General features: G+C 42.0%; 1 protein-coding gene across 1 annotated transcript; it reads left to right on the top strand.

Annotated features, from left to right (window-relative positions):
• Positions 1 to 23,103: 23,103 nt before the first annotated feature.
• LOC124616650 (serine/arginine repetitive matrix protein 2-like) lies at positions 23,104 to 169,630 on the top strand. Its single transcript, XM_047144979.1, has 33 exons — positions 23,104 to 23,281; positions 23,977 to 24,119; positions 38,226 to 38,363; positions 38,505 to 38,626; positions 38,743 to 38,889; positions 39,006 to 39,152; positions 39,269 to 39,415; positions 39,532 to 39,678; positions 39,795 to 39,941; positions 40,058 to 40,204; positions 40,321 to 40,467; positions 40,584 to 40,730; positions 40,847 to 40,993; positions 41,110 to 41,256; positions 41,373 to 41,519; positions 41,636 to 41,782; positions 41,899 to 42,045; positions 42,162 to 42,308; positions 42,425 to 42,571; positions 42,688 to 42,834; positions 42,951 to 43,097; positions 43,214 to 43,360; positions 43,477 to 43,591; positions 43,740 to 43,886; positions 44,266 to 44,412; positions 44,554 to 44,675; positions 44,792 to 44,938; positions 45,055 to 45,201; positions 45,318 to 45,464; positions 45,581 to 45,727; positions 45,844 to 45,990; positions 167,289 to 167,385; positions 169,574 to 169,630. The coding sequence occupies exons 1-33, from the start codon at positions 23,104 to 23,106 to the stop codon at positions 169,628 to 169,630; spliced, it is 4,647 nt and encodes a 1,548-aa protein (XP_047000935.1).
• Positions 169,631 to 241,465: the final 71,835 nt, after the last annotated feature.

Below are 241,465 nucleotides of genomic sequence, written 5' to 3' on the forward strand. Positions count from 1 at the left end.
GCGAATGTATGCGCAGGTGTGTCGGAGTTAGAATTCTGAAGCATTTGAACAACGGTCAACATTAACAAGGAAATGGTCCACACCGACGTGTCGAAACCTAATCTGAAATTTCTCACGCAGGAAGAATACACCGAAAGAAACGCAATCTCAAAATGTTAGCAGCTAGCGCGCTTTGCACGTACTTTTTTTAAAATAGTTCAAGTTACACTTTTTCCCCACAAAGAACAGCTTATAGCAGTGGTTTGTAGAGCCCTAGCGCGAATCGGTGAATACGATTAAGAAGACGCAATCGTGACAAAAGGGACCTTAGTGCCGTGTAGCGCGATGTCCACAGTGCACATACGTTAATTTTAGGCAGTTAAAACATACCAAAAATCTCTCAAATGAATGATTTTTTGAATAACTTGCAGTTCATATCGACAGCTAATCTGTTATAGACGCAGTGACAAGCAGACAAAGAAAATCAAGGCAGTGTGTGATATTACAGACGACTTCCACCTCAATCTGGACTTTAATTTGTTGACATTCAATATTCTATAACAATTCCTGTAAAGCAGATCTTATGATAATTTTTGAATAATGTATATTTTGCTAACAATGAGATAGTCCCTTGTTTATTCGATGCAGAGGAAACGAAAGTTCGATGTGTCTCTTCGATGACGAAAACAATTGTTTTGCTTATACCAGGCACACCTGGTAACAACAAAAATAAATGCATTCAAACATTTCACAGAAATTACTAGTTTTATTTTCACAGAACAGGATTGGCATAATAAATAGTCGTGGCCGTTGTTTTGTAAACTGCACTGTGTACCAGCCATACTAGATCAAATTCATAAAATGTGTTGATGCAAACTGACATGGAAAAAGTAATTGAAGTTTAACAATCCAGGCCAAGACTCCAGCAAAAGCAATGAATTATTTTCCGCCATTTTTTTTAAATTTTTAGTCCGAAACTTTTTTGATTTTCCTGAAGACAGAGATAAAACGGAAGAAACAATAATCCACTGATAAGAATGAGTGACATTGTTGTACAGAAATGTGTCATAGTATTCATCGACTGCAAGCGTCTCTTGTCTTTTTTCGCTCTAAATTTTGAAATGCGGCTTGCACGGAATCTTATTGGTTGGCTTTATATGCAGCTTTTATGGGATAACAAGAAGCTTCGTCTTCACATCAGCTACGAATTTCTTTATAGTGTTACCTATTAATGACAACCCCTACACATTTACTCGGCGTAAACTTCATAACTTTGCGACTTCCTTTTCTGTTTAATTTCTTGAATCTGTTTACCGAGGTCGATGAAGCCTGGAAATAGTAATGTTCATCGCCCTTGCATTTCAGATGACCAGCCTCGTAGATCTTCTTTGGTAACGGTGCACTGCCTCTCCCAAACAGCTCTAAATCTTTCGCATAGTTTTTCTTTCACACTTTTAAACGTTTCGTTTTGGGGCACATTTCGTACTTCACATTAACCTTTCTTTCATTTCTACCACTGATGATCAGCTTTTACAGAACGAAACCAGCTTTGCACACTACTTCAGTTTAAGTGATTTCTGCCTCATTCATTTAACCAAAAATTTACAATCTTTTCTTTCTCACTGACTGCTATTACTGTACATGTTTCCTTTGGGCTTACAAGGTATCATATTTGTTTTGTAGACTTTAATTGGCACAACAATCATCATTTGAACAGAGATTCACAGATTCGTCTGAGTTATATCCTATATCTTCTAATTTTACAGCATTTCTAATGAAATGTCGACATCATTGGAACGAATGTCCAAGAAATTAACTCATAAAAAAAACATATGTAGGTCTTCAGGTGAAGTACTTTTTTTTACACAGCACAACATGATGGGGGCGTTGACATTGTTGAGATTGAAGCAACTTTCTGTTGTTGTGGTATTCTAGAAATTTCAATGGGGATATTGTGTCAATAAATAATTGTTGCTTAAATAAGTGTGCACCGGTGCTCACAGCAATCAGGGGGAATAAATGTGTCCCACATATGTACAGTTTAAACTTTTTAAAACGTATGGTACGCCGCCGCTGGCTCTGGGACACTTACCAGCCACACAAGTGCTTTTCAGCACACCACCTAAATGTCTCAACCACATGAGCACAGACGAAGGTGAGATCATAATAATGGCAGCGGAAGCCGCAAATATGTAATTACAGAGGTCAATAAACAGTTCACCCACTTATGAGAGAAACGTCATAGGGTAAGGATGTCAAGATCTACACTACGTGATCAAAAGTATCCGGACACCTGGCTGAAAATGACTTACAATTTCGTGGCGCCCTCCATCGGTAATGCTGGAATTCAATATGATGTTGGCACACCCTTAGCCTTGATGACAGCTTCCACTCTCACAGGCATACGTTCTATCTGGTGCTGGAAGGTTTCTTGGGAAATGGCAGCCCATTCTTCACGGTGTGCTGCACTGGGGAGAAGTATCGATGTCGGTCGGTAAGGCCTGGCACGAAGTCGGCGTTTCAAAACATCGCAAAGCTGTTCTATAAGATTCAGGTCTGGACTCTATGCTGGCCGGTCCATTACAGAAATGTTATTGTTGTGAACCACTCCGCCACAGGCCCTGCATTATGAACAGGTGCTGGATCGTGTTGAAACATGCAGTCGCCATCCCCGAATTGTTCTTCAACAGTGGGAACCAAGAAGGTGCTTAAAACATCAATGTAGGGCTGTGCTGTGATAGTGCCACGCAAAACAACAAGGCGTGTGCAAGCCCCCTCCCTGAGAAACTCGACCACACCATAACACCACCGCCTCCGAATTTTACTGTTGGCACTACTCACATTGGAAGATGACATTCACCAGGCATTCGCCATTCCCACACCCTGCCATCGGATTGCCACATTATGTACCGTGATTCTTCACCCCACACAACCTTTTTCCACTGTTCAATCTTCCAATGTTTACGCTCCATACACCAAGCGAGGCGTCGTTTGGCATTTACCGGCGAGATGTGTGGCATATGACCAGCTGCTCGACCATAAAATCCAAGTTGTCTCACCTTCCACCTAACTGTGATAGTACTTGCAGTGGATCCTGATGCAGTTTGGAATTCCTGTGTGATGGTCTGGATATATGTGTGCCTATTACACATCACGACCCTCTTCAACTGTTGGCGGTCTCTGTCAGTCAAAAGACGAGGTCGGCCTGTACGCTTTTGTGGTGTAATACTGCATGTCTGGGAGTGACTTAGAGCTGAACACTGATGGTAAGAGCGACGTGTGCCACTTGTTCCTCAGAAGTCGCTATCGGCAAAGAGGAGTGCTTGTTTATTGCCTCGAGAGACAGCAGAGCGAGGAGGCGGCGGTGTACAACACTGGAGGCCGCGGAACCCCCAGACTAGTAACTCGCACTAGTGGGAGGTTGCACTCTGGTGGAACTGGAAAAATTTCAGAGCAGTGTACCAGGTCACGAGAGTGCTGGGAGAGGAAGAAGGCGGGAAGCGTCAGGGCAACCTTTCCAACGAAAAGCAGGCACATCCATCCATCTAAGACACTTCCCTCTGGGGATAGAGACTTTGCTGGCGAGAGCCACAGAGAAGGATTTGGCTCTTAGGGGAACACTCACAGTAAATGAGTTCTATTCGGATGTCCACTGAGTTTTTTCTGAAAGTGCCAGTCAGGGTGCAAGCCTTCTGTTTCTCACCACTAATCAGTATCAGCCAATTTTTTGTCCGTCTAATCAGAGGGTGGAGGCCCGGTCTAAAGAAGCTCAAACATATGTTCTGACAATCTTGAAATAACATGTGCGGTAGGATCTGACATTATGTGTTTCATATTTTTACTTTTTTTGCATTCTGTTTTTGAGAATAAATAATTGCCAGTATCAATTTGTGATTCAATCTAGTAGCATTCTGATAGGAATGATTCGTTTGATGTGCTAAACTGAAATGAAGTAAAACCACAAGACGATATTCCATTTTATGAAAATCCCTGGGTGTAGATTGTTAATGGATGAGTCATTTTAATCATTTGTAGGCATGAGAATTCCATATCAGAGACAACATTAGACAAACACACATACACGTTACATAGAACATAGGGTTTACATAAAGAATGGTGACCCTGGTCCATGAGATTTCTCAAAATCAGAGCGTTTGTAAGTTGTTGGAAACTAACCTTTTAGCGAAATTTGTTGTGGACTGAGTATGTAGGGAGACTGGACACTAGCTCTGTAATAAAATTAGATTTCAGTTATGTGTGTAAGGTGGCAGGATAATGAATGTCAATTTCTCACCTTACATGAGAGTTTTTATACATCGTAACAGGAAGATGAATATGTCATCTGACATACTTCAGCGAAAATGACCAGATTTGCCTAATAAAGTGTACAGTACGCAATGCAAAGGGATGACACTCAATCGACAGTATTAACACACCAAACCTAAATCCTGCATGTCAATGAGCGAGAGGTGAAACAATCTGCTGGAGGAAACGTTTTGTTTGGGAGCACATGCAAAGGGCGATGTCACGGGCTGAGTACAACGGAAACCTCTTAAAGCGACCTGTGGTGCGGGACAACGAACGGGCCAGGTGACTCATCCAGGGGTGCAAGTAGTTGGCCACCGGAGTAGTACGGAAAGAATCTTTAGAAAACTGCATTGGGGAATTTCCAGATGGATACAAACAAAACAGTGATGCAGTCGATCACGTGAACTGCACGTGGTATACTCATGATGTACACATGTAACTTTTAAGCGTCTGGAGCAGGCACAAAATGTCCGATTGGCTGACATGAACTAGGAAGAAATAAAGTGTCGAAATGCAGTTTGATGGTAGGCCCTTTGCGATTGGCAGAGATAGTTTCCACAAAATAAAAGGAACACTCCTATTGATCGGAAAAAGCTGTGATGTGGAGCACGAAAGGATTGAGGTGGGGGACAGTTTTGCTGCAGGAGGAACTTTGATTGTACACTACATTCACTTCGGCTGACACTTAGCTAGACATTAGCTGTAGTATTGTTGAGCTCCAACAGCAGAGAAACGAAACAGCCACATAGTTAATTGTTCTAGCAAGAACTGAGAGGGCATTGTAATGTGCATGCTGCTCCATCCATGTGTGTGCATATCGCCATATTTCAAGACTAGGGACGAGTGCACGTTTTCTCGCCTAACGAGAAACATAGGACAGTTTCTGCTGATAAAATCAGCAGAGGTGCTATAGGACTTTCAGAGGACGAGAGCAGGCATGCAGGTGACGGCTCATCGCAGCTAAGGTAAATACCGCGAGCAGAGTCGCAAACTTGTTGGTTCACCAGCTTGCATCCACTGCAAACTCAAGCAACCTTGAGTAATCTTTTGCTCATCTTGTCGCAAAAACTAACCATCCTCCGTAGACTTGACTGTAATCCTAAATAGTACCGAACTCAGAACAGCAATCGGATGATTATTACGATATTGGCTAACTTCACGATGTAGTAGTAAGAATAATTTTGTAAACAACCTTCTGGTTAAAATTTGATATTGTTGTGTTTAGAGTTATGTCGATTAATGAGGACGAAATGCATTATCTTGACAACTGTCATAGCATTGTCACATTACAAACTATGTAAATTCGTGTATTTCTTTGATAATAATTCTGAATTAAAAACAATTTGTGTATAGTTTAAACACCAGTGTGCTCTGTCATAAAATTAGGGTCATTTATTCTGTAGAAGCTAACACACTCACAGAGTGTTTATGCTGATGTCTGATGAAAGAGAAAAGGAGAGGAACGGCAGATATGGAATTACAACTAGCGTTGTTACAATGGCAATTTTTGTATTATAAGATCACTTGATAGACTTAATAATTTGTGGCGCAGAAAAAAAATGCCGCACTTGGAGGTCGGGACGCGATTCTTCTGTAAGTAGGCTGTTTATGTTTTCTCTATGTGGGTGGGCTGTTTATGTTTTCTTATTGGCAACGTTACGTGGCGCTCAATATGAAAATCACTGGCTGTGCTGTGTGCAGTCTGTGGCTGCTTTGCATTGTTGTAATTCTCGCCATTGTAGTGTTAGGCAGCTGGCTGTGAACAGCGCGTAGCGTTGCGCAGTTGGAGGTGAGCCGCCAGCAGTGGTGGATGTGGAGAGAGAGATGACGGAGTTTTGAAATTTGTCATGAACTGCTATATTTATATATGATGATATCAAGGTAAATACATTGTTTGTTCTCTATTAATATCTTTCATTTGCTAACTATCCCTATCAGTAGTTAGTGCCTTCCATAGTTTGAATCTTTTATTTAGCTGGCAGTAGTGGCGCTCGCTGTATTGCAGTAGCTTGAGCAGCGAAGATTTTTGTGAGGTAAGTGATTTGTGAAAGATATAGTTTAATGTTAGTCAGGGCCATTCTTTTGTAGGGAATTTTGAAAGTCAGATTGCGTTGTGCTAACAAAATATTGTGTGTCAGTTTAAGCACAGTCCTGTAAAATTGTTCAAAGGGGAAGTTTCATATGTCGACCCTCAGCCGAGGATACCTCACTGGAATCTTCTGATTTTTTTTCTTGCAGTTTGTGTAATTAGTGTAGATTTTGTTTATTGATAGCGCGTAATCATAGAGAGAATTTCCTTTGTAGTTGTAGCCTTTCATTGTTGTACAGTAAAACAGTTGTGGCATGCATGTAGATTTGCACCAAGTATTTCGCAGCTGCGCTGGCAATTAAGTAGACATTATTTCCATTGCTATGTTATTTTATTTTGCTCTTCAAATTGTGTTTTTCTGTGTTGTCGTGTGAAATATTGTGACAATTATGGCGTGTGAAAAACGTAATACTAGGCTCCAAAGTAAACTGAGAAATGACAGTGAAGACGAAGGCAGTGTGTTAGCGCCGCAGAGTAATGAATTAACTAATGTTCAAAGTAGTAATTTGGTAATTGCGCATAGGGAAATGGAGCGGGCGGCAAACAATGGTGTAGACAGTGAAACAGGTAGTGAACAGGGAAGCGTTATCGATCGATTGGTCGGCAACAGCTCGCCTCAGGAATCGGGAATGACAGAACACAATATCACAAATACTGTAGATTCAGGATTTGGGTCATCACCGTTTTCTCAAATAAGTCAAGACACATTTTCTGCTTGTCAAAATGTGAATGTTGCCGTTGCAAATGCACTGCCGAAAAGCGTAGAGAAACAGATTCCAGACACTAATACATTATTATTGCAATTAATGCAACAAATGGAACAAAATCAGAGACAAATGGGACAAAATCTTAAAAAGTTAGACACAGTGGAACAAAATCTTAAAAAGTTAGACACAATGGAACAACACCAGAGACAAACACAGCAACAGTTAGACGCAATGGAACAAAATCTTCACACCACGCTTGAACAAACACGTGAAGATTTAACTACTGAGTTACATAACATTGAATCGAAATGTCAAAAACTCTGTAATGACGTAAAAACACAAATTTGTGAGCATTTTCAACCTATTTTTTCGCGGCATGAAAATGCATTACAGAATCACGAAGCAGCCATAAAAGAACTGCAAACCATTGTTCATGAAAATCATGAGACCTTGTGGGCTAAAATTGACTCAGTTGCATCTACCGATTCGGTTACGCAACTTGCAAGAACTCAGGAAAACTTAAAGGACACAGTAGATACCCTGAAAAGTGGTTCAGAAAGACACATGGAGGAAATACGTACACTATCGGAGAAAGTAGCCGAACTTTCGGATCAGGTCACTAACTTATCTACAAAGGTAGATGATGATCTGAATGACACAAGACCCGTAGCCTTGACTGACACAGAAGAGTATGAACAAATAAGAAAATTCAAACAAAATCAAAATCAAATCAATACACAGTACAAAAGAGAAATCCGGGAAGTACAAGATCAGTTGACGCAGGTAATACATGAATTACGTATTTCAGAGGACACTCGCGCTCCAACACGGGAAGAGGGACTTAGAAACACGGAAAAGCCGCAAAATAATAACACAGGGCATTTCGGAAGTTATGAAAGAAATTGGCAATGTGCACCGAATTTTGAGATGGAACGGCCGACACGACCTAACAATGACCGATATGCGACTCGCCGACATGACGATTTTGACTATAAGCTGTTCATTACTACACGTAAATTCAAAACATTTAAGAATTCTGGCAACGACATTCATCCACAAGCATGGCTCCATCAATTCTCTCATTGTTTTCCTCCCAACTGGTCGTTGGAACACAGATTAGAACTTATGTGTGGCTACTTAGAGAATGAACCAGCTGTAAGAATGCGGTCGGTCATTCACGATTGCCACAGTGAAGGAGAGTTTTACCATGCCTTCCTCTCAGCATATTGGTCTCAGGCTACACAAGACCGTGTAAAACATAGCATCATGATGATGAAACACTTTGAACAATCTGAATTTTCCAGTCTTGTCAAATATTTTGAAGACATGTTGCATAAGAATCAATATCTTTCAAACCCATACAGCCCCTCAGAACTCATCCGCATTTGCTTACTCAAATTGCCAGAACATTTACGACATATTATTTTAGCAGGACGTTGCAAAGACGACATTGAAGCTTTTCAGGGACTGTTACAAGAACTAGAAATTGACACTGACAATCGCGGAACGCGAAAACAAGGACACAACAATTACAGGTCACATCCGTCACAATTCCGTGACGACAGAAACAATAACCGGACACGACTGGTCTATTCTTACAACGCAAATCGTGACCAAAATAGACACCACCCGTACGACAACCGCTGGCAGAGTAATAATAGTTACAGAGAAAGATCGCATTTCCGTAGTAATGAATATGACAGAGACAATCATAGAAATAGACAATATGACAACCAGAACTATTATTATCAAGGGAGACAGAATAACTTCAGACGCAACAGTTCAGCGCACAGTTACGACTCAGGGAGAAATTCTCCACCACATGACCGACAAACAAGAAACTATGTAAACTACCGACAAAACGACAGACGTGAATTTCATCAGAACTGGCGGGATTCTAACAGAGCTGGGCCCTCTCGGCAAGGCGAATTCGTAGATGTTAGGTCTCCTAATCCCAATAACAACGCGCGCCAACAAAGAGACAGACAATGACTCGCGCCGCAGGCACCCACGTGCGCCGGCTGGCTCAGAGAAAAATAACATAGACGCTAACCTTGAGAAAAATTCCAGTATTCTTTACCGACGTATACCACATGATAATTGCGTTGAAGTTGAAACTCTGCGTACTAGGAAGAGTAAAGGTTTACACCACATTTCACATGTAAAACCGTTTATTGAAAGATAATCTGCTTTTTAACTTTGTCTTTGCCATATAACTTTTCCCTTTACATTACTAGTATGCTGTGTTAGACTTAAGAATCTGTTAACATACAACAATGTTTGAAGTGAAATATCCAGTCAAGAACCAAGAGAACTTATTTAAACAGAAATGACGAATGCATTGTTAGAGTGAACAGACGTCACAGTGTTATTGTATGTGTACATTCTTGCTTGTTTGTTGCACGATTACGTAACGACTATAAGGCTCACATACTTAGGACACATACTGGTACTGCTAATGAGATTTTAATGCAACATTTTGGTTTATTTGAAAATACATTCTGAATTTAAAGTGCTTTCTGAGAGATACCAGATGACACAGAGGTTAGTTTATTTGACAGCTACACGATTTTTATCACGACGCTACTAATGAGTGACAATTTACAATGTTGCTTTTGCGGTGTATCTGTTTTATATCTGCACAGTTTTCTGAATTCTTCTGGAAAGAAAAACATGTTTTAGAAGTAACTTTTGTGGTATAGCAACAATGAGACAGCCTTTTTCGTGGCACAACATTATGTTACAGTACAGTACTTTCTTCATCACGGCAATAAGCGTAATAACTAAGACATTTATACGCAAAGTATTTCACTTTTGTGTATTATGAGGTAAGTACATTGACTTCTGCAGAACTTAGCTTTCGGAGGACGATAACTACGACACTTCCACAGAGATTATGTTGCAACAAGACGCACATTTAGCGCTACAGGACACGCATTTGAGTGATTAATTTTGTACTTTAAAAATTTATTTTTTAAGATATTTGAAGTACAATGATACGAAGTTTTTCCATGATACATTTCATTCCATTGCTGTAATCTGTAACACCTGAGGGTATAATTACGTTAATCCTCAGGGGGGTACACGCCTACTTTGTGTACCATGTGTTTGGCAAGCACAAGGAACCCTAGCTAATATGGTATTTGCTTATACAACTTTACACATCGGTACCATATTTCTCTAACACACAAATTACACAGCTATCTGATCATTTAACTGAGAGAGACAAACATTTATTTTACTACATCAGTGACACATGTTTACGCAATTACACAGTTGGATAACTTCACACTTATGAAACTGTATTTTGTCTGTACTTTGTAAACTGTTCATATTTTTCGGAACCATTGTGATACTATGAGAGCTTTGAATGATGTATTTGGTATGAGATCATGATTTTTAAAGTACGTTTGAGGTAGATGACACTATTTAAATGAGCAGAGAATTCTTTTTAGGCTTAGAAATTATTGGAGGAAGTTACAACGATTTTGAGATTTGACTGAAGTTTTATGATGTTATAATTACGACGACGATGTGTATTATGTGGTTGAGGAATGTTTATTATGCTACGTATTTCTCACGATGAAATATTGAAGAAGTGTCGACGAATATGTATATGTATAATGAGGTAAGGAATAATGAGTAGTGATTAGGGACTTTGACTTGTGAAAAAGGATGTTGGAAACCAAGAATCGTACTTTAAGAGTTATGAAATGTGTGTATATGCGTGAATGTATCACAATGCTGGCGAAAATTTTTTGAACACTGTTATATTTACAGGATTTTTTTCTACACATTTGTTACGCAAATTTTCGACCTGTGAAATGTTTATATGAGACTGTCACTGTAGCGGAAACTGCTGTCGTAAATATGTCGGTAAGAAAGGTAAGTGACCGTGACGTAATGCGTTGCGAGCGGCCAGGTGTGCCAGTTGCCTGGAGGAAAAGCCATTATTGCGAGCCCTTTTCAGCGGCACAGGTAGAAAAAAAAAAAAGGGGACGCCATTAACCTCGCTTCTGACATTCCTTTGTAGAAAGCATCGCAAAAACGACACGGTCGTACCTGAAAACATATGGTTACTCGTACTTTGTGCTAATTACTGAAATGCTTATGAATTGATGGGAAATATTCGTACATCTGCACACCTGATTATGACAAGCGTCATTCTACGAGAGTTGAGAGAGTTTCTACTAATTTATGAAGTGTCACATGACTATTGAATGATATTTTTATGCTTTGCTTTTCATAGTTGCTTATTTCATTTGATATCTGGTTTCCAGCTGTGTTGCAGCATTGCTTTTATAAAATGAAATGCATTTGCTAATGTGAACACTTTCTGTCAACAGATCTATTAAATAATTATTTTATGATCCACATTCTTTAAAAAAGGAGCACTTGGAAAGGAAAGAACAATAAGAAGGAACTAGTAACAGTAACACATAATTTTCTTTTCAAGTACATGGTAATATTTTTTTTTTACAATAAGTTGCTGTGGTGCACCACTTTAATTACATAGATATTAAGATGTGAATATACATTTCCCTTATCTGCATTGTTGTTTTTACTGTAATATTTTTTCTGCTTGAGCTATGTCATGTTTAGGTATAAGTTACTGCTGTTTGCCAGGCGTAGTGTTACTGAATTTGACTTTGTGTTACTCTGCTAAGCCAATTTTACTACTCATTTATTTTTCTTGCTACTGTACATTGGCTCATATTAGTTGTAATGTGAATTGCTTGGTAATTTAGATTTACTGTAGCTTGCTTTGCAATTTTCCATTTTTTTCATTGCTGTTTATAATAATTGTTTTACGTGCTGCTGCATTGCCTCGTCCCTTAGTTTAGCATCTGAGCTCAGTAGATTTAAGTTAGCTTAAGAGGGGGTAGACTATATGGGAAACTGACTATGGAGAATAGGTAAAGAATGCATTGCGAAGTTATATGAAACAGACTTGGGCCAAAATGAGTATTGTGCACTGAGAAATAATTATATTGAAAAAAAATATGAATAGAATACAGAAAGCAGGTATAGATAGGACTTTTTGGGAATAATGTTGAATGAAGGGAGATCTCCAAGAAGTAAAGAAAGTTTTGTTTGCAAAATACTGCAGTACAACAAACCCTGTCCTTTCCTTTTGTATTATCCCACTATATGTTTGTGTACCCTTGTGTATTTGTTTTTTTTCCTGTCTCTGTGTACTGTTTCATAGAACTTTTTTCTCTTCTAATACTAAGTTACATTCACTATGATTAGGAATACTGTTATCCTCAAATACAATTGGCATTAATAATGTGTTATTTACTTTGTAAAGATGCTTAGACATTATTTATTCTGTTTTGTTTTAATGCTCATGTGTGAAGTTGTTGTTTCCAAAGCTATTCTGATCTTTATGTAGGTACTTATAATTCCTGTAACACTGATGTATATGTTATTTCGATTCTTTTGTAAAGCCTGTACTACAAATGTTATCTATATTGTTATGTTTTTAATGATGTATTTTGTACCTTTGTTATTGTATTCTTATGTTATAAAATTGTAATTGTCACCAGTTCATGATATTATTAACTTGTTAGTTACATTTCACTGCACACGTTTCTGTTGGTCATAGTATATGGACAATATGTGAGAAGTAGGGACTGATAGTGTTTGCACGTGTGTTAATGATTCAGCAAGGGACTGGATAACAGCATTGCTGGTTCTAAGGACAATTTCAAAAACTTTGTGAGTGCACAAGTGGTGGTTTATGGACTTGCTATATTATCCGCAAGACTCTTCAACGGTGATTGTGCACCTGCACAGTCACAACAGATGGCTGCTGGCTATCTCTCCAAGGACTACAGTGGGTTTGCATCTTTGATGACCCACCAGTACCATTATCTCTACAAGGACTACAGTGGGCCTGCATCTATGATGACCCACCATGCCATTATTTCTACAAGGACTGCAGTGGGTCTGCACCTCTGGTGGCCCACCAATACCGTAATCTCTACCAGGACTACAGTGGGTCTGCTCTGTGATGACCTACCTACCAATACTCTTCAAAATTTCGACTGACTCTGCTGTGGGTTTGCTCTGTTGTGGCCCATTACCTGTCTGCATGTCGAGAGTCAGCACTGTCTTTCCATTGGAAGGACAACACTACTTCTTCAAGACTGCATGGAAATCCACTACTTCCGTGTGCATTTTCTTTTACTGCTCAGACTTTGAGAAAAACACTGCTATTCTCCTGTTATGTACGATTAGGACTGACTTTATGGACTGTGAGACAATTTTAGCTTTTGACCAACATTGTATCAATAAGTGTGTGCATTTGATTTCTTTGTTATTGTAATTATGAAAAATTTTATCAAATCATTATTGGCCACTGCCCAAAAAAAATTTGTAAAATTTTTTGTGGGGAGCATGGGGGCTATGTAAGTAGGCTGTTTATGTTTTCTCTATGTGGGTGGGCTGTTTATGTTTTCTTATTGGCAACGTTACGTGGCGCTCAATATGAAAATCACTGGCTGTGCTGTGTGCAGTCTGTGGCTGTTTTGCATTGTTGTAATTCTCGCCATTGTAGTGTTAGGCAGCTGGCTGTGAACAGCGCGTAGCGTTGCGCAGTTGGAGGTGAGCCGCCAGCAGTGGTGGATGTGGAGAGAGAGATGGCGGAGTTTTGAAATTTGTCATGAACTGCTACATTTATGTATGATGATATCAAGGTAAATACATTGTTTGTTCTCTATTAATATCTTTCATTTGCTAACTATCCCTATCAGTAGTTAGTGCCTTCCATAGTTTGAATCTTTTATTTAGCTGGCAGTAGTGGCGCTCTCTGTATTGCAGTAGCTTGAGCAGCGAAGATCTTTGTGAGGTAAGTGATTTGTGAAAGGTATAGTTTAATGTTAGTCAGGGCCATTCTTTTGTAGGGAATTTTGAAAGTCAGATTGCGTTGCGCTAACAAAATATTGTGTGTCAGTTTAAGCACAGTCCTGTAAAATTGTTCAAAGGGGAAGTTTCACTTCTTCCAGATTCAGCACGAAAGTTTATTTAGCAAAATCAGATCAGATGATAGTTTATTTAGCAAAATCAGATCAGATGCATTTTGAAAACACATCTATGAAAAAGGGTACCTACCAACACTGCCACTTCGTGCAGTGCATCATAATGTGCAGAGGAAGTTGTACCACTCTGGACTACCTTACAAACCAATGTAACTCATTTAGTAGACTGCTGGGACATCAGACCCACATCCGCATGGAGCAATGGTTCGAATCCTCATCAGGTTTCTTTTTTCCTTATTTTTATAGATGTGTGTTTTCTAGTTCTCCTCGTATATAATCAGTATATCATTTTGTCACTTGAAATAGCCTATCACATGACATTGGGATCTATTAAACTGCATACATGTGTCTACTAATAGCACAGTGTATAACCATAACTGGTCCTGTCAAGTTCATGTAGAACATCTTCCCAGTGGAGTAGAAAAATGATGAATATGTCGATATGCTTTCGCTGCTGGGTGCATCTGATAACCAAGCTGCTGCTCCTACTCGTGCTGCATATGCTGCATGGTACCCTCCTAATAGCAATGGAGCAACGTCTTCGGGAATCAGACAGTTTTTGTAGGCAAGTAATGGACAGAGGTCGTCCAAGGAGTAGACATACTCAACACACAGAGGACATGATTTTTATACCCTTCAGAAACCACCTGGGCGATGTACCCATGATACTGCAAGGCAGTTCCAGATGTCTCAAAGACTGGTTGTTGAAGTGTTACATGATGAAGAACTGCATCTGCATCATTACATGTTATCTCAACATTAGCGGCCAGAAGACTACATTCGACGACTACAGTTTTGTGAATGGATTTTGCACTAAGGGGACGATATCTAACATTTTATGAACAACGTGATCTGGAGTGAAGAATCTAGCTTCGCTCGTGAAACGATTTTCAACTTCTACAGCAGTCATTACTGATCGGGACACAACCCAGACTCACCCGTGATAGTGGTTTTCAGGCATACTTTGACTGGAACTGTGGGAGGAGTCCTTACCTATTGCGAGACAAGTTGAAAACGCCTCTGAATTAAAGGTTCCTTTGCATTACTTAGCCTGATGCATTTCACTAGGTGTTTGGCGACAGCTATGTTTTCAATATGATGGTGTGTAACTATTTAAATGAAGCGTTTTCACGGAAATGGATTTGTTGTAGAGGTCCAATGTTCCCTGGACCTTAACCCACTAGATTTTTATCTGTGGGGACACTTAAAGAACAAGTTTGTAGTACTGCACCCATGGATGTACATGACCTAACAGCATGTGTGCATGCCACTTTGGCAATAGTGAATGTAGCTGTATTCCGTAGGGTCGAGCAAAGTATGATATAGCGAGTTATGACATGTTTGCAAATGCAAGGCTCTCACTTTGAAGATCTTCTATGAAGTGAACGTTGCTCCCACATGGACCTACCTGCTCTGTGAAAATAAGTCTTGACATCAAACGTATTGTAGTATAATGTGCAATCTAATTCGGCCTACTACTGTGTTTTTTGTGTCTCATTGGATACAGAAGATGTTACTGTATCTTCTATTATTTTCTATTGGCTTTATTTGAGTCATGAACATAACAATGGGCATTTACGTCAGCAAAAATGTTCGTGTTATGCCTTAATGTTTCAATAAAGGTAACAGTAACAGAAAGATATGTACAAGATACCGCATTGTGGAGGTGTAAATTGGATATAATTTGGTGCTCTAACTGAAGAAGGATGTTTGGTGCCAACGAATCTAGACCTTCAGCGAGCCTGACTATCGTTCCCCATGTGTCCCTGAGCTAATGAGACAGCTCCCACACAGCACAGAGTTCGTGCCACGCCGCAAGCAATTACAGCGTTACGAGAGCCTCGTTTTTTAAAATTGCATTTCTATTGAACCTATTGGCGGGACTAGTTGTTGCTAAATACACTTTCGTCTTAGACTGGGATGACGAATCGGATGCCGATCACCAATTGTAGCACTTTTTCTTTGGCGTAGTATGTTCTGTGGTGCACTAGCCTTTTCTTTCCAAGATTTTTTAGTAAGTTCTGATTCCACATATCAATTCTTCTGAAGTTGTTTTTGTTGGGCATTAGGTTACTGTTCCATTAGCACAGAATTTCCTTTAGCTTAAGATGACAGTAAATTAGGATGCTGTGATGTGCCGATAACAAATAGGTACCCTCAGAAACATTTTAAGTCAGATAGTGAGTAGTAATTTATATATTTTACGGTTATTTTCATTATTTGTGTGTATGTGAGGAAGGATGGAAGCAGCGTCGGTGCTGAAGCGAAGTAAAGCGCGTAACGCTAGTCAACACGATGAATCAGGAAACGGCGACAAAATGGTACAAAAACGTGACGTACAGAATATATTTGGATGACGTCGGCAGTAACATTCCAGCTGAACGGCCAACTCCAGAAAACGAGTTATAATACGCAGACGACACTGGTTACGATAATGCAGTGGGTGGCCACTGAGAAGCCAAAGACTGAAACTACCAGATAGATGAGTCCCATACCTAGGAAAAAATTTAGCAAGCCGCCATCACATACATCAGGAGATGGTAAGCAGGCGATAAGGCCGATTCTGGCACGCTTTTTACATCAAATTGATACGCTAATTAATTAACTTGATTTATTAAGCCATCCCTCCTCCTTAACCTGTTGTTCTGCTTAGTGGTTTATAACTGCCCAGGAATTGAGCGTGAGCCCCTGAGGATAACCCAACCCCCGTCGCTCCCCCTCCCTCTCCTCCCCCAACCCCTCTAGGTAAAGGGACACCTTTATAGCTACCACTCGACAGTTAAGTTCAGAGCCACTTTCCCCCTCCCGGGACATCCCCCAGCACTCCGCTCCCTTCCACCACCTCCCCCTCCGCTCCTCCATATCGAAATAAGTGAGAAAAATACTCAGTCGACGCTGAGCTGCTGGAGAGAACAGATCTCACTACACGAAATTCAAATCAGTGTCAATTGTTCATTCAGATTGCATTTTCTTCATTTAATTAGTCTGCAGGACACAGAGCTCCTCCAGTCTGCTCCCCAGCTTGGGTAGATCTCACATCTGAACCTCTCACCAGCACTTTCTATGGCATAATGAATGTAAACAGTGAGGAAAGGAACGACGTGCGACATATTAGCCGCCGTTTTGGGTCACCCTTGCGTGTGGCTGTCGTCTGAGCGCCGTCGGGCACTGTGAAGAGCCCAGAGCAGGGCACGCGCGTCTGCATGCCGCAGAGGTGGGGCCACTACTGGCGCCGCACGTGCCACTGCCGGGTGGCAGTAGCTTTCAGATGGCTACAATCCCCACGTCACTGACTGTGCGACGAGCTATCGGACAGGAAGGATCTCACTATGGAGTGTTCGTGTGATAGAGAGAAATGTCGTGGTATAGTATGCAGTTTGCTGGATATTGTAGCTCAGTTCAGAATTATGTTACTGATTGTCTTAGTATGTAGTGTGTCCTCCTAAGAAGGTACTATCATAAAGTGATCGACTGAGGACATATTGGTGTTGGACAGAGAGGAACTTAATAAGCATACAGCTTAGGACTGAGTCCATAGTCTCACAAGGAATGGAAGGAAGTGATAATAGGTGAGTGTGCGGTGAATACTTTTCAGCAGATAGTGGAAATGCAGCAGGATGAGCTGGACAGGTGTCTCATAACTCAAAGAGATTACTGTCTGTGCTGGAGCTGTTTGCATTTTTTTTAAATAGCCAGTCAGTCCACAGTACAGGAGATGATTCCATCCTATTTCACTATCCCACACAGGATGAACCAGAGGTGTTCACCTTGGTGTATGCACCTCAAATGAGCTACTCCACAAAACTGGCACAGAGGGGGCTTCAAACAGTTTTTTCCCCATCATTGCCAATAGGAACACAGCATTCCCCCCTCTTCCAACCGAAACTTGGCGGTAGCCAACAGGAGTGCGGCAACACTAGATCTGTTTCCATGTTGGCGGGGGCTGGGGGATATAAGATGCATGTATTCTCAGTCACCATCCAGTGGAGTGAGGGCTATAGCGAGCTCAGAGAGAAGCTCTACTCCGTCGCAAAACCGCGGAAGATGATCGCGGGGACCGACACTTACAAGGTCAGAGCAGCGTGCATAGAGGACCACGCGAAACTCGTGCAACTCTGTGAGACCGAGAAGCGGAACTGCTTCACGCAGGGCACGGAGCAGCTGAAGGTCGTTTTTCGCCACCTGCCGCTGAAGACGGACCGGCGTTCCTACAGCGGCAGCTGGCGGAACTCGGCTTCCAGACCCGCCACGTAGGCCTGATGAGGTCGCCCAGGACATGCCCTTGTTCCTTGTGGTTTTAGTCGACAAGGTCGACAACCGGAAAATTTTTCAGGTTGAAAACATTGCCGAGTTCGACGTGAAAGTCGAGCCACTCCGCGCAAAAGGCAGACGAGCCCATTGCTTCAACTGCCAGCGCACGGACCACGTGGCAAAGTTTTGCAAGATGCCGGTGCGCTGCCGCAAGTGCGCCGAGGAGCACCCGTCGCGGGACTGCCCCGAGAAGAAGGAAGACCGACCGACGTGCTGCAACTGTAACGGGGACCACGTCGCCTGTTATCGGGGATGCGCCGCATTCGAGAGCGCGAAGCGCGCCAGCCGCGCAAACCGGAGCCGCAGCTTCGCGGGCGTTGCTAAGGGGAAGCCGGCCGCCCCCTCCGAGAGGCCACGGCCGCTCGCAGGGGAGGCCGCGCCGCCACCGCAGCCGCCGCAGCTGCCCTCCCCTCGCCCGCGGCGCCGCCTGCAGTCGGGGAGGCCGGCTTGCCGGCGCCCGCGGCTGTAAGGAGGGTTGCCGCCCGAGCAGGGCGTTCCCAGCACGCCGCTCCGCTGCCGACTACGGGAAACGCCGCGAAGGAGTCAGACCTTCCCGAAACGGCGAAGGAAGACACCACCGAGCAGGCCGCGCTTCTTCGGTCGCTCGACCATCTAATGACTCAGCTACCGGTGCTCGTGGGAGCAGTGACGGCGGCCCTCCAGGCCACCGCCGGAAAAGCCAGCCTTAAAATGGAGAACGACCGTATTTATGGGTTAACCATTTGCACGTTCGTCGCTCGGAGTCTCCACCCCCAGCAGGGCGAGTTTCGTCAGTTCCTACGGGACGAGACGGTCGACATCTGCCTTGTGCAGGAGACCTTCCTCAAACCCAGGATCGACGTGCGAGCAGCAAATTCTTGCTGCTACCGAGATGACAGAGCCACCCACGGGGGCGGCACTGCCATCTACGTGAGGAAGTCACTGCGCCACCACCGGGTTCAACTCCCGGCGCTCGACGCGCTGGAGGCCACAGGAGTGGCCGTCACCACCACCGCCGGAAAGATTCTTTTCGTGTCGGTGTACCGGCAGCCTGGCAGACAGCTAGACGAAGCCGACTTCGACGCCCTGCTGTCGCTGGAGGGGCGAGCTTTCATTGCCGGGGATTTCAATGCGAAACACACCGAATGGAACTCGCGAACTGTTAGCCGCAGCGGGCGCCGGCTCTCCCGCGTTGTTGACCGCAACGGCGCGATCACCGTGGGGCCGTTTGACCCCACGATCTTCCCTGCACGGGGACAACCGGACATGCTTGACATTGCTCTTCTGAAGGGCATCGGGCACTTCGCGACCGCCGAGACGCGCAAAGTCCTCTCCTCCGACCACGTACCGGTCATTTTTGGCCTCGACGTGGCCGGAGCTTCTCTTCCAGAGAGCCGTCCGAGCTATCTCAGGTTCGACGCCGAGCGCTTTCAGACGAAAGCCCTCGAACTGCTCGAGGACGCGCCAAACCCCGCTGTAGTAGGGGCAGACGCCGCCCTAGCATTCTTCACCCGAAGAATACTCCGAGCAGCAGAGGAAGCCACGCCGAGACATCGCCGAGGGCCACGAGACTTCTCGCGACAGCTACCGTGCCCTATCCTGGACGCGATCACCGAGAAGAACCGACTCTTTCGTGAATGGCAGCTCACTCGCCAACCAGACACGAAGCACCGCTTAAACCGCATGATGCGGGAAATTAAGGCAGCAGTCGAGCAACACCGGAACCAGGAATGGGAAGACCTTGTGTCTACCCTCAGTCCTGAGGATGGCAGTGCATAGAGGGTTGTAAAGTCCTTCCTACGCCGGTGACAGCGAATACCGCCTTTACAGGTCGGGAACTTCGCCAGCGACCCCGACGCGAAAGCCAGGCTGGCTGACGCATTTGCAGTGAACTTCACACCGGTGGCCGACGTCATCGACGACGACCACATACGGAGGGTCCACGGGCAACTACCAACCTTCAGCGCCGCAAGGGAGGAAGGCGACGTTATCGAGCTGATAACGGAGGAGGAAGTTGCTGTGCAGCTTCGCTCGCTGAACCCCAAGAAGGCTGGAGGCAGCGATGGCGTCACAAACCTCCTGCTGAAGAACCTTCCGCCGGGCCTACACCGACAACTTGCCGATGTTTTCAACGAGATTCTCCGATCAGGTGTCTACCCCTCTGCGTGGAAACACGCGGAGGTCGTGGCCATTCTGAAATCCGGCAAGGACCCACGACAGGCATCGAGCTACCGACCCATCAGCCTGCTCTCGTCCCTCTCGAAAGTTTTAGAGAGGCTGTATGCGAGAAGACTGATGCGACACGTCACCCAGGAGGGCATCATCCCGGACGAGCAGGTCGGGTTTCGAGAAGAACATGCCACTTCCCACGAGCTCATGCGCGTGGTAGAACCGGCGATGAGGGCACTGGAAACAAGGGAATACTTTGGCGCAGTGTTCCTCGACGTCTCCCGAGCGTTTGACTTGGTGTGGCACGACGGTCTCGAGTTCAAACTTTTTGAACAAGGGATACCGACGTCCCACATGACGCTCCTGCGGTCGTACCTGTCCGAACGAACCTTCCACGTGAGGGCTGACGACGGAACGCCCACAGACCGGCAGATACGTGCAGGAGTGCTGCAGGGGTTGGTACTCGGCCCCTCGCTGTACTCCCTGTACACTGCCGACGCGCCGAAAGTGGCAGGAGTCGAACTGGCGCTGTACGCGGATGATACAGCCCTGTTCACTCGCAGCACGAACGCCCAAGTGCTGAGAAACCACCTCCAACGCGGGTGCGACGCCTCGGGCTCGTGGGCAACAAAGTGACGGCTGAAATTCAACGCCACAAAGAGCCAGGCAGTCGTCTTCACCCGAAGACTTCTGCCACCAGGGCTTACGCCAGGCGAAATCCTGGGAGAACATATCCCATGGAGTGGGACGGCGAAATGCCTAGACCGCAGGCTGACCTGGAAGCATCACGTCCGTGATGTGAAAGGGAGAGCAATAGGACGCCTTCGCGCCCTGTATCCGCTGCTAAACCCGCAGTCGTCATTGCCACCGTAACACGGCATCACGCTTTACCTAAAATTGGTTCGCCCACTGTTGTATGCGGCCGTGGTCTGGGGGAAAGCCGCAGATGCTCACATTGTGACTCTGCATCGGATGCAAAACCGCGCCCTGAAGACTGCTATGCATCTTCCGAGGCGCTTCTCGACGCGCCAACTCCACGAGGACACCGGGATCCTGCCTCTCCGAGACAGGTTTCGCGCCATCGCCAGGAAGTTCTACGAGAAGACGGGACGCTCCCGCAACCGGCCTGACCTGCTGAGGGATTAAGTTTTACTAATCCCTCAACAGAGTGTGACTTTCTCTTTTTCAGGTTACACCAGCTAGGACCAATCAACAAGAGTGGTAATATATCTTTCTCTCTTTTACAGGAACCGCAGGAATGACAAATTTTGTCAAAACTGCACCACCTCGAGCCAAGGATAGGCTCGTCTTTTCAGCGTCAGTGTCAGTCACAGTCAGTCAGTGGAAGAACGACGACGTGTCGACGGCAGCCGAGATCCTCATCCACTTCACTCTCGCTTAACAAGAGTACAAGTAAGTACATGTGGTTTAGTTGCATATCGTGGTGTCTTTCTCTGTGGATTGTTTCTTCTTCTTTGTTCAGAGACCTCCGGCTATGATCACGGAACGATTGTGGTGTTACTTGATCTAACAGAAAATTGTCTCAAAGAAGATATTTTATGTGATCTTGAGAGCAGGTGACCCTCATGTCGTGCCTGTCTCTAGTTACACCTTAGTTGGCACAGCTTGCAATAGAATCCATGAGTCTGTATCACAGCGAGTATGACTCGAAAGCAAAGTGACTGTGACAAAACAAAATTTACCAGCAACGTAAACACCATCTCTACATTGTTGCTGGCCGGGGTGGCCTAGCGGTTCTAAGCGCTACAGTCTGGAACTGCGCGACCGCTATGGTCGCAGGTTCGAATCCTGCCTCGGGCATGGATGTGTGTGATGTCCTTAGGTTAGTTAGGTTTAAGTAGTTCTAAGTTCTAGGGGACTGATGACCTCAGCAGTTAAGTCCCATAGTGATCAGAGCCATGTTGAATACGTTGTCTGTACTTCTCCAACCTATCTATGAGTGCGCTGATGCAACTCAACCTCAACACCTAACACATTCATTCATCCCCTAATATTCATATGACATCACACATAAATACTAAAGTAAAATAAATGTTCGATTATGGATGTCCAACAAGATATTAAGCGTGACCAGAATGTAAGACTGCCAGTGTAAAAAATGTAAACTATGATTGAGTTCGGATAACATTTACTCTGGTAGAAGTTATTGGTGATCTGCATTTGCTTTTGAATTAAATCTCATAAATTACACAGTTAGGCTATAATCATGGCCAAATATTGCACCTTATAGAGAAGGATGTGTACTTAACAGCTGAAACAAAACATATCAACGCAGTTGGATAAATACATATGACCATTAAGACATAATATTGACACAATAAAGAAAAAACAGACAGTGGAACCAAATACAAAATGTGGTTAGTATGTGCAGAAGAGGAGTGTTTGTAATGGACATTGTGGGTAATGAGCACAGTATTTTCGTTGCACATGTCGCTTATACTCACTCGCTAAGATGTGGAGCTTTCGGAGACGGGCAGTTGTCTTGGTTTGGCAGGCCATGGCACTAGAATCAGACAACACACGGAGTGTTACAGCATCTCGTACTGTCATCTCGCTGTTGTACATGGATTCGCACAACCCCAAGCTACCTAATACTGTAATTATAAGTACGACACTCGAAGACTTTGCTGTGGCAGTTGCTGATTTGCTGGCAGAGCTGTCGTACTGTGCGACAGGTACGCTGTAAATTCTTGAAGTCATGATGATCATCAGTGATCTGATACAGATGACATGTTGATCAGATGCTATGGTACTGTGGGAGAAGGAGATATATGGATTACACTTCTGAACTACCTCATGTTTGGAGACTAACCTCTGCTGTTATTGTACTAAGAATCGTGAATGTGTTCTACAGCCCTCTGCTATTACGTTCATAAGTTGTGGCCGCTTAAAGTTGAGTGACAGAGCTATCTCCGTACGTCCAGTAATTTTATGGACTAGGACTCCCTTCTTTATCCTTCCGTCTTCGTTTTCTTGAGCTCATTGTTTGCTTCTTGGGACTTCTTTCTTGAATGTCTACTAGTCTCGTGCCTTCAGGTCTTCTTATTTGCATTCGTCTGAAACTTGTTTCCTTGTTTTGGGACCGAATTTGGTTTCAGAGTGGCTCTGCTTCTGACAGTGGTAAAAGTGACTGTCACATGTGGAGGGTTACGCCCCAAGTACAGATATCTCTGCTTCTTACGCCATTGTGTTTGGCTGCAAGATCTAGGAAAGAACAGACCAGCTCTACAATGTCACATCGTAGCATCGCGTTGTACTCATAAAGGTAACCTGCTGTTGCTGTCAAGGGCTATAGGCTGACATAACTGCGTAGCCTAACAGCATCTATCACGTCCTGTTATAATCAGAATTGCTTAAGTCTACTCTGCAGGGACCCTGGATCAGCCCTTCGCATCGGCGCCAGACGCCGCCTGCCTCTGCGGCCCATACCTGTCCACCGAGGCGGCGTCCGGCGGTGCGGTCGCTGCCTGGCTGTCCTCGAAGCGCTCCCCAGGGAGCGCCTGCCTCCTTGGGGTTTCCCTTTTTTGTGCGGCCCGGCCGCCAGCTCCCTGCTCTGCCCCAGGTCCTGCCCTCTGCTGCAGCTGCCTCCCGCTTGGTCGGCCGCCTCTGCTTTGGTATTGTCCGTCCTCCTGCTGGACTGTGGTCGCTGTAACGCTACTTAAGCCATTCGACATTCTGCGCACAGTCTCATTACAGAATATCAAAGTGATTCTGTTATTACAGTTAAATCCGGTTCAAATGTACGATATTGCTTAACACTACATGCTTAATCATCTTCTACATCTACATCTATATCTACATGATTACTCTGCAATTCACATTTAAGTGCTTGGCAGAGGGTTCATCGAACCGTAATCATACTATCTCTCTACCATTCCACTCTCGAACAGCGCGCGGGAAAAACGAACACCTAAACCTTTCTGTTCGATCTCTGGTTTCTCTTATTTTATTTTGATGATCATTCCTACCTATGTAGGCTGGGCTCAACAAAATATTTTCGCATTCGGTAGAGAAAGTTGGTGACTGAAATTTCGTAAATAGATCTCGCCGCGACGAAAAACGTCTTTGCTTTAATGACTTCCATCCCAACTCGTGTATCATATCTGCCACACTCTCTCCCTATTACGTGATAATACAAAACGAGCTGCCCTTTTTTGCACCCTTTCGATGTCCTCTGTCAGTCCCACCTGGTAAGGATCCCACACCGCGCAGCAATTTTCTTTTGTCTGTGTTTGCTCTAATAATAACATATGTTTTTGAGTGGGATCGGCCTTTAGCAAAACACTGTTTTGTTTTTGTCCCAGACATGTTTCACTGCAGTTGCATCATCATCAGTGCGTTTTTTATTCTTATGGCTGTTAAACATAAGGCATTTTCTTTACTGTTTAAATGCATACAAATATTAGTTTCTTAATCGTAATTACAAGTTTTTGAGGAACACATAAAATTGTCTATTCGTAACTTCTTACCACACCTGTTTGATTTGCGGAGTGCTAAGGATACATGAGAGGGAATGGGAACTTCCAGAAAATCTGAAAGGAGTATGAGCTTCACATGATTGGTTGGCAGATCCATGACCCACGTAGTGTCAGGTAACATTTGTGTAATGGCTGGTGGTATTTGTCACCTGAGCGCACATGTAGATGCCTTATGTCCTGGAGGGAGTGGGATATGGCGAGGAGAGGCACTTCGCTGTGGGGATCGATCAAAGACACTTCCCTCCAAGGAAGATTTCGCTGGTAAGGGCCACAGAGGAGAATCTAGAGGTTAGATTTTGAGATGTGTTGCTTGTGACACAAGGATCGTGTGAAGTCGTTTCACAGTAAACAGAGTTGTTATTCTTTTCACTCGAATGACAGTTCCTTAGCTCTCTGTGGAATCTGACACATACTGAAGTGCTTCTTTACGGGAGAATACCTGAGTTAAATTTCTGTTCCTGGTTAGTGAGCAAACAGAAACTTTGACTCATGTTCTGTCTTGCACTGAGATTATTTGAGCCCTACGAGTTGGCAGATGGCGTATTGCGTCCACTGCATAGGCAGAGAATTGCAGGTCACCCAATCTGGGTGATGGTCTTCTCTTTCCTACTGCTAACCAGTATCAGCCAATCGGCCAATTTTGTATACATCTAATAAGGGGCGGAGGGGGCGGGGGAGGAAGGGCACAGGCTAAAGAAAGTCAAAAATAACTTCTACCAACCTGGAAATTACATATAGGATAGAATCCGGCATTGTTTACTTCATTTTTATACGAGGGTTGGAACTTTAATAGTGGCAACTATTTATTTACAGCTCGTAAAAAACACATACGTGTTTCAAAGTTTTACTGACCTTCAAAGTAGTCACCAGCACTGTGTATAACCCGTTGCCAGTGATGTGGAAGTCGTAGGATACTCTTTCATAGCAGTGCCAGTTGTACTGACAGCTCGAGCGGCGCGGTCTATTGCCCGACGAAATCGTAGCAGTTCTGAAGCGAATGCCGTCAAGTGTTTCCTTCAGTTTAGAAATCGAGTTCAACTCACGAGGACTTAAGTCAGGGGAGTGCAGTAGGTGGTATAGCACTTAGCAGCCCCAGTCAAACAAATCAGTAACAGCTTGCACTGTACGTCCTTGAACATTGTCCTGCAAAATGACGGTCAGGTCCTGGCAGAAAGTGTCATCACTTCTGTTTCTATGCTGTTCATTTTTGGAACACAACCTACGACCAGCTTAGAGACACAAGTGGCGTAACGACGCCTGTGGGGCAGTATCGATACGTGATAGCACAAGGACGTGGGCAAAAGAAGAAGGAGAGAAAAAACAAAGGAAGAACAGGCGAGAGGAACTTTGGTGAAGGGACGTTGTTGAACAGCAGGAGGGGTCCTCGGGTTGTAGAGTGAAGGAACGGATGTGAGCAGCAGAGTCAACTTGTGCGTTCTTGCGTTTCCATTAAATGTTGAAATACAGATTTCGCCTGAGAAAGTCTTTAATTGCCGCAGCGAGGCGCACACAGCCGCGAAGATAACCTCACTTGGAGGGATAAAGTCAAGCTACGAAAGAAATCACAGCGCACAAGGGAAACTGAACAGTCGAGAGCGCTTGCAGTTACGGTCCAGAAAGAAGTAATTAAGCTGGCCGGCAGCTGGCGGCAGTCGCTTCCCGTGTTTAATGAAACAAGTTGGCCGATTTACTGGGCGCGGCCGCATTAGCGCAGCTGCAGCCACGCCGGGCGTCTAATCCCACCCTGCCCCCTCCACCACCTCTATCGCTAGTACAAACGCTGCGCAGTGCCGCAGCCCTCCCACATCAGAGACCGGACGTAGGTGGCGCTGGCGATACTTCCGGTAGTCTGGGCGCGCTGGCCCCAGCACCATCTCTGGAGCAAACTTTTCTCTTTGGCACTGTGATACATCGAACTACACAGATGATGATGGAAACTACGGTTTAGCTCAGTAAATATTTTTGTGTGTGGAGTGCTCTTGTTCGAGGTGCATTACGACTGAATATACGTACACTGCTGGCCATATAAGTTACAACACCATGAAGACAACGTGCAAGCACAGTCAGAGTGGTATTACGTGTAGTACACGCTTGGCTATGCAAATAATTAGTTTTTCAGTACAGCTGCAGGTAGTTACTAAGAGTATCGCAATCTGCATTCTGTATACAAAGAAACATTGCGCAAAGGGTTTTTCATTCCGACATCGCCTTTGACTGTTCATCGGTTGTGACACGATTGTATTTTCTTTCATGTAAGAAGGAGAAATGCCTAGCAGGACTTAAGGGAATCGACGTCAGCAGCATCATGGCCTGCCGAGGCTGCATGCCTCGTACTGAAATGCTGCTGCTGCTCCCTTCGGTCGTGTGAGTGTGGAGTCGATGGATCTGAGAGCGCCAACACTGTGCATAAATTCAGCGGCGCCACATGGCTAGCGACTGACAGGACAAGCGTACTATTCACTGAGCCATGCGAGGTCGTACAGCCACGTCAAATGCTTCAGGTCAGCAAACGGGCTTGTTCGCAGCAATACAGGTGTCCACTCAGTCAGTTTTTAAATTTCTTATTTATTTGCTGGCATTTAATATTTTCATCTGCTGCCTAGCAACCAAACACATCGTGTAACATTCGTTACTGCAAATTCTTAACTGACTGCACGTGAATATTCTGCTCGACAAAATAAGGGCACTATCCAGCTGTGATATATTAATGTGTTAATAAACTGCAACTACGTTTCTTATGGTAAAATGTGTGTGTCAGGACATTACCTACAAGAACAGGGCATTGACGTCTGGAGCAGCACGGGCTGTCAGCGTGGCCGTCTCTGTTCCAGCTTTCCTCGACAGCCGCGCGGGATTAGCCGAGCAGTCTAAGACGCTGCAGTCATTGACTGTGCGGCTGGTCCCGGCGGAGGTTCGAGTCCTCCCTCGGGCATGGGTGTGTGTGTTTGTCCTTAGTATGATATAGGTTAAGTAGTGTGTGAGCTTAGGGACTGATGACCTTAGCAGTTAAGACCCATAAGATTTCACACAAATTTGAACTTTTTTTCCTCGACAGAGCAGCACCACCAAGTGGTGGGCCCGACGGCAGCAGTGCACTCTGGATTGACATCAGACCATCTCTTCAAACGAACCAGATTCTACATATATACTGAAGCCCCAAAAGAAACTGGTACAGGCATGCGTATTCAAATACAGAGATACGTAAACAGGCAGAATACGGGGCTGTGATTGGCAACACCTATATAAGACAACAAGTGTCTGGCGCGATTGTTAGATCGGTTCGTGCTGCTACGATGGCAGGTTATCAAGGTTTAAGTGAGTCTGAACGTACTGTTATACTTGGCGCACGAGCGATGGGACGCAGCATCTTCGAGGTAGCGATGAAGCGAAGATTTTCCAGAACGATCATTCACGAGTGTATCGTGAATATCAGGTATCCGGTAAAACATCAAATCTTCGATATCGCTGCGTCCTGAAAAGGATCCTGCAAGAACAGGACCAACGACCTCTGAAGAGAATCGTTCAACGTGACAGAACTGCAAACCTTCCGCAAATTGCTGCAGATTTCAATGCTGGGCCACCAGCGTGCGAACCATTCAACGAAACATCTTCGATATGCATGACACAAAGCTTTACGGCATACCTGGGCCCATTAACACCGACATTGGACTGTTTATGACTGGAAACATGTCGCCTGGTCGGACGAGTCTCGTTTCAAATTGTATCGAACGGATGGGCGTGTATGTGTAAAATCTCACGAATCCATGGACCCTGCATGTCAGCAGGGGACTGTTCAAAGCCGGCCGTTGTGGCCGTGCGGTTCTAGGCACTTCAATCTGGAACCGTGTGACCGCTACGGTTGCAGGTTCGAATCCTGCCTCCAGCATGGATGTGTGTGACGTCTTTAGGTTAGTTAGGTTTAAGTAGTTCTTAAGTTCTAGGGGACTGATAACTACAGATGTTAAGTCCCATAGTGCTCAGAGCCATTTGAATCATTTTTGACTGTTCAAACTGGTGGAGGCTCTGAAATGATGTGGGACGTGTGCAGCTAGAGTGATATGGGAACCCTGATACGTCTAGATACGACTCTGATAGGTGACATGTATGTAAGCGTCCTGTCTGATCACCTGCATTCATTCATGTCCATTCTGCATTCCGACAGAGTTGGGCAATTCCAGCAGGGCAACGTGACACCCCACAAGTCCAGAATTGCTACAGCGTGGCTGCAGGAACACTCTTTTGAGTTTAAACACTTCCGCTATCCACTAAACGCCCCAACATGAACATTATTGAGCATATCTGGGATGCTTTGCAACGTACTGTTCAGAATACAGGGTGGTCCCGAATTCATGGTACAAACTTTAATGGTAGGTGCAGGACATTGTAACAAGGATATATTGTATAGGAATGTATAGTCCCAGGTGACGCGGTGAGGCGTAAACAGGGGAAATAACGGCCGAAAGGAAAACGAAAGATTTTATTGAAATCGTTGTTGACAAGTGTCATGTTTACAGTAAGTGTTCAAAATTGCGTCCACCATGAGCGATACATGCTTGACAGCGTCGGTGCAGCGATTGGCGTACACGTTCAAAGATGCCTGGTATTTCACGCACACCTGCAGCAGCTACAGATATGCGAGCAACGAGATCCTCATCTGAGTCAACTGGAGTCTCATAAACAAGACTCTTAAAATGTCCCCATAAAAAGTAATCGAGGCAAGAGAAATCAGGAGATCGGGGTGGCCAAGGGACTGGTCCACCACGCCCAATCCATCTAGCACCAAACGTGGCATTCAGGTAACTCCGTACAGCAGTGCTGAAGTGTGCTGGCGCTCCATCGTGCTGAAACCACATGCGGTTACGAATGGCGAGCGGAACATCTTGCAGCAGTTCTGGTAACACTTCTTGCAGAAAAATAAGATAGCTTTCGCCACAGAGTCGCGTGGGTAGTAAGTATGGCCCAATCAAAAAGTCGTTCACAATACCAGCCCACACATTAATACCGAAACGTTGTTGATACGCATGTGGACGCGTTGCATGTGGATTATCTGTTGCCCACACATGGGAATTGTGCGCATTAAAGACACCCTCGCGTGAAAATGTCGCTTCATCTGTAAATAGCACATGACCTACGAAATCCGGCTGCAACGCACATTGCTGCAACAACCACTGGCAGAAGTTCACGCGAAGAGGATAATCTGCCGGATTCAATGCTTGTACTTTTTGAAAATGGAAGGGGTGTAAGCGATTTTCATTTAACACTCTGCATACAGTCTGATGACTCACATGTACGTCACGCGCAACAGTTCTTGTGCTTGACTCGGGTCTATCAGCCACTATGTTCAAGATGCGTTCTTCCAGTCTTGGAGTGCGTACAGCTCTTAATCGACCAGCGTCATGTCTGTTGACGTCGAACGTACCTGTTTCACAAAGTTGACGATGTAACCGTTGAAAAATTCTATGATCCGGCATTCGTCGATTAGGATACTCCGCGCGATACATTCGTAACGCAGCTCTGGCGTTACCATTTGCACGGCCGTACATGTAATGCATGTCTGCTTTTTCTGCATACGTAAAGTCACCCATCGTCTACGGCAGCACAATTGTGAATGGCGCTTGTCCCTACTGCGATACATCATGTTCATCTACTGCCCTCTACCGGCAGTGACACCAACCGATCACTCCATTTCTCTTTCCCCTGTTTACGCCTCACCGCGTCACCTGCGACTATACATTCCTATACAATAAATCCTTGTTACAATGTCCTGTACCTACCATTAAAGTTTGTACCATGAATTCGGGACCACCCTGTAGATCTCCACCCCCTCGTACTCTTACGGATTTATGGACAGTTCTGCAGGATAAATGGCGTCAGTTCCCTCCATCACTACTTGAAACATTAATTGAGTCCGTGTCACGCCGTGTTGCGGCACTTCTGCATGCTCGCGGGGGCCCTACACGGTTTTATGCAGGTATACCAGTTTCTCTGGCTCTTCAGCGTAGAATCACGACGGGTTCTCCCATGTATGAAAGTGGAAAGCGAATATTACCAGATTGAATTAGTCATTGGCCATTTTGAGCAAGCAACCCGGGCCACGGCAAAGGTGTCATTGGGTGTACAACACGATTGCCCTTGGTTCACGTAGCTGATAATTTGGGTAGCAGGCCTTACATTCTTGATGTGTGGAGGCAAGTAATGCTCTCCAAGATATTATCTATTGACAAGATAACACAAGGCAAAAAAATTTTGACCGTGCTGTCGTTAAATACCTCAACAATGAATGTGTTTAACTGTTTCCCTGGCCAGCAAGTTCTCCAAATCTCTCACTCATAGTGCTGTGGATTTCTGAGAGACTGGTTCACAGCCACCCGACAGCCACTACGACTGACGAAATCTGGCTTAGAGCTAAAGCAGCATGTGCCATCCAAACTCAGTTCGACTCGATTACCACCTTGGTTAGATCAGTTGTTACTTCTCTGTGTAGTAAATTTCACAGCCCATTGTGGCTATCAGTGTAGGGCGTATTGAAGGGGGCCGGATCAGAACTTTTATAAGTTGTGACTAAGCACGACAGACGCTGTGTTACTTATTAAAGACCAAGGAAGCGGTATGTAAAATATATTTTGGCGGAGAAGAAGAAGACAGAGCAAGGCAAAGAAACCAAGACGTCAAAGCAGAAGGTGGCCATAATGGAGTAGAAGGAGAATAGGATGATTACGGTGAGGAAGATGATAATGATGACGACGAAGAGGATGATTGTGATGAGGATGATTGTCTTGTATTTCTGAATTTTCTTCCACTGCCAGCAACTGCAGTAACCGTAGTTGGAAAGATATTTGAGAGAGAATTATTACGCGGGCAATGGATTGTCAAAAAATTGCTGCAGTGCGTAGAAATCGTTCATTTAAGACCGGAATTTACAGTAGAAACAAGTTTTGGGAACTGTCGGTATTCGAGTGATTCACTGTTCATCGTAAATGGTGATCCGTTTCTGTCCTGTTGAAATTGGTAGCAGGAAGTATACTGAGTGGTTAGTCTGTTACTAGGTGAGTGATTGTAATTTGTTGCATTAAAGCAAAGATGATAGCGCCGGTGCAGGGCCTGTGTTAATTTATAACTGTAGGCGAGTAGCAAGCTCACCGTGTTGATAGAAACATATCTTGATAATTATCAAACACAAAGGCAGTGAACCTGAATCTTACAGGAAAATATAGCTGGAAGACGCGAAGATTGGATTTAGTGCTAAACTTTGCACATTATAGGAACCATTCTAGTACTCCCTTATTGTGAGATGACAAATGACATTTACTTTTTGTTTTTGTCCAGATAGGGATTACAGTGGGTCCGCGATACTTCAATACCTGAAGAGGCATAACTTTTGATCAAGCTAAATTAAAGATCAAAGTGGTGGTGACACGATTATTTTTTTAGTTTTGTTTGCATGTATTACTGATTTGTGTGAGTTTAATGTTGCAGGCACTCCATCACGCATGTTCCATTATAGTGTTGTTGAAGGAAAATGGTTACAATGCAGCCAAGGTGAAAAAAATAAAAATTCAGTGCTGCCTTTCAATGGTCATTGAGATCTATTATCTCCAGTGACGGACTTAAGTCCTCAACCTCTGATTAAAAAAAAAAAAGAAGAAACAGTCAGCACAACATAATGAGATTATAAATAATTTTAAAGAGAATCAGAGAACGGTAATAAGGTTCGTAATCGAGAGTTATGGAATGTACGCTTTGTGGCAGTAAGATTAAAGATAGTGAAAGCACTGGGTTTAGTAACATCCCAAAGAGATTCTTGGGTAGAATTAGCTCGAGCTTAAAATACTTAAGCCGGGTTCCCACGGGGCGTGACACGCTAGCGTGAGACATGCTGTCGTGGAACACCACCCGTGTCAACGAAGAGACGTGAGTTTGGCTGTGACGTCTCGGGCAGGCGTGAGGGCTCACTCTTCATATCAAACGTGTTTGATTTTCAGTCGTGAGTTTGCCTTGGCTGTGGCTATGTCAGATTACAACATCTAGTGCTACGAACAACAAGATGGCAACTAGTGCCATTAAAAGTCGTGTGATCAAGTTGCAAGACAGTAAAACTTTAGAATTTCTGGAACTTTACACTACTGAGCAGGTCTTGTATGATGTAAGCAGGGAAGAATACAGAGACCGAGATGCAAGAAGGCTGCTGCCAAAAGAATTAGTGATGCGCTCCAAATTCCAGGATTCGGACCGAAAGAAGTAATTGCGAAATTTAAAAGCTTGAGGAGCTCGTATTGCCAGGAACTGAAGAAAATAGTCGAAAGCGAACGGTCTGGAGCTGGCACTGACGAGGTTCATAAACCAAAAATCTTCTGGTTTGATAAGATGAATTCTTTCATTCGCCCATTCGTTCAGCAACGACCCACACTATCAAATCTGGTAAGTGAAATAAAAGTTTGTTTCCATATTTGAAATTTTATACATTTTCAAAATTGTTCCTTACATTTTCATTATTACAACAGTTTTTATAATGATTATACAGAATAGTAGGTATATCATAGGAACTGTACCAGCTACTTTTAATACAACAATTCTTATGATAAAACATGTCTAGCAATGCATTTACTTTGTGACACATACTAATTGAAGACAACCATGTACAAAATAATTGAGCACAATATTGACACTGATGTGCTCTACGGTTCTGTATTTGGAACGTCGCCGAATAGTACATTTTGCCAGGGCACAGCACCTTCATTATTAAAGTAATCACGGTACTTATGCCGAATTTGTTGTGCCTGTCGATGTGGTTGTCTGTTAGCAGTTTGCGGAAGGTTCTGTAGGCCAGTAATTTCCTCTTGACGCCACGATCCAGGGAAAATGCGATGGTTTTCATCCTCGAAGTCAATTAAACCTCGTGAGATGTAGGCGGGATTCGTTTTCCGCAGCCAGTTGTGCAACGACCAGCAGGCTAGTACTACTTTGTCCACCGACTGTATTTTTAAAGATATAGGTGTTTCAAATATTCTATATTTACTCACAAGTATGCCGAAAGTATTTTCTACAACTCTTCGAGCCCTTGAAACTCGATATTTGTAGATTCTTTCCTGTCGAGACATGTTACGCCGACTGTAATGTTCCATCAGATAAGACTTTGGCGGAAACGCATCATCCCCTACAATAACAAAACCACTTGGCATTGCAAGGGAATTTGTCTCCGAAGCGTTGTACAATGAGCAGTTTTGAAATAGACCACCATCAGAATTTCTTCCTTTAGCTCCTACAACAACATACAGGGAACAATGATCGGAATCAGCGAAAGCTAGCAATACAATACTGAAACTACTTTTGTAATTGTAATAATCAGATCCAGTAGCGGGAGGGGCACGAATGACAATGTGTTTTCCGTCCAGAGCTCCTGCACAGACTGGAAAGTTCCATCGTTCTCTAAACCCATACTCTATATTTTTCCATTCATCTGAAGTTGCCGGCGCCTGAAACAAAATTAATGTTTTGATTGCAGGTGTTACCAATAAACACAAATGAACAATCACAACTGGAGAAGCCACAATCCCTATCTGTAGATTTAACTGCTGTTCACGATCTCAACGAGACCACGCCAAGCACATCACAGATTCCAGCAGAAACTGAGACACCCAGGGCAGTACTAAAACGAAAAGTGCCTTCAACTCCATCGCAGCCTTCATCATCAAAAATCGGCGAAAAAGTTCTGCACGACTCCCAAATGGGTTTTTTTTCCATGTGCGATTGAGAAATTACAAGCTATTTCAAATCGTGCTGCAGTAATGAACCAAGAAGATTCCTACGACTATTTCGGAAAGTATGTTGCGTCACTGCTACGCAGTATTGGGCCTCCAATTGCCATGAGGCTTCAAGAGTCAATTACGTAACAAATAACAAATGCGATGTGCCCACCACCAGCTCCCTCCAACCAATCAATACTAGCAAGTGAGAGAGAATCGAATATGAGTGCTGATTTCTCAGATGACTGTTTATTTACAAATTTATAGGTCTATCTTATTTTATTACTCAAAAGATTGCTTTCTTTCTATGCTGGTAACATTTTTAATGATCAATATTATTATAATGATCAACCATTTTCGTATTATTGTTTTTTTCTATTCCTTAAATACTTAGACCTAGAATACTCGTACATTACTATGTTGAAAATTCAAATAAAATAATAAACGAAAAAGTTGTATACTATATCTTTTTGTTATTACATGTATGTATTCCATAAGTGCCTTGTGGACCGCTTCGCGTGTTTCAGGTATAAATTTACTAATTGCGTTCTTTGGAACACGAAATAAATATTCCAGACTTTAAAGAGTCCCCTGTGGCTAAGTAGCGTAAAGTTACTAGAAGTTTAATTTTTGTTTTTACTGCTTGTCTCATATTAGTATCTCATTTTGAAATCAGAGGTGAAACGCGTTGTAAAAGGTAGTCAAACTCCGCATGAGACATTCGTAATAAGTTCTTGAAATCTTCAGGATAATGGTTTCTTAATTCCATGTCAACCAAATTATGTGCCCTCGATGTTCTTTGAAGTATGCAGTTCCTGACCCACCATCGTCTTTTCTTCCGTTTTTCTTGAGGTTCCACCAACCGATTCATTCTCTGTGCCAAAACAGTAGCAAAAACCGAACGCACCACAGCACAACTCTCGATGAGGAGCTCGTTCATGGCCGGCTTCGCGCGATCAACTGAATCACGCTTTCGTTGACACTCCATTCCGTGTGAACTGTCCACGCCCCACGACTGATGGTTTCACTCCTGTCATGGCACGAAATCAAGCACAAAAGCGTGGCACACATTCGTGCTCACGACCCGTGGGAACTCAGCTTTATTCACCGATAAACATTGCAAGCGTATCGCTATCTAGCTAAGAAATACATCTTCGACTATTCAAAGAGACACGCTGGGAAGCTAATCAATATAATAACTAAATTATTTGACGTCGAAAGTAACTCAAAGAAAAGTAATTTTACTATTGAAAGTGTGATTAGTACTTCATTTCATTGGTATTGCTGATGTATTTCCGCTTTCTGAAGTTGACAGTTGCTTGAAATGAGTAAATTTTAAATGTATCCGTAGCGACGGATGAGTGTAAATGACAAGTGGATGATGCAGTAGAAGATGATCGCTGGTTATAGCATGGAATTATTATTATGACGGACGCATTCTCCTTGTTCTTCTTTAAGTTATCTTGTTTGTTGGTTTGTTACGGGAGTAGAGTAGGCAAAGATTACTTACCTGTTTCGTCCGCTACTATTATTCCCGCTAAAAGTCTCTTGTAGAGGCGTGTATGCCGAATACGTAGATTTTCGATATTTGAAAAGGTCTTCCTAGGTGCATAATAAAGTTAATAAGGTCCTGGTTTGCCCTAGTTACATTGTAGTCTCGTGTATTACATCTAAGTTTAAAGAAATCGTTTGTCTGCTCAGTCGCATTCTGCTTCTATCGTAACTGATACCTTATGATTTTCTCTGCCAGATGCCGTGGTTGCTTATTTGTTGAGATGTAAGAGGGTGATATTAATTATCGTGTACCTGATGTGGAAGTATATATTTCATTGGGTGCAACGGTATGACGGTTCTGTTCAGATCTGTGTTCAGTAGATTAGTGTGCATTGGCGCCTTCTTGTAGGTTTGGTAATTTTTATTAACAAATCTACTTGTTGATTATTTGGTGTATATTGCACGTAAACTGTTCAAGGTTTGGTGTCGGAATAAGCTGAAAAACCACGTTGTGACGTAAGCTTTTGTGGTGACATTGTTATTTCTTGTTTTTTCCTTCATATTAGACCAGACCATTGAGCAACGTCACTGATAATTAAGCTCTCTGTGCTTGATTGTAGAGCTGTTTTATGAAACACTACTTTGAAATTATAAACTACAAGTTTTCTCAGTACGTGATTTCATGTTCTTCCCTCTCGTCACAGTACAAGTCCAGTGCCTTGGCTATCACCTTCATATAGTCACGAATATCCAATAGTTCTGCGTTGACTTGAATTTTTTTCATTGACATATAGTTCAGATTGCTGTATTCTAGTATTCAACTCCTCGTCATGGATAGCTCCCGCCTCATTAAGACTTTCCAGTTCTAATTTAACGTTGATTGCACAGGTTTTTCCACAGGCGCTTCGCAACCCCTGTACGATTGTACAAGACATATGGAAATTTGTCCATGATCTACATTTCACTGATATACCTACGTTTTGATATACTGCCTTTTATACAGAATCTCATCGAAGTTTCGTCTACGTCGGCCCTAAACTCAATTTCCTGATTTTATCAATAATCAGAAAGCCATAACGCAAGTTATTCCCGCAGTCCCCACGTATGGCAACGAATTCATTGAGCGACAGGTCGGTTCCTACACGTGATTGGTAGATAAGCTTTAAATTCAGATAGTCTTCTTTGAAAGCGGTAATAAGTTTCGCATTATTCTGAAGCAACTACTTCGCGATCCTTGAGTATCTCTGGCCAAAATAAAATAAATTGGCTTCCATATGACGACCTAAGCACAAATATTTGCGGATTTCATCCTGATTATCCACTGCAACGCCCTCAAATATGAATACACTGATTGGCTTTACTTTTTCAGACGGTGGAATATCACTGCTTCTGCTGAATTTCTGGTACGTCGCTCCCTCAGTGCTGTACTGAATATCTTGCCAATAGCTGATATTTCGGCTGAAACAGGGTTATTGAAAAAATACAAGCTCGAAGCAGACTGCCCCAAGCTGTGTTAACAAGATTTTCCTGTAACCTGATGGCCAAATAGCCACAGCTCGTGTGTTGTCAGGAAGTAATAATCCATTCGTCTTGTTCTTCTGGTTTCTTGCATCATGGCTGCAGCACCAGTCACTTACTACAAGGCCCTTGTGGTGCCGTTGTTTCATCCACTCAGTCACGGTGGTAACTGTTCGTTTACATTGGCCTGCAGAGGATTTTATAAACTCTTTCATGTAGTGCGTGTAAACACAAATTTAACTGTGATCGTAGCTTTTTTACTAGTATCTGGTAATGTTGAATCATACACTTCCATCACCACTCGTGCACAGCGTGTATCGTGGAGCTGAGCTATGGTTTCTTCCAGTGGGCAGATAGCTCTGGCAGTGTCTGTTTAGCATCTACAGCACGCAGTCGAGTGGGATCGGACAGGACCCAGTGGTGCTGAGCCAGCCACACCTGCCGCCACGCCACACTTGCGGCCACCCGCGCTCGGAGCTGCCCCTCTGCAGGGTGGCACGCAGACGCAGGAGCTGCAGTATCTGGTAATGTTGAATCATACACTTCCATCTCCATTCGTGCACAGCGTGTATCGTGGAGCTGAGCTACGGTTTCTTCCAGTGGGCAGATAGCTCTGGCAGTATCTGTTTAGCATCTACAGCAAGCAGTCGAGTGGGATCGGACAGGACCCAGTGGTGCTGAGCCAGCCACACCTGCCGCCACGGCACACTTGCGGCCACTCGGCCCACCCGCACTCGGAGCTGCCCCTCTGCAGGGTGGCACGCAGACGCAGGAGCCGTAGTATCTGGTAATGTTGAATCATACACTTCCATCTCCATTCGTGCACAGCGTGTATCGTGGAGCTGAGCTATGGTTTCTTCCAGTGGGCAGATAGCTCTGGCAGTATCTGTTTAGCATCTACAGCAAGCAGTCAAGTGGGATCGGACAGGACCCAGTGGTGCTGAGCCAGCCACACCTGCCGCCACGGCACACTTGCGGCCACTCGGCCCACCCGCGCTCGGAGCTGCCCCTCTGCAGGGTGGCACGCAGACGCAGGAGCCGTAGTATCTGGTAATGTTGAATCATACACTTCCATCTCCATTCGTGCACAGCGTGTATCGTGGAGCTGAGCTATGGTTTCTTCCAGTGGGCAGATAGCTCTGGCAGTATCTGTTTAGCATCTACAGCAAGCAGTCGAGTGGGATTGGACAGGACCCAGTGGTGCTGAGCCAGCCACACCTGCCGCCACGGCACACTTGCGGCCACTCGGCCCACCCGCACTCGGAGCTGCCCCTCTGCAGGGTGGCACGCAGACGCAGGAGCCGTAGTATCTGGTAATGTTGAATCATACACTTCCATCTCCATTCGTGCACAGCGTGTATCGTGGAGCTGAGCTATGGTTTCTTCCAGTGGGCAGATAGCTCTGGCAGTATCTGTTTAGCATCTACAGCAAGCAGTCAAGTGGGATCGGACAGGACCCAGTGGTGCTGAGCCAGCCACACCTGCCGCCACGGCACACTTGCGGCCACTCGGCCCACCCGCGCTCGGAGCTGCCCCTCTGCAGGGTGGCACGCAGACGCAGGAGCCGTAGTATCTGGTAATGTTGAATCATACACTTCCATCTCCATTCGTGCACAGCGTGTATCGTGGAGCTGAGCTATGGTTTCTTCCAGTGGGCAGATAGCTCTGGCAGTATCTGTTTAGCATCTACAGCAAGCAGTCGAGTGGGATTGGACAGGACCCAGTGGTGCTGAGCCAGCCACACCTGCCGCCACGGCACACTTGCGGCCACTCGGCCCACCCGCACTCGGAGCTGCCCCTCTGCAGGGTGGCACGCAGACGCAGGAGCCGTAGTATCTGGTAATGTTGAATCATACACTTCCATCTCCATTCGTGCACAGCGTGTATCGTGGAGCTGAGCTATGGTTTCTTCCAGTGGGCAGATAGCTCTGGCAGTATCTGTTTAGCATCTACAGCAAGCAGTCAAGTGGGATCGGACAGGACCCAGTGGTGCTGAGCCAGCCACACCTGCCGCCACAGCACACTTGCGGCCACTCGGCCCACCCGCGCTCGGAGCTGCCCCTCTGCAGGGTGGCACGCAGACGCAGGAGCCGTAGTATCTGGTAATGTTGAATCATACACTTCCATCTCCATTCGTGTACAGCGTGTATCGTGGAGCTGAGCTACGGTTTCTTCCAGTGGGCAGATAGCTCTGGCAGTATCTGTTTAGCATCTACAGCAAGCAGTTGAGTGGGATCGGACAGGACCCAGTGGTGCTGAGCCAGCCACACCTGCCGCCACGGCACACTTGCGGCCACTCGGCCCACCCGCACTCGGAGCTGCCCCTCTGCAGGGTGGCACGCAGACGCAGGAGCCGTAGTATCTGGTAATGTTGAATCATACACTTCCATCTCCATTCGTGCACAGCGTGTATCGTGGAGCTGAGCTATGGTTTCTTCCAGTGGGCAGATAGCTCTGGCAGTATCTGTTTAGCATCTACAGCAAGCAGTCAAGTGCGATCGGACAGGACCCAGTGGTGCTGAGCCAGCCACACCTGCCGCCACGGCACACTTGCAGCCACTCGGCCCACCCGCACTCGGAGCTGCCCCTCTGCAGGGTGGCACGCAGACGCAGGAGCCGTAGTATCTGGTAATGTTGAATCATACACTTCCATCTCCATTCGTGCACAGCGTGTATCGTGGAGCTGAGCTATGGTTTCTTCCAGTGGGCAGATAGCTCTGGCAGTATCTGTTTAGCATCTACAGCAAGCAGTCGAGTGGGATCGGACAGGACCCAGTGGTGCTGAGCCAGCCACACCTGCCGCCACGGCACACTTGCGGCCACTCGGCCCACCCGCACTCGGAGCTGCCCCTCTGCAGGGTGGCACGCAGACGCAGGAGCCGTAGTATCTGGTAATGTTGAATCATACACTTCCATCTCCATTCGTGCACAGCGTGTATCGTGGAGCTGAGCTATGGTTTCTTCCAGTGGGCAGATAGCTCTGGCAGTATCTGTTTAGCATCTACAGCAAGCAGTCAAGTGGGATCGGACAGGACCCAGTGGTGCTGAGCCAGCCACACCTGCCGCCACGGCACACTTGCGGCCACTCGGCCCACCCGCGCTCGGAGCTGCCCCTCTGCAGGGTGGCACGCAGACGCAGGAGCCGTAGTATCTGGTAATGTTGAATCATACACTTCCATCTCCATTCGTGCACAGCGTGAATCGTGGAGCTGAGCTATGGTTTCTTCCAGTGGGCAGATAGCTCTGGCAGTATCTGTTTAGCATCTACAGCAAGCAGTCGAGTGGGATCGGACAGGACCCAGTGGTGCTGAGCCAGCCACACCTGCCGCCACGGCACACTTGCGGCCACTCGGCGGACCCGCACTCGGAGCTGCCCCTCTGCAGGGTGGCACGCAGACGCAGGAGCCGTAGTATCTGGTAATGTTGAATCATACACTTCCATCTCCATTCGTGCACAGCGTGTATCGTGGAGCTGAGCTATGGTTTCTTCCAGTGGGCAGATAGCTCTGGCAGTATCTGTTTAGCATCTACAGCAAGCAGTCGAGTGGGATCGGACAGGACCCAGTGGTGCTGAGCCAGCCACACCTGCCGCCACGGCACACTTGCGGCCACTCGGCCCACCCGCACTCGGAGCTGCCCCTCTGCAGGGTGGCTGGCAGATGCAGGAGCCGTAGTATCTGGTAATGTTGAATCATACACTTCCATCTCCATTCGTGCACAGCGTGTATCGTGGAGCTGAGCTATGGTTTCTTCCAGTGGGCAGATAGCTCTGGCAGTATCTGTTTAGCATCTACAGCAAGCAGTCAAGTGCGATCGGACAGGACCCAGTGGTGCTGAGCCAGCCACACCTGCCGCCACGCCACACTTGCAGCCACTCGGCCCACCCGCGCTCGGAGCTGCCCCTCTGCAGGGTGGCACGCAGACGCAGGAGCTGCAGTATCTGGTAATGTTGAATCATACACTTCCATCTCCATTCGTGCACAGCGTGTATCGTGGAGCTGAGCTATGGTTTCTTCCAGTGGGCAGATAGCTCTGGCAGTATCTGTTTAGCATCTACAGCAAGCTGTCGAGTGGGATCGGACAGGACCCAGTGGTGCTGAGCCAGCCACACCTGCCGCCACGCCACACTTGCGGCCACTCGGCCCACCCGCGCTCGGAGCTGCCCCTCTGCAGGGTGGCACGCAGACACAGGAGCCGTAGTATCTGGTAATGTTGAATCATACACTTCCATCTCCATTCGTGTACAGCGTGTATCGTGGAGCTGAGCTACGGTTTCTTCCAGTGGGCAGATAGCTCTGGCAGTATCTGTTTAGCATCTACAGCAAGCAGTTGAGTGGGATCGGACAGGACCCAGTGGTGCTGAGCCAGCCACACCTGCCGCCACGGCACACTTGCGGCCACTCGGCCCACCCGCACTCGGAGCTGCCCCTCTGCAGGGTGGCACGCAGACGCAGGAGCCGTAGTATCTGGTAATGTTGAATCATACACTTCCATCTCCATTCGTGCACAGCGTGTATCGTGGAGCTGAGCTATGGTTTCTTCCAGTGGGCAGATAGCTCTGGCAGTATCTGTTTAGCATCTACAGCAAGCAGTCAAGTGCGATCGGACAGGACCCAGTGGTGCTGAGCCAGCCACACCTGCCGCCACGGCACACTTGCAGCCACTCGGCCCACCCGCACTCGGAGCTGCCCCTCTGCAGGGTGGCACGCAGACGCAGGAGCCGTAGTATCTGGTAATGTTGAATCATACACTTCCATCTCCATTCGTGCACAGCGTGTATCGTGGAGCTGAGCTATGGTTTCTTCCAGTGGGCAGATAGCTCTGGCAGTATCTGTTTAGCACCTACAGCAAGCAGTCGAGTGGGATCGGACAGGACCCAGTGGTGCTGAGCCAGCCACACCTGCCGCCACGGCACACTTGCGGCCACTCGGCCCACCCGCACTCGGAGCTGCCCCTCTGCAGGGTGGCACGCAGACGCAGGAGCCGTAGTATCTGGTAATGTTGAATCATACACTTCCATCTCCATTCGTGCACAGCGTGTATCGTGGAGCTGAGCTATGGTTTCTTCCAGTGGGCAGATAGCTCTGGCAGTATCTGTTTAGCATCTACAGCAAGCAGTCAAGTGGGATCGGACAGGACCCAGTGGTGCTGAGCCAGCCACACCTGCCGCCACGGCACACTTGCGGCCACTCGGCCCACCCGCGCTCGGAGCTGCCCCTCTGCAGGGTGGCACGCAGACGCAGGAGCCGTAGTATCTGGTAATGTTGAATCATACACTTCCATCTCCATTCGTGCACAGCGTGAATCGTGGAGCTGAGCTATGGTTTCTTCCAGTGGGCAGATAGCTCTGGCAGTATCTGTTTAGCATCTACAGCAAGCAGTCGAGTGGGATCGGACAGGACCCAGTGGTGCTGAGCCAGCCACACCTGCCGCCACGGCACACTTGCGGCCACTCGGCGGACCCGCACTCGAAGCTGCCCCTCTGCAGGGTGGCACGCAGACGCAGGAGCCGTAGTATCTGGTAATGTTGAATCATACACTTCCATCTCCATTCGTGCACAGCGTGTATCGTGGAGCTGAGCTATGGTTTCTTCCAGTGGGCAGATAGCTCTGGCAGTATCTGTTTAGCATCTACAGCAAGCAGTCGAGTGGGATCGGACAGGACCCAGTGGTGCTGAGCCAGCCACACCTGCCGCCACGGCACACTTGCGGCCACTCGGCCCACCCGCACTCGGAGCTGCCCCTCTGCAGGGTGGCTGGCAGACGCAGGAGCCGTAGTATCTGGTAATGTTGAATCATACACTTCCATCTCCATTCGTGCACAGCGTGTATCGTGGAGCTGAGCTATGGTTTCTTCCAGTGGGCAGATAGCTCTGGCAGTATCTGTTTAGCATCTACAGCAAGCAGTCAAGTGCGATCGGACAGGACCCAGTGGTGCTGAGCCAGCCACACCTGCCGCCACGCCACACTTGCAGCCACTCGGCCCACCCGCGCTCGGAGCTGCCCCTCTGCAGGGTGGCACGCAGACGCAGGAGCTGCAGTATCTGGTAATGTTGAATCATACACTTCCATCTCCATTCGTGCACAGCGTGTATCGTGGAGCTGAGCTATGGTTTCTTCCAGTGGGCAGATAGCTCTGGCAGTATCTGTTTAGCATCTACAGCAAGCAGTCGAGTGGGATCGGACAGGACCCAGTGGTGCTGAGCCAGCCACACCTGCCGCCACGCCACACTTGCGGCCACTCGGCCCACCCGCGCTCGGAGCTGCCCCTCTGCAGGGTGGCACGCAGACACAGGAGCCGTAGTATCTGGTAATGTTGAATCATACACTTCCATCTCCATTCGTGCACAGCGTGTATCGTGGAGCTGAGCTACGGTTACTTCCAGTGGGCAGATAGCTCTGGCAGTATCTGTTTAGCATCTACAGCAAGCAGTCGAGTGGGATCGGACAGGACCCAGTGGTGCTGAGCCAGCCACACCTGCCGCCACGCCACACTTGCGGCCACTCGGCCCACCCGCGCTCGGAGCTGCCCCTCTGCAGGGTGGCACGCAGACGCGGGAGCTGCAGTATCTGGTAATGTTGAATCATACACTTCCATCTCCATTCGTGCACAGCGTGTATCGTGGAGCTGAGCTATGGTTTCTTCCAGTGGGCAGATAGCTCTGGCAGTATCTGTTTAGCATCTACAGCAAGCAGTCGAGTGGGATCGGACAGGACCCAGTGGTGCTGAGCCAGCCACACCTGCCGCCACGGCACACTTGCGGCCACTCGGCCCACTCGCACTCGGAGCTGCCCCTCTGCAGGGTGGCACGCAGACGCAGGAGCCGTAGTATCTGGTAATGTTGAATCATACACTTCCATCTCCATTCGTGCACAGCGTGTATCATGGAGCTGAGCTATGGTTTCTTCCAGTGGGCAGATAGCTCTGGCAGTATCTGTTTAGCATCTACAGCAAGCAGTCGAGTGGGATCGGACAGGACCCAGTGGTGCTGAGCCAGCCACACCTGCCGCCACGCCACACTTGCGGCCACTCGGCCCACCCGCGCTCGGAGCTGCCCCTCTGCAGGGTGGCACGCAGACGCAGGAGCCGTAGTATCTGGTAATGTTGAATCATACACTTCCATCTCCATTCGTGCACAGCGTGTATCGTGGAGCTGAGCTATGGTTTCTTCCAGTGGGCAGATAGCTCTGGCAGTATCTGTTTAGCATCTACAGCAAGCAGTCGAGTGGGATCGGACAGGACCCAGTGGTGCTGAGCCAGCCACACCTGCCACCACGGCACACTTGCGGCCACTCGGCCCACCCGCGCTCGGAGCTGCCCCTCTGCAGGGTGGCACGCAGACGCAGGAGCCGTAGTATCTGGTAATGTTGAATCATACACTTCCATCTCCATTCGTGCACAGCGTGTATCGTGGAGCTGAGCTGTGGTTTCTTCCAGTGGGCAGATAGCTCTGGCAGTATCTGTTTAGCATCTACAGCAAGCAGTCGAGTGGGATCGGACAGGACCCAGTGGTGCTGAGCCAGCCACACCTGCCGCCACGGCACACTTGCGGCCACTCGGCCCACCCGCACTCGGAGCTGCCCCTCTGCAGGGTGGCACGCAGACGCAGGAGCCGTAGTATCTGGTAATGTTGAATCATACACTTCCATCTCCATTCGTGCACAGCGTGTATCGTGGAGCTGAGCTATGGTTTCTTCCAGTGGGCAGATAGCTCTGGCAGTATCTGTTTAGCATCTACAGCAAGCAGTCAAGTGGGATCGGACAGGACCCAGTGGTGCTGAGCCAGCCACACCTGCCGCCACGGCACACTTGCGGCCACTCGGCCCACCCGCGCTCGGAGCTGCCCCTCTGCAGGGTGGCACGCAGACGCAGGAGCCGTAGTATCTGGTAATGTTGAATCATACACTTCCATCTCCATTCGTGCACAGCGTGTATCGTGGAGCTGAGCTATGGTTTCTTCCAGTGGGCAGATAGCTCTGGCAGTATCTGTTTAGCATCTACAGCAAGCAGTCGAGTGGGATCGGACAGGACCCAGTGGTGCTGAGCCAGCCACACCTGCCGCCACGGCACACTTGCGGCCACTCGGCCCACCCGCACTCGGAGCTGCCCCTCTGCAGGGTGGCACGCAGACGCAGGAGCCGTAGTATCTGGTAATGTTGAATCATACACTTCCATCTCCATTCGTGCACAGCGTGAATCGTGGAGCTGAGCTATGGTTTCTTCCAGTGGGCAGATAGCTCTGGCAGTATCTGTTTAGCATCTACAGCAAGCAGTCGAGTGGGATCGGACAGGACCCAGTGGTGCTGAGCCAGCCACACCTGCCGCCACGCCACACTTGCGGCCACTCGGCCCACCCGCTCTCGGAGTTGCCCCTCTGCAGGGTGGCACGCAGACGCAGGAGCCGTAGTATCTGGTAATGTTGAATCATACACTTCCATCTCCATTCGTGCACAGCGTGTATCGTGGAGCTGAGCTATGGTTTCTTCCAGTGGGGAGATAGCTCTGGCAGTATCTGTTTAGCATCTACAGCAAGCAGTCGAGTGGGATTGGACAGGACCCAGTGGTGCTGAGCCAGCCACACCTGCCGCCACGGCACACTTGCGGCCACAGGCCCACCCGCACTCGGAGCTGCCCCTCTGCAGGGTGGCACGCAGACACAGGAGCCGTAGTATCTGGTAATGTTGAATCATACACTTCCATCTCCATTCGTGCACAGCGTGAATCGTGGAGCTGAGCTATGGTTTCTTCCAGTGGGCAGATAGCTCTGGCAGTATCTGTTTAGCATCTACAGCAAGCAGTCGAGTGGGATCGGACAGGACCCAGTGGTGCTGAGCCAGCCACACCTGCCGCCACGGCACACTTGCGGCCACTCGGCCCACCCGCGCTCGGAGCTGCCCCTCTGCAGGGTGGCACGCAGACGCAGGAGCTGCTGTTCCAGCTCCGACATTGGCTCCGTTGCTGTTGTAGGAGCTTGACACTGTTTGTTACTGCAATGTTTGTAATAAGTCTTCATTCGTTTGGAGAAATATAAGTTAATAAATCTACCTCTTACTGTGTTCCTTGTTCATTAATCATTTCTGCTCCTGTCCAGCTTTCCTAGTGTAATAGGCTGACCGGAGCGGGTGACGTGGTAGGGGTTGTAGGGCGTGGCTGGGTAGAAGGAGGTGGCTGTTTTTAGCAATCTTCATTGTTGGTTCTTCCAATACATTTTCCAGTAGCTCAGCCCCGCCGCTCGTATCGTGGTGGAGACGTGCTGATGTATGCAGCCCAGGGAACGCGATGGCGCGCTCGGTCAGCGGCTGTGCAGGTGGTTAGCGGCACGAGGCCCTGCCCAGCGCGCCTCCTGCAGAGGCGGCGGCTCGTGACGACGTCGGGAGTCGCCGGTGCAGCAGCGGGCAACGCCCTCCACCGGCCAGTCCTCGGGGACAGCGTCACAGATGACGACGACATGACAGCGACCGAACGCCCAATCAGTCGAACCGAATGCCGACGCCCACCTCTGAGGCCCTTAAATAGTGCAGACCGCCGCTGAATCCGCCGGTTACGCGGCGGCGTGTTTATTAGAAGGTTCTCGATGAGTTGGCTAACGCAACCGCGCCACACGCGGCTCGCGACTGCGTAATTCTGATAATGATGCGTTCTGATGGCTGCCGCGCACGTACACGCATATCGAAGCTCGTTGCAAAACTGTGTCACCTGCATAACACGCTGGCCAGCCTTCGCCCGCCGTTTACCGTGAGGCTGGCTGATCGCGCACCGAGACACACTAAATCACAATTTCACACCATATTTCTTAAAAATAACCCCTTGTCCTCTACACTACGACGACAGCTGCCACACCTCTGTGCAACCCTCCTCTGCTTACTGTCGTGTCTTGACTACTCCTTTTTCAGTTTCTAACCACTTCACTTTCACTATGTTATAAATTTCCACTTTGTTTTTTTCTCTTGCCTTAGTTTATACACTCATTTAATCCTTTCTTCGGCATTAATTACTTTCCTATGGAAACCACAGCTTTAGCTGTCTTATTTGTGCTTCCTCCCCGCGAACCATGGGCCTTCCCAAAGTTAGGTAGCTTGAGTGCCTCTGTAATACAGATAGCTGTACCATGGGTGCAACGACATTTGAGAGATATCTGCGGAGAAGGCAGACTGACACGAGGACCCTGAAGAGAGCAGCAGCCTCTTCAGTAGTTGCAGGGACAAAGTCGATGACTGACTCATCTGGCCTTGTGAAATTAACCTACATAGCCTACCTACATGGGGACTGCAAACGGCTGAAAGCCATGACGAACTATAACGTTAATTTCCTGAGGACATGCAACTCTGCTGGGCGGTTTAATGAAGAACTCGTGTAAAATATTCTGGAGATAAAATTACCCCAGCTTGGATATCCAGGAGGGGACTACTAAGCAGGATTTTGTCATTAGAAGAAACAAAACCGGCTTTCTACAGGTCGGAACATGGAATGTTAGATCCCATACTGTGATAGTAAGGTTAGAGAATTCAAACATGGCAATAGTATGTCGTTCAAAGACTTATGCCCCATGTTGAAGTTGCTACTTCACTTTCATAGGTGTCTTCATCGATTAGGGAAAGACAATGAGGTGATAAAACCCTTTTCTGCAAGTTAGTGGACGTCCCCTCTGTCACTATTCAACATACCGTCAGAAGGTTTACGTATGTGCTGATTTAAAAGCCACGGTAAACCCACAAACTGCCGTGAATTGCTGTCCTCTTCCATGACCAGAGCATTTCACGGACAGATTTCGACACTGCAGACGCTTTTGGTGACTGATTTACGTGAGGCGTATTTACAGTTACTGCTGGACAAACAATCCCATGAATATTTGATGATCAATACGCAACTGCGATTGTTCCACTTTCAAAGTCAACCATTCAGAAGCGCTTCTGCTTCAACTCTTTCTCAACGATTCCTGCAACCATTAACAGCTAAAGTCCCTTCATGTACCAACTGTCTGGATGATATTGTTGTCACGGGTCATACACCTGATGGACATTTGGCAAATTTTAAGCGTTTATTTCAAGTGATCACCAGAATTGACTTAAAGTGTAAGGAGGAAAAGTACTCCTTCTTCCACGAGTAACTTCAATATTTAGGACATGTAATAAATCCGCAGGACACTCATCCTGCTCATTCCACTTTCCTGTCGTTAAAGATTTGCCGGTGCCCTATAACATCAGGAAGTTACAGGCCATCATAGGAAAATTAATCTATTATATTACGTTTATTATTAATGATGCAGAAACTCCTGCATCGCTGAATCGGCTGCACCAGAAAACTGTTCACTTTGTGTGCTTCCAACAATGTCAAGATGCATATCAGCAGTTAAACGCCACCGTGTTAAGTCGTCTTTTTATAATTCGTTTTGACCCAGCTGTGTTGTGTTAGCTGTGGACTCATCTTCTTGGAGCGGTGTTCTTCTGTAGAGTTTGATCGTCTGATAGGCCGGTTGGCCACAGTCCTTGCCGTAGTGGTGACACCGGTTCCCGTCAGAGCACCAAAGTTAAGCACTGTCGGGCTTGGCTAGCACTCGGATGGGTCACCGTCCGGATCTGCTGAATTCTGTTGGCAAGCGGGGTGCACTCAGCCCTTGTGAGGCCAACTGAGGAGCTACTTCACTGGGAAGTAGCGGCTACGGTCACGAAAACTGACGACGACCAGGAGAGCGGTGTGCTGACCACATGGCCCTACGTATCCGCATCCGATGACACCTAAGGGCTGAGGATGACAATGCGGCTGGACGGTACCGTTCGAACGGTGTTTGTGTCTTGGATAGGTGCGTTGCTTTTACCTCAAAAACTGTCAAAAAGGACAGTACAATTATAATCAACTTGAAAAAGAGGTGCTCATCATTGTCTATGGTGTTACGAAATTCTACTAATATATGTACTGTCGAAAATTCTGTTCGATTACTGATCATCAGCAATTAACGGCTTTGTTGAATCCTTCCAGGCCTGTCCCACTATAGTCAGAGCAAAAATGACAACAATGGGCTCTGGTATTGTCTAATTATCAGTACAAATTGTTGTACAGGTACACTGCACAACATTCTAATGCTGACTTGTCTCGGTTACCTGTTGGTACAGACACGGCGTTTGATTCACCTGAGAAATCATGTTATGAAATTGGAACTCAAGATTTGGAAAAACTTCAAAGTTTTGCTCTTGACTCTCGGTGCATTGCTTAAGCAAAAGCCACCGGCCCAGCTCTTTGGGTAGTTTAGAGTGCTCCATGGGTGGCCATGTAGTTTGAAAGAGATTCACTACTCATGGTGACTACTTTTCGCATCGTAACGTGTTCTACGTTGTCAGGTGTTGTGGTATTACACACAGAGAACGACAATGCACAGGTTGTGGTTCCTGACTCCCTACAGCAGGATGTTTTGTTACACCGAGGTCACCGGGGCATAGTCTGCACAGAGCAACTCGCCCAGTGTCATTGTGCTCGACAGGGCACATACTCCCAAATTCAGCAAATGGCCTCTCATTGTACTATTTCTACAGAGCATTAGTCTGCTCCATAACAAGGCTTTTTCGAGAGGCTACATCCGTCTGGATCGTGGCAACGGTTCCATATGATTTTATGGGTCTCTTCTGGAACATATGATGGCTGTTCGTCTAGTCCCCATCACATCCAGCACAACTGCTCATACAGTATCAGTTTGGTCCTCAATTTTTTGTAAGGTTTCTTGTGGTCCTTGTTTCAGACAAAAGACCACATTTCATGTCAGCTTATTTTGTGTTGATAACGGCACACACCGTGTAACTACTGCTCCACCTCACCTTCTAATGGTGAAGCTGAATGGCTCTTTCATATGTTCAGAAGTCATATGGAGAAACTCCATTCCTTCCACACAAGGGATCAATCGTTAAAGACTTCTCTTTCCTCCTCTTGTCCTTGCCGCACGATGGGAAGACACTGGCAGAATTACCATAATGTTGTCGTCACCATACCCTGTCGCATCTTCTGTGGCCACTGTGGAAACAGTTTGTTGCACCGGGTCAGAACAAGGGTTCAAGTGGAGGACAAAGTTTTTCTCAGATGTTTTTGCAGGAAACAGCATTGGTGGCACGGTGTCATCACACAAGTACTCGGTCGTTCATCTTACATTGTTCAAGGTTCCTCTGTGCAGGGCCAGCATCGCCAGAATCAGCTACGGCACTCTTTTATCAGTGATTTTTCCGCAGAATTTTTGCCCACACACTCAGCACGCCTCAGGGATCCGCAAGAGCAAGCGTCTCCGCCTACCCACCAGTCGCGGTCAGCGCCGTGCAGTACGATGCCCATGGAGCACGAAGTCGTGTCGCCGCTGCCGACAGTTCCGCAGCCAGAGCTGAAGTCCGAGGAGCTGGCGACTCTCAGCCGCCGCCCGACCACTCTGCTGACCTCCCGACCACAGCACCCGCGTCGCTGCACCCTGCGGCTGGTTTTTCAGCCTTTGCTGCCGCTCGCTCGCAAGGTGGGTACCAGGGGTGGACAAGGAGCTGACACCTGGTGCCGCTTCAGCCCCTGTCTGCTCGCCTGCCTCCGGCGACCTAGCACTACACGACGATGGTGGGCAGGTTTGGGGAGAGGAATGTGGTGTCATCCAAAGAGAGAGGTCCCAGTTGTTGTGCCTCATGACGGAACCACAAGTTAAAGACAATCGCTGCCACATGCAGTAACGGAAGAGGGACGTCGATGAAGACACATCCTCAAGAGGTTCAGTAAAAGTGGAAATGAGCGTACGGCATCGTTGGCCAGAAGACCCCATTCGGGGAAGTTCGGCCACCAAGTGCAAGTCTTATTTCAGTCGACGTCACACTGGCTGACTTGCGCGCTGGTGATGAGGATGAAATGATAATGAGGACAACACAACACCCAGTCCACGTGCGGAGAAAAACCTTCAACCCAGCCGGAAATCGAGCTTGGGCCCACTGCACAGGAGGCAAGCACGTTACCACCCAGCTAATCAGGCGGACAGTCGTTCGGTATGCCACCGCCACTGGAAGTCGACTTACGTCAAAGCACAGCACTGGACACCTCACCCTAGCCCACTTAATTAACCAGACCGATAGCAGCATTACTGTAGTTCAGGTTGTAATGGTACTTGAATTACGTAACCATTACGGCACCTCAACTCAACCTCTCGATACCAGCAATATTCTACTGTGCTTCTGTAAAGTAGTTGACATATTTCTGAGACAACATTCCGGTTTGATTTCATTAATGTAGAGGTATTTTGATACATCGATATGTTTATATTGCAATGATAATATTCTTATGTGTATTCTCTCTTTTGTCACTATGATCTTTGTCGTACTTGTAACTCTTGATTTCTGGGCGCGTAAGCGATTATTAGTTAGAGAATCGGACCTTGAGAAAGTCAAGTCATGGACGTCATGTTGAAAAGACGCAATTGTAGCCAGTTTATAAAATGTGAACTTTAACAGTGAGGAAGATGTTTTCAAGTATGTTTTGTATTGTGAAGTGATGTTTTCTGTGTTACGTGATATTGCAAAAAAAGCAATAAAAAGGAAGTGTAACTTAAATTCGGAGTGCTGATTATTTTTTACATCACCATTGTGCTAACTTTCAAGGGTTTAATCTTCAAGAATGGTTTGTGAAACACATCTATAAAACTTTTGAATATAGCAGAATAAAACATAGGCCTCTTTGCATCCGAGCTTGTAATCATCACCACCTAGATTTTCGACGATTGAGCCATGATTTTACAACGAGACCAGCGTGGGAAACACGAAAAGATGAGTGCCTAGTTTATTCATTATTACATGAAATGACTTTATTAACTGTGCTCTAATGACACCTGCCACATAATAACTTTGTTGTTGTCCGAAAATACATTATTTAGCAGCGTGAGAAACACCACAATCATTATTAAATTTTGACCTTTGTTGTGGTAGGGTTGTTAGAAGATCCAGCACGTGCGAGCTACTGTCATTAGACAGAACAGTGTACTCAGGTTCGTGGTTAAGTGTAGTGATATTTGACTGTCAGTCAGTGCACGAACTAAACCGTTATCGTCGTGTTCTGTGACTGTATTAAATATATACCATCCCCCAAATGGACTCGGGTGTCTACCAAAGTAAAGTATCCTGTATTAAAGCTTTTTGCTGAAACTGATCTAATCTTCATGATACCTCGTATGTTGTAGTGTCTACTCGACCTCCTTTAAAAGTTAAACTCATTTAAATATAGTCTAGTTTTTTTACGACTTATAAAAATAGTTGGGCTGAGCCGGATATGATGGAAATTAAGGAAGTGCGATGCCAGGAATAGTGGGACTTCTGTTCAGGTTAGTACAGGTTTATCAACAGCATAGTGAACACACTGCAGCAACCAAGATGGATATGTAGCCAACAACCACTGTTGTAGTACAAGTATGTGAGCCAGCTGGTTGCATGCATGATGATGAGATTGAAACGAAATGTGGAGAGATAAAATAAATTATTCAGATAGTTTAGGGAAAAGGAAAAAAAATTACGATAGGGCACTGCAATCCAGAAGTAGGGAAAGGAATAGCTGGAAGAATAGTAGAAGAACAGGAATGCGCAAAAAGAATCAATAGGGAAGTTGCCTGGCAGAGTTTAACACAAAGGAGAAATTAATCATTGCTAACACATGGTATTGTTGTTGTTGTTGTGGTCTTCAGTCCTGAGACTGGTTTGATGCAGCTCTCCATGCTACTCTATCCTGTGCAAGCTTCTTCATCTCCCAGTACCTACTGCAACCTACATCCTTCTGAATCTGCTTAGTGTATTCATCTCTTGGTCTCCCCCTACGATTTATACCCTCCACACTGCCCTCCAATACTAAATTGGTGATCCCTTGATGCCTCAGAACATGTCCTACCATCCGATCCCTTCTACTGGTCAAGTTGTGCCACAAGCTTCTCTTCTCCCCAATCCTATTCAATACTTCCTCATTAGTTATGTGATCTACCCATCTAATCTTCAGCATTCTTCTGTAGCACCACATTTCGAAAGCTTCTATTCTCTTCTTGTCCAAACTATTTACCGTCCATGTTTCACTTCCATACATGGCTACACTCCATACAAATACTTTCAGAAATGTCTTCCTGACACTTAAATCTATACTCGAAGTTAACAAATTTCTCTTCTTCAGAAACGCTTTCCTTGCCTTTGCCAGTCTACATTTTATATCCTCTCTGCTTCGACCATCATCAGTTATTTTGCTCCCCAAATAGCAAAACTCCTTTACTATTTTAAGTGTCTCATTTCCTAATCTAATACCCTCAACATCACCCGACTTAATTCGACTACATTCCATTATCCTCGTTTTGCTTTTGTTGATGTTCATCTTATATCCTCCCTTCAAGACACTGTCCATTCCGTTCAACTGCTCTTCCAAGTCCTTTGCTGTCTCTGACAGAATTACAATGTCATCGGCGAACCTCAAAGTTTTTATTTCTTCCCCATGGATTTTAATACCTACTCCGAATTTTTCTTATGTTTCCTTTATTGCTTGCTCAATATACAGATTGAATAACATCGTGGAGAGGCTACAACCCTGTCTCACTCCTTTCCCAACCACTGCTTCCCTTTCATGCCCCTCGACTCTTATAACTGCCATCTGGTTTCTGTACAAATTGTAAATAGCCTTTCGCTCCCTGTATTTTACCCCTGCCACCTTTAGAATTTGAAAGAGTATTCCAATCAACATTGTCAAAAGCTTTCTCTAAGTCTATAAATGCTAGAAACGTAGGTTTGCCTTTCCTTAATCTTTCTTCTAAGATAAGCCGTAAGGTCAGTATTGCCTCACGTGTTCCAGTATTTCTACGGAATCCAAACTGATCTTCCCCGAGGTTGGCTTCTACTAGTTTTTCCATTCGTCTGTAAAGAATTCGCGTTAGTATTTTGCAGCTGTGGCTTATGCATGGTATAGAAATCGTGAAAGGAAGAGCTACATGTGGAAACTTTAAGACATTCTGATGTATTAACAGTCATCAAACTTTCTTAAAATCATACTTTAGCCACGTAATTTTTATGTCAAAAATTGTGCACAATCACAGTCTCAGAAAGCGCTACTTGTGCTCTGATTGTCCCGCTGTTCATACATACCGCGGAAACTGATGACACTGCTTCCTGCTTCGTGGTTAAACACGTGCGCAGAACACCGTTAATGGCTAGGAGCAAGTTGTTCTTAATGTTTTTCACAACATTACAGAAAAAAATGTGCTTTGACGTTTACTGAGACACACGATGTCACAAATATAAGAAATACAGATGTAACTGTAATTGTGGCGTAATCTGATGCGTCATTGTCTGCGCAGCGGGCGGATTAGTGGGTGGTAGTTCGAAACCCATTGGAATGAATAGTTTCTTTTTGTTCCGTTTCAATACCTAAATCACTTAAATATGAAATTTATCAATATGTGATGATTTACTCATACTTAACCATAATTTTTTCAAGTAAAATGCTCGCCTACTGGTTTCTAATTACATATCACACGCAGAAATCTGGTTTTCCTTGCAAATACACATTCTTAATTAACGATATATTAAAAATATTGTTACAGATTTTGAAGTTAAGAAAAGATTATAAAATTTATTTTTTGGAGAAAAATGAAAAATCAAATATTCTTTGATTAGATATGCCCACTGTTTTATAGGACAGACGTGATCTCACACAATACAGAGTGATAATCATCGTAGAAATACAGAAAACAATTTTCACAGTGATGAGCACACTGCACAAAAGTACTGGAGCAAATCCGTTTCTGAGCCACTCTACATTGTTGCCAGATGTATCCAAGATGACGGCGATGATATCATCCAAGATGGCGGCATGTAGACTTGGCAACAGCACAAGACATCATCCAAGATGGCTGCAATGACGTCATACAAGATGGCGGATTTTGGTGGGAAGATAGGTCAATTGGGCAACCTCCACCAACCTAAACCCCTCCCCTCCCCCAGAAAAATGGCAGGAAGTTCAAATTCCAACAGGATACTCCATCACACCACAGTTATCTCTACTAACCTAAGAAAATGGTGGGAAATAAAGGTCGCCTCCACTAACCAAAGTCATCCCGACTGCCACCTCCTCCTATGGATTGGTGGGCATGGGACTCGACCTGTGCTGGACATAAGTGTTTATTATTTTGCATGCACTATTTTATTTAAAAAATTAGAGGCACTACCACCATCCAGTGTGGTCACCAAGGGGTCTGGACTCCAACTGACCTACTACACAGTACCACCACCAGAGGGTGCTCTCATCCCTCATGGGAGGTAATCCCAGATGGTGGGGGCGAAATTGTGGGAAACAGTATGGTCGCCATGGGTTCCAGACTCCAATTGACCTAGTACATGGTACCACCACCAGAGGCGCTCTCATCCATGACGTAATCCAAGATGGCTGCTATGATTTCTGCTGATGACACAAGTACCGTTATTGAAGTAGGTAGGTGTTTGTTTGCCACGAGATCTGGGTCTAGTACACAGTACCACCACCAGAGATCACTGACGTCCATTCTGTGATGTGATTTCAGATGATGGTCTAGGGTGGGGGAAATGGTTGGAAAAGGACTCTGCCTGTGCTAGATACAGGTCTTTATTTTGCAGGCAGTGTCTCCACCATGATATCTGGAGTCCAACTGACCTAGTACACAGTACTGCCACCAGAGGGTGCTGTCATCACTCCTGTCACATAATCCAAGATGATGGTCTGGAGGGGGAAATGGCGCGAAAATGACTCAGCCTGTACTAGGCTACTGGAGAGAGTAACAAAGGAGTGCACTTTATTTATTTTGGAACAATTTATTTAGGGATGGAATGTATTTAGCACAATGATACTGAACACATGCTCCAACATACTTGGGGTCATGCCACACAGCCCACAGATCTGTAAACTACTTCTTTAGACACATAAATAACGCAATACACAGATGTGCAGACATGAAATCAACTCATAAACTGTCCAAATAGCGCATAGCACAGCCCACAGACCTATTCGCAAAATAATGCAACAGACCCACAATTAATGCGCACAGGAGGCTAGCGACAGCCCCCGCGAATTGATGTGGTCGTCAGCTGTCAAACCACACACAGGTGCCCATTTGGATCCCGCAAGCATGAGGCAGTGACATCCCCTTCATACTTGGTACCTGAGAAATTCCTATTAAAATACTTGTTCACCTAGACACCGTTGCTGACGTGACCGGATGGGGGTGAAGACCTATTTGCTGAGCACGCCGATGCCACCGGGAGCCACCACTGGATGCAAGCCAGTGCGACCGATCACTCTCATGCTGCTGTAGGCGAAATTTCGGTCTATTTTCGAGTGTACTGTCAGTGTTGTACTGACATCACAGAAATACAGAGAACCAACCAGAGTAGAAAGTTGTGCAGAGAACAGGACTAACAACTTGAACACAGTATTTAAGTAACATTCAGCAGGAACCAATCATCAGCAGGAACCAATCACATACACAACGAGCTGTAGCCACACAAAGAACTGGGGACAGGTGCAGCTCGAATAGCCTTAAATTGACGGACCTGATGCGGGCTCTGACAAAAGCCATTGCAAACAGAAGATACAAAAGAAATTGAAATAATTTTGAGTTCCAAATATTTCATTAAAATCTTCAATATACTTTACAAAAATCTGAGGCAATAGAAGTTTTACTTGATGCAGAGGTATCAAATATATTCATAATGACTCAGCATGGACTGACAGAAAATGAAATAAAATATACAATTTACAGGGTTGTAACAGTGTGTCATATTTTTGCAGAATGAAATATGAAGGTGGTGGGGTCACACTGTATGTGCGTAGCACTATAAATAAATGTGTTCCGTGGCCAGTTACAAATTGCAGAGAAATGTGTTTTGAAGCAGTAGCAATTCAAACAGATTTTCAGGAGAAATGTCTAGTGTTATATATATTTCACTCTCCATCCTCTAGGATAAAAGATTTCCTAATAGAACTCAAAGTACAACTTGACAATGCTATTAAATAATTCCCATTCTTAATAGTAGTTGTTGACCTAAACATACATACATACATACATAGAAACACTGTAGCTGTACAAAATGTTCTCATTATGTTGTATAATATGAAGCTGCATGTAAATAACCCAACAAGGAGCACTGAATCATCACACACAATAACAGATCATATATTTATAAATGTACCTTTAAGTAAACTGAAAGTATACATAATTACCAGAGTCATTTCAGGTCACTGTGGTCAGGATTCATTGAGCTACAGAATAAGAAAACTGAAACTAGAAATGAAGTTGTAGAGTGTAGGCTGGCAAATACTGGAAATCTCAACATATTGGAAATGTTACTCAGATCAGGAGAGTGGAAGGCTGTATAAAGCAGTGATGTGGAAGAAGGCTGGAAAACTTTCATTTCAACATTAAGTCACAACATAAGCATAGCTTTTCCTAAGGTCAGCAGAAAGATAAATGTTAGATGTAGTAAGAAATGGATCACTAGAGATATCATAAATGCTAAAGAGGAATTAAAGGATTCTCATGAAAGATATAGGAAATGTAATAGACAAGTATGCTGTTACATGTACAGACATAAGAAGAGAAAAAACAGCAAGATGATAAGGCAAGCAAAATAAAGATATTATAAACATCAAATAGGAACTTTGCCAAACATTTCTAAGACAGTCTGTTCACACATAAATACAAACAGGAATGAATCAAATAAGACAGAAAGGGGGAAAATAGTACTTACAACACAATGGAAATAACTGACTGGCCCATGTGAATTGTGTTACACTTTAGTGTCATGTAAATATTGGTCAGAAGCTAATGAAACACATGAAGCATTGACTGAAAAAGAATGTAGCTCAACCAGAATGAACAGAATGTCTGTTCCTATTTTCAACAGCTGAAACAGAAGTTACAAATATAATCAGATCACTGAAAAACATAGAGGGCGCAGATGGAATGCCTGCAAAAGTAATCATATGCTTGTCACATTCCTATTAAACTTGGTAATAGATAAGGGACTGTTCCTCGTATGTCTTAAAAAGGGTAAAGTAGTGTCAGTTTACAAAGACAGCAACAAGGAAGATCCTGAAAACTACAGACCTGCAACAATTACATTGTGGCGGCAGCACCGTCCAACGCACGAAGGGCTGAACTACGGCACTGCCGGCACAAGTAGGGGCAGCTGTACCGCTGCGCCGAATTTCGGCAACGGTGCGTGGCACGCCGCACCGCACGGGGACAAAGCAGGCGGACAGCGCGAGCTAGTCGACGCGACGCGACGCGACACGCGTCTCTCAGTTCTCCCGCCGCGGACCACGTGCGTCGAGTCAACGTGACTCCGCCGTAAATGCGTACGCGCGGTCGTAAACGCAGTCGCCGTTCCACAGTGTGCACCGTACTGTTAAAAGTGTCTTTCGCTCCTTCGCAGACGTTACGGCGCCTCCGGTCGCGCCAGGAGCAGAACATTCAGTGACGCGGCCTTTTGCCTCGCTCGGTCCACGCGGTCGCGCCACGGTTCATCGCTGGAGTGTACACCCTCCGCGATCGGTGATGGAGCCGTGCCGCCAGTGCAACGCAACTGTACGGACGGACATTAGCGACGAATGGTATTTGTCACTTATTGTAACGCTAGGAAGAATAAATGTGTCCTGACCCGAAACTGCTTTAGTCGTTTTTTGTCACCAAGCCTCTCCCTTGAGCATAGTGCGTGGGCGCGGCGACAAAGCCGGTTCACTGCACGTGAGTGACTGTAAGCGGAGATACCACACGTTCCCGCTTCAACATCTACCTTATCAAAAATTGCATAAACAAGTATCAGAAACAGTTATAAAATTCACAGAAAAACAAAAATATTCTGGATGAATCACATTATGGATTTAGGGAAGGGAATTCTACAAAAACTGCTGTGGCAAGTTTCATGACATTTATAATCGGAGCTTCGGAAGCTTATTTCTTGATCTCTCTAAAGCCTTCGATTGTGTATGCCATACTACTTCATTTGATAAACTGCATAGATATGATATCAGGAGGAATGCAGCCAGTCTAATAAAATCATTATAGAAAACACAGAACTAAGTGTAGATTAAGATACAATGTAAACAATAAGATGGAAACCTTTTACACTAATTTTTAATTGGTAAATTATGGGGTAGCACAAGACTCAATAGTTGGATCACTAATGTTTATATTGTATGTAAATGATATGGCAGCATAAGAAAAAGAAAATGTAATTATAGTTGCAGATGGTACATCCCTTATTGTAATTAGTAGCATAATAAATGATTTAGAAGCAAGAACTATCATGGGTACAGAAAGGTCAAATGAAGTGAAAACACTATCGGCAAATGAAAAGAAAACAAGCTACATGGAAATACTTGCAAAGAGAAAGCAAATGAAGAGAAACAAAATATAAGACTTAGGGGCACAGTGCTAAGAGAAATTAATAGTCCCAAGTTCCTGGGATTGACATAAGAGACTTATGATTTGAGAAAATTGTATAGAAAAGATCAGCTCAAAAGAAGTGGCAATGCAGAAAGTGTTCCACACAATTGATGCAGATACACTCTTAAAGATGTGCTATGGTCTAAGTCATTCCTATTTATCATCCTCTAAAATAATATAGGGGAGGGCAGCGAACGTGCATACGAACAAACTGAAAAAAAACAAGAGCAAACAGATGTATCACTAAGATAGTCCTGTAAAATCAGATTCAAAGAATATAAAATTACAGCCATACCCTCCATGTACATCTCTGAAACTATCATGTATCTCAAATTAAATTGTAGACCAATACTCAACAGAGAACTCCACACAATTACAGTGCAAGAGTGAAAGCTGACTATTGCATCAACAATACCTGTTTACAACTGGTCAGAAAACTAAAGCAGGCTGCTTTTTATACAACAGATTACCAAACAGTTTAAAAAATATAAAAGCAGTGCCAATTTTCAAAACAAAACTAAGAGAGTTCCTTACAACCAGTATGTTCGTACAGTGTTAAAGAACATTTTGAGACCAGTTCAAATGAATTAGAAAGAATTTGCACAATTAAAGAAATATATTGAAAACTGTGCTACAAAAAATATGTCAATGAAAACAGAACTTGAAAATTTTTCTTATGTTTGATCCATTGCAGCGAAAATTGAAATTGTTGCCTATATGTACTAAAGTAAATTAATATTAAAATTTTTGTTTTATCTATGTTTCCATTATTATTTGACATATTTTTGTAAGCCTATTTACTTTATTTATTTATTTAGCATCTGTGTCACTGTACAAATGATATTGGACTTATCATACATAGAAATTGATCATATGGAATGTACAAACTGATACTTCCTGCAACATGAACCAGTAAATTTGTAATTCTTTGCATATGAATGGTGTGTAATAATTTGCTTCCCATTCATAACGACATATAGAATAAATAGTAAGATTGATAGTAAGGTAGTTTAGTGGCAGCTGAAACATACAAAGCCTGAAGCTTCACATAGGATTTATCACGCAACTGCCTTACATATATTGGAGATCAGTTTATAAAATCATTTCCTTGATCTTCAGGATATTCATTTACTGAGTAGCAACATTTATTCATTAAAAGTTTTCAAAGTTCTAATTTAAAATTTTATGTCATCCTTTCAGTCTCTATGAGGCAATGCATTGTAGAGCTTAACACTCATATTCCTTACATGCTTCTGAGTTCGTGCTCTTTTATTTGTTGTATGTGGAGGATGCTGTGTAACTGCCAGTTTTGTGTGTGTGCCACTTCTTAGTATGAGCATGAAGTTTGTGCTTGAATCAGCCACTAGAGGCCATCCGACCTGCTAATACAACAGCAGTTGCTTGTGCTGCCTTCTAGTTGAGCTCCCTGTTGGAGCTACTGGCTATATAGGCCGGGCTGCAAGGTACTGCCAGCCACTTGTATATTGCTACTCGTATGGTACCTTGTCTCCCATGTGTATGTACAGTTCATACAGTAAATTAAAGTGTTCTTGGGTTAGAGCACTGTTTTTGGTGATGAATATCATATTTTACTCCACATGTTTCACTTTAATCATGGGTTCTTTGAGCTTAATTCCTATGGAAACAGTGCTGAAATCTCTTATCAAGCAGCAGCAGGTGCTGAAAGTTGCTATTTTCAGTTTAACTACTACATTGGCACAAACTACAGCCCTGCCAAGAAATATCTGCCACTGTTCCCCATTTATGAAGATGCAGCCAAAGAGTGGGATGCTTACAAAAAATGCCTGCGGTGAATTTTCCAGGCATTTGAGGTAACAGACATCAGCTTGTACAGGGCCTTTTTCTGTCGTGGATCTCATGTGTATCTGTTGTGTCAGCTCACCCCCTTACAAGAACATTCAAGTCTTTCTTTTGATCAGATGAGCAACTACTTTCTTCCTATTCCTATAACGTACTGACATCATTGCTGCTCGTGTGGAGTTTTACCACTGCCAAAAGTGGCTAAAACAGTCATACAGGGCATGGGCAGCAGAACAACATTGACTTAGCTGTCATAATTTTGTGCCAAATGTTCATAAGAAATCCTGTGCAGCTCAAATGGTTCATGATGCAGTCAATACATTTTCCTCCTGAAAGGGATATTTGAGAGTGAGTTCTACAGTATGAAAATCCTATGCTTATGAAAGTATTACCGATAGCTCAGTCATTTGAAGTTTGACAGGCTGCATGCAGTTGGATAGAAGCCCGGTTCCAAGTTTCAGAAATCAGTTCCTCTCAAGCCCCCATCTTCAGTCAGTATGCAAGGGAACATAAATGCTACTGTAGTAGTCCAGCAGATGTCTCAGTGTCGTACAGGCAATGACATTTGCAACAACAGTCCATGTCACAACAGCAACAGCCTCGTGCTCTGCTGCCTTTGTGCCCATGCTGCTTTATTCAACACGGATGAACTGCATGTCCAAAGCACTGGGCACTGTGCAATAGGTGTCATAAGACAGGACACATTGCTTCTGTATGTAACTCCTCTTCAAACCTGAGTGGGGATGAAAGGAACATGGATGTAAACAATGTCAGCAGTGATGATGTCTCAAAGCAAGTTATACATTGAAGTGTGTGTGTTTAGCAAACCACTGAGAATGCAGGTGGACACAGGTGGCCCAACCTCTTTGACTTTACATATGTCTGCCTGTGTCTGTATATGTGCGGTGCGGATGGATGTGTGTGTGTGTGTGTGTGTGTGTGTGTGTGTGTGTGTGTGTGTGCGCGCGAGTGTATACCTGTCCTTTTTTCCCCCTAAGGTAAGTCTTTCCGCTCCCGGGATTGGAATGACTCCTTACCCTCTCCCTAAAAACCCACATCCTTTTGTCTTTCCCTCTCCTTCCCTCTTCCCGATGAAGCAGCCTTGGGTTGCAAAAGCTTGAAATTTGTGTGTGTGTTTGTGTGTTTTTTATTGTCTCTATCAACATACCAACGCTTTCGTTTGGTAAGTTATTGCTTGTGTCGGTATATGTGCTGATGGATATGTGTGTGTGTGTGTGTGTGTGTATGTGTGCGAATGTATACCTGTCCCTTTTCCCCCCCAAGGTAAGTTTTTCCACTCCTGGGATTGGAATGACTCCTTACCCTCTCCCTTAAAACCCACATCCTTTCGTCTTTCCCTCTCCTTCCCTCTTTCCTGATGTAGCAACTGTGGGTTGCGAAAGCTTGAAATTTGTGTGTGTGTTTGTGTTTGTTATTGTCTATCAACATACCAACGCTTTTGTTTGGTAAGTTACAGAATCTGTTTTTATATATCCCTGCAACTTGAGGTGTTTTCTTTATGGTAGGTAGCAATCTGTCTTTCCCTACATTGTTAATTATTTCCTGTTTATTTTTAAAAAATAGTTGATAGTGTAGTATGCCATTTTCTTCTTTTCTATACTAAAATTTTTACTGTTTTGTGTGTTATTTCTTCGTATTCACAAATGATACTGGTTTTGTTCCTTACAATTTTCTTTGTAGTTTTTGATTTGTCGTCAAAATTACTGATTAAATTGTTCATTATATAGCAGCTTTGCTTTTGCTATTGCCTTTCAGTATATTTTTTATATGTTTTTGCAAAGTCTACTAATTGTGGATCAGCACATTTTGATTTCTTGGTTCATACCTATAGTTATCCAAGGTTTATGTATGTATTTTTTGTTCTAAGGAATTGAGCCTCACTGATTTCTTAGGAAAACACATTTTAAATTGTGACATGAATATAGAAGAAAAAAATTTATAAGCATTATCTGCACTTGGTTCTCATAGCACAACTGCCCAGCACTTACGGGTTAGACAGTTAACAAAATCTGTGCAGTTATCTTCAAAAAAAATTTTTTATAAATGTAGTGTGAAGCTTCTTTTCTGTCAGGCATTGAAGGAACTGAAGTGCAACAGAATTCTGATCAGATAAACTGAGGTTGGTGTTAATTACCTCCACTTCATTATGGAGTGTATCATCTATAAGAGTGTGTTATGCATGTGTTGTTCGAGTGGGACCTATATTATGCAGTGACATGCAAAACTCTGTAAAATATTAAAAAATTATCTTTAACTGTAATATTTGAACAGAAGGTTTATGTTAAAATCCTCACAAAGAAGCACAGTAGCTCTTTCATTGTACCCAATGTTTAGCATCATTTCTTGTTTTGATATAAATTTCACAACCTCTTCACATAGTGACCTGCACACAGTCATTACTATTGTATTCATGTGCCTTCCATACAACTTGACAGCAGCTGTTTCAGAATGCTTTTGTGCACTTTTCAATATCTCATCTCCTTTTGAATTTTACCCGTGCTTTTGTATAAATACAGATGCCACCATTTTTGGCATATTCCCTACATCCCTACAGTAAAAGGTACATAGTCTAAAAGGATGCATAATGATGTTGTTTAACTCATAGTACATACAACAATGCTCTCGAAGATGCAAGCACTCAATGTTAAACTGATCTAAGGCAGCTTGTAGTTCAAAGTATTTATTCCTTTGACACTGAATATTTAGCTTCATATCTTGAAAAGAATTTGGGGAAATGGTAGATTTAGTTTCACTTACAATTTGTTTTGTCGAGTTGGTTGTAGAGGGCTGGTTGTCTGCACGCTTGTTGAAAGTACTATACTGTAACTTTTCCTGTTCTGTGTCTATGCACATATTAGAGTGCTTTGTTGGGGCTTCTGCTTCCATTTGTAATATAATAGGATCATCATCTTTCTTCTCAGTAAATTTCCAGACAAGTTTTTTTTATTTGTCTACAAACATACTGTAACATAAATGAATCGGTAATTTTAAAAGCAACATATGTTCACTTTTTGGCAAAAATTAGATATATGCAGAGAAGCCTTCAGGATACTTAGATGCAGCATCTATGCAAAAATCACACTTGTCCTACGCAATTAAATGCTTTTACAGGCATACAGTTTTTCGTGTTCTTTGCAGTAACAACATGAGTCCAGGACTTACGTTATTATTGCAAGTAATGGCAGATGGCAGCACCAAACGAACATACTCGGATCTTTTTCCTTGTAGTGAATAGAATGCATGCCAGATGGCAGCACATCTGGCGCCTGTGATCTTATTACCTGTGTGCATTGTTGTAGCAGCTGCGTATACATTGCCGTTTAGTTTTGTTTATAGAACACGTTTCTTTGGATTATCTATGCACAATGTCGAAGAAGAGAGGTGCGCAACCCGAACTATATAAAAGAAATGTCATAAAAGCTGCCAGAACGAAGGGAATTGGTTACGTGAATCACAGTGGAAGAGAAATTAATGCTGTAAAAATAGGACCTGACTGTGGGTGAGTTCAAAGGCTATGTGAATTAATCTCCTGTCTGTGTATTTTTTACTTCTTAGAGGTTCCCATCTGTTCTAAGTTTTATGGTAAGAAAATATCATATGGATAATTTACTCTATCAATAAAAAATAACTGATTTTACGTAAATATTTTTTTTGCAACTCTTTTACAATTCCTGAAATTGGTATTCGTGTATTAACATGTTTCAGATGTAAGAAACTGTGTTTCAAGAGGATCTCTGAACATGAACAGATAGATATATTCACTAAATTTCACGATTTTGAGAGTAAGAACACACAAGATGATTACCTTGCAGGGCTGATCGAAAAAGAAGACGTGGTACGCAGAAGACCCCGGATAAGTGATGGCCAGCCTAAGCCAAGAGCACTAAATTATCGATATCACGTGGTAACTGGAGATGCTGGTCGGGTCTAAGTGTGCAAAAAGGCACTTTGTAGCCTTTTTGGCATTACAAATGAACGTGTGCGACGAATTTGTAACTGTGTGAAAAATAATGTTCACCCATGTGACAGTAGAGGATGTACTGCTTCAACCAATACAACACCGCAGGAAGTCCTATCGATAATTGAGGAGCATATTAAAACTTTCCCTACGAAAATCTCACATTATTCAAGCAAAGAAATGTATTACTTAAAAAGTATGTACGAACTGTTCATGAATTTATATCCTCATACCAGAGTGTCATATGGAATTTATTTAAGGGTTTTCAATGAGCGTTTTAACTTACGCTTTGGGCGGCCGCAAATCGATATTTGCTGCTCTTGTGAGTCACTTTCAGTGAAGATTAAGAGTCCATCATTGAACGATACTGCAAAGTGTGTGGCTGTAGCGGAACTCATGGTACATAAAAGAAGAAGCAAAAAATTCTATTTAACGATGGATGCTGTTAAGGAGAAGTGTGCAGAAAATGAGCATGTGGTAGCATTGTGTTTCAATTATATGCAAAATCTGCAGTTGCCTAAGCTCCCAGTACAGGAAGATTTTTATTTACGGCAAATTAACGTTAATGCATTCTGTATTACAGACCTAAAGAGCAACAAATCCAAGGTATGTATGTACCACGAAGGTACTGCCCACAAAGGACCTAACGAAGTATGTTCGTTTTTGGTTGATTACATCAACACAGATATACCTGATAGTGTTACTGAATTACACCTGTTCTCGGATGGGTGCCCTGCGCAAAATAAGAACACAGTGGTTAGGGTAATGAACTGCCTTGTAAGTTCTGGCAGATTCAAAGATGTATTCCAGCATTTTCTTGTGCGTGGCCATTCATTTTTACCATGTGATCATACATTTGCTTCCATAAAGAGGGTGATAAGAAGAAAAGACAGAATATATTCTTTTTATGAGTATGTTCAATGTATGAACATGTGGGACAATTAATGCAATGTATTTGCCATGAGCAAAAAGCCTTTTATCTGGAATTGACTGAGGGGCCTTCTATGAACACTCCTGAAGATGATTCATAATACATTTCTGGTATAAAATAACCTGTATAGTGTAGTGTTAATCTTTCATTGTCCTGTTAAGTGAAATAAGAAATTTAATTCCTAATGTCACGATTTACATCGTCATATCTTTAGTCTTTCCATACAGTGTGTGCATACATTAACAATATTTTTCAATTTCTCTGTAAAACAATATTAGACAATGTACAAGTAATATTGTATATTAAATTTATACAATAAAGTAATATTTGATAACATAAACAAATGTTGATGTTAAAATGTCAGTCCAAAATGTTCATCCCGCAATAACAACATAAGTACGTACAATTAAAAAAATCGTTCATGCAAAGTTATTACATTTAAAGTACTTTGTTTTATTGTTAAAGCTTACCTAACATACACAGTCAATATTAAAATTAATGGATTTATCCTTCTGTCCATTATTTAGCCTGTATACAGTTTTTTGCATCTCCTGAAAAATTCACTTTTTTGGACTAATGTTGTTTTTACAATTACTGATTCTGTATATGTCCTCAAATTGTGATTTACACTGTAGCTGAAATTGCAAATATGTACTGACATAGCTAATATTGCACTAAACAGTGATCAAAGGACGAATAAATAAATAAATAAATAAATAAATGATTGAAACTTATCAAAATTGCTACTACTACTGTTACTTGCTCTTTGGTCAGTTTAGCAGTTGCCTTTGTTCATATTTAATTACATCAGTCTTTGATTTTAAATAGGATGTATTCTGTCTTTCTAATGTCCCAAACAATATTTTACTAATTTCGCTGACAAAATTTAAGAAACCTGGACACCTATATGTCTCATGTCTTGTTAATTGTCCAATTAGACTTTGTGGATTCTGGATCTTTTTGGTGCACAATTATATGCCTTGCTGTACAGCTATATATTCTTGATTGCTTAATCCCAAGCTCATTTACTTCTGTTTACAATATCCTACAGATAAATACACCAGTCTCTCTCTCATCAGATTTCCCCTGAGGTTTTCATAGATTAATGTAACTGACAGTTTTCCATGTCATACTGTAAATTTGTCCCTTGCCAATACTGTCATAATATAAGCCCGGCAAAGAGGGAAACTTCTCTATACTAGAATCTTGAAGTTATCCAAGATATCTCTACAAAACTTCTAGGATTGTAATAAGCGGCATAATATACAGAAAATCAGTGAGTGAAATGTATGTAGTGAGAATAAATTCCAGTATCAACAGGTTAGCAAGTGATTTATAGATCCTAATAAATTCCTAAGCTATAACTGTTTGGAGAAAGATGGTTTACATCTGAACAGATTGGATTCCAAAACACTTAGCAAAATGCTCACTGATACTTAGTGATACTTATCATACCATAAGCAATAAAGGAAATTAATAAGAGCTGATTGATGTTTAAGAATCTAAATCTAAAATTATTAATAGAACTGAGAGTACATATATCATGCATTGGAATGTAAAATGGATTAAACGCTAAATACTCGGGTGACAAAATCTAAAGTTTATCTGAGTTTAAAAATATTAAAGTAATTTGCTTAAATGAACTCTGTTTAGTAAAGGTAGAATAAAAATCTTAACTAAAATCTAAATCTTTAAGTTAGCTACCAGCATTTGAAGTAAAAGTAAGTCACGAGCCAGTTCATGCATACTTATTCATTAGCATTTAGATTACCATGAAAAAAGTGACTTTTAACTGTTTAAATGAAGAGTGCCTTTGGTTGTGGAACCATACACCATTATTAACCTGGCTCTAGGGAGAGGGTCCCCTTCCCTACTCCTCCGCTGGGGTAATTCCCACCTGTAACGTCCACGTCTCAGGGGTGTGGGCATCCTACACTTCAGTAGGCCAGAGTGATAGGATGGCTGAGTTCAGGCAGGGACCCAATCCCGTTGGGTATAACATGGAACCCATGCTCAGGGTTATGAGTGAAGACCTTAATGGCAGCGACGGTGGAGAAGAAACACTTCGGAACAGCGAAACTGACAGATGAGGCAACCCTCCTTTCTGGGGATTAAATGAGAAGGGAACCACTGCCTTGTGGTGGTGGATAAGCTCCAAAGGCTAAGGCAGACAACCCCCAGCAGAAAATTCTTTCTTGCATAAGGCCTAGCAAGCCAATAGGAAAGTCCTCACATATTGCTTCAAAACACAGACGAGCCTCGGAATAAACCACTCAGGATTTGACTCCACCGCTTCTTCAAGTACTGGTATGAATGGTGGGAGACCTGATGATATTCATCAGTACAAGAAGATGACACCAAATGGACGAAAAAATAACATAAATATTGGCACCCTTAATATATTAACCCTCAATGGAAAAAGGGAAGAAACGAGAGATGTACTAACACAGAGAAAGTAAGATATTTTGGAATTAAGCAAAATGAAATGGAAGTGAAAAGGTGAGAAGAATTTGAGAGGAGAAGGAAAACTGTACTGGAGTGGGAATAATAGGTTTGGAAGAAATGGTGTGACAGTGATGGCGATTAAAAATTTACAAAGCTGCATTGAAAGTGTGAGATATATATCAGACAGGATCATAATCTTAAGCCTGAGATTCCAAAAATAAACACAAAAAGTTATCCAGATTTATGTACCTCAAGTGGGATGTCCTCCCCCCATGAACCATGGACCTTGCCATTGGTGGGGAGGCTTGCGTGCCTCAACGATACAGATAGCCGTACCGTAGGTGCAACCACAACGGAGGGGTATCTGTTAAGAGGCCAGACAAACATGTGGTTCCTGAAGAGGGGCAGCAGCCTTTTCAGTAGTGGCAGGGGCAACAGTCTGGTTGATTGACTGATCTGGCCTTGTAACATTAACCAAAACAGCCTTGCTGTTGTGGTACTGTGAATGGCTGAAAGCAAGGGGAAACTACAGCCGTAATTTTTCCCGAGGGCATGCAGCTTTACTGTATGGATAAATGATAATGGCGTCCTCTTGGGTAAAATATTCTGGAGGTAAAATAGTCCCCCATTCGGATCTCCAGGCGGGGACTACTCAAGAGGACGTCGTTATCAGGAGAAAGAAAACTGGCATTCTACGGATCAGAGCGTGGAATGTCAGATCTCTTAATCGGGCAGGTGGGTTAGAAAATTTAAAAAGGGAAATGGATAGGTTAAAGTTGAATATAGTGGGAATTAGTGAAGTTTGGTGGCAGGAGGAACAAGACTTTTGATCAGGTGAATACAGGGTTATAAATACAAAATCAAATAGGGGTAATGCAGGAGTAGGTTTAATAATGAATAAAAAAATAGCAGTGCGGGTAAGCTACTACAAACAGCATAGTGAACGTATTATAGTGGCCAAGATAGACATGAAGCCCATGCCTACTACAGTAGTACAAGTTTATATGCCAACTAGCTCTGCAGATGACGAAGAAATTGAAGAAATGTATGATGAGATAAAAGAAATTATTCGGGTAGTGAAGGGAGACGAAAATTTAATAGTCATGGCTGACTGGAATTCGGTAGTAGGAAAAGGGAGAAAAAGAAACGTAGTAGGTGAATATGGATTGCAGGGAAGAAGTGAAAGAGGAAGCCGCCTGGTAGAATTTTGCACAGAGCATAACTTAATCATAGCTAACATTTGGTTCAATAAACATAAAAGAAGGTTGCATACATGAAAGGGTCCAGGAGATACTAAAAGGTATCAGATAGATTATATAATGGTAAGACAGAGATTTAGGAACCATGTTTTAAATTGTAGGACATTTCCAGGGACAGATGTGGACTCTGACCACAATCTATTGGTTATGAACTGTAGACTAAAACTGAAGAAATTGCAAAAAGGTGGGAATTTAAGGAGATGGGACCTGGATAAACTGACTAAACCAGAGGTTGTACAGAGTTTCAGGGAGAGCATAAGGGAACAATTGACCGGAATGGGGGAGAGAAATACAGCAGAAGACGAATGGGTAGCTCTGAGGGATGAAGCAGTGAAGGCAGCAGAGGTAAAAAGACGAGGGCTAATAGAAATCCTTGGGTAACAGAAGAAATATTGAATTTAATTGATGAAAGGAGAAAATACAAAAATGCAGTAAATGAAGCAGGCAAAAGAGAATACAAACGTCTCAAAAATGAGATCGACAGGAAGTGCAAAATGGCTAAGCAGGGATGGCTAGAGGACAAATGTAAGGATGTGGAGGCTTATCTCACTAGGCGTAAGATAGATAGAGCCTACAGGAAAATTAAAGAGACCTTTGGAGAAAAGAGAACCACTTGTATGAATATCAAGAGCTCAGATGGAAACCCAGTTCTAAGCAAAGAGGGGAAAGCAGAAAGGTGGAAGGAGTATATAGAGGGTCTATACAAGGTCGATGTACTTGAGGACAATATTATGGAAATGGAAGAGGATGTAGATGAAGATTAAATGGGAGATACGATACTGCGTGAAGAGCGTGACATAGCACTGAAAGACCTGAGTTGAAACACGGCCCCGGGAGTAGACAACATTCCATTAGAACTACTGATGGCCTTGGGAGAGCCAGTCCTGACAAAACTCTTCCATCTGGTGAGCAGGATGTACGAGACAGGCGAAATACCCTCAGACTTCAAGAAGAATATAATAATTCCAATCCCAAAGAAAGCAGGTGTTGACAGATGTGAAAATTACCGAACTATCAGTTTAATAAGTCACAGCTGCAAAATACTAACGTGAATTCTTTACAGACGAATGGAAAAACTGGTAGAAGCCGACCTCGGGGAAGATCAGTTTGGATTCCGTAGAAAAGGTGGAACACGTGAGGCAATACTGACCTTACGACTTATCTTAGAAGAAACATTATGGAAAGGCAAACCTACGTTTCTAGCATTTGTAGACTTAGAGAAAGCTTTTGACAATGTTGACTGGAATACTCTCTTTCAAATTCTAAAGGTGGCAGGGGTAAAATACAGAGAGCGAAAGGCTACTTACAATTTGTACAGAAACCAGATGGCAGTTATAAGAGTCGAGGGGCATGAAAGGGAAGCAGTGGTTGGGAAGGGAGTGAGACAGGGTTGTAGCCTCTCCCAGATGTTATTCAATCTGTATATTGAGCAAGCAGTAAAGGAAACAAAAGAAAAATTTGAAGTAGGTATTAAAATCCAGGGAGAAGAAATAAAAACTTTGAGGTTTGCCAATGACATTGTAATTCTGTCAGAGACAGCAAAGGACTTGGAAGAGCATTTGAATGGAATGGACAGTGTCTTGAAAGCAGGATATAAGATGAACATCAACAAAAGCAAAACAAGGGTAATGGAATATAGTCGAATTAAGTCGAGTAATGCTGAGGGAATTAGATTAGAAAATGAGACACTTAAAGTAGAAAGGAGTTTTGCTATTTGGGGAGCAAAATAAATGATGATGGTAGAAGTAGAGAGGATATAAAATGTAGACTGTCAATGGCAAGGAAAGCGTTTCAGAAGAAGAGAAATTTGTTAACATCGAGTATAGATTTAAGTGTCAGGAAGTCGTTTCTGAAAGTATTTGTATGGAGTGTAGCCATGTATGGAAGTGAAACATGGACAATAAATAGTTTGGACAAGAAGAGAATAGAAGCTTTCGAAATGTGGTGCTACAGAAGAATGTTGAAGATTAGGTGGGTAGATCACGTAACTAATGAGGAGGTATTGAATAGGGTTGGGTAGAAGAGAAGTTTGTGGCACAACTTGACTAGAAGAAGGGATCAGCTGGTAGGACATGTCCTGAGGCATCAAGAGATCACAAATTTAGCATTGGAGGGCAGCGTGGAGGGTAAAAATCGTAGAGAAAGACCAAGAGATGAATACACTAAGCAGATTCAGAAGGATGTAGGTTGCAGTAGGTACTGGGAGATGAAGGAGCTTGCACAGGATAGATTAGCATGGAGAGCTGCATCAAACCAGTCTCAGGACTGAAGACCACAACAACAACAACAAGTGGGATGTAGTGAAGAAGAGAAGATGGACTTTGAAAATGAGTTAGAGAACCATATAGGAAGTGCTAATATAGTGATGGGAGATTTTAATGCACAGGCAGTCAAAGACAAAAGGGATTTGAGCAAGTGTTGGGATGTTTTGGACATGGAGGCAGAAATAAAGAACAGGAAACACTCCTGTATTTGTGCCAAAGGAATGGAATGAAAATAGTAAACAGCCAGTTTATGAAGAGAGAAAGTCATGTTATCACCAGATACAGATGGGACGGAAGAACCAAGAGTGTAATTGATTATATTCTACTAGATAAAACATTGGGAGAGAAAGTAACAAATGTGAAAGTAATTCCGAGTGTGAGTGCAGATGGAGACCATAGATTACTGGCGGGACAAAGTAAAATGCATCAGTGTGTTAAAGACAGAATACAGAAGAAATTCATGAGGATACGGGGTTGGAAACTGAAGGAGAGTGAGAGTGCTGTGAAGTATGGGGAATTAATCACACAAAAATTTCCAAAAGAAGTTTTCTGTGATGTAGAAAAAGAATGGAGTTTATTCAAAGACACTTTAGTTGAAGCAGCACAAAAAGTATATGGTAGAACATCTGGAAAGGAAAAAGTAAGTCAGGGCAAGTTGGTGGGATGATACCACAATTCAAGCAGTTAGAAGAAAAAAAGATCTCTGGAAATAACATTTTAAGAAACTGTTAAATGCTGAGGAGCACGTACACAAGGAAACAACAAATAATGGAGAAACTGAGAGAAGTTGGGAAGCAGAATTAGGGCAAATTACATGGGAAGAAATAGAAATAGCTGTGAAGAAGATGATGGGTTGAAAGTCCCAGGACCTGATGAAGTATCAGTGGACATGATAAGGGCTGCAGGTCCAGAGGGAATGCAGTGACTGTATAGAGTACTATCAAGTGTGCGGAGAAATAGTACAATATCTGACAATTGGAGAAGAGGAGACATTGTTCCCATCTTCAAAAAAGGCAGTAAACGACTTTGTAAAAACTACAGAGGAATAACCCTTATGAGTCATACAGTCAAGATTTTTGAAAGAATTTTACTAAATCGAATAAGCGAGAAGATAGAAAAGGAGCTGAGTGAAGAACAGCATGAGTTTAGGAAAGGAAGAAGCATGATTGACTTGATATTTGCTATATTTCAACTGATGGAAAAAAGTTGGGTGCATAAAAAAAGGGTGATAATGGTTTTTATAGACATAGAAAAGGCATATGATCCAGTTAGCAGGGAAAGACTCTGGGAAGAAATGAGGAAGATAGATATAGAATATGGGTACATTAATGTAATAAAGACAATGTACAGAGGACACAATTGTAGAATTAGAACACCATTGGGGAATACTTCAAAATAAGACAAGGACTTATACGAGGAAGTATTCTATCTTATGCACTTTTTAATGTTGTGATGGAGGGAATGAATAGGGCAGTTAAAAATATAGTAAAAGAAAAAGACAAAAAGATGATTTTTGCAGATGATATGGTAATATGGGGGTAGATGTACAGTTACAACTCAATGTGTGGAAGGAAATAATGAAACGGTATGGATTAAAAATAAATAAAGATAAGAATGAAGCAATGGTATTTGGAAGAGACAAAGGGATCAACGGAAATATTAATTTGAATGGAGAATCCCTCAAAGTGGTAGACAGTTTCACTTATTTAGGGAGTGAAATATCTAGTGATGGAAGAATAACCAACGAAATTAATAAGAGGTTACAGAAGGGAGGCAATTTCTACCAAACAATAAAACACCTGATTTGTAATAAGGAAGTTCCAGAAAAAGCAAAACTCCTTATGTATAAGAGTTATTACTGCCCTATTGTCACCTATGGAGGAGAAACATGGACACTGGCAGAAAGGGACTGGAGCAGACTGCAACAGGGCAAAAGAAATTTCTCAGAGCAGTTAAGGGAAAAACGAGAATGGACAGTGCAAGGAATGTAGATATTAGAAAGGACCTTAAACAAAAAAGTATAAAAGAAGAAATTGACAAAAAGAGTTTAAGATGGTACAGGAATGTTAAGAAGATGTGTGGGCAGAGACTCCCCAAAATTATGCAAGAACTAAAGATGGATGGAAAAAGACCTAGAAGGTACCCAAGGACACGGTGGAAAATGGGAGAGAGAATATCAGTGGAAAGGAGAGGTGTGACCTGGCAGCAAGTGGAGGAAGAAAAGTGGTGGGAGGACCGAGCTAAATGAAGAGGACTCTTCAGCACCCAGACCCGGCAGTAGCTGGAGCAGGATCCAGATAGAGATAGAAATGAAAAGTGTATTTTTTGAGGAATGCTGTGTCAAATAAAGGAACTTAAATGTTATTATAATGTTGATATGTAGTATTCCAGAAATAGTTGGAACTAAGCATTCCTCTGTAAATTTCAGTGTTTGCTAGAACACCCCAATAAAGAGAAAAAGAAAAAAAATTGTAAGTGCTGCTGATTTCAACTTTGATGTGCTGAGTGAAAGTGATGAAGCATCAAAATTAATTGAATTAATAAAAAAATATAGTTTGAAATTACTTTTTTGGAAACAACAAGAGAAAATGCTCAGTCATCTACAAGTATAGACAACATTTTAAGGAATTATGTTTTTGAAGATGCATGTAAATTTTGTTTAGATTTAGGAGTTTCTGATCATGCAGCATTATTCACTGAGCTGAGATCAAGTAAGGAGTTTGATGTAAAAGAGTCTACATAAAAAGGAACTTTAATCAGGAAAACATGAATTCATTTCATGACAAGTTGAATGAGACAGAATGGCACTTTGAACAAAATATTTCAAGCTGTGCAGATTTAGCAGCATTCTTAACTACTTTTTAAGTGTTTTCAGTGAAATGATTCCACCTAAAACTTGTTTTAATAAAGCCCCAAAAAAGCTGAAATGGATCACTAAAAGCATAAAAGCCTCTAGTGCTAAGAAGAGTCAGTTACGTGATGAACTAAGATATAGTAAAAATACTGACTTTGTTGAATATGTTAGACGGTACAAAATTACATATAACAAAGTTGTCAAGTAAACAAACCAAATGGCAAATAATACTTTAATTTTAAGACATGAGAATAAATCAAGCCACTAAATTTGAAAAATCAAGCTTGAAGATGAGGTTTTTGTAAATCCAGCTCAAATTTCAGAATGCTTCAATGAATTCTTCATGAATGTTGCGGTGTCAGACGTCAGCATCACAGATTATGACAAAGTATGTCCCTTCGGACTAGATCAAATGTCTGAATACCTCACAAAATTTAAAACAGTATCATCAATCGAAGTAGAAAATATTATATCAATACTGAAAAACAAAACTTCTACAGGTTGAGATGGGATAGCCACAAAAGTTCTCAAATTTGTGCTTAAAATAATAAGATTCCACTGTGTAAAATAATAAACCAATCTTTTGAATATGGTTTCCCAGAGGTGCTAAAGTATGCAGAAGTAAACTGCTGTTCCATAAAGGGTCAAGAGAGGATATGGGAAATTATTGTCCCATATCTCTTCGTCCAGTCCTGTCAAAAGTATTTGAAAAAGTAGCAGCCATCTAGATTAAAAATTTTACTGAAAAACTTGAGATTTATTTTGAAAAATCAGTTTGGCTTTCAGCATGGGAAAAGTACTATAGATGCAATTAACTAGTTTGTCGACAAGATTAGCACCTCACTAGATAATAAAAATAAAGTTGCAGAGATATCACAAAAGCCTTTGACTCAGTAAGTCACGCACTTCTTATCCATAAACTTGACTAATATGGCTTACTTCATACCTGTGCAGTAGAAAACAGAGAGTGGCTGTTCTAAAAATGCAGGAAATTATTGTTCTTCATGAAAGACAGTAACACAAGGTTTCCCACAAGGTTCTATCCTATGACCTATTTTGTTTCTATTCTACACTCATGCTCATAAGTTGAGGATAATGCTGATACATGGTGAAACAGCGCACTGGTAGGCAGTTTGCGGGTTTAAATCATCTTGGGGTATGAACATGCGGTGCATTTGACCTGCAGTCATCGCACGGTGGTGCTGGCAGCAGTCCACATACGCAGAGGTGTGTTGGTGCATGTCTGAGTACTGTACAGCAAGTAAGTGTGCAGACGTTTTCAGAAATGCTAATGGTGACTGTATGTTGAAAATGGCTCAAAGGACACATATTGATGACGTTATGAGGGGTAGAATATGTAATATTAGTATTTGTTTCGATAGCTTAAATAAACTTACATTCGATAATCTAACCATGCAGGTTCAAAAAACCCATCTGTGTAAAAAATTTCTTAGATCGTTGCTGAGCAGCGACCACCTGATATTTCAAAGAATACCTTACACGCCATGGCGCGGAATACAAATCGTTCATAATTTGTATCGATAAGAGATATTTTGTTTTTCTTATTTTTTGACAGCTCAAGAATTGTAAACCTCTTCTGTTAACACAGTTGTGATATTTTTTAAAGACGGCGGACGCGTATATGGCGTAGTCCACAATCACTAATTAGTTATTATAAAATGTTACTATTGTGCAGTGCTATGTAAGAATTTATGTGTGCAGCTAAGATGAAATGTCGAAAATGTTAAAGGACTTTATTTAAAGAAACATCCAGCAAGATATCAAATTGAAATGTACAGAGCCTATTGTTGGAAATACTGACTAAGGTAATTAAATTGGTTATTGTGCTCTAAAACGCTGTAGTGCCTGCTTATTACGTAAAGTATTCCTATACTATCCATCTCCTATTAATGGCTGTGGTGTCACCGCCAGACACCACACTTGCTAGGTGGTAGCCTTTAAATCGGCCACGGTCCGTTAGTATACGTCGGACCCGCGTGTCGCCACTATCAGTGATTGCAGACCGAGTGCCGCCACACGGCAGGTCTAGAGAGACTTCCTAGCATTCGCCCCAGTTGTACAGCCGACTTTGCTACCGATGGTTCACTGAAAAATTACGCTCTCATTTGCCGAGACGATAGTTAGCATAGCCTTCAGCTACGTCATTTGCTACGACCTAGCAAAGCGCCATTACCAGTTACTATTGATGCTGTAAAACATGTACCATCAAGAGCGATGTTCACCATTTACGGATTAAAGTTAAGTATTGCAGCAGCTACGAAGGTTTTTTGTTAGTCTCATTTCATGGTCCTGTTCCAGACCTCACGCCAGCCTGCGTGAGCTAAAACGCGTGCCTTTCGGCTTCCTCTCATAGTGGGTTGGCTCTCTTGCCAATCCACAACAATGGCCATAGAAATTATGGTGTTTTTATAGTTTTCATACAGCTGCCAGGGACCGACTGCATGTCAGCAAACGTCATGGTTAAGGCAGAAGGCGCATTGCTATTTACCTTGGTTGTGATTTAAATCCAACTTCTTTTAATGCGTGGTGTAGTATAGCAAAGAAAATTTCCAGCTCTGTCTGGCCCCTTAGGTTTCTCTGTTCGTAGTTGCTACATCTCATATCCGGTCATGATCGAACATGATCATGACACAAATAAATTAAGTGACAATGTAAACTCTGTTCTTAATCCTGAGTACGCTACGCCTTCTGTAAACGATTTCAGGTGAAATATAGATAAACTATAACTTACAGTACTCAAGTGTTTATAAACGTCTTTGCTCTTCCCGCCAAGAAGGGGTGCAAAACTCACAACAGATTTCTGAATCTTCACAATAGAATAATAATTTGATCAAAATATAATTTTAAAAAAAAGAAAAAGAAAAAAACACCACAAAAACTAAGGCAACTGGAGGCTGGTCAAACAGAGCAGGTCGTAGCACGGGCCCTCCGTGTGCCACAAAGTGTGATCTCACGATTACGGCAACGATTCCAACAGACAGGAAACGTGTCCAGATGCTACAGTAAGGGACGTTCACAGTGTACAACACCACAAGAAGATCGATATCTCACCATTAGAGCCCGCAGACGGCCACGGAGTACTGAAGGTAGCCTTGCTCGGGACCTTGCTGCAGCCACTGGAACAGTTGTTTCCAGACACACAGTCTACAGATTACTGAACAGACATGGATTATTTGCCCGGAGACCTCCAAAGTGTATTCCAATGAACCCTGGTCACAGGAGAGCCTGTAAACCCTGGATTCAAGAACACAGTACATGATCATTAGAACAGTGATCCTAGGTATAGTCTGAACAGTGATTCTCGCCGGCTTTTCATCTGGCGTGAACCAGAAACCAGATACCAACCCCTTAATGCCCTTGAAAGGGACCTGTATGGAGGTCATGGTTTGATGGTATGAGGTGGGATTATTATTGGTGCACGTACAGCCCTGCATGTCTTTGACAGAGGAACTGTAACAGGTGAGGTGTATCGGGACATCATTTTTCACCAGTATGTCCGCCTTTTCAGGGTTGCAGTGGCTCCCACCTTCCTCCTGATGGATGATAACGCATGACCCCACCGAGCTGCCATCATAGAGGAGTACCTTGAAACAGAAGATATCAGGCAAATGGAGTGGCCTGCCTGTTCTCCAGACCTAAACCCCATCAAGCACATCTTGGATGCTCTCGGTCGACTTATCGCTGCACATCTTCAAACCCCTATGACACTTCAGGAGCTCTGACAGTCACTGGTGCAAGAATGGGAAGCTACACCACAGCAGCTGCTCGACCACCTGATCCAGGGTATGCCAGCCCATTTTGCGGCCTGTGTACATGGACATGGTGATCAATCCCATATTGATGTCAGGGTACATGCACAGGAAACAGTGGCGTTTTGTAGCACATGTGTTTCAAGATGGTTTTCTCAACGGTATCACCAATACTGTGGACTTACAGATATGTGTTGTGTGTGTTCCTTATGTGCCTATGCTATTAGCACCAGTTTTGTGCAGTGCCACGTTGTGTGGCACCACATTCTGCAATTCTCCTTAATTTATGACCATGAGTGTACATTCGTGATGTATCAATCGATATAAATGCCCCATCGGTTTTATTTGTGGAAGACACATTTGTATTAATTGAGGAGCATGAGCCAGAAACTATACCTGTCTGCATCATCAATACGATGGATCATTTAGGAACATTGTTTTGTCTCAATAGATTAACACTGAACATGCCAAAAACCCATGTGATCCAGTTCAGAACAAAACAGTGGTGGTGGTGGTGGTGGTGTGTTGGGGCTTATGGGCGCTCAACATCGAGGTCATCAGCGCCCTGACACACATTAAAAGGAACGAATGTGGACAGACCTAAGAAAACTAAAGCACACACTCAAAGAAAGCAGGAAAAGAAGGAAAATGCTACATAAGAAAGTAAAACCTAAGGAAAGGGGAAACATAGCAACAAGTATGTCACAGGAAATTGTTATTGGCTGGCCACTTACATAAAATATGGGCGAGCTTGTCACACAGTGAGCAAATTAAAATCCTCTCCCTAAAATCTTTGTAAAACAGACAACCTCCCAGGAAAGTGAAATAAACCATAAAAATCAAAATCTAGAAGTTGTGGATTCTGTGAATTTTTTAGGATTAAACCTAGGGCATGGAAACAAGGAAAACTGCATACTGAAGCTACTTAAGTCAGGTTAAGTTATGGAATTGTTTATTGGTGAGATTCAAGTAACTTAATGTGAATACTGAAATTACAGAAAAGAATTATTAGAAACATATGTACTGTGCATGCAAGGAAGTCAAGTTGCCCATTGTTTAAAAATCTGAAATTATTAACAGTGCTGGTACGCTCCCCGTATGCTCTCTGCTGATCGTTTAAACTTATAAGTTCAGACTCCCCAGTATATGGGAATAAAAACCGATGACAAATTAAAAGCCAAGAACCTAGTGTGAACCCGGATTCACTGAAAAGAAAGCTACATGATACTGTACTTCAACGATTCTACTACTCAGTTGAAGATTTCATGAACAACAAACTGAGTATTTGAGAAGGATGTAGTTTATAAATTGTCATGTTATGCGAATAATCAAAGGTATCTTTTCACAAAAAGGTTGCATGAATGTTTAAATACAGCTCCATCTCATTAACTATAGTTTTATGTCAGTGAAATTGTAATATGCATATTCTGATGTTTATCCTGTACTCTAATCAAATTATTAGATATTGACTCTAATTATTCCTCTGTGAGATTATAAAGTTGACCTTTTAATCAAGTACACAATACACCATATTGCCAGGAACACACATTTGTAGAGACCATTTATTCAGTGATGTTACATAACGAAGATCAAAGAGAAAACATAAACTGCCATTCATATAACACATCAAAGAGTAAAATATGATTGTTCCCAGCACCCCCACAAGTTCTCGAGATGTCAATTTGTGAACTCTGAAAGTCCCACAGCTTGACAACACCACTGATATTTACCTTTAGGCAGTGCCTTTGTCAAAAAATCAGGTTGCTGCCTATCGGTACTTACAGGTTTCACACTGAATTTTCCTGTTTTAATTAAATCACGAATAGTGGTGCCTCTCGTCAATGTGTTTTGTTTGAGCGTGATGCACACCATTGTGACTCAGTGTAATGGCACCTCTATTATCACAGCATACACTACTGGTTTTTCACTATGCGTAACAGACAATTCACGAAGCAATCCTTGAAGGTATACCGCTTCTTGCACTGCTGATGATAGAGCCATATACTCAGCTTGGTTGGTTGGTAGGTTTAAAGATTAAAGGGACCAAACTGCAAAGGTCATCGGCCCCTTGTTTCAGAAAAACACAGAGCATATTGAAACCATCCACCAGTCAGGCTAAGCACTAAAATAAAAATTCCGGGGGAAGAAAAGCCTCAAGGTCAATGGTAAGACAACCTGGAAAACGGAGCACAGCAACAAAAACAACATATAGAAGAAAGGCAGAAAGAATTAAAACTGTACAGCAGAGGACTGTGGCTGGCTGATCACGAAACTAAAAGGATGAGCCAGCCACTCTGCAACATGTTAAAACCTCCAACCTAAAAGATTAGGGTGGAATCGAATTACAACACAAAACTAAGTAAAATATACAGCACAAAAGAGGGTGACGCAATAAAATTAGGGACCTATAAAAGCTGCTTGCTCGAATAAAACTTAAAACCCGATCTGCCATACAGACATTGTCACCTAAAAGAGATGATAAATCACCCAGGAGAGTAAAAGTTCGCCTGAGGGCAGTTAAAAGGACATTCCAACAATATATGTGCCACCGTCATGTTTGCACCACAGAGACAACAAGGGGGGTCCTCTAGACGCAAAAAAGTTGGTAGGGCGACGGTTTGTTGTGGTTTTGAAGTCCAGGAAACTGCTGTCCCAGCTAACTTGACGATATAGCTGGTCGTTGATAGCCGCTGATGGAGGTGGTGGTGGGTAGTGTTTAACGTCTCGTCGACAACGAGGTCATTAGAGACGGAGCGCAAGCTCGGGTTAGGGAAGGATTGGGAAGGAAATCGGCCGTGCCCTTTCAAAGGAACCATCCCGGCATTTGCCTGAAACGATTTAGGGAAATCACGGAAAACCTAAATCAGGATGGCCGGAGACGGGATTGAACCGTCGTCCTCCCGAATGCGAGTCCAGTGTGCTAACCACTGCGCCACCTCGCTCGGTGCTGATGGAGGTCTGATGCATAATCAGCACCACAGAAACCTTCAATTTCAATTGTTCCACTCTTTCGGAAAGTTAGTCCTACATTGACTGTGCCTTTAATGTATTCCATAATTCGTTTGACCGCTTCCCAATGGATTTTCCGATAATTAGAATTGAATCTGCTTAGAACCCCCACAGCATATGCAATGTCCGGTTTTGTGCTTTGAGCTAAATACAATAGTGATCCTACGGCTTGCTGATAAGGAATGTGATGTAACACAAGGTTTTCCTCATCTGTCAATTTATTTTCACATTTTTGCAGCTTTGAACCAAGTTCAAATGGATATGCAACCGGATTACAATGTTCCATACCAAATTTCTTGAGTATGTCTGCAGCATATTTGCTTTGATCAATACTAATCGTCCCTTGTTTCCTGTTTCGTTTTATTTTCATGCCAAGACACCAACTAAGTTCACCAAGATCTCTCATATTAAGCTGATTCATTAATCCTTTCTTCAATTCTTTCTTCCACTTATTATTTCTATTAGAGAAAATGATCAAGTCGTCTACATAAACAGCTATAATGGGTATATTTTGTTTCTCAATTCTGAAGTAAATGCAAGAATCATATTCTGACTTCTTTAGGTTCATTTTATGTAATGTCACATCAAATTTCATATTTCAAACGCGTGACACCAGTTTTAGACCATAAATTGCCTTCATCTCCTCCCCCTTCTTCACGTAGCCTTCAGGTTGATGAATGTAAACTTCTTCATCGATATCACCAAGGGGAACGCAGTTTGAACATCCATATGTTCAATGTCAAGGTCAAATTCAGCTGATAAAGCTAACAGGATGCAAAGTGAAGAATGAGGAACAACAGGCGAGAAAGTTTCATCAAAGTCTATTCCTGGTATTTGGGAATAACCTTTCGCTACAAAACGAGCCTTATAACGTTCAATTTCACCAACTGACGTTTCTTTCACCTTGAACACCCATTTCGAACTAATTACCTTCCTGCCTGGTGGTAAATCAGTCAAAATCCATGTTTCATTTTCAAGTAAAGATTTACATTCATTATCTAAGGCTTCCTTCCATTTTTCACATTCATCACAATTCATTGCTTCTTCATACGAATTTAGTTCAGAAATACAAGCAAGACAAGCAAAATAATCATTAAAATATTTAGTATTTGGTTTTCTTTCACGTGATGATTTTCTAATTTCTGGTTGCATTTCTGGCTGTGCAACTTCCGAGTGACTATGTACGTTGCTATTTACTGTTTTCTCAGTGTCACTTTGTGCTAATTCAAGATAAACTGCATTTCTGTCAACTTCAGCAGGTTATGTCAGTTCAGTTGCCTCTTCAATGATGTTAGGTGCTGGCGCTAGTTGACGACTGTCTATACGATTATCGTCAATTGGGTTACTGTTTGAAATACTGTTTCCACAAGTGCACATCGAGTTTTCGATGAATTGCACATCATTGGCTTTCACAATTGTCTTTGGTGAATTTGGATCAATCAGACGATATTTAGAATCTTCGCAATATCCAACAAAGATAAGTTCCTTAGATTTGTCTTCAAATTTCGTCCTTTTTTTCTTTTGGTATATGTACAAATGCTCGACATCCAAAGATTCGTAAATGACTCAGATTTATCCGACGACCACTCCATAATTCCTCAGGAGTGACATTCTTAACAGCTTTTGTTGGAGATTGATTCTTCAAATAAATTGCTGTGTTTACAGCTTCAGCACAAAATTGTCTACTTAGACCTGCATCTGTTAACATTGGTCTTGCTTTTTCAATGACTGTCCGATTTAAGCGTTCTGCAACACCATTCTGTTCTGGCGTGTAAGGAGTTGTTGTTTCATGTTTAATTCCATTCGTCTTTAAAAATAACTTCATGCGCCGATTGACGAACTCTTTTCCGTTGTCTGTTCGAAGAATTTTGACTTTTCGACCAGTTTCATTTTCTACTCGTGCTTTGAATTCGAGGGATGTGTCACTGAATTCTGTTGTTGATTTTAACATATAACCAAAAGTTTTTCTTTACAGATCATCAGTAAAAAGTGAGAAGATATCGTGATCCTCCCCACGAAGCCATGCTCATTGGTCCACAAACATCAGAATGCACCATGTCAAGTAGACCTTTTGCTCTTCTACCTGATGTTTTAGGAAAAGGTTGTCGAGACTGATTACCTTTTATGCAGGGAATACACAGATCTAAATTGACGTTCGTCCAGTTCAGTCCATAAGCCATTTTTTCTTTTAATGAATGCATGCTTACACGATTCAAATGTCCCAATCTTCGACGCCACAATTCGTAACTGTCAATTTCTACAACATTTGCGTAATAATGCACTTCATCTAATCGATACATACCATTCATTTGAGTTGCAGTTGCTGCTGGTGTTCCAGAAACAATTACATCACTTGTATTGTATACACCACACTGCACATTGTCAAACAATACACACAATCCACGTCTTGTCATCTGACTAACCGACAGTAGGTTGTAAGCAAGGCTTGAAACATACGCAACATCATTAGCAGTTATCTGTTTATTCTTGTCGTCACAAGTAACTCGTAGATGAACATCGCCTTCTCCAATAGCCTGAAGATTGCTATTATTTGCTACTGCCACTTAAGCAGCTGTGGTCGATTGGAAGTGTTGAACGAGTCTCTTTGATTCGTCGTGTGTCGCGAACACCTGGAATCCACATACCAGCCATCACCATGATGCGAAGATGCAGTTACAGCCATTAACACAGTTTCGTTTTCAGTAATCACTGCATTCGCAGAATTTGAAAATTTATTTGGTTTCTTCTTTGTTCTATACTCGTTCGCCTTGTGACCAGATTTCTGACATTTATAACACTTAAAAGGCTTGATATTTCGCACATCATGTTGGATATTTGTCTTCTGGTGTTTACTGTCCTGCTTACTAGCTGCCAGCGCCGAATCTGTGATCTCATTTGTGGATGCAAACTGACGTTTCGTCGATTCTTGAATTAATCGCTGACTTACTAATTCACTAGTAATCTTGGCACCCGAATTCTCAATTGCTATAATCAAGGGTTGGAAATCTGCTGGAAGTCCACTTAGCATAATTTCAGCTACGAAATCATCATCCATTTTCTTACCAATGCTTCGAATTTGTTGAGCAAGTGACATAAGTTTCGACAAATACGCCTCCATATTCTTCTCAGATGTCAATCGTACATTCATTAAGCATTGTAACAGCCTAATTGTAGTGACGTAACAAGACTGTTACGCCACTTGAAGTAGCCGGTAGGATAGGCACGCGTACACACACGCCGACGGGCGTCAAGTCTGGAACAGGCTACATAATTAATGCTATGAAGAAAAGTACGTAGCTGGATTAATACTTATCTTTAATCAATCATTGTGGTACATCGCTCTTGACTATACACAGGAGACTTTAATTACAATCACTGTAAGGCTAATGGCGCCTTGCTAGTTCGTAGCCATTAACTTAGCTGAAGGCTATTTTGTCTCTCGGCTAATGAGAGAGAAAGGCTTCGTACATCTAGTCGCTAGCTAGGTCGTCCGTCCAACTGGGGCGAGTGCTTGTTCGTATCACGAGACCTGCCTTGTGGTGGCGCTCGGTCTGCGATTACACAGTGGCGACACGCGGGTCCGACATGTACTAAATGGACCGCGGCCGATTTAATCTACCACCTAGCAAGTGTGGTGTCTGGCGGTGACACCACATTCCTCCCCCGCAAATCGGCGAACGGTCGTGAGATAAGGCTTCCGCCCGCCGTGGGGAGGACCCCATGTTGACGTATGCGATGAGGTGTGGAGCCTAACAACAGGCGAGGCTGTGCCACCCGCACCCGGCCATTCGGTCCGAGTGGAGCTAGGAAACGCCTGAAAACCTAGTCCAGGGTGCACGTCAACATGCGGTGTATGCGCCCGTAAAGAAACAGGAGGGGCCGAAGGGTCGACCTCCATTGCGTCGGGGTAGCCGACGCGCGATGACGTCATGTGGTCCGGAGCGGGCGGGAGTTCCATGGCGGAGGACAGCTGGTCACGGGAAGCGATCGGCGGCGCGTGACCCTGGGAGGCGCATGGCGGCTGCAGCGAAGCGTCGAATGCGGGCGGCGCCGGCCGGAGTACCGGCGGCTGCGGCGGCGGCGGCGGCGGCTGCTGCGGCGGCGGCGCGTCGCCATGGGGCAAAATGGAAGGCATCGTCGGTAACACCTGGGGATGAGGCGAGCCAGTAGATGGGTCCCCAGGGCGCTGACCGGACGGCACCGTCGCTGAAAGCAGACGGGGAGCGGCAGAACCCGTGCGACGACACAGGCGCAGCTGATTGAGATGCCGACGCACCTCACCAGAGGCCCCCAAAACCAAATACATCGCGCGGCCGAGGCAGCGAAGAATGCGCCCTGCGAGCCAACGCCGTGAACCGCGATAGTTGCGATAGAATACAACGTCGCCTGGAGCAAAAGCAGGAGTCTGCCGCTGCACAGGAACCTGATGCGGCGGATGCAGCAAAGACATCAAGGTGCGATGAGGACGACGAGCCGACGAGCGACCATCTCGGGGCTGAGAGCGATACGAAGACAAAAAGAGCAACAATGCGTCCTCCCGAGAATGCGACTCTTTCAATTTCAACATCTGTGACTTGAAAGTCCGGACCAATCGTTCAGCGGCACCGTTTGACTGAGGCGAAAACGGCGCGGATGTCAGATGTTGAATACCATTGGCCTGGCAGAATGACAAATTCTGCGGACATGAATTGTGGGCCATTGTCGGAAACAATAGTCTGCGGAAGACCTTCAATGCAAAAGATAGCAGACAACGCTTGGATGGTGGCGGAGGACGTCGTGGAAGACATCCGGACAACAAAAGGAAAATTACTGAAGGCGTCGACCAGAACCAACCATCGAGCATTCCAGAATGGACCAGCAAAATCAATGTGCAAGCGTTGCCAAGGGGAAGTGGCTTTTGGCCATGCAAAGACTTTCCGCGGCGGTGCGGAGTGTTGTTCGGCACACGCCATGCAAGAAGAACACATATTCGTAATCGCAGCATCGATTCCGAACCAAGTGCAGTGCTGACGAGCTAGTTATTTCGTTCGCACTATACCCCAATGTCCTTGGTGAAGAAGCCGTAAGACAGAGGACTGTAACGAACGTGGGACCACGACTCTTTACTGATCATTATCAGAACGCAACAACAAAACACCACGTCGAACAAAAAGTCTCTCCTTGTGAGCAAAAAATCGGCGAACCAACGGATCCTCGATCCGAGACTTTGACAAAGGCCATTGCGTAGCAACAAAACGTAAAACAGTAGCAAGGACAGGGTCAGCAGCTGTGGCTGTAGCTACACGACGAAAATCGATCGGAAACGATTCGACCACTTCATCGGTTTCCGAATCAACATGCAAGCAAGTTCGGAAGAATCGAATGCTGTATCCTCAGCAACCGGCAAACGGGACAACGCAAAAAAAAATGGTGCAAATGGCTCTGAGCACTATGGGACTCAACTGCAGTGGTCATCAGTCCCCTAGAACTTAGAACTACTTAAACCTAACTAACCTAAGGACATCACACACATCCATGCCCGAGGCAGGATTCGAACCTGCGACCGTAGCAGTCGCACGGTTCCGGACTGCGCGCCTAGAACCGCGAGACCACCGCGGCCGGCACGGGACAACGCATTGGCGTTTCCGTGCTTAGCAGTGGACCGATACAAGATATCGTAGCGGTACTGCGAGAGGAAAATAGACCAGCGAATGAATTTCTGTGCTGTACGCGGAGGTACAGGCTTGTTCGGATGAAAAAGCGATGTCAAAGGTTTGTGGTCTGTGATGATGGTGAAGTGACGACCATACAAGAAATCATGGAACTTAGTAACACCAAACACGAGAGCCAAAGCTTCTTTCTCTATCTGCGAGTAATTTCTTTGCGCAGACGAGAGCAATTTGGACGCAAAGGCAATAGGGCGATCATGGGAGCCAACTTTGTGCGCAAGCACAGCACCGATCCCGAAATCCGATGCATCTACCATCAACAAAAGGGGTTTCTGGGGATCGAAAGGCGTGAGGCAAGTATTAGAAAGCAACGCCGATTTCAACTGGTGAAAGGCGCGTTCGCATTCCGTCGTCCTGACGAACGGAACACCTTTACGGCGTAAGTGATGAAGCGGAGCTGAAATGGAAGAGGCATTGCGCATATATTTGTGATAATAGTTAATTTTACCCAACACACTCTGTAGCTGTTTCACATTGCGAGGGGAAGGTAAATCTTGTATGGCACGGAGGTGCTCTGGACTCGGATGTATGCCTTGGGCATTGATGACATGGCCCAGGTATGGTAAGTCACGAGCAAAAAACACACATTTGTCCTTCCTCAAGCGAAGACCATTGTGTCGCAAGACCTGAAATAACGTTCGTAGGTTCGCAAGATGATCTTCTGTCTGTCCGGAGATCACTATATCGTCCAGATAGTTTGCTGCAGTAGGGACCGACGCACAAATAGTTTGTAAATACTGCTGAAACAATGCAGGGGCGGATGCACACCCGAACGGCAGTCTTTTGAACCTGTACAATCCAAGATGCGTGTTAACCACCAATACGCGCTGGGATTCGTCGTCCGCAGGTATTTGCAAGTACGCATCGGCTAGATACAACTTCGAAAAATATTTTCCCGGGCACAGTTTAGCAAAAAGATCTTCCGGGCGGGGCAAAGGAAAAGTAGCAGTCACTAGTTGTGGATTCACTGTGGCCTTGAAGTCCACGCAAAGTCTCAATTTGCCAGAAGGTTTTGGCAAAATTACTAAGGGTGAGGCCCAGAGAGAAGCTTGCACACATTCAATTACACCCTGTGATTCTAGATCGTTTAATGTTCTTGCGACCTCATCACGCAATGCGTGGGGAACATTGCGCGCTCTGAAAAATTTCGGTTGCGCGTTGACCTTCAGTTCCAAATGTGCTTCATAGTTTTTAGCGCAACCTAAGCCCGGTGCAAAAATGTCTGCAAATTCGTCACATAAGCGAGAAACACTGTCTGAAGGCACAGTCTGATTCACTGATAGGACCTGATTTACAATAGACATGTTAAACAACTGAAATAAATCTAAACCAAACAAGTTCACTGCAAAAGAAGAACGAAGAACATAAAATGACACAAGTTTTGTTTGTCCTTTATATGTTGCAAAAAGAGTGCACTGTCCTAACACAGGAAGTGTCTGTCCGGAATAACTTTTTAACTGAACATTTGCGGCACGCAACGGAGGTGCGCCCAGTTGTTTGTACGTGTCGTGATTGAGCAATGAAACTGCAGCTCCGGTATCGAGCTGGAATGGTATCACTTTGCCTTCAAAGTCTAAGTCCACAAAAAGTTTATTGTCCTGCTGACGACAAGAGCGACTGTTTTGTGCAATTTGAATAGACACTGGTACAGAATCACTTGCTAATGGACGTGATTTCCGGCGACGTCGACGCACAGTTTTCGTGGGACGAACACAGTCACTGTTAGAGAAAGTAGCACTGGACGAAGTGGAATTAACGACATGAATGTCCATGGGCGAAGGTCCACGATCCTGTGTGTCCTTGGGTCGATTCCGGCGCGAAGCAAAGGGCCTGGAATGATTGTGATTGTCGGATCGGAGCTTTTTCTGGCAAACACTTTGAACATGTCCTTTCCTATTACAGAAAAAGCAAATAGCTTGGCGTGACGGGCAATGTTCACGCGAATGTCTAGTAGCACACCGCGGCATGATTTCACTGCATTTGTGGGCTGGCGCGGCACACCTGGTTTATAACGCGGCGGCAGCTGTGTTTGTTTGCGCGAGGGCAGTTGACCGGGCCGCGCAGCTCGCCCGGCGGGCCGGTTAATGTTACACACTGCTGGCGAAGTTTCAAAAGATTCCTGAGCACAGTCAAGTGTGTCTTGTCTATCCAATATGTCTATCACTTGTTGAAGGGAGGGATTAACGAGTTTCAAAATTTGCTCCCGTATGCGAACATCAGAAACGTTCTGTGCAATTGCATCACGCACCATTGTATCTGAACAAGAAAGGCCACAGTCACAGTCAAAGGCACAGTCCCTAGTAAGGCCTTGCAATGTTGCTACCCACTCCCTATTAGTTTGACCGGCCGTACGTTTTGTACGAAAAAACGTATACCGCTTTGCAACCACATTAACTGTTTCTTTGAAATAGGCATCTAAAGCAGACAAAATTTCCTCGTAGGACAGAGTTGCTACGTCGCGTCGGGGAAACAATTTCACTATCACACGGTATGTGGACACACCGACACAAGAAAGCAAAAACGGCTGCCGCTCATTACCTTGAATTCTGTAGGCGGCGAGATGGAAGGCAAACTGGTGGGACCATTCCTGCCAAGTCTCGTGGGTCGGGTCGTAGTGCCTAAAAGGCGGTGCAACTGCGAGTTGTGGCTGCGGTACCGGTGAAGCGGCGGCGGCCGCATCGGTTTGAATGGCACGTTGACCCTGGACGAGCTGTCCAAGGGCATCCAATAACGCCTGCGTCTGCTGATTCTGCAAGCGATAAAATTCGGACAGTACATCTGGAGAATGTGGCGAAGCCATGACACAAATAAATTAGGGCAAAGTAAAACACAAGATCCTTTGTAGACTCGTCGCCAATCTGTAGTGACGTAACAAGACTGTTACGCCACTTGAAGTAGCCGGTAGGATAGGCACGCGTACACACACGCCGACGGGCATCAAGTCTGGAACAGGCTACGTAATTAATGCTATGAAGAAAAGTACGTAGCTGGATTAATACTTATCTTTAATCAATCATTGTGGTACATCGCTCTTGACTATACACAGGAGACTTTAATTACAATCACTGTAAGGCTAATGGCGCCTTGCTAGTTCGTAGCCATTAACTTAGCTGAAGGCTATTCTGTCTCTCGGCTAATGAGAGAGAAAGGCTTCGTACATCTAGTCGCTAGCTAGGTCGTCCGTACAACTGGGGCGAGTCCTTGTTCGTATCACGAGACCTGCCTTGTGGTGGCGCTAGGTCTGCGATTACACAGTGGCGACACGCGGGTCCGACATGTACTAAATGGACCGCGGCCGATTTAATCTACCACCTAGCAAGTGTGGTGTCTGGCGGTGACACCACACCAATATAACTAGATAAATGCAGATTGTAAATTTTGCCATGCTTCTTTAGCAGTCGTTGCTCCACGAAGTTTTGTATACACAGATGAATTTACAGATAAACATAATTTTGATAATGCTTTCTGTACATTCGTCTCATCCTCGTCAGTGCCAGCAATTGTGTCCCATAGTCCCTCATGTTTCAGGTACATTTCCATCGTGAATTTCCAGTCGTTGTAGTTTGTCATACCGGTCAACTTTTCAAAATTAAACAGTGATTGTCCACCCAAAGCCATCTTGAATACGGTCAGACAGTTAAACAAATAAATCCTGTAAGTTTCTCTGCAAAAAGAAAATACGACAGCAACACGTTGAACACACGCTAAAATTATGTAACCTTGATTTATCAGTTTATTTCTTTGGTATGGAAAGTTCACTAATCTCTCCTGGGCCCATAACCTATTAGCTATTGATTCTAATTAGTCCTCTGTGAGATTATAAAGTTGACCTTTTAATCAAATACACAATACACCATATTGCCAGGAACACACATTTTTAGAGACTATTCAGCGATGTTACATAACGAAGATCAAAGAGAAAATATAAACTACCATACATACAATACATCAAAGAGTAAAATATGATCGTTCCCAACACCCCCACAAGTTCTCGAGATGTCAATTCGTGAACTCTAAAAGTCCCACAGCTTGACAGCACCACTGATGTTTACCTTTAGGCAGTGCCACATATTATGAGACGAATCACTCACAATTCAGTTCACGTAGTGGCAATACAGGTCACCAGGCGCAACACTCGCATCAGTTTCCTCATCCGAAATTCAAGAAAAAGTTGTATTTCAGTAGAATTCCCTTAACCTATTGGCATGCACCACTAAAAATTTGTTTCTGTATAAATGAATGGCCACAGTTGGACCCTTTGTCCTCACTACAGTGTATGGGCCACAGCACAGCGTGTTGAGCTTACGGCTTCTGCCTCTTCTAATGCTTTAATCGTATGATATAACTTGATTGCCTGTTTTCATTACACTAATTATTTGGAGTTTCTGGTGGAGTAGGAGAGACCTCTTCTTTGTGTCCCAAAAGCATGGGCTCGAGCTGTGTGTTTAGACTAATTATCAGAGTCTGCCTCTGTTAGTAACTGCTTTATTGCCTTTTTCTTCTTTTTCACGACAAAGCGCCTCTGATTCTCAGTATTCTTATTTTCGTGGCATTCTGACTGGGGAGGTAGTTACAACTTCAGAGCTTATCTTGTAGCATTCAAAATGGTAGGACACTTGATCGTTTCTTAAAATATATTAAATTCTTCTGTTGTTGTATTATTTAGGATAGCATGAACTTCAACTGATTGAAACCAGAATACTCCCAAAATATTCGTTTGAATTGTTGGTGATTATCTGTGTAACAAAGCCACCAACTTGACCTCAGGAGAAAGAAACACACTTGCAACATATCAGCTCCAGCAACTGACCCCGCGTGAAAATTTTGCTCATAATTCTGACAGTACGCAGCTATGACGTTCAGAATGTACAGCTTTCAAACATTCGTCCTGAACGGTTTGTCATTACCTGCCCCAGTGCAGCTGTACTGTACGAGAAAGCAGGCTTTGCGCATGTGCACGTCGGCGTGCTTATGCTGGCTGTTGGCTGCGATTCTGTATGGAACATCGTAGCGTCATCCGCTGCGCTACACCGAAATTTTGAAATTGGGTATTGATACTCGTGCGTACTGCGTAGTAGGCCGTTTTGCAGAAAGGAGCCAAATCGTGTCGTTGAACGACAAATGGAAACCGTGAAAGCCAGCTTTCAATGAAAATGTAGGTTGAGTGTTCGCGCAGCGGTAGTCTGTTTTTAGGAAAGCCGTGACATGTAGCTCTTATGAAGGTACATAGATGAGTATTGTCTTTAGCAAAATTAGATATTGCTATATGTTGACTTTAAGTGCGAACATTTTAGGTTAGGCCTTGCAGTGACTGTTATTGATGTCGAATGAAACAAGTTGACTTTTACCAGCCATTGTTTACTTTCTTCTACAACGCATTTCCAGGCTATAACGGCTACAGACAGGTTAACCCCCCCCCCCCCCCTCCAAGTCGTAACACAAAACGTACCATAATACACGTAAGCCCATCAAATGGAGTTTTACACCATTGAAGTGCATTGCTGTAGTAAACAAACTATCTGGTTACAGCAAACTGGTTGTTTTATTCGATGTTCAGTGTTGTATTCGAGTTTGAGAACTCAATCCAGTTTTGTTTGGCATGCCGTAGCTCCACATCGCTGCATTTTTGACCTGTGTTATGTGGGTCTCATAACTCTAGGCTATTTGAAATTCTCTGTTCTGTTATTTTTGCCCACTCTGTTTTCGGAAAGCGACCAGGTATGCATATTCTTATACTTAATCTGTATTTGGTAACCAGAGATTTTTGTGGCCTTTTAGTCGTACAGTCAAAAGTATATACCGGTAGGCCTGCGCCTGAGAGATGATGTACCATTGGAGATAAATCATTCAATTTGTGTAAAGTGAGCTGTTCCATCTGGATTGTTGTGAACGAATGTTATTTAGCTATTAGGAAAGGCAGCTTGTTTACGAAATTTCTAGGCGTATATAAGTCTGAAATGGTGTTTCGAGTGAGTTTCATTCATAAGCCACCTGGTAATTTCCATAGTTGATGTATGGTATTTGTATAAAAGTTAGTTTGTGGTTTTACTGAGAGACATGTCAGCCCAGAATTTTTATAACCAAACTTAACTATCAGAGTAGACCTATCCTGTCACCCCAACCAAGACTTCTTCCTTTAAACCTCTATCCGTGAAGCCTAGAAATAATTTACCTAATTATAAAATCCTACTTGAGTGTGTTATGTGCGGTTTGCCAAACTTTTATTGCTGGGGTACCTCATTTTATTTTGCAAAAGTCCGTAGGTTAATGGTCAGACATTAATTTGCTTGTTTTGTGCTGCTCCATTCTAAGTGTTCAGATAACAATACTGTATAGCATGGGAATTAAAATATGTAGTTAATGCTATCTTGGGCTGGTTTGTTGGAAATTATGAAAAACTAATGGGCTTGCCATGGGAGATAGTCAAAGCTCCTTGATGATCAGGAGTCAGAGTGAACTGACAAAATGCTGTTTTTGGTACAGAAATTGTAGCAAAAAGTGCTGTTATAGAAATTATGTTGTGGAGCTTTTTTCCTGCACGTTGCTGCTATGTGTGAGTGTCTGTTCTGGACATAGCTTCCTTTGCTCCCTGCATCTCCATCTGTAAACAATCATGGAAAACTAAATGAGATGTATTGCATTGTTTGTGGAAGGAAGTTAGGAAGTAATTTACTGATACACCTTCTTCAATTCCAGAATGCATTCTTGTCTGTTCTGTTGATTGTAGGGAGATGTTAGTGCTGTGAATCTCTCGCAGCTCATTTTGGACAGGTACTTACTTTCTTGCATAGTTTACACGTAAAGAATGTTCCTTTGATTTTGTAATCAGTGATTGGTGGTGTAATTTATCGATTGTAAAATTGATACTCTTGCTGTACACATAACAACCATGCCACTATTGCTCTTTTCTGATTTATGCTGTAGTATTTGCGTATTCTGTGACTATATTAGGTGGTGGTGGCAGTAGTAGTAGTAGTAGTAGTAGTAGTAGTAGTTTTATTGTTCCACGGATGAATGAATAAATAAATAAATAAAAATAAAAAAGTAGTAGTAGTGGCTTAGTTGGGATAATTGGAAGCAATTTTGAAATGTTTCACCCTTTTCAAAATAATTACTGTCTTACTAAATTGAAACAAGTTATTTTCCTTTAATTTTAAGGCTTTACAACCTGAAATGCAAGCTCTGCTCTTGGGTTTATTAATTTGTTGATTCTAACTGACACCATAATAAGTTTATATTTACCCCATGTGTATTCACATTTACCCCATTACGTCAGGTGTAAATGGAAACTGCTGTCTCAAAGTGTGGCCTGGGTACGGATTTGCCAGCAATGGTAATTGTAAACCAACATTGTTGTAAAACTGGTGAGCATTTTTCTGATTGTTTACAATTATTCCCAACCAACATCTAATCAAAATTCAAAGATGAGCCAAGCCATGTTAGAAAGTAATTTGTCAAACAACAGTAAAACTGAATTAATAGGTAACATATTCCCTGTCAACACACATAAAAGAACACATTAACACAAAAGTATATAGCTAAGATTTTTTCCTGATTTGGCTTTAACAGGGCCAAAACAAATTTTTCATGACGTTGTATGTAATCCATCAGATAAACAAGTCATCAAGCACGCTAAATGAATGTTGTTTTGTGTCTGTGCTTTCTCTTTTTTCTTGTGTTTTTTCATTGCCTTCCAGACCATCCATCCCATTGTGACACTGTATTGGTGGTATCATTCGCGCGCAATGCAGTCTTTGTAACTGTGCGGAGTGTACCGGTAGGTGCAGTATCACAAGCCTCAAATTCTTCCTGCCGGTAGTTATAATTATAATTATTTTATTTGTCACATTTCCTCCCTCATCTTTTCGTACTTTCATGTTTTAATTTCCACTAGTGGACTTTCCATTGTTACTTTGTACAGCCATTTCCACTAATCATAGGCTGACATCGGTAGCATGCCCATCAAATATCAAATTGGCACTTTGGGAAATTGGTGGTTTGCGTGGCATTTGTGTATGTAAGGGATGAAAGCTGTGCGGGATCACTAACTACATTCGTGCTCCTCCATGCACCCATTTGTTAAAGTAGCATAAAGTGTCCCTGGTTAGATATTACACAGTCTCCAGAACTCTGTAGTCCAGCACATTTATATATGATCAGTTTTGGCAAGTAAGTTGTGTTGGCAGCAACAGAGGCCAACGATTCCCTGACAATTGAGCAGAGACTCTATTCAATAACATTCCCTCTTCTCAAAACGCTCTTATCCTAGTTGGGTAACTGCCAAACTGAAATTTATCACAGTTGTAGACAAAGTGTGGTTTCTAGTTAAGTTTTACTCCACATGTTTCATACAAATGCATTCATAATTTAGTCTGGGCACTAATGACCACTGTAGTTGTGTGTCCTTAAAAATACTCCAGACACACAACTGGGACATGTTTTATTAGATTCGCCAGACCAATAACAACAAAATAAATGGAAATCATGCTTTACTTTAACGTCATACAGTTTTGCAATGTCTTCGTAATAGTGAAGTTGCTAAATTTCAGGCAAAATCTTTTATTAGCTGTAACTCCGTAACTAAACATTTCCAGATTTATATTTGTATGAACTTTTTTCTTTAGTTTTACTTGTAGAATAACATATTACAATATTTGCCTATCTTTGTTAATCATCCTGTATAAAAATCGATAACTAACTAAAAATTGCATATTTTTTTATACCTTGCAGTAAAGTCAACAGAATAAAGCAGAACCTCACACATTGGAAACATTACACAGAAAATGGCATAATACAAAGAAATACACACTTGGAAATGGGAATCAGTTCCCGAAACAACTCTTGTAAAACATAAATAAAAGAAAATCATGACTGGTAGCAGAAAGTTATTTCTAAGCAATTCCGTTGTTTTCACAGTTGCAGGCTTTCGAGAAAACCATTTATAATGGACAGGCAAAGTCAGGTGGTTGTGGGGTAGGGGGGTAGGGAAGGGAGGAGCTGTCCATAAGGATGAACTGCCAGTGCCACACTGTGGCCAAGACCAAAGTGAACCACCATGTGGCACAATTCAGAGCTGACCATAACATGCTTGATTTTAATGGCTGCTTCACTGCCTGAGCCATCTGGACTCCTCCCCTCCACCATCAGCTTTTCTGGACTGTGCAGATGGGAATTGTCCTTACAACACTTTCTCTGCTCTATACTTATCCTGGCCTCAACGTATGGTAACATACTGTCCACACGCCCTCCACGTAACAGTTTCTTCTCCCTCTGTCCTATCATCTCCTCGACATTCTCATCTCCCACTCTGTTTATTTGCAACCCTCTGCCAACGCATCCATCCATCTTTCCCCACCTCCATCATTTTCGTTCCCATTTTCTCCACCTCCCTGCCTCACAACCTCCTGACACTGTGCTTGTTTGTGTGCATGAAGTGTGCTTGCTTATATGAATGGTGTGTGTTTCTGTTTCTCTTTGCTCTTGAAGGCTGTGGCTGAAAGCTTTGTGTAAGTGTCTTTTAACTGTGCCTGTCTGCAACTTAATGTGTCTTCTTTATGGTAAGGAGCGATCTATCTATTCCTACATTGTTGATACAGATTATTCAGTTAATTGTAGAAGATATAAAATACAAATGCATCTCTAGCAATCTTTTGAGGCTTTCAAAGGTGCTCAGGTTTCTTTAAAGAAATACAAATAAAGGCCTGATACCAGTACTCACCAGGATAACCATCTTTAAGTGTAGTTTTCAATAAATTTATGTCCAATACATTATTCTGCCAATGATTTAAGTTAATTTTTTGTCACATGGATATCCCCTTTCTGCCTAAGGAATTAAACAATTGGCCATTGTAGCTGCGGATGTGAAGAAGAGCTTCGTGATGCTTGAGGCCTAGATTATCTAGGGGTACCCTCCAACTTAAAAAAGAAATTAGAATAAAATCATTTATAAAGGGCTAAATTTAATTTCTTTTATGCTATTATTCTGGGGTGTCAGAAAAATTTAATATTCCACCCTTTAATTTGGTGGTAGGCTGATATGATTGATTTTGGGACACCATAAGCCGCTTCTGCTTCCCTAAATGTTTTAGCTTTATTTATAACATGCACAGACCTTGGCACATCATTTACAGTTTAGTTACAATCTGGACACTTTTTAATGTAGGTTATAAAGATCCTTTCTTAATTATCAACATTGCAAGTGTTAATTTTAAATGGCATTGCTTGCAAGTGTTAACCTCTTTCCATGCACTGAAAGTAGATAATTTTAAGAATGGAATCTTAACACACATTTTTAGTAACTTATTTAACTTGCAAATGGTGTCAGTATCCAGGGGTTGTGATAATTGCATAGTCTTAATAAAAAATCATCAGGTCCAGGCTTGTTGAATAGACAAGGCTGAAGTATTATAATTTGTTGCCATTATCAACAATTTATTTCCAATTCATATCACATGCCACAGAGTCACAGACACTGTTCGTATTCTATTATGTCAAAAAACATTTTGACAATGAACATACTGCATAGTGCTACATGCCAGAGATGCTAACAAACTGTTTTCGGTTACAGTCACAAAATGAGTGACACTCTTGGCTCCAAAAACAGCATATGCATTGCACTTTGTTCTAGGAGCTTTCAGACAGTTCAGTAAATCAATTACTAATGAGACTGCTTCATTTTTTTGTTTTAACATATTTTCAAAATCATGGATGTACTTCACAAATGTAAATTATTTTAGATAATGCTGGATTGCAGGAAATTGTGAGGGACTACAAAAAACAAAAATCTTGTGTTATAAAATCAATGCCTCATGATTCTAAGTGGCAGAAATGCTGTGTACAATAACGAACTCGGAATTGCAACCATAGTTCTGTGAGACACATTCAGTAAAACAGGCAATCAAAAGGCAATTGTGAGAGGCATAGTGGAATCTTCTGTTATAAACAGAGAGCTCCAAAAGGCCAACATGACTTACAGGCAGATCTGTCAGTCCAGTCCAAGCGCTTCTTTCCTCAGGGTGTAGATGATCTAAGAAAACACTTTACAGCACCTGGCATGCATCTGAGTAAAAGGGGCAAATCGTTACTCAGTCAGAGAATTGAAGTGTTTCTGGAAAATCATAGAAATTAAAACTACAACACTGTTGCACTGTCATCAGCAAAGAAAGCATGCAAAGTATTGTACATAGCCGAGACCATCATAAACCTGCCAAATTCTTCTTTACTGGCTGATCCAGAGGACAAGAAGCTGTCACTGCATGCCCCTTACACTCACACCAGCAGCAGAAGACACTGAGACACCGCCAACACAAGAAGATGAAACAACTGCAAGCCCATCTGCACTCATAGTAGCAGCAACAGCAACAACAACTACTACTACAACAGTGGAAGACATAGAAACACCACCAACAGAGGAAGAGGAAACAACTGCAAGGGAAATTTGTAGTGTAATGAGCAGATGATAAATAGTGCTACCATCACACTGAAGGACCTTTTTAACATCGGGTAAGAAGAGGAGAAAACCGCCACCAAAAGTAGAAATAAATTCTAACAGTATTTCATCAAAATATACATTCCATAAAGAATAAAGCTCAGCAACTAGAATTGCAACCACTAGACAGGACCATCACTGAAAATTGGTGTAAGAAAAATGAAATTGTATATTTTATAGTGGAGATGCTGAGTCGCGATAGGCACAATAAAAAGATTCACACAGTTATAGCTTTTGGCCGTTAAGGCCTTTGTCAGCTATAGACACATATGCATACACATATGCACCCACACACTCATGCAAACGCAACTTGCTCACACGTCTGCAGTCTCAGATAAGTGAAACCACACTGCAAGCAGCAGCACCAGCGCGTGATGGGAGTGGCGACTGGGTGGGGGTAAGGCGGAGGCTGGGGATGGGAGGGGGAGGAATAGTGTGGTGGGGGTGATGGACAGTGAAGTGCTAGTTTAGATGGAGGGCAGGAAAAAGAGGGGGAGGGGGTTAGTAGCTTTTCTGAATTGCACATATGGGAACTTCCCCTGCAATACATTCTACATTCCCGTAACCCTCCTGGAGTCACCCATCTAGCCTCCACCCTGTTCTCATTCCAGCACTACACAGCCATCATTTCACTGCCACACCCAGTCTCCTTTCTGCTACTTACCCCCACCCATCTCCCCCCTCCCCACCTTCTTTCCTGCCTTCCATCTAAACTGTAGCACTTCACTGACTGCCACCCCCATCATACTATTCCTCCACCGCCCCTCCCCATCCTCCTCCTTTCCCCCACCCAGTCGCCACTCCCATCATGCACTGGTGCTACTGCTCACAGTGTGGCTTCAGTTATCTGAGACTGCAGACGTGTGCAAGTTGTGTGTGTGTGTGTGTGTGTGTGTGTGTGTGTGTGTGTGTGTATTGCTGACAACGGCCTTAATGGCCGAAAGCTATAATTGTGTGAATCTTTTCGTTGTGCCTATCGCGACTCAGCATCTCCACTATAAGGTGAGTAGCAACTTTCCTTGCCAATATTGTTACATTCCATCCTGGATTTTCCATTGTTTGAAGTGGTATATTTTGCATTGATATCATATGACATGGCCTATAGTAGAATTTCTGTGGAAGGTGGGGGGTTCATGTATTTATGTGAAAAAATATATTACTTTTAAAATCAGAAAAGACATTATAGCATTAAGTGAATACAAACATTTTGAATTATCAGCAGTTGAAATAACAAAAACCACCAATTCAAAAAAGTTAATTGTATTTTGTTTGTATAGAGCCCCTATTGGTAATATGGACATTTTTTCCTCATAACTTGATCAAAGCTTGGGCAAGGTATCTAGTCCAAAAGTGAACATTCTCATATGTGGGAATTTAAATATCAACACAGTGGATTCAGATAATATTAATAGTACATACTTGAATATTTTCTGCAGCTACAACATAATGTCACTTATGAACTGTCAAATTATAGTGACCTAACAGTCTTCATCAATAACAGACCATGTAGCAGCAGACAGAGAAAGAAAGCACTGCAAGCTACTTGTTCAAAATTGAGGCCTGTCAGATCATCTCTGTCAGATATTAAAGGCCAAGATGCAGAAAAGTCTGCTAAATTGAATGCATACGAAAGGGTCTTTTCACAATCAAGTCTATATAATTTCCCATTCCAGCTATAACATGAAAGGTGGGAGGAAGTTTATACAGTAACAAATGTAAACAAAATGGTTAATAAGTTCATGCCACTATTTAACCCATTGACTGCTATGCGCAACACTGGTGGTCACGCCTCGGTGCTGCATTGTCGTGCTGTGCACTGGGTGCTGAATGCTTCTCGCGTGCTCGCTACTCGCAATGCTTCCAACACCTTCTCTGTTTTTTCAGCTTTCTATTTTGTTCTGGTCTTTGGACTGGTTTTGGAAGAATTGGGGGTATTTATTTGCAATATTTACACTTCATTTTCATGTGAGGTGCATTTTTATTATAATGTATATACAAATAAAGACATTTTCTGTAGTGATGTACTTCTACATTCCCTCAAAACAAGATTTAACAGTTTTTTTATTGCTGAAACTGTTTGGGGTAAGTTTAGAAGCACGGATAAGCACAAAGAGTTACATTACAATCCATACAGCACAACTTAATTTGTTTCCTAACACCATTTCGAGCACAGGCTATGCATGTTTGTACTTTTCCCACTGATCTGGTAAACATAGGGTACTCTTGACATTTAGACCACCTGCTGTCTTGTGATCGACATAAAGTGTTGCAAAACTTTCTCTAATTGTATTGAAATGAAACTTTTCTTACTTCATTTTCGTCCCATATTTCTGGTATAAGCAGACGGCATTGAACATTGCCATGTCCAAAATATGGTAAAACGGTTTCCTGTACCACTTAGACAACTTCCATGTACTTTACACTGTTTTTATTTGCATGCTGCTTCAGTCGACTAGTCCCATTGATTTATTGTAATCTATTACTACACCCGGTTTCATTGTCAGATCACCACCCTTCCGGTCTCTTTTTGAAGTAAGTTGCATTTCAGCTTTGTGGTACCTTGATAGCACTGGTAATTACAGATGGAGATGAACGATAATCAACAATGTCTGTAGATTTTAAATTATTCGTAAGAGAATCTTCTCCATCCGAATCGCTGTCTATTGATGAGCACAGCGATTCTTCAGACTCACTCTCCATCAGCATCTGCACTCTCTCTTTGGAGGTGAGGGTGTTTTCCATGCCACCACAATACATAAATTCACTATGCAGTCACAAGCAAATAACAAGCGACTGACATCTGAACCAAGAATAGAGTCGTGTAGAAAGGCGTGAAACTACCGTTCGACAGAAATCACAGGAGCGTCATCTGTTGCTGTGTGTAAAGCAAATTACTTGTTCAAGTGCTGTCAGTGTCCGCCAAAAGTGGCGACATTGACTTCAAATGCAGTCGTGTTCTGCATACTGAAACACTATCTGTTGCAGTTAGAGCAAATGATAAGGTGTGGCAGAGTCGGCCAGTACCACTGCAGACAGACAGATGACTTATTCAAGTGTAGCTAAACAATAGGCGAGTGAACGTCTCAGAACTTGTGCAGCAGTCAGCAGCACCTGGGGCACGGCAGCGCTGAACTGCTGTGGCAGCCAGCTGCAGTCAAAGAGTTAAACTAAAATTTGAGGGAGCATTTACCAAAACATTGCATTCCATTGCAACTTCAAATAAAAAAAGTATATGGGTGACCAGAGGTATCAAAAAATTCTCTGAAACTATCTATCAAAAATTGCCAGACTGGCCCAGATTTTTCAGAATAAACAGTAAAACAGTACTGAAGGCGGATAACAAAAGCAAAGCAGTCTGGAACATAATCAAACAGGAGACAGCAAATGCTGGACAAAAACATCTGCAGATGCAGATTAAAAGCATAGATGTTCAAATCAGCAACCCAAAGGAATTAGTAGACTTTGTAAATGAATACTTTAGCCACATCACTAAGAAACTGCAAGAGAAATTTCCAGACACCTATGTTCTACACCACCGGGACCTGTGACCACACTCAATGGTGCTCTTTCCAACAACAAAGGAGGCGGCGGCACAGGTAATACACCAATTAAACAATAAAAAATCCACAGGGTTCAATAAGATCCCAATAAGTGCCCTTAAAAAAATCCCCATTAACAATAATAATTAATTAATCTTCCAGATCTGGCAGCTTTCCTGAATACCTGAAACAAGCAAAAGTAGTCCCAGTACTAAAAAATTGTGATGCAGAAAATATAGAAAACCACAGACCAATTTCTTTATTATAGAAACCTTAATGAAAAATAGACTAATGAATATTTAAATAAATACAACTGTCTGAGCAATGAACAATTCTGTTTAGACCCACACGAAGTACACTGCCAGCTATAGCACAGTTTAATACTAGAAGCACTAGACAAGGATGAGATTGCAATAGGCTTTTTTTTGGATCTGTCAAATGCATTTGAACCAGCTGACCACAGAATTTTAGTACACAAATTAGAGCTGTTAGGAATAAGAGGTATGGCACAGAATTTGTTTAAGTCATACATGGTAATCTGGGTGCAAAGAGTTGAAATCTCTCATACTTAAAAAAGCCTAGTAGTAAAACACGCATCGGATGTGAAATACATTAATATAGATGTCCACTAGGGAAGTTTATTGCCCCCCCCCCTCCCCTCGATATATGTGTGTATGACACACACAATGGTGTAACACTATTGTGTTTAACTTTTTATAACACACATACATAAAGCTTTCAGCCACGGCATTCGTCAGCAAAAGAAAAACACAGCATTCACACTTACATGGAACAATGCCTCATGTACACATGACCGCCAACTCCTGTCTCTTTGGATGGAATACAGCTATCACGTGGGATGCAAGCAGCAGTCTGGAGGAGGTGGAGAAGAGGAATGTATAGTAGTGTACAGATGGAGAAAGAGAGAGAGGGAGGGGGTTGCGGGGGGGGGGGGGGGGATGACAAACACTGCCTGGTGGAGTGTGCAGGGACTAGAATGCCAACAGGTGCAGCATCAGGAGGTTGTAGGTCAGGGAGGTGGGGAAAAGAGAAGCGCAAAAGGAGGAGAGGAGTAGGGAAAGATGAGCATGTGCATTGACAGAGGATGGCAGACAAAGTGGGAGACAAGGATGGGGAGGAGATGATAGGACAGGGGGTTGGCTGGAGGGTGTGGGAACAGCATGTTTCCATAGATTGTGGACGGGATAATTATGGGAGCAGAGAATGTGTTGTAAAGATAATTCACATCCGTGCAGTTCAAACAAGCTGGTGGTGCAAGGGAGGATCCAAATGGCTTAGACAGTGAAGCAGCCATTAAAATTAAGCATTTTATGCGGAACTGCATGCTGTGCCACAGGGTCGTCTACTTTGCTTGTGGCCACAGTTTGGTGTCGGCTGTTCATCTCGGTGGACAGCTGGTTGGTGGTCACACCAATATAAAAGTTGTGCAATGATTGCAGCAGAGATGGTAAATGACTTTGCTGCTTTCACAGGCGACCCTGTCCCTGATGGGGCAGAATAAATCTGTGACAGGACTGGAATAGGAAGTAGTGGGTGGGAGGATTGGGCAGGTCTTGCACCTGGGTGTTCCACAGGGATATTATCCTTGTGGCAAGGGGTTGGTGTTGGGAATAACATAGGGATGGACTAGGCATCCCAGTGCCACTTCCAATCCCAAAGGTAAGATAAGAATAATTATAGCACATATAGAGGCATTCAATCAATCATTCTTCCCACACTCCATAGATGAATGGAATGGGAAGAAACCCTAATACTGCTACAGTGAGATGTACCCTGTGCCATGCACCTCATGGTGGTCTGCAGAGTATAGATGTAGATGTTTAGTTCCTGAATTTATTTCTGCAGAAATCCTTTACAAGATATTTTTGCTATACATCTTTCAGCTTTCTCTTCTAGCTTTAGCAGTCCTTGACAGATTTATAAATGGCTGCTAATCAAATTTTCACTGACATTAATAAATGGTTTAAAGCCAATTCATGATCATTAAACTTTGAAAAGACCCACTATATGTAGCTCAGAACTTTTAAAGAGATTTCTTTCCACAGACAGAAGAGGTGGGCAGCGTTAAATTTCTGGGATTACAAATCGATAATAAATTCACTTGGGAAGTTCGTGCCACAGAATTGATGAAGTGGCTAAACAAGTCTGTATTTGCAATTCAAAAGATGTTAGACGGAGGAGATATAAATATAAAAAAACTTGCATACTTTGCTTACTGTCATATGGGATCATATTCTGGGGCAACTCGTCAAATGGAGCAAAAGCTTTTAGAGTGCAAAGGCATTTAACAAGAATAATTTGTGCTGTAAATTCAAGACCATCATGTACAAACTGTTCAAAGAATGGGTATTCTAACCACTTCTCAGTATATTTATTCCTTAATGAAATTTGTTGAAAATAATGTCTATTTCCAACCAATAGCTCAACATATAGTATCAGTGCTAGGAATAAGAGCAATTTACATAAACACCTAAAATCACTTGGTCCAAAAACGGGTCCAATGTTCGGGAATGCACATTTTGAATAAAATTCGAGCAAACATTAAAGGTTACAGATGAAGTACAGTTTAAACAGAATTTGAAAGACTTTCTGGTGGGCAACTCCTCCTACTCTATAAATGAATATCTTAACAGGGACTGTTACACCAGCTTAAGTGAAAATATATGTTAGATTTCAGTTTTACAACACGCAGTAACAACAGTTGATATTAGTTATTTTCTGTATGAGAAATGTATTAAAAGTGTGTAACTATGTTTCATTTTGATTGTGTGTTAATTCTGTAGTTATTAACAGTTCCAGTGTACTGTAATGTATTCACATGATTGATAATCTCATGACAAATGATCAGGGAAGTGAGTATTACACTTAGATGTGCTAATGTTTTTTATGTAATACTTTCTGAGATGTCCCACACACATGAGAATCATCTCATTTTTGGGTCTGTGGAATGAAAACTGAATCTAATCTCTATAACTGCACATTAGCAGCATTTTCCAGTCCAGGATATCATGTGATATTTGTGAATGGGCTAGTCGATCATGCATTGTTAGTAGTAGTGTTTGTGTGTTTTTCCTGGACAGGGTTCTCATCAGAAATTTGCTTGAATTCATTGTACAAAAGATATCTTCATGATTCATCCATGTCTTGTTTGTATCTATCATCATCCCTTGAATTTATGACTTTCTTTTAGATCCAAGTCCCCAAACTTGATAGCACTAATGTGTGTTTTGTTTGCATGTATGGGATATATTACAAAAAATTATTTTCTTTGAGGGAATTGTTTCCATTTTTCATATTTAGGGAAACTTTCTTTTGTAAGTGATCAGTTGAAACACTACTTATAGCAAATGAAGTGTCATCTGCACACATTACATTTCCATCTATTATTTCAGGTGTATTATTCACAAATAAAATGAAAAGTAGTCAGCCAAGTATTGAGCCTTAAGGCACATCATATTTATCAAATTCAAAATTTGAATAGACATTAGTAATTTTATTGTTTATTCTCCTTTTTTTTGTATAGAGAGTTCTCTATTATCCATCAATGATTTTATGATATCGGCTGCTATCTCCTTTATCCATAACACTGAAAACGTTATGTAAGACACTAAGGCTTTTGAAAGGTCAATAAATGTATCACAAACATTTTCTTTTCATCTGGTGCCCAAGTTGTAAACATTTGGTAGATCTGCCATTCCTAAATCCGTACTGTGCATTGGTTTCTCCTATGAAATTTGCCATTGGCTTTAAGTACACTTTCTATTATTCTGTTATATTAGGTAAGAAAAAGGTGATAGATTAGGGTATAAAATTTCCTAATCTTCCTTATGCTGCCTCCTTTGTATTACAGATTTCTTTACCTTGTTTGAACACGGAAAAATTCTTCATTTGGTAGCTAAGTTTACAAGAAGAGCTAGAGGCCTTACTGCACATCATAGACAGCTAGTACTAGGACAGGCAAGAATTTGGCACATGAGCATTATGATGCAGATCACAAGCAAAACAGATTTTCAGTATTATTTAAATGTTTTGGGCAGATTAAAGACATAATTTTTATAAGGCACAAACTGTTGGCACACAGACAATTTCACAGATATTCACGCTTGTGACGTACTTAGTTTCATAATCAAAAAACGACTTACACACAAACACATGATTGAAATGGTTTATTATGTTTAAAACCTCGTCATGGAGACATGGAAACTCTTCCCAAGTCAAACAACATAGACCACGTGGGGACAGTTTTAACATAAATGAATGGGAATTATGCTGCAAATGGATCAGTTCCATCTGCACATGCATAGAGGCACTTTTAACTGAAACAGCAAACAGTCTTGCAAACAGAAGTAAGATTGCCTGTGTTCTCAAAACACTTAGAAAACTATTCTTGTAATTCCTTGAAGGCCAGAAGGGAATCTTCAAAATTTGCCTTTTCTTTAAAGCCAATGGTCGTAGGGAATTGGACAGTGTTTTTTTGTCAGAATTGGTCCTTTCCACAATGTGATTTTCTTTTTAAGTGCATCACTGCAAGCTGTTTCTCACCTTGCAGTGTCTTAAAGTAGGCAGTGTGCGGTCAAATCAGCTGAAAATACGAGGTCTGCAATTGATTCCACATGTTCTAATTTTCGTTCCTTCTTTCATTTTTCCCCTTATAAATTCAACAATAATGGGTTTTAAATCAAAAAATAATCCCAGGCAAGCCCCTTAACTTGACCAATATACTTGCAGTAGCACATAAAGTCTCCATACTGGTCTTTCAGTTCCATCGAATACTATTGCAACAGACAGTAGAATAACACGTACAACTTCTACTTCAGAAAATTTACTTTTTATGCCACTAATTTCTTCACATTTTTCATGCCTGCAAATTTAGCACAAAGTGCTTCTTGATATACAGAACAATGAATCCTGTCTATCAATCTTTGTAATTTTTTGCTCTTTCAGTGTCAACTAAATCTTTAAATTCTCTCTGCACAGTTTTGTAATGTCATTCCATAGACTCCCCCTTAAGCCTAAGTATTGTCTCCTCTCTCTCTCTCTCTCTCTCTCTCTCTCTCTCTCTCTTTCTCTCTCTCATTTCCGTTGCCTCATCTCTCTTTTTCTCCCATCTCTCCTTACCTTTTACCGGCACTGTCTCTCATTGCCCATCACCATCTCCTCTCCTTTGGCTCCCACTGCTGTTGTCTTCATATGTGTCTCTCTCTCTTTTACCACTACTTTCTCTCTACCACCATCATTGTCTGTTCTCTCTTTCTCTCACATTGGCACTGTCTCCTCTCTTCCAGTGTCACTGCGTCCTGCTACTCTCTTTCAGCATGAAGAAGCATGAATATGTTTGCATGTCATAATTTTTTATAAGGAAGGTGTAATGAGGATTCAGGCAGCTTGTGTCCCACTTTTCTGTCATTGTCTGTTAAGGAGGAGGATATTTGCTTTTTGTGCTCCAAAAGGAGCATTTTTTGGCTTCTTTCCTTCTTTTCCCTTTATAGCAGATGTGCAGCTTATATAAAACAAATTCTGTAGGTCAGTAAAGTGATGACACTTTTACACATTCACATGCTTTGACAAAACGACAAATAATTATTCATGATATAACGTTAAAATAGGCTTGTCTTCCACCCAATACAAGTTCACTTTACACTGCTTTACGTAAAAATGCACATTTTAAGGCTACACATATGGTACACAAAAAACTGTGGTGCTTGATTTACAAGTACAGTGAACTTCGTATGACCAAAAAAAAATTTTGCTTGTGCCATCAGGTGACATTGTGGAATATTTTACAGGTCAAGACAACCTGTATGGGCATGAAGTGCTCGTTGTACAGAGGGAGTGTGTCATATGTCTTATTGGTAAAAAATGGTGACTAAAAACAGTTTGCTCACCTCAGAATCCTCATGATGACTCAGAACTTTTCCCATGTGTTCATTACGGCAGTCAAAAGTACATTTACTGCTGAGACAGGCTATTATGTGCATAAGTATGGTAATGTTGAACCTCTGATACAGAGATAGCAAATAACGATATTGAGAAACGTTTCGAAGTTTGCCGAAAGCATCATCTTAAGAACCTATAGCAAAAAAATTTCAATGATTTGCCATGAATAGAAGTGACTTTCCACACAGATGGTACTTTGGTACCCAAAAAACATGGTTTTTCACGATTATCTCGGGAACTGCCCAGAACAAATAATGCTTTTATAAGCCATCCAAAGCCCAACCTAGACTACTCCTAATCCAAAAGAAATAGATGATTTATTTAATTTTCCTAAGCTGGAGGAAGTGTGTACTGTTTAAATTTCGTCCCTGTACTGTAGGATAGCTACATGTATGCCCATTTTTCCGATAAGTATATGGGTGGTTGCTGGACCACGGACTGATTTCTATCTAAATTTTCTTTTTCCTCTAGCTGCTGGTACAAAATATCCTGATCAAATAGATGTTTGTGTCCATTCTTTCTCCTTTCCCCAAATTTGATGGTGGCTCCCTTTCTGGTGATGATTCTTCCTCCGTTGGGATCAGTGATATCTTCTTTTGCAGGGCAGGGGGATATTTCTTCTTCTTTTTCTTTCCTTGAGTCTTTGATGGTTCTTCCCTTTAAGGAGTGAATGATCCTTCTTCTGGTGTTTCCTCCTCGTCTCCGTGCGTAGCAATATTTCTTCTTCTTGTTCTTTATTCTGGGTCTGTGGTAGTCCCTTCCCTGAACACAGAGATGTCACTTCTTTTTCTTTCATTATTGACCTGGGCTTGGCTTGTGTATTGTCATGGTCAGTAAATATTTTCCAGTATTTCTCTGGACATAACGTGTTTTGCCAAAACTGTTTTTGCGCCGACCATATTTCATGAACGTCTTCATACTGAATTTGTAGCTGTAATAAATGTGAGATTTTGAAAATAGCGTCATACCTTCATAAATTTTCTGTTTGTGCTGATAATTTCTTTACTTACACATGAGGCTTCATTTAGATCATGCCTCTGTATTGCCCTGGTTGTGTTGCTACTTTCATTCCTAGAGAAGTAATTTCCTCCACCAATATCAAAGATTTGGAACCCTTTTTAACAATGTCTCTTAGCACATCTTATAAATGGTTGATAGTGCCAGTTGCTGTGAGTTTTGTCTGCATGGTTGCCATAAAATATGCTAAACCTCTTCCGTGGCTCCTTGAACATATGTAAGTTTCTCCCTTTTTATTTGTCATACTTAATGGCCCATGTCACAAGTATTTAGCCTCTTCTTGAGTCATCAAAACACGTGCTGTTGATTAAACCTCATTTTTCAGTTTTACTTATTTGGACACAACTTCATCTGTTGCTAGCAGCAGAAATTTATTTGTTATTTCGAGTTTGAAAATGTTTCTCATTTTGTTTTGCATGCCAGCATATTTTAGATTTATGATCCACATGTAAGAAATCTGACAGAATTTTGCCTCATTGAGTTCAGTGTAATTAGATTTTTTCCACCTCCAATGTAACAAAGTTAGCAGTTCAGTGCATATTGAGAGCTTTGCTATTAACTCTTGTAGTACAGTGCACAGTATTGAAGTGTTTGGAATTTATATTATTTTATGCTTACAGGGCACTTTTGTTGTGCAGCTCGTAAATTGGTAATGTGTAAGTTTTTCATAGCCCATGGGATATGGAATAGGTTTAGGCAATGAGAGGTGCTGGAATGGAAACAGTCTTATTATGTGCTGGTTATTCATGGTTATCTTGAATCATCTTTGTCGCAACTCCCACATTTATTACTTTCGAATGAAGGTTGTGGTAACATATATCTTCAGTGTAGCTAAAGGTTTGGGTTAGGCTGAAAGGTAATAATATGAATGAGAGCTGATGAAGCCAACTAATGTGATAAAGAATACACCTGGCCAAATTTACGGGACAGCTAAGTAGTTATTCAGAAGAATCGCTACTAGGTTTAGTCCCTTACACACTACTTTATTCTGACATTTCAGATATATGGCAAAACTGAACAGTTTGGTACCATCTGTTGGTTTTGACCCATTACATCATCAAGATGACGGACACACCGGTTTCAAGTTATACCGTATGGTGACCATGACCTCACTCATTACACACTCAGACAGACACAAGTAATGCAAAAAATATCTACCTGCAAAAATAATATGAAACTAACAGGTCAAATGTGGGCATTAGAGGGCTTTGGGTGGGGACAAACTAAATGTACAGCAGGAAAGACATACTAAAAGAAACTCTAATACAAAAATCAACTAAATTAAATCCTCAACAGTCAACAAAACCAGAATTACAAAAACCTAAAAAACTGGTACTGGAAGTTTCACTTGACCTATGTAGCTAACAAGACCTCAGCTTCAGTATGTGAAGAAGCAGGTTGAATGCTTCTACAATATGCCAATGACAGGATGTTTCCAAACAGATATCCACACAAAAGAGAATCGTCGATAACTGATGTGGTTGTATGTTGTGATTGGTTAATAGTAAATAGATCTTTTTTAAGCATTAAAGCTTATTTATTTAAATGAGATGCTCCATTACGTAGTAACATTAAATGTTTTCATGTCAATTTAACATCAGAGTTTATGGGCACAGCACATTACAGACCCTTAAGTGAACATTAATAAATATAGAAACAATGCATGTTATAGAGATTGTGGACCATTGTCAGGATATGCACCGACCAGGAAATGTTCTAGTTCATTTTTTACATAGTTCTCTGAATTACCAGTTTTTAGATTGTTAGTATGACAGTGTTGCGAAAACCAGTGTTATTGAAGCTAGTACAGTGAAGTGCATGACAAAACGAAAAGTGGAAAGAAATTTTTTCTCCAAAACAGCATGACTAGAAGAAACTATTCTCTCAGGCCAGGAATATGGATGATCCACCACTGCTGTTTTCAAACAATAGAAGCACTATTGCTAATTCAAAATTACCTTTGTTGGGCCCTCAAGCAAAATCAACATCTTTCATTGACACATCAAGCTCTGATAAGCCACTGCAGGGCTGTAAGTGTGTCAGAAGTAATTGTTTGCTATCAAATAACAAAGTTGATGACTACATGAAGCTACATTATTTCCAAAGCCTTTTTGTGCGTGACGCAACTTACAGATTTCCCCTGACTTTGCAAAGTGGCCAATATTGTAAGTCCAGCCTAAGTTGGATGGAGAAATATGTTTGGTTAGTATACTCTCCCAAAGAGTGCCCTTTGAGGTACTGTGTTTTTCACTAACAAGACAAGCTCGGATAAAGGTAGCCATCAAAATGTTGGAGCCATGATAACTCCAAGTTTTCTAAGTGGAAGATTCCAACATCAATGTGGTCATCGCCTACCATGGTGTAATCGATGGTGACAATTTTGCTCAATTTGTGATGAACGAGACAGAAGATACAAAACATTGCATGGACCAAGGCTTGGTGGAGCAGTTGGGAAAAAAATAGAAAACGCATAGCCCCAATCATTGAGGCGATGTTTCACTGTAGATGTCAGGAGATTGCATTAAAGAGACACAGGAACTTCGAGCCTATTGAAGTTGACAAAACATGGGTAACTTTTGCACCATTCTAAAATATTGCATGAAAGATGGCAAAAACATGTGAGCAAGTTTGGAAGGAACTGATGAATGCGAAAAGTACCTTAGTGCACCAGTCCAAAATCAGATAATCATTTGCATCAATAACCACCTCCCATGAAGGATTGTTCATTACATTAATGATGCCAAAGGTTTTATGGTTCTTGTGGATGAAACTGTTGACATTGCTACAAGGTGTACAGCTTAGCTTCTGCCATTTGCCAATAGGTGGTGACAACGGTAAGTAGCGGTCGAAAGAAACAGATCACAGACATCAGGCAGTTAGCTTGGACCTCAATCAACGTAACCTCGTTCAAACATTAGTCAATTTGTGTCTGCATCATAAAGTTGTTCTTGATTGAAAATGCCAGTTTACAAGCCCAATTCTTGTCATTTGTGGGAGGTGTTACTATTTTGTTTCAATACAAAGAAAACAGTGGCTGAATCTCACTGAATGCTCTCAGGTACGTATGGTATGGACGCAATTAGTGAAAGAACATGTTGTGAGTGGTTTCAATGCTTCAAGAACGGTGATTTTAATGTCGTAGAATGGCATAGTGGTGGAAGAGAGAATTTTTTCGGAGATGCTTCCTGCAATGAAGTGTTATAGGCCCTCTATTGTTCCTGATCTATATTAACGACATAGGGGACAATCTGAGTAGCTGTCTTAGATTGTTTGCAGATGATGATGTCCTTTACCATCTTGTTAAGTTATCAGATGATCAGAACGACTTGCAAAATGATTTCGATAAGATATCTGTATGGTGCAAAAAGTGGCAATTGACCCTGAATAAAGAAAAGTGTGAAGTTATTCACATGAATACTAAAAGAAATCAGCTAAATTTAGATTATGTGATAAGTCACACAAATCTGAGGGCTGTAAATTCAACTAAATACTTAGTGATTACAATTACAAATAACCTAAATTAGAACAAACACATAGATAATATTGTGGGTAGAGCAAACCGAAGACCGACTCATTGGCAGAACATTTGGAAGGTGCAACAGGTCTACCAAAGAGACTGCTTACACTGCACTTGTCCACCCTATTCTGGAGTACTGCTGTGTGGTGTGGGATCCACATCAGGTGGGACTGACGGATGACATCAAAAAAGCACAAAGAAGGGCAGCTCATTTTGTATTATCGCAAAATAGGGGGGATAGTGTCAGAAACATGATACATGAATTGGAGTGGCAATCATTAAAACAAAGGCATTTTTTGTTGCAACGGGAGTTTCTCATGAAATTTCAATGACCAGTTTTCTCCTCCGATTGGAAAAACGTTCTGTTGGCACCCAACTACATAGGGAGAAATGATCGTCATGATAAAGTAAGAGAAATCAGGGCTTGCTCCGAAAAATTTAAGTGCTTGTTTTTCCCGTGTGCCATTCAAGAGTGGAATGGTAGAGAGACAGCATGAAGGTGGTTCATTTAACCCTCTGCCAGGCACTTGATTTTGAGTAGCAGAGTAATAACGTAGATGTAGAATTGGAGACATTGCTGAGTGAAGACTCACATCAAACTCAAGAAGAATTGACACAATTAGTGGGAGTGACACAGCACGCCATTTCAAAATGTCTCAAGGCTATGGGCATGATTCAGAAAGAAGGAACTTTGGTCCCGTGTGAGCTGAAACCAAGAGACGTTGAACGGTGTTTGTGAACAGTTGCTTCAGTGGCAAAAACAGAAGGGATTTCTGCATTGCATTGTGACTGTGGAAGAAAAATGGATTCATTACGATAATCCTAAATGCAAAAAATCGTGGGGATATCCTGGCCATGCTTCCACGTTGACAATCAATCCGAATATTCACAGCTCCAAGATCGTGCACCGCATTTTGTGGGACCAGCTTGGGGTCGTGTACTATGAGGTGTTCAGACCAAGTGAAACAATCACAGGTGCTCGTTATCAAACTCAATTAATGCATTTGAGCAGAGCATTAAAAGACAAACAGCCACAATACAGTGAGAGGCACAATAAAGTGATTTTGCAGCATGACAACTCTTGACCCCATGTTGCAAAAGGGTCAAAACGTACTTGGACATGTTAAAATGGGAAGTCCTACCCCACCTGTCATATTCTCCAGACATTGCTCCTTCTGACTATCACCTGTTTAGATCAATGGCGCATGGCCTGGCTGACCAACACTTACAATCTCATGAAGAAGTCACAAATTGGATCGATTCAGGGATCACATCAAAAGATGAACAATTTTTTTGACGCCAGATTCATACACTGCCCGAAAGATGGGAGAAAGTAGTGGCTAGTAATGGAAAATAATTTGAATGATACATGTGTAACCAATTTCTTTCATTAAAGCCTCAATTGTTGGGGAAAAAACGTTGGAAGCGAGGTTGTACACCTTGTAGAATAGAGCAAGTATCTCCTTGTGCTCATTATATTTCTCCAGATCTCAGGATTCATGAAAATTTTCTGGAATTTGTTCCAGTGCGTAACGTGACGGGCCATGGATTAACTGGATATATAATTGAACACTTGGTAAAATTTGGTCTTGGTGTGTCATTTGTTTATGAGGACAGGGCTGTGACTACTGCATCAGTGTCAGGGAAGGTTCATGGGGCTCATGCATTCATACTCCTTAACTGTATATTCTCATTGTGCAGCTCATAATTTCAGTTTGGTAGTCACCAACACATGCAACATTCCACATATCAGGAATTCATTAGGAACATTGAAATGGTATGTAATTTCTTTGGGGCACAAAAGCGTAGGCAAATATTAAATGATGTGCTAGAATCATTAACTGATGTTAGAGGTGGGAATTTGAAACATACCACACTCACTAGATGGATTTGAGTGTCTTCGCAGTGGCACAAGACTTCAAGGAAATGTATGGTTGTGTTGTTTCAACTCTGGAGAGGATTCAAGAATTAGAGAACTGCTGGCAATGAGAAAAAATATACTTTCACGTGGTTTTTCTTAGAAGTCAAGGAATTAGCTTCAGTCAATGGAGTTGAAATCGAGGAGCCATGCATTCCTATCGAGCAGGTGCATCAAGCAAATTAGGATATGAAACTCCCTGGCAGATTAAAACTGTGTGCCCGACCGAGACTCGAACTCGGGACCTTTGCCTTTCGTGGGCAAGTGCTCTACCATCTGAGCTACCGAAGCACGACTCACGCCCGGTCCTCACAGCTTTACTTCTGCCAGTATCTCGTCTCCTACCTTCCAAACTTACAGAAGCTCTCCTGCGAACCTTGCAGAACTAGCACTCCTGAAAGAAAGGATACTGCGGAGACATGGCTTAGTTTGGAAGGTAGGAGACGAGATACTGGCAGAAGTAAAGCTGTGAGGACCGGGCGTGAGTCGTGCTTCGACAGCTCAGATGGTAGAGCACTTGCCCGCGAAAGGCAAAGGTCCCGAGTTCAAGTCTCGGTCGGGCACACAGTTTTAATCTGCCAGGAAGTTTCATATCAGCGCACACTCCGCTGCAGAGTGAAAATCTCATTCTGCAAATTAGGATAGTTTGTTGATGTTGAGAGTAACTACAAAATTTTTTCATGTCCTTTCAAGATGCCTTAATTAGTTCACTGTAGGATTGGTTCTTGACACATTGTGCACTTTTTAACATCTTTGATTATCTTCTACCATGAAAAACTGAAGACATAGGTATCATTGGTGGAATAAATTATATTTGAAAACATTATTGGAGATATCAGCAATGAAAATATAATCTTTGAAAATAATTATATCAGTCTAGATCACAAGGCACCTTTAGGGAAAGGTGACTGGTTTTTATCATCACATGATCATTTTCAGACCTACAGCCATATTGATGGACAGTGGCTGTGCATGAAGCAGGAACTGCTGAATGACAATAGTAAACTGAAACATTATTCAGCAGTTCCTACTCCATCAGTATGGCCATAGCTCTGAAGATAATCCTGTGCTGATCAAAACTGATCACCTTTTAAATAAAGGTTCCTTTTGATCTAGATTGTTGTAATTATTTTCAGCAATTGATGGAGTTATGAAACTCCATTCATTTTATCCTTCAGATCCTGCTGATTTATCAATGGCTGAGTTGAAACACTTTCATCAGTATCTGAGTTAACTGAAGCAATTGCCCCAAAATGCTGTGGAAGTCTTCTCTGTGTGCAACCTTCAGATGTATCCTAATGTGTTTCAGTTTCTACAGCTCTACCAGGAACAATGGCCATCAATGAGCACAATTTTTTTTTCCACCCTTAAGAGGATCAAGACACTTACGAGGCACATCTGAATGGGATCACCATGATGATAATTAATCAAGAGGAAGGGATTCGTGTCCAGACTTTGAGGAGTGATATGGCAAAACAAAGTGTCTGCCATCTTCCTTATGTACATTATAATTCTAGTTAATGGTTTAATTATTTGCATTCAAGCCTCAGACAAAAGCAGATTTTATACTTCACAATAAATTAACATTGTCCTAGACTATAAAAATAGGCAATTTAATAGAATCAGTGCAGAAAATTCTTTTAGCAACTGGATTATGTTTTATTAAAATTATTCAAGCTTCGTGTTGTAATTCGTAACCTCAGTAAATAATTTTTTTAATGTCATTAGTGTTCTAATTATACAAATACAGACCACTGACACATTTTATATTTATAGTTTTGGATATTAAATTAATATGTATCAATAAAATTAATTTTCAGTTGAAGCTACTGTAAAATGAAAGGCACTCCCACCCTGAAAAAAAAACTAATTAATTGTAAATACACCACTGAGCATGAATCTACACGTACCTCCAAAACCCAGTACCAGAAATTTCACTTCACCTGCATATGAAATACACAGAACCACATGCAACTTGTCAAATTATCTAACATAGGCCTATACCACTTGACCTGTATAGCTATAATGAAGTCTTTGGTACCACAAAACCAAAACTCACCCATATAAATAATACCAAAACCCTCAAAAATCTCATCAACTCCACCATATCTACCAAACACAATCCAAAATAATTACTAATAACACACCACAAAAATTCGTAAAAAAAGTTACCAGCTGAAGTCGTGTCCAACATGCAAATCTAGCAATATAGTGATAACAAATATATCTCACTAACACAATCTCTTGAATGGCCAGCATATATTTCTCACAGCAGGAACAGCTTGTAGAAAACCATTTGTTCTGCCACTAACTAAATTACATCATGTTGTTATTGTTGTGGTCTTCAGCCCTGAGACTGGTTTGATGCAGCTCTCCATGCTAATCTATCCTGTGCAAGCTCTTTCATCTCCCAGTACCTACTGCAACCTACATCCTTCTGACTCTGCTTAGTGTATTCATCTCTTGGTCTCCCTCTACGATTTTTACCCTCCACACTTCCCTCCAATGCTAAATTTGTGATCCGTTGACGCCTCAGGACATGTCCTACCAACCGATCCCTTCTACTAGTCAAGTTGTGCCACAAACTTCTCTTCTCCCCAATCCTATTCAATACCTCCTCATTAGTTACATGATCTACCCATCTAATCTTCAACATTCTTCTGTAGCACCACATTTCAAAAGCTTCTATTCTCTTCTTGTCCAAATTATTTATTGTCCCTGTTTCACTTCCATACATGGCTACACTCCATACAAATACTTTCAAAAACGCCTTCCTGACACTTAAATCTATACTTGATGTTAACAAATTTCTCTTGTTCAGAAACGCTTTCCTTGCCATTGCCAGTCTACTTTTTATATCCTCTCTACTTCGACCATCATCGGTTATTTTGCTCCCCAAATAGCAAAACTCCTTTACTACTTTAAGTGTCTCATTTCCTAGTCTAATTCCCTCAGCATCACCTGACTTAATTCGACTACATTCCATTATCCTCATTTTGCTTTTGTTGATGTTCATCTTATATCCTACTTTCAAGACAGTGTCCATTCCGTTCAACTGCTCTTCCAAGTCCTTTGCTGTCATCGGCAAACCTCAAAGTTTTTATTTCTTCTCCATGGATTTTAATACCTACTCCAAATTTTTGTTTTGTTTCCTTTACTGCTTGCTCAATATACAGATTGAATAACATCGGGGAGAGGCTACAACCCTGTCTCACTCCCTTCCCAACCACTGCTTCCCTTTCATGCCCCTCGACTCTTATAACTGCCATCTGGTTTCTGTACAAATTGTAAATAGCCTTTCGCTCCCTGTATTTTACCCGTGCCACCTTCAGAATTTGAAAGAGAGTATTCCAGTCAACATTGTCAAAAGCTTTCTCTAAGTCTACAAATGCTAGAAACGTAGGTATGCCTTTCCTTAATCTTCCTTCTAAGATAAGTCATAAGGTCATTATTGCCTCGCGTGTTCCAACATTTCTACAGAATCCAAACTGATCTTCCCAGAGGTCGGCTTTTACCAGTTTTTCCATTCGTCTGTAAATAATTCACGTTAGTATTTTGCAGCTGTGACTTATTAAACTGATAGTTCGGTAATTTTCACATCTGTCAACACCTGCTTTAAACTGAATGACTGTAGGAATTTAATTATGGTCAACATGTTGTCCCCATTGCAATGTGCAGGAACCCACTCATGAACTGTTCTGTTGTATCCGTAACTAACAAAAAACGAACCATAAAATTAAATCTCAACCATAAACAACACACCATGCTAATACCCAACTCCAAGTAAAAAATGAATTAATTGCCCATAACCGTCAGTGTCAAAATAACTCTATAACAAACCCCCACAAACACTTAAAGTGTTATTCTTGCAAACAGTACTCCAGCACTCCAATGATTTCTAACAACACTTGCAAACAATGTATAAACAGAAACATCCCATACCAGAGATTGTTATGACATTCTTGAGCACATAATCTGCAAGCAGTACATTCCAAATATGCTGCTCCACCATGATGTCGCACAATGCAGTTCTGTTAAATCACAGATCGAAGCAAAAAGGTAACACAAGCTGTGGATGTGCCACATAATTATTTGGATTCTCGTGGGGGTTATTTTGGTAACTCTTGTGATTTTGACTGATATTTTATGAATGCACTGCACTTTTTGTATTGACATTAATTTCATAATTTGAAAAAAGGAGTTACTGTCTTGTTATGAAATACGTCTGTCTGTTCCCCGTCTCATAAACTACTGACAGCCAGTTGCTGCCACACCCATTTGCTTTCCCACCACAATATGCAGAGATCACCACAATTGTCACGTATTTGTTTTAATTATTTTGGAGGGTTAGTTTATAGTAGTCCCCTTTATTCTTTAACAGTTTATATACAGTACACTAAAATAATTGTCAGACATCTATATAATATGTGATGCACTTTTATCCAAATTTACTTCTGTTGTGCTGAAATGCAGTTTTTATGTCATGGCAGCTGTAGAGTTTCATCCGAGCTGTAGATCAGTGCTAGCTTTCTCAGTCACATTGTTTGGTGTCACCAGCTCTCAGCTAAATTGCCACCTTCCTTCCTAATCTAGACTTTGGATTATACTACAGATCAATTTACCTGTGAACAAAGATTTTAAGAGAAACAGTAACATTTTATCTACATGCAGGTATGACGTATATTGCAAGAGTTTTTAAGATGAAATCTGCAAATATTATCCAGCCTTCACATGTTTCAGCGGGAGATACCATAAAATTACATTTTCAGTATAGTTGTTCATGTTGTTGTTGTCTTCATCAATGGCTAGTTTGAAGCAGCTCTCCTTACCAGTCTATCCTGTGCAGGTATTTTCATATCTACTGCCACCTACATGCTCTCAAACTTTTATACTGTAATTAGTGCAGGTGCTGTTTTACTGTTTTTACCCCAACACTTTCTTTCATTTCCAAATTGACCATTCATTGTAGACCCACATTTCAAAAGCTTCTGTTCTTTATCTACACAGTCCATTATCCACGATTCAATTCCTTATAAACAAAAACTCAGCAGTGGGTCATACAGAGTTGTATGTGTACAGTGGAATCAGTCGCAGTGTTTACGGATTGTTAATTTTGTTTTCTATGTGACGACTGGTCTAATGCAGCTGTACGCACAGCCCTGTCCTCTGTGAGCCTCTCCACCTTTGCACAACTGCCACAACCAGCAGCCATTTGGACCTGCTCACTGTGCTTGATCCTCAATCTCCCCTGTAATTTTTACCCTCCTCCCGCACACTTCCCTCTGTTACCAGATTGATGATTTCTGCTCTGTACACTACAGAAGTAGAAAATTGTCCCAATATAGGTATTTGTTGTTTGTTTTAACTCACCAACTGATTAGAGAGAGAGGACAGTACTGGTGATCAGAAATCCACATACATTTGAGAATTTAACAAAGTCATTGCTGTAACTGATTTCCTTGGTAACATTTTTCCATCACACATACTTCAATGTTGAGTTTGTTCAGGGCTACAGTCAATTGGGAAATACTGTTAGCATCCATGTTCATGTCTGGTGAAGGAGTCTGAGAGTCGCACATACATGTCGTCTGTCCCTTTGTACAATAGTTGCACAAGACAGAACAGTAAGGGCATGACAGAAGATAAGCACATGGGCGTTGTTGTCATGCTGTTGCTGCTGCTTAGTATGACTGGGGAGGAGAGGAAGCAACGGTGGCTACTTCACATCATACTTCTATCAGATTTCCTGGTGTCCTAAATACTTCAAAGACTGAGCAATATTCAGAACACCCATGAGACAGGAATAAGTTCTTTCACAAACTTCCATAGGGGCCAGGCATATTATAGCATCGTTAACCATCGAATCAACATAAGAGTCCTGATGGGCTCAGTAACAAATTGGCAATGACAGCCAAACCTGTGAAGTTCGACTACCCAAACTCTGTACGACTGTTGCGCCCACTTTTGAAAACAGTAGAACTTGACATGAGCAGCAGTAACGTATGTTTGTAATGATGATTAGAGAGCAACTGACACATTTCATCAAAAGAGAGATTGGGAGGTTCCTGAAGAGGAGCTAGCTGTCACGAATGGTGATAAACATGAGGACAAATCCATGACAAAAACAAAGTCTTACACAAGTTGGGATTGGCGACTCCAAAAGCTTGAAGCATTTTTTGTATGTATCCCAATCTTCCACAGAATCATTATATGGAGGAAGTGGTGGGGGGTTGCGTGAATGGCAATGGAACCTGGCATGTCAATGAGGCAGCCAAATTGTGTAGTGCCACAGAGAGAGCCTGCTCCTGGCCAGTGAGAGCTCGCTGATGTTTAAGAAAAGAGTGAAAATTTTTTCCACCGACACGATGGTTGTATATCGAACCTAGAATTGAAGTGCACTTATCGCCAAACGCTTTGTAACAATGCACAAACAAAATATCAGAAGAAACACCAACCAAATTTTATTCTGGTTCCATGTGAAGAAATTCACAATAACACTGAATGATGTATGGAATGGTACAAAGTCTCATAACTATAGAACACATCATTATACAGTCTAGGTGAGCGTACAACAAGTAAGTAAACATAAGTGAGGCATAGGGCCGAGTGTGCCAAGCTTGTATTGAGCGGTTGTGCACATGGCACAGAGCTTGCTATGCCATCTGTCCAGATTGTGAGGCAACCTCTCTAGGCCAGCTGTGAAGGCACTTGTACCACATGCTGTTTGATTATGACACTTTACTCTCAGCTCCAGGCTGTGATGGCTTCAGTTACACAGCTTGAGGCTGCAGTGGACAGGCACCACTGTTGTCGGCCGGCCGTAGGGATCCAACGGACATCCAACAGATGCGAGTCCTCCAATCAGTCCTCACCAGTGGCCAATCCAGTTACTGGTCACACTGAGGTTGACCCTCACCAGTGGTCGAGTGGGAGGTCGCCCCAGGACGAAGCAGGTGATGAAAGATTTCCCAGGCAGCCGCACGTGAGACCTCCCAGTTTGTCTGACAAACAGGTTCCAGGTGCTGTCTGTAACTCACACTGTCACTGAGCCAGATGGTGAACAGAAGTGGTAAAGGCTGCCAGTCTTGCTTGCAGGATGAAAGCAGAGCTGACCATTTGCAGCATAGTCGACAGGGCCGATCGCGGACCTCTGGTACAGAGGTGAGTGGATGGTCTGAATCAGAGGTTCAGATGGTTCTGCAACTGTAGCCTCCAGATTCCTCGACTTGTGCCAAAGGGTGGTTGGGTTTTGGGTTCTGCTAAATAGGTCAGTTGTCCACTATACGCAGGAGGTGGCTACACGGGTAGCAGGGGCTGTGTGGCATGGACTGGGTGGTTTTTTAGGTTAGAGGGTCTCAGGAAAACACAAGAAGGGCTTCAGTCACAAAGGGTGCAGGCTGAACACAGGAAGAACGTAGGTACAGGAACCATTGGTATAACAGTTGTAAATTGTTGTAGCTGTGTTGGGAAAGCACCAGAGCTCCAAGCGCTAATAGATAGCACTGATGCTCAAATCATCATAGGCGCTGAAAGCTGGCTGAAGCTGGATATAAGCTCAGCCAAAATTTTTGCGAAGAACCTAACGGTGTTCCGAAAGGAAAGGCTAAACACAGTTGGTGGTGGCGTGTTTGTTGCTGTTAGAAGTAGTTTAACTTGTGACGAAATTGAAGTAGATACTTCCTGAGAGTTATTATGGGCAGAATTCGTTGTTGGCAACGGCAATAAAATAATAATATGATCCTTTTACCACCCTCCCAATTCAGATGATACAGTTGCTGAAAGGTTCAAAGAAAACTTGAGTTTGATTTCGAACACGTACCCGACTGATATGATAACAGTTGGTGGTGACTTTAATGTACCCTTGATATGTTGGCGAAAATACATGTTTAATTACTGAGGTACACACAAAATATCATCCAAAATTGTGCTAAATGCATTCTCTGAAAATTATAACAAGCAGTTAGTTCATGAACCTACGCGAATAGTAAACGGTTGTGAAAACACACTTGACCTATTAGCAACAAATAATCCTGTGTTAATAATGAGCATCAAAACTGATGCAGGGATTAGTGAAAACAGGGATGTTGTAGCGAGATTGAATATTGTAATCCCCAAATCCTCCAAAAAATAAGCAAAAACTATACCTATTCAAAAAAGCAGATAAAAATTCACTTGATGCCTTCCTGAGAGACAATCTTCACTCATTCCAGATTAATAATATAAGTGTAGACCAGATGTGGCTTGAATTCAAAGAAATAGTATTGGCATCAATTGAGAGATTTATACCAAATAAATTAACAAATGATGGAGTTGATCCTCCTTGGTACATGAAACGGGTTAGAACACTGTTGCAGAAACAATGAAACAAACATGCCAAATTTAAACAGATGCAATATACCCGAGATTGGTGATCTTTTAGAGACTCTCAAAATTTAGCATGGACTTCAATGTGGGATGCTTATAACAGTTTCCACAATGAAACTTTGTCTCGAAACCTGGCAGAAAATCCAGAGATTCTGGTCGTATGTGAGGTATGTTAGCGGCAAGAAACAATCATGCCTTCTCTGCATGATAGCAATGGAGATACTATCGAAGGCAGTGCTGCCAAAGCAGAGTTACTAAACACACCCTTCCGAAATGCCTTCACAAAAGAAGATGAAGTAAATATTCCAGAATTCGAATTGAGAACAGTTGCTAACATGAGTAACGTAGAAGTAAATTTCCTCGGAGTAGTGAAGCAACTTAAATCACTTAATAAAAGCAAGTCTTCTGGTCCAGACTGTATACCAGTTAGGTTCCTTTCAGAGAATGCTGCTGCATTAGCTCCATACTTAACAATCATATACAACCATTTGCTCGGCAAAAGATCGGTACCCAAAGACTGGAAAGTTGCACAGGTCGCACCAGTATTCAAGAAAGGTAGTAGGAGTAATCCACTAAATTACAGGCCCATGTCATTAAAGTTGATATGTAGCAGGATTTTTGAACATATATTGTGTTAAAACATTATGAATTACCTCGAAGAAAACTGTCTATTAACACACAGTCAACATGGGTTTTGAAAACATCATTCCTGTGAAACACAACTAGCTCAATATTCACACGAAGTGTTGAGTGCTATTGACAAGGGATTTCAGATCAGTTCCATATTTCTGGATTTCCGGAAGGCTTTTGATACTGTACCACCCAAGCAGCGATACAGATAGCCGTACCGTAGGTGCAACCACAATGGAGGGCTATCTGTTGAAAGGCCAGACAAACGTATGGTTCCTGAAAAGGGACAGCAGCCTTTTCGGTAGTTGCAGGGGCAACAGTCTGGATGATTGACTGAAATGGCCTTGTAACATTAACCAAAACGGCCTTGCTGTGCTGGTACTGCGAATGGCTGAAAGCAAGGGGAAACTATGGCCGTAATTTTTCCCGAGGCCATGCAACTTTACTGTATGGATAAATGATGATGGCGTCCACTTGGGTAAAATATTCCAGAGGTAAAATAGTCCCCCATTCGGATCTCCGGGCGGGGACTACTCAGGAGGACATCGTTATCAGGAGAAAGAAAACTGGTGTTTTACGGATCAGAGTGTAGAAAGTCAGATCCCATAATTGGGCAGGTAGATTAGAAAATTTAAAAAGAGAAATGGATATGTTAAAGTTAGATATAGTGGGAATTAGCGAAGTTCGGTGGCAGGAGGAACAAGACTTTTGGTCAGGTGAATACAGGGTTATAAATACAAAATCAAATAGGGGTAATGCAGGAGTCGGTTTAATAATGAATAAAAAAATAGGAGTTCGGGTAAGCTACTACAAACAACACAGTGAACGCATTATTGTGGCCAAGATAGACACGAAGCCCACGCCTACCACAGTAGTACAAGTCTATATGCCAACTAGCTCTGCAGATGACGAAGATATTGAAGAAATGTTTGATGAGATAAAAGAAATTATTCAAGTAGTGAAGGGAGACAAAAATTTAATAGTCATGGCTGACTGGAATTCGATAGTAGGAAAAGGGAGAGAGGGAAACATAGTAGGTGAATATGGATTGGGGGGAATAAATGAAAGAGGAAGCCGCCTGGTAGAATTTTGCACAGAGCATAACTTAATCATAGCTAACACTTGGTTCAAGAATCATGAAAGAAGGTTGTATACATGGAAGAATCCTGGAGATACTGACAGGTTTCAGATAGATTATATAATGGTAAGACACAGATTTAGGAACCAGGTTTTAAATTGTAGGATATTTCCAGGGGCAGATGTGGACTCTGACCACAATCTATTGGTTACGAACTGTAGATTATAACAGAAGAAACTGCAAAAAGGTGGGAATTTAAAGAGATGGGACCTGGATAAACTGACTAAACCAGAGGCTGTACAGAGTTTCAGGGAGAGCATAAGCGAACACTTGTCAGGAATCGGGGAAAGAAGTACAGTAGAAGAAGAATGGGAAGCTCTGAGGGATGAAGTAGTGAAGGCAGCAGAGGATCAAGTAGGTAAAAAGATCTGGGCTAGTAGAACTCCTTGGGTAACAGAAGAAATATTGAATTTAATTGATGAAAGAAGAAAATACAAAAATTCAGTAAATGAACAAGGCAAAAAGGAATACAAACGTCTCAAAAATGAGATCGACAGGAAGTGCAAAATGGCTAAGCAGGCATGGCTAGAGGACAAATGTAAGGATGTAGAGGCTTATCTCACTAGGGGTAAGATAGATACTGCCTACAGGAAAATTAGAGAAACCTTTGGAGAAAAGAGAACCACTTCTATGAATATCAAGAGCTCAGATGGAAACCCAGTTATATGCAAAGAAGGGAAAGCAGAAAGGTGGAAGGAGTATATAGAGGTACTATACAATGGCGATGTACTTGAGGGCAATGTTATAGAAAGGCAAGAGAATGTAGATGAAGATGAAATGGGAGATACGATACTGCGTGAAGAGTTTGACAGAGCACTGAAAGACCTGCGTCGAAACAAGGCCCCGAGAGTAGACAACATTCCATTAGAACTACTGACGGCCTTGGGAGTGCCAGTCCTAACAAAACTCTACCATCTGGTGAGCAAAATGTATGAGATAGGCGAAATACCCTCAGACTTCAAGAAGAATATAATAATTCCAATCCCAAAGAAAGCAGGCGTTGACAGATGTGAAAATTACCGAACTATCAGTTTAGTAAGTCACGGCTGCAAAATACTAACGTGAATTCTTTACATACGAATGGAAAAACTGGTAGAAGCCGACCTCGGGGAAGATCAGTTTGGATTCCGTAGAAATATGGGAACACGTGAGGCAATACTGACCTTACGACTTATCTTAGAAGAAAGATTAAGGAAAGGCATACCTACGTTTCTAGCATTTGTAGACTTAGAGAAAGCTTTTGACAATGTTGACTGGAATATTCTCTTCCAAATTCCAAAGGTTGCAGGGGTAAAATACAGGGAGCGAAAGGCTATTTACAATTTGTACAGAAACAAGATGGCAGTTATAAGAGTCGAGGGACATGAAAGGGAAGCAGTGGTTGGGAAGGGAGTGAGACAGGGTTGTAGCCTCTCCTCGATGTTATTCAATCTGTATATTGAGCGAGCAGTAAAGGAAACAAAAGAGAAATTCGGAGTAGGTATTAAAATCCATGTAGAAGAAATAAAAACTTCGAGGTTCGCCGATGACAATGTAATTCTCTTAGAGACAGTGAAGGACTTGGAAGAGCAGTTGAACAGAATGGACACTGTCTTGAAAGGAGGATATAAGATGAACATCAACAAAAGCAAAACAAGGATAATGGAATGTAAACGAATTAAGTCGGGTGATGCTGAGGGAATTAGATTAGGAAATGAGACACTTAAAGTAGTAAAGGAGTTTTGCTATTTGGGGAGCAAAATAACTGATGATGGTCAAAGCAGAGAAGATATAAAATGTACACTGGCAATGGCAAGGAAAGCGTTTCTGAAGAAGAGAAATTTGTTAACATTGAGTATAGATTTAAGTGTCAGGAAGTCGTTTTTGAAAGTATTTGTATGGAGTGTAGCCATGTATGGAAGTGAAACATGGACAATAAATAATTTGGACAAGAAGAGAATAGAAGTTTTCAAAATGTGGTGCTACAGAAGAATGCTGAAGATTAGGTGGGTGGATCACATAACTAATGAGGAGGTATTGAATAGGATTGGGGAGAAGAGGAGTTTGTGGCACAACTTGACGAGAAGAAGGGACCGGTTGGTAGGACATGTTCTGAGGCATCAAGGGATCACAAATTTAGCATTGTAGGGCAGTTTGGAGGGTACAAATCGTAGAGGAAGACCAAGAGATGAATACACTAAGCATATTCAGAAGGATGTAGGTTGCAGTAGGTACTGGGAGATGAAGAAACTTGCACAGGATAGGGTAGCATGGAGAGCTGCATCAAACCAGTCTCAGGACTGAAGACCACAACAACACCACCACCAACAACAACAACAGTTACATGATCTACCCATCTAATCTTCAGCATTCTTCTGTAGCACCACATTTCGAAATCTTCTATTCTCTTCTTTTCCAAACTATTTATCGTCCATGCTTCACTTCCTGACACTTAAATCTATACTCGATGTTAACAAATTTCTCTTCTTCAGAAACGCTTTTCTTGTCATTGCCAGTCTACATTTTATATCTTCTCTACTTCAACCATCATCAGTTATTTTGCTCCCTAAATAGCAAAACTCCTTTACTACTTTAAGTGTCTCATTTCCTAATCTAATTCCCTCAGCATCACCCGACTTAATTCGACTACAGTCCATTATCCTCGTTTTGCTTTTGTTGATGTTCATCTTATATCCTCCTTTCAAGACAGTGTCCATTCCGTTCAACTGCTCGTCCAAGTCCTTTGCTGTCTCTGATAGAATTACAATGTCATCGGCGAACCTCAAAGTTTTTATTTCTTCTCCATGGATTTTAATACCTACTCCGAATTTTTGTTTTGTTTCCTTTACTGCTTGCTCAATATACAGATTGAATAACATCGGGGAGAGGCTACAACCCTGTCTCACTCCCTTCCCAACCACTGCTTCCTTTTCATGCCCGTCGACTATTATAACTGCCATCTGGTTTCTGTACAAATTGTAAATAGCCTTTCACTCCATGTATTTTACCCCTGCCACCTTCAGAATTTGAAAGAGAGTACTCCAGTCAACATTGTCAAAAGCTTTCTCTAAGTCTACAAATACTAAAAATGTAGGTTTGCCTGTCCTTAATCTTTCTTCTAAAATAAGTCGTAAGGTCAGTATTGCCTCACAAGTTCCAATATTTCTACGGAATCCAAACTGATCTTCCCCTAGGTCGGCTTCTACCAGTTTTTCCATTTGTCTGTAAAGAATTCGCATTAGTGTTTTACAGCTGTGACTTATTAAACGGACAGTTCGGTAATTTTCACATCTGTCAACACCTACTTTCTTTGGGATTGGAATTATTATATTCTTCTTGAAGTCTGAGGGTATTTCGCCTGTCTCATACATTTTGCTCACCAGACGGTGGAGTTTTGTCAGGACTGGCTCTCCCAAGGCCATCAGTAGATCTAATGGAATGTTGTCTACTCTCGGGGCCTTGTTTCGACTCAGGTCTTTCAGTGCTCTGTCAAACGCTTCACGCAGTATCATATCTCCCATTTCATCTTCATCTACATCCTCTTCCATTTCCATAATATTGTCCTCAAGTACATCACCCGTGTATAGACCCTCTATATACTCCTTCCACCTTTCTGCTTTCCTTTCTTTGCTTAGAACTGGGTTTCCATCTGAGCTCTTGATATTCATAGAAGTGGTTCTCTTTTCTCCAAAGGTCTCTTTAATTTTCCTGTAGGCAGTATCTATCTTACCCTAGAGAGATAAGCCTTTGCATCCTTACATTTGTCCTCTAGCCATCCCTGCTTAGCCATTCTGCACTTCCTGTCGATCTCATTTTTGAGACATATGTATTCCTTTTTGCCTGCTACACTTGCTGATTTTTTTATTTTCTCATTTCATCAATTGAGTTCAATATTTCTTCTGTTACTCAAGGATTTCTACTAGGCCTCATCTTTTTATCTACTTAATCCTCTGCTGCCTTCACTTCTTCATCCCTCAGAGCTACCCATTCTTCTTCTACTGTATTTCTTTCCCCCATTCCTGTCAATCGTTCCCTTATGCTCTTCCTGAAACTCTGTACAACCTGTGGTTCCTTCAGTTTATCCAGGTCCCATCTCCTTAAATGCCCACCTTTTTGCAGTTTCTTCAGTTTTAATCTACAGTTCATAATCAATAGATTGTGGTCAGAGTCCACATCTGCCCCTGGAAATGTCTTACAATTTAAAACCTGGTTCCTAAATCTGTGTCTTACCATTATATAATCTATCTGAAACCTGTCAGTATCTCCAGGATTCTTCCATGTATACAACCTTCTTTCATGATTCTTGAACCAAGTGTCAGCTATGATTAAGTTATGCTCTGTGCAAAACTCTGCCAGGCGGCTTCCTCTTTCATTTCTTAGCCCCAATCCATATTCACCTACTACGTTTCTTTTTCTCCCTTTTCCTACTACCGAATTCCAGTCAGCCATGACTATTAAATTTTCGTCTCCCTTCACTATCTGAATAATTTCTTTTATTTCATCATATATTTCTTCAATTTCTTCATCATCTGCAGAGCTAGTTGGCATATAATCTTGTACTACTGTTGTAGGCGTGGGCTTCGTGTCTATCTTGGCCACAATAATGCGTTCACTATGCTGTTTGTAGTAGCTTACCCGCAGTCCTATTTTTTTTATTCATTATTAAACCGACTCCTGCATTACCCCTATTTGATTTTGTGTTTATAACCCTGTATTCACCTGACCAAAAGTCTTGTTCCTCCTGCCACCGAACTTCACTAATTCCCACTATATCTAATTTTAACATATCCATTTCCCTTTTTAAATTTTCTAATCTACCTGCTCGGTTAAGGGATCTGACATTCCACGCTCCGATCCGTTGAACACCAGTTTTCTTTTTCCTGATAACGACATCCTCTTGAGTAGTCCCCTCCCGGAGATCCGAATGGGGGACTATTTTACCTCTGGAATATTTTACCCAAGAGGACGCCATCATCATTTATCCATACAGCAAAGCTGCATGCCCTCGGGAAAAATTACGGCCATAGTTTCCCCTTGCTTTCAGCCATTCGCAGTATCAGCACAGCAAGGCCGTTTTGGTTAATGTTGCAAGGCCAGGTCAGTCAATCATCCAGACTGTTGCCCCTGGAACTACTGAAAAGGCTGCTGCCCCTCATCAGGAACCACATGTTTGACTGGCCTCTCAACAAATACCCCTCCGTTGTGGTGGCACCTACTGTACGGCCATCTGTATTGCTGAGGCACGCAAGCCTCCCCACCAACGACAAGGTCAGTGGTTCATGGGGAACGTAAAAGCCGTAAATTCAACTAAATACCTAGGTATTACAATTACGAACAACTTAATTTAGAAGGAACACACAGAAAATGCTGTGGGGAAGGCTAACCAAGGACTGCATTTTATTGGCAGGACACTTAGAAAATGTAACAGACCTACTAAGGAGACTGCCTACACTACTATTGTCCGTCCGTCTGGGATCCTTACCGGATAGGACTGACTGAGTACATCAAAAAAGGTCAAAGAAAGGTAGCACGTTTTGTATTATCACGAAATATGGAAGAGAGTGTCACAGAAATGATACAGGATTTGGGATGGAAATCATTAAAAGAAAGGCATTTTTCGTTGTGACAGAATCTTCTCACGAAATTCCAATCACCAACTTTCTCCTCCGAATGTGAAAATATTTTGTTGACACCAATCTACATAGGGAGAAATGATCACTACAATAAAGTAAGGGAAATCAGAGCTCTACAGAAAGATATAGGGGTTCATTCTATCTGCGCTTTATGAGATTGGAATAATACACTCCTGGAAATGGAAAAAAGAACACATTGACACCGGTGTGTCAGACCCACCATACTTGCTCCGGACACTGCGAGAGGGCTGTACAAGCAATGATCACACGCACGGCACAGCGGACACACCAGGAACCGCGGTGTTGGCCGTCGAATGGCGCTAGCTGCGCAGCATTTTTGGACCGCCGCCGTCAGTGTCAGCCAGTTTGCCGTGGCTACGGAGCTCCATCGCAGTCTTTAACACTGGTAGCATGCCGCGACAGCGTGGACGTGAACCATATGTGCAGTTGATGGACTTTGAGCGAGGGCGTATAGTGGGCATGCGGGAGGCCGGGTGGACGTACCGCCGAATTGCTCAACACGTGGGGCGTGAGGTCTCCACAGTACATCGATGTTGTCGCCAGTGGTCGGCGGAAGGTGCACGTGCCTGTCGACCAGGGACCGGACCGCAGCGACGCACGGATGCACGCCAAGACCGTAGGATCCTACGCAGTGCCGTAGGGGACCGCACCGCCACTTCCCAGCAAATTAGGGACACTGTTGCTCCTGGGGTATCGGCGAGGACCATTCGCAACCGTCTCCATGAAGCTGAGCTACGGTCCCGCACACCGTTAGGCCCTCTTCCGCTCACGCCCCAACATCGTGCAGCTCGCCTCCAGTGGTGTCGCGACAGGCATGAATGGAGGGACGAATGGAGACGTGTCGTCTTCAGCGATGAGAGTCGCTTCTGCCTTGGTGCCAATGATGGTCGTATGCGTGTTTGGCGCCGTGCAGGTGAGCGCCACAATCAGGACTGCATACGACCGAGGCACACAGGGCCAACACCCGGCATCTTGGTGTGGGGAGCGATCTCCTACACTGGCCGTACACCACTGGTGATCGTCGAGGGGACACTGCATAGTGCACGGTACATCCAAACCGTCATCGAACCCATCGTTCTACCATTCCTAGACCGGCAACGGAACTTGCTGTTCCAACAGGACAATGCACGTCCGCATGTATCCCGTGCCACCCAACGTGCTCTAGAAGGTGTAAGTCAACTACCCTGGCCAGCAAGATCTCCGGATCTGTCCCCCATTGAGCATGTTTGGGACTGGATGAAGCGTCGTCTCACGCGGTCTGCACATCCAGCACGAACGCTGGTCCAACTGAGGCGCCAGGTGGAAATGGCATGGCAAGCCGTTCCACAGGACTACATCCAGCATCTCTACGATCGTCTCCATGGGAGAATAGCAGCCTGCATTGCTGCGAAAGGTGGATATACACTGTACTAGTGCCGACATTGTGCATGCTCTGTTGCCTGTGTCTATGTGCCTGTGGTTCTGTCAGTGTAATCATGTGATGTATCTGACCCCAGGAATGTGTCAATAAAGTTTCCCCTTCCTGGGACAATGAATTCACGGTGTTCTTATTTCAATTTCCAGGAGTGTAGATAATTGTGAAGGTGCTTCAATGAACCCTCTGCCAGGCACTTAAATGTGATTTGCAGAGTATCCATGTGGATGTGGATGTAGATGTGTATTTGAGATATTTCTTGCAAGTGAATATTTTATGCATAGCACACTTCACTGAACTTTTGTTATCAGGTTTTCCTCATGGGCGCCATCTGCCTCCCCTCTTAGTCCTAGGATCATTATCTTCTGATGTGGGTGGTGCAGATTCAGACAGCGTGATTCTCTGTACAGCTCCTCTTGCAGCGTTTTCTTTTGGAAGATGTTCTTTGTCTCTTCATTTCCCCACCAATTAGTGGCATGCCAAGATATTCTAGAAATAGTCTTCTTCACTGTAGGGTGTTTGATTTCCATTGGGGGTTAAGTTGCCTTAAATAGCTCATTAGAGTTATATGCAGATATGCCAGTGATATCTGAGAACACAATAGGTCATCTGTTTGTCTTCCTCTTTACTGTATAATTTGCTACCATCTTATCTAATATGTCCCCTGATTCTTTTGTAGCATTGTAGTCTAAAATAATTTAAGGCTTTCTTCTGGTGCCATCATGATGCAGAATGCTTTGCAAAATAACAAATTTGTTTTTCTTTGTGATGTGTGGTACAAGTGGTGTGTGCTTTTTAAAAGTAAATGTTGATGTGTAATTAGAAGTGTGTGTCATGGACACGATTGAGTTCAGATTTTTTTTGGGTTTTGGCAGTGAGCTGAGGCACCATTCCTTCCTTGACATTTCCATTTGTGGTTGATGAAAGTAGATGCAAGTCTCGTAGACTTAACATTGTTTCCAAAAAATGCATCACATTCAATGTGGAAATAACGCACAAGTTCTTTACAGGCAACAATGCGAAAGTCTCTCAGTTTGACAGTCAACTGACATGGCACCCACCTTGCAGGCACCTTATTACAGTACAGTTTGTTGTGAGCAGTATTCTGGGCTGAACCAATTCTAATCTTCAAACTTGTGGCAATTTTGTTTATAATTATGCATGTGTTCTCCTTTACAAGCTCCTCCACTAACACAATGTTCCCATCGTTGCTACACAGTGAGCCTGCTCTGGTCACTTCCCACACCATTCATACACTTTGTGCAGTGACAAACACAAATCACTGTACTTGCTGCCATTCTACCATTAATTTTAATTGGTTTGACATCTTCGCTGCACAAAAAACACATCACAGATCGCTGCTCAATAGCGCTACATATTGACAGCAGGGTGGCCGTCTTGTTTTGGATGCTGCTACCTTCTCCTGTGTTGTAGCATCCCTTCACCATCTGTTGAGTACTTTCTGACCCTGAAGGAGCACTACTGCCACCTACTAACTCCATCACACAACTTTTTGAAATTTTATGGAACTTAAAGATTTTCATTGGAATCATCCTTATATAATTTATCTTATCTCTCTCCCATTTCTCCCAGAAATCCCTTATAGGTACAAACTTACCTGGTTTATGTCTTCGTAGTCTTGTCTCATGGCCATGAAATCAAATAACCCTTGATATCTTTTTGAATGTTTCTAGTAACATTGTAGCTCTGAAAATTAAGCAAGCTTTATAGTCATCCATAAATCTTCAGTAAAGTGAATGACAAAAGTCATGGGATAGCAATATGCATATGAACAGATGGTGATCGTATCATGTACACAAGATGTAAAAGGGCAGTGAATTGGTGAAGCTGTCATTTGTACTCAACTGATTCGTGTGAAAAAGTTTCCAGCGTGATTGTGGTCACACAACGGGAATTAAAAGATTTTGGATGCAGAATGGTAGTAGAAGCTAGACACGTACGACATTCAGTTTTGGAAAATATTGGGGAATTCATTATTCTGAGGTCCATAGTGTCAAGTGTGTGCCAAGAATATCTGATTTCAGGCATTACTTCTCACAATGGACAACGCAGTGGCCGAAGAACTTCACTTAATGACTGAGAGCAGTGGCATTTGCGTAGAGTTGTCATTGCTAAAGGACAAGCAACACTGTGTGAAATAACCTCAAAAATCAATGTGGGATGTACGACGAACATATCCGTGTGGTGAAATTTGGTGTTAATCAGCTGCGGCAGCAGACAGCCAATGTGAGTGCCTTTGCTAACAGCATGACATCTCCTGCAGCACCTCTCCTAGGCTCATGACCATGTCAGCTGTGTTGAATTGTGCCTACTCGTCAGTTATGGGGTGTCTAGGAAATCTGCTTTCTCGGATCGCTAGACAATTCAAGCAAATTATTATTATGAAATGAATCAATGACAATACTTAAATTTGAGACTGACATAGATGTGTCACTAGCAAAGGGTGACAGACAATATAATCAGTGTCCTTCAGTATAACAATTCCAATACAGGTGAAGTAATGCAGTGGATGCTTCTATCCAGGTCACTGGTCATTACGCTTCTGCAGAAATAGGCCATGACCAGTCGGCATAGCACTTATGTTGTCTCTGCGTAGAGGTCGCTGCCATCACATTGTCATCCTAGAAAGGGGTTGGTCAGCATGCAATTGGCTGACAATTTATCACAGCCCTCTCTTCTCTGTCGTTTCTAACTGGCATTTGGGTGCTTGACTTTACGCTGTAACTGACTTGACCCTAGATGACTGGAAAACTGTGGCCTGGTCAGATGAGTCCCAACTTCAGTTGGCAAGAGCTGATTGTAGGGTTCGAGTGTGTTGCAGACCCCATGAAGCCAGGGACCCACGTTGTCAACAAGGCACTGTACAAGCTGGTGGTGGCTCCTTAATGGCGTGGGTTATGTTTACATGGAATGGACGGAATCCTCTGGTCTAACTGATCCAGTCGTTGGATGGAAATGGCTATGTTCAGCTACTTGGACACTATTTGCACCCATTCATCAACTTCATGTTCCCAAAAAATGATGGAATTTTTATGGATGACAGAGTGCCATGTCACCAGGGTACAATTGTTTGTGACTGGTTTGAAGAACACTCTGGACAATTTGAGCAAATGATGTGGCCACCTAAATCACCCGACATGAATCCCATCGAACATTTATGGGACAAAATCGAGAGGTCGGTTCATGCACAAATCCTGCACCAGCAACACTTTCGCAGTTATGGATGGTTATAGAGCTGAATGACTCAGTATTTATGCAGGGAACTTGCAACAACCTGCTGAGTCCATGTCATGTCAAGCTGCTGCACTATACCAGGCAAAAGGAGGTCCCACACCATGGTAGGATGTATCTCATGACTTTTGTCACCTCACTGTATGTAAGCACATAGGTCAAAAATCATCCAATTTTTGCCACTTATCTCCATATGAACATGTTTCTTCAGTATTAGAATGGGTGAGTATAATGTTTTCAATTGATGGAGGAACAATTTGAAAGCTGGGTATTTTTTGTGAGAAATGGCATACATTGTTGGTCCTGAAGGAGGGGCAACTGTATTGCATGCTGCATACTGTTCCTGTTGAGGTAGGGGTTCTGTCTCCCATTCAGTTGCTTTATTCTTTGAAATCAGTATTCTGCTAGGTACCATTTGCTGTTCTGTTGTATCATATGTGCCCACTAATAAAAGTAAAAAGCCGGATTTCAAAACATGATCTTTATCCCCCAAAACCACTACACCTCTATCAGATATGTCTGCTGTTAAATATACAAAATATATGAATTCTTAAGGTAGTAAACAAATAACCTCAGTGGAAGTGAATCACCTTGTAAACTGATCTGGCTACAGCAAAAAACAATGACTTGCACTTCCCCTTCCCTCCTTTCCATATAAATAAACATTCCAGTCTTCAAAACAAAAATGACTTCACTTATTTATGTCTACCTTACTGCACATTTACAAGTTATATCTTTGACTAATGGAATGTTGTCAGAATGTGCTTTAATACTGAAGGTTAAAATACGTAGGGCTTAGAAAGACCTGAACAGCTGGAGGAGTATTTTCGTGAATGCCAAACGAAGGGCCCATGTATGTATTTTTTGTCAGAATATACTTCAATAAGGGACAAATAAAGTCAATGAAGGAAATTTTTTAAAACCAAATATTTTGAAAATGGTGGGCAATCAAGAATCCTCGTTGCTCAAAACAGATCTGAAAAGCTTCAAACCTTAAATTGTGTACCATCATTGACTATAATAGAAAGAATGTTGTGATGGCAGATGTAACATGCTCCTTGTTTCCTTTATTCAGTGCAGCAATATACTGCCTCTGTCACATGTGGGGATAATATCTACTATGATAAATTACACCAGATTCATCTTTTTCAAGTAAAGTAACCCTGCAAGGAAGTTAAGCAGTTTAGTTTCTGTAAAATTATGCATACAGTGTCGAGGTCTTTGGCATTACTCTTTGAAAAAAATGTCTGTGAATGCTTTATTATTTGCAACTGGTGAGGTACCGAAGAAACCCTAGTGACATTAACTCTCTTACAAGAGTTGCTTGTTACTGGTCCCCAGTGTGTTTCAGCCTATCAAACTTGATGGGCAATTGGGTTTGCCAAACTTCAGTAATCAGAGTAAGACAATCTTGGCATTCGTTCTACTGCTGTTGTGTGGACTGAATCTGCTTTTGATGATTTTTGGTCTTCTACCTAACTGTGGTAGAGTTGTTTACTATTACTATATCATTATTATAATTTTTGCAGAAGTAAGAAGTATCCCTTATGGGTAAGCTAACAGCAAATGTTGCTGCCAGTTTTGTCATAGTTGCCATCACAAGTGATGCCAGTTGATTTGCCGCATAAAACTGTCACAACTACTGTGGAAAATTAATTGCACACGAAGATGTAAAGGAATTAATGACATTAGCTGCCAGTGGGCATTGCTTTAAATAAATGGGGAAAGTTGAACATTTGTGCTGGACCTGGATTCAAACTGGAGTATCCAGCTTATTAGGTAGATGCTCTGATCACTGCATTGTCCAGAGACAGTGGTCATCACAACTGAATGGGCTACCTTAGCACACCTCATGTCATACCCAAATTCACAACTTATCCACACACTACCGATGTGTGCCTCTTGCTCATTACTCATGGCATTTTACCGATTCCAGTATGTGTTAGAGTGTGGGGTACATCTGCGCTGAAGTGATCATTGGGTGTCCTCACCTTAAATATATAGTGGTGTCTGTTCTGTGGGATATGTCCAAAAGAACAGACACCACACATTCATATTGTTGCAGAAGAAGCCAAGTAGCGCAGTCGCCATAGTGTAGTGGTTATGATACTAGATTGTTGCATGGCGCGCCTTGAGTTCAAAACTCACCTGAATTGAAACATTTTAATTTCTATCTTCTGCTCGAGTACATTCTAGAAATATCCACAAATGGCAAGAATCATTGTACATGAATGTTCTGTAGCTGTATATATACCGCATGTGTTCTGGCCAGAGGCAGTTTGCTCCATGCTCTTGTATGTGCAAGTGCTGAATAAACCTTCGTTAAGTGAAGTTAGTGTTTGTCATTAAATTACTTACACCTTCCTCTACGTGACATTATCCTGGTGGAGGTGCCAGGTATTGGAACTTGTGATAGCGCACATTATTGACGACACAGCGCCTCCCATCAGGCCACGACAGAGCTGCCGTTTATGTGGCGAGAAACCCGAGTTCAAGCCATATTCAACAGATCGCAATCAATCGGAGACAGAAGAAGAAGAAGAAGAAGTGGATGTTATGATGACAGCAACTGTGTGCCACCACATGAGACATCCTCTCAGGTTCTCTGGTGACGATGGTCAAGATCCAAACAAGTGGCTGAGGGTATATGAGCGTATAGCCAAATTTAACAAATGAGGTGACACCGTGTGTTTGGCTAAAGTATTTTTCTACTTGGAGGGCACTGCCAAGCAATGGTATGAGAACAAAGAGGAGAAGTTCACAAGCAGGGGAAGTATTCCAGGCAGAACTGCGCAAGTATTTCGGCGACACACAACAACAGAACTGCAAGGTTGAAGATAAATTAAATTGCAGGGCACAGCATCCAGGAGAAACTACAGTATCCTACATTCAAGATGTCTTGGAGTTGTGTAAAATAGTGGATCCTCAAATGGAGGAGGAAGATAAGGTTACACATGTAATGAAGGGTGTTGCTGGGGACATTAATAAAGCCCTACTCCTGTGGCAGGTTTCGACAGCAGATGACTTCATAAAATGGTGCCAGTATATCAAGACAAATTATCAAAAAAGAATTTCACACAAGAAGTTCGAACAGATTCCAAACATTGTATCGATGTCTGTGATAGAGAAAGAAACTGATTTCACAAGTGTTCTTTGTCAGATAGTGAGAGAGGAAGTTCAGAAGGTACTTGGATTTCACGGCAAGCAAAAAACTGAGATGCTTCAGGAGGTCATAAGAGAGGATGTGGAACAGACATTGAACCCAATCTCTCGTCCTTCATTTCCCTTTAAAACGGTGAAAAAGTAGAGACCCAGGCGAAGGTACGTTCCTACAATGCCGCATGAGGAACCTGTTTGGGTACCAAGGAAGACTGACGTCTGGAGGACCCAGGATAACCAACCAGTATGTTTCCACTGCAGACGACCGGGACATGTGGTGCGCTATTGTTGTGAACGGTGGCAGATATTTGATGACGCCTGTGCCAGAAGACAGCAGACTGATCTTAGCCGATGCCAACTCTGGGACTACAAAGATGAACAAGAAGAGGTGGTTGCAGGATGACGTAGGTCACCATTGCCGCAAGCTAGCCACTGGAGAGGACGCTCCCCAACATGGCGATCAAGGTCTCCATCGATGTTTAAAAGCTCCAGCTGATCACCTAGCTGCCGCAGCCTGCAAAACTAGAGGGTGCGACCTTCCTTGGAGGTGAGGCCACTGAAGAGAAACATCGATATCCTCATGGATGGCTGACCAGCCCAAGCTCTTGTGAACTCTGGAGCATCATATTCAGTCATTTCGGAGAAGTAGCATCGCCAGTTGCAGAAAACTGTATTCATCGACAACGAAACATCTCTGCTGAAGGTGTCTCATGGGAAATATGTAAAACCTACAGGAAGATGTGTCATCATCTTACAAGAGTGTAGTCGTGACTTCATTCTCGGATGGGACTTTTTGAAAGCTTCTCAAGCAATTATAGATTGTTGTCGCTCGAGGATTATGCTAGACGAGATGAGATACTGTGGACAGGAAGATGCACATCCAAGTGTGTGGAGACTATGTGTGCTGGATGAAGTGATCATTCATGCAGTCAGCGCTAGAAAGGTAGCTGTCATGTGTCATGTCATGCATTAACCCATGGATCTTGTAGTGGAATGTAAGAGAAGCATACCACTAAAGAATAACTTGGTCATCCCAGCCAGTGTCGTCTCGTTTAAGAATGGACTCGTTGAATTGTGGATAGTTAACTGTCGCTGAGAACTGCAGATCCTTCAAAGATGCATGTGCGTAGCAAATGCTGAGCCATAAATTGCAGAACAGCTGAGCGTTATAGAAACCTCCCATGCTGAGTCTGTATTCGAAATTAGTGCTACCACTACAAGACAAGATCTTCTAGCTCTGCTGTCACCAGATTTCACTAAGGAACAACAGAAGCAGCTACTTGCTATTCTTCAAGAGTTCTATGAATGCTTCAATCCACAGGTGAAGACCAAATTAGACAAATTGACAGTGAAGCACCGGATTAGCACTGGCCAATAAGCCAGAGAGCACACTGTGTGTCAGCAACGGAACGTTGAATAATTCGCAATGAGGTAGAGAAAATGATGAAGAATGACATCATTCAGCCTTCGCAGAGCCCATGGTCGTCACCAGTGGTTCTCATCAGGAAGAAGGATGACAGTTGGCACTTTATGTTGATTACAAGAAGCTTAATAAGATGACTAAAAAGGATGTTTAGCCTCTTCCACGAACTGACGATACACTAGATTGTCTGAAGGGGGCTACGTTTTTCTCAACCATGGACATGTACTTGGAATACTGGCAAATCGAAGTAGATGGGGCTGACCGTGAGAAAACTGCATTCATCACCCCTGAGGCCCTGTATGAGTTTAAGGTAATACCATTTGGTTTGTGTAATGCACCAGCAACTTTTGAATGGATGATGGATAATCTTCTAAGACACCTGAAGTGGACAATGTGTCTTTGTTTTTTAGATGACATTATAGTGTTCTCAGAGACATTTGATGAATATATAAAAAGACCGAGGGCCGTTCTTAAGTGGCTTCAACGAGGCGGACTGAAACTTAATCCAAGAAAGTGTCTCTTTGGAGCAAAACAAATCAAAATACTCAGGCACCTAGTGTCAAACAAAGGTGTACGGCCAGACCCAGAAAAGGTGAGATCTATAATGGAATTTCCTATTCCTAAAAGTAGTAGAGATGTGAGAAGCTTCCTCAGATTGTGTTCTTATTACCATTGTTTTATCAAAGACTTTTGTATCAAAGCAAGGCCACTCCAAGAGTTGTTAAAAGCCTGTGCTAAATTCATCTGGGGTGGTGCTCAACAAGATTCTTTCGATATGCTAGGAAAAGCTCTGATGACTGACCCTCTACTTGGTCTGTATGATGAGAGAGCACCAACAGAACTACACACAGGTGCCAGTGGGTTTGGGATCGGTGCTGTTCTGGTGCAGATTTTGGATGGAACAGAGAAGGTTATGGCTTATGCTTCTAGGACACTTACAAAAGCCAAGAGAAACTACTCGACTACAGAAAGAGAATGTGTTGCTGTGAAATGGGCCTTTTGCAAATTTTGACAGTATCTCTATGGAAGGCCATTCACAGTTGTTAGAGACCATCATTCGCTTTTTGGTAGAGAGGTCTTAAGGATCCAACAGGACAACTCGCCAGCTGGGCACTACTTCAAGAGTATGACATTACCATAATGCACAAAAGTGGAAGAAAACACCAAGATGTGAACTGTCTCTCAAGAAACCCTGTGCAAGACCATGAAGACTGTGAAGAAGTTAGTGACTGTCTCACTGCACTCCAGGATCTCTCTGCTGAGCAGAAGAAGGATGCCAAGATATATCAAATTTTGCTTGCCTTAAATCGGTCAGAAGACGTAAAAGAACAATTTAAGGTAGTTAATGGATTACTTTGCAAGAAAAACTTTGATCCTTTTGGAAAGAGGTGGCTATCAGTGATTCCCAAACACATGCACTTAGATGCTCTACTGAAATTCCATGACGCACCTGAGGCCAGACATTTAGGACTTATTAAGACATACGATAGGATCTGCAAGAGATTTTTCTGGCCAGGTTTATTTAGGAGTGTCCGTCACTATGTAACACACTGTCGAGAGTGTCAGAGGAGAAAGACAGTTCCTCAGAAACCAACTGGCCGACTCATACCAGTTCCATCTGCTGAAACACCTTTCAAGCATGTTGGGATTGACCTTCTTGGACGATTTCCAACATCTGCTAGTGGCAATAGATGGATTATTGTTAGCACTGATTATCTGACATGCTATGCCATTACAAAAGCTGTGAAAACAGTCGAAAAATTACAGGTAGCCAAATTCATTGTAGAAGACATTATATTAAAACACAGTGCCCCAAGGTCGTTAATTATGGATGGAGAGAAAGTTCTTCAATCAAATCTTGTGACAGAGATAAACCGTCAGTGCAACATTACTCATCACATGACGACTGCCTACCATCCACAAACTAACGGGCTTACTAAATGCCTTAATAAGACCTTGGCCGACATGCTATCAGTGTTCGTCAGTGTTGAACAGGGCAACTGGGATGAGGTGCTACCTTTCGTAACGTTTGCCTACAACACTGCCAAACAAGACACCACAAGATTTACACCATGTTTCCTGGTGCATGGGCATGAGGTGATGACGACAAGGGACACTGTGTTTCCATTGCATCCTGATGACGTGGACAATGACTACATCAGCCAGGTGTTCAGCAGAGCTGAGGAAGCTCGGCAGTTAGCTCAACTCTGCACACTGCAGGCTCAAGAAAATGACCGCCGAAGGTATGACGCAAGCCACTGCCCTGTTGTCTACCAGCCTGGTGACCTTGACTGGATCTTCACTCATGTTCGGAAGGTTGATCTCTCTGAGAAGTTCCTCAGGCGCTACTTTGGACCTTATAAGGTTGTAAGACAGTTGTCTGATGTTACTTATGAATTTGAAGATTGCCTCGATCTGCAGTGTAGCGGCACCACCGTTTAAGATGGGAAAAAGTTAGCTTTGGTGCAATATTTCGGAGTGCACAAATTACAGCCAGGTGCAGGCCTGTTGATAGTAAGTTACACTGCCAGCAGTTGTGAAGTAGAATTGAGGATACAGGTCCGTCGAACTGTTGAAAAGGGTAAACGCAGCAGTTTGCATGGTGCAAGTACCAGGCAGAAGGGGCCCACTGGCCTACCTAGGTGTTACGAAAACATGACTCGGAGCAGCACATTAGCAAAACACAGGTGCAAAGCCGCTAATAAATAGGCGCCAGTTCACTAACAAGGCATTCGAGTGTGGCAGCTCTCCTGAACAGTGGGGTGTATCATACCACTGGCTACACGCAGCAGCCGATGGGGCGCCAGCATTCCAGTCCACGGTGGGTCACTAGTTCGATCCTCTGAGGCCAACGCAGGGTCCGTAGCCAGCCAGCGGCAGGCCACGCCACGACTTGCTACTGTGGGCAGTGTTGTTGGCTCCAAAAAACAACGGATGCATCCTGAGGCGAAGGCCGCAGATTCGGACAGCGGATCGTGGGCACTTATTGTCGCTGCGATCCTAGCCACGCCAGCGAGGAAGCACGCCGTGAGCCTCCCTGCAGCTTCCCGCAAGTGGTGCTGAGACAACGGGGATGGAGACCGTTGAGTTGACTGCAGACGCCTTCTGACATCATCACAACTCTGCGGCCGTACAAGGCCGACTCACAGCTGTGCGTTGCGTGGGTCGCTGAGGCAGGCATTCCGCGCCAAACTGTTTTGCAGGCAGCGAAGTGGTGGTCCTCAGCATTGTGGGACCCAGTGACACAGATCGAGAGGAATGGGGGCACTGTAGCTGGAAATAATAAGTCACTTGGGAAACTCAGATGAGTTTTAATAAAGCGCATCCTGACAGTTTCCATCTTCGTCAAACTTCCCTTTACATTTGGTGTCAGAATAGCAGACATCATCTGTACAGTACGATGTTTGAGCCCCCCACCTGCATTACACTCACAAAATGTGGTGAGTGTTGACCAATTTTTCTTTTTGAGTATTGGATGTTTTCTTTCTTTTTTTGTTTGTGTTTTGAGTATGGCTCCTGGCAGGCCATTTTAGATGTTTTGCATAGGCTATTTTTTTTTTTTAAAAAAAAAAGAATAAATGTTGGGGCAGTAAGATGTTGTCTTGTACTTAAATGTTTTGTTTTGGGACTAACTGGGAACTAAAGCAACACAATGGCAGAGTCAGGGATGCAAGGTGTGTCAGATTTTGTTTGGAAAGGTAGCACAATTGACAGCAGGCGGTAAGCAGTTCAGAAGTGAATTAACATGAAGGAGTGAGTGGCAAACTGCATCTGATTAGTTGTTGCCTAGGTTGTCGCAGCAGGAGATTGATTGAGCCACTGCGAGTTTGCTTATTCTGTTTTCTGCTAAGGCATCTGAGGATTTGTGTTCATTTGTGGAGGACTTGGAAACTTCAGCTGTGATGAATGGTTGGTCTGATGAACAGTTGTTACATGTAGCCAAGATTAGATTAATGAGCGATGTGAAGACATATGTAACGTGTTCTGAAGCCTTAAGGAAGGCGGGACAGTTTAAGAAGTTAAAGGAAGGGCTTTTACAAAGGTACAAGAAACAGAATAGTGCTCAGTACTTTAGGGAGAAGTGACAAAGAGACAGGGGGAGATGATAGAGAAATTTGCAGACAGGATAAGGGAAATTAACAAGTATACTTACGAATTGGGTCAGAGCAATGAAGTGAACAGTGTTCTGTTGCAGGAGGCCGAACAAAGGGCACTTGATGTATTTTTGAGGTGGTTACCAGCGCATATGTCATGGAAAGTGCATGAAGGGATTCTGAAAGATTTGTATTAAGCCATTCAGCTGCCAATTCAACGTGAGAAAAGAGACATGGCAATGGGGATACGTGATAGACAAGCAGTGTTTACAGCAGGTATAAAATGTTAAGAGTGTGGTCATATGGGACACGTGCAGAGGCATTGTACCCAGTCACTGAGGAATAGAGGAAGGGGTGGGAATCAGCGCCATGGAGGATGGAAAAGTGGAGTTAGTAGAGGCGGACAGTCCTTAAACGGCAGAGGGGGCCCAAGACCTTCCTAAGGGAGCTCCCGTTTAATTTCAGTGCTACAAATATGTATGCAGAGGTGGAATCTTCTGTGGTAGGATCCATAGGAACTAAAACATTTAAGATTTTGGTGGACACAGGGGTGCAAGTGTCAGTAGCTACAAGGCGTTTAATGGGATGAAGGAAGTTAGACCCACCACGTTATAGGTTGTGTGGAGTGGGGGATAAGGAGGTCACAACTTTGGGGTCAGTGACAGATGACTTTCGCATAGGGAAAGTCCGATTTGATGCATACACGGAGGTAGTACCATGAGTAAGCAAGGGCTATGACATGATCCTAGGAGCAAGTTTACTGCATCAACATCATGCCAAAATTGACCTTAGACAACGAACTGTGGAACTTCGTGGAATGTTATTTTAGCTAGGGGAAAATGTTGTGGATGCAGAGCTGTCACGAGGGGCATTCAACGTAATGAACAAACCAATTGAGCCGCGTACGTTAGCATTAAGGCTTAACTCTCATGAGTGTGTGTCTAGTGGCGCCAGGAAGTCGCTTTGGGTAAGTGTTGAGTCAAATCTACCTGTGGGTACAGTACATGTTATTGAACCATTGGTGGATAGTGAATTTTTGAATCCATTAGGTTGTTTGGTGAAACTAACTATTGTATGCATACAAAAGGGAAACAACGGGTGAGTAGTCCCCGTGAACATGCATAATTTTAGTGCTGTAGATGTGAATTTGGGAAAAGGAGTTTTAGTAGTGAATTTGGATGTACCAGATGTCAAAGACTGGTTTTCAAGAGGTAGGCATAGCGATCAACCACTAACTGCTGATAGAACTGCATTGCATAACAAAGTTAAGTATTTGAAAGGAGGAGAAAAAGAACATATGGAATGGGAAGAGAATATGTTGTGGGAATTTAAGGATTTGTTTTTTCCGCAAGGGTCATTACCAGCTTCTCCATTAGTTCAACATAGGATACCAACAGGGAACAAAGACCTGTTTACCATAAACCATACAGAATACTGAGGTGTTTGCAGCTGATTGTGGAGGATTTCATTGATCAGCAGCTTGCTTACGGTATTATAGACCATAGTAATAGTTGCTGGTGAGAGGGCATTGTCGTTGTGCCTAAAAACTCTATGGATGGAACTGTTGTGACTACCAGTACCTCAATAATGAGACAATAACAGACGCATACCCCATTCCAAACATATCAGAGACTTTGGATCACTTAGGACAGTGCCAGTATTATGATGGATTTGACAAGTGGCTATCATCAGTTAGAGGTGGTTACAGAGGTTCATCCAAAAACTGCTTTCTCTACACCTGGTGGCCCTTACCAATACATTAGAATGCCATTCCATTTGAAGAATGCTCCAGCAACATTTCAGAGGTTGCTAGATGGTGTTTTGAGGGGTTTGAAACCATGGTAGTGTCCTGTCTGTTTGGATGGCATTGTAGTGTTTTCAAGCAGTATGGAGCAGCATAGACAGTGGTTAAGGGAAGTCTTCATGAAGTTAAGAGCAGCTCATTTGATCGAGCCTGGGGAAGAGTCATTTTGCATTGGAAGAAGTGAAATATTTAGGTCATATCATCAGTAAGAACAGAGTGGAAACAGATCCGAGGTTGGTACAGGCTGTAAGGGATTTTCAGGAGCTGAAAACAGTTAAGTAAGTGCAGTCATTCATTGGAATTTGCAATTTCTATTGAAAGTTCATGAAGGGTTTTGCAGATTTACCACAGCCATTGACGCAATTGTTACTGAAGGGTGTGAAATTTGAGTGGACAGAAGAGTGTCAGAAAGCGTTTGACAAACTGCAAGATGTGTTAACATCAAGTCCAGTTCTTGTGTTTCCAGATTTTGAAAAGGAATTTATTCTAGCATGTGATGCATCGAATCAAGCATTAGTGTGTGTTCTTAGTCAGGAAATTGATGGGAAGAACATCCTGTAGCCTATGCGTCTAGGCAGTTGAATGCAGCAGAGAAGAATTACTCAACAATAGAGAGAGATGCTATGGAATCACATATTTTAAATGTTATTTATATGGAAGAAGATTTCGGGTAGTGACAGATCATGCTGCATTGAAGTGGTTGTTAGGGTTGAAGAATCTGTCCACTAGACTTGCTAGGTGGGCTGTGAGGCTTAGTGAATTCGACTACGAGGTGGTGCACAAGCCTGGGAAGAAGCACGGTAATGCGGATGCACTGAGTAGAAAGGTGGCAAAAGTAGAAGTCATAGTTTATGACCTATGAATATGCCAAGAATTACACGACACTTAGTTAAATTATATCGGGCACAGCCACAATTTAATATGTACAATGGTCTTTTGTGCAGGGAAACGAAGTTAGGGCCAAGGGTAGTAGTGCCAGCAAAACTGAGGGATGAGGTTTTAAAGGAAGCACATGATCATGTGTTATCTGGTCATGGCAGTTGTAGAGCGACAAATAGGAGAGTGGTGGAGAGGCATTGGTGGAGAGGTAGGAAAGTAGATGTGGATCAGTATGTCAAGAATTGTATACCATGTGTGCAGAGAGCAGATTTGAGTCGGAAACGGATACAGCTACAACAACTGCCAGAAGCGTCATGTCCATTTTCTTTGTTGGAAATTGACGTCTTAGGACCTTGAAATCAAACACCATCGGGGAACAGATTCATTCTGACAATAATAGACCATTTTTCGAGGTATGTGGAGGTGGTGGCTACGCCAAATCAACAGGCAGTAATGGTCGCACAAGCGTTAATAAACAACTGTATTTTGAAGTTTAGTGTACCAGAGACAATTATTACTGACCAAGGCACCAACTTCATGTCAGATTTAATGAAGGAACTGTGTAAATCGTTGAACGTAAAGAAGATGAGGACGAGCACGTTGCATCCACAGGCGAACGGAAGTACAGAATGGGTACACAGAACAATTGGGAAGATGCTGAGTTTTTATGTAGATTCTCATCACCGTCAGTGGGATGAATATTTGAAGCATACTGTATGTGCATACTGTGCAAAAGTCCATAACAATACCGGTTTGTCCCTGTTTGAGGTAGTGTGCGAGCGAAAAATTCCGTCAGCATTTGATTTAGTGAAGCTACAGAGAGGAAGGACCAATGAATCTGTACGTCAGTTGGTGAGGACAATTTGAGATGTTTGGAAATAGGTACGAATGGTGAATACAAAGTCTTTGGAAAGGCAGGAAGACACAGGGAAGCGGAAAAGAAGTTTACTGCGGTACAGAGTAGGGCGATGGGTAATGCCTACCAGCCCCTATACACCAAAAGGGAAAACGAAGAAGTTCATCACGAGGTATCAAGGACCATACCAAGTAGTTGAAACCACATCCCCTGTTAATTTTAAGCTTCAGCTGCTAACTAGAACGCCGATAGTACATGTTGGGCGGTTACGGCCTTTTAAGGGTTGCCTGGATGTGATTCCAGGCGTGTCACAGGAGGGGAAGAGGAAGAAAGAGAGTGGAGAGAGGTGTTCCGTGCAGAGGAAACCAGGAAGATAGAGTACAGCATGACGTATCGTATGCTTTGTGATCCAGAAAGTAGTAGAGCTTTTGTAGATTTTTTTTCCTTGTTATGTGTCATTGGGTTTGCGAAGGCATTGTATTTTCATATGTTGTATATGTTTTGGAGTATTGTGAACCTGCTATGGACAGCAGTCTGGTTGAAGAGGGAGGAAGGGTGATGGTGATCCCTGTCCTCAGGCCAGTGAAGAGGGGAGCATTGAACAAGTTCGTAGAAGTAAAAACTGAGGAAGTATGGCAGATCTCGGCAGTTAACAGCCAGTACGCCAAGATGACAAGGAAGGAATTATGGAGGTGCCATAGAGGGAAGGTAACAGTATGCCCAGCCAGGATGTTACGCACCAATCCGTACACATGCATTGTGCAGTTATTTTTAGCCAGGAGGGAAGAAAAAGACTGTCCAAGGGACATCATAAAGCCAAAATTGAGCTTGCAACGGGTCAGGATGCATTGGATCTTCTCCACCTATGAAAAATTAGTAGTAGTAACAAGTTGTTTCGAGCAGGGAGTATTTGCTGAAGTGAAACATATAGAGCTCGAGGGGAGTTTAATTTTAATCAATGGAACTGCATGTAACATAATAGAACCAACCTTCCATCTGCCAGCATCAATTTCAGGAGTCACTCAATTGAATGTTACACAACCACAGCTGTACTGGCCAGAACTAACTTGAGAGTTTTTGCCAAGGCAGAATCTGACCTTGTTAAATCAAACTCTGGAGTCTAGTATGTTGAGATCCATAAACCAGTTAATTTCAGAGCAAGAGGGGCGCATATCAGCCAAAAAGCTTGTGCAGCATGTTGCTTAATATAGGGAAAGACAACGCCAAGTAACAATCCTTTTGGGCACCTCTGTGCCAAGTGCCATCGCAGCCTTAACTCTTTTGTGTGTTGTTTTCATTCTGATCAGGCAGATAGCCGATTCCAAGAGAGAACCAACAGTAGTCCAAATCCCAATGGATTGGATACTGAGGGCATGAGACGGGTAGGTAAGGGGTTCATCGAGCATTAAGTGGACTCCAGTAAGGAATTTTTACATTTTGTCTCACGTCGTGTTTTAATAGGACTAAACCACATCAAAGTATTCTAATAGTAGTAGTAACTATGTCAGAAGTAAGTGCCAACCCAAACAAGTTAAGAGTAGTTAGAGGTCAACCCAGGGACCGGATCTTTCCAAAGAGGGGAATAATGTAGTGGCACCACCGTTTAAGATGAGAAAAGATTAGCTTTGGTGCAATATTTTGGAGCGCACAAGCTACAGCCAAGCATGGGCCTGTTGACAGTAAGTTACGCTACCAGCGGTTGCGAAGTAGAATGGAGGCCACAGGGCCGTCGAACTGCTGAAAAGAGTAAACGCAGCAGTTTACATGGCACAAGTTATAGGCAGAAGGAGCCCACTGGCCTACCTAGGTGTTATGAGTACATGACTCAGAGCAGCACGTTTAGCAAAACAGAGGGGCACAGCTGCATTTAAATAGGCGCTGGTTCACCAACAATGCATTAAAGTGTGGCAGCTCTCCTGAACAGCGGGGTGTATCATACCACTGGCTACACGCAGCAGCCGATGGGGCGCCAGCATTCCAGTCCATGGCGGGTCACTGGTTCGACCCTCTGAGGCCAATGCTGGGACCATAGCCAGCCAGCGGCAGGCCATGCCATGGCTCACTACTACGGGCAGTCTCGTTGGCTCCCAACACATGCCGAAGGCAGCCCGAGGCGAGGGCTGCAGATTCAGATGCCGGATCACGGGCACTTATTGTCGCCACGTACCTAGCCACGCCGGCGAGGAAGCCACCATGGGCTGCCTTGCAGCTTCCCGCAAGCGGTGCTGAGACAACGGGGATGGAGACCGCTCAGTCGACTGCAGACGCCTCTTGATGTCATCACAACTCCGCAGCCATGCAAGGCTGACACACAGCTGTGCATTGCTTGGGTCACTGAGGCAGCCATTCTGCGCCAAGCTGTTTCACAGACAGCAAAGTGGTGTCCTCAGCATTGCGGGACCCAGTGACACAGACCGAGAGGAAATCACTTGGGAAACTCGGATGAGTTTTAATATGGCGCATCCTGACAGTTTACACCCTTCTCTAACATACCTCTGCAGCAGTAAATCCAACTCTTCATTGTGGATGCATGATTACGTCCGACCTCCTGCAGGAAACTGACAGTTGCAAGCATGGAGGACATCAACAGGGACTGCAAATAGGTGGCGCTAAATGGGAGTGTGGGTCGGTCTAGAGGCATGTCTCGATAGTCTGCACCGTCACGATAAAGATGATAGGGACGTGGTTAATGCACGTCCCTAGCAAGCAGGAGATACCCAATTAGAATCCTGGTCCAGCATACATTTTAACTTATTGCCACTGACTCCACATTTAGTCCCAATGCAGCTGTCACTGATAGTCACTTCCCTTTTCTTTCCTGTCTGCCCTCTCCACCTTCAATTTACATATAATGTATCACAGCTGTGGATTCCACGTGATGTCTGTTCTTTTGGACATATCTGAAAGAACATCACCACACATTTGTATAAAACTCTTATCTGTTATCAAAAACAGATCTAGAATACAGATAGTACCATTTTTTCATAATATTTCAAGTAATAATTACTCTTTCATGCACTCTGAAAGTTGTCTGAAAAAGTGGCTCACAGCATTTTGTCTGTGTCAGTTCTTTACTGGACTTTTGCACTGGCTGTGCTTTCCCACTGACGTGTTTTGTGCTTTCGAGCATACATACATTGATGAGAAAAAAATTGCAGCACCAAAAAACAATTAATGTACAGTAACCAAAGTTTGGTAATATATTTGTCTAGGTTACATATTTAAGTGATTAACATTGCAAGATCATCGGATAATGTAAGCACAAGATAAGTCTTTGCAAATGTGAAATACTGATACATTAATAACCAGTGTAACTGCCAGAATGTTGAATGCAAGCATGCAAATGTGCGTGCATTGTGTTGTACAGGTGCTGGATGTCGGTTTGTGGGATGGAGTTCCATGCCTGTTTCACTAGGTCAATCAATACAGGAATCAGTAATGCTGGTTTTGGATGGTGCTGGAGTTGTCATCCAATGATGTCCTGTATGTGTTCAATTGTAGATGGATCTGGTGATCGAGCAGGCCAAGGCAACATGTTGACACTCTATAGAGCATGTTGGGTTACAACGGCAGTATGTGGGTAAATTTTAACTTATTGGAAAACACCTCTGGACTGCTTTTCGTGAATGGCAGCACAACAGGTTGAGTCGTCAGACTGATGTACAAATTTGCAGCCAAGGTGCATGGGATAACCACGAGAGTGCCCCTGCTGTCATACAAATTCACACCCTAGACCATAACTCCAGGTGTAGGTCCAGTGTGTCTAGCACACAGACAGGTTGGTTGCAGGGCCTCAACAGTCCTCCTCCTAACCAGCACATGGTCATCACTGGCACCAACATAGAACCAGCTTTCATCAGAAAACAACTGATCTCCACCATGCCCCCCTCCCCCTCCCCTTTGCTTAATGCCACTGAAATCAGAAATGGTGGTGGCCTGAGGTGAGTGGAATGCATGCTACGATGTGTCTCGCTCAGAGGTCTTCTTCATTGAAGACATACATGACTGACATCAGCTTACCACATCGAGTCTTGTCTGCAGCTCGTGGCCTAGTGTCCAGTGTTGCTGCCTCCGAATCACAGGGGCCCGGTTTTGATTCCCGGCCAGGCTGCAGATTTTCTCTGTTCAGGGACTGGGTGTATGTGTTGTCATCATCATCATTCGTGACACTGGGTAGATTGGACTGTGTAAAAATTGGGACTTTGTACGGGCGCTGATGACTGTGCAGTTGAGCGCCGAAGAAACCGATCGTCATCATCATCATCAGACATCAACACATCCAGTCTTCAAGATAACTAATACTCATGGCCATTGAAGTGTGTATTTAAAACAAACCTGATTAATATTGTCATAGTGGTGGTATGAGTGCCTCTCCTATGCGAGTGGCATGAAATTTCAATAGGCATCATCTTTCAGATACAGAAACATGCCAACCAAGTATCATTTATGTCACAACTCCTCCTTAGCATTGTGAATTGTTTTCCTTCAGTGTACAGCATATTGTACATTAACTGTCATAAGTGTAAGGGGAAGAAATTTATAATATGTACGATCTAATGACATGGAAACATTTTGTGGCAATGACATACTGCATCTGTTAGTTGCTGTGGTAACCAAGCACCTGTATTTATTTTGTAGCACTTTTAAGTCACCCTTCACCTTGAACTGTGTTTTAAATGTAAGGAATAAGTAAGGTTTACACACAGAACATGTCAAAAGTGGAAAATAGTTTGTCTTATTTAAATGCCAGAATAGTTCCTTTGTAAATAACATATCATACCTCCTTCACTAATCTGAACTTGGGTATCTTATGGTCTCATTGGCAGTTTCCTCACTGTTTCTGCATGTAGGAATAAGTTACAATGGGAAGCCATGGCATGCCATTTCTTATTGTGTATTGTATATTTAAACTTGAGGTATATAACATGACGCATTTGAGACTAGTATGTCATATTGTCACAGACGAAGCTGAGTAGCACCGTGGTGTAGTGGTTATGATACTAAACTGTTGCATGGAGGGTTGCGAGTTCAAAACTCACCTGGATTGTACAATTTTAATTTCTATATTCAGTTCGAGTATATTCTAGAAGTATCCACAAATGTCAAGGACCATTGTACTGGAATGTTCTGTAGCTGTATATATACGTATGTGTTCTGGCTGGAGGCAGTTCGCTCCGCGCTCTTGTATGTGCAAGTGCTGAATAAACCTTTGTTAAGCAAAGTTAGTGTTCATCATTTATGTAATTACACCTTCTTCTGTGTGGCAATATTTATGTGTTACAGTTATGGAAATGTGTTCATTTGCTGTAATCTTCTAAAGAAATTTGAATCAGTTTCATTAAAAGTGGTATCTATTAAGCAAGATGTATGGTAAAGGCATTTATTTGGGTTGATGATAAAGTTATACTTATCTACTCAAAAAAAAAAGTTACGTTATTAGTTTGTTGTTTGTTTGCAGGTATGGGACTGCAGTACTGTAGCGCACCACCAGAAGAGCTGACACGAAATGGCGCAGTCTGTGGATAAAATTGAGTACCGTGCGGTAATTCGTTTTTTACTTTTGAAGGGAAACAGTGCTGCAGCAATCCACGCTGAGCTGGTGAAAGTGTACGGCAGCAACGCACCGTCTTATGACACAGTGGTCAGGTGGCGCAGGCGCTTCAAGTCAGGTCAGACGAGTTTGAACGATGAAGAACGGAGTGGCAGGCCTTCTCTCACGGACGAACCGGGAATCACAAGTGAAGTGGAGGCTCTGGTGCTTGAAGACAGGCGTATAACGATTGAGGCAATAGCAGAAAAAAGTCAGAATCAGTCACGGATCAGTTTTCAACATGTTGCATGACGTTTTGAACATGAAAAAGGTCGCTGCCTGCTGGGTTCCGAGACAGCTGACATGCGTTCAAAAAGCATGCCGAGTTGAGGCGGCAGCAGAAATGTTGCAGTTGTGTCGGGCTGATCCGGTTGACTTCTTTAGCCGCCTAATCTCTGTGGACGAATTTTGGGTGTACCACTATGATCGCATGACAGAAGAGCTAAACAAGGAGTGGAAACGAGGTGAACTACTACCTGCAAAAAGGGCTAAAATGCAACAGTCGTCTGGCAAGGTGTTACTGAGGGTATTTTGGGACTGTCGTGGTGTGCTGCTGACAGATTATGCTTGTCGGGGGCAAACTGTCACAGGGACTTACTACTGAAACCTCCTGACAGAGTTAAGGGACATCATCAGGAAGAAGCGTCATGTGAAGCTGTCGAAGGGGGTGTTTCTGCTCCATGATGACACCCCATCTCACTCTCACCGGGACACACAATCATGTGCTGCTGATCTGGGCTATCAGATTTTCCCACACCCACCATATTCTCCTGACATGGCCCCAGGAGACTTCTTCCTCTTTCCTAGGATGGAGAAAATATTGCGTGGCAGACATTTTGAGAATGACGATGAGGTGACTATGGATGTGGAACATTTCTTGAACAGCCAGAATGAAGACTTCTATGACAATGGTCTCCATCAGATCATCCGTCGTTGGGAAAAATGTATTGCATTGGAAGGTGAATATGTAGAGAAGGACTAACACTATTACAGTCTCGTGACAGTCACAACTTGATTATTTTGAGATGTTACCTAAAACTTTGACTACCCCTTGTAGGTGATTGGAAAGTAGTTTACGAGCAGGAATCTTTTTTTTTTATTGTAGCAGTGGAAAGAAAATGTGATGACAACAATTCAGCCTATTAAGACTGTTAGGGGGCTTATTCATAAAATATATTCGACAGTAAGTAATGTTAAAATACTATGTTTTCTTTTGGACAGTTTGTTCATCGATCTGTAAGGTAGTCTGCTCAGATAAGTGTCAAATGTTGTGGTAAATGTGTAAATAATCAGTACATACAGTCACAACAACTTGCTATTAATAGTAAATGGCTATTATTAGCTCGTGAAATGTTTGTGACTGGAGTGGTATTCATTTAGTTGTGGTCTTCAGTAGCAAAGTAAAATAAGTATGTAATTATCATTGATTTTGGCACCAGTTTCTGAAGGAGTTGATATTAATGTCTCTCTTGAAAAATAGTTTATGAGGACACCACAAGGCACAAGTCAGTGCCCTCAGCATCAGACCAGATTGTAGCTTGTATTTTATTGGTCCTGTTCATATAAAGCAATATATGCATAAGACATTGGACAAGCGAGCTTATAAATAGACAGATGGTAGTGATTTCTTTGCATATTTATTGAAAATTAGAAATAGTACACTTCATGCATTAAGTATTATATAATACTCTTCATAAATTTACAGTCTTCATTTGAATAAAAGCACTGATGCCGTAAATATGACTAAAAATTTTCCAAAGATTTTGACCTCGGTAATTGTTTTTGTTACGAAGTTTAACTCCCTTGTGGAAAGTACCATTTTGGCACAAGAATGTGTTGATTTGGGTCATATGTAAGTTTTTGTTTCTTTCTGGTAAAGTAATCATGAATATCACTTTTTTTTAATCTGCAGTCCTTACCGTATCTATTACATTTATTTTAAATAAGTTAAGGCTTTCTGTAATGCCTCTGCAGCGATCTTATCTAGAGACTCATAAACCTCTATATTTGCATCCAAAGTTGATTCTAATGACACTGTTTTTCCAGTTTGAAAGTGCTGACAGCTGCTTTAGAGTTTCCGAGAAAGGGACCCCATATTTAAGGTGAGAATGAAAGTAGGCATGATTGCATTCATTACTGTTTCCTTGCTACAGCAGGATTTTAGTGGGGAGTAGAGGTGGCATGTCTTGCTCAATTTTGCATTAAGGTATTTAATATGTTCATTCCATTTTATATTGCTTTGCAGCTATAGTCCTAAAAAATTTGGTTTCTATACTACTACAAGCTGGTACATCATTGATACAGACATGAGGGATCAACATGTTCTTCATTTTAGTGTAACAGCTTTTTCAAAAAAATAACACAATGGAAAATCCATGATCAAATAATGATAATATTATGAAAAGAATAGATTGTTTAATTGGATAGATGAAATATGCTGGCCAGTGTGGCCGAGCAGTTCTAGGCACTTCATTCCAGAACTGCGCGACTGCTACAGTCACAGGTTTGAATCCTGCCTCGGGCATGGCTGTGTGTGATGTCCTTAGGTTAGTTAGGTTTAAGTAGTTCTAAGTTATAGGAGACTGATGACGTCAGATGTTAAGTTCCATAGTGCTCAAAGCCATTTGAACCATTTTTTTAGATAAAATATCTACTCACCAATCGATGACAGAACACACACATAAAAGACTGTTGTAATTGGCAAGCTTTTGGAGTCAGTGGCTCCTTCTTAGGCAGAAGGGTTGAAGAGGAAGGAAGAAGCATGAAGGACTGGAGAGGTCTTGGAAAAGGGGTAGATTTCAGGAAAGTCACCGAGAACAATGGGTCAGGGAAGACTTACCGTACGGAACAAGAAGGATCCAGATAGGTACGAGAGATGAAAATTTGCTAGTCATGGAAGATTGGAATTCGATAGTAGAAAAAAAGAAGACAAAGAAAAGTAGTAGGTGAATATGAACTGGGGGTAAGGAATGAAAGAGGAAGCCACATGACAGAATTTTGCATAGAGCATAACCTAATCATAGCTCACACTTGGTTTAAGAATCATGAAAGAAGGTTGAAACTTCCTGGTAGATTAAAACTGTGTGCTGGACCAAGACTCGAACTTGGGGCATTTGCCTTTCGCGGGCATACAGTGTTAATCTGCCAAGAAGTTTCATATCGGCGCATGCTCTGCTGCAGAGTGAAAATCTTATTATGAAAGAAGGTTGTTTATGTGGAAGAGGCCTGGAGACACTTTAAAATTTCAGATAGATTATATAAGGGTAAGACAGAGATTTAGGAACCAGCTTTTAAATTGTAAGGCATTTACAGGGGCAGATGTAGACTGTGACCACAATTTATTGGTTATGAACTGTAGATTAAAATTGAAGAAACTGCAGAAAGGTAGTAGTTTAAGAAGATGGGACCTGGACAAACTGAAAGAACCAGAGGCTATAGAGAGTTTCAGAGAGAGCATTACCGAATGATTGACAAGAAAAGGGGAAAGAAATACAGTAGAAGAAGAATGGGTAGCATTCAAAGATGAAATAGTGAATGCAGCAGAGGATCAAGTAGGTAAAAACACAAGACCTAGTACAAAACTTTGAGCAACAGAAGAGATATTGAATTTAATTGATGAAAGGAGAAAATATAAAAACGCAGTAAATGAAGACAAAAATGAGTACAAATGTCTCAAGAATGAAATCGACAGGAAGTGCAAAATGGCTAAGCAGGGATGGCTAGAGGACAAATGCAAGAATGTAGAGGCATATATCACGAGGGGTAAGATAGATACCACCCATAGGAAAATTAAAGAGACCTTTGGAATAAAGAGAGCTGCCTGAATGAGTATCAAGGGCTCTATGGAAAACCAGTCATAAGCAAAGAAGGGAAAGTAGAAAGGTGGAAGGAGTATAAAAATGGTCTATACAAGGGCAATGTACTTGAGGGCAATATTACGGAAATGGAAGAAGACGTAGATGAAGATGAAATGGGTGATATGACACTGTGTGAAGAATTTGACAGAGCACTGAAAGACCTAAGATCAAACAAGGCCCTGGGAGTAGACAACATTCCATTAGAAATACCGATAGCCTTGGGAGAGCCAGTGCAACAAAATTCTAACATCTAGTGAGCAAGATGTTTGAGGCACGCGAAATATCCTCAGACTTCAAGAAGAATATAATAATTCCAATTCCAAAGGAAACAGGTGCTGACAGGTGCGATAATTATCGAACCATCAGTTAAATAAGTCACAGCTGAAAATACTAACATGAATAATTTGCAGACAAATGGAAAAACTGGTAGAAGCCAACCTTGGGGAAGGTCAGTTTGGATTCTGTAGAAATGTTGGAACATGTGAGGCAATACTGACCCTACGACTTACCTTGGAAGATAGATTAAGGAAAGGCAAACCTCTGTTTCTAGCATTTGTAGACTTAGAGAAAGCTTTTGATGATGTTGACTGGAATACTCTTTCTCAAATTCTAGAGGTGGTAGGGACTAAATACAGGGAGCGAAAGATTATTTACAATTTGTATGAAAACCAGATGGCAGTAATAAGACTTGAGGGGCACAAAAGGAAAGCAATGGTTGAGAAGGGAGTGAGACATGGTTGTAGCCTGTCCCCAGTGTTATTCAATCTGCATATTGAGCAAGCAGTAAAGAAAACAAAAGAAAAATTTGGAGTAGGAGCTAAAATCTATGGAGAAGAAATAAAAATTTTGAGATTTGCCAGTGACATTGTAATTCTGTCAGAGACAGCAAAGGACCTGGAAGAGCAGTTGAACGGAATGGATATTGTTTTGAAAGGAGGATATAATATGAACATGAACAAAAGCAAAACGAGGTTAATGGAATGTAGCCAAATTAAGTCGGGTGATGCTGAGGGAATTAGATTAGGAAATGAGATACTTAAAGTAGTAGATGAGGTTAGCTATTTGGGGAGCAGGATAACTGATGATAGTCGAAGTAGAGAGGATATAAAATGTAGACTGGGTATGGCATGGAAAGCGTTTCGGAAGAGGAGAAATTTGTTATCATCAAGTGTAGATTTAAGCATCAGGAAGTCTTTTCTGAAAGGTGTTGATGCAAGTGCTGGCCCTGTGAAATCTTGCTCTCATTTTTGGGATGGCACTTTGTTTTTGAGACTATTTCTGATTCTCAAGCACAACAACTGCTTGCCACTTCACTTCTTCATGGCTATCCTGTTCCTGTCGAGGCCCATAGAACTCTGCATTCTTCCCAAGGTGTTATTTACACTGGGCTGCTTGACTGTCTGACCGAGGCCAAAATCCAAACATACCTCTCTGATCAGGGTGCCATAGCCATCCATTGGGTGATGAAAAAGGTAGGTTCCTCCTTGATGCTCACACACACTCTTTTCCTCCCCTTTGATAGAGTGGTACTTCCTTCTAAGATCAAAGCCAGCTATGAAGTTATCACAGTCCAACCATACATTCCGACCTCAATGAGCTGCTACCAGTGTCATCATTTCAAACACACTCAAATATCTTTTCAACACTGAGCCAAATGTGTAACCTGTGGTAGGGATGCACACCAGGGTGATTGTCTGCCTCCTTCTCCATGCTGTCTCAACTGCAACGGCGACCGTGCCGCCACCTCTCGAGATTGTCTAGTGTATCTCGATGAGCAGGCTGTCCAGGAGGTCCAGGTAAAAGAAAATGTTCCTCACCCGGTCACTCATAAGTTATTGGCTAGTCGCAAACTGTGTTCTACTGTCTGGCACTTATAGTACTGTTCTTGATATGTCTCGCTCCATGCAGACATGCAGCCTCAAATTCAGCTCTGAGTTGTGAAATTGTCCATTGTGAAGATGGCATTGCCATCCCCTCGTCCAGCTGTGCGACAAGCCATCAAACTCTCACCTCAAGGGGTGAAGTCACCAGCTACACAGCCGGCAGTCTGGAAAGGACAGGAGGAGTACTCCCCTGAAGACTTCCTCCGTACCTCCAGCCAACCAACAGCCAAGTCTTCCTCTGCTATCCAGAAAGGCTCAAAGGAGTCCAACAAAGGCAAATAGTCTTCTCCTTTGCCAACTCGAACATCCTCTTCGGCAGTGTCGCCACGTGATACCTACGCCCGGCTGGCCTCTGTGTCACTGGGAAGTCATGCTGCTCATACGGGATGACATGCATAGTCAATAGTCAACCATCTCTCTGACTACCCGTCTTCAAGCTGTTGCAGTTCACCTTTTCCTTCCTCACTTGACCTTTTCCCTTTGTACTGTTTATATTTCTCCATCATTTGTTGTCACCAGGTCAGACTTTCTCCAGATTATCGGGCAGCAACATCACCTCTTTCTGCTGCTTGGTGACTTTAATGTGCACCTGTCTGAGAGCTGTCCTCTTGGCTGACCTCCTCAATCAACTTAACGTCCTCTGCCTTAACACAGGAGCACCCATGTTCCTTTCAGACTCCACCCAACCTATTCCCATTTTAACCGATCCTTCTGCACTGCCCACCTTGCCCTCAACTCGAGTGGTCTGTTCTCTCAGACACATACTTGGGCGACCATTTCCCATATGCTATCCATTTTCTGACTCCTACCCCACCTACATGCTCATCCAAATGGCAGCTTACTAAGGTCAACTGGGTCCTTTACTCCTCCCTGATGACCTTCAATGAACAAAATTTCCCCAGTTGTGATGACCAGGTAGAATATGTTACAAACATTATCCTTACTGCCACAGAATGTTCCATTCCTCACACATCCTGTTTATCATGCTGTGTCCATGTCCCTTGGTGGACTGAGGTGTACTGCAATGCAATTCACATATGGAGATGTGTTCTCTGCGTGTATCATCAGTTGCATGTACAGTGCCGTTGCATTCTTTGGGATAGAAAAAAAGCTAGCTGGATTTCATTCATTAGTTCTTTTAATAGTTCCATTCCCTTGTCTGTTGTGTGAACCAACCTGCGATGGTTTTCTGCAACCAAGATCCATTCTTCAATTTCTGGCCTGGCAGTAGCAGACGATGTCATAATGGACCCTATTGCTGTCTCCAGCACCTAGGGCCATCATTTTGTGAAGATTTCGTGTTCCTCCCGCTATCACCCTGCCTTCCTCCATCGGAAACGAGTGGAGGAGGCTTGGGTAATACCCTTCTCTTCTCAGAATCATGAGTGATACAATGCTGCTTTTACTATGAGGGAGCTAGGTCATGTTCTCACTTCATCCGGATCCTCCATTGCAGGGCCAGGTGATGATCACATTCTGATGTTGCAGCACCTTTCTCTTGTGGGTAAGCACTTTCTGCTTCATATGTACAGCCACCTCTGGACACAGAGATACTGGCATGAAGCCAGCTCATACCAGTACCTAAGCCCAGTAACGACAAACACCTGCCTTGTAGCTACCACCCCATCTCTCTCACCAGCTGTGTTTGCAAGGTGATGGAATGCACGATTCATACCCAACTGGTATGGTGGCTCAAGTCTCGCAATTTACTATCAACTGCACAGTGTGGATTTTGACTGCAATGTTCTGCAGTTGACCATCTCATCACTTTGTCCACCCATGTAATGAATGGTTTTCTGCAGAAATCCCATACTGTGCCCATGTCTTTTTTTTTTTTTAATTTGGAGAAAGCCTATCACACCTTGGAGGTAGCGTTACAACATGTGCTAAAGGGCTGGTATCCTCCATACTCTCTACACATGGGGCTTACATGACCACCTGCCCCATTTCCTTCAGGGTTTTTTAACAGGCCAAGTTTTCAAGTTTTCACAGTCCATGAGGGTTCTGCCTTGTTGGACACTTTTATCCAGGAAAATGGTGTGCCTCAGGGTTCCATCCTGAGCGTCGTCCTCTTTCCTATCACCATTAACACTACAATGGCCTGTCTCCCACTGGACATCTCCGGCTCCCTTTTGTTGATGATTTTGCCATCTATTGCAGTTCTCCACAGACCTGTCTCTTTGAGTGGCGCCTTCAGCAATGTCTCAATCATATTTACTCATAGAGCACCAACAGTGGAATTCATTTTTCCACTGACAAGACTGTTTGTATGAATTTCTGGCATTGCAGTAGGTTTCTCCCACCATCTTTACATCTTGGGCCTGATGCTCTTCCATTTGTTGAAACTACGAAATTCCTCAATAGGAAACTCTCTTCATCCTCCCACATGTCTTACCTGGCAGCATGAAACTTCACGACTGAACCTTTTTGTACACTGATGGCTCTTAGACTGACCGTGGTTTCGAGGGTGCCTTTGTCATTTGCACCGATGTTTTTTGGTATCGGCTCACAGCACACTGCTCAGAGCTCTTTGCCCAGTATCAGGCCACGAAGTATATCCAGCGACACAGGGTTTTCAGTTGTGTCATCTGATCAGACTCTCTCAGCACTCTTCAAAGCCTCTGTGTGCTGTATACTGCCCATCCCTTAGTGCACCGGGTCCAGGAAACTGTCACTTGCTCACTCTTGATGGGGTCACTATGCTGTCTATGTGTGTTCCTGGTCATGTCAGTCCGACAGGAAACAAGACTGCTGCCAAGGCTGCAGCCCTCGTACCTCAGCCCACTAGTTCCTCTATTCCCTCCGATGATCTCTGTGTTTCCAGCTGTCAGTTGGTGGTGTCACTTTGGCATCGTCACTGGTCCTCACTTCATGAGAGTAAGCTCCAGGTTATTAAGCTTCGCCCAACGGCTTGGACAACCTCCTCTAGGCTCTCCCACCACGAGAAGGTCATTTTAACTAGGTTGCATATTGGGCACTGCCTTTTTAGCCATCATCATTTGTTAAGTGGTGCTCCCCCACCAATTGGTACACATTGTGCCCAAGTTTTAACTGTTCGCCATTTCCTGATGGAATGCCCATTTTTTAACCTTTTACATTCCCGCTTGGGTCTGCCATCTGAGTTATCGACCGCTTTAGCAAATGATGCTCAGGCTGTCAGCTGTGTTTTACTTTTTATCCATCGTAGCAATATGGCGAAAGCCATTTAAATTTTAGTTCTGGAACTATGGTGTATTTTATAGACATTTCTCCACATCCCAGTCTTTAGCTGTCTTCTCGTACTTTGATTGGGCTTGATGTGTAGTCGTTTTTTAACTCCTCTCTGTCTTCATCTTCTACAGTTTTTATGTGAGAGAATGTGACCCTGGTTGTTTGTATGCCCAAAAACAAAACACTTATGAGGCGCAGATTTTATGATTTGATAGGATGTTTTCAGTGCGAGACTTAGGGGAACTCGGTGATCTGATTAACACTATTTATGTACAATCAGGCTAACTACTACACTGAAGGCTAATTCTAAACACTAGAAAAAACAAAGGGTGCAACTGATTGCACTACAGAAGACTGTCTGGGTCCATGGGGTGACAGCTAACAGAAACAGCAATTATAGCAGCATTGTAAATTTTGAACTGTGAGAGCAGCTTTCCAAGTGAGGAAAAACCGACTTCTCGAAGCTTGCCCGAGGCTGGTGATGAGTGACACGGAGTTGGTGCCCCAATGATCTGCCTGAGAATTTTGTCTTAATACAAAAACATTGGTTCTTTAGGAATTGTGGTGGTGCATTACCTCTCCCTTCCTATAGTCGACCCGCTAACCCATTGCCACTTTACACGCTTCAGTCAATCTGACGAGTGGCTCTGTACATGCAGAACGCCTCTGGCAACCATATTCAAATTCCTCCCCTTCTCCTCCTCTATAGGTGGGGTATGTCTGGACTTTACATTAACAAAATTTAAGTTTGGTAGCAACAGCATGCATCTGAAAGCTAAACTTCACTTATCTTCCTCTTATGGCTAGCAATAACAGTGTTTTTTTTTCATCGAAACTTCCTGGCAGATTAAAACTATATGGTGGACTGAGACTTGAACTCGGGACCTTTGCCTTTCGCGGGCAAGTGCTCTACCAACTGAGCTACCCAAGCATGACTCATGCCCCGTCCTCACAGCTTTACTTCCGCCAGTACCTCGTCTCCTACTTTCCAAACTTAACAAAAGCTCTCCTGCAAACCTTGCAGAACTGGCACTCCTGAAAGAAAGGATGTTAAGTTTGAAAAGTAAGAGATGAGGTACTGGCAGAAGTAAAGCTGTGAGGACAGGGCGTGAGTCGTAGCTCAGTTGGTAGAGCACTTGCCCGCGAAAGGCAAAGGTCCCCCCACGTTCGAGTCTTGGCCCGGCACACAGTTTTAATCTGCCAGAAAGTTTCATATCAGCGCACACTCTGCTGCAGAGTGAAAATCTCATTCTGGAGTGTTTTACGTCATTTGGCCCCACTCAGATGACTTTCGTGAGGGCACCGCTGTTGTAGCACTGTTACCTGTGTAAACCCACTGACGTTGTGGTTCTCAGGGGCAAATATCCAGCTTGCTGCCTCTGCTAAGATATGCCTTTTTGTGACCACATTCTGCTATGACGACTGGACAGTAAGTGGAGTTACTAGTTAGTTCTCCCCTGGACAGCTACCATGAGCATCTACAATTTGCAGGCCTCTACCATTACTGTTTGCCTCTAGTATCCTAAACACTAACACTTTTGCCTGCTCTCTACATTGTGTCTCTGATTTCCTGTTTTGGAGTGCCATTTCTGTCTTCCAAAAGCCTTAAGTTTAACAAAGTACAAGTCATTGCACCGTCAGTATATGATATCTCCCCCGGTGGGAAAAATTTATTGACAATCACATGGCATTGATCACTTTAGTCCTTTTTGTATCTTGCACTTTGTGAAACTCATTTTTCATTTCACTTTGGCACACACATAGACATTCATATAAAACATTTCATTTTTCAGTGCACTTTACAAACACATAGGTACATACACGAAAAAGCATCAGTAAAAATTATTGGTTAAAAGTTTTTGTTTTCTGCATTACAGGTAGTATTCAAAGTAAAAATTTGTTTTGTCTCTCTTTTTCTTTTTTCACGATACATGTACATATACACATCAATGTTTATTCATTTATTTTTTCTTCACATTACATGTTCATAATTAAGTCACTACAGAACATTGCATATCATGATTACAATTATAAATCAGAACAAGAACACTAAATTTACAATATTCTTGTATTCATTTTCCCTATGTGATTCACAACACTAATTTCTTATGTACTAAGGGAGTTTTGTAGTGCCTTGTGTTGTCTTTGACCTCTGCATGGAGCTGGCAAAGGTAGCGAGCCTCTTTCCATTCCTTTCAACATATACTTAAAACATCCTCTAAAACAGTTGCAGTATCTGCACAATGTATAACATAGTGGTTTATACTTAAACTCAGAGGTAAGACAAGAATGAGTAACATTACCAAATTATTTCCTTCTCTTTCCTTCTCATCCCATTCGGTAAGTCTCCCCTGACCCATGGTTCTGGGTGACTTTCCCAAATTCTACCCCTTTTCTTAGACCTCTCCAGTCCTTTTCCTTCACCATTCTTCCTTCCCCTTCAACCCTTCTGCCTGAAGAAGGAGCCACTGGCTCAAAAAGCTTGACAATCACAACAGTATTTTATGTGTGTGTTCTGCTGCCACTTGGAGAGTAGATTTTTTTTTTTTCTATCCAATTAGATAATTTATCTAAAAACAAAGATGATGTGACTTACCAAACGAAATGCTGGCAGGTCGATAGACACACAAGCAAACCCAAACATACACACAAAATTCAAGCTTTCGCAACAAACGGTTGCTTCATCAGGAAAGAGGGAAGGAGAGGGAAAGACGAAAGGATGTGGGTTTTAAGGGAGAGGGTAAGGAGTCATTCCAATCCCGGGAGTGGAAAGACTTACCCTAGGGAGAAAAAAGGACAGGTATACACTCGCACACACACACACACATATCCATCTGCACATACACAGACACAAGCAGACATTTGTAAAGGCAAAGAGTTTGGGCAGAGATGTCAGTCGAGGCGAAAGTACAGAGGCAAAGATGTTGTTGAGAGACAGGTGAGGTATGTGCGGCGGCAAATTGAAACTAGAAATTAGCGGAGATTGAGGCCTGGCGGATAACGAGAAGAGAGCATATACTGAAGGGCAAGTTCCCATCTCCAGAGTTCTGATAGGTTGGTGTTAGTGGGAAGTATCCAGATAACCCGGACAGTGTAACACTGTGCCAAGATGTGCTGGCCGTGCACCAAGGCATGTTTAGCCACAGGGTGATCCTCTTTACCAACAAACACTGTCTGCCTGTGTCCATTCATGTGAATGGACAGTTTGTTGCTGGTCATTCCCACATAGAAAGCTTCACAGTGTAGGCAGGTCAGTTGGTAAATCACGTGGGTGCTTTCACACGTGGCGCTGCCTTTGATCGTGTACACCTTCCGGGTTACAGGACTGGAGTAGGTGGTGGTGGGAGGGTGCATGGGACAGGTTTTACACCGGGGTCGGTTACAAGGGTAGGAGCCAGAGGGTAGGGAAGGTGGTTTGGGGATTTCATAGGGAGCGGTTGCTTCATCAGGAAAGAGGGAAGGAGAGGGAAAGACGAAAGGATGTCGGTTTTAAGGGAGAGGGTAAGGAGTCATTCCAATCCGGGAGCGGAAAGACTTACCTTAGGGGGAAAAAAGGACAGGTATACACTCACACACACACACACATATCCATCCGCACATACACAGACACAAGCAGACATTTGTAAAGGCAAAACACAGACACAAGCAGACATTTGTAAAGGCAAAGAGTTTGGGCAGAGATGTCAGTCGAGGAGGAAGTACAGAGGCAAAGATGTTGTTGAAAGACAGGTGAGGTATGAGCGGCTGCAAATTGAAATTAGACATTAGCGGAGACTGAGGTCTGGCGGATAACGAGAAGAGAGGATATACTGAAGGGGAAGTTCCCATCTCCGGAGTTCTGACAGGTTGGTGTTAGTGGAAAGTATCCAGATAACCCGGACAGTGTAACACTGTGCCAAGATGTGTTGGCCGTGCATCAGCTTCATCAGGAAAGAGGGAAGGAGAGGGAAAGACGAAAGGATGTGGGTTTTAAGCATCATCAGGAAAGAGGGAAGGAGAGGGAAAGACGAAAGGTTGTGGGTTTTAGATAATTTTATTAATAATTGATTGATTTCGTTGTTATATTTGAAGGGTATGGGGAAAGACAATGGTAACCCTCAAATTTGAATTTTTCAAACCAAGAACAGTAAGACAGTGGTTAACCTGGACTACGCTAGGTAGTGTAATGAGTTCATAATATTGATGACAGATGGCAGCACAATGTTGATTTGTTTTTGTGGGAACCCACATACACTGGTGAGGAACAATGTTAATCCATGAATTCAAAATGGAGGCAGCAGCAGATTGTAGTGAGGGAAGTTTTTATATTTTTGTAATTTTATGTGAATTGTGTGGTGATTCCAGTGATTCTGACTGCTTCGATGATGATATTAATGATCCAGATTTCAATTTAAATGAGGAGATGGAAGATTCTACTTATATTAATTCTACTGCAAGGCAAGTAAGTCTTGTTTTCCAAATCATATTGTTAATTGCTGGTTACCATTATCTTTGTGCTAGCTAGTTAGGCTACTATTTTATTTCCATATTCAACTTTTTTAAGAGATCTTGATATGAAGATAGAGTCAACACATCTTTTAATGCAACTACATTGTCCTCTGTAAATCATGGGATGTTTACAAAAAGAAATTTTCTCATAGTTGTGGGTTACCATTTTATTCATCTTATCATTGATGAGGTTATCATTTTATTGGTTAACAGCACTTTTTTAATATTGCACTATCCATGCAAAAATACTTTTCTAAGAGAATGAAGGGGATTGCAACAGAACTGACCCTAGGATTAAAGATGTCACAATGAAAACAACAAGAAAAAGAAAAAAGCTAGTGAACAAACAACAACAGAAGAAACTTGCAAGGAATAGTGGACTTGAATATACTACAAAAGAAGGTACAGTGATTCAGGCAAGATTTAGTTGGAATTTCCCGTAAATATTCTAAAAAGTGGTTTGAACGGATTGGGGAGAAGCTTATACAGAGTATAAACAAGTCATTCTGGCACATTGGGGACTTTGATAGAGAAAATGCTTATTTCTTTGGTTCCATGCAGCTAGAACCCATAAAAATAAAATACACAGGCAATGAAATTAGCAGGCGTAACAACACTGTACAATACAGTGTTATGAAAGATGGCTGAAGCACTGATGCCTGTAAAATTTTGTTTTTAAGCATCCGTGGTTTGCAGCACAAAAGAGGTAGAGTAGAAAACACACAATCCAATATGTTAGCAGGGGCTATTATTCCACCAGAAGACAGAAGAGGCAAACACAAGAATAGACCACATGCCTACTCAGAGGAAGATGTGCAATTGGTCAAAAAACATACAGAAAGTATTCCAAAATACAAAAGTCACTATAGTAGAAAAGATAATGGTAAAAATTCTGTGTGTCGATGGAATATTCCGTGCAAAGTTGCTACAACCATTATAAAGATAAATACCGGTACTGTCTTGATATCAAAGCGAAGCCTGTATCTTTTGATAAGTATCATCACATTTTCATTCAAGATTTCAATATTTCATCCAAACTGTCAAAATCAGACACTTGCCCAACATGTGATTCAAATGAAATTCAACTGTTGGAAGCAAAAAACAACCTGGAAAAATTAAGAGAAATTAATATACAGAAGGAGTAACATCTCAGAATAGCCCAGGCATGCCAAGATAATATAAAAGTGCAAACAGAGAAGGAAGTTTTTGATATAGACTTTCATGTTACAACTTTCGATCTACAACAGGCATTTTCCACTCCTAAACTCTCTACAGGTCCAATGTTCTAGAAGAGGAAACTGTGGACATACAACTTCAGCATTCATCCCTGTAATTCATCACCAGGTCATTTCTTTGTTTGGGATGAAATGGTAGCATCAAGGGGTTCAGAGGAAATAGGCAGCTGCTTACTGAAGTATTTTGAAGATCATAATATACGAGGGAATAAGTTGATTGCAATTTCAGACAACTGATCTGGGCAAAACTAAAACTGAAACATTGTATTTGTTTGGATGCTGTCTATAGAAAAAGGAAGATTTTCCCCCATTGAGTACCACTTCCCACTTCCTGGACATTCCATGTTGCCAAGCGATCGAGATTTTGCTGTTGTGGAGCAGTATGTTCGCTGACATGTGCAGTTTGTATATGTCTCTCAAGACTGGGTGGACATGTTGAAGAAGTGTGACCAAACGCGACCATTTTGTGTCCATGTTATGTGATCAGAAGATTTTGTATGTTTCAGTAACATGAGATCTACATTTAGTCACAAGGGTATCTCAGGAGAAGGGCACAAGGTGTTATGAGAGATGCTGTATGGTTCCTCCTTGATGCAGATGAAACATGAATCTTGTTCATATCAAATACATTTCATTGGGAAGACTGGCAGAAAGTCAGTTTACACAAAAGAGGTCGCCCTACCACCTTAGAAGGAACCAGTCTTCAAAAGAAGTATTCTGCAGTCAGTTCCAATTGACTCAAAGAAGGAACGAGACCTCATATCGGCACTGAACTGGATACCACCTATTCATAGCAAATTCTACAAAGCAATAAAAACTATGAAGACATCTACAAATGAGGATGAGTATGTAGATTCATCTGCAGACAAAGTGTGAGAATTTTCAGCTGTCCTGTGTTTGTTGTAGGGAAACAATGACAATGGTATGCCATATAATATGTTCATCACAGCTAGGAGAAGATAGAGTTGTGGACATTATTAACTCAAAGTTTGCATTTTTTTTCCATTGATTTGTGTGCTCAAGATGTTGTACAGTGACTACCAGTTGCATAAATAATAAAGTATTAATAACTTATGAATGAAATATTTTTTTAAATTTTCCAATTGAATATCTCCATTCATAGCTAATGTGGGTTACCATTATATTTCCCCATACCCTTCATTTTCCAAGTTATTTCTGAGAAACTATTCTGTTCCTGGAAATCTGTTTCTTCTTCTATTTCTGTTATTTTATAACCTGTTGCTTTAAGGTCATATAAATGTTGTATTACATGTTTCAGCAGCATATCTAACTCAGAAATTTTCCTCTTTTGCCTTATGTATAATACAGCAATCTATCTCCATGTTTCAGGCTGGCACTATGTCTTCACTGGTCATATTGATTTTTATTATTTGTTCAGACTGTATGGACACCTGTGCTCCATTCCCTTTACATTTTCGACAAAATGTTATTTTAACTGCACCTTTGACCAATTTGTCTCATGGCTTGTTGTCATTACACAAAATTGTCAAGGCTTCCTCTTTTGGAGCAACAAATAACAATGGACTCCGTGGAGTCCAAATTTGATCATTTAAGTTTTGCAAACTTCTTAACACAATCTTTTGGAATTACCCTTATTGGTTGCAACATCCTAGGTTCACACATTTCATGATCATATGTGGACACTAAAACATTTGCTTATAAATTTTGTGAATGCTATAAATGTCTTCACACAACAGCTGTTTGATACTCAGTTTTGCCTAACACTATGTGGACTCGTCAGTTAATAAAGAATCTTTCTCTGGTCATATGTACATGAATAAACCTTGACTTCCATCAAGGGTAATGCTCTATCAAATTAAACAGTTCATTTTCCTCTAGTGAGGCATTCAGTACATAATATGAGACCAGACATAAACACACAAACCTTCAATCATGCGTATAATATGAGGACTATTCAGAAAGTAGGGAACGTTTCCATCCGACACCTCTAGGCGTGCGCCAATCACATACATTTTGGTATGTGCATGCTTAGCAGCTCAGTCGGCAATCATCTGTGACAGCAGGAACGTCTCTGCGCGTCTGGTTTTTTTGATATTTGAATTTGAAATTTGTGCTGCAATCAAAAATCCCGCCAGTTGTGAGGTGCATTCTGTGATATGGTTTTTGTTGGCAAAAAAGCTAAAACCTATAGAAATTTATTGTGAACTGTGTGAAGTGTATGGAAACAACGTAATGAGTGCATGTTCCATCCGTAATGGTGCATTCGGTTTAAAAATGGTCGAGCCAACATTCATGATGAAGAGAATAGTGGACGCCCAAGCATTGTGACTGACGATCTTCTCACTAGAGTCGGTGAAACGATTCTTGAAAACCATCGCTTCAGAATAACGGAGCTTTTGCTTTCTTTTCCACACATTTCACGGACTTTGTTGTTTGAAATTGTCACTCAAAAGCTAGGCTACCACAAATTTTGTGCATGATGGGTGCCCAAAATGCTTACACAGCACCATAAAGAACAGTGAATGGGGGTAACACTGACATTTCTGGAGGCCTACCACAAACATGGTGATTCATTACTGGATCGGATCATAACCGGTGATGAGACTTGGATGAAACACGTCAATTGCGGGACAAAATTAGTGTCCATGGAGTGGAGACATACAAGGTCCCCCCCAGAAACCAAGAAAATGTTTGCAAACCTTGTCAGCAAGGAAGCTGATGGCGACAGTGTTTTGGGATTTTTGATTTTCTCCAACATGGAGCAACCATAAATTCTGCTCAGTAATCTCAAACTTTCCACAGCCTTAGAAGAGCAGTTCAAAACAAATGCCAAGGAAAGCTGGCTCCAAAATTTTGTTTTTGCATGACAATGCCAGACCTCACATGGCAAACTGCACTAAAGAACTCCTTAATTCATTCAAATGGGAGGTTTTCCCTCATCCACCCTACAGCCCCAGTCTTGCACCAAGCAACTTGCCCTTGTTTTCCAAGATGAAGAACTGGCTTGCAATGCAGTGCTTTGATGATGACACGGAACTCCAGGTGGGCGTGACTCACTGGCTGATGTCCCAGGTGGCAGAATTTTACGACGAAGGTCTTTCAAAGCTTGTCCAACACTATGATAAGTGCCTCAGTGTGTTTGGTGACTATGTGGAAAAGTAGTATGTCAGTCACTCTTTCAGATGTATATGATAAAATGTATATATAATAAAATGTATTTCTTGTACTTAGGTTTTTTAATGCCAAAATGTTACCTACTTTCTGAATAGCCCTCATAACTGGTATCCACTTTGTTCTGTGAGGGTGATTGAGACCTTCTTGTCTTTAATATTATCCTGAATTAAACACAAATATTTAACTTTTTACACTTGATTAACTATGTGAGGTTCTAGTATTCCTTTTTGTTGACTTACTATGGCAGAAATTAATATTCATATTCCCTTTCTAACTCAGTGTGTATCAATATTAACTGTTCTGTAACAGTAGTGATCTCAGCTAAGGGCTATGTCTTCTCATTAGTGCCATTACCATATTCATTCATGTACATATGGAGCTTTTCCATGTTTTTAACAATCATTTCCTTGTTATGTGCAAGGCTAGCTACTGTACAGTTCAGACTTGTCAAAGTTGCTTTTACATCTTTTACTTGCTCTTCAGTCAACTTAAGCAACTGCCTCTGTTCATTTTCAGTTATATCAATCTTTGATTTGAAATAGAAATCATCCCAGACAATATTTTACCATGGAACTGGGTGTCACTGATCAGTTTCAAAATTCAAATGGCCGTATTTTCAAAAATACAAATATACGAAAGGCGGAAAAAACTGAGAATATCAGTTTCTGCTGTACAATTGAGACAATGTATTTGATTTTTTTAATGAATTATATGTCAAAGGAAAATTATAAATGTGACTGATTAATGTTAACCCATAAGTGGAGTTACTTTGATACACCCATGTTTTATCACAGAAAACCTTTTTAAGCAACATTTTTCAAAAGTTTGAAAAACTGGTTGGATACCAAAGAAGTTATTACATTTTTAAGAGTTTGGGGGTGACAGTGATCAAGGCAAAAAAGTACTTTTTGAAAAAAATCAACTTTATTACTCTGTCTTACAAACTGCCCAAAATTCTAGTAAGGTTAAACAAAAATCGAAACATCAATCACAGTTTCCTTGAGATCTGATATATCAATTGTAAAAACATAAATAGGAATGAATATTGGTCCTAATCTTAAATCTGTATCTACTGAATATTAATTTTTTAAAAAAAGGGGGGGGGGGGGGGAATTCACCCTCATCTACAGGTTTTGGTAAAAAAGATACAATATCATCATGATCTATTTCATCCTTGTGAATTCTTTTAAATTTTCTTTTATTTTCAGCTGACTTAAAACCTTCAAGTAAGGAATTGTTTCAGTAATTTGGCAAACATATTTGTCACGTCTCGAAAAGTATTTCACTGATAACAATCTGCTTAAAGCACGCCCTGTCTCTTTGTCTTCATATTCCACCGCATCTTTGTCAGGGTCATTTTTATTCAGTTGTATATCTTGAGATTTTCTCACTGTAGACACTTGCAGCTCCAACTTGAGATCAAACCAATTCAACAATGCTTTAGTTTCTATTACTTGGTGATCAGAATCTGCGGTGGTATTCTATTCATCTCTCTGATTTTTACTTTGCTGATTTTCAGATTGAGTTGTTTCTGCTCATGGTGCAATACCCTTTCTTGCAGATTGTTTTTGAAGTGCATCTATGAATTGATTCATTCAAGAAATATGTCAAAAATATCTTCGGTTTCCTGTTATTCAATATGTTCTCTCGGAAAGTGATTAAGAACTTTTTGTGTGTTACAAGGATGAATGCTTTGCACAAAATCTGCTCATGATTTTCTGTTGGAACCTGTAAGTTATGTCTCATAAGAAGAGTTTGGTTTTGGTTGAACTTGATCCATTTTATTGAGACCTTTTGTCAAAAAATTTGGAAATGTGTCCTTGGGAACAGTTGCCAATTTAGCATTTTTCATCTTCCAATTTTACAGCACTAGTCACCAGGCTATTTTCATGGGGCAGAAGAATGTCACATCCAGAGGTTGGCATAGATGCATTGAACGTGGCGTTAAACATACAAAATCAACATTATTTTCACCGCAAAGTTATATAACCACTCTATCTAAATGACAAGAAAGATTATCTCCAATTATAACTTTAAGTTGAGGCAGTCTTTTTGCATGAGGCAAAAAACTGATTACAAACCAATCTCTGAATGTTAATGCATCAATCCAACCACTGGCTGTGCAGTTAAACCATGCTACTGTTGACAAACAAGGCTGTTTGAACTGTAGTGGACTGCATGGAGCTCTCTCTTTCCAGGTGTCATAAAGGTGTAGACTTTTGTTACGGTATAGAATAGTAAAGGCACACCATCAGCAGATCCACAACTTGTTACAAGTGTGGCACTTCTAGAAAAATTCATTCCTTTTTCCAGGTATTTGACACCTCTGCAATATATCCCTATCATCTCCCCTGGATCATTGCTCAAAGCAGACTCATTGTATTGAAAATATTTGAGTGAGGCACATGTAAATTTTATCAAGGTTGTTGAAACATTCTTTGATACTTTCAGGAGATACTACAGCTCAAGCCTATTTGACGTTACTAGCAACCCATTTAGAATACTTGTTTTTGTGACACTTCAGTAGTGAGTATGCACAGCCTTGTCCAGGAAGGTCATTTTTAAATTTAGAAACTGTTCTGCCTTCTTTGTCTAAAAGAAGTTTAGCAAACTTCTGCAAAACCAAGACTGTAAGGGGATAGCCCCACTTAGAACTCTTTGACACAAGCTTTCAATATAGATTTCTCACCATTTTTGGAAAATATTGGCTGAGCTCTCGGTTTCTTTACAAATTTTCCCTGGTATTTATTGAAAACCGTACAGTACAGTATGTTAAATTTTTCAGAAGCTGAATGCAAGGGTATATGACCGTCTGCAATAGTTGTTAAATCTCACTCAAACACCTCTTCATCATAATTTCAATAGGTACAAGCACCTAAAGGCTTTTTCTAGGTTTTTGGCATAGCAATAAAAAAAAAAAAAAAAAAAAAGAAAGAAAAAAAAGGGGGGCATCATGTAAAGCAGTCATCATTGCAAATACATTGACAGTTAATGTTAAAAAGGGCGAAACCAGCAAAATTGCTAGGTCAAGGGTTGAGATTGATCAATGATTAAAGAAACCCTATGCCTATGATCAATACCACCCTGTAAAAAAGAAAAACGACCAATGAATGAAATTTTTAAGGTTATAATACAAAACAAGTCTTGTGAATAATTAAACACATAGCAACATAAAATATAATTTTTTCTTGCACCAATATTATGAAAAGCAAAGTTGCTACTTACCATATAGCAGTGATGCTGAGTTGCATAGAGCCACATCAAAAGTACTGTCACAAATAAAGCTTTTGGCCATTAAGGCCTTTGTCGACAATAGATGACAGACATGCCCTCAGGGACTCAACATTGATTTGCTGGATACGGCAACCCCGAGGTTCCTGAGCTGGAGATTGGTAAGCTCCGCCAGTCCTGTGTTACCATAAGCTTTGGGCATGCTTCAACGACCACCGTGAGGCATGGCGGTGGAACATTGTGTGTCTCAGGGAACGGAGGTCTTGGCTTGTCCGTCTAGATCGCAATGACAGAATAAACGTCTATAAGAATCCATCAATCTCAAGGTGTGCTGCACACTGATGGGATGCTTGGCTGTTGAGGTGGTACAGTCGTTAGTGGGCAACCACTGGGGAGTCTGCTGCACCTAGTTATATAAAGCTTACTTAGGCACACAGGGCTCTGTCTAGGTGGACTTCTAGTTCCCTAGCTGTTCATGGGACTGAGATGGATCCTTCGAAATCATCTCTTCTTCCTCCCAGGGGAAAGGGTGGGCTGCTGGTAGGTACCAACACCCAAACAAACAAGAGGGCTCATGTAGCCAGTCCTCCAGACTTGGGATTTACACAGACTCTTTCAGGTATGGGTAACAGAGCACATGCCAAATTTAAAAGAACGCAAAATCCCCATGACTGGCAAAGTTTTACAGGAGTTCAAAATATAGCACATACTTCAATGCAAGGTGCTCTGTCTCGGAATCTGGCAGAAAACCTAAAGAGATTCTGCTTATATATAAAGCACACCAGTGGCAAGACACAATCAATACCCTCACTGCGTGATAACAATGGTGAAGTCACTGATAACAGTCCCACTAAAGTAGAGTTATTAAACATGGTTTTCCGAAACACCTTCACCAAAGAAGATGAAGTAACTATTCCTGAATTCCAGTCAAGAACAACTGCCAAGATGAGAAACATAGAAGTAGATATCCGTGGTGTCGCAAAGCAGCTTAAATCACTTAATAAAGGAAAGGCTTCTGGTCCAGAATATATACCAGTCAGGTTCCGCTCAGAGTATGCTGATACAATAGCTCCATATTTAACAATTATATACAACCACTCGCTCATAGAAAGATCTGTACCTAAAGACTGGAAAATTGCTCAAGTCACACCAATACCCAAACAGGGCAATAGGAGAAATCCGCTGAATTAATAATGTCGATTTGCAGTAGGATTTTCGAACATATACCGTATTCGAAGATTATGAAGTACCTCGAAGAAAACGATTTATTGATGCAGTCAGCACGGATTCAGATAATATCGTTCTTGCAAAACACAACTAGCTCTTTATAGTCATGAAGTAATGAGTGCTATCAACAGGGGATGTCAAATTGATTCAATATTTTTAGATTTCCAGAAGGCTTACGACATCATTCCTCACAGGCGTCTTCTAACCAAACTGCGTGCCTATGGAATATCACCTCAGTTGTGCGACTGGATTCATGATTTCTTGTCAGAGAGGTTATGGTTCATAGTAATAGATGGAAAGTCATCAAGTAAAACAGAAGTAGTATCTGGCATTCCTCAAGGAAGTGTTATAGGCCCTCTGTTGCTCCTGAGCTATATTAATGATACAGGAGACAATCTTAGATTGTTCGCTGATGATGCTGTCATTTACCTTCTTGTAAAGTCATCAGATGACCAAAACGAATTGCAAAATGATTTAGATAAAATATCTGTATGGTGCGAAAAGTGGCAATTGACCATGAATAAAGAAAAGTGTGAAGTTATTCACGTGAGTACTAAAAGAAACCCACTAAATTTCGATTACACGATAAGTCACACAAATCTGAAGGCTGTAAATTCAACTAAATACTTAGGGATTACAATTACAAATAACCTAAAGTGCAACGATCACATAGATAATGTTGTGGGTAGAGCAAACCAAAGACCGCAATTCATTGGCAGTACACTTCAAAGTTGCAACAGGTCTATTAGAGAGATTGCTTACACCATGCTTGTCTGCCCTATTCTGGAGTACTGCTGTGTGGTGTGGGATCCACATCAGGTAGGACTGACGGATGACATTGAAAAAGTAGAAAAAAGGGTGGCTCATTTTGTATTATCGCGAAATAGGGAAGATAGTGCCACAGACATGATAAGTGAATGGGAGTGGCAATCATTAAAACAAAGGTGTTTTTTCGTTGCAACAGTATCTTCTCATGAAATTTCAATCACCAGTTTATTCTCTAATTGCAAAAACATTCTGTTGGCACTCACTTACATAGGGAGAAATGATCATCATGATAAAATAAGAGAAATCGAGGCTCACACAGAAAAACTTAAGTGCTAGTTTTTCCCGTGTGCTGTTTGAGAATGGAATGGTAGAGAGACATCTTGAAGGAGGCTCATTGAACCCTCTGCCAGGCACTTTATTGTTAATAGCAGAGTAATCACGTAGATGTAGACATAGACATAGATGCATGCTGGTGGCCAGAATGTGTTTCATATAATTCATAAGGAGGGGAGCTTTGAGAAAGTTTCACCTTTTTACATTCAAATAGGATTATGGAGAATTGCTATAACTTTAAAAACTGTCAAGCGCTTGTGGAATGGGACCCTGTTGATCGAAATGTCCAATTCTCAACAGGTCAAGATCATCCAGAAACCTCAGTGCCTCGGGAAGTATGCAATTGGAAGTGAACTGCACAACACCTTAAACTATAGCAAAGGTGTTGTGACTTGCAGGGATCTGGTTGACATTCCCCGAGAAGAACTGAAAGCTGAGTAGTCCTAGGAAGGAATCATAGATGTCCAGAGCATTATGAAATGCGTGGATGGTGACCTTGTGAAATCAGACTCATTTATACTAACTTTCAGCAGCACAAAACTTCCTGAACACATTAAGGTTGGTTTCCTCCCTCTGGGTGTGGCCTTATTTCCCTAACTTGATGCGCTGTTTTACCTGACAGCGCTTTGGGCACACCACTTTGTGTTGTAAGGGGGCTGCAACTTGTGGCAAATATGGCAAGGCCACCCGTGATAGTGTTGGTTCTGCATCTCTTCCAAAGTGTGTCAACTGCTCTGATGATCACCCTGTCTGGAGTAGGGACTGCAGTGTCTTCCCTGAAGAAAGGAAGATATAGGAAATCAAAACAATTAGACTTATTTCATATGGAGAGGCCAAAAAGATCTATAAGGCCATGCAGCCCCCAGCATTTGCTACCTCCTTTGCATCTGGTCTTAAACAACCAGTTCCAAAGACCGATGCTGCTACCCTAACGGAGGTTGCTAGTGTCAGCACTAGCACCTGCATTTGCCCATGCACTTGTTCTTGTACCGATTTCCGTGGGTTTCGAATCTGCACCAGACGGCATGGAACTCGATTACCACTAGAGGTCTCTGCAGTCGCGCCGTAAGCCATGGCTGTGTGTGCTCCTGACCTGAGTCTTACGTGAGGGCACCACTGTGGAGCACATGATCCCAGTGGCCAATAGTGACACATCCTGTTGTGTATTTAGGCGGCTACCTCTCACTCAGCGAGTCAGTCTGGTATTCGTGTTGAGTCGGTTGACGTCTCGCTTACAGACATACTGTTTACGTTGCGTGTGCTTACTACCTGTTTACGGGTGCACGTTGTTTTGATTTTGTGAGGTTATCTCTTGTGACCCCATTCTTAGTACTTTGTTGTTGATCTTGGTGTCTTGCTCGGTTGTCTATCATTGTGGTTGTCCTTCCATTCCCATTCATCAGTCTTGTTTGCTCGCTGCTGCTCCTGTTAGGTTCTGTGCATTTTTGTCAGCAGAAACCCCGCGAACGTTCCTGTTGTGGTTACAACATTTTGGTGATGAGGTAGACGGTAGTCATTGTTAGCATGGAGGCTAAGCTGGTCTGTCTTCTGGAGCAACAGCAGCAGCTCATGTAGCAGCAGCAGCTCCAGTTAGACATCTTACAGCAAATCGATGTGGTTGCTAACGGACAAAGTCGATGCCAGGGACGCACTCCCACAACAGCTTCAGAGTCCTCTGATGTCCGATGCTTTCCCACGTTCGCCGTCATTCCCACTGTTTAATGGTGCTAAAGAAGACTGAGAAACATACTTACATCAGCTGAAACAACATTTCATGGCCTTTCAAGTCACAGATGACCCCCTTGCAGCGGTCGTTGTTTTTGTCTTGGGCCTCCCCAAACAGTCTTTCTTCTCTGCAAGTTGGCACCCTTGTCTGATCCTGTGGTTCTCTCTTTCCAAGAGATATGCCTTTTGCTGACAAACTATTATTCACAGCGCTACCATGTGGTCGCCTCTTGGCTGGAGTTCCATCAGTACCATAAACAGCCTGGTCAATCCTGTCGTTTCTGGGTCGCAGACTTGCAGGGTCTCAGCCGTCAATGCGATTTTACATGCACCACTCAGCAGTGTAAGGCTTTGTATGCGGACTCCCTAATCCAGGATGTGGTGATTCTGCAGGATCTGATTCTGAGGTCCATACTGCAGCGTTGAAACTCAATAATCCCTCATTGGAAGAGATTCTCCACATTTCCCACTCATCTGAAATTGCTCAGGCGGCTAATGAGCGTCTCATGGTGTGGCCACAAGTGGCGGTGATCGATGTGTCTCTGCAGGTTCCGCCCTCGCGATGTAGACATGGCCCAGCCAACAGAGGACAGCACCGTTGGGACTCCTCTTTGTCCAACATCTCTATGGCATCAAAGCCTCCGTTCACCCCTCGTCACTGGTTGCATGGCCCACTTTCGTCTTGCCCACAGTGCTTTACCACACACTCTCGAGCTGCTTGCCCCCACCACTGGAAAGCGTGCACACTGTGTGAGGAGGGGGGCCACATCTGATCTGTTTGTCGTAGTCGTTCGACTTGCTCCCATCCTGCCCCTACCTCGCTTCAGGATACACTACATGCTCTGCAATCAGTCGTCCCGCTGGAGGACCCATCAGCATGGAAGCTCTTTCTCATGCTCTGTGTTTTTACTGAAGATGTCAGTTTTCAGGTCGACACTGGGGCCATCGTCTCCCTGTTTAGTATTGTGACATATACCCGCCTGGGCTCCCCTGTGTTGTCACATCCCTCTCGGCGTTTGGTCGCCTATGGCGATGGTTCCGTTCCCCTGCGTGGGCAGTTCGTCGTCCAGGCGACATACAAACGTGTTCCCCGGCTCCGTACCCTATTTGTCGTCGACCATCCGTCGACTTCAAATATTTTTGGCCTGAATGCATTTCAACTGTTTGGTTTTTCAATTTCTGATGAAGTTAAGGTCATTTCCACAGCTGTTCCTTTTCAGGACTTGGACGATCTGTCCTTGACTTTTGCGTCATTGTTTGCAATGGATCTTGGGTGTGCTTCACGTTTTCAGCCACACATCACACTTCGGCCGGATACACAGCCTAGCTTTATCCGGGCCCAACCCATTCCAGTGGCCTTACGGCCAGCAGTCAAACAGGCAGTCAAGCAGGAACTTGATAGGCTCCAGGCTGCTGGCATCCTTGAGCCTGTGACATACAGTGCTTGGGTGACACCATTGGTGGTCATTCGGAAACCCAATGGGTCCCTTTGGCTGTGTGGGGACTTGGGCACTATTGTCAGTGCTCAGTCTTTAGTAGACACTTACCCATTCTCCGACAGGAAGACCTTCTCGCCAAGCTTGCAGGGGGAGAGTACTTCTCTAAGATCGATCTGGCTGAGGCTTACCACCAGTTACCCTTGGATGCCGATTCCCAGAACATCATGGTTATCAACACACCTTTCGGATTATACAAGTACAAGTGCCTTCCATTTGGTGTCCCTTCGGTGCCGGCAATTTTCCAACGGTTCCTGGAGCAGCTTACGCAGCCTATCCCACCCCGCGTGAATTGTCTGGATGACATCTTGGTCACTGGGTGTTCCCGCCAGGAACATTTGCACAACCTCAGTGCCTTATTTCATGCTCTGAAATCTGCAAGTTTATGCTGTCAGCTGGATGATTGGTTCCCCCCCCCCACAACTGGAAGTGGATGTCAGTCGCCCTTCGAATCACAATGTCGTGGCCATTGAGGCTCTTTCTCGTCCCAAGGACTTATCTGAACTCCAGGTGTTTTTGGGCAAGGTTACTTATTACTTAAAGTTCTTACCCCAAGATGCCTCCAGTGCTCAACCCCTCAATCACTTGCATCCCAAACGGGTGACTTTTGATTGGACTCTTGCCTGTGACCAGGCTTTTCACTGTTTAAAGGTGATGCTGAAGTCCAGCCCTTGCCTTACTCCCTTCTCTCCAGACCGCCCCTTGGTTCGGGCGGCTGATGCGTTGGCATACAGCACTGGGGTAGTCCTCGCACATCGGAATAACGATGGATCCAAACAGCCCATTGCTTATGCATCTAAGATGTTAACCCTGCCACAATGGAACTACTCCCAGATTGAAAAGGAGGCCCTGGCAATAGTGTTCACCGTCCAAAAATTTCACATCTATCTCTTTGGGGAAAAGTTCACCTTCCTGACAGACCATAAACCCTTACTTACACTTTTTGGACCCCACTCTCACCTTCCAGGGAGGACGGCTCAATGTCTCCAGCACTGGGCGTTATTTTTACGGAATTACACTTACACCATCCGGTATAAGCACACCACCACCATGCTAACGTGGGCGCTTTGTCACGTCTCCCAGCAGGCCCCGATCCTGTGTTTGACCAACAGGAGGTCCTCTGCTTTCACATTGATTCTGTCTTCAGAGATGCGCTGGATGGTCTGCCTCTTATGGCTGCTCACATTGCCACGGCTAGACACAGAGACCCTATCTTGCGGCAGGTTCTCTGCTACGTGGTCCATGATTGGCCCTCCTATATTACTCGTTGGTTGCAGACTGACTTCAGCCCCTGGTGCCACCTGCCCCACAGGCTCTTTGTGGTCAATGATGTCCTCCTGTTGGCCGCAGAGTTGGATCCCCATCAGGTGGTCATCCCTCTGGATTTTCAACATCAAATGCTCAGTATGTTACACCATGGGCATTGGGGTTTGTCCCGCATGAAAGTTTTGGCTCACCGGCATGTGTATTGTCCCAGCATTGATAGCAATGTTGACTGCCTGGTCAACAGGTGCACTGTGAGTGTGCATCATCAGGCAAGCCCCCCTCAGTCGTTAGCACCCTGGCCTGTGCCTCGCCCACCCTGGGATCGCATCCATCTCAATTTTGTGGGCCCATTTTTGGGGTCCATGTTGTTACTTATCGTTGATGCCTCCTCCAAGTACCCATATGTCGCCCATATGGCATCCACCACCACAGAGGCCACCTCATGGCCCTGGCCCAGGTTCTCACCATTGAGGGCCTGCCCCACACATTGGTCTCTGATAATGGCCCCCACCCAATTTACAGAATCCTTCTTCCATGACTTCAGTCAGGCCAGAGGTATTAAACATATCTGTAGCCCGCCTTTCCACCCTTCTTTCAATGGCACAGTGGAGAGGCTTGTCTGCACATTTAAACAAGAGTTGACAAAGGCAGTCGAAACATCTCCAACTGCATTGGCCCTAACCCTGTTCTTGAGCACATATCACACCACAGCAATTGCCGGGTGTAGTCCGGCGGAGCTCCTCCATGGGCGACAGCCATGGACCCTACTCCACTTGCTGATCCCATCACCCTCCCACCCCAGCTCACTGTCCTCTCAGTGTTACACACCCAGCACTGCCGTATGGACCTGCTTGTACGGAAGCAAGGTGGTTGGACTCCCACCACAGTCGTCGCGCCCCATGGGCAGCGTGTGACATCAGTACAGATGTCAAAAGGGTTGGAGCGCTGCCATCATAACCAGCTCCACCCACGTACCCCCGCAGGACTCCTGCCGCCGCCGCCGCCTCCTCCTACACTACCTCCTTCGGGCACAGACGTGGTCCTCAAGTCACTGCCACTGCCCCCCGGTTGCTGCCTCCCCTTGAGCCTAACGCTGGCCCTCCACACCCCTAGGTGGATCAGAGGCTCCCTCCGACACCTTGGCCTCTGGGTCAGCCGTCATGGACACCTCGAATGTCCCTTCCTTTCCAACAGTGGCAGTTGACAAGCCTGGGTCTTCTCCCATCTGCCGACCACAGCGGCACCATCTGGGGCGTTTTCACCCCTATGTGCAAGTTTCAGCATGGAGGGATCTGGTACCATGCGCCACGGGTTTCAGATCCACGACAGACGGCATGGACATCGAAAACTACTAGAGGTTTCTACCCAGTCATGCCATAAGCTGTGGCTGCCCACACTCCTGGCCCGAGTCTAACGTGAGGGCACTACTGTGGAGCACGTGATCCCAGCGGCCAGTAGTGACATATCCTGTTGTATATCGGCTGCCTCTTACTCTGTGAGTCAGTCTGGTACTTGCGTTGAGTCAGTTGATATCTCGCTTACAGATACAGTGTTTACGTTGCATGTGCTTACTTCCCGAATATGAGTGGTCATTGTTTTGATTTTGTGAGGTTATCTCTTGTGACCCCATTCTTAGTACTTTGTTGTTGATCTTGGTGTCTTGCTCAGTTGTCTGTCATGGTGCTTTTCCTTCCATTCCTGTACCTCAATCTTGTTTGTTCATGGGCTGCTCCCATTCGGTTCTGCCGTGTTTTTGTTAGCAACTGTTCCTGTCGCGGTTACAACACTTGTGTTGTTGCAATTCCCTCAAAGTCCACTCCCAAAACATGGACAGATCTGTTGTTGCTGACACTCCAGAGCTCCCTGCTCCCTGTCTGGTCCACCGTCCAGTGCTGCCACTACCTCCGCCGCGAGTTTGGCCCCAAAGCCTACCCAGGGCAAAAAATCAAAGGCCAAGCGTCCACCACCACTGGGGTCTGGACGTAATGGGGATGTCCTTCTCTCTGACATCTCTCTTGGCTCCTCAGTAGAACTAATGGAGCTTGATGTTGGACAGGGGCAATTATCTCACCCAAAGACTGAGCCCCTACACATTATGTGCTCCCCGCCCCATTGCAAAGACAGGGTGAAAGTACAACTCTTGTGATTGATGGCTTCCGTATTACAGTGGAACATTAATGGGTTCAGGACACATGTTAAGGAACTGAAAATCCTAGGAGAGGAACGCCCTCTGTGCCTGTGTTTACGTGAAACATATTTTAAAGCCACTGACTCCCCCGTGCTACATAGCTATATCCTTTACCGGAAGGATGTCCTGACCGGGGACAGGGCCAAGGGGGATGTTGCGGTGTTTGTCAGTGGTGTGCATCATTCCTCTACTCTCCTCTATCTACCAACCTGCAAGCAGTTGCTGTCGAAATGTATGTGTCAGAGGATTACTGTTTGCTCACTGTATATCCCTCCACAAGATGTGATTAATTCTGGGGCTCTTATAGCTCTTGTGGAACAACTCCCTCGACCTTTTCTTCTCCCGGGAGATTTCAATGCTCACCATGTTCTGTGGGGCTCAACCTCTCCTTGCCCTCGGGGTCGAGTTTGAGAGAGCCTCATGATGTCTCACGAGTTGTGCATCCTCCGACACGGTTGGTCAGCAGGGCTAACTGGACGCTGTTCAGCCAGCTAGCTGTGTTTGAACGTTGCAAAAGTGTCCAGGAATGGGTGGACCATATTACAAAAGTGATCCATGATGCCGCTGACTTATCCATCCCAAAGTCCTCAGGTCATCTTCAGAGGCGACCTGTCCCTTGGTAGATGGATGAGTGCTGTTTTGCCATTCAGAACAGTATGTGGCTCATCGACGATTTAAAAGCTGCCCTACAGCAGACAACCTTATAGCTTTTAGAGTCGTGAGAGCAAATGCCAGACATGTGATTAAGGAGAGCAAGAAAAGATTGTGTCAAGCGTTTCTGGACTTCATCAACTGTTCCACTTGTTCTACGAAAGTATGGGAAGCCATCAGGAGGATTTCTGGCAAGCGCAGTTGTTCACCAATAAATAGCTGCAGTGCTGACACAAGGATGTCTCCAAATAGCACCTGGAGACATCGCTCAGACCCTGGCGGAGACCTTTGCACAAACTACTGCAAATGCCAGCCACGATCTGGCGTTTCTTCACTACAGTGAGACTGCCAAGACAAGTAAATTGGACTTTGGTTCCAATGATTCCGAAAGTTACAACTCTCCCTTCTCCATGTGGGAGCTGGAATCAGCCCTGTCTGAGACTCATGACACGGCACCTGATCACGACAAGATCCGGTACTGCATTCTTAGACATTTGGCAGCAGCACCGACACAAATCCTCCTTGAATGTTTTAATGTTATATGGCAGATGGGTCACTTCCCCAACTCGTGAAGAGAGGCAGTTTTGATGCCTCTCCTCAAACCAAAAAAGGACTGTGTGTCTCCCAGTAGTTGTTGGAGTATCACCTTAACAAGCTGTGTAGAAAAGATTCTGGAGCAAATGGTTAACTGGCATCTGGTCTGGCTATTAGAGACCAGGCAACACCTTAGCTGCTCTGTGTTGATTCCGAAGATTTCAGTCCACTGCTGACAACCTGATTCTTCTCGAGGTGGCTGTTCAGCAGTCTTCCCTATGTAGACATCACTGCATTGAATTATTCTTTGATGTCAGTAAGGCATACGATACTATTTGGCGACACTGTATTCTCACTCAACTGCTCAATGGGGCTTTCGTGGCCATCTCCCCATCTTCATTCGGTTCTTCCTGTCTGAGCTATTTTATGACCCGAGTAGGTGACTTGCTGTCAGATCGTTTCGAGCAGGAGAATGATATCCCTCAGGGCAGTGTTTTAAGTATTACCCTCTTTTCCATAGCCATCAATAGTATCATGTCTACAGTATGGAGTCCAGTACATTGCTCCTTATTTGTAGACGATTTTGCTGTTTTCTGTTCCTCCTCCAGTGTTGCATCAGCAAGTCATCAGTTAGAGGAGTAGGCTGCAAAGACGGGTTTCCGTGTGTGTGTTCATTTTAATTGTTCTCATGGTATTTTTCATTTACCTGCCTTGCATATGAGGAACACTTTCCTAAGTTTTAGAGATGCAGTGTGGTTTCTGGTCCTTATTTTTGACTCCCGATTGTCGTGGTTGCCACACCTGCGAGGCCTGAAAGCCAGAACTCTGCGGGCACTGAATATCTTAAAGTGACTTAGTCACAGGTCTTGGGTGGCAGACAGGGTGCGTCTCCTCCAGTTTTATAGGGCTTTTGTGCATTCACAGCTGGACTATGGGTGCACAGCATGTGGATTGGTGAGGTCTTCCTATTTGGAGATCGTTGATGCTGTCCACCATTAGGGGCTTCGGCTGGCCATGGGTGCTTATCAGACCAGCCCATACCCAGCCTCTGTGCTGAGGCAGGGGAACCCACTTACCATCCGGCGGCAGCTCCTCCTGTTGCACCAAGCGTGTAAGTTTCTTGCAGCTCCAACTTCACCCGCCCACCATATTGCTACTCATCTGCCTCTGAACCGTCGTTTTTCGCACTGTCCCCAAGCCACGATGCCTTTGGGATCCGCATGCAATGTGTGCTGGTGTCTCTCAGTGTGGAGCTCATGCAGCCCCAAATCCAGGGTTTTAACTGGCTGCCACCCTGGTTACTGGAGAGATCCAGAGTGATTTTAGATTTGATGTGGCACAAAAGAGATTGCACACCTGCTTCCGTTTTTAATTCAACATTTTCTGCCATTTCGTCTGAGCACCATGACTATGTAGCAGTTTTTATGGTTGGGTCAATACAGGAAGATTCTGTTGGTTTCTCTGTTGTTTCTCCAGACTATGTCGTCAAGGTCCGACTGCCTCCAGCGTTTACTGCCTTTGATGCAGTATTATCTGCAATCTTGCGGGCACTGGAGCGGATGTGGCTCTCTTCTCGCCCTAAATTTCTTGTCTGTTCCAATTCACTCAGCACCCTTCACTCATTGCAACATTTGTATCCAGCAATTTAAATGGTCCAGACAATCCAGGATGCCCTCCTCCAACTACAATGACTGGGGAAGGTGGTGGCTTTCTGCTGGGTTCCAGGGCATGCCATCCACTTCCTTCCATCCATGTAGACAGGACAAGGTTCTCTCCTTGGATAGGTCACAGTCCTATGACACATGGCTTCTTGCTCCAGAGAGAGTAAAACACTCGCACTTGTGAAGTGGAAGTGATACAAAAATAGTAAGGCCAGATAATAGTGAAAATAGTGGCTGGGTCATGACAAGAGTAAACGCTACAGTCTAGCAAAGTGAATACAGTAAGTGTGATGCGTGTGCGACGGAGGAATCAGAGGAAATCCATATAACTATGAATAGGCTTGTGAGAACCCCTGAACTACAATGCACAACAGAAGATATTGCGAATCCTGCAGTGTGGCCTTGCCTTCAATTTCACTGGCCAAAGACTTGGTCCAGGTGCGAGATGATGTATTGGTGTTCTTCGGGTTGAGCATTGGAGCTGAATCTGTTGTATCCAGTCTCTGGACTGGAGGGCATTTTTTTTTTTTTAATTCCTCTCGGAGTAGCACTTGCAACCTACGTCCTCAATTATTTGCTTGATGTATTCCAATCTCTGTCTTCCTCTACAGTTTTTGCCCTCTACAGCTCCCTCTAGTACCATGGAAGTCATTCCCTCATGTCTTAGCAGATGTCCTATCATCCTGTCCCTTCTCCTTGTCAGTGTTTTCCACATATTCCTTTCCTCTCCGATTCTCCGTAGAACCTCCTCGTTCCTTACCTTATCAGTCCACCTAATTTTCAACATTCGTCTATAGCACCACATCTCAAATGCTTCAATTCTCTTCTGCTCCAGTTTTCCCACAGTCCATGTTTCACTACCATACAATGCAGTACTCCAGACGTACATCCTCAGAAATTTCTTCTTCAAATTAAGGCCGGTATTTGATATTAGTAGACTTCTCTTGGCCAGAAATGCCTTTTTTGCCATAGCGAGTCTGCTTTTGATGTCGTCCTTGCTCCGTCCGTCATTGGTTATTTTACTGCCTAGGTAGCAGAATTCCTTAACTTCATTGACTTCGTGACCATCAGTCCTGATGTTAAGTTTCTCGCTGTTCTCATTTCTACTACTTCTCATTACCTTCGTCTTTCTCCGATTTACTCTCAAACCATACTGTGTACCCATTAGACTGTTCATTCCGTTCACCAGATCATTTAATTCTTCTTCACTTTCACTCAGGATAGCAATGTCATCAGCGAATCGTATCATTGATATCCTTTCACCTTGTATTTTAATTCCACTCCTGAACCTTTCTTTTATTTCCGTCATTGCTTCCTCAATGTACAGATTGAAGAGTAGGGGTGAAAGCCTACAGCCTTGTCTTACACCCTTCTTCATACAAGCACTTCGTTCTTGATCGTCCACTCTTATTATTCCCTCTTGGTTGTTGTACATATTGTATAAGACCCGTCTCTCCCTATAGCTTACCCCTACTTTTATCAGAATCTCGAACAGCTTGCACCATTTTATATTGTCGAACGCTTTTTCCAGGTCGACAAATCCTATGAAAGTGTCTTGATTTTTCTTTAGCCTTGCTTCCATTATTAGCCGTAACGTCAGAATTGCCTCTCTCGTCCCTTAACTTTTCCTAAAGCCAAACTGATCGTCACCTAGCGCATTCTCAATTTTCTTTTCCATTCTTCTGTATATTATTCTTGTAAGCAGCTTCGATGCATGAGCTGTTAAGCTGATTGTGCGATAATTCTCGCACTTGTCAGCTCTTGCTGTCTTCGAAATTGTGTGGATGATGCTTTTCCGAAAGTCAGATGGTATATCGCCAGACTCATATATTCTACACACCAACGTGAATAGTCGTTTTGTTGCCCCTTCCCCCAATGATTTTAGAAGTTCTAATGGAATGTTATCTATCCCCTCTGCCTTATTTGACCGTAAGTCCTCCAAAGCTCTTTTAAATTCCGATTCTAATACTGGATCCCCTATCTCCTCTAAATCGACTCCTGTTTCTTCTTCTATCACATCAGACAAATCTTCACCCTCATAGAGGCTTTCAATGTATTCTTTCCACCTATCTGCTCTCTCCTCTGCATTTAACAGTGGAATTCCCGTTGCACTCTTAATGTTACCACCATTGCTTTTAATGTCACCAAAGGTTTTGACTTTCCTGTATGCTGAGTCTGTCCTTCCGACAGTCATGTCTTTTTCGATGTCTTCACATTTTTCCTGCAGCCATTTCGTCTTTGCTTCCCTGCATTTCCTATTTATTTCATTCCTCAGCGACTTGTATCTCTATATTCCTGATTTTCCCGGAACATGTTTGTACTTCCTCCTTTCATCAGTCAACTGAAGTATTTCTTCTGTTACCTATGGTTTCTTTGCAGCTACCTTCTTTGTACCTAAGTTTTCCTTCCCAACTTCTGTGATTGCCCTTTTTAGAGATGTCCATTCCTCTTCAACTGTACTGCCTACTGTGCTATCCCTTGTTGCTGTATCTATAGTGTTAGAGAACTTCAAACGTATCTCGTCATTCCTTAGTACTTCTGTATCCCACTCCTTTGCGAATTGATTCTTCCTGACTAATGTCTTGAACTTCAGCCTACTCTTCATCACTACTATATTGTGATCTGAGTCTATATCTGCTCCTGGGTACGCCTTACAATCCAGTATCTGATTTCGGGATCTCTGTCTGACCATGATGTAATCTAATTGAAATCTTCCCGTATCTCCCGGCCTTTTCCAAGTATACCTCCTCCTCTTGTGATTCTTGAACAGGGTATTCGCTATTACTAGCTGAAACTTGTTACAGAACTCAATTAGTCTTTCTCCTCTTTCATTCCTTGTCCCAAGCCCATATTCTCCTGTAACCTTTTCTTCTACTCCTTCCCCTACAACTGCATTCCAGTCGCTCATGACTATTAGATTTTCATCCCCCTTTACACACTGCATTACCCTTTCAATATCCTCATACACTTTCTCTATCTGTTCATCTTCAGCTTGCGTCATCGGCATGCATACCTGAACTATCATTGTCGGTGTTGGTCTGCTGTCGATTCTGATTAGAACAACCCGGTCACTGAACTGTTCACAGTAACACACCCTCTGCCCTACCTTCCTATTCATAACAAATCCTACACCTGTTATACCATTTTCTGCTGCTGTTGATATTACCCAATATTCATCTGACCAGAAATCCTTGTCTTCCTTCCACTTCACTTCACTGACCCCTACTATATCTAGATTGAGCCTTTGCATTTCCCTTTTCAGATCTTCTAGTTTCCCTATCACGTTCAAGCTTCTGACATTCCATGCCCCGACGTCATCCTTTCATTGGTTATTCCATCTTTTTCTCATGGTAACCTCCCCCTTGGCAGCCCCCTCCCGGAGATCCAAATGGGGGACTATTCCGGAATCTTTTGCCAATGGAGAGATCATAATGACACTTCTTCAATTACAGGCCACATGTCCTGTGGATACACGTTAAGTGTCTTTAATGCAGTGGTTTCCATTGCCTTCTGAATCCTCATGTCGTTGATCATTGCTGATTCTTCCGCCTTTAGGGGCAATTTCCCACCCCTAGGACAAGAGAGTGCCCTGAACCTCTATCCGCTCCTCCGCCCTCTTTGACAAGGCCGTTGGCAGAATGAGGCTGACTTCTTATGCCGGAAGTCTTCGGCGGCCAATGCTGATTATTTATCAAAATTTAGGCAGTGGCAGGGATCGAACCCGGGACTGAAGACGTTTTGATTATGAATCAAAGACGCTACCCCTAGACCACGGGTCATATACAACACCAACTTCAGAAGCCTGGAACGATATTACAGAGGCTGCGTGTGCAGTGCTGGTGCTCACGTAGCACTTGGGTCACTGCGACGGACTCATTAAACAATGAGCTGAGCTGATGCTGGCAATAAGTACAGCAAACAAAGAGATAGCATATGCCGAAAGGACACCTTCTCAGAATTGCCAATGAACCAAAAGCAAGTGAGAAAAACAATTTTTACAACAGGGTGGAAGGACAATTTAGGAAATTTAAAATTTTTCCCCTGTTCACACCATACAGCTTGACAAATGTTAGGATAATTAAATGTTAGCACAACATAGATCTGCAAGTATGTAATATAAGTATATGTGAATGTATTTATGTGTATGAATTTGCAATGGACAAAGAAATGAAGCTTTGTAGATATACTTGTAGTAGCATAAGGGTATTAAAACTCCATTCATGTGCACTAAGTGACCAAACTATGAGTCCCAATGTAAATAAGGCTCCCTAAATAAAGAGTCTTATTTCTGACAGTATACAGTGGGAGGCATTTGTGATGTACCTTTTGCATTTCTTGCTTTTATGTTTTCATTTTCTTTAAAGCCAAAGGGAAAAGGTGAAGCAGTAGCCCAGCATAGAGTCTGCACCTACCGTCATGTATTTTTGATTTTCAAATGATAAAAAAAATATCTTTTTCCTGTGCCTTGGTAAGGGGAAGGACTCGTTCTCTGATATTGAATGAGGGTAGACGAATGTTATTTTAGAGCGTAATTGGTGATAGACATTTTGATTATGAGAATAAGTGAAAAGTCTGTATTTTTTATGTGTGTCAAGAAATAATACATTCATATTTTGTTTGTGAAAAATTGAGTTATTATTCCAAGTAGTATTGTAATAAGAAGAACTGAAGCCTACCGGTGTACTTCAGAGTTATAATGAAGATCCAATTACCATATCATGGACACGGTCAAGATATTGTAGGTGGATATGGCAATCAGACATAGAATTATTAATTGGTAAGCATAAATCTACAACAAGAGAAAGACTATTTTGTCCATGCAGAACTAATATGAAATCATTTACAGGCATAGCCCAGGTGACTGTGCTTGTCCAAGTGCTGAAAAATTAATCCCATTAATTCCATATATCTAAACATTTTTTTAATTATATTTTTTATTATATTATAATTTCCACGATGCATCCAAAAGGGTCATCAAGGGAGCACGAGAACATACAAGTGAATCAAGGAGAGGAAGAGAAAGAAATGCAAAATAAGATAAAATAGAAGGCATGTTCAATATGTGTGACATTGATATTGTTGGTCCCATCATGGTAACAGATGGGAAAAATATATACTAACATTACAGGAGGCCCTTAAAAAGTTCACTATAGCAGAACTGGTAGAAAAGCAGGATGCAGATACAGGAAAGAAAATAATTCTACGATTTGGGATATCCTTAGTAATACTTAATGACAATGGTAACAATTTTTTTGAGTGACACACTAAAGAAAGTGTGCAGTATGTGAAGGGCTGACAGGGCACAAACCTCCTGCTGTCATTCCCAGTCGAATGGGGGACTGGAAAGACCACACCGATCAATAACAGAATTCATGAGACATTATATCAATAGGGCTCAACCAAATTAGGATGAATGGTTTCCATTCATGGTATTTGTGTACAATACTACACACCACAGCACCAGAAATCGTACACCACATGAGCAATTTTTTGATAAGGCATGTAACATACCTAGTACAGAGCAAAGAGATCCTGCAGGTGTTACTTATAATTATGATGTCTATGTACTCAAATTAAAAGAGAAAATGATACATCTGCACCAGTGTGCCAAGGATTATAATAAACAGTTTAAGGAGAAAAACAAATAGTACTATGATAGACATCAGAATCCAAAAGATTTTAAAGGAAATGATCATGTTCCATTGTACAATGATAGAATTCGAAGGGGCAGAAGTTATAAGCTAGACATGCAGTGATGTGGCATATACACCATAGTACAGACAAAGGACCCAAATGTGGTCATTCATTTAAAGAGAAACGAATTTTTAATGCCAATACGCTAAAGGAGTTTTCCTGAAACATAACCTTCTTTTTTAATTTCATATGAGGAAACTAATGTGAGTGTTGTACCTGGTGAGCTGTATTGCCACAAATGGAAAAGTTCAAGATCTTAGCCAAGAGAAATTTCCTTCATGACTGGCCTTGTATAGGATGGTATTTGCAAAGTACAAATCGACAGTGTGAGCTGAAAAATTGTCAGATACATTAATCAGGGAGAACCAGAGTGAAAGACTGATGAGACAGATACTGACATGTTGTCTGTATGATACTGTAAACAGAAGTCAATAAGTTTGGGAATAAGAGATCAAGAGTGTACATCTGTAGAGAAAGCCTTAGAATGGTGCGTCAAAAAGATCTGGTAATTGGAAGGTCTAATTGGACAACTAACAAGACATGAGACACGTAAGAGACGAGATGGGTGAACTTAGTACTGGGGGATGGGGTTACTTTGATTCATGGGGTGACTTTGATAAAAACTTTACAATTTTTTAGAAGTGTAGCTGTTATCTTTCTGAATGCAAATGTACAATTTTGCTTTTTGCATTGGCAGCACTGATAAGTCAGTCTTTGTCACTGCTGCACATATAAACTGATCAATATCAGTGATTTTCATAAAAAAAAACTGTGAGTATTCCATTTTAATAACAAAACTAAAGCCATCTGTGATCTCTCTAAGGCTTTTGTCTGTGTAGATTACAAAATACTTGTCAACAAAGCAAGCCACTATGGCATCAGAAGGGCAATGGGGAACTGCTTACAATCTTACCTAAATATAGGAAGCAAAGGGTAATTATTTATAAGAACTGTGTAGCAGGGAAGGAGGTGGAGTCTGACTGGGGCACTGTACTCCATGGAGTCCTCAGGGATCAGTCCTTGGTCCACTGCTGCTTCTGATTTACATAAATGATTTACCTTTATCATGCAAGACATGCAAGTTTACTATGTTTGCATCTGAAGCCAACAACTTACTTTCAGAACTGTTAACCTGTCAGAGTAAACTCACTAACAATAAACCTGAGCAAAACCAATTACATCCATTGCAGCTTCGATCACAAAGTCCTACAAGACCTTCCTATTTTACATGACAGGCAGCAAATACAAAGTACACTGCAACAAATTCTTAATCTCCTAAGAGACAGTAGGGTCAGGTGGGAACACCATATCCTCCAAACCATAAAACATTTGTCCTCCACTACTCTTGTCATTAGCACAATCTCACAAATTGGAGACATCAGTGTCACAAAATCTACTTTAGTTTGGGTACTTCCACTCCCATCATGTGCTATGGAATTACTTTGAGGCAGTTCATCTTCACCAAAGAAGAGCTTCCAGCAGCAGAAAAATGTGGCCTAAATAATATGCAGAGTACACCTGAGAACCTCCTGCCATAATCTATTGAAGAAGCTCAGTATACTTACTACATCATCCCAATACATTTACTCAATTATGGGTTTCATTATCAACCATCCTGCCCAGTATGCAACCAATGAAATGTTCCATGATCGAAACACAGAGAGCAAGGCTGACCACTCTGAACTAAAAAATCAAACTCGGTTGCAGAAAGGTGTACAGTACTCCAGTGTTAAAATTCCTAATTCATTGCCAAAATCTATCAAGCATCTATGTAGCAACAAAACATTATTTAAAAATAAAGATACTGGGAATAGGCAAAATAATGTAACCGTGATAATAATGGGATGTTTGTGTTTGATGGTCAACAACGCAGGTAAGACACATGTCGCACTGGACTGTGCATGTAAAGTATGGACTAGGGTTCAGTGCAGATTGTTTATGATTAGTACACACTTCCTATTTGCATTCAGAGCCCAAGGTTGTTGTGCACTGAAATACATAACAGAATTCCAAAGAGGGCAGATTTTGGGGGCCCAATTAGCTGAAGCATCTGTAACTAAGACAACAACGTATTGAATGTTTCAAGAGCAACTGTTTCAACAGTCCCGACAGCCTACACAAAACATGGAAAGACATCATTGTATAAATGTAATAGTGGGTGCAAATCAAAACTAAATGATGGAGATCATCATACGTTTACACAAATTGTGTCAAAGCAACACAAATATGTGTTGGCTAAAGTGTGACTGCAGAGCTCAATAGCCATCTTCAAGACCCTGTATTTATTAACATTGTCTACCGAGAACTCCATAAAGGGAATATTCATAGACTAGTTGCTACACTGAAACCATTGGTGATGACAACCAATGCAAAGAAGTGTAAAATATGGTGTGAAGAGCATAAATCATGGATTGCTGATCAGTGGAAACACGTCAATGGTCCAAAAGTCAACATTTTCATTATTTCCAACATCAGGCTGGGTTTACGTCTGGAGAATGCTAAAAGAAACCTACAATCCTGATTGCTTGATTCCAATGTTTAAGCATGGAGGTGGAAGTGTTATAGTCTGAGGAGCCATATCATGGTATTCTGCTGGTCCCATCATTACTCTCAAAGGCTGTGTCACAGCCAACAAGTATATGAAAATTTTAGGTGATCAGGTGCACCCCATATTCACATATTGCTCTCTGACAATGATACCATATTTCAGGATGATAATGCACCTATTCACACAGCCAGGATAGTACAATCATGGTACGAGGGGCATGCAACTGAACAGCAGCACTGTCCATGGACTTGAAAATTGTCGAACCCTTGTTGGTAGTATTGGAGTGCAGTACCCTGAGCAGATTTCCACCTCCCTCATCACTACAGCAGTAGAAGAGGTTCTGATCAAAGAGTAGCATAACATTCCACTGGAGACTATACAATCATTACATGCCAGCATTCCAAGAAGAATCACACGTGTATTACGGGCAATTGAGGATTCAACCCCTTATTAATAATCCAGTCCCAAGTAAGTACAGGTGTTCACATTATTTTGTCTATTCCTGTACATTTACTTGAAAAAGCCTTTTATTTATTAGATGAATTTTTCTACAGAAAACACACACATACACACACACAAAATTTATGCTTCTCTACTTGTTTGTCAGGTTTTAAACACTATGTTTTAATCCTTGTCTTTATCACTTTTCTTATTTTTTCTGTTGTAGTTTTATATTATTATAATGTATTAAGGAATATGCAAGTCTATTTTCATAGAATATAGCAGTTATTTTACAAAAACAGGCATAGGACATAACAGTTACTTTATAAAAACAGTTGCAGTTTGCAGGGAAAGCATAACTGTTTTGTAAAATAACTGTTATGTCTTATGCCTGTTTTTGTAAAGCAACTACTATATTCTATGAAAATACATTTGTATATTATTTAAGTCATTCCACATCCTAACATTTCATTTGCATTAAAGGATCTAAGGGATACATACACAAAATAAAAAATAAACTATTTCAGAGGCTGAAATAACTTTAAGGGTACCAGATTGAATATGAAACGTGCAAGAAAAAAAAAATCAAACAATGGAAAATCCAGGATGGAATGTAACAATACAATGAAAAGGAAAGTTGCTACTCACTATATAGCAGAGATGCTGAGCTGCAGATAGGCACAACAGAAAGACTGTCACAAATAAAGCTTTCGGCCATTAAGGCCTTTGTCAGTAACAGGCGACACACACACACACACACACACACACACACACACACACACACGCACACGCGCACACACACACACACACACACACACACACACACACACACACACAAATGGAGTCTTAGGCAACTGAAACCACACTGTGAGCAGCAGCACCAGTGCATGAGGGGAGTGGTGACTGGGTTGGGGTAAGGAGGAGGCTGAGGCGGGGTTGGGGAGGGATAGTATGGTGGTAGTGGTGGCAGACAGTGAAGTGCTGCAGGTTAAATGGAGGGCAGGGGGAAGTGGAGAGGAGGGGCGAGTATTTTTGTAAAATTTTTCCAATGTAATTCAACATTATTTATGTAATTTTTTGCATGGATTTTTGCTCCTTCCATCTGCATCAATACAGAAAAGTTTCCTTATCCCCAGCCAGACCCCAGTCCCAGTCCCACAAACTGTTCCTATGTTGTTGCTTGGCTCATGGAATCACTCCTAATGGCCTTACCATCAAATTACTCACAATGACCTCAACCTATTCAGATTCTGACAATCCTTAGACCTTACCAACATAGTCCTGCAAAATCATGTCAACCAAACCCAAACCTCTTTACAGCCTAGCCACCCATGGTTGTCGCATCTGCAGTGATGAGCAGTCCCTCTCAAAACATACCGAGGGTTTAAGTAAAGCCTTCACAGTCCATAATTATCCTCCCAACCTTGTACAAAAACAAATCTCCTAGGCCTTACAACCTCTCGACATGCCCTGAAATGAGACATGTCCTGCCCACTATCCTTCCCACCTCTCACACAGTGGTATTCAACCATCTACCCCTGCTCCCACCCCTTACCTCATGGTTCATATCACTGTAATAGACCTAGATGCAAGACCTGTCCCATACATCTTCCCACCACCACCTACTCCAGTCCGGTCACTATCATCATCTATCTCATCAAACACAGGCCTACCTGTGAAACCAGCCATGCGATCTACAAGCTAAGCTGCAACCATTGTGCTGCATTCTATGTGGGCATGACAATGAACAAGCTGTCTGCCCACATGAATAGCCACTGACAAATGGTGGCCAAGAAACAAGTGGACCATCCAGTTGCTGAACAAGCTGCCAAACATGACCTCCTTCATTTCAATGACTGCTTCACAGCCTGTGCCATATGGATCCTTCCCACCAATACCAGCTTTTCTGAATTGCACAGCTGGGAACTTTCCCTGCAATACATACAATGTTCCCATAACCCTCCTGGCCTCAACCTTCATTAATCAATGTCCTCATCCATCCAGCCCCTGCTCTGTTCCCACAGCTACACGGCTGTCGTCCTGCCATCACACCCGGTCTTTTTACTTTTCTTGTTTTCCACTACTTTCCCCCTTCCTCCCCACCTCTCCCCTGCCCTCTGCCCTCCGTCTAACCTGCAGCACTTCATTGTCTGCCACTCCCACTATACTATCTCTCCACCCACCTACTCCAGCCTCCTCCTTACCCTCACCCAGTCGCAACTCCCACCGTGCATTGGTGATGCTGCTTGCAGTGTGGTTTCAGTTGCCTGAGACTGCAGTCGTGTGTAAGTTGCGTTCATGTGAAAGAGTGTGTGAGTGTTTCACCTCTGCTGTCACCGCTGAATCTCCCCCACACGCTAACATCGATGTGATGGTTGAGCAGGTGACTAGCACAATTGTTTCTGTGGCAGAAAACGCGATCACTCTCTCTTTACGGTGCCCAAGGCATAAGGCAGTCCTCTGGTGGTCGCCGGAAGTTGCTGAAGCAATTAAGGAACGTCGGCAAGCTCTACAGTGGCATAACCGGCACCCTTCCCTGGAGCACCTCATAGCCTTTAAATGGCTCCATGTCCGTATTCGCTACCATATCAAACAACGAAAGGAGGAGCGTTGGGAGAGATACATCTCCACCATTGGGTGCCACACGTCACCTTCCCAAGTCTGGGCAAAGATCAAACGTCTTTTCGGGTACCGGGCCCCAACAGCTGTCCCTGTTGTTACCATAAATGGCGAGTTATGTACCGACGCAAACGCGAATGCCGAGCACTTTGCTCGAGCCTCTGCATTGGAGAGTTACCCCACAGCCTTTCACATACTCAAACGGCAGCTGGAAGGGAATGTCCTCTCATTCACTACACACTACAGTGAATCCTATAACGCCCTATTTACAGAGTGGGAGCTCCTCAGTGCCATTGCACATTGCCCCGACACAGCTCCGGGGCCTGATCGCATCCACAGCCAGATGATCAAACACCTCTCGTCTGACTACAAGTGACATCTTCTCATCATCTTCAACCGGATCTGGTGCGATGGCATCTTTCCATCACAGTGGCGGGAGAGCACCATCATTCTGGTGCTCAAACCTGGTAAAAACCCGCTTGATGTTCATAGCTATTGCCCCATCAGCGTCACTAACATTCTTTCTAAGCTTCAGGAATGTATGGTATGTCAGCGGTTGGGTTTGGTCCTGAAGTCATGTGGCTTGCTAGCTCCATGTCAGGGCGGCTTCCGCCAGGCTCGCTCTACCACTGATAATCTTGAGTCCATAGAGTCTGCCATCCGAACAGCCTATTCCAGATGTCAACGCCTGATTGCCGTCTTTTTTGACTTACATAAAGCATGCAACATGACTTGGTGACATCATATCCTTGCCACATTGTATGAGTGGGACTCCGCGGACCACTCCTGATTTTTATCCAAAACTTTCTGCCGGTCTGTACTTTCCATGTCCAAGTTGGTGACTCCCACAGTTCCATCCATATCCAGGAGAATGGAGTCCTGCAGGGCTCTGTATTGGGTGTCTCTCTATTTTTAGTGGCCATTAACGATCTAGTAGCAGCTGTTGGGCCCTCTGTCTCACCTTCTCTGTAAGCAGACAACTTCTGCATTTCGTACTGCTGCTCCAGTACTGCTGGCTGCTGAGTGGCACCTCCAGGGAGCCATCCACAAGGCGCAGTCATGGGCTCTAGCCCACAGCTTCCAGTTTTCAGCCGCAAAGTCGTGTGTCATGCACTTCTGTCACCATCATACCATTCATCTGGAACCCTTCACTTTACCTTAATGATGATCCACTTACTGTAACGGAGACATATCAATTCCTAGGCCTGTTTTTTGATGCTCAATTGACTTGGCTCCCTCATCTTCGTCAGATTAAACAGAAGTGCTGGCAGCACCTCAATGCGCTCCGTTGCCTGAGCAACACCAATTGGGATGCAGATCGCTGTATGCAGCTGCAGCTCTACAGAGCCCTTGTCCAATCCCGAATTGACTATAGGAGTGTCATGTATGGTTCAGCAGCCCTTCAGAATTGCATTTACTTGACCCTGTGCACCACTGAGGAGTTCTATTAGTGACAGGAGCTTTTAGGACGAGTCCGGTGACCAGCATACTGGTGGAGGCTGGTGTCCTCCACTGCATATCAGACGTGTGCAACTGCTCGCCAGTTATACAGCACACATTCATAGTTCCCCTGAGCATCCCAGTTACTGTCTCCTTTTCCCACCTGTGGCAGTCCATCTCCCGCATCGGCGGCCCAGATCAGGGCTAACGATTGCGGTTTGAGTGCAGCCCTAAGGACTCCGTTAACCCCGCCACTCTCCGCTGTCACTTCCTCTCAATTCTTGACATGTTCCAGGGCTCTGAAGTGGTTTACACTGACATCTCAATGGCCGAAGGTCATGTAGGCTTTGCATATGTTCATGGAGAACATATTGAGCAGCACTCCTTGCCAGTTGGCTGCAGTGTTTCGACTGCAGAGCTGGTGGCCATATCTCGTGCTCTTGAGTACATCCACTCATGCCCTGGCGAGTCATTTCTCTTGTGTACTGACTCATTGAGCAGCCTACAAGCTATCAACCAGTGCTACCGTCGCCACCCTCTGGTAGCGTCCATACAGGAGTCCATCTATGTCTTGGAACAGTTCCGCCATTCCGTGGTGTTTGTGTGGAACTCAGACACGTCGGAATCCCCGGCAACAGACTTGTCGACAGGCTGGCCAAACAGGTGACGTGGAAACCGCTTCTTGAGACAGGCATCTGAAGCTGACCTGCATTCTGTCTTACACGGCAGGGTTTTCCGGCTTTGGGAGACAGAATGGCGTAACAGCATGCACAACAAACTGTGTGTCATTAAGGAGACTATGAATGCGTGGAAGTCTTCCATGCAGGCCTCTCACAGGGAATCAGTTGTCCTCTGCTGGCTCTGCATTGGCCATATGTGGCTAACACATGGTTACCTACTCTGTTGCGAGGACCCACCTCAGTGTCACTGTGGCTCCAAATGACAGTCGTCCACCTCTTGCTGGACTGCCCACTTTTAGCTGCTCTATGGCACACTTTTAACTTTCCCAGCACCCTGCCTTCGGTATTGGATGACAATGCCTCCACAGCAGCTTTAGTTTTATGTTTTATCCCTGAGAGTAGGTTTTATACTTCTATGTAGGTTTTAGCGCATGTCCTTTGTCCTTCTGTGTCCTCCACCCTAGTGCTTTTGGGGTGGAGGTTTTAATGTGTTGCAGAGTGGCTGGCTTTCCCTTTTTATTCTCGTGGTTGGCCAACCACTGTAATCTGCTTTCATGTCTCACTCTCTTCTGTTTCTAGCATCTCTCTGTTGTTTTCTTGTCCTGTTTTGTTCCTTTTAGTGTCCGTTGCCTTCTCTTTGTTCCTGTGGCCTTTCCTTTCTTTCTGTTTTGTGTTATATGTTTCGTCCATTTTATTCTCACACTTGTGACATTGTTTTATTAGGAACAAGGAACTGATGACCTTGTAGTTTGGTCCCTTCTCCCACCTTTAAACCAACCAAGCAACCTTTTACTCATTCATCGTGTTGCACTTCGCACACATACATAAAATGGTTCTTCTTCAAGAATAAAATTTCACATAAAATTGGCAATAGAACACATTTTACATAAACATTGACAATAATAAAGTTGACAAATAAATGTACTATTCACATTCAAATTTCAAATATGGAATCTATGATGTGCACCATCTTACACACTAATATGTAAATCAGAAGGAATCTCGCAATTATTCTGAATATTTGCATTTTCTTTTCTTGTATTGCAGGACCAACCTCCTGCACGTTTTTAGCTTCACAACTACACATAGAAAATATGTTCCAGCACTACTCACTGCATGGAAAGAAGAGGATTTGATAGGATCTGCTTCAGAGATCATGCTAGTTCTAGGATTGCTACTTGTAGTGCATTGTTAGTGTACTTATTATATCCTTGGCATTTGATAAATCTTCCTACTATGTACAATATTTACAAGTGCGGCTAGTATGGGAAATGTTTTTCCCCTTGACAATCTTGACTTCATCACTCCTCGTAATATTTCACATTCATGTACACATATTTCAGGCTGTATATCTGCCTTACTGGTGCGACAACATACACATGTTTACCTTCATAATGTGTGACCAGTAATTTTACTGTCTTTTTGTCATGTATAATTCCACTCATTCCTGCTAAAGAAGAAGGTGCTTAAGCCAAATGTACTTCTTTTGCTTCTGCATGTGTCAAGAACTTGGTGTAGAAAATATTGTTTCCCTGCATTTTGTGTTCATCCCTTATACAAATGGTAGATTTTCATTTATATTCACGTTACAGTTGCTCAAGCTGTAACAGTTAGTGGCTAAGGAAATAGTTTTCATACTAAGTTGTTTTACATTCTGTTTTATGTGTAGAAAATTAATGTGCTTTGGTGTACGTTAAATATACTGTGTACCTTCGTTACTACTGACTTCACTGTTTCTTCTTTGAGATGTTTGTTTTCACAATTACTTACTGTACATGTATCAACATACTTCGCTTTCCACACTCGTACAGTCATTCATTCTGAGACTTAAAACTATATAATCTATTCTTTCCTATGTCACCTTCGTAGCCTATTCCTAGGTACCCCTGTAATATTCATCTTCATATTCATCACTGTATACCCATACAATTATTCATTAAAAATCTTCCACATAAATCTCCATTTATACCCATGTGTTACCTGAGGGGTTCTCACACTAGCACCACCGACCTATTTATTTCTTCCCACATATATAAATAAATGAAATACTTCCTTAAGAAATATAAATATATAAATAAACTCGTATTACTCTAATACACTTTCATTCTCTTCCTTGTTTCTCTCCATGTATGACATGTCATGACAAATGTAGATTAATTAATTAACACCTCCAGTTGAATCTAAAAATCTGTCACACTCTCTCTATTTCCTTGTATTACCTGGCAGTGTAATTCATTTATTTTTCCATATTGCTTTTTAAACAAACCGTTCTTATCTCAGTTATTTTGTTTAAGTTCATATAATTACATTGTGTGTGTATTGGTTTGTTTTCTTATTTACTTAGCTTATCTCCCACATGTTGTACGATTCACGTTCACAGTTTTATTTTGCTACTTATGGTTTTCCTATAGGTATCATGTAATTAATAGCAACTAACATAAGTGAGTTCAGTAATAGCAAATTTGTGGGTATGTATTCTCCCTGTACATCAAGCTCACTACTTCTAATGTTGTCTGTAAAGAAGTGTAGTTCTATAAGTGCAAAACTGCTCCTCTAACTAAATCTTGTATGATATATTATTTTATAGTTTATGCCTCAGTCACTCCGATTTTCCTGTGTGTATATTTCATTCTGTCTTACTCATCGTTACTTACTTGTGTGCTGTATGTAAGTTACTTAGTTCATAAGTCCTGTGCTAATTGCATTCTTTTAAGTGTACATGTTGTTACTTCTCTTTTAAACTTGTCTTAATCCTGTTGTATAGAGTCGGATAGGTCATTACATGTGTATATTCTCTTCTTCTTTGAATACTTATACTTATTTCTAACTACATACATTCAATATTCTATGTTAAGTTTATAAATTTAATGTATTCTATGCTCCTTATAGTTTACTTGTGCCGATTCGCTCCTTTTCTTAAAGCTACGTATGCTTAATCTAATGATATACTCTTAATATTAGTGCTCTTTCAGTGTAGTCTGCAACTTGGGAACAAATGTCTCTGTTTTGTTTGTGTAACTGATTTACTTCATAGGAATCAGCTGATAGGTACTCCATTTCGTATCATTCCTGTTTTGTCCAGTGGGCTGCGCGCCGAGGTTTGCGTAAATTCTAAAATGGTTTCCATCGCGGTGCACAGTGGGTCGTTGTGCATCTTTAAGGGGACACTGAACTCAACTCTGCATTTTGCATACTCTGCCCCTTAATATCAGCTGTTAGCCGCTTTGCATATAGTTGTTAATGTACTCTCCACCTTAAGCACGGCTGTGCGTCTCAGTACACTTCACTGCTCATAACTCTCGCTTAAAGTTATCACGCTGTGAATTCCTTCCTTTTCCATCACTCTTATTCAAGTTTTTGCACCTGATGTAGTATAACTACATCATCTAATGGTTTATATTCGTTCAATATTGTGTATAGTTGTTTCAGTTCTTATTGTATATTCCATGTTTCCTTAAGAAATATCAAAAGGTTTCCTTTGCTTCTATAGACATATAAGTATTAAGAAAGTACAGTATCAAAATACAAGGAAAATTTCGATTCACTAGATTGTATCTCATTCTTTGTATGTTAGATAGTAGAAGAAAATTGAACATTTCTTATTGGCTAAACAGGATAGTAGAACGGGGAGAGGGTACTGGAAATATGAGTATTGTACCCCTAGCTGGAGAGGAACTGAGCACCAGTCAGTTTACTTGTCAAAAGGTGACAAACCTCCTACCTTCCTGTGTTTTATTGATACAACAGATAAGGAAAGAACGAGACCTGAATTTTCATTTAATAAATTTCTCCAAATTTTTATGTGGATACATGCCTTTTATTTTACAATGTTTTATATTTACCATCAAGTAGACCCAGGATGTGGCTTGTCATCAATGATATATGGACCACCATATAACAATTGCCATTTTTTATTCAGTGCTTTTAACTTTAATGATTTTGGATGAGTTCTTAGTAGAACCTCCTATCCAGTCTGGAATTCTGGTACATTTTTCATTTCCTATCATAAATTCCTTTCCATAATTGAGCTTGCTCTTCCAGTGTTATTAGCACTTGTCATACTTTCTCATCTAAGGCTATGTTTTTGTGCTCTAATTTAGGTATCAGTTTTGTCTATTCACCTAGTTCCACCTTTTCAAACGTAAGTTCGGCCGGCATGTACCCTGTCGCTGTGTGTGATAGGTGATTTACTATATGCTGATAAGGACCCAGGTATTCTGTCCATTTCTTTTTATTCTGTGGTATATATGCCCAGATAAATCTATTAAATTCATGAAAGCATTATTTGACAGGACTTGCTTCTGGGTGGAACTTGGATACTAAAATATGATGTATGTTTTGTGATTTCAAAAATGATTTCCATTGGTCACCTATAAAATTTGTTGCATTATGTTAGTACTGCACAGGGTTTCCCAATGTGTGGTATGTAGTCTTCCAGAATCTGCCTTGTAATTGGTCCAGACCTAACTGTTTTGACTGCGTGTAGCTGGACATACTTACTGAAAGGATCATACAGGGCTACGATGTATTTGACCCCACCATGGGCTTGGGGATATGGTCCAGCAGTGTCAATAGATACAAGATCCCTTGGTTTCTTTGGTATTATTGGGTGTAGTATGTTAAGATGTCTTATTCTGATGCTTGACCTTTTGACAAACCGCACAGCATCTAGACTGATGACCTCGATGTTTGGTCTCTTCCTCCAAACAACCAACCAACCAACCGCACAGCATCTGATAACTTACTCTATACATCACCTCATCTTATGGAAATAACTACATGTAGAAATTTTGGCAGCACACTTTAGCACTCCATCGTGCCCCATGTGTGGTGCATGTGTTGAATTAAGTTGTCCACATATTCCTGCGGTATGCACACACACCACTTATCCATTCGTCGATCTCGTCTGTGAAAAAGGACGCCATTATTTATAATGTAATACTTCTGTAAATGTTCGTGAGTTCTAGACTGAAAAATTTTTTATTACCTTGCTCCATCTTGGGTCTTCTTCCTGCAAGTGTTGCACATTTTGATATAATATGGTTTAAAAGTTCCATCATTTTTAAAAAGTACCTTGAAATCTGATGTTTGTTCTTCTGAGTCACGGAAATCAGTGAGGCTTGGGGTAACTGTGATAGTGCATGTGCCAAAACATTCTGTTCCCCTTTTATGTACACTATTTCAAAATCAAACTCTTGAATATACATATACCATCTTGCTATTCTCTTATGCAACAACTTACACATAAGAAGAAAGGACAAAGCTTGATGATCCCAGTAAACATTAGTATGTTTTCCCCAAAGGTAATACTGAAATTTGTGAATTGCCCAAACTACCGCTAACACTTCTAGCTCAGTTACAGATCTTTCACATTCCGTGAGTGTTCTACTAGCAAAACTGATTATATTGACTTCTTGTTTACCATTCTTTGTTATTATTTGAAACAGACATGCACCAAGCCCCTGATAACAAGCATCAGTGCTCCATATCTGCTGAAAATCATTTTCACATTCTTTTGTCCACAACGAAGTGTGGTTTTTATGCAGTAAGTTTAATAGTGAACTACTGTTCAACAGTCGTTGTGGCAGAATTTTCCTGAAAAGTGAGGCCAGTCCCAGAAAACCTTTTAATTGTTTCTTTGTGTAGGGTGTTGGGAAATTGCATATTGTATCAGACATTTAAAGTTAACTGTGACATCGTATTCATCAAATTTTTGAAAAACCTTTCCCAAAATACTTACATATTCATTCCATGTTTAGGTCACAATTAATAGATCATCAGCGTAGAGTGTAACCTGGCTAAGCATTTCTGGTCCAAGTACTCTGTCTAATGCTTCAATAAATACACCAGCGCTCATATTTAATCCAAAAGGTAACACCCTATACTGGGAGCTCCTCCCAATATTTATGAAAGCTGTATACTTTCTACTCTCTTCATGTAGTAAAATTTGCCTGTATGGAGTCTTCAAATCGAGGGATGTTAAGTACCTAACGCCTTGAAACTTTAATAGTTGCTCTTCTAAATTCTCTGGCCTTGTTATTATAGGAAAGATGATTTTGTTTATTTCTCTCGTGTCTAACACCAACTGCACTGTTCCATCAGTTTTACCAACTATGAGAATCGGACTGCAGTAAGGTGAAAGCGATGTTTCAATAACCCTCCATCTAATCATATGCTCTATTTCTTGTCTTACTGCCTCTTTCTTTGCCCAAGGAATGCCATATGACGTTCTACAATAGGTTTCATGCAGGTACACTTCCATTTTATACTCATATCCCTTAATAACACTGGGTTGTTTACAAAAAATGCTGATACTTAAAAGAGTAATTTTGTCAATTCACTTCACTGTTCATTGTTAAGACAAGTGGATTTACTTATTTTGCTGTCTACTGTTTGCTCATCGAGGATCTCTCAACCAGCATCATCAAGTTCCATTTCATTTGCCATTAAGATGTAGGGGAGATAAGTTTAACATTAATGTTAGGTGTCTGCCTAGTCTGATTTGTCATTGTAGTTCTTATTAAGTCTACTGTCAGTGTGTGTTCTCCTACATGAAATTGACATTCCCTGCTGTCGATGTCTATTTTTACCCCATACCTTGTGAATACATCCATACCAAGTATACAGTTCACTATAAGTTTGTCTACCAACAAGAAAGTACACTGTAAAATTACACTACATTTGCTAATGGGTATGTTGGCCTGTAATTTTATAACTTTAGATTTACTTCGCATTGCCATTACAATCTTACACTTCTCTACAGGTAGTGTGGGTACATTTACTTCCTGTGCTATCTCTTTAAACAAGCTGATTGACATTAGGCTTGTTGACATGCCAGTATCCAAAACAAGTGGTACATCTATGTTTCCCACCTTTACCTTTATTGTTGCTTGAATAATTTCACTTACCTTGCATGCCATTTCTTTCTCTTCAGTGAACAAATCTTCTTTCATTTCTCCTTCCTTATCATACCTTAAAAATAGATTACGGATGTGCTGTACATGTAAGTTTGTTTCAGTGTCTACTTCCTTTTTCCTATTTCTGTTTGTGTTAGTGTTTATGTCACTAAAATTATTACTGTGGCACACTGACAGTTTATTACCTTCTTCCTATAGTCGTGCTCAATTATTATTATTTTCTGGGGGCGGTAAAGGTATTGTTTCATTTTCTGCTGTCACTTCTACTACGTTCACCAAATGTTCGTGTGCTCACCAGTTCGTGTCCTGGTTGTTTTGGTTTGACTGTACAGGCTGCCGGTTCTCTCTCGGATCCCTGTGTTCCACATTCTGATCCCAATAATTTGCATTTCCTTGTTGCCTAGTGTCAAAATTTACTCTCGAATTCTCCTATCTTGGCCATTGCCTTACCTATGGGGCTGATGTTTATTTTCATACCTTCGGTCACCCTGTGACTGATAGGTAAACCAATTGTACTGAGCCACGCAGAGTGGCAGCACGGTTTGAGGCATCATGTCACAGACTGCGCGGCCCCTCCCACCGGAGGTTCGAGTCCTCCCTCAGGCATGGGTGTGTGTGTTGTTCTTAGCATACGTTAGTTTAAGCAGTGTGTAAGTCTAGGGACCAATGACCTAAGCAGTTTGGTCCCTTAGGAACTCTCACACATTTGAACATGTTGATTGTATGGATTTCCGTTGTGGTGCGGTGGTGCATAAGGATGCCATTCACTCATAGGCACACAACCATTATAGTTTCCAAAGCCATTGCCATTACCGTAGTTGTTCCTCCCATTTGGGTTGTGTTCATTGTTGTTGTTGTTGTTGTTGTTGTTGTCTTCAGTCCTGAGACTGTGTTGATGCAGCTCTCCATGCTATTCTATCCTGTGCAAGCTTCTTCATCTCCCAGTACCTACTGCAATGTACATCCTTCTGAATCTGCTTAGTGTATTCATCTCTTGGTCTCCCTCTACAGTTTTTACCCTCCACGCTGCCCTCCAATGCTAAATTTGTGATCCCTTGACGCCTCAGAACATGTCCTACCAACCGGTCCCTTCTTCTTGTCAAGTTGTGCCACAAACGCCTCTTCTCCCCAATTCTATTCAATACATCCTCACCGAGCGAGGTGGCGCCGTGGTTAGACACTGGACTCGCATTCGGAAGGACGACGGTTCAATCCCGCGTCCGCCCATCCTGATTTAGGTTTTCCGTGATTTCCCTAAATCACTCCAGGCAAATGCCGGGATGGTTCCTCCGAAAGGGCACGGCCGACTTCCTTCCCCATCCTTCCCTAATCTGATGAGACCGATGACCACGCTGTCTGGTCTCCTTCCCCAAACCAACCAACCAACCAATACCTCCTCATTAGTTATGTGATCTACCCATCTAATCTTTAGCATTCTTCTGTAGCACCAAATTTTGAAAGCTTCTATTCTCTTCTTGTCCAAACTATTTACGTCCATGTTTCACTACCATACATGGCTACACTCCATACAAATACTTTCAGAAACGACTTCCTGACATTTAAATCTACACTCGATGTTCACAAATTTTTCTTCTTCAGAAATGCTTTCCTTGCCATTGTCAGTCTACATTTTATATCCTCTCTACTTTGACCATCGCAAAAGCTCAGTGAGCAAGAGCAGTGTAGTGAAGCGAAACTAGACAGTATCCAAAGCGAACTTGCCGAGATGTGGGACACTTGCAAAGAAATACCCGATCTTGTGGAAAGCTTAGCCGGCGAGATGCAAAAACTACAGATATCGCATGCTAGACTTGAAGACAATGTCCAGACTTTAACCAACCGCGTGGATAATGTGAAGATAGATGCACGGAAAAGTATTGATACATATTTGGAAGAGCAAGCTCAAAAAGTCGAAAAAGAATTTAATGAATGGCTAGAAGTAAAGATCGCGAGTGATCTGCGAAGATTGAAAGAGACGTAAAAACAGCTGTAGAACAAGCAACTGCGGCCGCGAGTGTAAATACTGACCCTAGCGCTGCCGCACTACACACCGAATTAACACAGATCAAATCCCGTGTGACAGCGGAGTTGCCAAACTGGCAACAGGAGGTCGCGTGGAGACAGTCTGTGTTGGAAAGCAATGTAAACAGTGGCGGACAGATGAATCCGACTCCGCACACGCATACTGATTACTATAATAACGCGGACGGTATGCAGGGTGCGAGTGTGCAACCGCAACCGAATGTGAATTATGAGCACGAACAACATGCGATACCGTGCAGCGCACATCACGAAGTGATGAATATCACAGAATGTAGCAATCAGATGTGCAAAAATGAGGACAATGTGATAAAACACAGGACATTCCAACCCTTCAATAGGGAAAAGTGAAATGTCTACCCTGTGGTATTCATTTAGAGCTTCAGGAATGTGTTTCGAAGGACATGGACGGAAAGACAAAGAATACAGTTCGTGGTATCCTTTATTCAAGGTGACACGGCACTGTGGGCCACCGACGTGTCCGAAAAATGTCTAATGATGCAACAGTTTGAAGGTGCATTCTTGCAAAAATGCTGGTCCAATAGCGTCCAAGAAAGACTACGCAAGGAGTTGTACAGTCCAGAAATGTACAATCCTAAGGTGGGAACGTTACGCAAATATTTTGAAAAGTATATAAACAAAACCAGGTACTGGGATGAGCGTATGTCCGATCGTGACAATCAGATTATTGAAAATTAAGTTGCCCACTGAAATTAAAAGATATTTCGTCAATGTGCCGGAATATGATATAGAACAATTCATAGAAATAGTGGATTCTGTTGACCTATTGATCGAAGACATGAAAACCGAAAACAAGTGGAACAATGCAGGCTGTAATCAACAAAAAGCCGATTACAATGGCAGCCACAGTAACGGTAGTAACTTAGTGCCAAATGGTAACGGGAATAGGCAAGAGCACCGGCAACAGAGTCGAGGTACAAACAATGGCAATGGTCATAATGGCAACACATATAATCGTCAAAATCGGAAGACACATCATGATGGACGCATGACTAATGGATATAATGGTAACGGCAATCCGCAATGGCGGAACAACCAAAACCAGTAGCGTGGTTGTAATGAACCGACACCACAATGGCAACAAAACACAGCTCCACAATGGAACGCCAACCCAGGTCCATCACACAACATGCCGGGTAGTTACAACCGACCACCGCAAAACCAGAACAATACACAATATCAAAAATAAATCGGCGAGGCCGGGCGGCCAACCTAACAGTAGCAACAACAACAACCAGAACCACAATGTGAGGTTAGTGGAAGTGACAGACAACTGTCAACCCACCAATGCTCATCCGTTAAACTAAAGACAGCCACAATACGCTCTCCGTTGTTGGCTGTAGGTTGGTGTAGTGAGGGCACATTCATGGATGACAGCCATAAACTTTGTATGCTGAGATACAATGAGAGAATAAAAATAGAAAACGAACTTGTAGACATACCGCAGAAATGTAACCGAACAGACAAAAGTGTTGTGCAGGCTATATTGCAAGCAGATATGTACGGAACACCAATACAGATAATAGTCGATACCGGTGCGTCAACCAATGTCATGAGTGCAAATTTTTGCAAGTACTTGAGTCAAAATAATTGAGTACCGGTATTGCCAGTGAAGAATTGTCATGTAACAGGTGCAATAGGTGCACAATCTCATATCATAAAGCACCAGGTGCAAGTCAAGTTTACGGTAGGAAATGAAGCAATGAAAAGCTCGTTCCTAGTAGTTAAGGGATTAGGTGTTGCTTGCATCCTGAGGATGGAACTTTTACGCTAGAGGGATGCAAAAATCAACCTCTTGTGCGGGGAAGTAAGCCTTATGAATGAGGGTAGACGTGTAATTTTGCCGTTGTTGAGGACACGGGAAGTGCACGGTAAATATTGCCGGGGCTTTCAGACTAGATTCGAAGGAATACAGGTAATGAATTTATATTCTGACTTAAGTACAAGACAAGCATATTATAAAGAGTTTATTACTGAAGACAGAGAGGAAAAAAGGAAACTGATAGCCATGAAAGTCAAGGAGTCAGAACATTTGACTGAAACACAACAAAACGAATTGACTCAGCTCTAACAGATTATGAGAATGTGTTTTCGGAACAACCCGGTATTATCGAGGGCTACACCTATAACATCGAAGTAATACCTCAAGACACTTTCTGTCACGCAAACTACACCATCCCATAGTCAAATAAGGAGGCAGTTACAAAGGAAATAAGAAAAATACCTACAAAGACTTCAAGAAGTTCGTTCAGTAGAGCAACTTTTACATATGTGAGTAGTAGGTTAAGTTTATAGTGTATTTTTTTCTGTGTGTAAATGTTCAGATTTTAGTGTAACATTTAAAGACAGTGAGGCACACAGGATTAGTGTTTTCAATTTTGTAGATGTTAAGGAATAACAGCATTTTTAAGCAATTGCATTTTGAAAGAAAAATGAACACACCAACCGGCGACGTCGTGAGCTAAACGTCGCAGTGTAGATCATCATCGACACCACAATCAATAACAATGATGTATTATTTGTTATAATGACCTCATTTCTTTGCATAGTGCAACGAAAAATTTTTCGTAACGTATGCACATCCTGTACTCCAATGACATCCCAGAAACAATTAAGTGAAAGTAACCAAAGCAGTTTGTCTGTCGCTCCACCGAGGTTTTCCCCAGGGTTTCCCTATGGCCGAGCCAAATGGGGAGCGAACAGGTGACACCCCTGGGACTTCAAGAATTGCAGACTAAGTCGTGATTGTATACCTTTGAACACTGCAGAAGCTACAACCCCAAAAAGAAGCAGCCAAAATGAATGTACCAATATGAAAGGTCATAATGTAACTGTCAAACTAAATGTATTCTATGTCCTTTTCTATATAATAGAGGGAAACATTCCACGTGGGAAAAATTATATATAAAAACAAAGATGAGGTGACTTACCGAACGAAAGCGCTGGCAGCTCGATAGACACACAAACATACACACAAAATTCAAGCTTTCGCAACAAACTGTTGCCTCATCAGGAAAGAGGGAAGGAGAGGGAAAGACGGAAGGAAGTGGGTTTTAAGGGTGAGGGTAAGGAGTCATTCCAATCCCGGGAGCGGAAAGACTTACCTTAGGGGGAAAAATGGACAGGTATACACTCGCACACACACACACATATCCATCCACACATACACAGACACAAGCAGACATATTTAAAGACAAAGAGTTTGGGTAGAGATGTCAGTCGAGGCAGAAGTGTAGAGGCAAAGAAGTTGTTGAAAGACAGGTGAGGTATGAGTGGCGGCAACTTGAAATTAGCGGAGATTGAGGCCTGGAGGATAACGAGAAGAGAGGATATACTGAAGGGCAAGTTCCCATCTCCGGAGTTCGGATAGGTTGGTGTTGGTGGGAAGTATCCAGATAACCCGGACGGTGTAACACTGTGCCAAGATGTGCTGGCTGTGCACCATGGCATGTTGGCATGTTTAGCCACAGGGTGATCCTCATGTCCTTTTCTGTTGTACATGACTATATTCGTAACCAATTGTATATGATATTGTTATGTAAATAGCTTCATCTGTATTACACTTTGTGTGCAACAATCCTTATTAAGCACAACGATTTAAACGTACGATGTGACATATATAGACTGTGAAAGAAAAATCTGCGTGTGGACACTGTGGACATGAAATGGGAAATATTTACGTCAAAAAACACGAACATTTTTCATGACATAAACATTTTGGGGGGCAATGTAGCGTCCCCAGTAAAATAATACGAAAAGACTTAAAAAAAACTGTATTTATAAAGAAGAGACATTTAAAAATTGAATAATATATATTTTTAGCATGTACCCGTAAAATAATATTTTCTCTGTGTAAGTTTCAAGTGCAAAGAAATATAACAAAATGACCTAAAGAGACGAGAAGATACGCTCTTTTGTAAATTTTTTAGTCGTCTTAACTTCTTCTCTTGTCTTGATTGTGTGTAGACGGACATCTTGCGAGTGCTGCCAAATGTAAGTATATTTGTACTAATTAAGTAGATAATATATTGATTTAATATTATTGTTCACTTTTAATTTGTAAGAGGTGATCCCGATTTCATGTCCGCCTTCCTTGAATTAACCTGCATTCGAGTAATTTACAGTGCAACAATCGCAGCGGCCGATGCAGCCAACAACGCCATTACGTGGCGATATTGACTTATAAAAAATTAGTGGAAGCGAAAAAACTCGCCCTCTATTAACGTAATATTCATTTTTCTCCACGGTCGCCCGATGTTGCAGAAAATACGTAGTTTTAAGATTCTTATTTTCAGCACCTCAGCCCAGAGCCAGGACACTGACTACAATGCAATGGTTAATGGAGGTAAGAAGAAATACTCTCACGCATGTGTGGGTCGCAGTTGTCATTAATAACTAAAGATTTTTTGCTTTAAAGTAAACTGACTAGCCGAGGAAATTAATATGAAAAGTTTATTCAATTGTTCAACTTATATGCTCATGTTTTAAGATTCAGCGAGTCTAACATTCATTACCATAACAAATAATTTAAGATTAACATTGTTAAAAAGGAGAACTTCACAAAAGCATTTAATTGTAAATCAAAATTGAATGAAATATTGTGATTAAGGCCCACCACGTAAGTCGGCAACAACCAACGTAATAATAATGTATTAAATTACGATGGACGCGAGACCGAGTATTGCAATCTGTAAGTCATGTTTGCTTAAGTTAAAACAATCCTATGTCTGTGCCCTGTATTTGAAGATGATTAATATAAAAAGGTATTTCTATAGATAATAAAAGAAATCGTTATTTCCATCAGATTATTAAACCAATCTTAAAGAAAAATAACGACACAAAAACGCCTATTTGCGATCTGATAGACAAATGACTACAGTTTGCGTATTGTTTCGATGTGATAAAATATATCTTGTCTAGCAGAGGCAGATAACCTCTCTGACAGCTTAAACTTTATATCGTCACTGTCAAAATTCAGTCTTATGCTTTTCCTTTCACTTTAGAGAAAAACGTTCCTAAATATTTCTCTTCAGAAGTATTTGTATTATTATTTCTGCATTTAAAATGCTCAGAGACATTGTCACAAGAATATAAGTAGTATTAACTAACTACACAATAATTTCGGACACCAGAGGACCTTTCATTTTAATTTAACGATGAACGTTAATTTATTGTCCTTGAGGAACGTTACACAATATTTCAGTCTTTTGTCTTTCAACAATTTCAGTTGTTGTATAATCTTTTGCTGGAAAAGATTTTAAAAATTCCCCATTTTCAGTATTGAATAATAAATCAAAAATAAAGAAAAATAAATCACTAAGCTCCACCACCACTTTTCTCCCTGTATGAAATAATGGACAAGACTCAACATCTTTAGGCATTGGACATTTGCAGTTACTAACCCTTTTTAAAATATCTTTTTCCAGCAATGTAGAATAAGAACTTTTTTTGTATGTCCAGTAATTGTTCACTTTACTTACTGTCCAGTAGTAATGTCATCACTGTAAATGCTCACAGCTATTGAACTCGCAATTGCTTATTTCAGTATGAAATGGGAAGAACAACTATTACAATAGTGTAAATTCTTTAGGTGAAATGACCAGGATTTAATCATACAATCGTTTACACTCTCCACAGGGGTTAGTAGTCACAACCACCAACAAATATACCATACATATACCGACACCTATCATCAAAATAAATCAATATACGACAGAGGCTTTACTTACACTTTTCGTCACTTTCTCATCAATTGAAACGTTTGCGTATTTTACAATATAGAACTACTACCCCAAAGACAACGAAAGTTCAATCAAAATCACCTGCATCACTTTTCAACCCAAACAAAATTTATTCTTAAATTAACTTCAGATACTACACTGAACCTCTGTTCAACTTTCTAGGACAGCTCAGTAAACAACTTGGAAGCATCTAGCTTCAAAACTTCCCATTTCACATAAGAACAATCTCCGACCGAGAATTATTATCTTTTTTACAACGAACTTTATATGGTTGTTCACTCACGTTAAGTGAAAACAGACTTATCTTCTTCAGAATTAAATGAAAACGTGAGCCTTACATAAGTGATGACAAATTTCAAACTTTCCAATCAGGATAGAATCCAATATTATCTTGCTAATTTTCCTTTCTTTATGTATCGATGTAAATACATATGTCAGATCATAAATTCTCCTACTGCAAGATATAATATTAATTAAGCGTCAAATGCCGAACTAGTGTCCTAACCATGAACAAATGAAGAACTCGGTTTCTATTTAGGACCTACTTTGGACGTAACACTAAAATTCTTATTCTTTTACAGCATTGTTGTTTCAAATGATCAACTCTTCTTTGGCCTTCTGTATTCTTTTTTCTTTCGGCATCAGGTCGCTGTTGTACCACGATCGGCAGCCAAGCCCACCACTTTGCTGTGCACTCTATAACTTACAACAGAATTCCTTTTAACAAATAAAATTTATATATTTATTATCCAACCACTTTTCGTATTTTGAGGCTACGTACATCTTGTGCTGGTAAAATATGAGGGAATTTTTTACTCAGGAGCAGCACAAGATGTGGTATATTAAACCTCCAAATAATTTTCTCAAAGTGTGTGTTGAATTTCTCGATTTTAAACGAGTTACACTACTGAAAGGTGAAGTAGATATTAGTTGATATAATTTCATAGCGATATATCCAATTTAAGTAACCAATGTGACCCGTAAAAAATATTGCTACAAGTCAGGAGACAACTATGAACATTTTTAACTTTTAATGAAAAAATTCCGTCAGCTACTTTAGCATTTACAATAACATATGGTAAGTGAAATTTTACTTATGATGCACAACACAGCATACTTGCTGAAAATTGTTAATTATATAAATGTACAGAAAATTAGAAAAGTTATAGAAATGTAAACTTCATGCTCATATCCCTTTTTGAAATTTGTAAAAAAGATAGACTAAACAAAAACTGAAAATTTTACTATGTTGATTAAAAGGTGATCTCTAATTTTTGGCATGTTTTTTCCAGATATTGTTGTTATGCAGATTATGTTAGCATTTTGAATTTTCAAAATCGATAAATATTTCACTGAGAAATTAAGAAAAAATATCTTACCCCTTGACCTGCGCATTATGCAACCCAACTTAATTCAATGTATTGTAGGTAGTCTTCTTTTTCAATCAGAATAAGCAGTTATAACAATAACAAATTTTACAGACTCAGTCATATTGTTTCAATTATATGCAATGCATGTTTCATGTGCCAAACAGTAGACTTGATGTATACTATATGTATCAAACTGTACAATACATGCATTTATCATGTGTCAATCTCTACATCAGTTACAAAATCTGTCAACAGCTGCCACCGATATTTGTTTCATTTAAACCTCGATTCTAAATTTGAATAATTTTTTTCTAATGTTAATTTGAGTATTGTAATTATCATTTCATCTTATTTACACTTCATCTCTTCAAGTAAAATAGGAAAATCGGAAGAAAATAATTTATTTACATCTGAAACAAACTGCTGAAATGCCTTAGTTTGAATCAACTTTGTCTGTCGAATACCGACTATATATAAGATTTTCGAACGCTTCTGCATCAGCCAAACTTCACACAAACGTTGACCAAAGGGAGTGTGCATTACCTGAGGCCATTAAAACGCGAATGTGTGAAGAGAGTTAACCATTTGGCTATATATTCAATAATAGACCAAATAAATGAAGCAGTTATGTGATCCAGAACTTAGTCTTTGTGCAGCGCCGTTTACATAGGGTCAGAGGAGTCTGAAAAAACACAAGCTGTGTTAAGCACAATGTGGAGTTGCTTTGCAGTTTTTTATAGTGAACCAATTTTTTCTGACCATCACTTTTTATAGCACAATGCACTGAGCTAGTGAGCTTGTAAAAATTTAATATGAATTATTCCTTGTGAGAACGAATTATATTTTTTTATTTTGTGCACACTTTATAAAAAAAGTGTTAAATTTATTTTCTTATGTTCACCTTTTCTGAAAAATAATATATTTTATAAAATGTGTACATGATAAGAAAAAATATTAATACTCTTTATTTTCTAAGTAATGTGTTACAAAATTGCTCTTTTTAAATGAAAATATGTAAGTTAAAACTAAAAAATGGATTACACTAGAATAGTTTAGTAGTTTTTGGCTAAGTTTTTATGAGTTAGTGAAGGAGTGAGAGAAACGAGCAAGTGAGAAATTGAGATAGAAACTACTGAACTGATGTACTGTGAAACGTTAATTTGTTTGTGGCTTTGGAGATTTAAAACTGCTCTTGACTCTCGTTAAAATCTTATCAAAATATAACATCATTATCATTATCATTGAGCAATGACTGTTCTTCACAGTAATACAATGTTTGATTACAAACATAACACCATGCTGGTAAAATAACCATATTCTTATAACCCATGTGGCCTATTGGAACCCTGACTAACACTGAAAACAAAAACAAAGTTGAGATAATTAGTTTCCAATGTTCCTTCAGTGTATTGTAGAAAACATAAAAATATGGAATGCAATAAGTGTATGGCAGTGACTTCAGATGCCAGATATCTCAATGTTACTTGTAATTTAATGTGAGCTGCTCATCACATCTCGCATACTTACATTAGAATGTAATACAGATCCAGAAACATGTCCCAGAAAGACTTCAAAATTGATTTTACTCGTTTCAAAACCATTTTTGAACGAAAAGTAATGCCTATAAGATAATATCTTATCAGAGTAGTTGGTGTTCCCATACGATTCCTATGAGATGCTCCTGTCCGTACCCAACATTTGGGGGTCTGTTGTTTCTTGATCAGTGACACTATAAGCTCTTTGGCTAAAAGCTGTGCAACTCTCGTACAAATAACTTCATTTGTTGCAGTCTTGAAAGTCACCTATGCAGTGTTTCCAACTCCTACATGTAGAAATGCTAACATGCCTGTAAAAGTAGTGGTGTGGGGATGTACGTGTATGTGTATGTGCAGAGCTGAAGTCATGAATAGGCAGCGCCTACTCCTGCTTCTGGCTGCTTGAAGCGTGGCTATTTATTGGATGAGCAGCAGCAAGCAGCCAGACACAATCTGTAAAAAATTTTCTAAAGGGCCCAACCTGATAGATTCGTGAAAGAGCAGTCTGATTTGTAGTGAGGGGTTGTCTCCATATGATCCTTTTTTATGTTCCATGATTTTGCCTCTGCATTTACAGCTCTCAAGTCATATGGCTGGGACCTTTCAAGTGAATTAAAACACATTCACATAAACGCAAAAGACTACAATTCATAACATCACAGATAGTTTTCTGGTTTTACTTTATTTCTGTGTTATTAGCAATCAAGCATTGAGCTTCTAGCAGAACAATGAAGTTATTTTTGTTGGTTCACTAATGAAATTTGGCTTGTATTAATCTGTTCCTCAGAGGCAGTCATTCTATGATACTGGATAGCTTCAATTGTTCCTCACTTTCAAGTGCACATATGACAATATGACTCCATGACCATATGTCATTGTAAAGAACCAACATTGGATAATACAGTAGTGGTATTCCAAGATAATTAGCTTCCCAAAAAGCTTAATACCAGGTACTCCAGTGTGGATCTGGGCATACAAATGTCCACTTTAAGCCAAATTATGCATTGTAGTATGGTCCACAAAATTCTGATGCTTTTAGAGTATTCCTCTTTTACGACAATGTAAGAGTTCTTAATGCTACATAAGGTTTATCTATAAAGACAAATGAGATATATTAACTCACACAGACGCCAGTTGAATGTGCCAGTGGTATGTTAATCCTTATTATGCTACATTAATGTAATCTGAGAGTGTGGAAGAAAAATTAAATGCACTGCACCTTCCACTTTTTTAACACCACCACTTTTGTTATAATGCTTGTACTGTAGCTCTTCTGTTCTCGTCCACCATGGTCTATGGGCGTATCTTCTACATCTACATGGACACTCTGCAAATCACATTTAAGTGCCTGGCAGAGGGTTCATCGAACCACCTTTACAGTTCTCTATTATTCGAATCTCGTATAGCGAGCGGGAAGAATGAACACCTATATCTTTCCATAGGAGCTCTGATTTCCCTTATTTTGTAGTGTAGGCAGTCTCCTTAGTAGGTTTGTTACATTTTGTAAATGTCCTCCCAATAAAACGCAGACTTTGGTTAATCTTCCCCACAACATTTCCTGTGTGTTCCTTCCAATTTAAATTGTTCGTAATTGTAATACCTAGGTATTTAGTTGAAATTACGGCTTTTAGATTAGACTGATTTATCGTGTAACCGAAGTTTAATGCGTTCCTTTTAGCACTCATGTGGATGACCTCACACTTTTCGTTATTTAAGGTCAACTGCCACTTTTCGCACCATTCCGATATTTCTTCTAAATCGTTTTGCAGTTTGTTTTGATCTTCTGGTGACTTTATTAGTCGATAAACGACAGCGTCATCTGCAAACAACCGAAAATGGCTGCTCAGATTGTCTCCCAAATCGTTTATATAAATATGAATGTCAGAAATCAATTCTATTTTACTCGATGACTTTCCATCAATTACAAGGAACTATGACCTCTATGACAGGAATTCACAAAAAAATGGTTCAAATGGCTCTGAGCACTATGGGACTTAACAGCTGTGGTCATCAGTCCCCTAGAACTTAGGACTACTTAAACCTAACTAACCTAAGGACATCACACACATCCACGCCCAAGGCAGGATTCGAACCTGCGACCGTAGCAGTCGCACGGTTCCGGACTGCGCGCCTAGAACCGCGAGACCACCGCGGCCGGCAGGAAATCACAGACCCAGTCACATAACTGAGACAATATTCCATAAGCACACAATTTCACTACGAGCCGCTTGTGTGGTACAGTGTCAAAAACATTCTGGAAATCCAGAAATACGGAATCGATCTGAAATCCCTTGTCAATAGCACTCAGCACTTCATGTGAATAAAGAGCTAATTGTGTTTCAAAGGAATGATGTTTTCTAAACCCACGTTGACTGTGTGTCAATAGACCATTTTCTTCAAGGTAATTCGTTATGTTCGAATACAATAACGTTCTAAAATCCTGCTGCATATCGACGTTAACGATATGGGATTGTAATTAAGTGGATTACTCCTACTATCTTTGTTGAATGTTGGTGTGACCTGTGCAACTTTCCAGTCTTTGGGTACGGATCTTTCGTTGAGCGAACGGTTGTATATGACTGTAAAGTATGGAGCTAATGCTTCAGCATATTCCAAAAGGAACCTAATGGTATACAGTCTGGACCAGAAGACTTGCTTTTATTAAGTGATTTAAGTTGCTTCACTACTCCGAGGATATTTACTTCTACTTTACTCATGTTAGCAACTGTTCTCAATTCGAATTCTGGAATATTTACATCGGCTTCTTTTGTGAAGGCATTTCGGAAGGGTGTCTTTAGTAACTCTGCTTTGTGAGCACTGTCTTCGATGGTATCTCCATTGCTATCGTGCAGAGAAGGCATTGATTGTTTCTTGCCGCTAACATACTTCACATACAAACAGAATCGCTTTGGATTTTCTGCCAGGTTTCGAGACAAAGTTTCGTTGTGGAAACTATTATAAACATCTCGCATTGAAGTCTGCGCTAAATTTCGAGCTTCTTTAAGAGATCGCCAATCTTGGGAATTTTGCATCTGTTTACATTTGGCATGTTTGTCTTGTAGTCTCTGCAACAGTGTTCTAACCCGTTTTGTGTACCAAGGAGGATCAGATCCATCATTTGTTAATTTATTTGGTATAAATCTCTCAATTGATGCTGATACTATTTCTTTGAATTCAAGCCACATATGGTCTACACTTACATTATTAATTTTAAATGAGTAGAGATTGTCTCTTAGGAAGGCGTCAAGTGAATTTTTATCTGCTTTTTTGAATAGGTATATTTTTCGCTTATTTTCCGAGGATTTGGGGATTACAATATTCAATCTTGCTACGACAGCCCTGTGTTCACTAATCCCTGAATCGGTTTTGATACTTGTTATTAGCTCAGGATTATTTGTTACTAAGAGGTCAGGTGTGTTTTCACAACCGTTTACTATTTGTGTGGGCTCATGAACTAACTGCTCGAGATAATTTTCAGAGAATGAGTTTAGCACAATTTTGGATGATGTTTTATGCGTACCTCCGGAATTAAACATGTATTTTCGCCGACATATCGAGTGTAAATTAAAGTCACTACCAACTATTATCGTATGATTAGGGTACACGTTTGAAATCAAACTCAGTTTTCTTTGAACCTTTCAGCAACTGTATCATCTGAATTGGGAGGTCGGTAAAAGGATCTAATTATTATTTTATTCTGGTTGCCAACAATTACCTCTGCCCATACTAACTCACTGGAAGTATCTACTTCAATTTCGCGCCAAGTTAAACTACTTCTGACAGCAACAAACACGCCTCCGCCAACCATGTTTAGCTTATCCTTTCAGAACACCGTTAGGTTATTCGCAGAAATTTCGGCTGAGCTTATGCCGGATGGCTTTAGCCAGCTTTCAGTGTCTATAACGATTTGAGCATCAGTGCTTTCTATTAGCGCTTGGAGCTCTGGTACTTTCCCAACACAGCTACGACTGTTGTACCAATGGTTCCTGTATCTATGTTTTTCCTTTGTTCAGCTTGCACCCTTTGTGACTGAAGCCCTTCTTGTGTTTTCCCGAGACCCTCTAACCTAAAAACCGCCGAGTCCACACTACACAGCCCCTGCTACCCATGTAGCCACTTCCTGCATGTAATGGACAACTGACCTACTCAGCGGAACCAGAAACCCAACCAACCATTGGCGAAAGTCAAGGAATCTGCAGCCTACAAGGTCACAGAACCGTCTGAGCCTCTGATCCAGACCCTCCACTCGGCTCTGTACCAGAGGTCTGCAATCGGTCCTGTCGACTATGCTGCAAAAGGTCAGCTCTGCTTTCCTCTTGCAAGCAAGACTGGCAGCCTTTACCACTTCTGTTAGCCGCTCGAAACCAGAGAGAATCTCTTCTGATCCAAAGTGACACACATTATTGGTACCGACGTGAGCAACCGCCTGCAGTTGGCTGCACCCTGTGCTCTTCATGGCATCCGGGAGGACTCTTTCCACATCTGTAATGACTCCATGCAATATGCACATGGAGTGAACATTGGATTTCTTACTCTTCTAGTCAACCAAGTCCCTAGGGGCCCCATAATGCGCCTAACGTTGGAGCTCCCAACTACCAATAATCCCACCCTCTGCGATTGCCTTTGGCAACAGGAAAGCCCAAAAATACAAACTATGTTACAAGAAGAATCAAGGAGCAAATTTTATCTGATTGGAATACACTGATAAGAGAGGGTACAACCAGCAGGTGCACAATACACAGCCGACTGGTTGCAGTAACCAGTGAGGCAGTTGGCGAGGACAAAACGCAAACAGGCAACCAAGCAATCCACCAACTCCTGATTATCGTCAAGTTAACCACAATAATGTTGCAAATAGTTGGCAAGACCATCGAAATTTCGAATCAAGAGCTGCACAATACACAAATTGGAGGAACCAAACCGACAACATACATTTAGCTGACATCACCTCAAATGAGAAGGTCAGTACCCTAGTTGGCCTGAAATTTAAACAGGTCTCGATAGGCCCACATTCCATGAACAATAAAGAGGGTGCGGGCATAAACGTAACTCAAAACTGTTTTATTATATATTGAAAGGGTACAGTACCGCCCGACATTGAAAATAGGTACAACATACTTCATTATTCTTGACAGTACGACATTTTTTTTCTAATAATAACTCAATTTCAATTAATACAGAAAAGCCGGATACCAGTGTGGGAAAGAATGACAATTTATTTATTTAATTGATCACATGTGCACTCCCACAAAATAAATCCCTACACCCAGTTTGGTGAGATCTGTGAAATGAATGAATGCATGGTCGGTGGTAACCGCAGATAGTGAATGTGAATATATGGTCATCTTTGAGACGATCTTTTGGCCACGTTTGGTGGAACCAAAGAGATGAAATTTACCGGAGCTTTGAGCGCCTGAAATGTGGCTGACCAATGGGTAGCATGGTCTTCCCCCACCTCGACAGAGGTGCGAGATGACCTGAAGAACGGCCATGTTTCAGGACTCTGCCGCTGGATCTTGTGTTGGTAAGACCTGTCTTAGGTGTGCTCCGTAAAGACAAAAGAGTGGAGACATGGTATGCATGTGAAATACTTAAGAGTAGTTTGGAATAATAATTTCTCAATTTCAGGAACTTTTGTGGGGAGAATTAAATGTCAGGCAGGTAATATTAAGGGGATCGTAGTAATCTTTGGAAGTGACCAACGGTCACAATGAAACCACATGTAGCAATAAGTTGAAATACTTCCGAGTGCTTAAGTTAAGCTGAATTACTAGCGTGTGTACTATAAGTTGGAAATATTTAAGAAATGGCGTGTGCAGGACTTGAAATTAGAGACGAGTACTTCCACGTGGTGAGTACTGTGTGAGTCTCAATCAGTGTATGAGACAAAGGATAAAGAGAAGTACTCGTCCATGGTATCAGTTGACGACCCACGTGTGTGATGAATATGTTCTTAATATTACTTTGCGTGCTATGTTTCCGTGTGATGCTTGATTCAAACTATAATACTCTGACAGTGAAGCAAGGTGACTCAGCCGTCTATCCAGCAATGCCACTTGGCTTGCATTGCACAGGAAGACGTGCATATACCCTCCAGAGTTCGTAGTAGGAAAGAAAAGTTATGAAGTGGGGCAGTGTCGTGTGAAACTGGGATGAATTTTAATTGAAGTGGGAAAGCGGAAAGTGATGTGATTATAACGCTGTGACTATTCCTTGTTTTGCATTGTATGTTGCCAATGTGATGTATTTCATGAAATTTAAGTATGTGTGGTTGGCATGGGAGAGTAACAAGATAGTTATGCATGTTCCTTTTTGTACCACTCGATCTGGACGGAAGTTTCGTGATGATGGGTGTGAGAGTCGAAGAGTGAGATATAGCAAAAGATCCACCATCCTATCCAGAAAGTGCACTGTAGCGTTAAATAATTATGAGACCATAAGATAGAGAATCACCAATGTAAAGCCACGCCCACTGGGCGGAATTTCTCATGTGTTATTGTTGCAAATTATAGAATTTGTGTGTTTGGGTTATAGAATTTATCGGAATAAATAAGATAGTGAAAAGAAAAAGATTGGTGGCCTTTTCCTTCGAATAGTATGTTGTCATGATACCCAGAATTTATAATGTGTGCGCCATTCATATTCAGTGCGGTGGCCACATGTTGTTCAAAGCCGTTGGGTAAGAAAGAAAATGTACTGCCAGTGCGTAGTGAACAGTCAGAGTTGTGTAAATTACTAACAGTCAGATGTGCGTTATCCGTTGCGTAATATTCATACAGGAGGATAATTTGTAACTTAATTGTGAGTACGAGAGTTAATGTTACTCGATAAATAAGAATGAATCCACTCGCTTGGCAGACCACTCATCTTGCAGGCCTAACTGCTTGATGCCACAGTATGAGCAAGGCATGGTGGGTGCCTCTCAATATGACCAGAGTTTAGATACCAAAGATCAATTGTGCCAGGAATACATCACTAACCACAGAACGGAAGGTGAGGAAACAGTAAAAGCAATAGTTAATGCCAAAATATTCGATTTAAATGTACCTGTGGTAGTAGACAGTGGCGCCACAAGTAACGTGATATCTCAGGGACTATTTGGTGAATTGCATAAGGGTGGCTGCATACCAACACTTCCAGTTCAAACTCCAAAATACACACAGCAGTAGGAAGCAAGTCTAAGGGAGTCAAACTGCATGCATTAATCCCTCTTAAAATTGGTAATTTTTCTTTACAGTGTGTTTCCCTACTGGTTGAGAAACTGATAGTAAATTGCATAACTGGTATAGACACTTTTAGAAAAGATGAGGCACAAATTGATATAGGAAAAGGGAAATATCATTTTACAATAAATGACCAACAATTCTCAGTAGATTTGGATAAAACAAACACCAATGAAAGTAAACAAGAGTGCACATCAAATATCCACATAGAATTATTTTATCCAGTTGTTCATAAATATACAAGTGGTTGAACAACTACTAAAAGAGGATATAGATCCTAACATCATATGCAACAAGGTAAATGAAGCTACGTATTTTACCAAAGACCAAGTAGAGAAACTTCATGTACTGATAGATCTGCATATGTTTTTGGGATATGCCCTAGTGTAATTGAAAAAGCAAAAAATAGGAGTGTATATATACAGAAGATGACACAGTTCATCTGAACCTGTATATCACAATTTTATTCTGAATATTAAGTAAAGATTTTCATATATTTTTTCATGTTTGTTAAATGAATAGAATGTATGGCTTAGTTATTTAAGATTCTGATTCATTGTCCAAGAGCCTCAAAAAGCTCTGAAAACATTACCACCGCCGAGCAGGAAGTTTATTTTAAGAATGTGTGCACTTTTTAAACACAGTGAAGTAATGTGCCTGAGACACAAAATAAATAATGTGGCGAAGAGAGGGTGACATTATGCATGGGCAGTGGGCTGGCTTACAAGACAACAGCCGATGTGCTTGCACATAGTGCAGTGTAGTCCAGTGCGTTACATACCCAGGAGACTAAAGCAGCTTAGCAAATGAATGCCAATCAAACTGTATACTAGGAACTTTACAATTTAAGTTGAATACTATAGAAATGAAGAGTCTGCACCACAAAGCTAAAACTAAAAGGAGAGTAATATTTACAGTGAATAAAATAAAAAACTAATCACAATAAAATATCTACACACGTTATTACTGTGTACAGTATACATACATATGCAAGAGACTATATACAAGCTACACTAAACACTATAGGAGGGTATCTGTGTACAATGAAAGAGGGAGAGGTGCAAAATGCGAACTTCTTACTCCATTTGTAGATTTGCTGCAGTGACAAACATGCATCACCGTACTGAACCTTCTTTCGTCGATGAATTGCAATAGGTTTCACACCTTCACTAGGCAGAAACCAAATAGCAGAATGCTGTTCTTCCCTGGTGCAAGTCGCAAGTGGGGCAGCCATCTTTATACTGATACTGTGACACTATGTGTGCATCTGCATGCTTACCAACTAACAGGATAATGGCGTGAATATATATATATATATATATATATATATATATATATATATATATATATATATACAATAGAGGGAAAATATATCAAAAACAAAGATGATGTGACTTACCAAACGAAAGTGCTGGCAGGTCGATTGACACACAAACAAACACAAACATACACACAAAATTCAAGCTTTCGCAACCAACGGTCGCTTCGTCAGGAAAGATGGAAGGAGAGGGAAAGACGGAAGGAAGTGGGTTTTAAGGGAGAGGGTAAGGAATCAGTAAATCCAACAAACTGTCCATTTGCATGAATGGACACAGGCGGACAGTGTTTGTTGGTAATGAGGATCACCCTGTGGCTAAACATGCCTTGGTGCACGGCCAGCACATCTTGGCACAGTGTTACACCATCCGGGTTATCTGGATACTTCCCACTAACACCAACCTGTCAGAACTCCGGAGATGGGAACTTGCCCTTCAGTATATCCTCTCTTCTCGTTATCCACCAGGCCTCAATCTCCGCTAACTTCTAATTTCAATTTGCCGCCGCGCATACCTCACCTGTCTTTCAACAACATCTTTGTCTCTGTACTTCCGCCTCGACTGACATCTCTGGCCAAACTCTTTGCCTTTACAAATGTCTGCTTGTGTCTGTGTATGTGCGGATGGATATGTGTGTGTGTATGCGAGTGTATACCTGTCCTTTCCCTAAGGTAAGTCTTTCCGCTCCCAGGATTGGAATGACTCCTTACCCTCTCCCTTAAACCCCACATCCTTTCGTCTTTCTCTCTCCTTCCTTCTTTCCTGACGAAGCGACCGTCGGTTGTGAAATCTTGAATTTTGTGTGTATGTTTGTGTTTGTTTGTGTGTCTATCGACCTGCCAGCACTTTCGTTTGGTAAGTCACATCATCTTTATATATATATATATATATCTCTGTGTGTGTGTGTGTGTGTGTGTGTGTGTGTGTGTGTGTGTGTGTGTGTGTACACATGTATGTATGTACATATCTATAAGTAGCTAGTATGTATAAGTAACTAGTAAACCTAGTGTGTCAATGATTCTATAAATGTAAATCCTTATATGCCTAATTTAACACAATAATGAATACTAAAACTCATTTATATATATTATATTATAAGACCAGGATTATGTTGAAAGACCGAATTTCAAAAAAGAACTGTGAAGTTATATGAACACTTAAAAGATGCAGCAAACTAGTCTACCTGTCTATCAAAGTGAAAAACAGGTGTGAGTGCTTATCAAAAGGAAAACATTTTGACCCTCAGTAGAGTCATGGAATGACAGACTTTTTACAAGAGAGGGGGTTCTGAATAAAGTCCTACTTGTAAACTAACCTTAACCTTGAATCAAATTTCGATGTAGTGCTGAACAAACGAGTTGGGTGTGTGAAATATGTGAACTACAACAGGGAACCACTGCCTTGGGCTACAAAAGATGAGCCTACTCGTTGCAACATCGATAATCCAAGTATCCGCACCCTACAACACACCACTTTGAAGCAATGTAATGAACATTTTCCCAGCAAACTTCGTGATAAAAAGTGAAATGGTATCACATGCTCTAGCAGCCCATATGTTGTTGCAGTTCCAATTAACTCACAGAGTACGCTCACACCAATACACCATGTCACCATGTGATATCCTGGTAGCAGGCAACGATTATACTCCAATAAGGTGAGCAAAAACTTTGACTTTCAAATGCACTAATTGTTAATTATTTGTAGACATCACTGTACATATTATAACGCTGACACATCCTGACCAAAGAAGAAATTAAACACTTGTCTACCAAAAAAGGCCTTTCGTACCCATACAGGCCATAGATCATAACTTAAATTTTTAAAGATAGAAAATTGAAGCTTTTGGAGTGGACCTCAACTGTATACTGTCATCCAATGATAGTGGAATATGTCAGTATACAGTAGGGGGCAGTTGTGTAGGTAGGTATCTATAAAGCTTATCTTTGTAGACAAACGAGATCTATTAACTCGTACAGGGGTCAATTGAATGAACAAAAGGTAGATTAGTCTACGTTACACTACATTAATGTAATTGAAGAGGGTGGCAGAAAAATTAAAAACACTAAACCTTCCACTTTTTAAACACCATATCTTGTTTTAATGCTTATAACATAGCTCTTCTCTTCTCATGTGTGGTGGTGTACTGATGTATCTTGTTCTATATGTGCCTAACAAATAAAAAGTGGATAGTTCATGGAAGAAAAGTATTTTATTTCTATAGCTTCATGTAGACCTGTTCCCATCACAAACCATTTGGTCAGATTCTCATATGCATGGGAATACTCTTCAACAAGACGATTGCAACACTGCTATCGGCATTGTTGTACTATGAGACAGAGGAGGTAATTATCATTAACAGATAAGAACTTTCAAAGTTCGTTAGTCTTAGTTAATATTACAGAAGATTGAAATTAGTACATATTGTCATGTCCTGCATAGTGCTTATGTAAGGGTCGTGTCATTGACTGTGATGTCACACCTCTCTGTCACGAAAGTAATTGTATTGTTTTACTACAAACATACATAAAGGTTCACCTGAATATGATCAAGCAGGTAAATTTGGTCAGCAGTATTGAATAAAACATTGATTCAAATGTATTAATAGCTTTATAAAAATTTTACAGATCTGCCTTCCATGAAACACATTTTCGATCAGAGGACATGTTTTGACACTTGAGTGGTACCTCCTCTAAGATTGGCATTTTTTCTTAGTTTGTGTTGTTTATGCCTCAAATTTATAGAATTCTATTGTTTGGTGAATTATAGACTGGCAGTACACCATGTTTTATCATTGTAGTTCTGTACATGGCTTTGGATTTATTCCTAGAGTAGAATAAACAGCCAGTTCTACAATTCCTTTGGTTTCACACCAAACCTTATTAATGTTTTATGAAGTTTTAAACAATCATGCAATAACTTATTGCTTTAGCTCTGGCATGTGCCACCAACAGATTTTTTTATTTTTGCAAGGAATTTGTATTCCTTCTTATAAGGTTCTTGCAGTGCTCTGTGAATGTAATGTATCATCATCATCACCAGCCAGTTCTATCAGTTAATGATGTGGCCACTTTCAGTTGTCATGTAAAAAAGCATCCAGTAAGATCTTCCATTTTTTCTGATCCTGAGCTTCCCATTGCCAATTCAATCCCACTGTCTTACTTATATCTCTGTCCCATCTGTCTGGTGGTCTCCCTCTAGGTCTTTTTTAGTAAATTGTGCTATAGTCTAGGACTTGTTTAGACCATCTTTTGTTCGAGCAACATGACCAGCCTGCTGCCATTTCAGTGTATTCCCTCTTTCCATTCTGTCGGTGACCTTTGTTGCTCATCTTATATCAACTGCTCTCTTCCTGTCTTTGTTTGTGTAACCCAACTTTGATCTTTCCATTCCTCTTTGGCTTACTGTTAGCTTCCTAACAAGGAACTCATTTAATTTTCATGTTTTGCTGCCATAAGTTACTACTGGCAATATACATTGGTCAAAAATAGATTTTTTCAGCTCAACCGACATCATATATTTCAAAATTGAAGAGTGCCTCCCATAAGCTTGCGGCCCAATGTAATTCGTTGTAATATTTCTGGTTTTAAATATCCTTTCATGTTTATCAGTTGACCCTGATAGATATATTCTGTGACTCTTTGGGGTTGTGTACTTCCAAATGATGTACTTCCCTCAGGTGTCCATTCATTTATCATTATCTTGGTTTTATCAATGTTCATTTTTGGTCCAACTGCAGAGCACACTAAAGCAAGTTCTTTAACAAATACTTGAAGATCATCTATGTCATTTGCAAATAGGACAATATCGTCTGCAAACCTCAAGTTGTTCAGCCTTTTTCTGAGAACTTGAATTCCCTTTTCTATGCAATTCAATTTAGACATGGCTTTTTCTAAGACTGCTGAAAATAGTTTGGGTCACCTTGTTTTACACGCTTTTCAATGGGAAATTCATCATTATCTTCGGCAACACTCACAAAGGCTGTGGATGTTTTGTAAATGTTATGTAGGATTTTGATATAGCCCTGTTCTACTCCTTGTTCTTTCAGAGCCACAAACATAGCTGTGTGACCGATCGAAACAATGGCCTTTTCAAATTCTATAAAAGCAAGACAAAAGGGTAGATGGTACTCATTTGTTCTACTAATTATTTCTCGTAGTGTGAAGATATGGTCAACTGTGCTAAATCCTGATTGGAAACCAGCTCGCTCAATAGGTTGAGCATGGTCGAGTGTAGTGCTCTATCTGGTAGTCAAGAACCTAGTGAAGACTTTGTACACTGTGGAGAGTAAGCTGACAAGGCAATAGTTCTTTATACCTTTGGTACTACCTTTCTTATGAATTAGAACTCTTTTTGCTTTAATCCTGTCTCTTGACAATGTTCCATGGTGCAGACAACCTGAAAATATCTTAGCTAAATGCCTTATGTATTCCTCATCCATCAGCTTTAGAACATCGACTGTGAGGTTATCACTACCCTGGAACAGTCCCTTTTTTCATATTGTCTATTGCATGTTTGGCTTCTGATGGGAGTGTTTCTCGTATGTTCCAACTTTGGCATTAAAGTCTCCAATTATGAATTTGTAAAAACAATCGTTGCCTTTCTCATAGGTTTCCTTCAGACATTTGTAGGAAGATTCTATCTCTTCATCTGAGTGAGTAGACATGGGTGCATATGCTTGAACTATTTGGATCTTATACCTGTTTGATATTTTTAGGACCAAGCGTGCAATTCTGTTTGAAATGCTTTCTAATACTGCTATCTTGTCGACAATGGTTTTGTTTACTAAAAATCCAACTCCGTTTAATTTTCCATTTTGTTCTCCACAGTATCATTAGAGATTCCCTGAATTCAAGGGAAGGCAATTTTCGCCTCTACGGCGCACTACACTTAAACCAACAATGTCCCAGTTCATTTTCTCTAGTTCCATTAATTTGTCATCTCCCACTAGCGTATGACAATTGTACGTACATATTTGAAGGCTTTGGTTCTCTTGTTTTGTAGACTTAGGGTTTTGTGACACTAAAGCTGCTCCCACCCAGATATCCGAACATGGGGCTATTTTAACTCTGGAAAATTTTTCCTTACTGCCACACATCATGACTCAAAGGTGAGAAGCATAATCGCCACGCTTGCTTCAGAACGAATTGGCGATATAACTTTCCAGGCCTCCACTAACATGGTGTACAGACACCTTTGGCAGGATGCTCCTCTGGAGTACAGACGCTGCTTATGCATGAGAAGTATTGGTTGGAAAATGAAAGACCCCCAACCCTCAAAACTTAGTACCATCAGGGTTGGATAAGAACAAGAGTTGCCTGAGGATGGCCAGATAGGAAGTATAGAAGTGAGGGGCCTGGCATAAGTAAGTGGAAATAATGCCAGGACTCAGCTTGGGACCCTGTGGTCGCCAGCCATGTACTCACTAGGTGTGAGTCCCCTGGGGGAAATGCCACATAATGCTACTGCAGAGTACAACTGAAAAATCTATGTTAAAGTACCATATAGCAAAATATAAGGGTGCTTTGAGCTGTAGAATCTGCTTTTGGAATGAATATTGTGCCAAGGCCTGCTTTCTTATGTTGTGTTCCTTATCTGGATAGGATATGGTAAAATAATTGTCTCAAGTTCAGCAGCTCTGTATGGCGCCCTTGAACAACATTCCTATGTGCTGCACATGGTCCCATGATGCCCCAGTCTGCATGAAATTCCAAACAGAAATGCGAATGAGCAGAGCAAACACCGACCACATGCTTCCTGTGTCATCATAGATGGGCATGTGAAGTATCGATATTTGTGTTTCGATTTATTATATTTGTTTTCGATACTAAGGGAAAATATCAATGGGCACATGCTAGTCGTTTCAGTAAATGTTGAGATTTTCTAACTACAAACACATATTGTCTGTCAGCAGATTTTCCCTCACTTTCGAGAACATCGGCATTCTGACTGTGATGTACAGCAGTTGCTCCAAGATGGTTGCTAACAGTTTAAGTGAACATTGAAATAATGACATTGCTTCAGGAAAGGCATGCTATTTTAAATGGACTATCGTGATCGTAATTTCGGTTCCAACTAATTATAAAGTTTTTCATTGATCTAGTCATTTTATAACTCACTTTACATTTCTCATATTTTTTACATTGTTTAATTGATTTTTTGTCATCTTGATGACAACTTTTTAGATATTTTCACTCATAAAATTCTGGACCCTGTTACACGTCTTATTTCATATTTGTACAATAAATGAATTTTCACTAGGAGCCCCTACTGGCCATCCCTTGTCCATGCCCCTTCTGGAACAGAATCAATAAATTCTTGTTTGGCAACAAAGATACCAGAACTGAAGTCCAAAGTAAGGAACTTGTGGATCGCATTTCAAGTAATCAGCTAGTTAAGTGAGTTAGTAATTGCTTCACACCACCACACACAAATCACAAAAATAGAAATTCTTCTATAGAAGGGAAGGACTGGTCAAGGAGAAATTTATTCTTTTTGTTTATTAAATTTACTTTACTGCCTGTCAGACATTTTGTATCACTGAGTGATGAAAATTTTTGGTTGGCGCATTGAGTCCCCTGTAAGTGGAGTAATGAATGTCATTTTTTCCTTCTGGTATTGTAAATATGTACATCATTGTTCCTTTTCACTGCAGTGAATTATTTATAACAATCTTAATGAGAAGAATAAATACTCTGTGAAGTAATAGTCATAATGCTAAACTACTTAAACAGATGCCTACAAGTTGATCATATGTAAACAGCACTTGTTATTCTTACAGAATGTCTTTTAGCAATGATGACTTTCTTTCTTTGAGAGAAGTTACCCAAAACACTATTCCATTTGACATTATTGATCGAATGTATGTAAATCATCTCACCTTATTCATGTGTTTCTCTCCAAGATTTTCAGTGATTCTAAATGCAAACGTGATCAACCTACGTTGTTTTAGGAGTTCAGAAGCGTGTTTCTTTTTCAGTTTACATTCTCGCCAGTGTGTACTGCTCACAAAATTCGAAGTTTAGCTCTATTAACTATTTTTTCATTATGTGTTACACTTACAATTGTTGTACCTCTAGATGTGCAGAACAGAGTATATTGTGTCTTCCTGAAACTGAGAGTGAGACTATTCACAGAAAACCACTCAATAATGCTTCAAGAACATTATTTGCCATTTATTCCTTGGTTCTATGTATGCTTGGATTGATTACAATAATACTGTCATTTGCTAAAGATGTAATTCTCCTTGTTCTGTATTAAATGGAAGGTCATTTATGTAGTTGAGGACTGACAGCGGAACTCCATAAATGATTTCTCCCCTGATTACATTTATTGAATTATTAGGCACAACATTCTGCGTTATTTTGGTTAAATTTGACATTATCCATTGGTTGCCTATACCATCAATTCCATTAAACCTCCGTTTATCTATGAGAATATTATTATTCACACTGTCAAATGCCTTAGATGGGACACAGAAAATACCGAACAGTCCGATTTAATTTAAGGCTGGTAAAATTTGGCGAGTGATTGTGTAAATGGCATTCTCAATTGAGCAACTCTTCTGAAATCCAAACAGTGATTTGCTGATGATGTTATGGTTGCACAAATGGGATACTATTCTAGACCACAACCTTTTCAAAAGTGTCAGTAGTGTCTGTAGTGAAAAAGGTCAGTAGTTCATTGACATCTCTCCTATCACCTTTTTGTGGAGTGTTTAACAATGGTATATTTCTGTATCTGTGCTACAGTGTCCATGATAGTATGCATCCTTATCACTTTGGTACTTATCAAAGCACATGCACGAGTACGATATATGAGATAGAATTGTCAGAGCATGTGCTTTGATAAGTGCTGAAGTGATAAGGAATACCACTCAATTCATGATAAGAAGATTCCAGCACTGCATTGATGCCAATGGTCATCACTTTGAACACCTTCTGTAAATGGATGTTCATGTCACCTTTTTGACCTTCAAAAACATCTTTGGACTCGTCTCCACAGCCACTGTCAGAAAATAGGCAGCAAACTATGGCATCCCATTAAAAAAAAACAACAATGTTTAGCTGCATATCTCTGACGCAACCCCACCTAACAACAAAAAACCAACATCACATTATACGGCCCCCATTGTCCCATGCAACTTTTGTCCCACAAACTTTCCAGCTCCTGTTATACTTTCAGAGTTATTCTTGGTGGTAATAGCTAGTGACTCAACCTCTATATATATATATATATATATATATCTGTGTGTGTGTCCATGAGTGTGGGTGGGTGGGTGGGAGGTGTTTGTACATATATATGTGTATATAATGTAAAAGATGCCAATAGGGTATATATGCTTAAATATAAATAATAAATAAATGATACTAATAAAAAATTTAATACAATGACACTATTGCCTGCAGCAAATATGTCTATACAAAAAAATCAAACTATTTACAAGGTTATGCATACAGCCTTTCTACACAGAAGTGCCAAAGAAACTGGTATAGACATGCACACTCAAATACAGAGATATCATACAGGCAGAATACAGCACTGCAGTCTGCAATTCGCATATAAGACAAGTGTCTGGCGCAGTTGTTAGATCGGTTACTGCTGCTACAATGGCAGGTTGTCCACAGCTCGTGCTCTTGTGGCTAGCATTGCTGCCTTTGGATCACAGATTCCTGGGTTCGATTCCTAGCCAGGTTGTGGATTTTTTCTGCCCAGGGACTGGGTGTTCGTGTTGTCCTCATCATTTCACCCTCACCATCATCATTTGTGACAGTGGCTCGACTAGACTGTGTAAAAAATTGGACTGTGAAAAAACTGGGAGTTTGTATGGGCACTAATGACCGAGCAGTTGAGTGCCCCACAAACCAAACAAATCATCACCCACAATGGCAGGTTATCAAGATTTAAGTGAGTTTGAATGTGGTGCTATAGTTAGCGCACGAGCAATGGGACACTGCATTTACGAGATAGCGATGAAGTGGGAATTTTCCCCATAACACCATTTCATGAGTGTATCGTGAATATCAGGAATCCAGTAAAACATCGCTGCGGCGAGAAAAAGATCTTGCAAGAATGGGACCAACAATGACTGAAAAGAATCGTTCAGTGTGACAGAAGTGCAACCCTTCCGAAAACTACTGCAGATTTCAATGCTGGGCCATCAACAAGTGACAGTGCACAAACCATTCGTCTAAATATCAACTATATGGGCTTTTGGAACCGAAGGCCCCCTCGTGTGCCCTTGATGACTGCACAGCACAAAGCTTTACGCCTCACCTGAGTCTTTCAACAGCGAATTTGGACTGTTGGTGACTGGAAACATGTTGCCTGGTCGGCCGAGTCTCGTTTCAAATGGTAGCGAGTATCTGGACTTACACGTGTATGGAGACAACCTCATGAATCCATGGACCCTGCATGTCAGCAGGGCACTGTTGAAGCTGGTGGAGGCTCTGTAATGACATAGGGCGTCTGCAGTTTGATTGATATGGGACCCCTGATATATCTAGTTACGACTCTGACAGTGACACATAGGTAAGCATCCTGTCTGATCGCCTGCAACCGTTCATGTTCATTGTGCATTCCGACTGACTTGGGCAATTCCAGCAGGACAATGCGACACCACACACGTCCTGAATTGCTACAGAGTGGCTCCAGGAACACTCTTCTGCGTTTAAACACCAAACTGCCCAGACATGAACGTTATTGAGCATATCTCGGATGCGTTGCAACATACTGTTCAGAAGAGGTCTCCACCTCCTTGTACTATTACAGATTTATGGACAGCCCTGCAGGATTCATGGTGAAAGTTGGCCCCAGCACTACTTTAGACATTAGTTGAGTCCATGCCACGTCGTGTTGTGGCACTTCTGTGAGCTCGCGGGGCCCTATACAATATTAGGCAGGTGTACCAGTTTCTTAAGTAATGTTTAAAGAATCGGTTGTTTGTTCTGCATAAGCAAGACTCTTTCATTGTCAAAAATGTTTTGTAGTTAAAATTGTGTTATCAGTTTTTTTTTATACACAGGGTAGGCTTTTTCTTTGATCAGGTATAATGAACCCTCAATAATTTTTCGCTCTGTAGACCACCTGCAGAATTATCTGTGGTGTAAGATTTTCCAATGTGAGATTTCTGCCCTCTTGTGCGGAAGAAAACACAGATTTCGAATCAAGAAGAAATGCCAACACGAGTAACTTCAAAGTAGATATCCTCTATGTAGCAAGGGAGTTATACAACTTAAGAAAGGCAATGCTTCCAGACTGTATACTAGTCAGGTTCCTTTCAGACTGTGCTGATACAATAGCTCCATGTTTAGCAGTCATATACAATTGTTTGTTCTTAGAAAGATCCATACCCAAAGACTCGAAAGTTGCCCAAGTCGCAAAAATATCCAAGAATCGAAATAGGAGTTATTCATTGAGTTACATACCCACATCACTAACGTCAAATTACAGTAGGATTTTGGAGTGTATACTGTTGTGCCGGTCCTTTGTGAAAGAGAAACATTTATTTATGGTTGACATGAAAAGGAACTGTTATCCTGTGTACAAAGGAGTACTTAAAAATATTAATTATCTCTCTGGACGTACATGAAAAGCAGCATCGATATTTCACGATAATCCATGTTTTTTTAGTAAAGATACTTTAATAATGAAAACAATAGAAACAGATTTTCATAATCTTTTTGCTTTGGTTCTTCCTATGACAAGTATGTGGATGGAGACGTGTGTATGTCGTATTTCTGGCAGATGTATGTTGGTATTGATAACCAAACTACTTATTTCAGTTGAATTAGCATCGCTACATGTATGAAAAATTAACTGTTCGTTTTTTCAGACATTAATGGTGTGGTAGAGCCCGAGTTGTAATTAGTTTTGTTGGCTGCAATTTGCAAAACGGTAAATTATTTTTCAAATTGCCCCAATACTACGTGGCGTAAACTAAAAAGGAGAAGGGGTACAATTAATTTCTTGCACGAAACAGACTAAAGTCAAGTTAATTTCATTCGTTTTGCAAAAAGTGATGTCGATATGAAGACAGAGTCTTCTGGTCGCTGCTTCATGGCTGTCTTTTGTTCAACTGTCGAGATTTTCACAGTTAAGAAAGTGGTCACCTTTGAAATAACAATAACTGTACACGCAATACTTATTACTCCACGTGAACCTGCAAAACTATAAATTATTATTCATGTGAGAAGTCGTTCCATTACAACCCTGAGGTGTTTCTAAAAGGAAAAGACTAATGTTCTTCACACTGAGCTATTCCTAATTTATTTTAGGTTCACATAGGTACTCCAAAGTATTTTTTTTATCGAACAATTGAATACAGAAAGTCTTAACACTATCAAAAATAAAAACACTTGCCTGTGAAAAGAAGTTGTAGTGAATATGGTGTATGTATTCTCGCGTGATCTTATGATGCGTTATTAACACACACACACACAATCACACACACACATACGCACGAAAAACTCACTGCAATGTGCTCAAACATTATAAATCGCCTCATAGGAAACGATTTATTGACAAGCAGCCAACGGAATTCAGAAAATATCGTTTTTGTGAAATACAACTAGCTGTTTATTCTCTTGAAGTAGTGAGTGCTATCGACAGGGGACATCAAATTTATTCTATATTTTTAGATTTCCAGAAAGCTTTCGATACCATTCCTCATAAGCGACTTCTAATTAAATTGTGTGCCTCTGGAGGATCGTCTCAGATATGTGACTGGGTTCATGTCCTGTCAGAGAGGTCACTTAATAACTGATGGGAAGTCAGCGTGTAAAACAGAAACGATACCTGGCGTCTCCCAACGAATTGTTATAGGCCCTCTGTTGTTCCTGATCTACCTCAGTGATTTAGGAGACAATCTGAACAGCCCTCTCAGATTGTTTGAGATGATGCTGCCATTTACCGTATTGTTAAGTCTCAGATTATCAAACCGAATTGCAAAATGATTTAAACAAGATATCTATATGTTGCAAAAAGTGGTAATTGACTCTCGGCCACGAAAAGTGCTAGGTAATCCACATGAGCACTAAAACGACTCTGCTAAATTTCAGTTACACGGCAAATCACACAAATCCAAAGGCTATAAACTCAACTAAATACGTAGGGACTACAATTATGAATAACTAAATTAGAACGATCTAATACATAATGTTGTGGGGGAAAGAAACCAGAGACTGCGATTTATTGGCAGAACGCTTAGAAAATGTATCAGGTGTAGAGAGTGCTTAAATTACACTTTCCCACACTCTTCTGCACTACTGATGTGTGGTGTGAAATCCGCATCAGGTAGAAACTATGGAAGACATCGAAAAAGTTCAAAGAAGGGGAGCTTGTTTTGTATTATGGCGAAGGAAGTGAGAGTATGCCATGGTTAGGATACATTAATTGGGGTGGCAGTCACTAAGACAAAGGCAGTTTTGGCTGTGATAGGACCTTCTCATGAAATTTGGATCATCAACTTCTTCCTCGGAATGTGAAAATATTTTGTTGGAGCCCACCTACATGGGGAGAAACGATCATTATAATAAAATACGATAAATCAGAGCTCTCACAGAAATAATGTGCCATGAAGATATTCGAAACTATAAAGACTACGAAAACACAAAAGCACTAAAACCTTTATTACGAGTTGTGATGAGCTGTAGTGGGTCTCATGTAGATTGTCTTGTGGCAATCTCACAAAGAAAAACAACGTATTGGAAATAGCAACATGGGGCATTTCACAGACTTAACAATCCTCCATCAAAACATGCAACCAATAAAAAATAAAATATAACTATTAGAAGTTGAGCTCCAATCTTTGAACTGCATTGTAGTTTGTATTACTGTGCACAGGTTTAGAGACACAGAAATCCAACATGTAGTATTATCATTGTATGAAAAGGCAAACTTTTACTGCAGAACTACTTCAACGAGTGGAGGCTCATGCAATTATATCAGGAAAGACATGACCTCAGTACGGTAAGTGAAGACAAACCACTTTGAAATATCAGCTATTGAATTAACAGGGCTTGATATCACCAGGAAATGTATCATTTTGTGTGTGTATAGATCTCCCAGTGGTAGTGTGGACACCTTTTTCAATAAATTAACAGAAGTTCTAGGTACAGTCTCAAGTATAATGGTCAACATTAACATCAACACTGATATCATAAATGAATCCTTCCCAAACATCCTTCAGAGTTTTGGCATGTCCATATTGGTCAATAGTGCAACAAGGGTTACTACAACGACTACATCAGTAATTGACCATGTTGCCATAAATATGGACAGGGAAAAATGTAGCTGTAAAAGATCTCAGACTATCTCTGACAAATAGCAACAGTAAAACAGGCATCGAATAATTCCCTTAAACTAGAAGCCTACAAACTACATCTATCAGAAATCAAAATAAAAGATTTTTCAAAAGAACTAGAAAAACAAAGCTGGGATGAAATGTATAAGGAAACCAATGTGAATATGAAATTCTCTAAATTCTCAACATAGTTTAAGTTGAACTTTGAAAAGGCATTTCCAAGCATATGCATGTCTGTATCGACATCTCACAGAAACAGATGGATAACAGCAGGTATTAAGAAGTCCTCCCAAACACTGAAACACCTCAGTTCCATAGAGAGATTCACAATGATCCAGAATTCTTAAATTTCTATCACAGATACATAACGATCTATAGGAAGTTGCTGATTGCTGCAAAAAGTCATTTAATGAGAAAATAATATATAATGCAGAAAATAAGAGCAAAATAACATACTGCTGAGGTAGGGGGGGGGGGGGTAAGTTCATAAATGATCCACAACACTTAGCAAACTATGTAAACGAGCATTTTTCAATTATTGCAGAGACGTTCCAGCAAAAATTCCCCAAAACAAATATAACACCTGTAAATAACGTTGCACTAAATACAATGATGTTACTTCCAACCACAGAGAATGAAATCAATAAAACTGTTCAAAAAATAAAAAGTCAGTAGGCTTAGATGAAGTACTAATGTGTGTACTGAAACAATGCATAGGGATAACACAAGGCCTCTTAACTAATATAATAAATGAATCCTTCACATCAGGGACATTTCCAGAGCTGTTAAAAAACCCAAGAGTTGTACCTTTGCTTAAGAAAGGTAATGCAGAAGACATAGAAAATTACCGGCCCATTTCCCTGCAGTCAGCATTCTCAAAAATAATAGAAGCAATTATGAAAGACAGATTAATGAATTACCTAAATAAATACAATCTTTTAAGTGAATCACAGTTTGGTTTCTGAAGTGGCAACAATACAGAGTTAGCCATAGTAGAATTGACAAAAGTTGTACTGGATGCTCTTGATAAAGATGAGTCTGACACAGGTATATTTTTGGATCTTTCTAAGGTGTTTGATAACATCGACCACAAGATTCTATTAAATAAATTAGAAGCGTTAGGAATAAGAGGGGTAGCTAATGACTGGTTTCCATCACACCTAACAGACAGGGTACAAAGAGTAGAGATAACATACTTCAAATAGATCTAAACGTTTAGTAAAACACTTATCAAAATCAAAATACATTAATATAGGGGTTCCACAAGGAAGTGTATTAGGACCAATACTGTTCCTGATATACATCAATGACTTTCCCAGTAGTGTTACTCACGGTGAAACAATTCTCTTCACTGAAGACAAGTATTATAGCCACTGAAAAGACAACTCCTTGTCGAGAAAGCAAGTGAAACTTTCAAGGACGTTTACGATTGGTCAATAAGCAATAAGGTGACATTGAAGATAAAAAAAACTAATGCCATGAATTTCAGTTGGAAGAGGAAATTGATAATGTTAAATTAAATGTAGATGGCACCTCTATAGACCGTGTAACAAATGGAAAATTTCTAGGAATGAATATCGATTCTCAGTTAAAGTGATGAGAAAACACAATGGTACTTGCAAACAGAATGTCATCACCATGTTATGCCCTTTGAATCCTATCATCAGTGTGTAACAT

The sequence above is a fragment of the Schistocerca americana genome, chromosome 5 (genome assembly GCF_021461395.2).
Source record: "Schistocerca americana isolate TAMUIC-IGC-003095 chromosome 5, iqSchAmer2.1, whole genome shotgun sequence".
In the NCBI taxonomy this organism is placed as follows: domain Eukaryota; kingdom Metazoa; phylum Arthropoda; class Insecta; order Orthoptera; family Acrididae; genus Schistocerca; species Schistocerca americana.

Bases quoted from the DNA above. Each gene is read 5' to 3' on its own strand.
- LOC124616650 (XM_047144979.1), top strand. From the start codon at position 23,104: ATGGCACTAGAATCAGACAACACACGGAGTGTTACAGCATCTCGTACT. The intron at 38,627-38,742 runs GTAATGTTGAAT...TAGCATCTACAG, and splicing joins CGCAGGAGCCGTAGTATCTG to CAAGCAGTCAAGTGGGATCG. The intron at 40,731-40,846 runs GTAATGTTGAAT...TAGCATCTACAG, and splicing joins CGCAGGAGCCGTAGTATCTG to CAAGCAGTCAAGTGGGATCG.